Source organism: Leguminivora glycinivorella, chromosome Z, assembly GCF_023078275.1.
Source record: "Leguminivora glycinivorella isolate SPB_JAAS2020 chromosome Z, LegGlyc_1.1, whole genome shotgun sequence".
Lineage (NCBI taxonomy): Eukaryota > Metazoa > Arthropoda > Insecta > Lepidoptera > Tortricidae > Leguminivora > Leguminivora glycinivorella.
This window is the reverse complement of record NC_062998.1, coordinates 13,155,139-13,410,105: the sequence shown is the minus strand read 5'-3', so window position 1 is coordinate 13,410,105 and position 254,967 is coordinate 13,155,139. Positions and strand designations below refer to the sequence as shown.

The 254,967-nt window shown below is 38.6% G+C and overlaps 9 protein-coding genes and 1 pseudogene across 10 annotated transcripts; 4 read left to right on the top strand and 6 right to left on the bottom strand.

The window, feature by feature from the left end:
- Positions 1 to 5,667: 5,667 nt before the first annotated feature.
- Positions 5,668 to 15,321, top strand: LOC125241015 (mitochondrial-processing peptidase subunit alpha). Its single transcript, XM_048149283.1, has 12 exons — positions 5,668 to 5,862; positions 6,922 to 7,154; positions 7,294 to 7,373; positions 7,449 to 7,589; positions 7,811 to 7,948; positions 8,284 to 8,421; positions 9,078 to 9,215; positions 9,552 to 9,624; positions 10,064 to 10,196; positions 12,547 to 12,712; positions 14,105 to 14,237; positions 14,777 to 15,321. Exons 1-12 carry the CDS (start codon positions 5,804 to 5,806, stop codon positions 14,950 to 14,952), a joined length of 1,608 nt encoding a protein of 535 aa, XP_048005240.1. The 5' UTR covers positions 5,668 to 5,803; the 3' UTR covers positions 14,953 to 15,321.
- Positions 15,322 to 17,154: 1,833 nt separating this feature from the next.
- LOC125241016 (succinate--CoA ligase [GDP-forming] subunit beta, mitochondrial) lies at positions 17,155 to 20,884 on the bottom strand. Its single transcript, XM_048149284.1, has 4 exons — positions 19,989 to 20,884; positions 18,893 to 19,048; positions 18,102 to 18,336; positions 17,155 to 17,832 (listed from the first exon to the last, which is right to left on the bottom strand). Exons 1-4 carry the CDS (start codon positions 20,661 to 20,663, stop codon positions 17,627 to 17,629), a joined length of 1,272 nt encoding a protein of 423 aa, XP_048005241.1. The 5' UTR covers positions 20,664 to 20,884; the 3' UTR covers positions 17,155 to 17,626.
- A 454-nt stretch (positions 20,885 to 21,338) lies between these two features.
- On the top strand, positions 21,339 to 22,233 carry LOC125241022 (40S ribosomal protein S5). Its single transcript, XM_048149290.1, has 2 exons — positions 21,339 to 21,429; positions 21,517 to 22,233. The coding sequence occupies exon 2, from the start codon at positions 21,529 to 21,531 to the stop codon at positions 22,186 to 22,188; it is 660 nt and encodes a 219-aa protein (XP_048005247.1). The 5' UTR covers positions 21,339 to 21,429; positions 21,517 to 21,528; the 3' UTR covers positions 22,189 to 22,233.
- Positions 22,234 to 24,975: 2,742 nt separating this feature from the next.
- LOC125241132 (antitrypsin-like) lies at positions 24,976 to 29,075 on the bottom strand. Its single transcript, XM_048149463.1, is given in 9 exon segments — positions 24,976 to 25,275; positions 25,921 to 26,065; positions 26,383 to 26,592; positions 26,922 to 27,062; positions 27,280 to 27,378; positions 27,532 to 27,684; positions 27,687 to 27,737; positions 27,940 to 28,074; positions 28,266 to 29,075. Coding segments are annotated over 9 exon segments (1,131 nt in total). The 5' UTR covers positions 28,323 to 29,075; the 3' UTR covers positions 24,976 to 25,135.
- A 446-nt stretch (positions 29,076 to 29,521) lies between these two features.
- LOC125241229 (AP-3 complex subunit mu-1) lies at positions 29,522 to 36,325 on the top strand. Its single transcript, XM_048149597.1, has 10 exons — positions 29,522 to 29,661; positions 29,774 to 29,861; positions 30,871 to 31,014; positions 31,698 to 31,757; positions 31,856 to 31,977; positions 32,295 to 32,454; positions 32,898 to 33,011; positions 33,538 to 33,727; positions 34,121 to 34,272; positions 35,290 to 36,325. The coding sequence occupies exons 1-10, from the start codon at positions 29,627 to 29,629 to the stop codon at positions 35,473 to 35,475; spliced, it is 1,251 nt and encodes a 416-aa protein (XP_048005554.1). The 5' UTR covers positions 29,522 to 29,626; the 3' UTR covers positions 35,476 to 36,325.
- Positions 36,326 to 46,767: 10,442 nt separating this feature from the next.
- LOC125241677 (short transient receptor potential channel 4-like) lies at positions 46,768 to 71,640 on the bottom strand. Its single transcript, XM_048150255.1, has 14 exons — positions 71,584 to 71,640; positions 71,271 to 71,432; positions 70,522 to 70,654; positions 69,911 to 70,128; positions 68,921 to 69,131; positions 65,049 to 65,191; positions 58,539 to 58,658; positions 56,951 to 57,101; positions 55,703 to 55,900; positions 55,055 to 55,182; positions 54,313 to 54,462; positions 52,746 to 52,917; positions 47,935 to 48,050; positions 46,768 to 46,935 (listed from the first exon to the last, which is right to left on the bottom strand). The coding sequence occupies exons 1-14, from the start codon at positions 71,638 to 71,640 to the stop codon at positions 46,768 to 46,770; spliced, it is 2,127 nt and encodes a 708-aa protein (XP_048006212.1).
- Positions 71,641 to 74,800: 3,160 nt separating this feature from the next.
- Positions 74,801 to 93,939, bottom strand: LOC125240645 (annotated as a pseudogene).
- Positions 93,940 to 110,224: 16,285 nt separating this feature from the next.
- On the top strand, positions 110,225 to 196,202 carry LOC125240643. The gene is made up of 17 exons (XM_048148639.1): positions 110,225 to 110,438; positions 132,212 to 132,246; positions 160,186 to 160,268; positions 160,659 to 160,791; positions 173,536 to 173,626; positions 174,830 to 174,997; positions 175,898 to 176,026; positions 176,396 to 176,524; positions 177,456 to 177,681; positions 191,184 to 191,306; positions 191,640 to 191,815; positions 193,083 to 193,216; positions 193,896 to 194,035; positions 194,127 to 194,208; positions 194,304 to 194,448; positions 194,538 to 194,751; positions 195,063 to 196,202. Exons 3-17 carry the CDS (start codon positions 160,202 to 160,204, stop codon positions 195,212 to 195,214), a joined length of 2,109 nt encoding a protein of 702 aa, XP_048004596.1. The 5' UTR covers positions 110,225 to 110,438; positions 132,212 to 132,246; positions 160,186 to 160,201; the 3' UTR covers positions 195,215 to 196,202.
- Positions 143,727 to 149,561, bottom strand: LOC125241676. The gene is made up of 2 exons (XM_048150254.1): positions 148,941 to 149,561; positions 143,727 to 146,612 (listed from the first exon to the last, which is right to left on the bottom strand). The coding sequence occupies exons 1-2, from the start codon at positions 149,559 to 149,561 to the stop codon at positions 143,727 to 143,729; spliced, it is 3,507 nt and encodes a 1,168-aa protein (XP_048006211.1).
- A 353-nt stretch (positions 196,203 to 196,555) lies between the features above and the next one.
- Positions 196,556 to 199,405, bottom strand: LOC125240646 (putative lipoyltransferase 2, mitochondrial). Of its 2 annotated transcripts, XM_048148640.1 has the most exons (4): positions 199,316 to 199,405; positions 199,073 to 199,233; positions 198,748 to 198,960; positions 196,556 to 197,169 (listed from the first exon to the last, which is right to left on the bottom strand). In XM_048148640.1, exons 1-4 carry the CDS (start codon positions 199,324 to 199,326, stop codon positions 196,826 to 196,828), a joined length of 729 nt encoding a protein of 242 aa, XP_048004597.1. In that variant the 5' UTR covers positions 199,327 to 199,405; the 3' UTR covers positions 196,556 to 196,825. The 2 variants fall into 2 exon arrangements, with proteins under 2 accessions (XP_048004597.1, XP_048004598.1); XM_048148641.1 differs by lacking the exon at positions 199,316 to 199,405 and having other exon boundaries at positions 199,073 to 199,305.
- Between the last annotated feature and the right edge of the window lie 55,562 nt (positions 199,406 to 254,967).

Below are 254,967 nucleotides of genomic sequence, written 5' to 3'. Positions count from 1 at the left end.
TTATATTTATTAATAACATGTCAATCTTTATTGACGTTTTAGATAATTAATGTGTTTATCATACAAATGTGTTTATCATACAGGATGCGTCGTCTATGCTAACGGTTTTACCGAGAGAATGAAACTGGTTTTTCATTATTTGCTTTCAGGAAAGAAAAAAAGTGTATGAACTACATTACAAAAATATTATGGTGATCCAACAACTTGTCAATAATTCTCTTTTATTTGTAATTCAAATAAATGGTATTCATTATTTAAAAAGTTATTAGGATACTCTTTGTATAATGTATGTTTTGAAAATGCTGGTGTATGTAATTGGGTCACTATATACGTTTTATAATGTTGTATGATTGAAACCATTTCAGTTTAAACAAATGAAAATATATACCTAGATTTATATAAATTTTAATATAAATAATATTTATGAAACAATGATTTATTTTATGAATTTAGTCTATCTGATTTATTTCTTTTTAGTGTGCATAAAATATAATAATTAAGAGTGTAGCTTGCTGAATAAATAGTATGCTTCAGGAGTAAGGTAGCTTATATTAGATGATAGTTAGGGGATGACTGTGGCGGCAGTCGGACGCAAACAACTTGGAAGAGTCGAAAGCATCTCGCACGGGAGTGTGTGCCAAATTTAGTCCACATCATTCATTACACCAAATCACTCACAATGACACTCGAATAATCGAAATCTGATGAAAGATACATAAGCATAGTGTGAGAAAGGCTTTTTAAAATGTGACTTGAGAGAATTGTTAATTACCAGTGAAAGTTAAGTATTAAATATGATTTTGTATTTTTGTATCAGGCAAATAGAAATAATTATATTGGCCTGCGTTGCTGTAATTGGATTATGAAGTTGAATGTTTTTTTGTTTTCTATTTTATTTTATTTCTAATATTAATGATAATGATCAATTAGTTACGTGATGAATTTATAATATGCAATGTCTTAATGATGTAATGTTATGACATGAATATAATAAAGAATTTTGCAGCACTACGCACTAAAACTAATTATGTATATTGTTGCAAAACCAGTAAAGCTAATAATAAGTGCGTAGAAAGCTGTAGTAGTAGAGGAGTGGAATGAGAATTTGTATGGGGGGGGTCATAATAATTCTCACAGAACCGAAGTTTGGTTTTTTTAGTTCTTTGTGTGTGTCTTTTTGACATACTAAAAATATAGTAAAATATATTTATGCAAAATGCGTTTTTTCGACCGCCAAAAGTTGTATGAAAAATTACTATGGAAAAAAAATCCTAAAATTTAAAAATCGTCTCTGGTATCAACTTATGGGGAATTAGGCGGCAAATTTTTTTATAGCGTTGATGTTTAGCAAAAATATAAATATTTTTCACTATTTTGATAAAATAAAAAATGATAAAAATCATAAATTTGATGAAAGGAAGTAATTAAAACATAAATTTCAGCAATGTAATTTTTTTCATATGTCCCACACCATAGTAAATACGGGTACGATCCGCCTGGTGATTAACAGTTACGGTAGCCTATGACGCCTGCCAATCTAGAGCCTCCACATGCGCGTTGCTGGCCCTTTAGGGTACCTTTCCACTAGAGATGCGCAACGTGATCGTGATAGTGTTTGATATCCACCAATCATGTTCACTGTTCACAAAGCGTAGCGCTAGTAGGAACGGGTTCGACTAAGCTGATTGTGGATATCAGAAGCATCCATAACACTTCTCTGGTGGAAAGGCACCCTTAACAGTCCTCAGCTAGCTCGCAGGATAACGCGCGTCCGCGGGAGAAAAATCCTCCTAAGCCTACATCGAAAACAGATGCCTTAATCTCGCTGTCCAAGGCTCTAAGTCACGCGGCCCCGGTAGCCCAAAGAAGCGCTGGCTGGACGTCGTGGGAGCGGACATACAAGAGAACAATCTCACGTCTAAGTATGCTGAAGACCGGGCAAAGTGGAGAAGACTGAGTAGGAAAGCGGACCCTGGCGCTAGGCCGGGAAAACGCTAGGTTGAAGAAGAAGAAGCCGCAGTGTGCGACCATATACGGGTCCAGGGTGTGTGGATGCGCAGATTTATGACTAGAAAAACGGATGATTATTAGGTTTTGGTTTTCTCTCGTGTTCGATATAATGCTTTATCGACAGTTTTTTTATGGGATGCGACAATTTATATACTTATATTGAACCCCACCAAAATACAAGTTCATGGTAAATACGGTTACCCAATAGGAGGATTTTTCTCCCGCGGACGCGCGTTATCCTGCGAGCTAGCTGAGGACTGTTAAGGGTGCCTTTCCACCAGAGATGTGTTATGGATGCTTCTGATATCCACAATCAGCTTAGTCGAACCCGTTCCTACTAGCGCTACGCTTTGTGTACAGTGAACATGATTGGTGGATGGTGGATATCAAACACTATCACGTTGCGCATTTCTAGTGGAAAGGTACCCTAAAGGGCCAGCAACGCGCATGTGGAGGCTCTAGATTGGCAGGCGTCATAGGCTACCGTAACTGCTAATCACCAGGCGGATCGTACCCGTATTTACCATGGTGTGGGACATATGAAAAAAATTACATTGCTGAAATTTATGTTTTAATTACTTCCTTTCATCAAATTTATGATTTTTATCATTTTTTATTTTACCAAAATAGTGAAAAATATTTATATTTTTGCTAAACATCAACCCTATAAAAAAATTTGCCGCCTAATTCCCCATAAGTTGATACCAGAGACGATTTTTAAATTTTAGGTTTTTTTTTCCATAGTAATTTTTCATACAACTTTTGGCGGTCGAAAAAACGCATTTTGCATAAATATATTTTACTATATTTTTAGTATGTCAAAAAGACACACACAAAGAACTAAAAAAACCAAACTTCGGTTCTGTGGTAATTATTATGACCCCCAAGGCTATATCTCCTCTACTATAGGATTTGCATTCTTTATACCTGTCTTCAAAGTAAAAAGTCATTCCTAAGCGTTTAGACATAACATTATTTTGCATTAGTGAGATCTATCGCACATTGCGACTTTTTGTAGCGGTACAGCTATCACCCTTTTTGCGGTGTAGAGGGTATCACCACATTCACTTTTGTGAATCCTAAACTGACACCAATGTTAAGAAAAGCAATGGCTAACACATGAATGGCACCACAGTATCTCGCCACGGCGTTAATCAAACGAGGTACAGTAGGCCTAGCACATGATGGCCGCGAGAGTATGTCGCCGCGAGATAGATGACACGTCTTCTTCTAACTGTATTAATGACATAAGGACGGGTAGTCTATCTCGCGGCGACATACTCTCGCAGCCATCATGTGCTAGGCCTACTGATGTAGTGCGAAAAGATTTGCCTTCACATTGTTACGGAAACGTATGAACATGTCATGCTATTTCAGTTAGGGCCAGTTGCATCAACCACATTTGATAGACACATCATCGTCACGCAGCAGAAGTCTATGGAACTTCCCATACAATAAAGTTTAACGAATGCTTTAACGGTGACAGACGGTTTGATGCAACCGGCCCTTAGTCTCAGTACAAGATGTACTGACATTAACTGAACTAGCATGACAAATACGGACGTTTCCGGCAAAATACGATGGAAAGCCTTTTCGCACTACATCTGTAGTATATCGCGGCGATATAATTTTGCGCCGATCATGTGTTAGCCCGGCAGTAGGCCTAGCACATGATGGCCGCGGGAGTATGTCGCCGCGAGATAGATGCCACGTCTTCTTCTAACCGTATTAATGACATAAGGACGGGTAGTCTATCTCGCGGCGACATACTCCCGCGGCCATCATGTGCTAGGCCTACAGGGGTGTTCAAGCGCACTAAACGCTACAAAAAATGCGGTGATCTAAAGGAAAACAGTTGAAGCAACATACATTTATACACGGTTACAATTTGGGAACATGTGCGTGGTTGCCTTGCCTTTTCTCCGTTATTTTTCATCAACTGTACCACTTTGTCAGACAACATAGGCAGGTACTGTTAACCAATGCAACTTAGGTTTTGTATTAGGTATGTTATGCATGCGCTAAAATACCCAAGTTGAAACTGTTAAGATACACTGCTATTACATACTTATGCAAAAAATTAAATCATATTTCTAAATCTTTTTTTTTTCCTCATTAATTCTACCTACAGAGACGGATCAAGGTTTTTTGGTGGCAGCGTGCACAGGTCTCGTAAGCTAAGACCACGCTAAGGATACAGGCAAGCCTTAATGCGCATATCTGATGCCATCGGTTTTCCCTTCACTAGACGAGATGGGGTGGTGCTATTCGTTTCTGATGCCGGCACCACACGGCACGAAGGGAAGATCAATATTGATCCTATGATGGAGTATATTACAAACACCATTATGTTATCAATTGACTACGTTATAAGTATGATTGAGATAACGTTTTTATACATTTCTAATTAAGAAAAATCCGACTAAGCGGAAGTCGAACTCGCCCACCAAGCGAGTCACAGTATCACGCATAAAATAGGCTCCATTATGCGTCACAGCGTTTTTTATAGAGGAATCAGCAACTCTTACAATACAATGAATTCTCAAAACTACCCCGAAAATAAACGTTTTGATCATTTGTTACGGCAATATATGTAGAAACGACAAGACGACCTTGGAGATCATGTTTTTTAATATATACTACACAGATGTCATATATACCATAGATCAAGCAAACTTATCTACTTAGCGTGTCAAATGAACTCAGTGAAATCCACTGAGTTGTCCGTCTTTACTCGCAGCTTGCAGCTTTCGGGCGTCAATTTTTGTAAGTTGAAGCAAGTTGAAGTCAACCAAAACATAAAAAATGCCTCGTTACGTGATATTCAATTGCAACAACACAAAAATTATGAACAATCAAGAGCCTGAGACATATTTAAAATTACAGGCAAGAATCAACTTCAGTACAAAATTTGACACGCTCGGCCCCTATACAAATATATGAATTTGTTTCTTCTATCTAAATTAAGTTCTGTGATATACTACGTCGGTAGCAAACAAGCATACGGTCCGCCTGATGGAAAGCGGGCACCGTAACCTATGAACGCCTGCAACTCAAGGAGTGTCACATGCGCGTTGCCAACCCATTAGAAGCTTGTACACTCCCTTTTGTTGTGTTAAGTACACAGCAAAAAAGAGTGTACAAGTTCCAAGGAGGGTTCGGGTTGCCGACGACTCAAAGGACAATAGACGGAACAAATTAGTTCCGTAGATCCTTCCGTCACCAGCACACCGCACCCTCGTTGAGCTCTGCAGCCTTACTACTCACCGGCAGGAACACAACTTTATCGATCGGACAGATATCGTGAACGATCGGTCGCATCGAAAGCGCCGCCACACAGGGTGATATAGCGATAGATAAAAACTAAAGTTGGTATCCCTATGGAACATTTCAAACATGTATTCCTTCCTTACTTAGATAATGTATTAAAAAGGGACGGCCTTATTGCTTTATTTTTTCAAAACTAGTGTTGCTAGCCCGCGATTTTTCTGGCCTTTTTCTAGTGAAATGGTGTGGCATAGATTTGTAAGGCATTTCAAACATGTATACTCGGCCTTATTGCTTTATTTTTTCTGCATACAAAAACTATACAAAAATTTTCTATATTGTCAATGGTAGCGTCAACTTTTTTTTTATTATAGTACTGTCAAAAAATGATAAGGCTATGTTGAAAGCTCCAAACGTTTTGAAACTATTGAATTATATGTATTTCTGTTATAGCTGGACTATATTTATATGTAATTGAGTTTTTTGTGAACACACGGGCAAATAGATCCAATAAGGTTCTTGAAACATGTCACATGTAGCCGAAGTTAAAGTTCTTGTTTCTAGGTTATTTTCTATGAAAAATGGGTAAGTAAAATGTTTTCTCTATGTAACCACAAGAAGAAATTATTCCTTTGGTTGTTTCATGTAGTAAAATTTCAAAATGTATTATGTTCATACGAGTATTGACTACTCTTTCCATTGCATTGCATCATATTTGTTCTCTATAATTTGTGTACCTACTTGACTTCTTTAGCAGCTGAGAAATGCATAATAGTCTACTTTTATTCTATCTTTACGTACTAGCTAAAAGTACAAAAAGAATAGTCACAAAATATGTCTTGTAATTTACTTATTTGCCTATGTAAATGCTCAATATATATGACAATCAGCAGACCAATACCATGGTAAATTGTAAAACAAATATTTGAAAACCGATCTTCTAATAAATACCATGGTAAATTGTAAAACAAATATTTGAAAACCGATCTTCTAATAGGTATTAATTTCCAACATGACTTGGTAATATTTGTTTTTTCTTCATTGGACACATTTTCAGTGATTTGATGGAATTATTTAGCTGCCATAATACTTCATTTCATGAAATGCAATGCAAATTTGTCAACATAATGAAATATAGTTAGAATTGATTCTTAACTAACCTGTCTTATTACAATAAAAACATAACAACCCTCTAAGCATAGAAAGCCACATTTATATTTGAGATTGCATTGATTTAAAGCAATTTACTACATTTTAATAATTATTGTGTATATGTATAATAATTATGTTCTTTGACTATATGCAACATTTTGTTACAACCCTTGCATGCGAGTTTTAGAATATCATTATGCTTTGCGAAAATGGTTTCTTGTTATTTAGTTCCCATGTCTTCTATTGAATTGCATCATATAGTAATAAAAAGCATCATTGTTTTATATTATAAGATTTCATTATTGGGTTTAGGTTTCATTCATATTTTCAATGTTATCAATTTTTTCCTAGTGTCATTTATTAACTCTGCTATGCTGATGTTTCTCATATACCATCAAATATCTATATTGATTGCCCTGTTTGTTTGATTTAATTAGTATGCATAATTATGTTTGATTCAATAGTTATATTGTCCATTTTATTCCATTTCAGGCTTTTCAAATCTGGCGTAAGAAATTTCAGTCAAGATGTGGACAAATCAGCTCAAGCCCTTGCTAAGAACAGTGTCACACCACTGCCACCACTCTCGGATCCAATGCCAAACCTCCCACCTGTGATATACTCCACCGGAAAAGCTGAAGATTGTGTAACTGAGGTCACCACCCTCAGCAATGGCCTGAGAGTTGCATCAGAGAAAAAGTTTGGCCAGTTTTGTACTGCGGGTGGTAAGTTGAATCTATGAGAAAACATATATTATTGCTTTTGTCTGAATAAGTAACATTTATCACTATAAATGTTCACTATCAGGGTATTCAGGGTCACTACTAAGTATTGTTTATATTTATGTTGTATTTTATTTTCCAGTGGTCATTGATTCCGGCCCACGATATGAAGTAGCTTACCCAAATGGCATTTGCCACTTTCTGGAAAAATTAAGTTTTGGTGTAAGTAAACTCATTTTTTGAAACTTTTGTTTGATTTGCACTATACACAAATGTTTTATGAATGTATTCTTCTAGGCAACACATAAATTCGCAACCCGTGATGTGATGCTGCGAGAGTTAGAGAGGCATGGCGGCATTTGTGACTGTCAGGGCTCCCGGGACACTACAGTGTATGCAACTAGCGCCGATTCTAGAGGTCTCGAGGCTGTAACACAGGTAACACATTTTCTATCTCTTAAGTCTTTGTGTACCTGTACAAGTACAAATTATATTTGAGTTCTCAACTCTTGAAGAAACAAAAGTGACTTCCAAATTCAAAATCTGGTCTTATGAGGTTATCATCATACAAACTATATTATTTTTGAGAAAGTATTCCTACTGACATCCATTTATTTTCGTTGAAAACTAGTTTTTCTCTATTGTGTTTTTAATTCAAGGTGTTAGCAGAGGTGACATTAAGACCACGGCTGTCTACGGAAGAAATCGAGGCTGCCAGACAAGCAGTAGCATTTGAATTGGAAACTCTCGCTATGAGACCAGAGCAGGAAACTATACTTATGGACATGATACATTCGGTTAGTTATTAACATTCTTGGCTTTATTCATAATTGCTATACCTACAAGCTTATTTTATTAATTGAGTCTGAAAGAGGACTAGACTGAAGTGAAGAAATGTAGGTTGAACAATAATTATGTATCTGTAAGAATTGTAAGGAAAGGGTAACACATCATCATTTTTAGAACTTAATGGGGACTTCATCGCGTAACTCTTACGTTTGTATTTACGTTATTAAGTCCCGTTTTAGTTCTAAAATGATGTGTGTAGTGGAAATTGTGTTGTTTAAATCAATATAAGGGTAAACTTGTAGTAAAATGAAACGCCATTTATTAAAAAATTGTTTCTTTGCAGGCCGCTTATAAGGGCAACACACTTGGCCTTCCAAAGATTTGCCCCAAGGAGAATGTAAACAAAATAGATCGTGGCATTATACTGAATTATTTGAAGAACCACTACACGCCAAATCGGATGGTAGTTGCGGCTGTTGGCGTGAGTAACTCCTATTAATATTTATGATAATTTGATAAACTCCTCAATCATTATTTAATATAAAAAATTATTCCAGATTCTCGGTTTTTGAGCATGACATGATTGTCAAAAAAATATTACGATATACGACATGTATAATTTATAACATTATGGTCGTAAAAAGCTTTATGCTTACATTTATGTACGGTTTTACCACACATTTGTTAAATAAAGCACAGTCGCTCTTCAAGTCTCATACATTTTGAATTAAGCAGCAGGACACAGAAGGCATGGTACCTTTAACAGTATTTTTTGATTTTTTCCAAAACATGAACCTCTTTGCTGCTGCCCTTAATTATACATGCTTCTCTCTCACTGGATCTTTCATAAGGGCCCATTTAGATGATACGAGAACTCGCATACGAGTTTAATTACACTGCAGTATTTGATGCCTGTGCAAAATTGTAACCTCAACAGCCTGAAATGTAACTAAAATCGCATGCGTGTTAATGTCTTATTTCGTCACTACTTTAAAAAAACTTGTATCTTCGTCTGTCAATGAATAGAAAATTGTAGTAAGTATGTATGGAATGCACATAGACTTACTGCGTTTTAACTTTGAGGAACAGCGTGAGATACGAGATTTTTTAAAAGTAGTGACGATTTGTAACTCGTAGGTGGACCACGAGCCGTTCGTAGAATTCGTACAGAAGTATTTCGTGGACATGAAGCCCACGTGGCATGGCGAGGATAGTGAAACGTTCACACCACTGGTCGACAAGTCCGTGGCTCAGTATACTGGCGGTATCGAACAGGTATGTAGGACGATTTCACTAGTAATATTCGAAGGTTGACCATTTGCCATTAGCAAAGACATGTAACTCCGTATAGATGGATAAAGTCTAAGAAAAAAACGTACCTCAAAGCCCTAGAGAAAAAGGTACGGTGGTCTAGATGACGTTACACCTTTGGGGAACGCTCGGCTAGATGGCGCTAATATTAAAATTTGTCATTTTAACACGTATCAAGCTAACAATATGGGCCAAATTGTCTAAACATAGGTTCAAAAGTTTTAAGCCTGTGTCGAGATATGGCAGTCTATGCACTGCGATTACACGTTTTAATAACACATTATGTTGTTTTATTTACAGGAAGAATGTGAAATACCACTCTACCCTGGATCTGACTTACCAGAGCTGACTCATGTTGTTATTGGATTAGAAAGTAAGTGTTATGCATATGCCTTTGTTACTAGAAAAACCAAATGTTTAGAAAATTATATTTCCCATAACTTGTTTGCAATATTACTAACATGCCACTATGATTACTATGGAGCTATCAGGTATATGGTACTTTCTGTTCCTCATAAACTGCCAGTAAAAAGATAAATAATGTATTGAAGTCCACAGAATATCAATTTACTTATTATAAAATAGAACTAAACATGCGATGCAGGGAAAAATGTAATGATTTTCTTATAGTTGACGTGACATGAGATCAGTTATTGTTAATGATTAAATTGTATAACATGCGATAAGTTGCTTACCTTTGCCCTATATTATTTGAATAGAAAAATCTGCAGTTAATGCTTGTTTTATTGAAGAATGTTCAAAAAACATTTTTTTTTTCTTTTATTTAGAATTTTCTCTTATATTTTTTAAAGGTTGCTCGCACGGAGACCCAGACTTCGTGACGACGTGCGTGCTGAATATGATGATGGGTGGCGGCGGGTCGTTCTCGGCAGGTGGCCCCGGCAAGGGCATGTACACGCGCCTCTACACCAACGTGCTCAACAGGTGAGACCGTGCTCTTTACGACATACGCTGTCTTATAGCTAACCCACACTAGACGAAGACTTCGTGACGACGTGCGTGCTGAATATGATGATGGGCGAGGGCGGGTCGTTCTCGGCAGGTGGCCCCGGCAAGGGCATGTACACGCGTCTCTACACCAACGTGCTCAACAGGTGAGGCCGTGCTCTCTTCGATATATGAGGCCTTACAAGAATTTGCGTATTATGGCCGCTGTACACATGGGGCCAACGGTTGGATCAACCCTTGGTGGAACCCCTTGGCCAAAATAAGAGTCGCTGTTTACACATTGGTGAACCAATCACTTGACATTGGCCCTTCATACAAGATGGACGTAGAATGGAAAAGGCTAGATAATTCTAGGTCATTCACGTTGTCAGCAAAATTTAACCCATTCATGGCCAAGGACTGTCGAGCGTACACATCACGCCGAGCCACCATACAAACCGTTTTTAGCTAAAACGCGTGACTCAGCTCATGGGTCTCTGGCCTGGCGCGAACGCAAAATAAATTGCCGCTTATGAATCCGGCCAGTTGAACAATTTTATGCAACATTTTTACGAACCAACTGTTTTCTGTTCATATTATAAAATAAATGTATTTACTAATTTGTTGCTATTTGTAAGAATGAACATTTTATAGTCTGACCAGAAATATATGATTGTCAAGAGGATGCTGTTATTCTCATATAAGTAATTAATTATACGGTTCAGAAAAGTATTAAAAAAATATTTATAATGAATTTCCGCAATTTAGCGCGTGATTATGTATATTTCTAGTCATCCATAGCCAAGGTTACAAAAATAACAAAATACGAAATCACTGAAGAGCACTGGGACGAGTATAAAGTCGCCAACGAATAAATCGTGAAAATACATCCTAATAGAGGATGGGAAAAATAATTTCTTGAGTTTTTGTCAAAAATACCACGTGAAAGATGAGACGACCGCTTAATCCGCCGCCGCTCAGGTGCATTCATTGTTTATTGGCCAAGTAAAAATTACATGTGGCCTGTCATGATCTTTGTTTTGGTAAACGTCATTATAATAGAAACAACAGAGCACTTAAAAACTGTTATAAACACCACGCAAATCTTTAGAAAAAAAACTTGTCTTGTAAATATTTGTCACACACTTTTATGATAATACAATAATTACTATTTAGTTTGTGACTGTTTAAGCTGCCCTGTTTTTGTAATGAAACAAAAAAATATAGCATGGTAATATGTTTGGTTCTTAGAAATGTTGCTTGCTGCCATCCAAACAGTAATCCATTGTAAAATGGTACAATTTGCAACGAATTTCGTCATGAAATAAGCTTTAAAAGAATGCAATAAAGTTTGTTATTGCGTGCTATGAAAATATGTGTAGATTTTACAAGTAGCGCCAGGCCACGGTGACCCATACCTTGAGTCGGGTCTATAACTTCAGGCATATATGTATTATTTATATTTTTGAAATGTGGATTCATCCATTTGCTTGGAACACGTATGTATCTCGAATTTCAGAATATTTACTATATTACACTTATAGTAAACCAAACTTGAATATTCTCGACCCCATTTCACTAAAAAAAAGCATGTTTAGAATTTTTTTTCATTATTACCTTATGAAAATGGTTGTTAGCTCAAACTATACTTACATTATTACGTTATATTACGTTTTGTTTATGTTTAAATCAGAATTTATTCAGGACTCACATGCGAGTCATCGGCCCTGTTCCACCATGACTCATACGCTGAGTTGCTGGCCCTGAATGGGTTTTAATAAATAATAACCTCGTGATAAAATCAAATTATCTGAAATATTAACAATTTTTTGAATATTCTGATAAGCACATTTATCTTTTTTAGGCAATATAAGCATATTTATCTTTTTTAGGTATTTCCTAAAATCAACACTATTATTGTTATAGACAAACTTATTATTTTCGGAAATCTTTCACTACTGTCCTCTGACGGCTGACGACAAACTGAATGAGGCGCCAACGTGTGAACGCAGTTGGCCGTTGGCGCCAAGATCCTTTGATGTGTGGACAAAAAACCGACACCCCAGTGGGTTGGCCGGCCAGCGCTAGCGCCAACTGCCAACATACGGCCAAGTAGACCTCTACACGCTTGGCCAAGGGGTTCCAACCAAGGGTTGGTCCAACTGTTGGCCCCATGTGTACAGCGGCCATTAGACAAATGACAAAAGCTATCCTGATGAGTTCCAAGCTTGACCAATTATAATAATCGATCATCATTCACCTGGCATTTGTCATTTGGGGTCGGCGCAGTATGTCTTTCTCTTCCATACCTCTGTCGCCCGTCAGCTATATTCTGTACTAATTTCAGATATCACTGGATGTTCAACGCGACGGCTTACAACCACGCGTACGGTGACACCGGCGTGTTCTGCGTGCACTCGGCGTCGCCGCCTAGCCGCATATACGACACCGCTGTTGTCATCGCGCGGGAGCTGGCCAACATGGCCGGGAAAGTCGGCGAGACTGAACTGAGGGTGAGTGTCAGTACTGGTACTTTAGATATCAGGGTATCACTGCCTCACGGGATAAACTGTACTGGCTATGATGATATTCTTGTTATGCGTCCACTCGGCGTCGCCACCTAGCCGCATATACGAGACCGCTGTTGTCATCGCGCGGGAGCTGAGGGGGTGGCCGGGACATGGCCGGGAAAGTCGGCGAGACTGAACTGAGGGCGAGTGAGGTTTAGATGGGACTGCCTCATAGGATATACAACACTGGCTATGATGATATTCTTGTTATGCGTCCACTCGGCGTCGCCGCCTAGCCGCATATACGACACCACTGTTGTCATAGCGCGGGAACTGGCCAACATGGCCGGGAAAGTCGGCGAGACTGAACTGAGGGTGAGTATCAGTACTGGTACTTTAGATATCAGGGTATCACTGCCTCACGGGATAAACTGTACTGGCTATGAGACGCCGGCGTAGTCTGCGTGCTGTCGGCGCTCGGCGCCCCAACCAATCGCATCTACGATACCGCCGCCATTATAGCACGGGAGCTGGCCAATATGGCCGAGAAAGTCGGCGAAACTGAACTGAGGGTGAGTATCAGTACTGGTACTTTAGATATCAGGGTATCACTGCCTCACGGGATAAACTGTACTGGCTATGAGACGCCGGCGTAGTCTGCGTGCTGTCGGCGCTCGGCGCCCCAACCAATCGCATCTACGATACCGCCGCTATTATAGCACGGGAGCTGGCCAACATGGCCGGGAAAGTGGCAAGACAGAACTGAGAGTAAGTGATGTTCAGATATCACAGGGTATAAGAATTAGGGTGGGTCATTTTTACTTTTTTTATTTTCTTAGGGGGCACAGTTACAAAAAGGTGCCATTTTGTAATTAATTAGTGCACATTTTTTTTATATTTTTATGTTTCATTTTTTGCCTCCGGATTTTAGTTGAAGTTTTTGTATTTTGTATGGTTTTTTGTACATTTATTTTCTTTGAACCTTTAGCATGCTATTTGGATGCCAATAATGGTATATTTTTATATCAAAATTTTAAATTAGAAGCCAATAGATAGATATACTCCTCACACACAAAATGTGTGTAATGGATCCGGAGGTGGAAGATGAATTCCAATTGCAAAATAATTTGAAATACTGTTTAATTGCATCAGTTTCTAAAATTGTGCCCAATCAAAATATAATACTTTTTTTTTCTGTGTGTTCGACATGCACTTGACGATGACAATAAATTTTATTACGATTGATGAATTTGTCAATTTGATATATGGTAACTTGAAGCATTCATTCATTTAAAACTCGAAAGAACGAATTTCCGACTCAATAAAAAATATTTTGAAATAAAGCAAACTTTTGTCACTTTACCACTAAACCAATTTTCTTGTTCGTTTTGACAGCGAGCTAAGACCCAGTTGCAGTCGATGCTGCTCATGAATTTGGAGGCCAGACCGGTGGTGTTCGAGGACGTCGGGCGGCAGGTGCTGGCCACCGGCAAGAGGAAGCCGCCATCCTTCTTCATCAACGAAATTGGTATGTATTGCTCGATTATGTTGTGTGCGTTGACTGCTGTCCCAGCTAGGCCACGTCTTTACCTTTGGCTAGTCTATGGCCAAGAGTAAGCCAACCTATAATTTAAAAAAAAAAAACTTTAAACTATGGTAGGTATACCTAATATTTATTACATAGGGGGCAAAGTTGTTAAACTGCTCGTGCTAATACCTAATGTTGATGCACGAGCAAGCAAAATGCCGAAAAGTGTAATCTTAACCATTCCAAGGTAAGAAGGTTAAACAAATTTTGTCACCTAGTGATACCTAAATATTTCACCACACCAAGAGCTATACTTACAGTAAAATATCGAACATTAATTTTTATGAGTCAAAATCATAATATATAAGTAAATTTTACCAGGCCAGTGGCCTATTTCATAACAATTTATAACTTGTATTACAAGTGGAACTCTCTTTCTTATAAAAGAAATTGGATGGGGACTACCACTTGTAAAATGTATTGTAAATTGTTATCAATAGGCCCTAGGGTGAAAAATTCAATAAACAATCATGTTACAGAAAAAGTGACAGCAGACGACATCGTCCGCGTAGCGCGGCGCATGCTGAGCGGGCGGCCGTCTGTAGCGGCGCGCGGGCGCCTCGCGCACCTGCCCTCCTTCGACGAGATCTGCGCCAACATGCAGCTCAGCAGCGACTCGCCGCAGGGCCGCCGCCATAACCTCTTCCGCGCGTGATTCCCAACCACCGCCGGCAAGGCTCATGGCTAAATTAGAACGTTTCAGTGCGACGCGGTTTCGGCATCTTTCTAGGACCATATCTTACCGGCCGCTAACAGTATACAGCTCTCACGTGTGAGGCACTGGTCCCACCGGAAGCGAGCAAGAATAAAAACAAACAAAAGATAGTCGCTGCCGTGTAAATAAAGAGACGCGATGACAGCGCGAGCGAGTTCGTCGCCGAGCTATGCACTACAAATCGCTCGCTCTCTCTTTTATTTACACGGGAGCGACTATCTTTTGTTCGTTTCTATCACCGTTAGCTCATAGTTTAATCGCTTTTGGTGGAACCAGTGCCTTACCCAGCGGGCTTTCAAATGCGAGTCCATATATATGTCGCAGTAAGATAGATAAAGCCGTTATATAGTTATAACCCTAGGGATATAATTATATGTGGTAACATAGTTAAACGAAAGCGATTAATTGCTATCTTACTAGGAATATAACTATAATACGTTACTAGTTTAGTGATATAATTATATGACTGGATTCAGTTTAGTGAAATTATTGTAGCCATGGATTACGGCGGTGCGGCGGTGGTATAGTTATAACCCTAGTTATATAATTATATCACTGGATTAAACTTAGTCTAGGGATATAATTATAATACGTCTCTAGTTAAGTAATATAGTTATATTACTGGATTAAGTTCAGTAGTATAATTGTAGCAGTGTAGTGCGGGGGTGCAGTGGAGACGGGGGCGGGAGCTTACCCGCTACCACAAGGAAGTCGTTCGGCATCAGTTGTCGTTCCCGTCACGGTTGAGTTTTCGTGCATAATTATTTATTGAATTTTAGCCACTTTTTCTGTGATATCGTTATGTTACGGCATATAATTATATCCCTAGGGTTATAACTATACCTCCGCCGCACGGCCGCACTCCTGCCTACAATCATTTCACTAAACTGAATCCAGTCATATAATTATATCACTAAACTAGTAACGTATTATAGTTATATTCCTAGTAAGATAGCAATTAATCGCTTTCGTTTAACTATGTTACGACATATAATTATATCCCTAGGGTTATAACTATATAACGGATTTATCTATCTTACTGCGACATATATAAATCGAGACTTAAAGTTTGGACTCGCGTGCGAGAGCACAAGCCATCTTTGCTACGAAACTATGTATTGATATGACCCTGAAAATGTACCTTATTTTTATTTCTACTCAGAATTATCTATATCGTCCACATCGATTCTAATAGAAGATTAAAAAATATTAATTTAATAGAAGAAAAAAATTTTCAACTTTTTTGTTTCATTTTCCCTTGTAAAACATGTAAATTTTGAGTAGAAAAAAAAACAGTAGGTAATGAAAACGTTACATGAAAATGGAAATCTTCGTATGTTTTACCAACATTCAGATGCCTACCGCATTACATTGATCCCTATTACATAAATTTTAATTATGTCGTTATAGGACAGTCAAATTTAAAATGTTGCATTTTTATTTGCACCATAGGTAAAGTTGGGACTATTCAATATAGTAAGCTCTCCAAAATCAAGTCTAGACTCATCTCATATTCCTAACGAATAATTTGTTTATAATTTTCCAAATGCAAATTATATCAGTGTTATGATATTAATAATGTAGTTGAAAGGTCAGTGCACTACAAATTGTGTTTGTACAACGTATCTCTTAGTTGGTCGAAGGGTCAGTAATACAATTACTTAGCAGAACAGTCGGCAACACATGACATCACTTAGGATGGTTGTTCAAGTATCTATGTGTTTTGTCCAAGTTATGTTTAGTCTATTAAATTTGTTTCGGATCGGATCAGAAAACATGCTTCTGCTTTTCGTTACACATTTAGTGTCATTTAATAGAAATTTCACAATATTTAGAATTTGTTGTAAAATTTTAATTATAATCGTATTTGTTTAATAAAATGTATGTTACATCTAAATTTGTCTTCATTTTTTATATTATTCCCATCAAAGGCGAGAATATAATGATTTTTGGACTTGATTACTCTGGCTGTAAAAGTATCTCTTTGTTTGATACTTAGTTCTTCCCTTTAACACTTGCTCTGTGGCCGCGTACTAAGTCACCCTGTTGAATCTTTATATCGGAATAATAAAAAAACACTAAATTTCCAATAACAGCTCTAATTTTCTAACATCGGATGATATATATTAAAACAAAGGCAAGTAGATGGAAGACAATTTCATTGATTTTCAATAAAAACAAAAACATATGTACAATTTTAGTGTTGTGTTAGCAAATCAGTCTTCAAAATGATTTAATGGTTAAATGGTGTAATACATCTCATAACATAAACTATGATTAACATAACAGTTCCTGTATTATAAACCTGTACAAGAAAACTCATACACATCAAAATAAAGATGTCTCACTACATTGGAGGACAAATGCTTGATACATCAGGGTTCCTTAAACTGGGGTCCATGGACCCTAAAGGCTTACGTATGTTTCACCTGGGATCACGGATCCGCAGATCAGTACTGTAAAACTAAAACTTATTAGAAAATCTTATACTTAACAGCTAAAGTTTAATAAGCGTCTGCGGGACTGAAAGTGGTTGATTATGGTAAGTTTTAAGAAACCCTGCTTTACATTGTGCATAAACGTGTCAATAGGTGGCTCTGGCTTGTTAACATTTTTACTTATCCTTAGCTAATCTCACGGCGGTTTTGGCGGCTTCATCAGCGTCGTTGATCATGTGCAGGGGCAAGCCGGACTCCTGCAGGATTTTCTGAGCGGCAGCTGAGTTTGTGCCTTGCAGCCTGATGACTATGGGATGCTTTGAAGGGTTTGCTTTGCAAGCGGCTACGATTCCATTGGCAACTGTAGCACAGTTCACAATGCCTGGAATGGAAAAGATGGTTAGTATTAAGTCACTCATAGGTACTAATTTCTCAACCATGGACATGGATACTTAACCTTAAGTATCATTAATTTCTGTACTTCTTAGTTCTGTCTTCAGTACTTCTTAACAATTTGTAAAGAACTAGAGCTGCTCCTTCTATTTGGGCAGGTTCATCCATCCCTACTGATTAATATTATGAATGTGAAACTAAATTTACAGAAGTTCCATAGATAGAAAAGGTTGAATTTTTATTTTATCCATTACTTACCAGCAAGAACATTGACAAACACAACTTTCACTTTCGGATCTGATTCCAAAATCCTCAGGGCAGCCGAGACCTGTGCTTGGCCCACGCCCCCTCCAAGGTCCAAGAAGTTAGCAGGTTGGCCACCACTCAGTGCAATCAGGTCCATAGTGGCCATAGCTAAACCAGCGCCATTCACCATGCACCCAATGCTTCCATCCATGTCTATGTAGGTCAGGTTGAGAGCAGCTGCTTCTTTCTGTAAAAACATTTGTGAAATTAATTGACATTGAGCATTTTGTAAACAATTTATAACAATAAGTATTAGGTAAAGCACTAAGCAAAAATAAATATTTGAGTGGGGTGTTTTGTTGACTAAAATTAATAAACATATTGTTTACATACTTGTTGTTAAGCAAATGCTTTGTTTTATTGACTTTAAAACGGCTAAACAACACAGTTTAATAGTAATAACTATTTTTAATGAGTGTACTAGGCTGGAAGGATCTTGAATTAGTCACCTAGGATCGTGAAAAGTGGAAGATTGAGGCCCTATGTACAGTCACAGGCATAAATAAGTGATTATTTTTGTACCATGTCGCTTTTTATCACTTGACAACTTTGCATGACATTTCAATCAAGATGTTAATGTGACAAGGTACGGAAATCATCACTTAATGCAGATGACTGTACTTAATGAGAGATAACAGGATCACATCATCATTGTCAATGAGATATAACCTGTGTGTGCATTGGTTTGAGATGGTTACATGAGTGTGATGATAGTATATAATTATGGACCCAGCTTGTATTACCTCTCTAGGATCAGATTCAGAATCATCATCCAAGGCAAATATCTCTTGCTGCCTGAACTGGGCATTGTCATCGAAGTTGATCTTGGCATCCACGGCGACCACTCGCCCATCATCTGTCTCCACTAGAGGATTTATTTCTAGCTGGGTTGCATCCACCTGTAGATAATAGTGAAATAGGTATGTGATTTATTATGTACTAGTTTTTGCCCGCGGCTTCGCTCGCGTTAATTCGAAAATTGCGGAATGCGCCATACAAACTTCCCCCCCCCATTTTGGGAAAGTGATGGGTTAGAAAGAGACAAAAAGTAGCCTATGTCACTCTCCATCCCTTCAACTATCTCCACTTAAAAAATCACTTCAATTCGTTGCTCCGTTTTAGTGTGAAAGACAGACAAACAAACAGACACACACACTTTCCCATTTATATTTATATTCTCAGTATTTTATTATTATTATTACAATGAAATAAATATTAAAAATATCTATTTTGCAGGCTGCATCTTGCGGGTTTATCTAAAAATTTAAAAATATATATGTACATTTTGAAGAAAAGTCAAATTTAAAAAAAGAGCAGTCTATTATGAATCTTAAATTGAAACATTAAAGTTGAAATCTATTTGGTGCATATATAGTCACTATAAGATTACACAAATAATTATTATGTTGATAGATTAGATAGCAGTTAGTTTACTTTTATGTTATTTATCATCAACAATAACTCATTGTATGCTAATACTGACATGAATAAATAGCAACCAAAAATTACTCAAAGATGAGACTATCTAGATCATAACTCAATGGAAAAGTCTTCACACACTCAAATAACATTAAACATTGAGCTGAATGAAAAGATACATACATACTATCACGCCTGTATCCCATGAAGGGGTAAGCAGAGCACATGAAACTTCTCAAGTTTCAGTGCCACTCTTGGCAAATAAGCGGCTGAAAGAAAACGAAACTGTGACATTGCAGTGACAGGTTGCCAGCCTTCTCGCCTACGCCACAATTTGCCCCATATCCCAATGAAAATAAGTAAATAATCATAGCAGTTAAGATAATAAACAATCCATTAATATCATTGGAAATAATATACCTTTGTAAATAATTGCCACATTTTTTTTATCTCCTCAGCACATTTCTTCTTTAGATCACCTTTGAACTCTAAGAAAGCTGCAATCTCATTTGCCACAGTATCAGTAATGCCCTCATATATGTCTATAGGCACAGTCTTCACTAAATGGGGCGTTTTCTCGGCCACAGCCTCTATATCCATGCCGCCTGCCGGAGATGCCACCAAAGCTGCACCATTGAAACTCCTGTCCATTATTATGCTCAAGTATGTCTCACGTTTGATGTTTACACTCTCAGCCACCATTACTTTCTCGACTTTTATTCCTTCCTTTGGCGTTTGTTTCGTAATTAATTTATGACCCAACATATTTTTTGCTAATCCCATAATTTCTTTAGGATTTTTGGTCAGATGAACTCCCCCTTTAAATCCATTATCGAAATGACCTTTGCCTCGCCCACCGGCTAGGATCTGAGCCTTCACCACGTACTCATCAGCTTTGAAGTCGCCGAGCGGTTTCGGATCTAGTTTGGTGTCAATAATACGGAAGTCCTGAACGGATACCTGATGCTTTCTTAATAAATCTTTGCTATGGTACTCTTGCAGATTCAAAAATCTTCTTGCGTTCATTTGGGGATTACATTTCGAAGCCAAAAAGGTGAAAAGTTTAATATTCTTGGTATTTTTCAACGCAGCCATAGCGACCGAACTTTGTACACCTGTTTCTAACCTTGATGTTAAATTATATATTGATTATGAGATCACTGCAAAAAAGCAAATTGTTACCTCACTTCGATGTTATCACAACAGATAGGGTCTCTGTGCGGCGCAAAAGATAGATAAGAGAAAACAGAGCGAAACTTATCTACTCTGATGAGCCGGGGCCCGAACCGAATTACATCGCAGATCTCACGCACAGTGAAATGTCAAAGTTTGACATTACGTTTCGTTTCACTCGGGGCATACGGCGTTTTGCATACAAAGAGAATATAATCATACGTTTTTGCACATCTATAAAAAACATGCCGTGTCAATCAAAGTACAATAATTGCAGATTGAACTAAGTTATAGCGCTAATACATTAATGGGCCGGTAAGGTTTGAACACTATTTATAGCTAAATTATAGATTTATAAGATAGAACATGAATTTTAATAATAAATACTTTAATAACAAGAACCAATTATTAAACTGATATCACTGTGACCTGATTAGTAAACTGAAAAAAGAAAATAAGCAGTCTGAATACACATATTTCCATGAAGAAAATGTATCAAACCATTAAAATGTCTTTTGGTTTGTCTATGTATACACGCCTTAATTTGTTAAATTTAATAATTTCATAAATATTTACTTTTATATGGCAACACTAAAAGTGTGATGCCAACTTCACGTTTCCAATCCACTTCCTTTTTACCGTGTTCCACTGACAACACGAGGTTAGGTCGCTACTTCTTAGCCTAAAAGTAAGTATTTTATATTTAAATAGTGTTAAATTTGTACCAAATGTGTGTGATTTATCATGTTTTAACACAGTAATCGTTTTTTCATAGGCTAAAATAATCATGGCTGATGAAAACTGGGTTGATGACGGCATGGACGCAGGCAGCGTGGCCGTCGACAATGCGCCCCTGCCCCAAGCGGCCGATATTCCCGAAATTAAGCTTTTTGGAAGATGGAGCTGCTACGATGTCCAGGTTTCGGACATGTCCCTGCAAGATTACATCTCCGTGAAGGAGAAATACGCCAAGTATTTACCACACTCAGCTGGTAGGTACGCACACAAGCGTTTCCGCAAAGCTCAGTGCCCTATTGTGGAGCGTCTGACGAACTCCTTGATGATGCACGGCCGCAACAACGGCAAGAAGCTGATGGCCGTAAGAATCGTGAAGCACGCATTCGAGATCATCCACTTGCTAACCGGTGAGAACCCTCTGCAAGTCCTTGTGACGGCCATCATCAACTCCGGACCCCGCGAGGACTCCACCAGAATCGGTCGCGCCGGTACCGTCCGTCGTCAGGCCGTGGACGTGTCTCCGCTGCGCCGTGTCAACCAGGCTATCTGGCTGCTGTGCACGGGAGCCCGCGAGGCCGCCTTCAGAAACATCAAGACGATCGCAGAGTGCGTGGCTGATGAGCTCATCAACGCCGCCAAGGGTTCCTCCAACTCTTACGCCATCAAGAAGAAGGATGAGCTGGAGCGCGTCGCTAAATCCAACCGTTAATTGTTAAGTGTAAGGGCTGGACTCAATAAAAAAGTAAGAAATCCACTAATTGTTTAATTAACTTCTCTCTAAGTAACCTTATCACAAATTGCCAAGGTAGTTTAGATTTGCCAGTAAATATCAACATGCCATAAACTTTATTTTCGAAAACATCAATTATTTTAAATGCTAAACTATTAAGCAGAAGATATTTTCTTGAAGTATTTTTTTTTGTTATAACCTATTTTCAAGTTGCCCATTTTATTTCTTACATTTTGTAACATGTGATGTTTTCAACTACGAAGTAGGTTGTTGATCAGCAATTCCCGTCAACTTTGTACAATGCCACGTCAGCAAATTTTAATTGATCCTATTTTGTTACCAACATTTAGTAATATAATTCGACTTTCGTAAGATATATACAGGATAATTGTTATAATTAAGAAAATATAGATACTAGAGAACCTTAATAACGAAATAAAACTTAATAAAATCTCAATTAATCAACAAAATCTTGGTAACAAAATAGGAATTAATAAAAACAAATTTAACTTTTCCCTTAATTTTTGTACAAAGTTGACGGGAATTGCTGTGATATATATCATATACTTATCTTTTTGAAGACATCATCATTTAAAGGCCATACTATTAAATACATCTTATTCTCTGAAAAGTTGCAATTTGTTGTTTTAACCTAATTTCAATTTGCCGGTTTCTTTCATTTATATTAACATGGTGATGTTTTCAACTATAAGGTACCACATTGTTGGTTGTTAATAAGGTTGGTTAAAATGTGAGCTTTATAGAAATAATGCCTTATTGACAACTAATAATGAATACCGCTTTCGATTAGAAAAATGTTTCATGGGTGTGTGCTAAATTTGTCATACACTATTAAATATGAAAGGCCACTCACTAAGTAAGACACTCATTTTTTAGCTTAGTCTACTGAGTACTCAAACTTGAATTCTTGATCTTAAGGTAAATATAGGCAGTACTGATCACATACTCCGATATGTACTGATCACATACTGGTGGACAACTGATGGTGCCCTTATTTTGTTGGCTTTTCTATGTTAAGTCTGAACTCGTCTTGGCCGCCAGCATTAATGTTTGACATTCCATAAGATTTGTGGTGATCAGCCTCACACCTTCTTAAGAACAAGAAGGTTTTTAATTCTTGTCCCATTAGTTAACTAGTTTTATGAATGTAGGAAGGAATTTTAATTCGGATTAGGAATGCGAAATGCCTTTAGCGAATGGTAAATGTACTGCTTTTCAAATTGCGAATGATGTTTTGATCTGTGACATTTATGAGTAAAATTAAAGTTTACCTTTTAGTGGGTAGAGTCTGTTTGGAAAGAGAATTGTAATGTATGGGACCCCATACATTTCACGCCTCTTCTCTTACTAAACAGACTAACAGCATTTTAGTTGATATAATAGGTGTCAGACATAATAAATATTATTTATTTCCCTATTAGAATTTATGCTTATAATAAATTCTAATTTCTCATTAGTCATTGTAGAATATTATTCATACGTCTATAAAAACAAAAGAAGAGCTGATAAAGAGGTATTTTATCTCGTGTATAACCTAACCACAAAATTAAAATTTTGAAAAAACCCCCGACCGCGACATAGTGGACCGATTTTCATGAAACATGTCTAAGAACACTCCCGACTAACTCAGCTTTCAAACAAAAAAAAACAAAATCGAAATTGGTTCATCCGTTCGGGAGCTACGATGCCACAGACAGACACGTCAAACTTATAACACACCGTCGTTTTTGCGTCGGGGGTTAAAAAATGAAATCTTTGAAAATCTGAATAGGATTGTTAATATCTTCTTGTAACTTTAATTGCAGAAGAAAGGTATTTCTTTAAACATTATTTTAAGTTAGATATTTAACTTAAAATAATGTTTAAAGAAATACCTTGATTGTTTATGACACCCTAATAAATACATTTTATAAGATTGAAAAAGAAAAATAATATACATTTACAATTTAAATTTCCAAAGAAATAAAACAAAATTATTTTATAAAAAGTAATTGAACTTAAATATAATTTGTAACAGAATAACAATATTTCTTCTAAATTGACAGAGGTACCTGCCTAATGATACATGTTCAAAATGTACAAAAAACGTTCTCACCACAGCAACTGGTAATATTTGGCACTCTTGCTTGATACTACAAAATCGAATGAAAAATTACTTTGCACTCTTGTGGATAAAATGCAACTTTTACACGCTGTTACGTCGTCACCCAAATCTAATGTTTAATTTGTATTATTTATCGTTTGTGTCTTGTTTTGTATTTTGTTGTATCACAGTGCCTTAGTGTAAACTGTAATGCTGTGTTACTTTTTTGATTAAATAAATAAATCAGTTCTCGAAGAATCAGGAGAGCCTTTACCAGTTGGTTTGGTGAAAATAACTACTATCATATATTGATTTAGACTAACACGATTTGCACTCATAATTTTAGAACAAAACGGGACTTAATCGCGTAAACACTTACATTTATATTAGGCCCGACGTTTCGAACATCACATTATGTTCGTGGTCACGGGTAGACTGGCGAGGAATTGCATCAACATCTTCTAGCCGCGCGAGTTTCTCGAACTACCCGCACTTGTTCTTGATTATTCACTTTTGCGCTAGGGTTGTCACTTTGCCTACACACAACACTCACGACATCAGCCGGTGTGTCCCTCGGTGTTTTTTCACGCTTACATTTGCTAATCACTGGATTCCACGAAGAAGAAATTCCCTGTCCCTCATTTTGGTTGAAATTTCGATGCTTCCTAATTTCAATCGCTTCACGTACTTTTCTGCTGTAGAACAGACGGTGTGATGTTCGAAACGTCGGGCCTAATATAAATGTAAGTGTTTACGCGATTAAGTCCCGTTTTGTTCTAAAACTACTATCATCTCTCGTAATTGTAGTACGTATATATTATCTTATTCCTTCCCGCGATGTACGGCAAGGAAGTAAAGTGTCCCGTGAGCTTGGACGGCTGTGAGGAATGGTCGGTTTGCATTGAAAACTGGCACAGGAGGCGCGAAGTTCACACTCGTACAATACGATGTAACCATCATCGCTGTAAAGAAAACAAAGAAAGATATCAAAGTAGGTACAACTTTAATGAAGGTAGGTATTTTAAATAATGAGTTTATACTCTGAACAGGGGACGGGTTTTTGAATGTCGACCATTCGATATCGTAAAATTCATTCATCATATCTTAACCACTAGCCATTTAAATTCTACTAATATTATAATTGAAAAGGAGTGAGCACTAGATTTCAAAATTCTAGCGCTCGTATTACAAAAATTGTTTTCCGCTGACTTTCGAATGGCGAAATCGTGCAATCGAGATTCAAAAATGAACCCCCTGCTCCGGAATAATGCGGAACTAGGGATAGGGTAGGGCATACTGTCCCGATCGGGCAATTCCCTCTTGCATTGCTACGTATCAATTATTGGGGTTAGTACAATTTGGGCGCACTACATAAATAAGATAATTTCTGTGTGGTGACGGTTTAAGAATCCACCCCCATTCTTCCCGTGGGTATCGTGGAACTGGCCTGGGGTAAAGGCTGGTAACCTTTCAACCCCTTATTTGCCAAGAGTAGCACTGAAACTTGAGTTGTTTCATGTGCTCTGCCTACCCCTTTATGGGATACAGGTGTGATTGTATGTATGTATTTATTCTGTGTGCATATGGTGTGCAATGGACTAACTGACCGGTAGCCGCGGCTGCCTCCGCGCCCTCCTCATTCACTTCGATGAAGGCCTTCTGTATCCCCTTGGACACGTACAGGGCCTCGTCGCTGTCCAGAATCTTGGTTAGGCCGGAGTTCTCTTTGTCGAAGATGGCTTTGATGCCTAGCTGCAACCACGTTGTACATGGGATATGATATGAAATAGTACTCAAGACAATATTGCTTAAAAGGAGAACTAGTAAATAATAGATTGTGTTGCAAGGGAGCAAAATTATTTACGGCGAGAGTGTATATTGAATACTGAACGTAGCAAAGGATTCTGTATTGCATTTTGTGGAAATAACTATTGCTACGACGCTTGTTGAAAGTGACGTCGAATGAAGTAGAGCGGCGTAGCGTTGCCGGACTTTGCTCAACATAAAACATGGCTATAAAAATTCGCTCTGACTACCAAAAGTTTACTTCATGAAAGCATAGTCCATACCTTAGGCAGTAGTTCAGTAAGATCAATCTCGGTCTCGATCTTGAACTTGGGAATGTAGACCTCCACCTTAGTGGAGATCATGCTCTGCATCTCCTGGACGAGGTCGACTCCCGTGGCTAGTTGCTCGAGGACCGCGTCGAGACCCTCGACGTTTCTGGGCAACACGATCACCATGCTTGCCTCGTCGCCTTCGTAAGACATCTCTAGAAGCTGTCATTAAAAAATACATTCTTGATTAAGAAGGTAGGTGTATTACATATTTGTATGTCTTTCCCATCACGGAAACCATATAGGGTATTCCAGACCTTTGTTTACTTTAATGAAATGGAAGGTAAAGAGGTAGGTAAAGCAAAATTGCAGTTTAATTAGTCATATATTTAGAATAACAAGCATTTAATTACCTCTCATGCCAAGCATGATAAATAAATAGTTACTACATAATAAATATAATAATATACATACTTTTACTTAGCAACTAACGGGTCTCCAAGTTATACATTCTTACGCAACGAATTGGAAGAAGTTTTTTTCATACAAACCTGTGCATTTAATTTGTCACTTTCTCCATATCTGAATTTCTCTTCAATATACATCATAGGAACATCTACCGTAGTTCCTATCTTCACGTAGAATGGTTTGTTCCTCGTGTTAAGTGCCTTAAACTGATGCTTCCATTTACCCTAAAAATATGATCATAATTTAAGAAATTTATTCCAAAACACTCTCTTTCCAGCTTAAAATGGCATAAGCCACCTAAACTATAGGTATTTTTAATTTGTGACATTTTCAACCGACTTCACCCAGAAGGTGTGTTTCAACCGACTTCACCCAAGTTCTATATTTGTGCCTTTTCACGGCTAGAAAACTGAACCGATTTTAGTGAAATATGATACATACCTTGAAATAGATAGCATTAACGAGTACAAGTCGGGTAAATTCATCGAGATCGTCCTCTGATATAAGATCCTTTATTTTCTTGTTAGTCTTGCTCTCCACCTGTGAAGTAATAGAATTAATAATTGTTTCATAAAACCAAAAAATAATTCCATTTATCCACATATGTAACTACTAACTAGGTAGGTATATCAAATAATTGGTAAGAAAGCTTCCTTTGGTAGGTGAATCAAATTTATAAAGACATTTAATTACCCAGTCATTGATAACTTTCGCTGAAACAGCACCATTGCAGAAATCTATGGGTTTTAGTGCCACATCGAACACTTGAACTGCATCTTGTTTAAGCTCGGCTCTCAGCTCATAGTCCTTTTTTATATAAACCCGGTTGGCTAAATACATCCAAAGTGACCCTTTATAGATTTTAGTCTTGATGAAACAAGTGAAAATGATGAGCGGATCTGAAACGTGGAAAAAACGACAAACATTAGGGACGTTTTACATTATAGGATCCTTAAGCATCATAACCTGTGGACATCCGTCTCGAACCAAACAAGCGTAAAAAGAGAAAACTAATGATGTATTTATTAAATAGCCTGCCATAGGAACTTGTTAAGTCCTAATTTTAAAAAGTAATAATTATTGAACCAATTTAACACTCACTGCTTCAGTATCTTGAATGCCAATTGCTGTCAGAAGCTCTGGAAGGGCTGGTTCAGAGGATCCAAGTGATAAGAGCGCCAAGAGAATTTCAGCCGATAGGGGAGAAGAAACTACGTTCTTGCTTTTATCCAGTTCCTGAGAAGTAAATAATATTGCGTTTAATGATATCAAACTATTAATAGGATTCAATAGGAAACCGCTTAGGTACAGTGTACAGTTTCATGATAAATCAAGAGTTTAACTGTTTACTTTCAATTTGAAGTAAGTATTTGATTGTGATTACATGAAACATAAAATATAATTGATAATACAAATATGTGACTTACATTGCAGAACTGCAACGAGAATTTGGCGATAGCCGAAGATAAGGCCGGAGAATCCATATTTGTGAAATTGATTTTGTTTGTTGGAAATATTAAGAGAAAGTCTGAAAAAAATCACTGATATCTACCCGCACAACCGTTCGGTAAGCAAAATTACTGGCGAGTTGTTAGATAAAATATACCTTGGGCAGTGGCCGGCCGGAAAATTATGAGTCACGGAAGTGCGATCCAAGGTTATGTTTATCTACTCGTATGTACTAGCTAATAGGTATTGTGGATAGTTATTATTGTTGTGTTCAAAACACGTCAGGTAGATTAGTGTGAATTTTAGGAATATAAGAATTCTGAAATCAATGGAAATTGGCGCTGTGTGCGAGATGTAGCACCGCTCTTCATTTTCTATTTCATGTATGAGGGAGTGGTCTGAGGAATTGTTCGGATTTAATTAATTCCTGCTCGGCACTCGGAACATTTCCATCTTCAGGTTGGCAGTCCTCAACTGTTTCTCGAGATATCCTCGCAGAGCAATTGATGTCAAATGAAATGGCTGTGGCCGTGTTTCCCGACGGATACGATCTTCAAGAAAAGAGCCCAATGCCATCTTAAAGGCCGGCAACGCACTTTAAGTTCCTCTGATGTGGCAGGTGTTCATAAGCGTCGGTAATCGCTTACCTTGGCTGAGGTATAAAATTGCTTTTCTCGGCGAGTGATCCAATGTGATACAGCCTGGCAAAAAGAGTAGAAAAGTCTTGTTTGCCATAGCCATAAGTCGGATCAGGAGCCAAGAGTACAATCGTTCACGCTCCGTAGCATATTTCAATTTCAGTTTCAATATCGTTTATTTCACATATAAGCTTACAGACAGTGTAATACAACCAAAACACTTATATGGTAACACACATGTATCAAAGTTAGTGCGCTTTCACATTATCCGATCCGATATCGGATGTAGGTCCGATATCCCATACATTTAAGCCGCCATCTTTGATTTTAACCTTTGAAATCCTTCGACATCCGATATCCTATTAGATATAGGGAATAACTATGTAATGTAAATGACCTGTAATTTTATTATTAATAAATAGATTATGATTATCCGGTCGGATAATGTGAAAACGTACTTAGGATGAAGTTAAGTATCTCTCTTTTTGCTGCAATCTGATTCTCTTGATATGCGACGTTAATAAAAATGGCTCAAACGACTCAATCGCTCCGGCTATGTCTACTGTCAAATTTTGACAGATACAAATAGGCTCGTGCCAGCTTGGTAGAAATTTTGTTCGGCGCCGTGATACTTTATTCATTTCTAACTCACTAATGTTACGACCAAAGTTTTAGTTCATATCTATTAGTTAAGGATCACGATGATTCATAGTTTATTCATTATTAACCCCTCTGGGTATGTTACTTTCTCTTTTTACTCTTATTACAGTTTTGTTGTTCATTTAACACAGATATATTTTGTTTTTAACATGCAATTTGAAGCTAGTCATGTACTTTTTTATTCCCAGGGATGTTTTCCTTGAGAAACATTGGCGTAGCGTAATTCCAAGATCTGTGTGCGACTACTATTTGGAAGCTCAACGAGCCTCCCCTAATGTAAGTAATATGGATATTCTTTAACAACACATCAGTAACTTTAGGGAAATAAGGAAACTAGTGAACTGTCACTAATTTTCCTTCTTGTCAGAATCTTGTATTTGTAGGGTAAATATATCTTATTAACCCTGTACTCTTCTAATCAGTTCAACATACTCTTCACAAGAAACAGTTTCAGACACTCCTGAGGGTGATCACAGAAAGGGTTGAAAGCCCTCTTACTACTCATTGGATGTCTATGCATGGTCCAATGAGCATAATGTTTTCTACTAATACTAGCATAGGTTTATTATTGTTGTTTATTTTAATAACTTTAGTGTATATTAAATATGTCATGTCTTTAAATATGAATACCTGGAGGGTAAGCATGGTTGCTTGATGATAAAGCATATTGTGTCTGTCCATCCATTTTGCAGTATTTTTAAGTGTGACACATCGTGTGACAGGGATGCACCAATGTGTTAGGGTTTATCACACTAATGTGCTACTCCTGTTGGTGTCTGAAATAAATGTAATTTAATTAATACACAGGTAGTCTGGAAGAGATCGCTCTTTAGCGATAAGACCGCCTGTTGTCTATCATAGTTAATTAAAGTTATGTGCTTATTTTTTTTAATGTCATCTTGTTATATTGGTGAGCAATAAACAATATTTGTATTGTATGTGTATAGTATTGTCACAGTATAATAAAGAGTACTATCGAACAGTATGGTCACTCACGCTCCCCGCTGAAGGTGCCGCCCACCCCCTCTCGGTTACCTCACAGTTACCGCCTGTCAAAAAACGCGAACAGTCGACCTGTCATATTTCACTCATACAAGAATAGTACGCTTTCACCTACACGAGCTTAGACTGCTAATAGGAATGCGCCTCTTTCATATATTTGATCGCCAGTGTCCGAGGTATGGTATTGTAGTCAATAAGTAAGTACTAATGCGTATTTTAGATTGTCTATTACTACAGCATTTTAATATGTATTCATATTAATATTTAGTTGATATGTTTTAAGGATGTGCCCCCAGTCCTGGCAGCGCCTCACCACTACCTGATCTCCATTCAGAGGGGAGGCGTGGTTCTAGTGGCCGTTTGCCAGCAGGAGGTGGCTCCACTCTTTGTCATCGAGTTCCTACACAGGGTTGTAGATACATTCCAGGTATGTTACTGATATGACTGATATAATGATGATTCAGATAGCACACAACAAAACTGTTTTTATACTTTTTAAATATCCATACTAATTTTATTAATGGGAAAGTGTGTGTGTCTGTTTGTTTGTCCTTCTTTCACGGCAAAACAGAGTGACAAATTAATGGGAGTTTTTAAGTGGAGATAGTTGAAGAGGTGAAGAGTGACATAGGCAACTTTTTGTCTCTTTATAAACCCCCAGTTTCCGTAAAATGGGGGGTAGAAGTTTGTATGAAGCATTCCGCAATTTTCGGATTTAATGCTAGCAAAGCCATGGACAAAAGCTAGTTATGTATATGTTTAAAACAAAACAAAATGTACCTCCAACATCAAATTATCGTTAATTGGTATGTGTTTTTAGTGTTGTCAAACATACATAACTTTATATCCAGTTTTATAGTTACTTATCCTTCAGTTGTTAGAAGCGCTTGGCATCCGTTAGCTCGTTGGGTGGACGACATCCGCAAAATTGCGGGTCACAACTGGATGAGACTAGCTCAGGACCGGGATACATGGCGTACTAGAGGAGAGGCCTATGCTCAGCAGTGGGAGATAAAGGGCTGACGATGATGATGATGATGATGATGATCCTTCATTTAACTTATTAAACCACTTCTTGATCTATGATAACATTATGTTGCTCTCTTCCAGGATTACTTCTCTGATTGCACAGAGACTATAATCAAAGAAAATTATGTAGTTGTATATGAGGTGAGAATTAATAATCTATTCAAATGATTTCAATTCAATCAAATTACTATAATCCTTTAATTAAAATCAGATTATTATAAATACAAATTATATTACAGCTCCTCGATGAAATGTTGGATAATGGGTTCCCTCTGGCAACTGAGAGCAACATTCTAAAAGAACTGATTAAGCCACCAAATATTTTAAGGACTATAGCTAATACTGTTACAGGAAAATCCAAGTAAGTCTATGTTAATATTGTCTTTGGAAACGGATTATATCGCTTATTTTACTATTCATCCTGATGTTTCGAACAACGGGTGACCCGTTGACCATGAATGCTGTAAAGTGTCCGAAACGTTGGGATGAATTGTAAATTCATTATACGCGATATAATCCGTTTCCACGGTTTTATTTCATAAGTCTAAGTTGTTTTATGTTATTTGCTTACATTTGTCTTCATTATAATTAAGGTTAAAAGATTTAAACAGAGACTGGAAGCACAGTGTTCTTAATCTTATTTTTAGGGTTTCTAAACTTATGTACTTTTGTACACAGTGTCTCATCGATCCTGCCATCCGGCCAGTTGTCCAACGTGCCGTGGCGTCGGTCTGGCGTGAAGTACGCCAACAACGAGGCGTACTTCGACGTCGTGGAGGAGGTTGACGCCATCATTGACAAGAGTGGCGCTACCGTGTCCGCTGAGATACAGGGCTACGTAAGTCACACTTGATATCTTCATGCAGAGTCTCTTTGATCCTGCCATCCGGACAGCTGTCCAACGTGCCGTGGCGTCGGTCTGGCGTGAAGTACGCCAACAACGAGGCGTACTTCGACGTCGTGGAGGAGGTTGACGCCATCATTGACAAGAGTGGCGCTACCGTGTCCGGGGCTACGTAAGTGACACTTTATGACTTAATGTAGACCTTTGATCCTGCCATCCGGCTGGTTGTTTAATGTGCCGTGACGTCGGTTGTGTGTGAAGTACGCCAATAACGAGGCGTACTTTATACCCTGATCCGGAATTTTCTGAGAGTGGCGCTGAAACTTAGCAGTTTCATGTGCTCTGCTCAAACCCCTTTGGGAACACATGTGATGTATGTTTTAAACATAGGAATTAAATAATTACTACAGTTAATTTACATTTAAACCTGTTTTCAGATTGACTGCTGCATCAAATTAAGTGGCATGCCAGATTTGACGCTCACTTTCGTCAACCCGCGCCTGTTCGATGATGTCTCCTTTCATCCTTGCGTCAGATTTAAAAGATGGGAGGTAATTACGAATTTCAAATGTTTTAGCAAAAATTACCCGAATCAGTTTCTCTTCCAAATAATGACTATATTTTCATCTTAATGTAAACTTTATTACACAAAGTCACAAACACCGTGTTATTCACGATGCCGCTCAGTTTTGTCAAAACTATTTTTTTTTTTTTTATTATGGACTGATCGGCGATTGACCCTAGTCACACCTGATGGGAAGTGAAGACCGAGTCTAAGATGGAGCTCACCGATTCAGTAATAGCCTATTCACTCTACGTTTAAAGAGACCGAGGTCGTATTTTTCTGGGAGCGCATTCCATTCCTTTGCGGTCCGCATTACAAAGGATGAGGCAAATCGTTTTGTGCGGATAAATGGAACACTAACATACGGGTGCATTCGTTCCCCTCTAACCCTTAGTAGTACATCATACAAATTAGAGCACGCTTGAATCACACGATCTATGGTAAACATTTTACAAATATATCTCTCCTCATGAGTATTTATAGTTTTTTCTCACGATTTATATTTCTTACAGTCCGAAAGAATCTTATCATTCATCCCGCCCGACGGCAACTTCCGCCTGATGTCGTACCACATCGGGTCGCAGAGTGTGGTGGCTATACCGATATACGTGCGACACAACTTGATGCTGCGCTCGAACGGGGACCACGGCCGGCTGGACTTAACCGTTGGGCCGAAGCAGACTATGGGACGGACGTTGGAGAGTAAGTTGCTTTTGATTTATTTTATTGAGCTAACTTTGATATTTGTTCCTGTAAGCCTATCTCGTACCACATCGGGTCGCAGAGTGTGGTGGTCATACCGATATACGTGCGACACAACTTGTTGCTGCGATCGAATGGGAACCACGGCCGGCTGGACCTGACTGTTGGACCTAAGCAGACTATGGGTCGGACTTTGGAGAGTCAGTTTCTTCTTTTGACTTATTTTATTGAGCTAACTTTGATATTTGTTCCTGTAAGCCTATCTTGTAAAGCTACTAGAGCTTATTTTACTAGGAAATGTTTTATCGAAATTACCGGGTTCATACTCCTTGTTTTCTGATATCTAGATCTAAATATTCTGAATATTGCTTATTCCTTGTTTATCCATTTCAGACGTGGCATTAGAGATCTGCATGCCGAAGTGTGTGCTGAACTGCTCGCTGACCGCGAACCAGGGCAAGTACTCGTACGACCCGGTCAGCAAGGTGCTGCTGTGGGATATCGGCCGTATAGAGTTGCCCAAGCTGCCAAATATCAGAGGAACTGTGAGTAACCATTTATTTATCTTAATACTATTTATTACATCAGGGGCCCGTTTCTCGAAAGGTACAAGCCTTGTATTACAAGTGTGTTTCCATGACAACCCATACGATTTGACAGTTTGCGCACTTCTAATACAAGGCTTGTACCTTTCGAGAAACGAGCCCCAGATAGTTACATTGTTAGTTTATTGTTTACCTATAATGGTCGTAGAATACTTCCAAAAATAATAAATACCTAAGGTGAAGAGCACAACTGCATAAAGTTTAACATGAGGCATGGGTCATAAAGTAAGCTCAAACAATTGCAAGACTGAAGGCACAAGACATTAATCGCAATGTGTGCTGGCACTAACACTGGACTCTGTATTTTAATCTTAACCAGGAACGTATACAAGGGGGTTTGACCCTCCCTACATCAGGACTCGACCGAGTCACTAAACTAAACCTTATGCGATGCTAACAGAAAAATCTGTCCAATCCCTTCTCGGTATGAATCTTCAGAATGTCAGGCAAGCATGGTCGCGCGATAAATGATAAAACAAGGCCGTCCTTATCGCACTTACAAATAGTGCGAAAAGGACGGCTTGACGTCTAGCGGCCTGGCCTGGATATTAGGTTTTATGTCAAATTGCGTTATTAATACGGAACTAAATCACATTGGCTGCGCTCGCTTTTTAGGGTTTTCTATTTAATTTTACACTCCTCATCCCCTCTTAGACTTTCTATATATTTACATACATACATATAATCACGCCTGTATCCCGTAAAGGGGTAGGCAGAGCACATGAACTACTAAGTTTCAGTGCCACTTTTGGCAAAAATGGGTTGAAAGAAATCCAAATTGTGACATTGCAGTGACAGGTTGCCAGCCTCTCGCCTACGCCACAATTAAACCCATATCCCACAGTCGACTTCTACGACACCCACGGGAAGAAAGGGGGTGGTGAAATTCTTAACCCGTCACCAGACGGGGTATATATTTAACTTGATATTAACTTCCCTAATCTTTTGTCCCGCCAGGTATCAGTAGCGTCAGGCGCCGACACAACGGGCGCGACGCCCAGCGTGAACGTCCACTTCACGATCCCGCAGCTCGCCGTCTCAGGGCTGCGCGTCTCGCGCCTCGACATGTACGGCGCCAAGTACAAGCCGTTCAAGGGCGTCAAGTACGTCACTAAAGCGGGCAAGTTCCACGTGCGCATGTGATGCGAACCCAACCCGGACCTGGCGTGGCTGTTCCTCCACCTGCTGTGACCCGAGTAGAGACAGCCTTTATACATGTCGGCGGCCGATCGGTATCTCCCAGGCGGCTTAGCACAACTTGCAATCTCGCGCGCGAGTGTATACTTGAAGGTGCGCCAGGTCAAGCCGTGCTAGAGCGCCAGAATGTGAAATTCCTAAGTATATCGTGAATCGTGAAAATCGTGGTCTGGTTGCCTGCATGATTGGCGCGACACTGTCTCGCCCCGAGACTACCAGTCCTTATGTCATTAATACAATTAAAAAAAGTCGTTAGATCTATATCGCGGCGTGAGACGGGTTGCTACTGTGTGTTGCTTGCTGATCGCTGTCTCAACTTCTATATAGGTAGTTTGCCTTTGTATCTGAAACTACCTAACGTCATATTGTTAATGTAAATACTGTCAAAACTTGATAGAGGAATTTTACGATCATGCGAATTTTCCGATCGGCCGTCAACATACATTTATACAATTTGAGCACGTTAACACTTTCACAGTCTAGTGCCTTATGTTATATTTGGATCATGATCATGACAATTTTGCTTCACAAGCTTACGGGTCTCTTTATAATAAACCTACCGATTCGTATATTGATTGAAGTAATTTAATGGACTTACTAGGTCATCTGAATATTGTGTAGGGGACTGTTAAAGTGTTAAACCATTCATAAGCGTGTGTCGCTTAGGTTGGTAAGTTGCAAACCTGAACTGCGACCTGGCACTGCTCTTAAATATAATTTCTTAGCGTGATATGTTAGAACTGGACACATCACTTCTATTAGCTTTTTGGTGTTGATTTCCTAATAATATTTATAATAACCACAGATGTCATATATACCATAGATCAAGCAAACGTATCTACTTAGCGTGTCAAATGAACTCGGTGAAATCCACTGAGTTGTCCGTCTTTAATCGCAGCTTGCAGCTTTCGTGCGTCAGATTTTGTAAGTTGAAGTCAACAAAAACATTAAGGGTCGGTTGCACCAAACCGTCTGTCACCGTTAAAGCATTCGTTAAATTTTATTGTATGGGAAGTTCCATAGACGCCTGCTGCGTGACGATGATGAGTCTGTCAAATGTGGTTGATGCAACTGGCCCTAAAAATGCCTCGTTACGTGATATTTAATTACAACAACACAAAAATTATGAACACTTTGAGGCCTGAGACATATTTAAAATCACAGGCAAGTAACAACTTCAGTACAAAATCTGACACGCTCGGCCCCTATACAGATAGATGAACTTGTTTCTTCTATCTAAATCTAGTTCTGTGATAATAACCTCAATATTAAAATTTTGAAAAAACCCCCGACCGCGACATAGTAGACCCGATTTTCATGAAACATGGCTAAGAACACTCCCGACAGCGTTCAGACAAAAAAAACTAAATCCAAATCGGTTCATCCGTTCGGGAGCTACGATGCCACAGACAGACATACACACAGACACGACAGACAAACAGACAGACAGACAGACACACACACAGACACGTCAAACTTATAACACCCCGTCGTTTTTGCGTCGGGGGTTAAAAACACCTCCAATGAAAATGAAATCTTAATAAAATAAACCTTTTTGTTTGTTTCGTTAGATACTAAAAGAAAATAAATTCAACTCTATTTGATTCGAATTCGGTTGGTTCTTTGTATGGTCGACTGCTAGTAGTTTAAACAGTAGAGCAAGGCAGTTTTTTGCATAAATTGTCATTGCAGTGCTTTCACACTATGATGAACTTTAGCCAAATATGTTCCTCTTAGCGATTACAATTATAATGAATGTTACACAAGCCTTCGATTACCATGTAAAATAGTTAGCCTGTACCTCATACTATATAATTATTTGATCTGTATCATATTTGTAAGATTAGCATATAGTTAGTCTCAGATATTATTATTATGAAAGCAAGTCGCAAAACAGGTAAATAAAGCAAAACAAAAATACATTGCACCTTTTCGATATAATATGAGATATATGTAGTTACAAACGTCGAGAATATGTTACAACAATATTAGTTATGCGGACGATATGGTAATATCTGACTTTTTATGAGCGCGCTAAGACAGTTTAATACACATTATTATTACACATACACATGCCGTTACTACGGGTTCGAATGTAGACTACAAGGCATAAGGCCTTTTAATCTGTATGTCAACGCGCTCATCTTTGAGGAATGTAGATTGATGGCTCGACCATGTCTCCCTTTGATTCCTTGACTATATCAAGTATTTCGATCAATGGATGGAGTGACAAACGCATAAAAATTGGTGGGGTAAATTTTATTGACGTTTCTAAATTGTTTAACTTGTATGCCATCATGCTCATCGTAAAGGTACACTTCTGTAGGCAGTGAACAATTTCCCCCCCTCCCCCAATTTCCTGACGGAGATCAAAAGCTATTAGGGGACTACATTGACTAATGGGGAGGGGGTGGGCTCATCAGAAAGATTGACTATTATAATCCCCTGATGAGTACTACATATAAATCGTAGGAGAATATCTGGTCTCTCCTAGCGTTGAAAAAACCGGAAAAAAACAAATGTTTTTTTCAGGAGTTTATGAAATTTTCGTTTTTTTCGGTTTTTCTCGGGTTTTTTAGGAAAAAAACGAGCACATTATTAAAATAAGTATTTATTTAGTCACTCAAATCACTGTCACTCTCATCATATACTTGAGTTATTTCTTCTTCCATGTAGTCGGTGTAGTCCGTTTGTAGGTGCAAATTCGCCCGAATAAAGATTAATTTATCCCATCAAAAACGTAAATGTGAAATGAGAGCCAAGTTCAATAATATGATAAATGCCTTGGTTGTTCACTTCGACGACTTTTTTCGTCGAAGTGAACAACCACTAGAGAACGCTTATTAATTAATAAAAATAATAATTAATTTATACGGACTAGTAAAGATCTAGATGATACACACTCGATCATGTACTGCGGAGCCATCGCGGCGTGCCGTGTTGCTCGAGTCAAGTTTCCGGACGCTGACCGTGCAACTAGGACCGTCGGAGGTGTCCCTGCATGGCAAGTACGGATCGAGCGTCGTATCAACTCGTTTAGGACTCTCATTGCAAAGCTGATCTGCTTCAGAGGGGGTAATAATCGCCCCCGAGTAATGCGCTTTGTGAACCAGGCGTTCGCGGGGACGGACATCAGGCGGCCCCGCGACTATTTGGCCAATGTCACAGAGCGCATCGACTTCCTGAAGCAGAAAGTCTATGCATGGGCAAGCCGTATTCGCCGCTACAGAAAGCGTGTGGACCGATTCCAGCAGAATCGTCTTTTTCAAAGCGACCAAAGGAAAGTATACCGAAGGTGGGAGGAAACCGACCCTCGTGTGTCTGACGTGCGGCTGCCGGATGCTACTGCCATGTCTAATTTCTGGCGTAGCATCTGGTCGGTGCCCGTCGAACACACGGAGGGTGAGTGGATGACCGTTGTCGAACGCGAGTGCGAGAACATCGAACCTATGGGGGCTATCACCATCAGCCCCGACGACGTAAGTTGTGCTACCCGTACGGCCCAGAACTGGAAAAGTCCTGGACCGGACGGATTGCACAACTTCTGGCTAAAATGGTTTCGATGCTCGCACTCGCGTTTGGCAACGCAATTTCAACAAACCCTCGATCTTGGTTCTCTCCCACCTTCCCTAACAACTGGTGTTACTTTCCTGCTCTATAAGTCCGGTAGTACCACGGAAGCAAAAAACTACAGACCCATTACGTGCTTGCCTACACTTTACAAGCTCCTTACATCCATTTTGAGAGCAAAAATTAACGCGCATATTGTCGCTAACAACATTCTGGCTCCCGCTCAAAATGGATGTAGGGTTGGGTCCCGTGGTACTAAAGAGCTCCTCCTCATAGACATGACCATCTGCCAACAAGTTCGGCGGAACAGGGGGCCATCTCGGCCGCTTGGATTGACTATAAGAAGGCCTATGATTCGGTGCCTCATTCATGGCTGAGAAGGGTATTGGAGCTGTATAAACTTGATGCAGCTTTAATATCCTTCCTGGCTGCATGTATGAGGCAGTGGACCACAGTCCTTCGTCAACCAGGAGGCAGGGATGACACCCCTGGCCCGCAGGACTTCATAAGGATTGAGCGAGGAATATTCCAGGGTGACAGTTTGAGTCCATTATGGTTCTGCCTAGCTCTGAATCCCCTCAGCACGCTGCTGAAGGATTCTGGGCTAGGTTGCCGGCTTCGGAGAGAGGGTGAAGTCATCTCTCACCTTCTGTACATGGACGATCTCAAACTATTTGCACCGAACACCCAAGACCTGATGGTGCTATTGAAAACCACAGAAGTTTTCAGTACCGCCATCAGGGGCCTGTTGCATAACAATTTACAACTTGTATTACAAGCGGAACTCTCTTTCTTATAAAATGAATTGGAGGGGGACTACCGCTTGTAATATGAGTTGTAAATTGTTATGCAACAGGCCCCAGAATGGAGTTTGGTGTCGATAAGTGTGCGGTCATGCATGTACAGCGGGGGGAGGTTGTAAATTCAGAAAATTTACAACTTTCTGAGACGATGTCGTTCAGATCTATCTCTGAATCAGAAACCTATAAGTACCTTGGTATGTCACAGTCGTTGGGTATTGAGGATGTTGGCATTAGACGGTCGGTGAAGGAGCGCTTTTTCAGTCGGCTCACAAAAGTCCTTAACAGTCTTTTGTCAGGAGGCAACAAAGTGCGCGCCTTTAACGCCTGGGTAATGCCTCTACTCACATACTCCTTTGGCATACTAAGGTGGACCCAGACTGAACTGGACGCCCTGGATCGGAGGGTCCGCTCACTGCTTACCACACACCGTATGTTACACCCGCGCTCGTCTGTTATGAGATTGTACATCCCACGGAAGTGCGGAGGTCGAGGCTTCCTAAACGCCAAAGATCTTCACAACCGTGAGGTGTACAATCTCAGGAATTACTTCCTTAACAACGATTGTGGGATGCATCGTGATGTGGTGGCAGTGGACGGAAACCTCACGCCGCTCTCCTTGGCGAAACAGAACTGGCGCAAACCTGTGGTACTAAGTACTGCGGACCGCAAGGCGGTATGGGAGAGCAAGCAGCTACACGGGCGGTTCTACAAGGCCCTCACGGGACCCGATGTAGATCTGCTCGCATCGGTGAACTGGTTACGATTCGGGGACCTCTTCGGAGAAACCGAGGGTTTTGCCTGTGCAATTGCGGACGAAGTTATGATGACGAACAACTACCGGAAATATATCCTGAAGGACGGTACGGTCGACATTTGTCGGGCATGCCGCCGTCCCGGAGAGTCACTCAGGCATATCATTTCCGGTTGTTCTCATCTAGCTAACGGCGAGTACTTGCACAGACATAATCTCGTAGCCAGGATCATTCACCAGCAACTTGCTCTTCAATACGGCCTTGTGGACCGCGAAGTACCGTACTACAAGTACTTACCTGCGCCAGTTCTCGAAAATGGTCGTGCCACGCTCTATTGGGATCGATCTATTATCACTGACAGGACTATTGTAGCCAATAAGCCTGACATTGTGATAATAGATCGACTGCAACGCCGGGCAGTGCTCGTTGACATCACCATCCCCCATGATGAGAATCTCGTGAAAGCCGAGAAGGACAAGTCCAGTAAGTACCTAGACTTGGCTCACGAGATAACCGCCATGTGGGATGTTGAATCAACGATCATTGTTCCGATAGTCGTTTCAGCGAACGGTCTCATAGCGAAGAGTCTCGACCAACATCTTAAGAGACTCTCGCTAGGTGGCTGGATCAAGGGCCAGATGCAGAAGGCGGTGATCCTGGACACAGCGCGGATAGTTCGACGGTTCCTCTCTCTGCAGCCCTAACCACCGGCAGCTTGGGCCCTGCCCCGCTGCTGGCGGCACCCTAGGTTAGGTTTTTTATAATATGTTTATATGTTTTTATATTGTTTTGTAAGTGTTTTTTTTTATTTTATTTTTATACTCATATTGTAAAAAACCTAGCATAAGAAAAAAGATAAATAAAGGAAATAATAATAAAATGTCTATCTCGCATGTCTCAATATATGAGCCAAATTATTTTACGTTTATGTAAAATAGTTTTTGAGTTATGAGGGGGTCAAAAGTGGCTCCAAATGGTTCGTGTAATATAACACACGGTGCTGCTCGCCAGTTCTGTTACTTGAACTTGGCTTGACACGCTACCGCTTGTCTAGATTAAGACGCTTTGGCAATAGCCGATTTCTGTCTCTGGTGTCCGTCCAAACAATGACCAATTTCTCTCAGCTGCGGCGGACGATGGAGGAATACTGAGCAATCTAACCGCAATATTTGACAGTAGTTTGGTAGAACATAACCCTTTCCACCAACTCAGTGGGGTTATGTTCATGACAGGCCGCCAAATAACTTCATTTGCCCAAAAGCCTTCTTTTGCTCTCTGCATACTCGGCGAATTCAGCCATCAAATACCCGTCAGTAGTAAAAAGCAATGTGTAAAGGTTTCAAAACCTTTAAAAAGTCAAGTAAATACTTTTTAACTGAAATGTTTAAATTGAAAACTGCATTCGGTTTTTTTCAATTCGTTTTTTTCGGTTTAAATCGTTTTTTTCCGAAAAATACGAGCCGAAAGTTTCGCGGTTTCTTTCTATAAATTTCTGAAAAAAACAAGTGAAATGGAAAAAAACCGGGAATTTTCCGGCTTTTTTCATCGCTAGACTCTCTCCAAAACTGTTTAATTTGTATGTTAACGTGCTCATCGTAAAGAATCATGCTATTAGGCGGTGGATAATTGCCCCCTCCCCCACTCATCTGGCGGATACCTAAAGTTAGACTACATTGACCATGGAGGAGAGGGTGTCAGCTCATCAGAAGGACTAATTCTTGAAATACGCGGAAGAGTACGGTGAATCGTACCTCTTTAATTTGTATGTCAACGTGCTCATCGCGAGGGATCATTCATATTTACAGAATAATTGCCCCCTCTCCCCACTTGTCTGAATCCGCTGAAGAGTCGAAAAAGATCCAAAATACTAGTTTACGTGGATAGAGAAGGGTCGATACGATCCATGACTTTTTCCTTCCGCAAATGGGCTTAAAGGGGAGGGGGTTTCGGCTCATAGTTAACTACTATAATATTCCGCATTTCATCTAAGCTTTTCAACTTGTATGTCATCGCGATCATCGTAAAGGAAGACTCCAATTAAACAGGGAATAACCCCCTCACCCATTTGTTACATTGGCTGATGCGGGAGAGAGTCTCGGCTCTTTACAAGGATTAAACATTGACCAATGTGGTCTCGTTAGAAGAAATTGATACTATGTACACCGTGTTTTTGTTTTCCGTTAAATTCGTCACGCATTTGGGTTCATCATCAGAAACCATCCTGTATATTTTTTTTGTTCGTTTCCATACATTATAAATGTGATTTAATCCGATATAAATTGTAATTATACAGAGTGGGGCCTGTAACAAAGGCGAAGAATTGAACTGCTATTCTCCTTATACTGATCAACATTTGTTCAGTGACTTTTAAAAATTATGAAGTCTTTAAATTTTTAATTTTTCATACAAAATAAATATTAGCTTCAATGTACGCCATTATTGTTATTGACGTTGTCTGTCACACTTTAGACTTAACAGAATTCGCAATACATTACCTCTTAGAAAAAACTTTCAAGGGTGATAAAAATCAAAATACAAGTTATTTTTAAAAGTCGCCGAACAAATGTTGATCAGTATAAGGAGAATAGCCTAGAGTTCAATTCTTCGCCTTTGTTACAGGCCCCACTCTGTATTACATACATACATATGTACATACATGATTGCAATAAATAAGTTTTCAAAATAGCTAATTAAGTAATGAAATCGGATTAAAACACCGATTTTAAAATAGTTCCATGTACGGTTTACACTGTGCTGCTTTACAGATTACTTAGCGACGTTGATAATCAGTAGTACTGTTTGAAAATAAATGTAACGTAAGACAACTGGACAATTTCGACTGGCGGATAATTTCAGCTAAGCGGTTTTTTCCATGTTTTAAAATGTATAGATTAGTAAATATAACTAGTGACATATGGCACGCGGGTTCAGTGGACATATTTTGCTCTTTAGTTAACAAAGTGTAACGTGGTAAAGATTACGATTAGTTGAAATTATTCGGGCAATTTCGAGCCCCCTGTACCTTACCCATGTTAAACAAAACATACATTCTTATAATATAGATTATAATTTTGAATGAATATACATTAATTTTCGTTACTCTTATTAAATAAAGTAAAGGTTTATTCTCTAGTTTTTGTCTCTTAATAAGAAAGCGTCGTGCCAGAATATTTTAAAGGACAAGTTCAAGTTGTACAACGTGTTTTGTGAAATTGTCTCATTATTAATAGTCGCATTGCTCATGGTGTATTTAATGTAAAACGGAACAACATCCAGTTCAGATGCTACAAATTTGCAATGCATGCATGCAAATTATCATTTTTGTGTGTTTGACATTATCATGCTCTGGTTTCCTACGATAGCGGTGCCGTCATATAACGGCTGTCTCCATTTTTCGTACACTAGTATGAAACTGAGATGTAGTAAGAGAAACAGTGTATAAGGGAGCGAGTGGATCTTTTATGAATGACACTAGGTATGTATTTACATAATTTACGGAACGTATAAATATGGAGTGTTCATGTACTTGTTGAATGTTATAGTTATACTTAATTTAGATCAACGTAATATAATATTTAATTATAAGCTAAATGTTATACAAAATATCAGAATGTTGTATTGTACAAGATGTCAACTTTTTATTAAAGCCTATCTGCATATATGGATTTTGTAGGCACGAATGATTTATATACTATCGTGTCTAATATTTATGCGAATTGATAATTATATCGGTTTTGTAACATAACTCTCGTTTTACTTCTCTCATTAGGAATATATATACTACCTATGTTTGAATGTATATACTGATTAACAAGAGCTGGCGCGAATGGAAAGAATGAGTGAATGAAAATGTCTAATACGGTATCACGTTACCAAATAAATGGTGGTTCTGACTGTATACCGATTACCGATACAGTTTCATTTGTGTCAGCTGCGTTACTACTACACCGACATTTAAGAATGCATGTAGGTACCCACAAACACACATGTTACGCTAGTTTTCGTCCACACACGGTAAAACAAGTAATTTAATAAATTCTAATATGCTACTTTCAAATTTAATTTCTATGTACTATACCTAAGGATTGCAATAAATGCGGCAAAGAAGATTTATATTCAAGATTTCGACAAAAGAACGCACCGGACGAAAACTAACTCGCTAACCCTTTACGATACATAAGATAAGAATGTTTGATTTTGAAGATCGGTACAAATTTTTGAATTTCGTATTAGAGAACCTACTAATGATTGGCGTAAATAAGGGTTTATTCAAGAATTAATATAATACATATGTACTTGGTTAGCCTATGTAATATTATTAATTACTTTTTGTCGCCGTTCCTCGGTTCTCGAGTAACGCTCTGATAGAGGACAACTCGCGTCGCACTGAGTCTAGATCTCGCGCGGTCGCCGGGCTATCGCCTTGCTGCATCGACTGCCTCTCTCTGAAGTATCGTTGAACCAGAATTGTCATCAGTGCCGCGTATTCGGTGTTCACGGGTGTGGCTTCACACTCCTGCGGATCAAATCACACTGCGTTATCCACAGAACTAGATTTAGATAGAAGAAAAAAATAAGTTCATCGATTTGTATGGCGGCCGAGCGTGTCAGATTTTATACTGAAGTTGTTATGTGCCTGTGATTTAGGCCCTGAGATGAGTGTTCATAATTTTTATGTTGTTGCAATGAAATATCACGTAACGAGGCATTTTTAATGTTTTTGTTGACTTACACTTACAAAAATTGACGCCCGAAAGCTGTAAGCTGCGATTATACCCAGCAGTGTACCTACACTAAATTATATCATCGAAAATATTACCTATACCTAGCTAATAGGTACATAGTAGGCCGTTTTTTTCGAAAAATCGTCTAGAAATCGAATTTTTGCTCATGCCGTCTCAGATATGGGTTTTGATAACCATGTATTCAGTAAGTATGATCTAAATAAAATTGTACGAATTGACAAACATAATAATTAGGAGTCATTTGGATTACAAGATACCTCTTCAGAAGGCGCATTTAACCCATCAGGCGCAATTATTTCGGTTGGCATTAGCTATGTAAGTGCCATGTCCGTGGTATTCTCCGGAGTATATATAAAGGTTAAAAGCACGGTTTAGTCATCATCATCTCTTCCACAACCTACTGCTTAACAAAGGGCTTAATAAACACCGCAAGATACACTTATAGCAATATGACAGGTCAGTGATGTCCCGGTTGGAACTCAAAAAACAACGTTTGCAGTACCTATAATAAAATCTAGTGCCTATAAATTATTGAAGTAAGAAATTATACTCTTCACATCGGCCGACAGCTCGTATGGGTGGACACACTCATACAGATTAACTAGCCGTAGACTCTAATTCAAATGTATAATGAATGTGCACTATGGAGGTACTTAAATGCGGCATAAATTGCGATGTACGATGTACCCTTTTTGCCCAACTGCCGTGCGAACATAAAATTCTAATAAGATACACATGCCCGTAATCGCACCGTGATACGGCCTGCCGGGCGGAATAAATTGTAGGTGCGTAAATATTTGCGTTTACTAACTTTTGTATTTAACTATTTCGTGGCACCTACTTCAGTGCAATTGCAAAGACTAATGTCCTAAATTGTCACCCTCTAAACAATGAATGCAATTAACTGGAGGGCAGTAACATAATTATACTGTACTAATCACGTACCTATATCTTATTTCACCTATTATTATTGAATTACGTATTTACTGCAAAGTGACAATTAAATTGTTGAACATATAGAGATAATGAATTATGAATCTTTTTGAGATAAGTACTTATTAGTGTAGTTAAATTTGATGCGAAATGTGTTCTGCTACTTTAGTTTTGATGCGCTTTAATTTTTGAATTAGTGGACCCACGGAAAAACACCCATATACACTCAAACATCTCCATCCATAAACAAATTAAAGAAAATATTGTACAGCTTGGCAAATAAGGATAGAAATAGAAGTTTCTAAGTTTTATTAGAAAAGTAAGTTTTAGCTTAAACTTACTTTTCTAATACAAAGGTGACTCCATAATTGCCACATGCAAAACGGTTTAGATAGACGGTGGCGCCCCTATTACTTTCTACTCTTTTCTGCCAGGCTACAATTGAATATTCACAATATTAGCGTAGCTTGTACAGCACTTGGCAGGCAGCTTATGGCGGCACAATCGGAACAGCCACTCGGCGGCTGCTTTTACGCCAATAGGAGTCGGGACGAGGTTGTATGGCGACGGCAGCGTGGTCTCGTACATGTAGTTCAGATACATCTGCAATAGATCTCATTTTTTTTTAATTAGCCTCTTTTGTGTCCCACTGCTGGGCAAAGGCCTCCCCTCGCTTTCTCCACTCGACCCTGTTGTCGGCATTCTCCCACCATTTTGGGTAGAATGCGTCCAGGTCGTCCCGCCATCTCCTTTTTGGTCTGCCTGCACCCCGGCCTTAATTTTAATATACTGGTATTTTTAATAGTATTACCACTAATCAATAATCATATTATGTACAGATGGGAACTAGACATTTAATGGTTTTGAGTGGTCTTTGTTTAGTTAAATGCTGTTTAAGGTAGGTACATGGCGCGAAACCATTAAAAAGGCAGCACGACCGATGACCACGACTACTCTGACAAGAGTATACGACTAAGAGGAAGAAGGTACAGGGACACAATATTATACTGAAGTAATCTAGTGGACACGTATGATGTACTCTAATAATGTCAAACATGGAGAATTGCTTACTTCCATTAGTTGAAAGTATCCCTAATTCAAAATTGTCCCCTGTACTTACCAACTCAATATAGTGTAAAGTATTTTTCTCAAACATGCAATGAAATATTGTCTTTACGTTCCTTAAAATGGGCTGGGAAGTATCGCTTTTTGGGCGCAACAACTCGAGAGGACTGTAAAGGGATTTCGTATTATTTTTTAGGCCTAGGCCTGCAAAGTAACTTTTTTTTATAAAATATAATTGTCCTTTAGAACATTTTTTTTATTTCATTGTATGTTTGAGAAAAGCACTATACATGCCTCGGCGTATTCCCGTATATACCCACTTGGCCGGAAATCCTCATTTTCCTGGCCTCTGATGTAATGTACTATTTTTGAAGTTATACTTAAAATGTCAAAGTTTGATGCCATCAGTTGATCGTTATGATACCAAAAACATGAATGTAAGCAAAATTATACATCTGAGGTGACCTCTTGTTCTTTGTAAACGCTTCATAATACAGTGTTTATGTATAAAGGCTATGTAAAATCTTAGGTACATACTTCAGTCTTCCCAAAGGTCCATTCGGTAGCAACGTTGTTTATGACCCGCTGGTATGTGTTAGACATAGTCGCTATCAGCATATTTAACACTACTATCACGGAGATTACTTCGAAACCTGCAAAAATTTCATGTTAACTATCGAAGTCCAGGTTTTTATACCTAAGCCGATCAAAGTAGAAATACCGGGCCTACTTATATGCCTTTGTGGGTTCGTAAATAAAAGTAATGTATTTTGGGATAAGTGCGGATGCGGATAGTAATCAGTTGGGATAAAAGGAAGCGTTATTGTTGATTAAAAACTGGTCCAAATTGGGGCGAATGTAACTGGTCCATTTTTTCCATGTTTTACAATGTTTGCATAATTAAAATAGAGTGTCCACCGGTTATATATGGTAGGCGTGTTCAGTGTCTACACGTAGAACTCAACATCATAGTGTAATAATGGAAAAAATGGATCAGTTACAACTGCCCCCCAGTCGAGATTTGTCCCACTGTACCTTAAAATACATATAAGCTTTTCAATATAAGCTAGGTACGGATTGTTTGTAAACGTTCAAGAACAACATACAGAGAGAGTCGAGCGCGAAAGGTCAATACCTTTAGATAATCGCCCAGATTGCGCCCAAGCTCAACCCAATATAAGGCTCAACCCAATATAAGATGGTTGAGCTTAATGTTAGTTTACACCTAGGTAGGTTTAAGGTTGCCTTTTTTAGTTTTATCGAATTTTGTCTTTTGGTAAAAGAACTCCATGCTTAAGATTTATTTGTATGTAAGTAAGTATTATAGCTAATATGTTTTTCTAACTTTCATCACACAATGTAATACTGGTCTCCCGCGGTACAGGCCTAAGCCTAGTGCGGGGACCCCTGGAAACTTGTGTTATTTAATAATTAGGACATGCACAAATGGATGTAATCTTATCCTTCAACAATTGTTTTTGTGTTTATGTTATACAAGGGGGCAAAGTTGTTTTTTAACACACGAGAAGTAAAAAACATTTGCACCCGAGTGTAACACAAAACTTTACCCCTCACTATAGCGAGGAAACTACAACGCAAGAAATGCGTTTATCACTGCTTCCAGTAGTTCCACAGGTGGTAAATCATTTTTATTACTAGATTCACCTCCGTTTATCAATTTTAAAGCAGTTAATTTGACTTTATTCAAGGTCAAATTACTTTACCCACTAGTGGATAAAATGCGTTTTTACCCGCTGATATTAAAGGACAAAACAATTTTTTATCTTTATCTTTATCTTTGTCTACATATTTAGTTTACTAGGTTGCTTACCAGAAAAAGTAAGAAAGTACTTACACTAATTTTGATGATCATCAGTGATTGAGTCAGTGACCAAATGGGGGTCATTTAAATATCAATTTTTGAGATCTCTACTACTAATAGCCATTTAAACTCTACTAATAAGTAGGTACTACAAACAGAATTGAAAGGTTATTGCCACTAGATTCCAAAGTACGCGCTCAATTTTTTCAAAAAAGCTTTTCATCGTTTTCCACTGACTTCCGAATGGCGAAAGATACTTGCGAATGTTGGGTTATATAAAAATGTGTTTTTAGGGTTCCGTACCTCAAAAGGAAAAAACGGAACCCTTATAGGATCACTTTGTTGTCCGTCTGTCCGTCCGTCCGTCTGTCAAGACCCTTTTTCTCAGAAACGCGTGGAGGTATGAAGCTGAAATTTATATCAATTACTCAGGTCTACTGTCCCTTGAAGCTGTGAAAAAATCAAACTTCTAAGCCAACGCAATCAAAAGATACAGCCGTTTATGCCGCAAATTTTCGACACTTGCAAGGGAATCAAAACCTACAGGGTGCTTCCCGTGAACTCAGAATCTTGAAATTTGGTACGAAGCAACGTCTTATAGCATAGATAAAGGAAAAATTACGAAAACCATAAATTTTTAATTTTGTACGGAACCCTCGGTGCGCGGGTCCGACTCGCACTTGGCCGGTTTTTTTAATATACCTAGTGTTAGGTAAAGAATTTTTTTTTATCGGGTATAATCCAAACCCAAGTACCTAATGATGAAGCACTTCGAGAAAATGTGAGTAGAAACTCTTGGCTCGTTTATTTATAAGTGACTAGCTTTTACCCGCGGCTTCGCCCGCGTAATAAAAGTATTCATTAAGATTTTCATTTGGATCCGTAGGGACCGTAGGTTTCTCTGTAGGTATATTTATCTGCGATTATTTCGATTGCACATAATACTTTTGCTTGCAATGATTGTAGAAATATTACACATCGACCACAGCGTAGGTAATTCTATATACGCTGGGGAAACCTTTATAAACATCCCACATAGCCCGTATTTCGACACTATGATCGGTGGGTAAAAAGTACTTTTTTCTATTATCCCTTACAATTTTTTACATTTTGCTTATACTTATCGCAAACGTAATCTTCAAGCAAGCAAACAACGATCGTCTTAGAGCACATTGATTGTAAGAGACCGCCGACCGATTATCCGTATCCCGCTAACGATACCCATATTATCCGTATCCGTATCCGTATCGCTATCGCTATCGCTATCCCTATCGCTATCCCTATCGCTATCCCTATCGCTATCCCTATCGCTTTCCCTATCGCTATCCCTATCGCTATCCCTATCCCTATCCCTTATCAAGATGTTTAATGATATAACACTTTAAGTTCTCGCGCTTTGTACACATATTTAAAGTCACATACAGGTCGAACGCGATTAATTAACATTATTTTTACCTTTTTTCCCAACGTTTCGGCCAGGTTGCACTGGCCGTGGTCGCGGAAGACTGACGTCCCAGCAAAATGTCACCGGAGATGTAAACAACACAAAACTACCCGATATTAATTTATATAAATGTTCGGGGTAGACAAATAAATATAATCTACCCGCTTTTAGTTAATGTTTATTTCCCACCATGTTTATTTTAAAGGTAAAAATAATGTTAATTAATCGCGTTCGACCTGTATGTGACTTTAAATATATGTTTAATGATTTCTTATCAAGTGCTAAAATATAAAGTTTCATGGTTTTATCATTTAAAATTAAGAAATCCCATACAAACTTTCAACCTCTTTTTCAACCCCTTCATCCCTTTTTTTCGAAATAAAAAGTAGCCTATGTTCTGTCTCAGGGTCTAAAGATTGTCTGTTCCAAATTTCATCAAAATCGGTTGCGTGGTTTAAGCGGGAAAGCGTAACAGACAGACAGACAGACAGACAGACAGACAGACAGACAGAGTTACTTTCGCATTTATAATATTAGTATGGAGTATGGATGATGCGTGCCGTGTCAATTTTAGATTTTATGAGTGCCTTTATGTTCACTAGGGTATTAATTTAAGTAAAAAGTTGTTTAAAGTAAATAGGTATATATAGAAAAGTTACAAATACCCCTTCATAGTATAATCATTTGCCTTTTAAAGGGTTTAAGGCCCTATTTTCATGCTTATCGACACACTTAATTTTCCATATACGGATTAAGTTATATGTGGTATAAGGAATAAACTATATTTATTTAAACGGTAATAATCTTGAATTCTTGACTGTAGCCCTGGTTATGCATGTAATTCCCGTCTACCGAGCTGAGCATAGACATTTTATTAGACACCGAAGTTGTATTTATTAGTATTGTGTTTGGCGAGTTCTGAGCCAGTAAGCGAAAATGCTAAAATGGAAAGGAGCCCCCCTTTCAACTTGGGAATTTTAGTTAAATATACAAGTGTTATTAACTAGATTTATCGAAAAAAAATTGTCCATTAAGAACAACTCAGTCAAAAGATATTTCAAAAAAATCTTTAAAATCGAGGTTCCGCTCTCGACTCTTTCCTCCTTCAAAACTTAATCAATCGGAACGAAATTTGAGAATCTGAATATTCTGAATAACAATGAAATAATCTATGTCGGACCGTTTAGCTTTTTTGGTTAATTGTTACCAATCTTGACTATCACACCTTTTTTTGCGCCACAATGAAAAATGCCGTTTTTGGAAATTTTTGATTGGCTCTAGAATCTTTAAAAAGCAGAATATCAAAAAATCTAAACGGTCCGACACAGATAATAATAATAATAATAATATGTGTTGAAAAAATCATCTCAAACATCTCAAACGCTCTATCTTCAAAAACCCGGGAGGAAATAGTCGAGAGCGTTTGTATGGAGAATTGACCCCTACCGTATCGTCTTGCAGAATTAATAGAGGGGCGTCAGAATTAATAACGCTCAGAATGGCGTTTTTGGGGTGTCTAGTTGAGAGTAGGCAATAGGCATCATACTTTGACATATTTACAACGTACGTACGATATACGACCTACATTTTTTTTTGCATAAACTTAATGTTAGTAAAATCTGTCATCTTTGTGACTAGTTACGTATTATGTAATATACAATCCATTACTTATTAATCTGACGATAACTGCATATAAAAGTGAAGCAAAAATACCGTGAGAGCTTAGCTTACCGGCGTATACATAAGAATTGTCCGCAGCTATCCCAGCAATACCTTATGTTTAAGGAATGTATGACTACTTATGTCGCTTCAATGAGTTTTTTTATACTCATAATATAACCTGACCACAAAATTAAAATTTTGAAAAACCCCTCATCTAGTGGACCAATTTTCATGAAAGATGGCTAAGAACACTGCCGACTAAGTTGGCTTTCAAACAAAAAAATTAAATCTAAATCGGTTAATCAGTTCGGGAGCTACGATGCCACAGATAGAGACACACACAGACAGACAAACAGAACTTATAACACCCCGTCGTTTTTGCGTCGGGGGTTAAAAACAGTTAAGGTATAATAAACTCACATCCGAAACAGAAGTATCCGATGCGTTCAGTGTATGTGTGTTGAGCCAAGGGCAACCCGTCCGAAGAGTTGCGGTTGTCCAGTACAACGTCGGCACTTTCCAACGGCGACAGGCAGAACAACGCCCAGAACAAGGTTTTTAGGGTGTCCGGCAAGCTTATGAATGACGACGCCTGTGCATTATATTATAATAAATATAAGGTGCGAGTTAACACGGTTGGTTTTAACACTTTTAACTGGGTCACTGGGTAGCAAATAGCGAACACATCTCGACACCCCTGAGCTGGGGGCCGATTTTTTAATCTCGGCCATTCGATTTCGTGAAATTCGTTCAATAATATCTCTACTACTAGCGATTGAAATTCTACTAACAGAATCGAAAACGAGTGGTCATTAACACTGGTTTTAAAATTACTAGCCGTCCTTTTTAGGGTTCCGTAGTCAACTAACAACCCTTATAGTTTCGCCATGTCTGTCTGTCCGTCCGTCCGTCCGTCCGTCCGTCCGTCCGTCCGTCCGTCCGCGGATAATCTCAGTAACCGTTGGTACTAGAAAGCTGAAATTTGGTACCAATATGTATATCAATCACGCCAACAAAGTGCAAAAATAAAAAATGGAAAAAAATGTTTTATTAGGGTACCCCCCCTACATGTAAAGTGGGGGCTGATATTTTTTTCCTTCCAACCCCAACGTGTGATATATTGTTGGATAGGTATTTAAAAATGAATAAGGGTTTACTGAGATCGTTTTTTGATAATATTAATATTTTCGGAAATAATCGCTCCTAAAGGAAAAAAAAGTGCGTCCCCCCCCTCTAACTTTTGAACCATATGTTTCAAAAATATGAAAAAAATCACAAAAGTAGAACTTTATAAAGAATTTCTAGGAAAATTGTTTTGAACTTGATAGGTTTAGTAGTTTTTGAGAAAAATACGGAAAACTACGGAATCCTACACAGCGTGGCCCGACACGCTCTTGGCCGGTTTTTCAAAAATAGCATTAGGTATGTCGTTTTCCACAGACTTACAAACGGCGAATTAGTGCGTTCGAAATTCAAAAATCGATCCCCTGATATGTCCCATCCCATAGATGTCGATGTCGCGTGGGAGATGGCTAGCTTTTCGTCGGAAATAAAATTAGATACCGTTTTCTGCTCGGCATGACCTTTACATTTTATAATTAAGTGTTAAAAGGGTCGCCTCTGTTGTCTCTGAAACACCATTGTACAGTCAACCAATAGAATCCTAGGCCACTCTAGAACTCTGTCATATTGACAACGTGCTTTATTTGCTATAGAAGTCAGTGTGACTTTTACTGTGAAAGGGTTCTACAGTGGCCTAGGATTGAGATTGGTTGACTGTACAAGTGTATAGTAACTCAAGTATTTCAATTTTGCCGAGCTTAGTAGACGTGTATGTATGTAGCAGGTATTTCCTGGTTTGTCCTGTTATCGTCTTTCCGGTCGATCAAAACCTGTTTCAGCCGTCCACGATATAACGAGAAAACACTTTCACAGGACATACGAAGGAATCCTACTTTAAGTGGCACTATTAAATTAAATAAGGTACCTGTACAGTTTTCATGCCAGCTTCGTCCTCATAGACCATGCCATCGTAATATTGATAGAAGTGAGCCAAGCCAACAGCAAATGCGCTTATTATTATTGCGTACACTTTTAGATACTGGTAGATATCAACAGTCATCTTTCCTAGAGACACCTGTGAACGGTTTATGTACGTTACTATAAATAAATATATGTCTGAAGTGATTAGAGGAATCGAAACGCTGCGAAAGGTAGTCTGGCTCTATCGCGCCAATACGCAAGAGCGATAGAGATAGATATCTACGAGCGTTTCGTTTCGTGAGCGTTTGTGCCATTCAGCTACGTACCCTGGAGTAGGTAGTCTATTGCATATATTATGGTATTCTCTTATTACCTCCCGGATCATACTTAATGGTACAATCGGTACGCGTAGGAGGTATTTCCCAACTTTAGATTTATAAAACACTTAGCGGCAACCCACACTCAGGCGACGCATGTCTTAAGATGCGGAACAGACGTCAGCGCCAGGCCGCCCGAGTGTAATTAAAAAAACGTCTCCTCAGTACATTTTGTATACGAAGGACGTAAGGTAAGACGCGCCGCAGGCGACGCGTCGCTTGGGGCGCGTCTTACGTCCTTCTTCCGCTGACGCCCGTTCCGCGTCTTAAGACATGCGTTGTCTGTGTGTGGATAGTCCTTTACATTTACTACGGCACTACTACTTACTAATCAGTCTTACCTATGCTGTTGAGTCGAGCTTCACTTACTTGAAGAGGTCCAAGATGGTAGTTGAGCTGGCAAAATGACAAGAGTCGGAAGAATGCAAAAATCGTAGCAAGGCAGAAGGTACCCTCAGCTAGTAAAGTTGGATCATGTTGGTTCCAATATTTTCGTTCTGTCAACAAGTCAATAAGGCTTCGTTTGCCTGGTTAAAGTTTTGCATCTTTAACATTTCACTTAAATAGGATTCACGGGAGAGGATTATAGGACTTCCTGGCCCAGTAGCCGAATGGCATTTCTGTGACGCGAAACGCCTCCGAAACGCCACAGAAAGGTTGTCTGACTCTTTCACGTCAATAAGCAAGAGCGATAGAGATAAATAGCTACGAAAGAGATACCTATTATCGTGAGAGTTTCGTGAGCGTTCGTGCATTCGGTTACGCACAATGAAACAATTCTCATGGTACCTACTTATTTAGTAGCTTTTTCTATATTATTTAGCAATTTAAAATGAAATAAAGGACATTAATATTTATAAAAACAAGCATTCTTTGTGTATATATTCTAATAGGTTTTGAACTTGGTTTAAATTTGACTACGCAAACGTCAAGCAGCTGTCTAGACCTCGACTCCCGAGAGTGCATAAATATGCTGTAGGTACCTACTGTTTTATACGAAACCCATTGTTTACTTACCCAGTTCCTCATGTTCATTAAGTGTTTCATACTTGGCAGCAAGCCAAAAGGCAAAAGTAAGTCCAAAGAGCAAGAGCATGGTGAGATCGAAGATATTCCAAGCATAAGAGAAGTACCGTCGCGGGCCCTGCACCACGCACTTGCGCAGAGCGGACCACGCGTGCCCTAGCACGAAGAGCATCAGTGGCGTCTCCGCTCCTGGGGTCATCGGTAAGAAGGACATATTATTTATAGCCATGGATTATTTATATAGGATTTACAATCTTCATACTAAGAATCGTACCTCGATTTTTTAGCGCCGCCTATTAAATACTATCATAACTACACACTGATGATACCTACAAATAATTTATTTATTTCAAAATGTATATTGACGTGATATCATGATATTAATTAAAGAAGCATGTCATTTGTTTTTATAAAAATTAAAAACATGCAAAAATATTTGGAGAAAATTTGTTTTTGGCCATCTAGTTTTAAGCCTAAAAGGCCCATACATTTCAGGGGTACGTTTTTTTGTATGGGCTTTGTTTGTCCGGGTATTATATGGTCCTTGGTAAGGACCATATATGTAATACCGGGTAAATATTATTTTAGCTAATAAAATACTGAGGGATCGTGTCAAATAACATTTCCTTGACAGCTTTTGGTTGAACATTTAATACAATTAATTTTTAGTACTATTTTCTACTAATATTTGACACAACGACACGACAGGTAGCTCTAGGGCCTCTACGCGTATACTAAGTAGGCTATGATATGCCTAAAAATGCACAACGCTATTTAGTAAGGCATATTAGATACCTACCAGGTTTGATTGTACTATATAGTACTTTACCAATACATAATAGTTTTAGACTATTAATGTCAATAAATCATTCGACAACGGATTCAACTCCATTAAAAACCTCCTCAATTTTAATAAGTAGTTGGTAAATAATTATGATTATGTTAGAGGAATGCGCAGTTCATTAGTCGGTAAGCAAGATACCATATTTAACGGTATGTACCTATTAAACCAATGAGAGAAAAGAGGTACAGTACACTCGTATTGCAGATCGAATTACAATACCAAATAAGAATAAAATAAATAAGATATGAGAAGTTAAATCGATTTTGACGAGTAACGCTAACAGTACCAAATCAAACGCTAATCGCTGACCTACAATGTTCCTAACAATTAATTGTGATAATCTTGACAAAGAATCTCATCATCGTAATCTTAGCGAGAGTGAATAAAGCTCGTACCCGTATTCGGCGGTCCTCGTTTCTGTTTCGCTTTATCTTGATTAGAGATATAGAAGACTAGGGCCAGGAATACGAAGTAGGCGGTGGCGTGGGTAATCAGCTTGTTCAACGGTATCTGGTAGTGGCTAACGAGCCGGTGGCACGGGGCTGCCTGCAACGTGCGCCGTTTGTGCCGAAATATGTGCTGATTGTATCGCGCGCTTGTGCCTGGGCGCTAGGGCACAGACCACTTGCCTACTATGCATGTCGTAATTACGAGTAGCTAAACTAGCTATAGAGTAGACCGTCGAGCAAGTTTTGTCACTAAAAAGGCGGCAATATGGGGAGTGAAGGTCTACCGACCCATTGAAAAATTGAATTTCACGCCTTTTTTTAGTGACAGCATTTGCTTAACAGTCTATAATTATATTAATAATATATCTACATAGCTAACCAGAATCAGACCATTAACTATTTTGTTAGCCCCACTTCCTCAAGGGTAATAGGTAAACGTCATCATCAACGGGTTGATGTTTAAAAGAACAATGGCACCGAGCCCTATCAATCATCATCACATCATCCTCCTTGCGTTATCCCGGCATTTCCAAATTCAGTGGTTCCATTCAGTGATAAAAAAGAGTTAACCTAAGTAATTAAGTTTGCATATTTAGATTAAAACGGGACATATGAATGAAGATCGTGCTAGTTTAAATCAATATTTTGCATATTTAGGTTAATCATTTTATCATAAAATTATTAGACTATTACATTACAAACTCTAGCGGTGGGTAACGGTTAGCTAGGTAGCTATCAGTAGATAAAGTGCCAAATGCAAATGTTATAGAACATTAAAACCGACTGCAGCCCGCAAACTCTAGGTAACTATCTTTGTTAATTGCTATCAAGGAGCTTATGGTGGCGAGTTTTGATTAGAATGTTTTATGACATAATAATAATATGGTCATATATTATGACAGTAGACTTCTTTACATTATAAGGAAAATCAATCAATCTTTAAGCGTTATGGCTCCATTGTTGTCGATGATTCCGCCAACGTCAAAGTTTAAGAAGGCATGCTACGCGCTTTATGAAGATAAGAAGAATCAATCGAACCTCAAAACGATAAAAAAATCACATGATGTCCAGCGCCGTATATGCTTCCATTTTTATCACTTATCTACATGGATAAGCCATCTGTCACTCTCACACTGACATACTACTTGCCAAGGCGTGACGCATACTCTATCCGGTATCCATAGATAAGTGATAAAATTGGAAGCAAACTTAATAAGCCGACAGGTGGCTAGTAGCTTTTTATCGTCAATGCTTACTTTTGTCTGGAAATTGTTTTTCGTGAGTTAATCACTAAGTTCGGTTGAACCATGTTCCTGCCAATACCCGGTAGTACATAACATTTTAATCTAACAGTAACCTAATGATCAAGTGAATTTTACTCTCGGCTAGCGAATTTACGACCAATTTGTCCAATTAGTATTGCTATGTCCGTATGAAGCTCCTAATATCTGTATTTACTAACTGATTACTGGCTAAAGGCGTATTCAGACGTCAGGCTATCAAACATGTTAATATCCGGCGGAAATGTACTCACCACGCACATAAATAGAATGAGAGGCGCAATGAAAATCCTGCTTGTTATTATAAGTCCCTTGCGTACCGTTGACTTGGTCTCCCAACTCGACCAGTTTTCCAGCCAATAGGATTGCAGAACCTGGAAACGGAGTGGCGGATGTTCAACTGTTGAAGTCTGTTGGGGTTATTAAGTTAAGGGATAAATTTGTTATTTTGAAAATCTCCTAAATTAACACCTCAGGGTGGCTAGCCGAATGGCACAAACGCTCACGAAACGCTCACGAAACGAAGCGCTAGTAGATATCTATCTCTATCGCGCTTGCGTATTGGCGCGACAGAGCCAGCGGCGTATCGCTTTCGTTTGGCGTCTCCGACGCGGCGTGAGCGATTGTGCCATTCGGCTTGCGCCACAGAGCCAGCGGCGTATCTTTCGTTTGGCGTCGGAAAATTTAAAATATGTCAAAATAAAACAAATGAATTCGTTTATAGGAAAAGTAAGCTTCTTTCTAGTAAGTAGTTGATGGAATGACGGCATTGAATAATCAAATGATTTTTTGGCGAATTTAATCTTTGTGTCGGGGTCAGTCATAGTCGCTGTCGGTGGCAACACGTGTCATAGAACATTTTGTGACCAAGGGAAATTCCTGACTTCACAAAAAAGGTTATTTTAGCCCGTGAAGTATGAGTACCATTTTCTCTGATGGGAAACACATTTGGTCGCCTAATCTAAATTGTGACTTTCGACCCAACTCATAAGCATCTCTTGTAATCTATAGTCCTATTGAAATAACCCCAAGGCACCTTAATAATAGCACGCGATTGGATGCGTGGACTGGCGCCAATTAAAATAGCGCTACAATCTCCCGCAGTTGTAAATAAAATGTCTTGCGAACCCTTTACCTGTTCATTACTCATTTTATTTCTTGAGGCTACGAGTTAGTCTTAACTCTTAATATAGAAATATAGGGGCATTTACATAAAGTTTGTACTTTTTGATACCTACCTAGGGCACTAAGGGAAACTTGATTTTGGGCAGTTACGCCAAATTTCTATTTCTTGTTTATCACGATTATTAATTTTGGAAAAATGTACAGTCAGCCAGAAAGCTCTATGTTTGTACTCTATTAGACTGACACTCGAGGTGATATACTCGACCCTCTTTGGCATGCGACCGATATCACGCTATCATAGAAATATTATGGTCGTCCTTTTGTTCACGTTGAATACAGACCTATGGTCAAAGATATACACCGTGTTTTTATTGAATCCCGTTTACTTTAAGGGAAGATTCTTTAGTTAAAATACAATCAATTTCTCTAAGAAACTACTTAGCGTCGTAACTCTTACGATTATCGAATTATTAAAAAAATAAAATTAGTTACTTACCACTTCCTAATGTTAAATTTGTTTTGACATGTGCCGTTAAACACTTGACAATGACTTAAATGTTATGATTAAGGTTCTCTCGCTTTAATTAATCCATTTATTAGGTATGTATGGAAACAAAAAAAAAATCTAAATTAACGAAAAGCGATAGGTATATTGTATTGTATTGTATTGTTTTTATTCACCATAAAGTAATATGTCCATTACATGGTATGTCGTTACAAATAATTAAAGTATATATGTACATTTAAATATAACATTGAAAACATGACAAGCGAAATATATATATATATATATATATATATATATATATATATATATATATATATAAGAACATGCGAATTTGTTCATGTCAATATCACAGTTTAAATATTCAGTGACAGAGTAGAAGGCATGCTTCCTGAAAAATATAGATATTTTGGTCTTAAAACTATTTGTTTGGAGGTTAGTTATTTCTTGTGGCAATTTATTGAACAGTTTGATCTTTAAGTGAACGCCCTGTTTTTGACATTTTTTAAGCCGCATCTTAGGTAGAAGCAATTTGTGTCTAGATCGCGTGTTATAATTGTGTATATCAGATATTTTTTGGAGAGAGTCCGTTTGTTTGTGAATTTCTAGCAAAGAATTATATATGAATAATGAGATTACTGTCATAATGCCTAGCCTTTCAAAAAGTGGTTTGGCCGAATCCCGTTTGTTGACACCGCACATTATCCTCACAGAACGCTTCTGTAAAACTAGTACTTTCTGAATATCCGATGCATTTCCCCATATAGCTATTGCATAATTTATTAGGGATTGAATATATGCGTAGTAGACCATCTTTAAAGTACTTGGGTTTATTAGAGGCTTGAGCTTCAGTAACACAAAATTAGCCGAAGAAAGTTTGCTACAAAGTTTCTGTATGTGATCTTCATGTGTTAATTTATCATCTATTATGTACCCTAAGAACTTCGTGGAGTCTTGATACTGTAGGCTAGTTGGGTTTTTGTCTATGCGAGAATTGGTTTTGTACTTAACATTTACTGTCTTGTCGGTATTCACTACTATGCCGTTTGCTTGGAACCAATTCTTGAGGCTTTGTTGAGCTTGTATTAGCTGTTCTTCCATTAAGCTGAATTTCACGTGCCTCACTCCCACATGTGTGTCGTCGGCAAATAGAGTCACTTGTGCACCTTCTGGAATATTTGATGGTAAGTCGTTAACGTATATTAAGAATAACACAGGGCTCAGAATTGAACCCTGTGGTACTCCGATACAGTTATTTCTTATTTCCGACTTACTTGTTCCAACCTGTACAATTTGACTACGATTTTGCATATATGATGACATCATATCCAGAGCTTTCCCATTAAATCCATAGTATTTGAGCTTCGCGAGTAGAATGTCGTGCCTAAGACAATCGAATGCCTTAGATAAGTCACAAAATATACTGGCACATTGTTGTGACGTATCCAAGGAGTCGAGTATAAAGTCTATTACTCGTCTAATCGCGACCTCCGTACTTTTGCCGGCTCGGAATCCATACTGGCAGTGCGTGAATAGATCGTTTTCTTCAAAAAATGTTACTATTCTCGACTTCAGTGCTAACTCCAGTACTTTTGAAAAGACAGGCAAAATGCAAATCGGCCTAAAATTGCTCGGGTCTGATGTATTTCCTTTCTTATAAATTGGTACTACTCTGCCGACCTTCAATATATCTGGAAATATCCCTTCCCTAATGCAACAGTTTATACTATCTAAAAGAAGTTCCATAATTTTATCATTAAAACCAATAAGCTTAACAAGTCTTGTATCCATTTGAAGAACATCTTTTGATTTCTTTATTTTAAGATTACAAATTATTCTCATTAGCTCTTCTCGCGTAACCGGATGTAATACAATTTGTTTATATGGTATTTTTTTATTGTTAAGGTATTCTGTGCATGTTTCTGATGAGATGTCTAAATGTCCGCTTATCTTGTGGCCTACTGTCGTAAAAAATGTGTTGAATATATTTGCCATCTCTTCGTGGTTACTAGTGTACGTGGCATTTTCTTGATTAAGAAGTTTGTTAGGTATGCCCGTTGTCTTCTCTGTTCCACATACGGCTTCCTCTTTAATGATCTTCCAGGATTCTTTTATCTTATCAGCAGATTTTTGTATTCTATTAGAGTGGTTCAGTTTTTTGGCAGCTATCATAACTTTCCTAAGATGTTTCTTGTATACCTTAATTTTTTCTTTTCTCTCGTCAGTAGGTAGGAAGTCTTGAAGCTGTTCCATTTTATTTAGATTGTCTCTCGAAACTTTTATACCAGGCGTCACCCAGGATGTAGAATTGGGCTTTATTTGAATTTTTTTCTCAGGAAATGCAATATTGTAATAGTGGTTGATTCCATTAATTAAAGTGGTTACTTTATCGTTAGCTCCATTCGCTTCTAAGATTGCGTTGCTCAGTCTAATGTCTTTATTGAAAAGGTAGTTAAAGTAATTACAGTTATTATTATTAAATACTCGAGTATATATCTTATTGTCTTTTGCTTCTTTAAACAAGGGACATTCCACTTTAAGTTCAATTGCGTTGTGGTCTGCTATCTTATGTTCCATGACTCTGCCTTCCACTACCTTATGGCTAAAGTTAATAAAAAAGTTGTCAATGCATGTTGCGCTTTGGTTAGAGATCCTTGTTGGTTTATTTATTATGGCCTTAAAACCAAAGTTTTTTAGTATATTCTTAAAACTGCGCACAGATTGACAAGTTTTCAAGAAGTCGAGATTAAAATCACCTGTTATAACAACTTGCTTATTTTCATAATGAGCTTTTGCTAAGACTTTAGATATTGTATCTTCGAAAATGTTTATATCATAATTTGCACGATAAACTACTATAATAATTATCTTTGGTGATTTTAATTCGACTGCCGTTAGCTCACAATGTTTTTCTACAGATAACTTATTAAAATCATTTCGAACTTTATACTTTATAGATTTTTTTACTAAAATGGCAACACCGCCATGTTTATATTTGTTTCTACAAAAAAGGGTAGCTAGGTCGTAGTTGTTAATATTTACAATCCGGGCTTGCAATTCGGTTAGCCAAGTTTCCGTGATACAGAGTACGTCACAAGATGTATTTACGGCTAAGAGCTCCAGGTCTTCTAACTTATTTCTAATACATTGAACATTTGAATGAACAATAACTATACCACTCCGTCTCGACAGTTGTTTATCAGAAAAACCGGTTGCTTCATATCCATGTCTTCCGGCTTTATGAAGGTCAGCGATGAAGTTGGTCTAAAGTCCTGTGTGATGAGACTCAGTGCGTCCACTATGAGTTTTGTCTTTTGATAGTGAGACAATGCAATTTGCTCGGTTTGACTCCTTTTTCTGTTAAGTTCAAAGTATTTCGTGTTTTCACTTGTGTTTGCAATATGATGCAATTTTTGATTTAATATAAAGATTTCGTTATCATGTTCCCCATCAAATGCTACACTTGAGATTATTAAGTTGAAGTTAATGTCCTGCTGTCTTGCCATTATTTTACGTAGTCTCAAAATATAGTCGGGAATCGATTCCTTAATAGTGCTGTAGTGACCTATTAATATGACTAACTGGTCATTTTTACACAGATTAGGGAGTTGTTTTTCTAGTTGTTTGATAATATGTGTACATGGTGCATGTGGGTAGCAGTAGTTTTTAAAAACCAGATTTTGTTTGATTTCCATATGATTGTGTATGTTGCGGCCGACAATGTCTGAATAGATGATAAAATTTGGCAAATTCCGATCTGATTTAGACAACTCGCTTACAGGTGGCGGTATTGGTCCTTCTAATTTACTTGCAAGTGTTTCGTTATCTTCTATTTGATATAGTAAGCTATCTTTTTGGCATTCTGATTCTACTTCTGTTTTACCATGTGTGTTTTCAAGTGTGGCTAATACATGCTCCAGATGAGATACTTTTTGGTTTGTATTTTCATTATTTTTTAACACCCTTTGCTTTTCCCTCAATAGTCGTTTGATAGTTTTCCTGTTCTGCTTGATTTTCTTAGCCATGGATCGTTTTGTGCGTATTCTACAGTCTTTCCCTTGTGGTAGTAGTTCTTGTTGGATGCTTTCGTCCTCTTTCACATATTTGTGGTTATATTTTAGGCTGAGTTCCATGAATTGACGGTTCAATTCATCATATTCTTGCTGCAAAACATTAAGTTGCATTTTTAGCGGTAAAATAATCGCATTATTTACAATTTCAACTTCGTTTTGTTCGTTTGCTAAAGTTATGTTTTCTTGTTGTGTGTTGAAAATGTCGTTTTGAAGGTCTATATTTATTTCTTCAAGCTCTGCTATTTTTCTCTTCAACTGTTGATTTTCTTTGCACATTTTTTCAAAATCGACACTATCCTGTTCCTGTTCGTCTGACATGCGTTGTATAAGCCTCTCCTTGTCGTTTAGTTTAGTTTGTAAGCTGCTAATTATTTTCTCGTATGTCTTTAATTCACTGTCCTTTTCTTGTATTATTTTTTCCTGCTCCAAAATTTTGTGCCTACATTCGACAAGCTTGCTATTTGTGGTTTCCCGGATGTATATCTTCGTTTTCCCGTTCTGCTTCTGCATGTTTTCAAGGTGTAGGCGCGATGTAGGTCTTTATTTTGGTTCACCCTCAAATTTATCGTTCAATTAAAAAGTTATTTCACACTGATTTCTTTATATCACTGTATTAATTAATCGGAATAGTTAATTAATGTATCACTGTTAAAAATGTCTGCAATATTCACTGTTTGTCGTATTTGTTTTTGTTTAGAAATGTTTTTGTTGCCCATTTGCTTACTAGATGATATGACTGTCACCAATATAAAAACACTGTTTATTTTAAGCTTGCACTAGAATTAGCGAGAGATAACACTGTTGCTTGTTGAACACATTTTAAAAATAACAATAGTTCTGAAGTTATGATGTTTCACTATTTACATTATTTTATATGAGTAAAAATATACGGAGGTGTTGTTTTCGGTGACAGCGCCACCTACCCATCATATACAGGTATACAGGCTGGTTCCTGATGATGAGCCTAACTGCGTGTCGAATTTAACGCAAAACAAAAAGAAACACGGTCTATGATAATGTAATACGGGTATATAAATCGTGAAAGTTTAAATCAGTGTTACCAGTTGCGTGTTAGGATGTGCGACAAACTCCTTCTGTTTGTAGTCGACGGCCATCAGGAGTCGCGGCAGCTTGAACAGCGAGCGGCTCAGGCAGCACGTTTGCTTCAACACGGCTTCCACCTCTGCAGACGTCCAGCAGCATCCTGCGTATTCATACTAATATTACCTATAACTTTTCTAAAATAGGGATTGGAAGTTTGCATGGAATCTGACGCGAGCGAAGCTGCGGGCAAAAGCTAGTAAATCCATACTAATATTATAAATGGGAAAGTGTGTGTGTCTGTTTATTTGTCCGTCTTTCACGGTAAAACGGAGCGACTAATTGACGTGATTTTTTTAAGTGGAGATACATGAAGGGATGGAGAGTGACATAGGCTACTTTTTGTCTCTTTCTAACGCGAGCGAAGCTGCGGGCAAAAGCTAGTACAAACATAAACTCACGCCTGCGTTCCTAAAAGTGAGAGAACATGAAATGAAACTGCAGTTTCCGTTCCAAATTTAGCTAAACTTAAGGGTTCCAAATTTAGCTAAAATTTAGCTAAACTTCCTTAAGGGGTTGGAAGAAAACGAAGTCGTGGTATTCAAAGTTTCAAAAGAAGAGTCTATCTTTGAAATTGATTTAATTGATATTTTGTAGGTGCCAATTGTATTTTTTTACACAGTCAGACCTACCTAAGGTGATAGCAATATTGGGCAAAGCAAACTTGCCACTTGTTAAGTTAACGTCAGCCATCATAATATTTTAGAAGTAAAAGAGCGTAATACATTCGTCTTAAAGGCCGGCAACGCACCTCCAACACTTTTGGTGTTTCGGGTGTTCATGTGGGGGCAGTGATCGCTTACCAGCAGGTGACTTGTCTGCTCGTTTGCCTGCTATATCCCATAAAAAAAAGTTTGCCATTTTAAAAAACCTATGCGCAATGATGAGATAAAAGCGCGCGTATTTAACTCGGGAAGTATATGTATACCAGCAGCGGCTGGTCCATACAAGCCGATTCCCACCGGCTTGCCTAAAATGGATTACTAGTAAAGTACCTTAATGTTAAGGTATGTTTTTTTTTGCTCACCAGCCGCCACTGATGTATACATACTATTACATACCTATACATACACATATGAGGTATTTTTAAAGTCCGATTGCCGATGTTAAGGGCTAATCAAAAAGACAAGACTGAGAAAGAGGCAGGCAATGAAATTCCGAAACAGTAAAACAAGTACCAATTTAATGAAAAATTAGGAACAACACAGATAGGCCCTGACAGGGATCGTAAAAGAGGTGCAGTATTAATCCTTTTAGATGAGGAGGATGCCAAAAGAAATGAGATACTCAAAATTTACATACTTTATTCTTTATTACAGCTATCTATTTTTTTGAAGTATCCACCGTGAACACGTATACACGTATTCATCCGTCTAAACCACTTAGAAAATACCGATGACCACTCTTCTTTAGACACCTCAGAAATTTCGTAATTATACGCAGCCAATGCATCTTCTTTGTTCTCAAATCGCCTTCCTTTTAATTTTTCTTTAATTTTAGGAAAAAGATAAAAATCACAGGGGGCTAGGTCAGGGGAATATGGGGGGTGGGGCAGAATAGTCACGTTTTTTGAGCTGAAATAGTCAAGTGTTCTAGCGGAAGTGTGCGGGGCAGCGTTGTCGTGGTGCCAGAGCAGGTGCCGGGTTCCTGACTTCGGCCGCTTGTCACACCAAGCTGATAGTACTCTTGGGGCACAAACTGTCACATACCATTCTGAATTAACTGTCTTTTGATCTTCTAGCACTATTGTAGCAATATGTCCCGTCTTGCAGAAAAATGAGGCAACCATTTGTTTTTGTGTGCTTCGGGTTCGGCGACATTTTGTTGGCGTCGGCTCATCTGCAAAACACCATACTGTGGACTGTCGCTTTGTTTCGGGATCGTAGTTATATAGCCATGTTTCGTCACCTGTAAGTATATCATATACGTTTTTGTTCTCGCCTGCGTCGAATTTATCTATCATAAATTTGCACCAATCCACGCGACGGTCTTTCTGTAAATCGGTGAGCTTGTGCGGCACCCATCTTGAACAACGCTTATGAAGAGACAGTTTACTATGAATTATAGTTTGCAATGCTGCTGATCCAATGCCAAGTTCACGCTCGAGCTCTACATATGTAATTCGTCGGTTCGCACGAATATTTTTTTCCACAGTCTTTACATTTTCTTCAGTGACTGCGGTTGGCGGCCGTCCGGTCTTCGCCTCATCTTCAAAGCTCTCCCGTCCTCTTTTAAATTCAGCAAACCAATTGAAAACAGTTGCACGTGAACACGCAGACTCTCCAAAAGTCGAGACTAAAAGTTCAAAACACTCTTGAGGTGTTAAACCTTTTTTAAAGTCATAATATATCATAACATAACACGAAAATCACGTCGAGTAAGCTCCATTGTTGCGGAAAATTCCCGCCAAAATTATTTAGAAAAAAAAATTAAAAAAGGAATCCTAAGAATTTCCAAGTGTTCCATTTTTAAATTTATAAGCAGATAACCTACCTTTACATTGGTGTATAACTGGCCAGTATCAATCAAATGACCATGGAGTATCTAACTTCTTTTGGCATGACCCTCGTAGGCCGTTAATGTTAATTCTTGCGAGACCCTTTGTACAGATTACCGCTACTGTACTTAAACTATAGAAGTTAAAAGGTTAAACAGACGTATATCTATTTAAAGATTGTCATTATAATTATTACCTTTAAACGGCAAAATGAAGGATAAACTTTGTAATTTTGTAATTACTTACAGGTATGGCATTTCTTTCTCAAGTAATTGTTATTGCTTAAATTAGTAAGGTATGTTAAAGTTAACAATTTTAAATTAAAATAAAGAATGGCTGTTGCATATCAGTGTCAGTAACCAATAACATTATTTTGAGACCGTCCATATCGGAAACGGAAATATTTGATGTACATATGCAATGACTAATGTAGGTATTTTAAAATTCGAATTGGGCCCTGCTGTAACTACTGCAGAGACTATAGTTTTATTATTGCTCGGTTTCCCAATAAAGTAGTGGCTAACAAAAGGGCAAACCGCATCCCATGGCGGGCTAACGGTTTGTACCAAAGGCCAACGATTTGATATTTAGCATTTAGCATAGCGGGGAATAAACTTGTGGCTAAATTGATGTCATTTAGAGCCTTAATGCTGTTTCAAGCTATATGATGTGACACGTGTAATGTAGGTACTGTCGTTTTATTGAGACTGCAACGGCTAACGGAACGCTTGAGGCAGTAAAAGCTCGGCTAATTATGGATTAAACCCGCTAATGAACTGAACTTACGGTAAGAACTGATCATATGCCGTCTACAACTTAATTTACAAGTGTTTAAGATAGGGTTTAGTTTCCTTTGACTTGACGGCGAATAATTAATACAATCGTTAATATTTAAATTGCTTCTTGTGAAATTATATAACTACAGATAGACTATTTTTTAGACGACAAGGATTGCTATATATACGTATTTGTGCAGCAAGGTTTATATTTCAACTGCGTCTAGTGAACCGAAAATAACATAATGACCATACATACACGTGTGCATATTTAATACGTTTTCCTACAAAAGTAAAGTTAGTTCAAAACCGCCTACTCTTTCTGAGAAAGTGATGTGTGGTGGGTAATAAGCTAGCCTAGCCACCTAAATAGGTATAGTTCGTCCGGCGGTGTAAGAGCCAAAAGCCACAGTGCCTAATATCGTTTCTAATATATACCTAATCGTGTTTTACATTTTCTTTCAACCTTTTGATTGCTAAGAGTGGCACTGACACTTGAGAACGTTCATATGCTCTGCCTTCCCCTTTTGGGTATACAGGAGTATAATGTATGTTTAACCTATAAGATTGACAGCGAATTCGCTGACTTGCTTCCTCAGTTGCATGTAGGCTGCAGCCTGGTGGCGGCAGGTGTCAGCGTGAGCCTTCAGCATCCTCGCTAGGCGAAACGCTGCCAGTATGGGGTCCGCGGTCACGTGGATCAGGTACTCGGGTGCGCACATGGCTTGGTACGAAGCTAGCCGCGCGTTGCTCGCCCGCAGAACATCTATCTCACGCGCCTCCCTTACAAATAAAGAAAATGATGTACTCGTCGTGTGGATTAAGTAGGTACTCGCGCACATGGCTCGGTACGAAGCCAGCCGGACATTGCTTGGAGGCAGAGCGTCCGTCTCACAGGACTCCTTTTCAAATAAAAGAGGAGAATTCACAAAAGGTACTCGTCACATGGATTTGGTACTTGGAAGCGTACACAGCTCGGTACGAACTTACGAAGCCAGACGGGAGTTACTAGGCCGCACAGCGTCCGTCCGTGTCACAGCCCGCAGGACTCCCTTTCAAATAAGTAAATAAAGAATGATGATTAACAAAAGGGTGGTACCTCATTACTTCTTAACTATTCCCCACGATTATGTTTTGTTATATATGTATGCATATGTAAAAAAATCTATATGCACCAGCAGGTACTCAACTAATCTTGTTGCTACATCATCGGACTAAGCTAGTGTAAATAGGTAATCGTCACAAGCGGGCTACACTATAGTGTAGATAAGCGTTAACATTTTAAATGTCATTATTACATAAATAGCAATACTTGTACGTGCTACAAAAACGCTGCAGAGTTAGCTGAGCCCAACTCAATAAACTGAGTTAGTGGGTAACTGGGTATATATTTATGTACATAAGTAAAGTATTAGTTCGGAAACATTATAGCTTCGTTCAATAGCAAAGAATAAAAGTGTTGTGCTAAACCCGGCCGTTCAGAGAAGTAGTAAACTGTATTGGGGTCTGCAATTTAAATGCGGTCGACTGGTGAGATCCCAGCCATTACCGTAGAATTTACTGACTTGCATTCTCCGCAAAGGCAATTCGGTGAGTGTGGTTGAGGTATAGTGTGGCCTCGATTAACCAACAGCGCTACTATTTCGTAGTTCCTGGAGTGTGCGGCCAGCATCAAAGGCGTGACATATTCGGGGAAATCTGGCGAGTGAGTGCTGCCAACAAACTCTAACGCAGGACTTGTGTTTTTTCGGGTGTCGAGCAGCTTTTCTACAAAAAATAATTATATAAATTAAATTAAGTCTATGTAAAGACATGTTATTTCTTTTACAACAGGGTATTAAAGTTCTTGTTTAAACGCACGTGTCAATATTGATACTCGAGCAAGTGAAAGATTCCATGTGAAACACAACATTTTTCACCACACCAATACCAAGAAAATATACTGTAAAACATCAAACTAAATGAAACGCATCATTCTATTGAATATCTATAATTAAAGGTAAATTCTACCAGCTTTGTTAAAATTTGTATGATATTACTTGGCACTCTTGCTCATAAAATTTAGTTTTCTTATCCTTTTGCGAAGAATCAAGAGAGCCCACTGGTGTGGGAAAAAATCTTAAATTTTATTTGAAAAGAAGTCATGTGCAACGTCATTACCAAGTATTTTTATGGCATTCTCTCGAACGGCGTGCATTATCGTGTCACCGATTTCTATATTTGGCTGTGTTAAGAGAAATTCAACCATTGCTTCCGATCGGTTTTTTACAGCTATGTGAAGTGCTGAGGTGCCCTATATTAAACACATTAAAATGGTGGTTAATAAAGTGTGTTAATTCAATAATTAACAGGACACGATTACTGTACTTACATTAATGAGTATTAAAAAAGCCAGTTTATATGTATGCCGTGCCGTTGCTCCTTTCTCGAAGCTACAAGTTACAATTTACAAGTGGTTGTCAATGTCTAATATGACAAGTTGGAAAGAGACTTCCGTTTGTAACTTCTAACTTTCAGTTTTGAGAAATGGGCCCCTGGCATTACACGAGACATATTTTACTGTAATAATACATTAAGCAAATTAGCTTATGTAATCAACAGAGTTTTGTCATAAATCCGAACTGCTAAAGTGGCCGCATAAGCAGGAGGCGATTGGAATCTTTGCATTCTTTACGTTCCGTAGCATATAGTAGTTAACTAGACTCTATCACTCGTCCATATCAGTGCGACTAAGAGAGACTACACGCTACGGAGCGTCAAGGTTGGCCTCTTGATGTCTACGCAGCCCGATAGGTACGAGACAACATGCAATGGTATCGCAAGATCTTCGTATGTTGTATTAGTATCTGAAATTCTGAACGAACATTAGACAAATTAATCGCAATAGATGTCTGCAATATATGTCTTACCTGAAAGTCGACGCAGTTGATGTCAAGAGATGGGTGGGACAGGCAGTAGGCCCGCACAGCCGTCACGTCGTCCTCTGCTACCACTTGGAGGAATTCCAGCTCATTTGGCAGTAACTTAGGCAGTAACACGCTATCTTTCTTAGCGAGGTAACTAACTACTTCCTTAACAAAATAAATCAATCAAATAAATAAGATTATCCCTTAATGTAATATTAAATCAGAAGATAGCGGATAAATATAAGGAGTCAGGTACACAAGTCCGTTAAGAATAACTAATATAAAATACTAATTATAAATTAATCTATAAAAGTACTTGCCGAGCCAGGTCTTTCATATTGACGATGCCAGTTGTTTCTAGAGTTAGAGCCATTACGTTTTTTGCTCGTTCCACTGTCTTCACTTGAGGTTGCTTCGTTAGTGGAGATGCTTATTAGTGAAACATTAGGGTATGGTGTGAGATATAGCAGCCGTTTGGAATTCTTTTCTGAAAGTAAACTGTCTATAAAACTGACAGGTTTATGCCCCATAGTGAGGATACAATTACGGCTTCAACTGGAAAAATAATGTATCTACCTAACAATACTTTTGAGCAAACGCGGATGGACCGCGCGATCTCGCCGACTGTTACATAATTAAACCCTAGAAGTTTACAGTAGTGGCATTTTTTGTATATGTATTATATTTCGTAATGTATTGTAAGTTAAATTTCCAGTAAATAAATAAATTTAAATGTTGTAATTTACAAAATAGATGTGGTCTAGGCTAATATTATGGTTTTATGCCTTACCTATCGCTGGCACACTTGGTAGGCTTTGTTGTTCAATAGAATCTGTTTTGTTCATTGCTTTAAACTAAGAACCTTAATGATTACGAACTAACTTAAGATCTTGAAAAATATTGAATACTGTATCTATCTGGTGGTACTGTATTTACGAATTAAGTATATACACAAAACACTACCACGTTCCAGACCAAACTGAAAGTAACTGACAGAAGAACTTGTCAGAAATCAGGGAGAATAGAGTAGAATAGAGGTATCTATAAATCTCCATATCAGAAAATATTGTAAGTATCCAGAGATAAAAGAATTTATGATATGTCTATGGAAATATAGACATGCCCCATCTAGCACAACTTGCCATGTCGCGCTCGAGTCCATACTCGCGCTCGACAAGTAACGCGGACTTTGTAAATATGAATTACTAGCTTTTACCCGGGGCTTCGCCGGTGTAATAAAAGTATTCATTAAGATTTTCATTTGGATCCTTAGGTTTCTCTGTAGGTATATTTATCTGCGATTATTTCGATTGCACATAATACTTTTGCTTGCAATGATTGTAGAAATATTACACATCGACCACAGCGTAGGTAATTCTATATACGCTGGGGAAACCTTTATAAACATCCCACATAGCCCGTATTTTGACACTATGATCGGTGGGTAAAAAGTACTTTTTTCTATTATCCCTTAAATTTTTTTACATTTTGCTTATACTTATCGCAAACGTAATCTTCAAGTAAGCAAACAACGATCGTCTTAGAGCACATTGATTGTAAGAGACCGCCGACCGATTATCCGTATCCCTCTAACGATACCCATATTATCCGTATCCGTATCCGTATCGCTATCGCTATCGCTATCGCTATCGCTATCGCTATCGCTATCGCTATCGCTATCGCTATCGCTATCGCTATCGCTATCGCTATCGCTATCGCTATCGCTATCGCTATCGCTATCGCTATCGCTATCTCTATCGCTATCGCTATCGCTATCGCTATCGCTATCCCTATCGCTATCGCTATCCCTATCCCTATCGCTATCCTATCGCTATCGCTATCCCTATCCCTATCCCTATCCCTATCCCTATCCCTATCCCTATCCCTATCCCTATCCCTATCCCTATCCCTATCCCTATCCCTATCCCTATCCCTATCCCTATCCCTATCCCTATCCCTATCCCTATCCCTATCCGTTATCAAGATGTTCAATGATTTCTTATCAAGTGCTAAAATATAAAGTTTCATGGTTTTATCTTTTAAAATTAAGAAATCCCATACAAACTTTCAACCTCTTTTTCAACCCCTTCATCCCTTTTTTTCGAAATAAAAAGTAGCCTATGTTCTGTCTCAGGGTCTAAAGATTGTCTGTTCCAAATTTCATCAAAATCGGTTGCGTGGTTTAAGCGGGAAAGCGTAACAGACAGACAGACAGACAGAGAGTTACTTTCGCATTTATAATATTAACTTGGATTAGTATGGATTGTTTTTTTCTGATCGCACCATAGATAAAATCATAGATAAAATCATAAATCTTCTATCCAAAGATAATAGAATTTCATGTCTTAGTCTATGCTTCTATCATCATGACATGATCAAAATTTGGTCAAAATGGCAGTTACTTTGATGTCAACAATAACAGAATTTCGGATCTTTGATTTTTTTTAAAGTAAACAAGTAGGTAAGTATAATCCAGTACGATTAATAGCATTTTTCGTCAGCTTTTCATAAATGTTTGATAAGCTCTTCATTTTAGGTGGAACCGACATAGCGTCCCATAAGGGCGCATCAGGACTAGAAAGCCGTAGTTTAATTGTAGGTATATTCGTAACGCTGGGGAAGATTTTCAAGGAGATATAATGCATAATTTGAGCAGGACAGAACAGGGAACCTATTCACCAAAGGTGCCATAGCTTAAACTCTTCCTAACAGACGTACAGAGGGATCGAGCAAAGTAAGTAAAAGATCAATGAATCCATAAACCTACACTGAGAGAAAATACAACCAGTTTTCATGTTCGTTCAACAAGTTTTTTGGTTAAAATAGCCTACGTGCTCTTTGGTTCAAACAACAAGCTACTTGTCATTTGAATCGGCAATATATTTGAATCAACAAGTCGATTTTATAAAAACAACCTGACACATGTTGTTTTAAACATACGTTTGGCTGATTCAAACGGATAAACCGCAACAAGTCGAACTTGTTAAATTCACAATTTCTCTCAGTGTATATATGTACAGTCACCGGCAAAAATATGTGATAATTTTTATACTTTGTCATATTAACATCTTGTTTAAGGCACTGGTCCCACCGCGAGCTAGTAAGCTATGAGCTATCAGCTATAAAAGCGAACAAAAGATAAGCACTCCCGTGCAAATAAAAGAGACACGGCGATATTGATTGCTCACCGCTGGGCGAGTAACTATAAACATCGCCGTGTCTCTTTTATTTGCACGGGAGTGATTATCTTTTGTTCGTTTTTATAGCTGATAGCTCATAGCTTACTAGCTCGCGGTGGGACCAGTGCCTAAAATGTCATACGAAATTGTCAAACGATTAAAAGCGACCGGTATACAGGTAGGTACAAAAATAAAGATGTCAATGTACATGAAATGAAACAACTTATTTGAAGCTTTACTATTTAATTGGGGGTTACTATTTAGCCACCGTAGTAGCTGCATCATATAAATGTAAATGTATAAATATTCCGTTTTATGTCTTGTATTGTAATTTGATATTGTTTACATTTAGATTTAGTTTATATGTAGGTATTACGTAGGTCTACGTGTTTTAACAATAGGTATGTATTACTTAATTTTATATTCTTGTATTTAGCTGTTATTGTACATGGTGTACAGTAGCGCGAAGTAGGAGTAGGACCTGGTCAGGATCTGAAACATAAAATAATTTAAGCCGCACAATAATTTTAAGGAGCATCAGTTTCGAGCCTACCAACTTTTGCAATTTGCCGCCAACTAAAACCTGTAGCGCAGTGGCCTAACCAATACTTACTACAATTCTTTGGATCTGTTCTAAAGGTGTTCCCACCTTTCGGTAGTGGGAAATAAATAATGTTATTTGTAGCGCTCAGATTTCCGATTATTTTCAAGGCCCTCTCAAAATTCACTCGCAAACTCGCGACACAAAGTTTGGGAAATGCTGTTATCTGTATGTGTTTGCTTTTTCATGTATGTAAGTACGAAGGAGGACATCTTTGTATAATTTAAATTGAGATATATAGGGTAGGTACAACACAACTTACCGATGAATATGTAACGAGCGACAGGTTTGTGAATTTCATGGCAGTGAATGCTACTGGCTTCTGGGCCCTGCAATGTGAATGTACTAGATATTAACATACTACCGTCAACTCAATTATTATATAACGCATGATAAGCAAAATATGTGACGAAAAAAGGTATTGATGAAATAAGCACAATCTTACCATTTACAGACGTGATACGGCCTGATCATAAGACTTTTTAGGCAGGTAATTTAGTTTGATTTTTAGGGTTCCGTAGTCAACTAGGAACCCTTATAGTTTCGCCATGTCTGTCTGTCCGTCCGTCCGTCCGTCCGTCCGTTCGTCCGTCCGTCCGTCCGTCCGTCCGTCCGTCCGTCCGTCCGTCCGTCCGCGGATAATCTCAGTAACCGTTAGCATTAGAAAGCTGAAATTTGGTACCAATATGTATATCAATCACGCCAACAAAGTGCAAAAATAAAAAATGGAAAAACATGTTTTATTAGGGTACCCCCCCTACATGTAAAGTGGGGGCTGATATTTTTTTTCATTCCAACCCCAGCATGTGATATATTGTTGGATAGGTATTTAAAAATGAATAAGGGTTTACAAAGATCGTTTTTTGATGATATTGATATTTTCGGAAATAATCGCTCAGGAAAAAAAGTGCGTCCCCCCCCCTCTAACTTTTGAACCATATGTTTAAAAAATATGAAAAAAATCACAAAAGTAGAACTTTATAAGGACTTTCTAGGAAAATTGTTTTGAACTTGATAGGTTCAGTAGTTTTTGAAAAAAGTACGGAAAACTACGGAACCCTACACTGAGCGTGGCCCGACACGCTCTTGGCCGGTTTTATTTGGTCATATAGGTCTCGATTTAAGTTTCTCTTACACGACTTTTGTGACTGAGCAGTAGTAAACTTTATTCTAATTAATTACCTATACGAGCATAATAAATGTAGGGTTAATAATTGAAAGCATGTGAATAAACGACGACTGAAAGATAATCCGACCGACCGGGGGATGATGTGATTGTGATGAATACCTATATGTCAAGTGGACAGATAACTACAACATTACCGATGTGAAAATATGACCAATAGACATGATAGAAAATGATCGAAACTGTGGACAGGCCGCGAAGCGATCTCTTCAGCCGGTGAGTGGAAAGTGGCAATTGTAGTGCGTTTACATTTTTTGCGGTTATTACAGTGTCAGACCGACCTCCGAATAAGGAGAATGAGGGCGCGGCGACACCGAGGGTCCGTACGGTACCACCCACTGTTATACACCGCTATCGCCACGTCCGCGTTCTGCAAACAATGTACTATTATTACAAGCCTTTTTCATCCCGCCAGTGGGAATGTTCCCAGGGAAATACTATTTTGGAGTGTTGAATCTAGGAGCGTGACTGACTGGTGACAATATATAAGTACCTATGTATTTTAGGAAGGTGTGTTACATTTTCATTTTAAGGAGAGTATTATTCTTTAATATTTTCCTTCATTTTTATCTCTATAATATATATCTGTATTATCTGTAGGTAACTGCACGGGAAGGCAGCAGGCCGTCCCTATCGCACTATTTGTAAGTGCGACAGGGACGGCCTGATATTTTATCGTCTATCGCGCGACCATGCTTCCCGTGCTGGTTCCCCGCGCAGTAGCCTAGTGCGGAGACCTCTGGCAAATTCTGTTGTACATTTTATAGATAATAAACATATTCTTATAATAATTTCTCTACTTATGTTTGTGTAAATTTTTGGAACCCTGCGATTTTGCTTAATACTTACAGCATGGAAAATATCATCGGCGTACCAACAAAGCATTCCTATTTGAATAAGTGCAGATCCCAAAAATAGCTTACTGCTCACAGCCAATAAGGGTTCTAGGAGCTGAAAAACAAAAAAAACCGTTGAGGAAAACTATTCACAGACTTTATTAAAAAATCTTAAAAACCGGCCAAGAGCGTATCGGGCCACGCTCAGTGTAGGGTTCCGTAGTTTTCCGTATTTTTCTCAAAAACTACTGAACCTATTAAGTTCAAAACAGATTTTCCTAGAAAGTCTTTATAAAGTTCTACTTCTGTGATTTTTTTTCATATTTTTTAAACATATGGTTCAAAAGTTAGAGGGGGGGGGGGGGGCACACTTTTTTTCCAGAGGCGGCTCGCGGCTGTAATTTGTGGGTGTTCACCCAAATAATCATCGTAAGGACCAAGGTCCTACATGTATGTAGCCTACATTAACTGTGTATTTGTAATTCCTATTACAACGGCATAAAGTCTAGTGTTCCTGTTTGTACTTACTCAATGTGATTAAATTTAAATCATATTAAATTGGCTCAGAGATGCATTTTTTTTCTTTCCTTCAATTTTCCAACAAATGCCTGAACTATAAGTTTAAATTTCAGTGAAAAATATTCTTTATTTAGTTTATATAGCTGCCCAGCTTCAGGGTTAATAACAGTAAAACATAAAAATGAATAGACGAAAACTGCAGTTCATTCAGTAAATTAATGCGGGATTGTGAATGTTTTTTTTTTATTTTCATCGAAAGATGTGATAAGTCACTTGACGCCGGTATAGGTCCATGCAGACTCACCACCTCCGCCGTCCGCGCCCGCTCCAAATAAAAAACATGGAAAGCAAAACAGTTTGTCACTTTTTTCACATCCACATAACCACGGTGTTTTTTCATACTGTTCCGTTTTAAAAACACGTGTAAAATTTTGGTTTTTGAAAAATATATTTGCGTAAGTTTAAGGTCGGGCCGCGGTGGTCCTTTAGCTTTTAATTCTAATCGCGTTGCAAAAGTTTTTTCACACTATTTTATAAATGTCACATTGTATCCATCCATTCTCACACACTTGCAATAAAAACAATTTAAACGGTTTCAAAATAAGGCAAAATTGTATTCCCGCGCGTGCCTTAAAATAAAACTTGTTTATCTATTGTTTACTACGTTTACTAACAATTAACAAAATAGCGCGCGAAATACGCGGCTCGCGGATGACCGCGACGCATTTCGCGCCTGCGCGATGCAACCGAGACGGTAATCAAGGACAAACCCACAGACCTATATCGAGATAGAAGGAAAAAGCTTGGCGGTTGACAGGGAGACCGATCGTGTAACATTTCGCATTTATTGGTGTTCTTATTATGATTGGATTATCCTATTTAATTATTAATGTAGTTTAGAATATTTATAATATAAGTTAGTTTAAGATTTTTGCATGAATGTATTTGTAATTTAATTTGTGTTGCATACTTTTTAATCTGTTGAATAAATAGATAAATACTTGATACCACAATTGTGAATTGACTCGACAGTTTGAATTCATGGCTTATTTTTACATCGCTCGTACTCTAAGAACAAATCAATTTATTTTCATTACAATCATTACATACACATTATTGTAGCATTTATTTCATATTTATAGCTCGTTTGTTTTGAACGCACGCCAAATCGAGCTCGTCAAATTAAAACCGCAATGGAAAACTAATTTTGACATCCAATCGTCGAGCAGACTGCCGTTCGCGGTACTAAATATGATACTTTTTCTTTCTATCTTGATATAGCTCTGTGGTCAAACGTCCCTAGGAGCGGCGCTCCAGATTTACCTAATATTTCATACATAATCTTCTGTCTCACGCGCGGAGCTATGACTAAACTTCTCTTTCGCTCTTACTGAATTTCGTATTAGAGAATGTACTGAATATTTCTCCATAGGAGCGCAATTCAAAGCGCTCCGTTGAGCGCGGTGCGTATGAAATTGTATAGGAAGGGAATTGGCGGATTAATATAGACTGTATAATGAACTTTTAAGAAATATAAGTAATTGTTTGATTGGACTTTTTTGCGATAGTTTTTATATAGTATAATACATTAATTTGAGGTACCATAATTGATGTATTACTATAGTTTAATTATGATTATTTTTGGGAGTGCACCGCACGAGCGCACTTTAGGAGGAATGAGGTTAAAATGCAAATGCGGCAATGTATGTAACTTGTTCGTAGATTGCTGCCGCTACTGATATTTTATCATGATTTTTTGACAATTTTTTGAAAACTAGCCTTCCTGTCGCTATTTTACCGGCGACGGACGCCTGCGATTTCAGTGCCGCGCCGGAGCTCGAGCAGGTAAGACGTATGTCGCTTTGGTCTCCGAGTTTTCATCGCAAACGTCGAGAATATTTATTGTTGTGTGGGTCGGACGCCTTGTTTCTACACGGGCTATCCTCGCATTGTGTGTGTGTAAACAGCGACCAACGAATTTGATCCTAGATCCGTAAATATTTGCTTTTGTAATACTTTGTTATGTTTGAATGTTAAAGTATTACAACGTTGTGATGATAAAAATGTGAAAATAACAATACGGTCAAGATGATAAGACACATCAAGATGGTACTCGGGATCTGATGATGGAGCCAGAAGGTGGTCACCAGTACCAGTGAACCATGTAAGTAAACGACTTCGTGTTTAGGCTCGTTGGGTTCGTCTCAACAAGACCTTTGACAAGAGGTGGTACTCAGGGTCTGATGATGGAGCCAGATGGTGGTCACCAGTACCAATGAACCATATAACTAAACCCAGAGATGGGGAAATCGTAATCGATTCCGGATTACACGATTACTTGATTTTACTTTGTAATCTGACACTACTGGGTGTCAGATTACTTGTAATGTAATCAAGTGAAACGGTAAATTACCATTACATTTAAAGGAATCACTAATCATCTATACAATCATTACTATTACCAATAATTCGGAATCATAGTCGATTCAAAATAACTGAAATTATTGACTTGATTACTTTCAGATTACGAATATGTAGTACCTCAGATTGCCGACTGTCACTTTGACACAAAAGTCATCATGGGTGTCGTAAAATAGGTTTTAGGGGTGCTGATTCCAAAATTAATGACCAATGTGGAATCTGACATTGCTGACTGTCACTTTGACACAAAAGTCGTCATGGGTGTCGTAAAATAGGTTTTAGGGGGTGCTGATTCCAAAATTAATGACCAATGTTCAATCTGACATTGCTGACTGTCACCCTGACACAAAAGTCGTCATGGGTGTCGTAAAATAGGTTTTAGGGGGTGCTGATTACAAAATGAATGACCAATTTGGAATCTGACATTGCTGACTGTTACTTTGACACAAAAGTCGTCATGGGTGTCGTAAAATTGGTTTTAGGGGGTGCTGATTCCAAAATTAATGACCAATGTGGTATCTGACATTGCTGACTGTCACTTTGACACAAAAGTCGTCATGGGTGTCGTAAAATAGGTTTTAGGAGGTGCTGATTCCAAAATTAATGACCAATGTGGAATCTGACATTGCTGACTGTCACTTTGACACAAAAGTCGTCATGGGTGTCGTAAAATAGGTTTTAGGGGGTGCTGATTCCAAAATTAATGACCAATGTTCAATCTGACATTGCTGACTGTCACTTTGACACAAAAGTCGTCATGGGTGTCGTAAAATAGGTTTTAGGGGGTGCTGATTCCAAAATTAATGACCAATGTTCAATCTGACATTGCTGACTGTCACCCTGACACAAAAGTCGTCATGGGTGTCGTAAAATAGGTTTTAGGGGGTGCTGATTCCAAAATTAATGACCAATGTGGAATCTGACATTGCTGACTGTCACTTTGACACAAAAGTCGTCATGGGTGTCGTAAAATAGGTTTTAGGGGGTGCTGATTCCAAAATTAATGACCAATGTTCAATCTGACATTGCTGACTGTCACTTTGACACAAAAGTCGTCATGGGTGTCGTAAAATAGGTTTTAGGGGGTGCTGATTCCAAAATTAGTGACCAATTTGGAATCTGACATTGCTGACTGTCACTTTGACACAAAAGTCGTCATGGGTGTCGTCAAATAGGTATCCGGAGGTGTTTGAAAACTAATAACCAATTTGGAATCAGACACTGTTGACTGTCACTTTGACACAAAAGTGATCATGGGTGTCATCAATTAGGTTTTCATGGGTACTAATCTCAATATTAATGATCAATTTGGAATCTGACATTGCTGACTGTCACTTTGACATAAAAGTCGTTATGGGTGTCGTCAAATAGGTTTCCAGGGGTACTGTGCAATGTCAGGTTCCAAATCGGTCATTACTTTTTAAATCATTTCATTAATTTTGGAATCAGTACCCCCTAAAAACTATTTGACTACACCCATGATTCCTTTTGTGTCAAAATGACAATTAGCACTGTGAGATTCCAAAATAGTCGTTAATTTTGGAATCAGCACCCCCGAAACCTTTTTGACGACACCCATGACGACTTTTGTGTCAAAGTGACAGTCAGCAATGTCAAGATTCCAAATCGGTCATTAATTTTCAAATCAGCACCTCCGGAAACCTATTTGACGACACCCATGATGACTTTTGTGTCAAAGTGACAGTCAGCAATGTTAGATTCCACATTAGTCATTATTTTTGGAATCAGCACCCCCTAAAACCTATTTTACGACACCCATGATGACTTTTGTGTCAAAGTGGCAGTCAGCAATGTTAGATTCCACATTGGTCATTAATTTTGGAATCAGCACCCCCTAAAACCAATTCTACGACACCCATGACGACTTTTGTGTCAAAGTGACAGTCAGCAATGTCAGATTCCACATTGTTCATTAATTTTGGAATCAGCACCCCCGCAAACCTATTTGACGACACCCATGACGACTTTTGTGTCAAAGTGACAGTCAGCAATGTCAGATTCCACATTGGTCATTAATTTTGGAATCAGCACCCCTAAAACCAATTTTACGACACCCATGACGACTTTTGTGTCAAAGTGACAGTCAGCAATGTCAGATTCCACATTGTTCATTAATTTTGGAATCAGCACCCCCGCAAACCTATTTGACGACACCCATGACGACTTTTGTGTCAAAGTGACAGTCAGCAATGTCAGATTCCACATTGGTCATTAATTTTGGAATCAGCACCCCTAAAACCAATTTTACGACACCCATGACGACTTTTGTGTCAAAGTGACAGTCAGCAATGTCAGATTCCACATTGTTCATTAATTTTGGAATCAGCACCCCCGCAAACCTATTTGACGACACCCATGACGACTTTTGTGTCAAAGTGACAGTCAGCAATGTCAGATTCCACATTGGTCATTAATTTTGGAATCAGCACCCCCTAAAACCTATTTTACGACACCCATGACGACTTTTGTGTCAAAGTGACAGTCAGCAATGTCCGATTCCACATTGTTCATTAATTTTGGAATCAGCACCCCCGCAAACCTATTTGACGACACCCATGACGACTTTTGTGTCAAAGTGACAGTCAGCAATGTCAGATTCCACATTGGTCATTAATTTTGGAATCAGCACCCCCTAAAACCAATTTTACGACACCCATGACGACTTTTGTGTCAAAGTGACAGTCAGCAATGTCAGACTCCACATTGTTCATTAATTTTGGAATCAGCACCCCCGCAAACCTATTTGACGACACCCATGACGACTTTTGTGTCAAAGTGACAGTCAGCAATGTCAGATTCCACATTGGTCATTAATTTTGGAATCAGCACCCCCTAAAACCTATTTTACGACACCCATGACGACTTTTGTGTCAAAGTGATAGTCAGCAATGTCAGATTCCACATTGTTCATTAATTTTGGAATCAGCACCCCCGCAAACCTATTTGACGACACCCATGACGACTTTTGTGTCAAAGTGACAGTCAGCAATGTCAGATTCCACATTGGTCATTAATTTTGGAATCAGCACCCCCTAAAACCAATTTTACGACACCCATGACGACTTTTGTGTCAAAGTGACAGTCAGCAATGTCAGATTCCACATTGTTCAGTAATTTTGGAATCAGCACCCCCGCAAACCTATTTGACGACAGCCATGACGACTTTTGTGTCAAAGTGACAGTCAGCAATGTCAGATTCCACATTGGTCATTAATTTTTTAATCAGCCCCCCTAAAACCTATTTTACGACACCCATGACGACTTTTGTGTCAAAGTGACAGTCAGCAATGTCAGATTCCAAATCGGTCATTAATTTTTAAATCAGCACACCCGAAAACCTATACTCGTGGTATATGCACTTGAAATGTGAAAGTGAAAATGCTAGAATGACATGTAAACCACGAAGTTGTATAGTCATATTGTTCATTGGTATTGGTGACCACCATCTGGCTCCATCATCAGACCCTGAGCACCACCTTGAAGTAATTAGAATTGTATTTGTCTTATTTTATCATCATATTAATATATACTTTACTCTAATACTTATCATATAACAAAAGCAAATATTTGGGATGGGATCTACTTTTATAATTATTACTTTAATTTTTTAAATAAATTTTAACATAATTGATATTATTTCGCGCTATATTAGCACACTCAATGAAGCCTATCTCGCGGGAAATAATTCGTGTATAGGCGAATTTTGGCATAGTTGTAGGGAATGGTGTTCTAATCCACATACTCAAAGTACTGATGGGTAGGGGAGGAGCTAACGGGTGGAGGGGGGTGTAAAGGTTCCTTTTTTTAGTTTTTCGCGAATAACTCTTAAACTGTGGCACATAGCAAAAAATGTTCTGAAACACAAGTAATCTTCATAAAATTCTCTACAAAAAAGTCTTGTACACTTTTTATCTGGGACCAATAGTTCATGAGATATGGAAGGGAAAAGATGGACAATAAAGGAATAAACTCATTTGTTTATGAACAATACGTTTATTCTTATAGAGACGCGGTAGCGTGTCAAGCCAGGTTCAAGTAACAAAAGTAGCAAGCAGCACCGTGTGTAATATTACACGAACCGTTTGGAGCCACATTTGACCCCCTTCTAACTCCTATTTCACATAAACGTGTTATAATGCAACGTAAAAAGAAACCAACGCGCGTAGTAAAAGTATGAGCTATAAGCGCTCCTCAATAAGCCTGGTACTAGCAGCCCGCCTTAGTGCGTTTTCACATTATCCGATCCGATATCGGATGTCGGAAGGATTTCAAAGACAAAAATCCAAGACGGCGCCTTAAATGTACGGGATATCGGTCCTACTTCCGATATCGGATCGGATAATGTAAAAACGCACTTACCCCGCGCGCGCGCAGCCCTTTACAAGCCACCGCACGGCCGGCGCTCGCTCATCCCAGTCGTTCTCAAAACGTCGACGTGAGACCGCCCCACAAGGATGGGGTGCGACCAGATACAGCCCTCACAGCGCCCAGCGCGGAAGGGGCTACTCACACACCAGCAGGGGTGTTGAACGACATTACAGCAGCGCTCGCTCAGTTTGTCTCGCGCAGCGATCCGATCACATTGTAGCTGACTTGACGAGCAAAGCATCACGACCGCCCGGTATTGCTTTGATGGGATAAATTCATAAATAAAATTTCTAACTATCTTCCGTCTCTACTTCGATGGGAGCTCCGTTAGTGCATGCTCCCGAGCATACACCACAGACACTGGAGCAGGCAATTCCTGCTTTTCGGCAGCCGCATCGCACCCCACACCCAGTCTTGCATCGGCAAAATATAGTTTTGAGAATGGAGTCAGGTGCCACTGGGTCGTTGGTTGTCACTGGCTTTTATATGCCATCGCCTCTTCTAGTTCATCCCCATTCAGTAGGTGGTAAATAAATTGTACGTTAAATACAAAATATTTGTACGCCTGCTTGAATATTGAATGCACCTGCTAAACTTACCTCTATTTTAGGAAAATTTTACTTATTGAATCCGAAAAAAAGGCGTACAAATATTTTTGTATTTAACGTACAATTTATTTACCACCTACTGAATGGGGATGAACTAGAAGAGGCGATGGCATATGAAAGCCAGTGACAACGAACGACCCAGTGGCACCTGACTCCATTCTCAAAACTACATTTTTCCGATGCAAGACTGGGTGTGGGGTGCGATGCGGCTGCCGAAAAGCAGGAATTGCCTGCTTCAGTGTCTGTGGTGTATGCTCGGGAGCATGCACTAACGGAGCTCCCATCGAAGTAGAGACGGAAGATAGTTAGGAATTTTATTTATGAATTTATCCCACCAAAGCAATACTGGGCGGTCGTGATGCTTTGCTCGTCAAGTCAGCTACAATGTGATCGGATCGCTGCGCGAGACAAACTGAGCGAGCGCTGCTGTAATGTCGTTCAACACCCCTGCTGGGGTGTGTGTAGTCCCTTCCGCGCTGGGCGCTGTGAGGGCTGTATCTGGTCGCGCCCCATCCTTGTGGGGCGGGGTCTTACGTCGACGTTTTGAGGACGACTGGGATGAGCGAGCGCCGACCGCGCTGTGGCTTATAAAGGGCTGCGTGCGCGCGCGGGGTAAGTGCGTTTTCACATTATCCGATCCGATATCGGAAGTAGGACCGATATCCCGTACATTTAAGGCGCCGTCTTGGATTTTTGCCTTTAAATTCCTTCCGACATCCGATATCGGATCGGATAATGTGAAAACGCAGTAAGGCGGGCTGCTAGTACCGGGCTTATTGAGGAGCGCTTATAGCTCATACTTTTACTACGCGCGTTGGTTTCTTTTTACGTTGAATTATAACACGTTTATGTGAAATAGTTTTTGAGTTAGAAGGGGGTCAAATGTGGCTCCAAACGGTTCGTGTAATATTACACACGATGCTGCTTGCTACTTTTGTTACTTGAACCTGGCTTGACACGCTACCGCGTCTCTATAAGAATAAACGTATTGTTCATAAACAAATGAGTTTATTCCTTTATTGTCCATCTTTTCCCTTCCATATCTCATGAACGATTGGTCCTAGATAAAAAGTGTATAAGACTTTTTTGTAGAGAATTTTATGAAGATTACTTGTGTTTCAGAACATTTTTTGCTATGTGCCACAGTTTAAGAGTTATTCGCGAAAAACTAAAAAAAGGGACCTTTACACCCCCCTCCACCCGTTAGCTCCTCCCCTACCCATCAGTACTTTGAGTATGTGGATTAGAACACCATTCCCTACAACTATGCCAAAATTCGCCTATACACGAATTATTTCCGCCGACGGACAGTTAAATGTCTTCGTTATGCGTGCTATATTCTCGTATTTTCGTACAAAATAATGTTTATTAGAAACCAAAAGTTTATATCGAGATAGTAGATTGTGGTTGTTATCAAAATTCCATAGAAAGGATCAAGATTGTTTTGTCCATTATTGTAGTGCGAGCGAGTGATAAGACGTGCTAGAAAGGGTCGGCATATTGGGCTCGCGCGGCGGGTAAAATACCTAAATTCGCCCGACGCCGAAATGTTATAACGCTCTTAAGGAAGCAGATCCGAGTATTAAGATTACAAGTTCGCGGATAATCACGTACGAGAAGGTATGTGTGACTGGGCGTGAGTGAGATACATATACTTTAGTACTAACAGCAACACTTCTTAGCTAACCATCGGTACACTTTATGCCCTAAGGATTACAAATGTACAGCTAACAGTGTTGCCGATTGTACCAACAACGTAGGTACCTAAGATAATAGAATTTCGTAATATGTCTTGGAAAATTTAGGAACTAGAGGGGCAATTCCACGTAACTGTAATGTAAGTGACCACTTCATTGCATGTTTTTAGGGTTCCGTAGTCAACTAGGAACCCTTATAGTTTCGCCATGTCTGTCTGTCCGTCCGTCCGTCCGTCCGTCCGTCCGTCCGTCCGTCCGTCCGTCCGTCCGTCCGTCCGCGGATAATCTCAGTAACCGTTAGCACTAGAAAGCTGAAATTTGGTACCAATATATATTTCAATTACGCCGACAAAGTGCAAAAATAAAAAATGGAAAAAAATGTTTTATTAGGGTACCCCCCCTACATGTAAAGTGGGGGCTGATATTTTTTTTCATTCCAACCCCAACGTGTGATACATTGTTGGATAGGTATTTAAAAATTAATAAGGGTTTACTAAGATGGTTTTTTAATAATATTAGTATTTTCGGAAATAATCGCTCCTAAAGGAAAAAAAAGTGCGTCCCCCCCCTCTAACTTTTGAACCGTATGTTTAAAAAATATGAAAAAAATCACAAAAGTAGAACTTTATAAAGACTTTCTAGGAAAATTGTTTTGAACTTGATAGGTTCAGTAGTTTTTGAGAAAAATACGGAAAACTACGGAACCCTACACTGAGCGTGGCCCGACACGCTCTTGGCCGGTTTTTTATTTATGATGCAAATTGAAGTCTTAATTTATCTCTAGATAAGCCTACTTTTAATCCTTAGATATATTGATATTTAAATTAGCACCATGAATAAAAAAAACATGCAAATAATTGGTCACTTATATTACTCTGTTACATGGAATTACCCAGAGAAATCTAATATTGTATCTCTCGTTGTAATGAATGTCATTGTAATTTTAAATACAAATGTTTAATTTATTTTGGGATAAGGAGTTAAATATACATTACTAACCACAATAACAAATACGACGCAACATATGTTGATTGAACTGAAAACGACGTTAACGAGATTCACTATCGTGAAGGCCTCTTCCAAGTCATTGCAGTATCTGCAAATTACAAGTCATAATTAAGTTTAAGCTTTAATTATTAAGCTCCGTGAACACTTCAACCACACCTCGGGCACTGGCGATCAAAATATAACTATATTAGCTTTTGCCCGCGGCTTCGCTCGCGTTAGAAAGAGACAAAGTAGCCTACGTCACTCTCCATCCCTTCAACTATCTCCACCTTTTTTCTTGTAACGTTTTCACTTTCTCAACTGTTTGACCACGTTCGTGTATGTGATTTGTATTTCTTCTGTCTGTTACCCTCCGTGAATCATTCTCACTTGATGGTCTCATCGGAAGATCAGCGTTGGAAGTCACCAGCAACACGCTGAGATGAGGCCATTTCGTGGCACTTCATTCCTTTCTGTCTTGTTGTTATTATGTGTATTTTGTCTAGCCTGTGTTCACGAATAAAAGTTTATTCTATTCTACCATGCTTGTATGAGTGAGATATGGATATGACAGGTCGACTGTTCGCGTTTTTGATAGGCGGTAACGAGAGCGGGTGGATGGCACTTTCAGCAGGGAGCGGGAGTAGCCATACTGTACGATAGTACTCTTTATTAAACTGTGCTTCAACAGTGAAGTGACAGAAATACTCAAATACCTAATGAAAATTATTGGATATTATTTGCGGCAATATAGGTAGATAAAGAAACATACATATCGTTTTATAGATCCGAGTTTTGCCCTTTGACCTAGAACCTGAAAATATGAAATAGAGCAGGAGCCAGTCTGTCCTGGCCCCGTAGCAGAATGGCATTTCTGCGCCGCGAAACACCACCGAAACGCCGCTGAAATGTAGTCTGGCTCTGTCGCGCCAATACGCAAGAGCGATAGAGATAGATACCTACGAAAGAGATATTATCGTGAGCGTTTCGTGAGCGTTTGTGCATTCGGCTACGCACACAGCCCCTCTAAATGAGCGTCGCCGTCGCTGAAATGTATGAAAATGGGCCCATATAATATACAACGTGTTTTTATTGAATTAACTTTAAGGGAAGGCTCTTTGGGTCAAATAGAATTAATTTCTCTAAGAAACTAGCGTATTAACTCTTACGGTTATCGAGTTATTAGAAAATAAATTTAATTACTGAACACATGACAAGAGAACGAAAATGGGTGAATCAACTTTTTCTTGCTTTTTGCAAGAATTACCCTTACTTATTATTAGGTCTACTTTTGTGATTTTTAACCTTGCCATCGTGAATAAAGATCCTTATTTCACGTATACCAATTAGGGAAAAATTTAAAAACGATTCATTTTTAATTAAAACAATATGTGACCCAGTGGAAGAGACACTTTTTTCATACAAAAGTGAGGGACAGCTATGTCCACTGGGTCACTGCTCGAAACAAAGTTAATAAAATAGGAAATCCTATAATTACATGTTGTATTGCGTAGCTAGTATATTTGTCTTTAATATAATAAGTATACATTAATTAGACTAAATCCCAATTAAATTTTCTGACCACATGTAGTCGAAGTATGCGAAATTTTGCTGGCAAAGAAAAGTTGATTCACCCAAATATCTATAGGTACTTAATATTATGTGTGTGTGTGTGTGTGTGTGTGTGTGTGTATGTGTGCGCGTGCGCGTGCGCGTGCGCGTGCGTGTGCGTGTGTGTGTGTGTGTGTGTCTGTTTGTTTGTCCGTCTTTTAGGGCAAAACGGAGCGACGAATTGACGTGATTTTTCAAATGGAGATAGTGGAAGGGATGGAGAGTGACATAGGCTACTTTTTGTCTCTTTCTAACCTCACACTGCCCTAAAATGGGGGGTGGAAGTTTGTATGGAGCGTTCCGCAATTTTCGAATTTAACCCGAGCGACAAAAGCTAGTTTTATATATGTTTTGTTAATGAACCTAATTGCCTGTCGAATTTAACGTAAAACAAAAAAAAAAAATCTCGGTTTAATAATGTAAAGAATGAGTTACACAAGCCTTATAAGCCGCTGATGAAGTTTAATATTATATACAATCTCTTGATAATATTCCTCCTGTGTCTTTTCAGTTTTGGACAATGTCTCCAGCCGCTTGTGCAGCAGCCGCAGCAGTAAGGCGATGTGGCTCGCAAGTCCCGAGAACAGCAGGTCCGTGCCGATCATTATCCACACACAAGTCTGACCTGGAATACAGGAATGTTGGTTCAGGGGGGTTACCATGACGTGCTAAAGCCGTTCAGTTTAGGTTGAGAGAGAGGGACGGAGCTATGTAACTGCTATAGCTGTGTCCCTTTCTCTCAACCTAAACTGAACGTCTTTAGTACGTCATGGTAACCCCCCAGATCGGCCACTTGGGACACTGGACACTGCAGGTATCAGTTAAGACGCTACAGGAGCGAAAATGCTAAAATGGAAAGGAGCCCCCCTTTCAATTTGGGAATTTTAGTTAAATATACCTAGTGTTAATAACATGGCCGTCAATAGAAATTGTCAACAATGTAAACAAACCATTCTATAAAATACCAATATTCTGGCACAATTTTATAATTTTAAAGGTTGAGGATCATTATGTGATATAAATGACACATGGATTTAGCCAGTATCTGATGAGTTACAATGGAAATTAAAGACATTTTGACTACAAGGCCTGTATACCTACATTGTTCACAAATTTTATTGACGCCGACATTAGCTAGATTTATCGAAAAAAAAATCTATTCGGAACAACTCACTTAAAAGATATTGCGAAAAAATATTTAAAATCAAGGTTCCGCTCTCGACTGTTTCCTCCTTCAAAACTTAATTAATCGTAACGAAATTTGAGAATCTGAATAACAATGAAATAATTTGTGTCGGACCATTTAGTTTGTTGGGGCTAATTTTGAATAGGTACACCACCTTTTTTTGCACAATAATCGATACGGCCGTTTTTGGAAATTTTTGATGGGCTCTAGCGTCTTTAGGAATACTTAAGAATATCAAAAAAATCAAAACGGTCCTACACAGATAAAAATAATTATAATCTGGGCTGAAAAAAACATTGCTTCTCTTCAAAAACCAGGAAGGAAATAGTCGAGAGCGTTTGTATGGAGAATAGACCCCTCCTGTATCGTCTTAACAGTTGTATTAGAAACGAGTATCACCATATGCCAGTTGTTATTCTTAGAGGAATCCAGAGGAGCTCATCGTGTGTTAATTAGTATTCTTGCGCCCGCACCACCAAATTGGCGTTTGCATCCGCATGGTCCAATTTGATCAGACAATTTAATCAGATTTGCGAAAAATTTACCTGTCTGGTCTGGACTTAAGAATTAACACTAAGAATGCATAATTCAATGTAGGATCAATTGACATCTTATTTACAAATTGTGAAACCCACCCTTAAGACTATCATAAACCTAGACGTATTTGTTAATTGTCCAGTTTACTGTTTTCATAGGTACATAACTAACATAACATAAGGTAAAACAGTCGAATAATAAACAGCTATGAACTCTGTAAGGGCACTGGAAATTACAATTCTTACGTAGCTTATTAACTAATAATAGTACTTAACCTGTATGAGATTACTTAACGTAATGGACTTACACGTAGGTACATGTATAGAATGTAGCAATTAATGAAGGTGTATCTATTTATACTAAGACACCCGAAGACACCTCTGTTCTCACAATACTATATTTAAGGGAACATACCCAAACTACCTGACCATATTTGTGCCGTTTTTTGTCCCCCTCCCCCCCTGGGTGACCAAGCGTAGTATATGCCGACCCCCCCCTCCACCTGTAGTTTTCATGTAGTCATTGATGTATCATTTATAAATGAAGTATTAAATCAATTTTTGCAGAAAGTTGTTAATATATTTGTTTTTAATGACGCGTGTTTGTCATCTTTTTTTCCGGCTTTTAAACAATGATTTTCATCCCATAACCTTCATCATCATCACCAGACTATATTATGCGTCCCACTGCTGGCCACGGCTAGGCCAATATTTCACAGGTTACGTGACAAGAAATTAGAAAACAAAAATGATCTAAATTCATGACATATGTGCACATAGTAAATAGTTAACGATTGTCTGACAGTAACATTGCGTGAGGACTACACCAATTTTAAACTGCCGAAAGTGTATTAAGCAAAGAAAGTGAAATGATGTTTGTTTTGAGCACATCTCGCTACAGCAAATTGCGCTGCATCGTTTTTTAGATAGTTAATAGTGTGTATAGGCAGGCAATCAAAACGTTGGGATTAATTGTTACTTGCTTCCCAACAATAGCGTGTTCTGCTTGTTCTCAATGTGATAATTGTTAAATCGATATTTGTATGTCATTATGTACCGTGGCTTTCACTTATTAATTCTCGATTAAGAAGTCATTAAATAGTTTCGACCTATGAATTTAGATAAGACATCTCAAATCAATCATTCATTGGTAGGTAAACCATATTATACATATGATACATCTCATACAAACGTATAATCAGAATTGCTCACCAACTCACACATGTATTATACATATATGTAGTTTACCATGAAATGGTCTCAGCATGATGCTAACTATAAAGTCAGCGCTGATCTTCTAGCGACATAATTTCTTCAGATGAAGACAAATTTTATTAGACGAAGAAAATATATTTAATTAAACTCACCAGCAAATACTTCAAATATGTAAACAAATACGTGGTTGATCGGTTTGTATTTGTCGAACGGGTACCAGGACATCCAGACGAAGCCGACGGCCGCGTCCTGTCCTTGCCACAGTTGGTAAAAGTAGACGGATATGGGCGTCACGTCGTAGAACAACACGCCCACGACGTTCGCATAGAAGTACCCTGTGTAAACATATCCAGGTGATGATACAGTAGGCGAGACGACTAAAAAAACTATGAAGTCCATCAGTTAGATTACCAAAAAATTTTGCACGCAAATTTTTTCTTTTTTCTCGTAAACGAAAAATGACGACAGTACAGTGTGTTGAAGTTAAGCGTGACGTCACGAATAGGTACAATTTTTACTTTAAAGTGACGTCACAAGCCCGCACTCCGGAACTATGATCTTTGTATTTTCTCATTAATTAGATAAAGCGTGAAATACTGAATTTTGGACGATCTAAATAACTGATGGACTATACAGAATGCCATTTTTTTATGTAGTCGTCATTCCTACTGTCATGGTACACAAGAATGCAACCGTCCAGGAATGTCGGATGCTGTAAAATTAACGCTCTCCTTGTTCTCGTTTCTTGTCGTTTTTTCTTTCGTGTACGATATCTATTTCAGTTTATTTTATCATATTAATAATTTCATTAGCTATACTCGAGACTTTTGATTGATTAAGTATATGATATTTATCGTTCATTTTTGCGACGTCAGAAAGCAATTTAGGTAAGTATATATTTATATTTTTGAGAAATTATTGGTAGGTAGCATAACTAACATGTGTAAGTAGAACATTTAAATTACATTTATGAACTACGCGTAAAGCAGAGACGCTCCTCTTTTTTATATTCCTTGCGTCTTCATCGAGCGGCTCCATGGGCCACATGCCCGACAGTTCGCGCAAATGTTCCGCGAACACATCCTTTTTATCCTTTTTACCCACAGAGCAAAGAAAGGATTCACCACGAGCGAAGCGAGTCGCCTGAATACCTAAAATACACAATAACACAAAACTTTTCCCCTCACTATAGCGAGGAAACTGCAACGCAAAAAATGCGTTTATCACTGCTTCTAGTAACGGGATATTTATTTTAAATTTCTTTATTCATCAAATTACTTTACCCACTAGTGGATAAAATGCGTTTTTACCCGCTGGTATTAAAGGACAAAACACGTGTTTCCGAGCTAGTGAGGGGAAAATATTTATATTTCATTCATTGGCATACATTGAAACGTACTTCTCTTAACGTCTCGCTAAACTCGTACTCGACTTACTTAAAGCGCCGTAGCCAAAAGTATGAAAAAGCGGAACAACGTCTTGGACTTGTGGCGAATTAGATAACGTGAGGCCAATGTAAACGATTTCACTGAAGACGTGATAGACAATGGTGCACACCGACGCTACGAACATCAGCTTCTGGCGGAGAAGCCGGGCCGTGCTGTCGGGCCGCTCGAACGAAAGTCCTATGCAGTGCATGCAAAACGTGCACAGGGTCAAGGTGTCCCCTATTTCGCGTCTTGCTTCCACTTTGTTACTCATGATTACTCTCGGGCTGTGCTTGTACCTAATAAACACTTTTAGATTCTCGACCACACTTATATAGGTACATATTTAAACTACTCAAATATTTATTACCTAATTTCAAAGTGTCGAAGTTAACTGTAAGTACGTGTTTTAAAGTTCCTTATAATAGGGTTGATTGCCACGCCTCTTTTTGTGAAGTTATCAACTTATCACATGAATTATTAATAATTCGTACGAATTTCAATTCAATGCTTTAAATGTACAGTTGGAAATAAACACTTAAAATATAGTTATTACTCTTATTAGGTGTTTACCTGTAAATATTGGTTTCGTCAGGTAGGTACCTAAGTTGGTATATCCAAGGTACAGTCAACCAATTTTTGGCCAACTTAAGCGTTGTGTGTGATTAAATGGAGAAATATCTGAAAAGTTGCAATAGTAATTTTATACATATGTCCGTTAGTATTGAACAGATCTTCCATACGCCATACCTACCATCACCCTCATTCTTAAAATATCTGTCGAACACTAACATATATAGTGGTGAAATTAAATATAAAAAACAATGTTCAGTGCGACAAATGTATCGAGTAATACGGTTCTCATTGTGCATAGCTAATTGAGCATGAGAGTATTAGGTACCTTTAGGTCCGTGGGTGCCAGCTCGCGTGATCAGATCATGTCTATCAAAGAGTACCGTAATGGGATAAGTCTCATAGTTTTCACGGCGCCGTGATTGAATCGCTGCCATGTTCGCCATTGTTGCGGTATAGCCGCGCCACGCCGTTGTTTACACGCAACAGCTAATTAATATGTGATAGTTCGCTATGCGACCGGATTTTCTTCATTACCTAATGTTATTATATTGCATTAACTCGCTGTAACGGAGGTAATATTCATAAGGCGGTTAATTACGTCTGCTGGAATCCGGATTGAAATGCACGATAGGAGTGACTCGGGAATCAGACGGTAGGTACCTACAGTCACCTGAAATTATAATGTTTATGCTATGCAACGACGTCCGCCGAAATATTAAACTTATGACCCATAAGAGCTCAGCTACGAAATGTAGAAGTTAACTAACTTGCTGAGTACATTTTTTGTATCTATATAACATTCATAGAATTAGGGCCACTTGCACCTACGAAAATGGAGGGTTAACCCGAGGTTTACCCCACCATTTTATATGGAATTTGACAGAGGACAGCCCACTAACCCCGAGTTAAGTGGTTGGTGCAAGTGGGCCTTAGGGATGTACCGATTTGTGGGAGTATGTTCCGGTGTATTTAGTTACTGCATTTATCCATTCATGAGGCGATGTTACTGTTGTTTTCATTAAAATTCATAGATGATGAAATTGATGGCACTGTAGTGAATAACTTCATCTGTTTTTGTCAATTTAGTAAAGTGATTCAAAAATGAGTATGATCCTATTGATCCTATGATCCTAGTAGTGCTGTGCTGTAGATAATCACTACCTAAATATCTATATGTAGTTCTGTATACGGTATACGGTAGAGGTCATATATTATACAATTCATACATATATGACAAAACTAAAACTAAAAATAAAGCATAGAACTGTGCGTCCAATTTTAGTATAGCTGTGACAAACTGACGCACAATCGTAGCGGTTACAAAATCGTAATTATCTTTTTCTTAAACAGTAGATAGTTGGTCACAAATTAGGGTGATTCAAGTTTTTCTCGCTACAAAGCGCTGTTTCGGCAAATTTAGCACGAGGCCCGCGGGCCGTGGCGTGCTTTACAGTTGGCTCCGTTACGCGGCGATTACCGCGCACGCGCGCCGCGCCGCCGCGCCGACGCACTTGTCATCAACATAACTGCGTTACATCAATGTTTCTTCCTTGCGTCGCGCACTTTAATTCTTAAGCATACCGTTTAATATTTCCACTCGAAACATTTAATGTGTTTTGCTCATGAGGCTTAATAGCACCAGGAAATTATTTCTAGCTGCAGCGAATAGCGGTATGGAATCTCTGACAAAGTCACCTCTGCTACCTACGTTCATTTGTGTAGTGTAGGTACCATGTGCTTTTAGTAATTCAGGGTATTTTAACCCTTTACCGCATGTGACGTATACAATATTTGTTGAAATTTGAACTATAACAATTGTCAGTAGAGTAGAATTTATAACGGCCAAATATGGAACAATATGCGGTAAAGGGTTAAAGGAATACTCCTCGTATAAATTATGGCCATGTATCAAAACGGCTACGTAAAACATCTGTTCTGTCAATAAGTTTTTTTTATTTTATTGTTTTATCAAAAATTACAATTTGGGTACCTTGCATTAATGTTTCGCCAAACTGCGGAGCAGTTTGTTGGCGTTGCGCTCAATCTATTTCTATAAAGTAAAGGTATGTAGGTAGGTACACTATTTGTCCAGTAACAGGTTACCTTATGTTAAGTAATGACAAATTACATTTAAAATACTTACTTATGCTTTCATATCTTAATCTTATCATGCGAGACAGCGTAGCTGTAAACTTAGGTAGATACAATAATAAACAAAAACAGAAAAATAAAATAAAATAAAATAAAATAATCTTATGCGACGAGTCATTGGAAGACTCAGTTAGGTATACTTATTTTTACAAGTATAGGTAGGCACTAGCTAACATCCGAAAATAAGTAAGGTGCTTAATAGTTAACTTTCATATTTTTGCAGTAAAATTTCTTTCAATTTTGATTTTAAACTACCTATACTGATTTTAGGCGTTCTCAATAGAAAAGAATATTCATTATAAATCTTGGGTATCATATATTCTTTTGCTCTTTTCCCATAATAATTTTTTGCTGATGGTTGTATTAGACTCGGCTTCATAGCAGACCTAGTATTCCTTTTACTTATTTTCGGCAATTTATAATCATTAGTGTAATAACTATTTAATACATTTAGGTATATAGCTTTACAGTGTACGGGAAGAATCTTGCATGTTGAGAATTGTTATGCCATAATAAACATAATTATGCCTGTGTTTTTTCCTAGTTTTATAACTGACTAAATATTTCAACAATCTTATCTGAAGCAGCTTTATTTGATCCAAATATGTTTTAAAAGTAAGTCCGTAGCAGCTGAGTCCATAGCTTATTAATGCGTCAGCGAGTGCGTGGTAGACAATGCGCAAATGCGCAAAGTATCAGTGGCGGCTGGTGAAAATTCTGCTAGGCAACACTGAGCAAAAAGAAACCTACCTAAACATTAGGTACTTTACTAGTAATCAATTTTAGGCAAGCCGATAGGAATTGGCTTGTATGGACCAGCCGCTGCTGATAAGTATCCAAATATCCTCTAATTACTAGATAATAATAATTATTACTGTACACACCGTTCTACATATTTTATTTTATTTTAAGCATCCAAATACAGTAGATAATTGTATACAGTGCGGAAAAGAAATTCCAGAAAATTTTGGTGTCATCCCAAAGGTCCTCTTTATATTTGACAATTTGCGGGGATTTACATATTTTGGACATTGAATCAACTGAAATTTCTGACGCGACTTAATACACTTGGTTTTGTCATATTATATGACTGTAAAGAAAGAGATACCTAACACTTTTTAACTCAGTAATTAATTTTGTTAATATCGTTAAAATATATTTATGTTCGCACATTATTGAAGCATTTTCGCAATTATCCAAGTCCAAAGCTCAAATTAAATCTAATACAATACAAGTCTATATTACAACATTTACAACTGCTTAATATAATTATGTCCATAAAAAAAATCTTCATCGTAATATAATGAAATATGCAAAAATTTAATATGCAAAATGACGGTTCCATGCTATTTCCTATGAGCAGTAGTACTCCACAGTAAGAAAACAAGCTATATCGTCAACTAAGAAAAAGTGAAATGTTTTTTAAATGTTCGGACGAGTGACCTAGATCGGTTGGTTAACTGACACCTAGAGTGCCAGCGCAAAAACATCTATCGCACAAACACCAAATAAAAGGTGCGAAAGCGAAGTGAATCCGATGTAAGTTCGGTGGAACGCGCCGGGGCAGAGAAAATAGAGAGGAGTACGCGCGTGCGGCCCGCCGGCGGGGCGGCCGCGTCCTTACCCTACCAACCCTGGGGCCCACAGGGCTGTGACCTCTTTCACCACAGTGACATTGACAATTTGTGCCTATTTCTGGGTCCAAAAAATGTTGCCCAATTATCAAAAATACCTACCCGAAGACCCAAGAAAAGCTAATTGCTATCGGGTTTATGACAATAATCTAAGCATGACACATAAAGTTTTGAAGTTTCAAATGAACACCTAAACTCAGCGCTTGTTGAATGTTTATTATAAGCATTGCGATTGTCACTATTGTTATCGTGGTGAAGCAGGGCACTGGAGGTCAAATGTGGACCTTACAGTTTGACATGATAATAAAATAGTATCGTAAATAACGTAATTTTCTTCTAATTCGTCTGCACGTTCGTGCTTCGTCCATACAATTACGAACATGTTCAAGCAATATGAAGGTGCTAGTGATATTTTGATGTCAAATATTACGTAGCTTCGGTATGTGTATACTACTTATACATGTAAAATGTAGCTTGATGCTTTTCTTATCAACTTGCATTCTATGTGAAGGTATTATTGACTTCCTAAGTGACTAGAGAGGGCAAAGCGTGAGTGACTCAGATCGTCTGGTAATGGATTAAGTGCCCCAAACATTAACACAATGACCTACATCATGTACATTAAAGATACTCGGGAAATTACTTTCGCGTAAAAAAACGTGTAGACCACGGTTCAGAATATGTTCACAGTGTTGGCCTCGAGTCATAGTTCACAACCAGAATAAGGCTGCATGCTTTGTGTTCCGGTCTTTTATTGTTATGAATGAAATATACTTACGTGAAGTGTATACTCAATTACTCATGTACGATACTTTTACTTGCTCTACTCGCTCCATTGGTCGAAACAACTCTTTAATAATAAAAATGCTTAACCCGTCTAACGAATTAACGTTTAGCATATTAACCTTTGTTTAAATAATACGAAGCGTCATTGGAATATTCTCAAATTAAGTCGGAATAGGCTTTGTCCGCAGTACATTTGCTAAACCACATTGAAAGCACCATAAACTCCCTAAAATAAAAATATATCAGACCTTGTTATATCAATGCTTACCAATACCATACTCTCGGAACATAATAATGCAAAATTATGCACATGTCAACATTTCTACCAGGCTTTAGTTGTTCTTAGTTCGTTTTCATATTATCCGATCCGATATCGGATGTTGGACCGATATCATACATTACAGGCGCCATCTTGGATTTTTTCCGACATCCTATGTCGGATCGGATAATGTGAAAACGGACTTATACTTGATACAGTCATACAATACAGTCATATAATAATAGTCATAGATACTTCCTAGCTTCCTACTAACATTATTAAAACTAAATTGTATTGTAACATAATAAACCGAATATACTTCAAGTGCTCAGTGAAATGTGAGTCAATTTAGTTCCGCACGTTTATCCCTTGATACGTCTTTCTCGTTTTTGACACTTTCGATGGATTTTGAGGTTACGGATGCCACGACACCTTTTATATAAATTGTAAACAACATTGGCGTCTCATGATGAGATACTTACCTATATAAAATAACGTGTATATAATCGCAATGTTACTAAAAGCAGCCAGGATCACATGGATCTAGCCAAGTCTGATATCAGAGTACTAACGGCGGGAAATAAGAATTACGTGGACTCTGCTTATTAAACAAGCAAAGGTATCTAAAAGTAGGTTTGAGAAACGGCTGAAAAGGTAGGCTTGAATGCTCTACAGGAGATGTGTTCCTAATTAATAAATATGAATTAAATAAATCGTAAATATTATAAGATAAACCAGAAATTTATGAAATATCTTTTGGTAAGCTCAAAAAAACTTACGTTGCTGGTAGGTATTAATATTTTCTCAAACATGCAATAAAATATTGTCTTTACGTTCCTTAAAATGGGCTGGGAAGTATCGCTTTTTGGGCGCAACAACTCGAGAGGACTGTAAAGGGATTTCATATTATTTTTTAGGCCTAGGCCTGCAAGGTAACTTTTTTTTTAAATAAAATATTGTCCTTTAGAGCATTTTAATTTTAATTTTTTTTTTTTTTTTTTATTTCATTGTATGTTTGAGAAAAGCACTATACATGCCTCGGCGTGAAAACGGATTCCCGGCCTCGTATCCCTATCCGTATATACCCACTTGGCCGGAAATCCTCATTTTCCCGGCCTCTGATGTAATGTACTATTTTTTCCAAATGTCAAATTATTAATAGACAGAACATGTCTATGATGAGTTGATAACATGGAAGAATTTTATTAGAAATCGAGATATGGTCGTTAATTTTACTAACTAGAAAACTATAGGTAACAGTATCATCGACTAACTGTCGACGATACTTTATAGGTACCTACAGTCCCACATAGTGCAGAAACCTACCATCAATACCAACATTCAGAATTGCTCATTTCAAATAGTCAATCACTCACGAAGCTTCTTCCGCTGCAGCTTTTAAAAATCTGCCCGAGGTTATCAACCATGTTTATTTAGCGTCAATTTGAAGTGACAGATTATTTTCACTAGCATGTGACGCGTCCTTTCATTAGAGACATTAGAGTCGATGTCTTTTTGTTTCCTCATCGGCCTTCAGCGCTGTATCTAGATCTTTGAAATTGAATCTCTTACACAAAAACAAAGAGGCGTGCCGCGGCGCAATATAAGATTTTCATCGAGCAGATAAGCAGATAATGAGTGGCAGTGCGAATCATCACATTAACTTTCACTGATGGATCAACTGCTGGCCTTAAAGACCCCTTTGGGAAACCACAGGAAGCACATTATCAGTTGGTGAATATTCCATTCGCGTTTTATTACTGCGCTACTGAAACACCAATCTCACGAATGGGATCTTGTCGTGTAGGTCGTGTATTCGTGAGTTTTGCTACTTCAAATACTGGCGGTTTTAAACTAAAATGTTGGATAGGACAAAGAATGACAATATGATAAATTCCTTTGGAGAAGTATTTAGTATTTACAAAGACATGTAACTCCGTATAGACAGATAAAAAGAAAAAAACGTACCTTAAAGCCATACAGAAAAAGGTACGGTGACCTAGATGGCGATACACCTTTGGGGGACGGACGCTCGGTTAGATGGCGCTAATATTAATATTTGTCATTTTTAACCCCCGACGCAAAAACGACGGGGTGTTATAAGTTTGACGTGTCTGTCTGTCTGTCTGTCTGTCTGTCTGTCTGTCTGTCTGTTTGTCTGTGTGTGTGTCTGTCTGTGGCACCGTAGCTCCCGAACGAGTGAACCGATTTCGATTTAGTTTTTTTTGTTTGAAAGCTGAGTTAGTCGGGAGTGTTCTTAGCCATGTTTCATGAAAATCGGTCCACTATGTCGCGGTCGGGGGTTTTTTCAAAATTTTAATTTTGTGGTTATAACACGTATTAATACAACGTGTTACACCATGCACTGAAAACCAGAAAACAGTTTGTTCAGAATCAAGAGTAGAATCGATTACGCTATATTTTAATGCAGGTTATTTTTAACCCCCGACGCAAAAACGACGGGGTGTTATAAGTTTGACGTGTCTGTCTGTCTGTCTGTCTGTCTGTCTGTCTGTCTGTCTGTCTGTCTGTTTGTCTGTGTGTGTGTCTGTCTGTGGCATCGTAGCTCTCGAACGGATGAACCGATTTTGATTTAGTTTTTTTTGTTTGAAAGCTGAATTAGTCGGGAGTGTTCTTAGCCATGTTTGATGGTAATCGGTCCACTATGTCGGAGGTTATTCAAAATTTTAATTAGTTTTTTTTTTTTAATAAAAAAAATTACAATGGTATGTGGCTGATTCTTAGCGGCCCGAAATGTATTACAAAAACACCTAAATACTATTTTTTTCAGCCTTCTAGCTCAAAAAATAAAGATTTTACACCCGGGTTAGATTTTTTTGAAAAAAAAAATTATCCAAATCGGTCCAAAAAAATGTCTATATATACGAAAATATAAAATTCGTGTGGCACTACTGTGCCACCGAAAGCCCAAATCTGAAGTCCATTTTGGTCTATCTCTTATCGTTTCCGAGATATAACGTCTTGAAAGTACGAAATGTACTAAACTTCTACTATTTGTTTGTGAAATCGTTGCTATCACATTCCATCAGGCGCTCATGACTAAATTGTATGGAAGAGTCGAAATCCGACTCGCACTTGACCAATTATCGTAGAAAGTTCTGTTTCGACGTAAAACGATGAGGTGTTATAAGTTTGACGTGTCTATCTGTCTCTGTGTGTGTGTGTGTGTGTGTGTGTGTGTGTGTGTGTGTGTGTGTGTGTGTGTGTGTGTGTGTGTGTCTGTCTGTGGTATCGCATCGTGTCGTAGCTCCTGAACGGATCTACCGATTTTGATTTATTTTTTTTGTTTATAAAAGGTGAATTAGTCGAGTGTTTTTTATTTATATTAGCTGTAGGTGAGGGCCTTTCTTCCCGTGGGAGAAGGCGACTGTGGGATGTGGGTTAAATTGTGGCGTAGGCGAGAGGCTGGCAACCTGTCACTGCAATGTCACAGTTTCGTTTTCTTTCAACCCCTTATTTGCCAACAGTGGCACTGAAACCTGAGTAGTTTCATGTGCTCTGCCTACCCCTTCATGGGACACAGGCGTGATTGTATGTATATGTAGCTGTAGGTGATGGCCGCTGGTCCAAGATGGTCGCCGCCACAAAAAAAAATATTTTTTTATTATGGATTACAGAGGCAAGCCTCATCGCGCGATAAATGATAAAACCAGCAGGGTTAGCACATGATTGCCGCGAGAGTATGTCACCGCGAGATAGACTACCGGTTCTTATGTCATTAATACAATTACGACAAAGACGTGTCATCTCATCTATCTCGCGGCGACATACTCTCGCGGCAATCATGTGCTAGGCCTAAAGGGGCGGCTCATTCTGCGATTCTATCGCCGCGCTACATGTATATGGCGGCGGCCGCAAGTTTCGCGGCCCGTTCACTGGTGACGACCTTCACGCGGCGCAATAGAATTCTATGTCGGCTGCTCGCGTGCGGTCTGTTTGTTAATGTAGGTAAGAATTTAGAATGGCGGCATTTTATGAACATCAAAGGAGTGAGCCTTCAGTATTTGTACTATTATATTCTGTGATATTCGTACTATTAGTAAGTGCGAAAAGGATGGCCTGGCGCGACCATGCTATCGGTGCTGATTTTTAACCGCCGCCTCAAATCTCAAAGGAATGGGTTCTCAATTCGTCTGTATTTTATTTTTTATGTTTGTTCCTCGATATCTCCGTCGCTACTGGACCGATTTTGAATTTTTTTTTGATAGTATATGAATACAGATTGGTCCCATTTTTCTCAGAACCCAGTTTTGATGATGGGATCCTGGAGAAATCGAGAGAACTCCTCAAATCTGAAAGGCATACATATGGTGATTTTTGTGTTTTTAAAGGAATGGCATGCATTTACTTACGGAACAGTGACATTTGGTGCAGTGGAACTGTTGATGATGGTCAGAACGGAACTCCTCAAATCTGAACGGCACGCTTATAGTGACTTTGGTATTTTTATAAGAACAGCATGCACTTACGTCCAGAACAGTGACATTTGGTGCAGTGGAACTCCTGATGTTGGTCAGAACGGAACTCCTCAGATCTGAACGGCACGCTTATAGTGACTTTAGTATTTTTATAAAAACAGCATGCACTTACCTCTAGAACATCTTGAACGTAAAAAATGTAGGTAAGTAGGTACTTAACATACAATTCGGTACTTGAATTCCAAAACACAAGAAATATGACAAAAGAAAGAGCCCCCTACAAAAAGAAAGAAATAAAAACCTTAAATTATAAATTTAAAAAAACCCCCGACACAAAAAAAAAGGTGAATTAAATTAAAAATGAAATAAAAAAAGGGTGAAAAAAACTAAAAGTGCGAGCTTTCAAAAAGTAATAAAATAACTAAATAAGTAGCTCTAGGAATACCTACCTTCCTTCTTACGAAATACCTACCTTCTTCTTCTTCTTAGGAATATCTACCTACCTTCTACCTTCTTACGAAATACGTAAGATGAAAACCTAACTACGAAATTCTTGAACGTAAAAATTTTGGTACTTAAACATAAAATTACTTGAATTCTTAAACACAAGAAATATGACAAAATAAATTATTAATTATTATTCTCTTTATTGATTTCCATTATTAATTAATGGTAAAGTGTTGTCGCGTCGGGGGACCGCTCTTTGCCTGTCTAACTTGAAACTTAAAAACTAAATATTTACACAGCTAAACTAACTTAATAAATGTTTAACAAAAAATTCACTAGGTACATACATTAAAGTAACTACCTGAACATGAACAATGTAACTATACAACCAAAATGTCAAAGGAAGTATTAGAATTACAAGTAACGTATATGTTTACAACCAAACAGTGTGTGTAAGTGCTGAGCAAAAATTTCAACACCCAATCTTAAAATAAGACTCTAAAGACTGCATCGGAAACACAACCGTCAACGACGTCTGCCCTTACGCTAATATTGAGAGCGGTCCCCCGACGCGACAACACTTTACCATTAATTAATAATGGAAATCAATAAAGAGAATAATAATTAATAATTTATTTTGTCATATTTCTTGTGTTTAAGAATTCAAGTAATTTTATGTTTAAGTACCAAAATTTTTACGTTCAAGAATTTCGTAGTTAGGTTTTCATCTTACGTATTTCGTAAGAAGGTAGAAGGTAGGTAGATATTCCTAAGAAGAAGAAGAAGGTAGGTATTTCGTAAGAAGGAAGGTAGGTATTCCTAGAGCTACTTATTTAGTTATTTTATTACTTTTTGAAAGCTCGCACTTTTAGTTTTTTTCACCCTTTTTTTATTTAATTTTTAATTTAATTCACCTTTTTTTTGTGTCGGGGGTTTTTTGTATTTAGTTTTCATTTTTGCGTGCCAGGTCTAAAAGTTACAAAAGCAAAAGTTACTACTGTATCTCTGATAGAGGATTGCATACTTGGTAATGTTTTAATACTGGCTGTCCTTTTTATTAAAGAATGAATTTTCAAAATTTCGCTCTTCTGGCTCAGTGATAAGGTTCAATTTATCATGGCGAAAATACGACAGGTCAGTCCCTGTTACTACAAAGCGAATGTCAGTTGCCAATGTCACTACCGTATTTCAGGCAATAAGGGCTGTTTTTCTTACAATTTGTAACAAACTATCGCCTTATCGACTTTTGTTCTAAACCCAGTTTGTATGACTGACAATTGATAAGATACCTAAAGCCTTATGCCTTTGCAATAAGGATTACGAATTGCCAGTAATCTGTTTGGACCACGATGATACACTAACACGGTACGCATACGTAATCAACGAACGTAGAGTTACTAATCAACTAGACTTAATCAACTAGAATAAAAGAAACAGCAATATCTTTGGAAATAATAGGCCGATTTAAGAATAAATTCTCTAGACTAACTCTAAATAATAAAAATCTGTTGGGGTGTCTGAGGTTTTCAGTGATTGGTGTAACACGTTGTATATGGGCCAAATTGTCAAAGCTGAGGTTCAAAAGTTTTAAGCCTGTGTCGAGAGATGGCAGTCTATGCACTGTGATAACACATTTTACTTTGACGGTAACTCTCTATAATACTCGATCCTCTTTGGTATTTATTCGACTTACATAGACCGTGATTATTACCTTTTTGATTTTTTTCGAACTCCCGATATTTGACGCGATTACATGCATCATGATCACGGAGTTTTCTGTATCCCCATTTCCGTATCCGTTGAATATATTCTGATTTCTGATGAAAATAAGTCTAATGAGACTAACCGTGAATAATTCTAAACAAGATCTGGCGTAGGTGACAGTTCCGTGTCATAGTGTACAGATTTGTTCCATAACTCAGTACCTACCTAGTTATGTTTTTTTTTTCATATTAGACCTCATAGATAGTTAGACACAAAAAGTATATCTACACGTATCTGCATAGATAAGATGAATAGCCGCCTTACGTTTCTATTGAAAAACGCGCTAGGCACTTCATTAGATACGAGCGAGACACTGGTAGAAGCTAGACCGCACCTGCAGGGCCTCGAACACCTCAGAGTACGTAGTCGAATGGCACAAACGCTCACGAAACTAAACGTTCGTATCTACTAGATATCTATCTATCTCTATCGCTCTTGCGTATTGGCGCGACAGAGCCAGACTACCTTTCGCGGCGTTTCGTTTTCGTTTCGCGTCGCAGAAACGCTATTCGGCTACGGCACCAGATAGGTAGCTTTTTAAGTTGTTTATCGGTATTCTACAGCAGGCGTAGCACACAAGTTAGATGAACTTTATCGCATCGGTGCGTCCCTATCGCACTTACAAGTGGTGCAAAAAGACGCCCTGACGTTATATCGTTTGTTATGCGTCCGTGCTTGCTTGCCTGGTTACATTTGGGGGAGTGTGCGAAGTGATACACAATTTAATTCCCATCTTCATTGTGCCAGCGTGGGACTAGACGCGGACTTGCGACTCACCCCTTCGCTGTTAGAGCGTTTTCACATTTTTAATCCGATATCGGATGTAGGAAAGATGTCAAAGGCAAATGTCAAATATGGCGACTTTAATATAAATAGGATAACAGTCCCACGTCCGATAACAGATCAGATAATGTGAAAACGCACTTACCTTGTCACTGATTCTCCCTAACGCTATGCATTCAGCGTTATCACGCAAACGGCTAAGGTCTGTAACTCACTTCCTGCTAAACTACGAGTTAGCTACCTAGGATATTTATAAATCAACTGTGAATATGCTCTGTATCGGTTACTATTGGCATTTTCCTATACAGTCAGGAGGGGAGACTGTGGTCAAATGTTCTTTTTAAAGTTTTTCAGTCGAGTACCGAGTACCTACCATGTTTACTCAACAAGCTTCGTGGATCGAGAGTGAAAAGCTTGACTATATCACTATTGTATAATTTTTTACAATACTTTTTCTATGAGTCATCATCATCATCAATGGACGAACAATATCATCATTCACGTTAAAGTTAATGTTAATAGCGTCGTTCACCCTTCACCTAACAACATCGAATCGAATTTCCGAAAAGTGTTATTACAAAATTTTAACTGTCTCTCATTGGCAGATAACGCGACAGATACGCTTCCAGCAGGCGGACCGTATGCTTGTTTGCCACCGACGTAGTATAAAAAAAATTATCTTTAAAATGTGTTTCAGATGCAGAAACATTTGCCATCAAATTAGTATAGAACTTATATGAAGTTCTATTTTTGAATTTTATATAGTTGCCTACAGTGATTTATAATCTTATACTATTAAACGAGCAATTCTTGTATATTTATTTATTTATTTATTTATTTATTTATTTATTTATTTATATATACCGACGATCTCGGAAACCGCTCTAACGATTTCGCTGAAATTTGTTTTGTGGGGGTTTTCGGGGGTGAAAAATCGATCTAGCGTAGCCTTAGATCCCGGAAAACGCGAATTTTCGAGTTTTCATGAGTTTTTCTTTCGCATTTGTAAACGTAAAATATGGTCCTTAATTTCGCCGCGCGCGCATCGATTCCGCTTAGCTCAGTCGCACGAGGTCGGTCTAATGTACGCAGATAGATCGTAGGTGTCAGGGTTTCGAATCCCGGTCAGAAATTAAATTTTTGTTTTTTGTCTTTTTTTTTGTTTTTGTATTTATAAGAGTTTTTTTTTATCTAAAGACGTGATATATTAAAATAGAACCGAGCGAAGCTCGGTCGCCCAGATATTGAAATATTATACTTAAAAGCTACCACTTATAGCTTAAGTTCAAGTCGACGAGTAGAAAAATAGTATAAGTACACACCTTGGCCAGTGTATAAAAAAGTCTCAGATCGCGTCAATACATATAAATACTTTCCAAATATTGCTTTACTGCAACAACTGTAATACTGCCTGGATTTTCGAAATTGATTTGTGGCATCGACACTATCGGCACACCGCGGACACTGGCGATCAAATATATGAAAGAGGCGCGTTCCTAGCACACAGTCTAAGCTCGTGTAGGTGAACGCGTACTATGCTTGTATGAGTGAAATATGACAGGTCGACTGTTCGCGTTTTTGACAGGCGGTTACTGTGAGGTAACCGAGAGGGGTGGGCGGCACTTTCAGCGGGGAGTGGGAGTGGCCACACTGTACGATAGTACTCTTTATTATACTGTGCTATCGGCAGTCGGCAGTAGATAAAAACAGCAATTATTCTAGTGCACTTTAAACCTGAATGCTACGAGTACCTTAAGGATGAAGTTGTGATTGCTTTATAGGCTGACATGGTTTCACGTCTATAGTTAGGTATGTCATGAATCCTCTAGTGGCTCACCGGACACCGCTCGGGAAATATTGATCAGTCTGTCAGTTCAACGGAAACTATAAGTCGAGGCATTCCGTCGGAGATCTAATACGCGAGTAAAAGTGCAACGATAGAAAAGAGGTTAATAGTTATTTGTTTTACAAGGGGCAAAGTTGTTGTTTAACCGCACGTGCCAATATTGATACACGAGCAAGCGAAAGATTCCAATATTGAACCGCGAGAGTAGCGAGTGGTTCAAAAAGTGGAATCTTGAGCGTTGCGAGGGTTTCAAGGCACGAAGGTTAAACAAACTTTGGGACCGAGTGAAACACAAATTTTTTCACCACACCAACACGAAAAAAATGCTGACTATAAAACATCAACCTAAATCAAGTCTATCAATTTATTCAATATTTATGATTCAAAATCCTCATTTATAGGTTTAGAATAGTATCCCTTAGCTTGGTATGAATCTAAGTATTTTAAGTCCCACTTTACCACACGTAAATAGTTATTTGTTTTACAAGGGGGCAAAAGTGGAATCTTGAGCGTTGCGAGGGTTTCAAGGCACGAAGGTTAAACAAACTTTGCCACCGAGTGAAACACAATTTTTTTCACAACACCAAACGAACAAAATATTGACTATAAAACATTAAACTTTTTAAATTGATGCCATACGACTAAATAAATTAAACTAAATGAAATCCATCACCATATTCAATATTTATGAATCAAAATCATCATTTATTTTATAGGTAAATTCTACCAGCCAGCTTAAGACATCAAGTTAAAATTTGTATGAAATTACTTTGCTCTCTTGTGGATTAAATGCAATTTTGCTATCTGTTTTCGAATAGCAAAGAGAGCCTTTATTATCAGCTGGTGTGGTGAAAAAATATTTACTTTTTGTTGACATTTTTATACATACTATCAGGACAAGGCCCAAGGAATAATTCAACGAACAAGCGAAGCGAAGCTCTTATATGCTACTAACTTTGGTGCATTTATTGTGGAAAAATTAACGAGATAAATTCATCATACTTTTAACATAGTATTGTATATTTCAAACAAAAGTGTTAACACTTTAGTGTTGAGTGTTTTCAGACAACGCTGCAAGCGATATCCTGTAAATTAAAAAAAAATGTAGTAAATAATAATGTTTAAAAATAATTGTAACTGGCCCCGTAGCCAAATGACATTCCTGAGACGCGAAACTCCACCGAAACGCCGCAGAAATGTAGTCTGGCTCTGTTGCGCCAATACGCAACAGCGATAGATAGCTACGAAAGAGATATTATCGTGAGCATTTCGTGAGCGTTTTGCATTCGGCTACGCACATTGTAATGCCATAGAAAGAACGCGCTCACATAGGGTAAAATATCCCAATGGTAATTGCAAATGATCATGGTACATTAGCTAGAAATCATATACCTATTCCTCTAATTGAGTAGCTACAGGCACGTGAGGCATGCAATGGTGATGCTGAAAAATCTGTTATATGTAAGTAGTTCAGATGTATTGAGGAAACCCTCAAGAGTCATGCTTAGCATTACCATTTAGCATACCTAGTCCGATTGTATAAAATGGGGATCTTCTGATGTAGGGTAGGGGGAGTTAAGCACTTTATAACTTTTAATGAGGCATTGACCAATAGCCGTGCCTTAAGGTTCACGAGCATTAAATACATAGTGTTAGCGAATTGCAGTATTCAGCTTCGGGCGCTTTATTGAAAATCTATCTGTTCCGGTGAGAAGGGGTTTGATTAGGAACGCATTGAGTGTCTTAGCCGGTGTTGTTAGAGTTTGAAATGGTTTGTCGTGTGCGGCAGCGTGAGCCCGTTATCCGGCGTCAGGTTACGGTCACGTCTATATAAGACCGCGTCGTCTTCTTCAGTATTTCATTCCGTTTGAGACGCTAGGCCGGCCGTGCGCCCTGTCCGCCGCGTCTGTTGTCCGCTCCGCGCCGTGTTCCGACCACCTTTTGTTCACTCCCCATTACTTCCATTAGTCGGTTCACTTGCTCCTCCACGGTCCAGTGCTCGCGCGTTTCTGTACTCTGATCAGTTCGTGTGAACTTGAACATTTGTCGTGATATAATTGAAGAAAGTGCGGTTGCTGTCAGCTTCAGGTAAATAAGATCACTGACTATACGTCTTATCATAAATATACAAGCTTTAAAGCGCTTATTTTGAAATATTTATATAAGGATCATCTGCATAAAAACTCAGCGAACTCTGGTCAAGGAGCTTACATAATTAACTAATAAACTTTTAGTGAACCGAGATCATGAAAGCTTGATTGAATGCATGTACTGTGCGGCTTTCCTTCATCATTCATTTTACATATTGATTATTGAAATGAACTTTCCAGTAATGATCATAAAATATAATTAATAATTAAAAGACTATAGTTAACGAGGTACTCAAACTTTAATGGTTAAGCACTAACAGGAACAGGTGAGGTGCTTCAAGTTTAGCCGGAAGCAAGCTTCCCTGCTCGTATCATACATAATATATGATGTAATAAAGGTTCAATGTAATTTATTAAAATATTAATTTAAATTGTAAATTATGTTTCTGCCTGCCAAGCGAAATTAGTATTTATTTAGCAATTGATGTTATTCTGTGTTAATTATTTAAATTGATTTCAACTCAATAAGTTGTAACTAAAGTGCAGTCGGTAAATTCTGAAAATCATCCTTAATTAAATCCAGTTGGAGACGCTTTCTGGAATTACCCGACACCTGAAGTATTTAGGTTGATTAATCCGAACACACTTGTTTCTAATTTTCTAAACTATACTTCACATGCGTATCGTACCTACAACATACAATAACATAAACACACACCTGTATTCCCAAGAGGGGTAGGCAGACACATGAAACTGTTCAAGTGAGACTTGCCATAGCAATTAAAGGGTTGAAATGAAATTAGGATTTTGCTGTGACTGGTTTACCACTATTGAACCATATCCTATAGTCCTATAGTCGACTTCTACGACACCCGCGGGACGAATGGGAAATATGAAATTCTTAGCCCCGTCACCACATATGTCACATGATATCGTCACTACTTTGAAAAAATCTCGTATCTCACGCTGCTCCTCAAAGTTAAAACGCAGTAAGTCTATATGCATTCCATACATACTTGCTACAATTTTTTTTTCATTGACAGACGAAGATACAAGTTTTTTTTAAAGTAGTGACGATATACTTATCTAGGTTTAATTTTACTGGTTGACAATTATCGCGGTAAGCGGTGCCCGCATCAGTAAAGAATAGCACCACCCCATCTCATCCCGTGGGTGTTGCAGGTATATGTCAGTGCGTTTTCACATTATCCGATCCGATATCGGATGTCGGATCGATTCCCATACATTACAGGCGCCATCTGGGATCTTTTTCATTGAATTCCTTCCGACATCTGATATGGGATCGGATAATGTGAAAATAGACTAAGGCGACTAAGGGAAAACTGATGGCGGTAGATAGGCTCATGGGCAATTGAGATTGTGCACGTCGCACCAATAAAATAAACTGGTGTAAGTACTGGGGGGACAATACCGAATGGCGGTTAATTTCAACAATTAAATAGAGTGTCCACTGGTCACATATGACTCACGTATTCAGGAGACACAGTTGATAGTGTAAAAACATGGGAAAATATTTGGAATAGTTCAAACTACCCGCCAGACGAAATTGGCCCCCTGTACCTTGATTACCACTTAATTAGGTAGCAGTTAGTAGGTTTGGATTATAGGTATACGACTATGTATTACAAGTTCTGTATCCAATGTCTGATGTTTTACATATTTTAGTTGTTGCTACGGTTCGAGAGCCTAGCCAAGCTAACTATGCAGCGTCCAAAGCCAGTTTAAAAATACGAATGATAGAAATTGGGAATCTAGTAATATTGACCACTTAAATTAAAAATGAATACCAACTAGTGGTGATACTCGTACTATTAAACGAATTAAATACATGAAAGAGAGCGTTCGTAATTCAAACATCGTTCCCCTAATTTTTCGCACTCGCAGAGGTAAAAACAAAATGATGCCAATATCCATACTAATATTATAAATGGGAAATTCTGCGTGTCTGTTTGTTTGTCCGTCTTTCACGCCAAAACGGAGCGACGATTTGACGTGTATTTTTAAGTGGAGATAGTTGAAGGGAGGGAGAGTGACATAGGCTACATTTTGTTTCTTTCTAACCCCCCACTTCCCTAAAATAGGGGTGGAAGTTAGTATGGAGCATTCTGCAATTTTAAAATTTTAAAGCGAGCGAAGCCGCGCGTAAAAGCTAGTATAGGTATATTTCAGTACCATTTTCCGGAAGCTTTTGTGTTGAAGCTCACGGCACATATCTTTTTTTTTTTTTTTTTTTTTGAGACACCTTACACAAATGAACTTAACCCCAAACTAAGAAAAGCTTGTACTTTGGATGCTAAGCGACGATATACGTACTTAAATAGATAAATACATACTTATATACATATTAGAAAACATCCGTGACTCAGGAAGAAATATCTGTGCTCATCACACAAATAAATGCCCTTACCGGGATTCGAATCCAGGACCGCGGCTTAGCAGGCAGGGTCACTACCGACTGAGCCAGACCGGTCGTCAAATGAGTGTATAATTGTGTATTACGTTAGTAATTAAAAGCTACAGTAATTTTTTATGTCTACCATATTTAATTTATTATGACACTTAACATAGTTATGAACAGCCGTAGCTCGTAGCAACATTAAAGTCCGACAAGAGTTTTTAGGTGAATTATTATTTAATTTATAGTTTTGTTTCATTATGTTCATCTCTGAAAAAAAGTAATATCCATACTAATATTATAAATCGGAAAGTGTGTGTGTCTGTTTGTTTGTCCGTCTTTCACGGAAAAACGGAGCAACGAATTGCTGTGATTTTGTAAGTGGAGATAGTTGAAGGGATGGAGAGTGACATAGACTACTTTTTGTCTCTTTCTAGCGCGAGCGAAGCCGCGGGCAAAAGCTAGTATGTTATAAAATTTATTCTTGTAGTACATAAAAAAAGGAATTATACTAATAGGCAAAATTGTATTGTTGTGTCCCTTATTTTTTTTAATTATATTTAGGTAAGTAATTACAAAATATGTACAATCTAAAATTCGTTCACAACAGTATCGTTAAACCGATAAGATTTGTCTATACCTATTCCATTCCACGGTGGATATTATACAATTTATACAACGACTAGCTTCGGCCCATGGCTTCGCTCGCGTTTTTCTAAAATTGCGGAATGCTCCATGCAAACTCCCAACCCTCATTTTAAGGAAGTGAGCGGGTTAGAAAGGGACAATAAATAGCCAATGTCACTCTCCATCCCTTCAACTATCTAGACTTAAAAAAATCACGTCAATTGGTCGCTCCGTTTTGCCGTGAAAGATGGACAAACAAACAGACACACACACACTTTCGCATTTATAATATTAGTATGGATTAGTATGGATTATACACCGTGTTTCCGGTATCACTCAAAACCTCAGACACCCCAACTGATTTTTATTTTTTTAAACGTATCTAGATTGTTCATTTTTTAATCTGATGATTATTATTTGTTTAAATTGAATTTTAAATTTTCTGTGCAGCTCTACTCAGCTTTTAACTCTACATTCAATAAAATAATTGCTAGCTACCATCATAAGCCTTCAAACTGTTTGATTGTGTACGTTACTGCAACGACACAAGGTTTACCAATAGACAGCTATGGCAATGTAAAGCACTTTAACCTGTCTCACAGTAAACTTCAAATTGGACAGGTGACTCAGTAAGCAAATTTAAACCTAAAATTCAAAATGACAAGGTTGTAATTAGGTACGAGTTCAGTTTGTTATGACTTATGATAAACTTTAAATTTAAACTGACGCACAACGTCTATTTCGTAGCAGAAAAAAAAACGTCCAAGTAACCAGTCAGTATTAATACCCTTAAATACTGAAAAAGGTACAACCTCTAACAATATGATATGCACAATGTTGTATTACGAATTTGTAGAATGGGCACGTAAACAATAACTAATAATACAAATTAAAACAAAAAATATTACCCCCATCAAGATATACCTCAATCGATTCTACTCTCGATTCTGAACAAACAGTTTTCAGGTTTTTAGTGTTAAGTGAAACACGGTGTATTGTTACCTACTCATTGATTAGAAAGAGGGACGTCACAAGTCACAACATTATTGCCACTTTTTCTCTCAATTTCTTATCGGATTGAACAGCAAATGCATTATGCCAAAGACATACTTAATGTAACACCGTATAGACGGATAAAGTCTAAGGTAATTCCGAAAGGAGAATCTTGATACTATGGAAATAGTGGTGATTTTTATGCGACTTTCGTAATTAAATAGACGACTACCGGAATTACCCTAATGCACCATACCTCAAAGCCATAGAGAAAAAGGCACGGTGGCCTAGATGGCGTTACACCTTTGGGGAACTCTCGGCTAGATGGCTCTAATATTGATAGTTGACATTTTAACACATATCAAGCTAACAATATGGGCCAAATTGTCAAAACTGAGGGTCAAAAGTTTTAAGCTTGTGTCGAGAGATGGCAGTCTGCACTGTGATTACACGTTTTACTTTGACATAACACTCTGTAATACTCGATCCTCTTTGATTATGCCATTTGTTTTAATCACTTTTCTTTTATATTATTAATTTTGTTTTGTTCTAATTATGCACATTGTATTTATTCTCATAACATATTATATTGATGCCGGTTATTAATACTTAAGATAATAACCTTGAGAGTTGAGACAACTGCTGTTCAAGGTACCTACACACAATGCGCACTAACTTCTAAAGTTGAACACATTTATTGTTGACAAAATGTAGCGATTATTTGGTTTATTGTGAAAATCGAGTTTTACGAATTATAACGCACTAGGATGTTATGCATATAAGTATAATAACAGGGATGAGTAAACTTAAATCGTTAATAATATTAACTAACTGCATCATTATTTCAAATTTCTAAACAGCAATTCCCGTTAAGTTTGTACATTTGGATCACGTCTCCGATTTTGATAAAAATTGGTAGGCTGATAGAGTCCATGATGCTGAGCAAGATCCACTAGGTTTCCCAAAATGTCCTAGGTTGTTTGTATGAAACCTTCCGTTTTTGTTACCAGATTTCTATACATTTTCGGTAACAAAAAAGGAAAGTTTCATACAAACAACCTACTCGTAGGACATTTTGGGAAACCTAGTAAATGTTGCTCAGAATCATAGAGTCCATGATTAGCCTACCAATTTTTATCAAAATCGGAGACGTGATCCAAATGTACAAACTTAACGGGAATTGCTGTAAAAATCACACTTTTCCTGTGGTGACGTAGATATGTTATGGACCAAGTGATAAATCGGGCATTATACATAATGCCCGGGCATTATGAATAATGCCCATTGTGAGTGGGCAGTTTGATAATAACTATTCAAATAATTAAATTGCCCGGGCATTATACATAATGCCCATCCTCTGTTGGGCAAAGTAATAATAATACATCGGACAGCTGAATTTTGCCCGGGCATTGTACATAATGCCCATCCTATGTTGGGCAAAGTGATAATAACATATTGTATAGCTGAATTTTGCCCGGGCATTATACATAATGCCCATCGTCTTTTGCGCAAAGTAATAATAACACACCAAATAACTGAATTTTGCCCAAGAATAGACATTTTATAGATTTTTTTTTATTTTATTTACACAAAGAAAATTACACAGTATGAGCATCCATACTAGATAAGATAAGATAAAGATAAAATATCGTTTATTCAAGTAGGATTTTACAACCTCTTTCGAATCGTCAAAATTACATTAAAATAAATTAAAAAATAAATAACTTTACAGAAATAATATAACTTAACAACAAATCTATGAAATTTGCTTCTAACATATTATAAATATTATCATTCATTATTCATTCATTAAGTTTTACTAATATTATAAATGGGAAAGTGTCATAACGCCGGCGGCCTGCTGAACGGATCACCGGAATCTGGCTACCGCAGTCTCACCTCTCGACAACCTTTCAGCCACTCTTCAAGTGTTGCTCTGTTGTCGCACCGTGTGTGCGCCCGTTTTGCAGGGCCCACTCAATGCCTTGCCAACTGCAAGTCACCTCCTGTCTTTTACAATTGTGAGACTTATTGTCACGGCAGGTATCCGATAGTCTCCTCCCATAGCCCTTTATCCAGTTCATCCAACTTACAATACAATAACCCATGACTTTAGCTCCCATCGTAGCACAAAAGACAGTGTTGCACTGCAATAGTCTTTGCACCTGGTGGGGACCATATCATCATATAATAAAACATGTAGAAAAGCTAATAGATGGATTGGCGCAGCTTCAGCAGACTTTCGTGCCGATCTGTTCAAGAGACTGTACGCAGTTTCATATCAAACTACAAGGGACACAGCCGCGAGCCGCCTGCAGTGCCTTAGGAGTTCTCGATGTCAAGGATGGCTAAGATAGTACTTATAATCGATGATTTAGAGTTAAACGACAAGTCCGACATAGGCCGCAGAGCAGAGCTCGCCTCCAGCCTTAGTGAGACATAGATGATGTCGGGGGAGGGCGAGAACCATAAGGCAGAGCTACCGGTAAGCGCTATCATAAAAGTGTACTTTCACGAATGGCAAAGATGGTGAAACGCCTAGTTTGTTTCGTAGGTATGACCAAGTGTCCCTTTCTTGCTAGGAGAGGGATAAGATAGCACTTTAGTGTCAAAAACCAATTGTTAATAAACTTACATGATGAACTAGCTCTGCAGAATGCCCCCACAAACATTGTGCCGCGGCAGGCGGGGCCGGGTTATAAAATTATACCATTTGCAAATGGTGGTCAGTCGGCTTAGTTGGGTTCTGGTACTCTCGAAGCAGAAAAAGGGGAGTTGACTTATTACGGGCAGCTGCAGTATCATAATGCCCGGGCAATGTGATAAAAAATTGCGTTCAGGCAAACTTGTTAAACTTATTATCAAATTGCCCAACAATCATGTAGCAGTATCATAATGTCCCGGGCAATGTGATAAAAAATGGCGTTCAGGCAAACTTGTTAAACTTATTATCAAATTGCCCAAAAATCACGTAGCAGTATCATAATGCCCGGGCAATGTGATAAAAAATGGCGTTCCGGCAAACTTGTTAAACTTATTATCACATTGCCCAACAATCACGTAGCAGTATCATAATGCCCGGGCAATGTGATAAAAAATGGCGTTCCGGCAAACTTGTTAAACTTATTATCACATTGCCCAACAATCACGTAGCATTATCATAATGACCGGGCAATGTGATAAAAAATGGCGTCTAGACAATGATTAATCACTTTGCCCAATATGGCTAGGCATTATTCATAATGCCCGGGCATTATACATAATGCCCTTATTAATCACTTGGTCCATAACAGATACATATAGAAATTTCGTCAAAACATTTTCAATAACGTTAATGTCCATAGGTAGGACTATGTTTGTATGAAAAGAATTTCACGTAGGTCCTCCACTTTTCTCTTCACAGATACAAATAAGTATAAAATAGAAGCTATAAGTAATGTTTTACATCCATACTACTATATTATAAATAGGAAAGTGCCTGTGTCTCTTTGTTTGTCCGTTTTTCACGGAAAAACGGAGCGACGAATTGACGTGATTTTGTAAGTGGAGATAGTTGAGTTGAAGAGATGGAGAGTGACATAGGCTACTTTTGTCTCTTTGTAACGCGAGCGATGCCGCGGGCAAAAGCTAGTATGTAATACGCGAAAGATTCAGTACCTGTGCGCCATTCTTGTACATACTAAATAGCTTATATTGCGTGCAGATTACCGGGGCTATACATACTGGGCAGTGACTGAGTGATCTATAATATTTATAATTAAAAAAAGCGTAAAATAATACAACGCAAATTTCTGGTGCTTTTAAATTAACTGATTAAAACAGGTTTCAGGTGAAAAATCTTAATTAATATTACTTTATAAATTAAATAATGCCCGAGTTTTTTTACTAACCAGCATTTTGGAGGCGAGTAGATAGTAAATTTCCGATCGAGATACTAACGATTCAAGTGATTAATCGTATACCATGTGTGGAGCCCCTAAATTTTGTATGTCATGCTAATTCGAACATATTCGTCGACGATAACGACATTCGAGTGATTCATTATCATTAGTACGAGTATCTAGACATTACATACATTACTCATATCACTTGTATTGACACAGCAAGACAGTACAACTAAATAATGTTATTCGGATATTACTCTTGTTGCGTAGACTAGATAGGTGCAAATGCAAACTGTTCGTTTTGTCTGGATGGGAGATATAGATAAAGACTCTACTAGTCTACTGTATCGAGTAGATTTGTACATACAATAGTGAGAGAAACACACAAAAATTTGGTTAGCCACGGAGCGTAAGCCAATCGCATCTCCTTAGTTTCTAACATGTATGCCATACGAATAAATAAATAAATCTCCTAGTTGGCCCGGTTCTTAGTTTTTCCACTTTCAAAATTGCATACTTTTGAAAGTGTGTATGAGCCTGAACTATGTGAATTCAGAAAGTTAAAGAAGTTGATAGACACATTTCGGGGGTAGGTATCCTAGGTAAAAAAAACCGGCCAAGAGCGTGTCGGGCCACGCTTAGTGTAGGGTTCCGTAGTTTTCCGTATTTTTCTCAAAAACTACTAAACGTATCAAGTTCAAAATAATTTCCTAGAAAGTTTTTATTAAGTTCTACTTTTGTGATTTTTTTCATATTTTATAAACATATGGTTCAAAAGTTAGAGGGGGGGGGGGCACTTTTTTTTTCTTTAGTAGCGATTATTTCCGAAAATATTAATATTATCAAAAAACGATTTTAATAAACCCGTATTCATTTTTAAATACCTATCCAACAATATATCACACGTTGGGGTTGGAATGAAAAAAAAATCAGTCCCCACTTTACATGTAGGGGGGGTACCCTAACAAAACATTTTTTTCCACTTTTCATTTTTCCACTTTGTCGGCGTAATTGATATACATATTGGTACCAAATTTCAGCTTTCTAGTGCCAACAGTCACTGAGATTATCCGCGGACGGACGGACGGACAGACAGACATGGCGAAACTATAAAGGTAGTTGACTACGGAACCCTAAAAAGGTGGTTCACATCGGTTGCTATTGAAATAATAAGATTGGAACCAATCACAGATGTCATATATACCATAGATCAAGCAAACGTATCTACTTAGCGTGTCAAATGAACTCAGTGAAATCCACTGAGTTGTCCGTCTTTACTCGCAGCTTGCAGATTTCGGGCGTCAATTTTTGTAAGTTGAAGTCAACCAAAACATAAAAAATGCCTCGTTACGTGATATTCAATTGCAACAACACAAAAATTATGAACAATCAAGAGCCTGAGACATATTTAAAATTACAGGCAAGAATCAACTTCAGTACAAAATTTGACACGCTCGGCCCCTATACATATATATGAATTTGTTTCTTCTATCTAAATTAAGTTCTGTGGAACCAATTGACAGTGACATATCATCCAAACAAATTACTAGGAAAAACCGTGACAAAAACAGCATATTTTATAGAACCAAATAAACCTGTCTGTGATAATAGTTGCTTAAAAAACTATTACCTCTTCACCATTTAGGGGGATTATAAAAACGTCTTAAGTTGGTTGAATTAAAATATTAGCTTGGAGCGTTTATTAAACTACCAATACACCTGTATCGTTATGTCGTAAGACGCAAAAAAGCGACGATACGAAAACCACGCGTGGTAACCAGTTGGACGTTTTTTGCGGGCAAGTGCACGCGGCCTTGACCGGGTGTTCGCCGCCCAAACGCGGCTAATAAAGGCTGAACACACTATTGAATGAAACGCGACGCGACACACGGCCAATGTATAAGTAATAGTTATTTGTTATACAAGGGGGCAAAGTTGTATTTTAACGCCGAGTGTGGAATTGAAAAACGAGCAAGCGAAAGGATTCTATAGTTGAACCACGAGCGAAGCGAGTGTTTCGAGAATATAATACTGAACTTTGCGAGTTTTTCAATACACTAAAAGTAAAATACATTTGCACCCGTGTCGTGTGTAACACAAAACTTTTCCCCTCACTATATCGAGGAAACTACAACGCAAAAAATGCGTTTATCACTGCTTCCAGTAGTTCCACAGGTGGTAAATCATCTTCATTACTAGATTCACCTACTTTTATCAATTTTAAATCAGTTAATTTGACTATATTCAAGGTCAAATTACTTTACCCACTAGTGGATAAAATGCGTTTTTACCCGCTGGTATTAAAGGATAAAACACGTTTTTCCGAGCTAGTGAGGGGAAAAATATTTTTCACCATACCAAGTGGTAAAGATCAATTTTGCTACTCGAAAACGGATAGCAAAATTGCATTTTATCCACAAGAGTGCAAAGTAATTTCATACAAATTTTAACTTGATGTCTTAAGCTGGCTGGTAGAATTTACCTATAGGTAAATGATATTCGTGTTAATCGTGTTGGTGTGGTGAAAAACTTTGTATTTCACTAGGTGGCAAAGTTTGTTTAACTTACGTGCCTTGAAACCCTCGCAACGCCCAAGATTCCACTTTTTGAACCAGTCGCTACGCTCGCGACGACGCTAACAAAATAATTCGCAAAATAAGACGCTATCTCGCAAGCTCAAGATTTTATTCCCGAACCACTCGCTTCGGTCGTGGTTCAACTATAGAATCCTTTCGCTTGCTCGTTTTTCAATTCCACACTCGGCGTTAAAATACAACTTTGCACTCTTGTATAACAAATAACTATTGTACCCAAACCTGCATACCGACACAAACAATTGAATTATTCTGTTAGCGTCTCAACAATGTCATTGGCATTCTTTAACCAGTAGCGGTGGTAGCTTTTTCACCTCGTCCTAATAGGGCTGAAAGATGAATTGATATGTCATTTGGAGGATATCGATCAGCGTTGCAGTGATGGATCGGTTTGTTCAATGTTCTTGAGGTCCCGCACAACTTCATTACTTTCTGTCGAAGACTCAGTGCATTATTTATCGTTGTTTGGTACTTTATTAGGGTTCCGGAGTCCATTGAACAGAATTTCACTATAAATATATAAAAAATTGAGCCAATGATATTAAGAAAATTAAATAAAAAAAAATGAAGCTTACATGTAAAATTTTTGCGCTCAGTACATGAACTCTGGAAAAGTAAAGATGCCGTAAACAGGAATGAATATTGACCGGGAGAATACAAAGCCAGGAATGATATATGTTTACTATTTCTTAAAACCTCCATAAACTGCCCCGGTTCGCTAAAATACTTACTTTCCTATTCGTCTTTGGAATCCATGAGAATGTGTACCATCAGCAGTAAAAGCTGATACTATACATATTCAATTTACGTTTTCGATTTCTTTAAACGCTTTATTCCGCTCCGATGCGCTCTATTAGATGTGAGTCTTTAATATCCCAAGGGTAATAAAATCGGACAATACAAACGCCAGCGGCAAGGAATCAACCAGGCATACCATTGTTGTGACCTCAAACCGCGCGGAATATCCTAGCCGCTGCGCTTGTAGAAAGGCAGCGCGAGTGGTACGCGGCTATGCGTTGCATGCACCGCGCGAGCCCCACTACTTTCCCCCGACCCAGTGCCCTCTCTGCACCGACTGTGTTCCGACCCGTCGTCCTACAATTCCATAATGTCTTACATTTTATTTAAGAATCACTGTAGCTCGTTAAACGTCCCCGGTACAGTTATAATACCCTCTTGACGTAGGCAGGCGGCGGGCGTGCGTAGTGACATCAGCGCCGAACTGCCGACCGGTGGGATAATTTGTACATTTAGGGCCGGTTTCAACCGTCCATATTTATATGTCTGCCCAGTAATAGCTGAGTGGGAGGTGTACTTTTATTTTTAGTGTTAGTTTTATACATCGTACGTGTTTTGTACTTAGCGTCAGATTTAAAAGTTTTACCTCTCAGAATGGCACACTTATAATGATGGGATTTATGGGTCTTATATAATTAATTGCTTAGGTCGACGACTTTAGGTTCAAAGCCCTCGTAATTGACGAACTGATAAACTTTAACTATTTTAGTACATGTTTAATACATAATTAAAACCAGTAAGCCCAACAAAAAGCTTTGTAGATAGCGTAAATCTAATCGGGAGGGCAAACGTGTTCGTAATAATAGGAACGGGGTTAATACTTGCGCATAATTCGCAGCAGCACACTTGATTGCGGGTCGCGGGATCATTGCATGGCCCGCCAGGCCAGCGCCACACCAGCCCGCCGGCCCGCCGGTCACGTGCGGCGGCGCTGTTCCCGCACAATAGACCGTGTAATTCGCTCGACAGTATTTCAATATGCATGTCAAATAAAAGAACAAAACATATGCTTTATAAGTTTTATAACACAATAAGTCGACTCAAAGAAACGACTAATCGAAAACCGACGTGACTGAGCCGGAGAACATTGATCATTGATTTTTATGACCATAACAATTGAGGCGGATTTTTATGCTGCAAAACGGTTGCTAGACGGGAATAAAACTGAAATCGGCTAATACTTATTAGTATGTTGTGAGCGGTTGTCTTCAAGCACGAGATGTGCTAATGCTACCAATTAAAACAATTTTCTAATCAGAATCTTCCCACATTACGAGTCTTTGACGCTCGCACACACGTTAGAAAAAAGTCGCACATGAGAAAAATCATTTACTTATGGCTCTTAACCACGCTAGAACCGGAAATACGAGATCAAAGTTGATAGCGACGACCGACGAGTAAATCCAACTATTTATCAAGCCGGTACTGCATTTTAGTTTCGTAGACTGGCTCGATATCATCTGGCGACGAAGTGCTAAGCTGTGAGTTGTATCGGCGTACCTATCTCTGAGTCGCGACCGAGCTTAAAAGAACAGTTACACAAATTTTCGACATTCCGCTGTAGTCGTTGACAGATGCGATTGCGTCCATAACGCACGCCAGCCGTGGGCGCGTCTTTGGATAGTGACGGGTCCCCGGATACCTTTAATGTGGCTGACCCTTGTGTCAATCTGTTATCAGCTTGTTGATTTTAGTTTGGCGTGTGCTTTCGACACTGATATAGCCAATAGTGTTGATTGGATGACACGTTTAATTCGAATCAAAGAAAGTTCAATAATTATATGAGTCCTTTGCTCAACTTAATTTGAACCTTTAATTCATATGAACCTTTAAAAAGGATCAGTGATAATTTATTCGGAGTATTTTAAAAAAATTATGGTAGACACCAAAATTATAACACTCAGAACCGTTGCGGTAGTTACACTCGTAGGTAGGTACACTCCTAATAGCTCTTTACGAAGAATATTATATTGGAAGCAACATCATGTAGATTAGGCGCATGACATGTCACGTTAGGTTTAGTTAAGTTACAAGGACGAATTTATAACTGACTATGAGTTTTGGGTAGGTATACTTTGATTATCAAAATTACTAAGATGATACCTATGCTACAGCTTATTAATATAAATTAATCAATACGTATTTGTTTTATAAGTGGACTTGAAGCTTTGACTTTTAATAAAGTCCCACATATCTTAGTTAAGATGACAGCGATTTTTGATAATCCAAGACATCGTTTCATAGAAGTTTGACGTTTAATATAATCCCTTGCACTTGCACTGGCTGAGCTGTCCAAATCGCTGTCAACTTAACTTGTTATAACGCGATAATTTACATATCTAGTAGGTATATCAATGCCAATGTCAATGTGAAGTATCCACGGTGCATCCGGGTATGCCGTGGAGACGGCCGGGGGGGGGAGTTAGTGGCGCGTGGCGTCGTCAGCGCGCCACCCTCGGTCTTGCGACCCAGTTCCTCCCGCGCCCATCACTGCCGCCGCTGGAGCGTGGCGGCCACTGACCTGCCGATACGATGAGCCAAGGCGAGTTCGCATGACATTGTTTGACGGACAATTTCGCACAGACCGTGTGACATGACCGAGATTTGAATGGTGGTCGCCTGTTTCTAACGAAACGTTTCCTTTTATTTGTAATGAGAGGTATTCTATGCGGCATTCAATAATTTATGAATGACCAAACTTTTTAACAGATAAACCTGTATTTAAGATAAATAATGCCTACTATAATGCACACTTAAACTAAATGCCTACTATGTACAATATTTTTTATATCAAAGTTAAATAGTATGTACAGTGTACACTGAATCTTCATTAGAAATAAAGCAGCAATGAATAATTTTACACTCAACATACAATGATATCTCGGTCCTTGTACTGACAAAAGACTCTAATCTAACGAAGCACAAAGAATAGTGACAGATAGATATACAAGATGACGTATAGCGTTCAATAAAAATAAAGTCGACAAACGATAGATAATGTGACCGACAAAGCCTATCGCGGTGCCCAATCGCACCAGTAGTCATCGCATAGCAAATGGCCCGTCAAACATATCAAACACGGCCGTGAATGAAATGAGCAGATTAATTTCAATGTTGCTGTTACGTAACGTGAGCTAGTATTGTGACGTAAGAACCATAACCGTTTTTATTTTGAGATGCAAATGAGGCAGAACGGGAGGTGGGCGTCGCAGGCGCAGGCCCGTTAGACTTTTGTTTCGGGTAATCATCTGTGACGTACATTCACAAGATTTATGAACAATTTTGGCGCAGCCGAGATTTTACAGAAAAGTAGCGTGTTTAGAGGTCACGTAAAATCGTTCTTAGATATATTTACCGAAGTCTGTGTGATGCTGGATAGTATTTTAGTTTTTTATAACTTAGAGTTTAAATTGCTACACGTTAGTGTGTTAGGCGATAATGGTAGTCATGCAGACTGTTTAAATATGAGTTTCTAATAATATGTTAACAATTGTACTAGTAGCAATTCTATTCACTTTATTTTTATCCATAACTGTTCGTTTTTCGACTTTGGGCTCAGAAAAAAACTACCGGCTCCAATTTTGATTGATGATTGAGATGCCTTGGTTTACAGCTTAATTTTTACCATGATGCCACGTATAAACCAAGCCGGCTATCAATGTTCGCCTGATATCGTGGCAGAGCGTTACATTGTGCTGCAGAAAGCGTTGTAAATGTGGATTGGGAGATTAGTTCTTACCGCGTACGGCACAGAGTAGCGTGTAGATAGCTTGTAAGAGGAAGGCACTAGTTGTATAGTCGTCCGTCACGACGGCCCTTGCAATCTGCGGCGCCGGCCGAGTCTGAAGCCGCATCTATTATTTTTTTTTATTATATAATAATCGTGGGGACGTCGTGCGCTGCGGTCGGCGACCCCCCGTCCCGCGCCCGCTCGCCTGATAAAGACACTGTAGGAAACTCATCCAAATATTTGACCGTTTTAATTAGACAGGTTTGTTACTAAAGAATGTTGAAATCACCAGAAGGAACCATAATCTAGTTCTATAGCAGGAAACTGTATACAATGTTACTAGTTAACTCAGTAGTAAATACTTACCAGTATGGTATCAAGCGAATGTCTTTATAAGGTGTGTTTGTATTTTGTTTATGTGTGCTTTACACTTAATCAAATAGCGAAAAACACAGGCCGCTCGTAATTTAATATTCGTGTTAAGACTATTAATAACAGATTAAAATAGTGTATTTATAAAATCCAATACCTTCATCCTCTTGCAGTCACCGATATCCATACTAATATTATAAATGGGAAAGTGTGTGTATCTGTTTGTTTGTCCGTCTTTCACGGCAAAACGGAGCGACGAATCGACGTGATTTTTTTAGGTGGAGATAGTTGAAGGGATGGAGAGTGACACAGGATACTTTTTGTCTCCTTCTAACGCGAGCGAGGCCGCGGGCAAATGCTAGTACGATATATCGCTGATAGGGAGAAATCACCACCAACAGGAGTTAAACGAAACTGCTGGCGGCATCAATTATCATCAAAATAAGTCACTTTGGTATCACGTCATTGCTTTAACAGCACTTTCTATAGTTATTCTATTAAAAAGTAATCACCGATAGAAAGCGGCATTGTCTCAGCGTTGAAATTGGGAGTCTCGGAATGCTCACGTGCCGATTTGGCCGTTTAACTGCGTGACGAAATCCCGCTAAGAAATCTTGGTGCGTGAACTCACTGAACACACGAGAATACCTATCTTAACGGCGAGGGTTACAGTCTCCTGGGTATCTAGCCAACGTGTTAATCGTTTACGCTTCGTAAGCGTTTCGTAGCTAGTTCTCTTCAGTAGCGGCGCGACAGAGCTAGACTGCGTTACGATCAAAACTTCGGCTACGCCGTGGCTGATCTTAGTTTTTCATTTATCTTCATCATCGTCGTCATTTCGCGGTTGTTTTGTGAAGTAATATAACATATCTAACGTTACATAAGTGTGTAATTATTGTCTGTCTGCGCATTTAAAACGAATCTAGACAAACATTATTTTATGCAACGCAGCTCGAAGGAAGTTTGCGTAAACGCGTTGATGTCTAAAGTATGATGTGCAAGTTCTACAAAATCAGTAGGGATCCGATTGACGGCGTATTTGCTATCGGGTTTCGATTACGAAAAGTGGTACTGAACAAAACTGTATTAGTATTTTGTTCAGTTATTACTGAACAAAACATTTTTTTGCTAATATTGGACCTGCTCGTTTATACATATTTTTACCCGACAACAATTCATTTTATAATTCCTTATTATAACACGATACATACATACATATTATAATCACGCCTGTATCCCATAAAGGAGCACATGAACTACTAAGTTTCAGTACCACTCTTGGCAAAAAGGGGTTGGAAGAAATCCAAATTGTGACATTGCAGTGACAGGTTGCCAGCCTCTCGCCTACGGCACAATTTAACCCATATCCCACAGTCGACTTCTACGACACCCACGGGAAGAAAGGGGGTGGTGAAATTCTTAACCCGTCACCACACGGTAACACGATAACACGATAGATACTTAATTATGAATATATTCTTAAACGAATGACTTACGTGTAATTTTGTGTACCAACAGTAGTTTGGCGGTCAGTTATCTTTGCAGCTTAATGTAATAAATCAAACAATTGTAATTATGTATGTAGCAAATATCAAACCACATTTTAATTTTCGTTGTTGACTTAAACACGTAGTAGTTTTACGTAGCTACAAAAAGCAGCAACCAGGTTCGTAGCCAGTCGATTTAAGGTAGGGCATCAGCTGTAATTACAGGAAGAATGTAGTACCGTGCAATAATGTAATGTTAAATTACTAAAGGCGATGGTGGTTCTTAAGGATTAGCAATGTGGTTTAAAAACTAGGGCATTGCTCCTCAAGCTACGGCCCTGGCTACAATTCTAAAATAAAAACATTCAAAATTAGAAGAAACAGTAAAGTACGTTTGTTATTCGCGAGACATTAACGGGCCATCTCCATGTTTGAGCGCGAACACACGCCGGCGATGGTATCGCGCCGACAACATTTCGAGAATTAGGATAGTCATCTACCAAAAAAGAGTAATTGGTCTCTGACAACTGGTCTTTCTAACTTCGTGTAGTTGATGGTTTACTTTTCGTTGTAATGACTGGGATTCGTTTTTATGCGTTTTATGGAAAAAAGCTAAAATATTTATGATATTATTCAGTTTTTAATAGCCAAAATGTGTATTTAGTTAACTTTTAAATACAATAAGGGTAACACAAAGAAATTCGCAACAATATTAAGTAGTCAATATTTCATAGAGTCCATTTTTAAAACCACTCGCACCTTTAGAACGAAACTGTATATGTAATATAATATCTTTGAGTATTTGCAATGATTATACACATACCAATAATTTATACTAGTTTAAAGTCAGCTAACAAGTTTGGAAAGAAAGAGGACTAGGTTATATTATACGCGAGCTATAACATAAAACTTATAATATAATGCATGGAATACCTTATTACTTTTTTCCCCATAAACGCGCTTCATACAAGAAAGCACTATTGACAGTAAGCTACACTATGAAAAGAAAACTAGCAATGTCACAGCGAAGCACAAAAAGTTAATTCTATACCCACCTAATAAGAAATCGGTATGCCTGTTTAATATTGTACCGGTCACGACTCGCGGTGTCAGTGATCTTCCCGCTTGTATATAAATAAAGTGATAGGCTTCATGCTATAATCTTCGCGTTTCTATTCACGATACTTTACAATTTGGTTTATTTTGTAGTTAATGCCATAAATTGAAATGGCTTGTATTATGTTTCTATTGAGTTTGTGGAATACTAGTTATAATGGTGTTTGGTTTTAATGTCGATTATGTGTGTAGATGATTCATGTTAGTTTGTCAGGGTCCGGGTTTGCGCTTTGTTTTTAATGGGAAACATCGCTATACCTATCATTGAAAATTGCACCGCACCAGATTTGATCTAACTTGTAGTCGTCCCTTTAAGTACTGGCCCCTAGACATATTATAATTAAAAGTCATAAAATGAAGTAACAATCATGCAAATGTGCTGTACCTATTTCTGTAACTAAGCGATTAACTTGAACACTTTGGAATTGCTACGATAGTAGGAATACTCTTATTATGCGTTATGTCAGTTGTTAAGTTAGCTCGAAGCGCTTCGCATTGCTTCGAGCGCGCATCGTTCCGCTTGCACGAGGTTTAGTGAAATTCCCAATTCAAGCGGTTTCCGATAATTTGGTCAAATTTCCGTTACCCATTCGATGCCGTTAGTCTCCAAATAGGTGTGCAATTGTTTGCCGACTCCACTTAGCACCTAACCATCTAAAGTAACATTCGACAATTGTCACAAAAATAACAAAGTAAGAAATGAAATGAAATTTAAAAACCAAGGCAAACAAACCACATCTCTAAACAAGTAGACCCAGTTATGTCGTTTGAAGGAAGGAAACACTAAGAAAATTGCTTAATAGTAAACTTAGTCTTTGTTTACCGAGTGTGTTTGCAGCATGTTTCCAAAGGTTATTGGCCTAGTTTCATCTGATTTTCGTTAGTGGGCGTATGCTAACATTGAACTCTAAAAGTCGACGTATGTTCAAACTGAGTTGCGTAATGGCATTGAAAAGCGAAATTTAATGTTTATTATTAGACACGACGAAAAGACTTTGTTCCATCATGCGGTGAGTTACCCGCCCTAGAAATATCGCGTGGTTAGATACCGCGACACAGGGGACGCGGAGCCTTCAAAAGAGCGGGCGGAATGTGCGCGCAAGGTCGTTGCGCCCTCAGCGGTCATGCACACCCCCGCCCCGCGGCGCGGCACTCGCGCCCGCGCCCAGTGCCCACCATCGCATTGTCTAGCGCGATCAGCTGCGGATAAAGGGGAAGCGACCAAACCGAGAGGCGATAGGAACCATTTCAATACGAACTCCTTTTATTTTCCCAATGGTCTGCAATGCGCGAGCGCCGCGAGCGATATTGTTCCTCGCTCTAACGCCATTTTCTAAGCACTGCACGAGAAAAGGACCATTTGAAACCCGTCGTGGTTTATTTACGTTGCCCACGCTGACTAGTACTTACCTACCCGAGATGCTTGCGCTAAGATACTGGGCCCAGTCCCCAGCAAGGCATGTGGGTATTTTTTTTATGTTCCCATCTGCTGTACTCTATATAATAGGTGCAATTATAAAATATACACATGATTTGATGCGGAATGTTAGATGTAGCATTCACACTTAACAAACAATAGAAATTAAGTAAACAGATGACGTGGGCCAGTCCGGTCACATGTCGGCGGTGAGGTTTTGTCGCTGGATCGCGGTGCGGCCCCGAAGCCATTTGCGGCGCCGCACACCGCATCGGTTGTAAAAATACTAAAAATTACCGCATCGAGGAAACCCACGGCATTGTGGTGCCGCAAAGTCCAGCAGTGGGGTTTTACCTAATTAGCAGTAAATGTTCATAAAAAATAATTATCAATTATCTCACCAGGACTTACCAGAAAAGACTCCCAGTAACATTAAGACGCATAGGTTTTACCTACTACTCCATCGACAACCAGTTTTCATCAAAGCGCAGCTCATGGCGACCTATTGGAGAGCAAAAGCTAGACGTATATAGACCTGACAGCTTTTTTATAGTTCGGTCGTTAATTCATTATGCCACCCATTAACTTACTAGCGATTAGAGCTACGACTAGAAACCAGAAATGAGTTCTCGCGCAGCGAGAAGCGAGTGCATATGCATAGTACCGATTAGTTTTGTCACTCATCTATGTTCGAATGTGATGGGAGATTATTACCAACACTAGTTGTTCTCTTAGTGTTAGTTCTGACCGCCAAGCAAGAATGACTTGGCAAGTATTGCTGTATTGAAGAGATACCTCTCTGACAGTGTGATCATATAAGTCAACTTTCAGTGTATCTCACTTTGACTAGTATACAGAATCCTTATCTTCCTGTTCGTTTCTTTACCGACAATATAGTCAAGAGATAGTCGTTCTTCGCCCTTGGTAGGACTAGAGTCTAGATAGCTACTTACTTTCATGAGCAAAACATATAAACATATAACTATTATACACTGTATATATAACAGATACATTGTTGCATCTGTTCAGAATCTCATCCAATACAATAATTCCATGTATACCTGAATTAAGTACCTGATTCGTTTTATGTCTTTAAGATGTTCTGATGAGAGGAGATACGTTAAGTAGTTGGAACTGACGTAAAAGTTGAATCAATGTTTCGTTACTTTATAGTTTATGGGTGCCCATTAAAAGTTTTATTACTATCGAGAGTGTGTTTAGTTTAATTAGTCCCACTGAATGTACTCAGCAAGTTTGTTATTTGTTTTTTAGCATTTAAAATACAATATTTAGACGTTTATACGTTTCATACGTAGGTAGTTAGCCGTTGCTACTACTAAGTACGTTGCAGATGAAAGTATATGTATTCTGAACTTAAATATAAATTATTGTCAGTATCAGCCTATCCAGCGGGGCAATGCGGCCAGCCCTCTGCCGGCGGATCATGCTTCCAATTTTATCACTTATCCACGTCACTCTCACACTGACATACTTGCCAAAGCGTGACGGATGCTTTATCCACGTGGATAAGTGATAAAATTGGAATCATAATACGCCGGCAGGGCACCTTACCCATTAGTGACCTGACGACTTAGGTCAAATTGTTTACTTGTAAGTTTTTTAGTATAAGTTTTTAATTAGTACAAGTATTTATTTGTAAATTTTGTTAAAAATTAAAAAAAATTTTTAGTATTCTGTTTCACAATTATAATGCGTAATTAAGGTGTATTCCAAATTTCAAATCGATAACTACAAGGTAATTTTTAAGATATTTAGTACTGACAGACAGACAGAGTCGCACCATAAGGGTTAATTTTGTATGTACATATTTGGCACGGAACCCTAAAATTAATAACGGGCACTAGATAAATATAAAACAATGCAAACGATGACTAAAATCTCACCTTCTATCTGTATAGAGCACGTCCTAAATATTAGCACATTGAACCCCGACGAACCAGAAGCGAGGCTGTGGTCGTTGGCCCAACAATGGTTAGCACTCCGCGTCACGGACATTTTGCGGTAACTACTCTATCTGGAACACTAGAAAGCAGTGTCATGTGGAATTTCTCACCAATCACTAGTACAGTCACCATCAAATCAAATATACATGGGCTACCGGGGCGCGCAAAAATATCTGAACAGCCTTCGCAATAGAGGCGTGTTCAGATATTTGTGTTCACCTTAATCCCTCTGATATATCTCATGGCGACTGTACAAGCTCACTGTAAACTTTGTAGAGAATGAATATTAAGTCTTGTAACCTAACTCCTCTTGATCCCCTTTACCTGGTGTTTTCTTTTACGTGTACTAATGTATTGTTCTTGATTGTTTCAGGAATAAGAGCAGGGGCAGGATTATCTTCTACATAGGTGATTATTAACCATTTTCTTAATAATACTTTTTTTCTCATTTTCTTAGGTCTTTAAATTATAAACATTGACCTAGGACTGTTATGTATTGTTCTGAAGGTTGAGCCTTGTTTGTTACTTAAGTAAGGTACAATGGGGCAAATCTCGACTGGGAGACAATTGTAACTAATCCATTTTTTCCATTATTACACTATGATGTTGAGTTCTACATGTATCCACTGAACACGCCTGCCATATATACCGGTGGACACTCTATTTAATAATGAAAACATTGTAAAACATGGAAAAAATGGACCAGTTACATTGGCCCCCCAGTCGAAATTTGCCCCGCTGTACCTTACCTGTACTATGGCACAGCGACTTACTAACTTCCTACTGATAAGGGACGAACTGTAGAAGTAAAGAGTTAATTTCAGATACAAACTTTTACTTGAACTTAATTTCGCTTCCTTTTTATACTGAAAAGTTAGGTGTGTTTTATACCAACTCGTAATTGGAGTCAACCCGATCACTGGGTGCCGCGATGTTAAACAAGTTTTTGAGCCAAAAATCAAGTTACAGATAGTGAAAAAATACACTAATGTGTCTCATGACTTTTATGGTCAGGAGGTGCTACGGTTGCACATATCAGTGCTAGAGAGCTGACGCTGACACGGTGGTACACATGGCAACAATAGCCCGTGGGACACCACTGAACTCGGTCCGGTGCCGCTTTTTATCCCGCGTTCGACTTACAAACGTGATTGCATGTCTTACAAACGACAAAGCGTCAATGCACTGCTTTACCTTTTACGTTTATGTTACTTAAAGTACTTAGGATTAAAGCAATGCTTATAGGCAGTCCATTTTCAAAATTTTCTGAACATAGGTAATCAGGTATTATTTTTATTCGTCGAAACAAGGTAATCGTTTCGGTGTTTAATTTAAACTTTTATGAGGTAATTCGTAGATACTTACTTAATTTAACGTTATTATGTTCTAGAAATGACTACAGAAAACTAAATCTGAAAATCATAATTACCTTTATATTTCCTTACGTAAGATAATATACATGTTGAAACTAATAATAACCCTTAGTTTCAACATACAAATTAATAGCTAATTTAAATCTAAAATAGTCCTTGGAGGCGTTGTACCAAGGATGTAGTAATTTTTTTACATTAATTGGATCGAAATATGTAGTTAAGGAAAAGAGATGCCTCCTGAAGTTCTGACACAAGTTATTTAGTAAATCACATGGAGACACCAGCAATTATAACTTAATTTATAAGATACTATACTATTTAATAAGCATCTATAAATAATTTAAATTTGGATTTAGATAGACAATAACGAAGTCGACAAGACAATAGTCGTATAACGAACAATATTAGAGTCATATAACGAACAAGATGCGAGTCACTGGCCTCACGGGCCGCTGGTTGTCCGCCGCGGGTGCGAGCTATTCAGCTAATGCAACTAACTATCGATTCCGATGAAGTGTTTACTGTCAATAGGCCGTCTAATGCACTATAATGGTAATGGCAAAGAAAATGGAGTATTATACAGGCTCATTGTCAAAGTACATTTTGTAGTCACAGTGCATTTACTGTCATCTGTCGATGCAGGGTTAAAACTATTAAAACCTCTGTGTGCGTAGCCGAAGAAATAAAATTGTCAAGTGGAGTCAGATACGAGTTTTGAAAGCCAGATAATATTCAATTTGAGAGTTATAATTGACAGAGTATTAAGATTTGACAGAAGTGTAACCAAAGGAGCTATTCTTTAATCCAAGAGTTTATAGAAAACAGAAAAACATGATCTTACATTTCCCTTCTCTGCAAATCTCGACGGGGACAATTGTAACTGATCCATTTTTTCCATTATTACACTGTGATGTTGAGTTCTACATGTACCGCAAAGTTTCGTATCTTCGCCTGCGACACCTAACATCGCCGAGTTAGACATAAGTTGCCATAAATTAAATATTTACAGTCCTAGCCTTACAGAAAACTGCTAAATACAGAGTATTTTTTGTGGGTGGCAAGATTCTCCGAACAAACTGCTGCTAACTTCATAAAGTTCATGATCAGTTAGGTTTTTGTCCGACACCAACCACACGTTTTTTTAAGTCAGTGTTTTAACTTTGATTTTATAAAGTGATACAGAGCAGGCAATTTTAAATTTGTCACATTACTATGTGCTATAACTATTTCTCTTTCATATGGAACTGTTATTTAATGGCTAGCTTACGTGTAGAATTTACAATAGAATAAAACGTTAGTGAAGGTAGTTTTCGTCCATCTTGTTGCCGAATTTCGACTGCCCTTAGGGTTGTTAAATTCGTTGTGACACATTTATTTGTTGAATAATATTATCTATTTTTGACATCAAAACCAAAGGTAGATTTGATTTCAATTATGAAAATAAATCGGTCTAACTTATCCTTAGGTCCCGGAAAACGCGAATTTTCGAGTTTTCATGCGTTTTTCTTCGCGCGCCATCTCGTGTGCAGTAGTTGTACTGTTAAGACAGAATTCTTTCGGTCGATGTAAGTACTATTTATTGCAAACACTAGATGGCGACACAGGTCAAGGCTAAAACGAATAGAAAATACACTATTTGAGTTTTTGTGGCGAAATGCGCGCCATCTCGTGTGGAGTAGTTGTGTTGTTAAGGCTGAGAATTCTTTCGCTCGATGTTCATTTTTGAACTAGATGGCGACACATGTCAAGGATACGAAACAGAACCGAGCGAAGCTCGGTTGCCCAGATATTGTTAATAATAAGCGGAAAGAGATAAGTTTTTGAAATAATCAACATATTTTACTTAAAAACCATTACTCTCCTTTACTTGACCAGTTGGTTAATTTTTGGCAACCCTAGCATATTCACAGAAAATGTATGAAATAACGTCAGATCGACGCCGAACTTCGCCTACTACCCATTTTTCAAAAATGAACTTAGTTTCGTAAAGTTCATATTATTTTATCCCACTCTAAGGATATACGACTTAATGTGTTTGAGTCACAGAAAAGTTTATTCTAAGCGGTAAAGCATGCCATAGGCGAAGTTAGGGAATTGCACCCAATCTTCACCTATCACCTTTAAGCCCGTTTATTACCAAGTTAACCAATGTAATTCGAACCTTTTGAGGACTATACTGAAGGTTCAGAGTACTAAATTAAGTTTTTTTGTCAGAATGGACTAAAATGTCTCCAAACTTGGGTGATTTTTTAGAAAAGGTGTCAAAACCCAGGCGAAGATACGAAACTCTACGGTATCTGTCGCAGGGAAATGGCCAAAACAGAGATTTGATCAAATCTCTAAAATGATCAAAAAATCATGTCAAAGGATGTCAAAATGGCGAATCCATTTCATCATTTCTCTAGAAAATTTCAGTCATTTGACTAAATCCCTGACTCTGTTTAGTGAAATTACAAAATCGGCCAATAGACATGGCACGTTTTGTCATTTCACTAGATTTGTTTAGCGATTTGATAAAATCCCTGAACCAAACAGTAAGTTGACGAAACGAGCTTATAAAGTCAACTTGTTTTATCATTTCGCGACGAAACCTATCCAGAGATTTGGTCAAATCACCATATTTATAATATGTATACCATATTTCAGTTAAGACTTTATCATTTCCCTAAATTCGTTTAGCGAAATGTTAAAAGAAATTGACTTTTTGAGTTCGTTTCGTCAACTTACTGCCGTGGTTCAGGGATTTTATCAAATCCCTAAACAAATCTAGTGAAATGACTAAACGTGGCGTGTCTATTGGCCGATTTTGTGATTTCACTAAACAGAGTCAGGGATTTAGTCAAATGACTGAAATTTTCTAGATAAATGATGAAATGGATTCGCCATTTTGGCATCTTGCGTGATTTGATCATATCCCTTAGAGATTTAATCAAATCTCTGTTTTGGCGATTTCCCTGCGACATATCCACTAACACGCCTACCATGTTTAACCGGTGGACACTCTATTTAATAATGCAAACATTGTAAAACATGGAATAAATGGATCAGTTACATTTGCCCCCCCGTCGGGATTTGCCCTGCTGTACCTTACTTTATTTATCTCACTATATTAGCGTGATAATGATACAAAACAGCTGCTTGTTTCCTGAAGCAGCCTGTATATATTGATACATGTCGATATTGACATTGAACTGCCCGTGGATTGCACTCAGAATAATGAGAGCGAACTCGTAAACTACTCATTCGGGCCATTACAAGTAATCGGCGGTTTCACTATTAAAGCTTTTAGCACTTATCGAGTTTATGTTGTCAGCCTTTGGTGCAGGTTTTAGAACACTTTCAGGAGCACTTTAAACTAGATTGTGGAGACTGATAGTTACAGTGAAAGAATATAAGTTAAAAAATTACAAGGAACATTCTTTTTTTTGTTGATAGTGATACTAAAATAAAAATTACTTATTGTGATTACTAGTTGTTGACTATAAAACTACGCGAAGTAAATTATTGATTAATAAAAATCAGTAGTAGTGTAGATTATCTAATACGCGAGGAAAATTGCGGATTGATAAGGTCCAACAGTTTTTATATATGTACTACAGAGAAATCTAAACCTTATTGAAGCATTAGAATATTATATTGTATTCATTCCAATATGGCTAATATTTAGGTACGCATAACACAGATTACCTGTTCCGTGGCATACTAATTTCGAAGGGAATACAATTACTTTACCTACACATCTTTATACGTCTAATCTGTCCTAGTTGCCAGTATTTATTGTCAGTCTGAATGCAGTTTAATAATAACTATAATTGTTTTGCCCGCAGGGCTAACGCTCTGCGTTTATTATCGAGTATCGACACATAAAGGCATCATTTTGTTCTAAGCTTGAAAAGGGCATAGGTATAATTACGAGTGAATACGGGTTTGGTATGTATTGCCGATTAACAATGAAAATTAATTCAAAAAAACGTGCTAAAACCATATATAATATAAATAACTTATTATTTACAAAAGGTTATGCTATCAATCGTATTTTTTGTTCGTTTGCATCGCCAGAAGTCTCACACCTCGATAATTTATGAACTGGTCAGGATTTCTTCGTCATCATTCGTCATCGCATCGTTTCGGATCATATGATGGAATCCATTAGGGAATGAGAGAACTCCTAAAACCTCAAGAAAATGAGCCGAGTGATGAAGCAAATTGAGAAAGCTCTGTATTGAGTACCTACCTAGTGTCCGGTAGTCCGGTGCGGTTTCTTCATAAACTTGTCATTGGTACTCGAAAGTACCTATTGCTTTAATACAAAATACTTAAATAACGTACCTAATGGGTTAAATTAAATTCAGGTCAAAAATAATTATAACTAAACCTGCTAAACTTGGTTGAGTAAACCTAGGAAATGCGCGATTAAAGGCAATCAAAACAACCTAAATGAGTCTAGATATCCGGCTTTTACGTGTTGGCATTTAATTATAGGTACTATTTCATTAGTAATGAAAGTATTAGACTCGGTGAGGCTATGCCACAGAACACCCCACTAGAAGCCAAATGCAAGCGATATTGTTCGAGACGCAAATCACCAATCCTTGCGGGGTGAGGCGGGCGCGCACGCTGCTGCCATTGGTCGTTTCAAATAATGGCGCGCCTTTATGATTAGCAGTAGGGATGGGAATGGGACATGTCTATTATAGACAATGGTACCGGTACCAGTACTGTGGTGAATTTGTTTTGCAACAAATTATAATATTATAATTAAATTATAATAAGGCCTAGTAACCCTTCGGGTTGGAAGGTCAGATGGCAGTCGCTTTTATAAAACTAGTGCCTACGCCAAATCTTGGTAGTAGTTTCCAAAGCGGACCCCAGGCTCCCATGAGCCGTGGCGAATGCCGATGCCGGGATAACGCAAGGAGGATGATAATTGTGATAGCATCTCAATAAAAATCATTCTAGTAACTAAACTGTGCATTTTTACTTACGTTTACTAAGTTAAATAACCAACTAAATATTCTAAACTAATCAATGAACTAAATACCACTACAGACTCTACAGATTCTAGATAATTATTCAATATTACAAATCTGCTTTCTTTTATATTTCATAAAATGGTAGCACATGGTACGAACGGCAGTACGAAGTTCCCGCAACAGACATAAACTAACATGGCCCCATGCCTAGTCGTTTACGTGAAAGGGATAGCATATCACATTGTTAACTCGGTAAAGAGGGATGGACGCGCCTCGGCGCCGCTCAGCACAACCATATTGACCAGTATAAATGAACTCCGCGGACAATAAACAATATTCAACAAAATAATTAATTTGACTTAACTGTGGAATGTTGTTCCATCTTTTTTACATGTAGAAGTGTTAGAAGACTTGCCACACCACTTTATGCTGTAAGAGACCATTGTTTGCAACCAAAATTGATTATTTAAGATTTTTCCCGAGCGGACACGGACACTGTTAGCGGGTCGTATACTTGGGCGCTACTGATCGGTGTCGCACGCGTTCAAACTTTTATAAACCTGATTTGTCGTATGCTTGGTGACCGCGAGTCGCCCTGTAAGGGCCATCTTGTTGTATTGATCTGTGGGCTATGCAAAACTGGCCGGTTTGCTTGCGTAGGCAGAGATGTTATTCAATTTCTTTTACAGTGCCTAGGCGAGTCGATTAGGCGTCTGAAGTAACATGATTTTTCTCCGTTCTATTCTAAGGTGCGTCACCAAAAACATGATTCTTTTGCCCACTATTAAGTAAATTTCTATCACAAGTGCGTTTTGCACATTTTATTATAGGTATGTTCAATTCACATAAGTAGGTACAAGAAGTATTTAATAATCACTGGACTGATCAGGGATACGTAGGAGTCTATGTTTACATCTAAATTAAGATTTAAGCTTCAAAAAAATATTCAGATCCGATGTCTACGGTTCCATATAAATTCCGATTTAATTGTGGATGGTCAATGAAGTAAAGATTTCATTTGTCAGTTAATCAGTTTTCCGTGATCTGAGTATAGGCAGGTATGTATACTTACTTAACCTTTCGAATGCAACTGTAAAAAAATTTAATATTTTACTGGTAGTCATAATAAATACAATATGGAGCGGATCTGCTCCTAAGCATCCGAGAGGTTAAGTATTGTTAATACACAAAAAAGCTTTGGATTTATTCAATTTTCTACGGGGGCCCTGTATGTTATCAGTTAGTTTGCCGGGGCGATCGACTCCGCTGCTAACCAACCGGAATCCATGGCTAGTCTCACAAAGGCTAGGTTTCCTCCGGCCCTTGTACCGATGTATCTGTGCGGTTCACGACTGCCCCGCAAGTCCACGGTTAACGAAGTCGTGGTGCATTCATCACTGCTTGGAACAAGCTAAAGACAAATGGCGTTGATGATAACGTATTTGACGAAGCCATGTCGTTATTGTCAATAAAGAAAAAATATACTTAATTAAAGAGATGACACTACATTGTTGCCACTTTTTAAATTCTATTCTTTTTGGTCAGCAAACTGTAGACAGTTCATTTTTATTATCATGGATTTACGCAAAGTAACGCTTAATTCCATCAATTAGATAGATAGTTGCTAATGCGCACATGTAACGTTTAATCTGACCAAAAGAAATCAATCATTTCATAACCAGCAAGTGATGACAATATTAATAATTCGGGGATAACTATTTACATGTACTAGTTAGTATTCATAATAATAGGCCTTTGCATCTATAACAGATGATTCAAGCAGCATCCATATCCTTAATGTAAAAATATTATTCCAAAGCTATATTTAACCGCATGTGCTAATAGGTACTTATAACTAAATAAGCGCAAGATTCTTAAATTAAATCTTGAGCAAGTATTGAATCCGAGTGAAACGCAAGTTTTTTCACCACACCAACGCGAGAAAGTACTAATCTGTAAAAGACCAAACATAATTAAAAAAAACATATCCTATTATGTGAACGTTACTACACTAAATATACACCATTCTTAACCATTACAAAAAAATCATTTCTTCCAGCCCACATAAGGAAGGACGCTACAATTTTGCATCGAATTACTTTTTCACATGTGTGTATAAGAGCAAAACTTTCAGCAGTGTACGCACTTTATATAGAGCCTTTCTCAGCTGTTGTGATGAAACGAATAAAAAGTAGACAGGTTCACTGTAAAAATAAATCTCATTAGAATTTACACTTGCGCCACGAGCGGTCTGCGGGCTGCATTCTGTCCGGGGTTTCTAGATAACCACACCATCCCGTAGAAACGAATAAATGCATTTAATTACACAGTTCACGAGAAGAATGCAGGGGCACTGCCGTAATGTGGCGCTCTGATAGCCCGAGCTCGGTTTTAAAATGACACTTGTAGTTAGGCTTAGTGAATATTTTTATACAATAAACTTGAAAAGGAAACGAAGTAGTTGTCTCTTTTTTGCAGTAAACGGAGGACGCTGGTTCGATTCCAGCTCGGGGTACTTGGAGGCCTTGGTCACTTTTTCTTTGTACATGACTTTTATTTCAAGTTTATAAAAGTACCTAGTTTAGTGTAACTACTTAAAAATACAAATTAAAATATTTTCTATGCAAATAATTTAAATCTTTCTTAGAATATTTATACAATTAAAGTAGGTAAATAAATTCAGTATAATACTTTATTAAGAATAAAACTAAGAAAATGATTGCCTGGACTGTTGTAGGTACACCTTTTTAGATGGCTGTTTTTTGACCTCACCTATTCTTCAGGGCCCCCTCTCACTAAGTAGATGTTTCGCGAGCGTCGGCGTCGGGCCAACTGTATGGCAAAGCCTGACGCTGCGTTGGCCCGAAGCTGACGCTTGCGAGACGCCTAGTGAGAGGGGGCCCTTAAGGTCGAGAAAGAGACGAATCTCTGAATAGGGCCCCATACTTTTACACTGTCTTTATTTGTTACATTAATGGCTTTTTGTCATTACAGATTTGCTCGCTTACTTACATATATATACATACTTGACAGACTTTGTGTTATCGTAATACCACACTGACTAGGAGCTTGACGAGCTACCTAAAAGCGTTTATTTTAAGCCTGTACTAATTAAATTACACTTAGTGAAGTACAGAGGCGGCTTGTGGCTGTAATATGTGGGTGTTCACTCAAACTCTCATTGTGAGCACCAAGATCTTACATGTATGTAGATACCTAGTATGACGGTACTCCTGTGTGGATTTTCGATATGCTGAATCTAAGGCCTTGCATATTTCCTTACGACCGATCATTCAAACGGGTTTCAGTCCATGCACACTCACCACCTCCGTCGTCCGCGCCACTTCCAAATAAAAGAAATGGAAAAACAGTTTGTCACTTTTGTCACACTCACAATAACCACTGGGCTTTTAATTCTAATCGTGTTGCTAAATTTTTTCACACACTTTTATAAATGTCACATTGCATCCATCCATACTCACACACTGAAATTATTTTACACTTGCAATTAAAACAATTTAATTATGCGGTTTCAAATTAAGTCTAAATCGTATTCCCGCGGGTGCCTAAAACTTGTTTACTTAAGTAACAAAATAGCGCGCGAAATAAGTACGAGGATGACAGCGGCGCGCATCGCGCCTGCGCTGTGCAACGTGGCGGCAATCAAGGACAAACGCACAGACCTATATCGAGATAGAAGGAAAAAGCTCGGCGGTTGACAAGACCAACCGTGTAACATTTTGCATGAACACTTGACGTCACGAATATGAGTTAACTCGACAGTTTGAATAGCTAATTTTTACGTCGCTCGTAATCTAAGAACAAATGAAATTATTTTCATTACACGCATTGTTATGACACTTATTTCTTTTTTATATACATATCGCTCGCTTTGAACGCACGCCAAGTCGAGGTTGTCAAATTAAAGCTGCAATGAACAAAAGACTGTCGTTTGCGGCGAGGAAAGAGGTCGTTGAGTCTTCTTTTTGCCACGCGAATGATACTTTTGCCTTCTATTTTGATATAGTTCTGTGGTCGGTGCGGCGCTCCCGATTTACCTAATATTTCATAGATAATCGTCTGTCTCACGCGTGGAGCTGTGTCTAAGCTTCTCTTTCGCTCTTACTGAATTTTCTATTGATGAATGCTGTTGCAGACCGCGTCCGCAAAGCTTCCTATCGACGGCTCGAAGTGGAGAGAATGTGCTGGAGCTCGTGCGACTCACTCTTTCGTCCCGGGCCTGTACCTTAAGCTTCGATGTCGTCCTCAGCAATCAACCGTACCGATTATGATTTTGGAATAAACTAACTAAAAAACGAATCAAATCAAATGGTTTATATTTACAATAATCAACGACTCTAATTTTAACGCGGTTATAAAAATACTCCTAGCTAATATTCTAACGAAACGCTCGGTACGGACGATACGTCGCGATGCTGTCGTTTTCTGCTGCTGCCGCTACCCGTCGTGGAGGGTGGCTGGCTGCTGGCTGTAGGCTGCTAGCTGCTGGCTGTAGGCTGCTGGCTGCTGGCTGTAGGCTGCTTGTAGTAGGCTGCTGGCTGCTGGTTTTCCTTGGAGGCTGCTGGTTCTTCTTGTTCCGGTCGAATTCGAATGTCCCATACCGAGCGATCGTTCCTTTTATACCCCTTTTCAGAATGCGCCCACGCTTCACGGAAAGAAACATTTCAATTTATTCGCCCAATCACGACTCGGCTGAGCGCGAGGCTCCGTGCGATAGAGAGGTAAATAATTGCGCCCGATAGGCGACGGATGGCGCGTCGTGATTGGTCGATCGCGTTACGGCGCTCGATTACGTGAATTTAACGCTATCATTTTTCGTTCAAATCCTAATTACTTATAAACTAATTAGGCTATCGCTTCGAAATTACGTAACAATGCACCTGACACTAGGGTCATTCACCTCGAGTGGAATGCACCTGCGTTTGTTTACGTTTTTACACAATAGAAGAGGTGATTAGCCGTCCGGGCCATACAATAGACTGGTTTCGCGGCTCGCCTTGAGCTCCATTGTTATCGATAACGGAATATTACTATGGAAATGTAGGTTATCGTGTTACGTAAGTTCCCAGCTACGTTTTAAAACTATTTACATCTTTATATGTCTTATAGTTATCGAGTTATTGGCTTGGATTCGAGTAATCCTAAGGCAATTTTCGGGTGAAAGGAAAATGATTTCGGAACTTTAAGGAAATATTTTTAGCCAATCAGAGGAGAGTTCGGTTTTCTCGCTCTAAGCCTCTCACGTTAGTGCTTATTGGCTATTAATCGTAGTCCAATGGACAGTCTGAGTTTAGATTGAACTTTGGACTCGGTTTCCGCGACTTGGGAAGGAAGGAATATGGGAATTGCCTGCTATCGAATACATCACATATGAGTCTTATTATCATACTTAATAATCGGAATTGACAAAATTTACTTAACTAACGCAGTTCTACCCGTTTCCTACCTACGAAATAATCTTTATTGCGAATACAGTCTTAATCGAATTCTTATGCTATTTTACATATATTTCGACGCGTCGCTAACATTTTGTCCCCGCAGTCGAAGACTCCTGGTGCATGGGTTGCGACGCGATGACCGCCAGCCTGCAGCTGGGCCTGCGTAGCGTCCCGTGTCTCGTTCTGATGTCAGCGGAGCGGACCCGTCCATCGGGTCCCGGGTAGGTAGTCTCGACGACGCCTCGGGGCCACACGCTGCGTGGACCATTGGGTTCAGCGACGATGACCACATCGCCTGGTTGAAGTTGCCGCCCTCCGTCGTGGGACGACTTCCTCGGTGCCAGTAGAGGAAAGTACTCTTTGGTCCAGCGCCGCCAAAAGTGGTCGGCAAGCGCTTGGGCCATCTTCCATTGCTTCTTTTCGTTCTCGTCGTAAACGCCAATCATCGGTAGGTTAGCGTTATGAAGAAGTAGAAAGTGTGCTGGAGTCAAACTTTCTTCGGAGTCTGGATCGACGTTGACATGTGTAAGTGGTCGTCGGTTGACGATATTCTCTATCTCGGCGAGTAGAGTTTCGAAAACTTCGGGTTTCGGTGCTCGTTCGTTGAAGGTGTAGGACATCGCTATCTTAACTGTCCTTATCATTCGCTCCCACGCGCCCCCGGCCGAAGGATTGCCAGGTGGGATGAATTTCCACTCCATTCGGTTCTGAGTGGCGTAAGTTTGCAGTACAGGCAGCCATTGCCGGTACGCCTCACGTAGTTCCGTCGCCGCCGCCCTGAAGCACGTCGCGTTATCGCTGTACATCGTCCTGGGCCATCCTCTTCTCGCGGCGAATCTTCGTAGTGATAGTAGCGCGCTGTCGGTTGAAAGACTGTGCACGCTTTCAAGGTGAATAGCGCGCGTCACTAGGCACGTGTATAGACACACCCAGCGTTTTTCTCTGCGCCGTCCGATCGTGACGAACATCGGTCCCATGTAGTCTTGTGCGGTGTGAGTGAAGGGACGTTGATACGCCTGTAGTCGCTCGGGCGGGAGATCGCCTAAGGGCTGCGCTCTCGGTGTTGCTCGTCGTAGTGTGCATAGCGCGCAGTTTCGAGCTACAGACTTCACGGTCGGCCGCAGATGTAGTATCCAATATTCTTGTCGCAGTTCGTTGATTACTGCTTCGTTGTGAATGTGCGCTGATCGTCGGTGAGCTCGCAGGATGAGTAGACGGGTGAACGGCTCGCGGCCATCCAGTATTATCGGTTGTAGCGCGGTGTACAATACTGGAGCGCTGCCCAGCCTCGTCTTCATGCGTAACACGCCGTCATCGCCTAGCTCGGGTGCCAGGTCGTATAATCGCGATTTGCGATCGATGAGCCTATTCTGGCTTAAGGCTCGAAGCTCTTCGGGAAAGCTTCGTCGTTGACTGTATTGCAACCACATGTGTTCTGCCTTTCTCAAATGTCTGACTTGTAGCTGCAAGGCTTTATTCTTCGTTCTCATTTTCTCGATGAATAGCAAGACGTTCGCTGTCGCGTTCAACAGTCTGTCGTAACTGCTAAACCGTCTCACGTCTGGCAGTACGCTCGAAGGGTCTGGCTTCGCTGAGATGATCGCCAGTGACGTCTCGGTTGACGGCCTCGCCTTCCTCTCAGGCAGGTCGTCTGTTCGATTCGATGTGTGACTAGGCCATGATGTCTCGGGTCCATAGAGAAAGCGCGGTCCTTCGTACCACTCGTCCTCGATGCGCACGCTCTGCGCTGGTTGACATCTCGTCGCTCGATCTGCGGGGTTCTGAGCGGTTGGTACATACCTCCACGCGTCTCTATCTGTTTTCTCGGCGATCTCCGCAAGTCGGTGTGACACGTACGGACGATAGTTTCGCGCGTCATCGCGAACCCATCCGAGAACAACCATGGAATCTGTCCAATACGTCACCTTTGTCACAGGATAACGCTGCTCGCGTAAAATTGTCTCCGCCAGCCGCACGCCGACGACTGCTGCGGTTAATTCGAGCCTGGGAACTGTCATTACCTTTAGCGGGCAAACTCGGCTTTTCGCTATAGCTAAGCTCACTTGCGTTTCCTCCTCGTCGTTCGATACTCGCCAATAGGCCGCCGCGCTGTAGGCCTCGGTCGATGCATCACTGAAAATATGCAGTTCTCTTCTAACTGCACCGGTGGGCGTGGCGTATCGTCGAGGTATTCGCAGCGCGGACACGTCGCTCAGTGCTCTCAGCCACCGGAAAAAGTCCTCCGCTTCCTCCGCCGGCAGCCGCTCGTCCCAGTCCGTGCCCTTTGTCCACACACGTTGGAATATGATCTTAGCGCTTATCATATACTGCGCTATGAGGCCTAATGGGTCGTAAACTGACATTACGGCACTCAAAAGTTCCCTTTTAGTGGGCGATCGCTCGTACCTTTTCACGTCGTCTGGCACTCGTAGCATTTTCGTGTTGTACCCCAGCGTATCCGTCTCTGGGTCCCACGTCATTCCGAGGACGGTCTGTTGCTTTTCTCCGAGATGAGAAGGTCCCGTCGCTCGCTCCTCCGGATCGATGTTTCGCATTAACAACTCGCTGTTGCTAGCGTAGCTGCGCAGCCGAAAGCTAGCCTCCGCGTGTGCTAGTCTCACCTGTGTCGCTGTTGATATGAGTTCCCGTTCTGTCTCATATGATGCCACATAATCGTCCATGTAGTGATTATTATGGATATCGTAGACCGCGTCCGGATAGCGATCCTTGTTGTCCGTCGCATTCCTATTCCGCACCGAGTGTGCGAGAAAAGGAGAAGAGATGTTACCGAAACATACCCGGTTTAGCTGGTACGTCCACGGTGTCACGTCACGCCGCGATCCCCTCCAGATGAAGAGCTGACTATGCCGATCCTCTCTTCGCAGCTGTATTTGAAGGAACATTTCCTGTATGTCCGCGGTGACGGCGAATTCCCACTCACGGAATCGAAGTAGTATCCCCAGCAGGCTCTGTAGTAAATCCGGTCCCGCGAGGATGAAATCGTTCAATGCACATCCCTGACTTTTCGCGGCGCAATCGAATACAGCGCGATACTTTCCTTTATTTAAATTGTAGACGCTGAAATGGGGCAGAAACCACATCCGATCTGACTGCGGTGGTTCCATGATGCGCTCTGCGTACCCCTTTTCCAGAAGCTTGTGTATCTGTGCTTGATACTCGTTGGCGAAGTCAGGATCTCTCGACATGCGGGCTTCTAGATTGCGTAATCTCGCCTTCGCCATGTTGAAACTCGGTGGCAGCTTTATGTCGTCGGCAGCCCATAGTTGGCCGACTTCGTATCTCTGTCCTACCTTTTTTACTGTTCGTTCGAATGTATCGATCGCTCGCTGGTCGTCGGGTCGAATGTTGTCCTTTGCCGTTATGCCAAGCGCCTCGACTGCCCAGTGTTTCTTGACCTGCTCCACGAGATCACTGTCGTCACTGTGGCAGTGCATCACGACCTGCTCGTTATTTGGTACATACCTCGGCATTCGCCCGAAGAAAACCCATCCTAACGAGGTTTTAACTGCGCACGGCTCGTCCTCGCCGCCCTGCCTCACCTCCGTCGGGTTTATAAGATGACTGAAGTCTCCGCCTATTAACATCTGCGGCACGCCCATGCCCGTGTAGCACTCGTCGCCCAAGTCCGCCAGATGTTCGTATTCCAATAGACGCTTCTTATTTAATGACTGCGAGCGTATCCCTAGTCCGTCTACCGTTTTTAGGGATATATCGTATGTCAAGCCGCCACGAGCGGGGCTTACTTTAGCCTTGACCGTCTGTGTCACTGAGCTAAGTTTCAACCGCTGAATACCTCTTATGCATAGCGGCTCGTCTTGACCGACCGCGCCGATCTCGTCCGCGACGTCCTGGTCGATCATTGACAAGGTGGATCCATCGTCAAGGAAAGCGAAGATATGCGCCGTTCCCTTTGGACCTGATACGGTTACGGGTAGTACCTTTAGCAGCACGCTGTAGTCCGGTGTTGACGACACGTACACGCGGGCGTCGTTCTCGTCGTCCGCAGCTCGCGGCTCCGTCGTGTCCGCTGGCTCGGCCGATGACGTCACTGCTGACGATGTAGGTACTGACCTGATTTCTTGTGTTAGCACCATAGCCGTATCCTCACGCACTTCCTGCGGCGAGTCCGCATGAAGCAGTCGATGGTGTACGTGAGGACAGCCTGCAACGCCGCACGCTTTGGCCTTGCATTGTGTTTTCATATGCTTCGCGTCGATACAGCGATAGCATATACGATTTAATTTCGCCCACTCCCATCTAGCGCCCACGGATTGGGCGGCTAACTTGCGGCAGTCCGGCGTCAGGTGACCGCCACCGCAGAACAGGCACGTCGTCGAACGGGATGTTGTGGCTTGACGTGTCGCGTACGTCACTTTCTGCACCTCGTGTTGACGTCCTGTGGGAGCTCTCGGCGGGTTGTGCGTTGCGGATATTTTCACGCGAGCGCCGGCTGCGCGCGCGTGCGGCACTGATAACGGCGCCTGCGCTCGCCTCGGGGCGGCGCGGGCGTGACAGAAGGACATCTCCTGTTCGCTCTCCTCCATGAGGAAATCCGCCAACTGCAGAATCTCCGGGTCCTTGCTGTCTCGATGTTTCTTCGCGTAGTCGCACCATCTGCTTCGAAGATGCGGCGACAACCTGTCCGTAACCTCTCTGATGAGCATGGGGTTATCGGCATAGTGCCTTCGATCGATATCCATAACTGTAGATACCACGTTCATTATTTTTATCGCGAAAGTGTTGAGGTCGTTCGCGGTAGGCCCCAACTGCGGCAACTTTCGCAGGTCGTCAATCGCCTTGTCTAACAATACCTCGCTGCGTCCAAACTGCTTTTTCAGTATTCTCACGATCATATCGGGTCTGGTGGCTGTCGATAACACGTGAGACACACACGTCTTTGCGTCCCCGCGTAAAGCCATCCTGAGCCGCGCCACGTTCTCGTAGTCAGTAAACTTATACCGCTTCGATGTCTCTGCGTAGGTATTGTAGAAACTTCTCCACTCGCTGACGTCTCCGTAGAAATGCGGCAGCTCGAATATATCCTTCGGGGCTGGACGGGCCGCCATCTGCATCCTCTCGAACAGGTGCAGCATGGACTCTGCTACAGTACCTTCGGTGGCGCGCGTGTGCGCCGTGTGCGGAGTACGCGCGTCCAGCTGTGGCGACGTCGATCGCTCGCGACGCGCCGGCGGCGTCGTCGATCGCCTGCGTCGCTCCGGTGGCGATATCGATCGCCTACGCGACTCCGACGGTGGCGATATCGATCGCCGATATACCTGGCGGTCCGGTGAGAGGCCTCGAATATGCCGCTCCGCCTGCGCAGGTCGTCTCGGAGTCTCGTACTTGGGTAGAGGTTCGTCGGTTAACCTCTTACAAATGGGTTTTGACGTCGCGTCTCGCGAGTTCTCTAGCCATTCGTCTAATCGATCTTGATTCGAATTCCGCACGCTACCAGCAGATTCGTGCTCGTCTGCGCTATCCGCATTAGCGCGGATCTGCAGTTTTCTGGCGTCTAGCCGTTTACGTACCATGTCCGCTTCTAGCTGCAACTCCCTCCGGGATATCTCCGCTAGCCGTTCGCTGGCCTCGAGCTCCGCCTGAGACAGCTGCGCTTCTATCACAGTGCGACTGCTCGCATGTGATCTGACGGACTGAGCTTTAATAATTGGTTTATTTACCTCCTTGGTAGTTTCCTGCAGCGACTTTCGTTTCTCGGTAGTTCTGTCTATGACGGCAGCCTTGGGATGTCTAGCTGGGATCGGCGTGGGTCTGGAACGACGCCGTAACCGCTTGGCTAAATCCCTTCGCCATAGCAATGTCGTGTCGTAGGACGGTGACCTCGGTGTCTCTACGGTTAATCCATACCTGAGCGTGCTGTTAGCTGTCGCCGCGCCCATCGGTTGCGCGCCGGCGACGCTAAGCCCTTCCGTTACGCCAGCGGGTCCGGAGGAGGTGAGGGAGGGCGCGCCGCGTCGGCGCCCATCGCCCTCTCAGCGCTTGCGCGTGCGGCCTCTCGTTCGCGGGCCGCCGACGCGCCTTCGTCGAGTAGTTGCTGCCTCTCCTCTTCGCTCGTCACTGACGCAGCTCGGTTGGACCTGGACCTCGTCCTTACCATCCTGTCGTCGCTCATGACAGGTACGTCGCTGTAGACCCGTAGTCCGCACGAAGATCCGGCTCGAAGGACCAGAAACTGTTGCAGACCGCGTCCGCAAAGCTTCCTATCGACGGCTCGAAGTGGAGAGAATGTGCTGGAGCTCGTGCGACTCACTCTTTCGTCCCGGGCCTGTACCTTAAGCTTCGATGTCGTCCTCAGCAATCAACCGTACCGATTATGATTTTGGAATAAACTAACTAAAAAACGAATCAAATCAAATGGTTTATATTTACAATAATCAACGACTCTAATTTTAACGCGGTTATAAAAATACTCCTAGCTAATATTCTAACGAAACGCTCGGTACGGACGATACGTCGCGATGCTGTCGTTTTCTGCTGCTGCCGCTACCCGTCGTGGAGGGTGGCTGGCTGCTGGCTGTAGGCTGCTAGCTGCTGGCTGTAGGCTGCTGGCTGCTGGCTGTAGGCTGCTTGTAGTAGGCTGCTGGCTGCTGGTTTTCCTTGGAGGCTGCTGGTTCTTCTTGTTCCGGTCGAATTCGAATGTCCCATACCGAGCGATCGTTCCTTTTATACCCCTTTTCAGAATGCGCCCACGCTTCACGGAAAGAAACATTTCAATTTATTCGCCCAATCACGACTCGGCTGAGCGCGAGGCTCCGTGCGATAGAGAGGTAAATAATTGCGCCCGATAGGCGACGGATGGCGCGTCGTGATTGGTCGATCGCGTTACGGCGCTCGATTACGTGAATTTAACGCTATCATTTTTCGTTCAAATCCTAATTACTTATAAACTAATTAGGCTATCGCTTCGAAATTACGTAACAATGCACCTGACACTAGGGTCATTCACCTCGAGTGGAATGCACCTGCGTTTGTTTACGTTTTTACACAATAGAAGAGGTGATTAGCCGTCCGGGCCATACAATAGACTGGTTTCGCGGCTCGCCTTGAGCTCCATTGTTATCGATAACGGAATATTACTATGGAAATGTAGGTTATCGTGTTACGTAAGTTCCCAGCTACGTTTTAAAACTATTTACATCTTTATATGTCTTATAGTTATCGAGTTATTGGCTTGGATTCGAGTAATCCTAAGGCAATTTTCGGGTGAAAGGAAAATGATTTCGGAACTTTAAGGAAATATTTTTAGCCAATCAGAGGAGAGTTCGGTTTTCTCGCTCTAAGCCTCTCACGTTAGTGCTTATTGGCTATTAATCGTAGTCCAATGGACAGTCTGAGTTTAGATTGAACTTTGGACTCGGTTTCCGCGACTTGGGAAGGAAGGAATATGGGAATTGCCTGCTATCGAATACATCACATATGAGTCTTATTATCATACTTAATAATCGGAATTGACAAAATTTACTTAACTAACGCAGTTCTACCCGTTTCCTACCTACGAAATAATCTTTATTGCGAATACAGTCTTAATCGAATTCTTATGCTATTTTACATATATTTCGACGCGTCGCTAACAAATGCATTGAATCTTATTCCATAGGAGCGCAATTGAAAGCGCTCCGTTGAGCGCGGTGCGTATGAAATTGTAGGAAGGGAGTTGGCGGAGTAATAGTCAGTTTAATGAACTTTTAAGAAATATAAGTAATTGTTTAATTGGGCTTAACTTTTTTGCGATACTTTTTTAAAATAGTAGTACATTAATTAGAGGTATCATAACTGATGTATTACTATAATTTACTTGTGATTATTTCTGGGAGTGCACCGCACAAGCGCACTTTAGGGCGAGCCGCTACTGGTGAAGTATGTAAATGCATGTTGATTTTTTATATGTATGAACCAATTTCATGCTAGTAATGCTATCATTTTTATCAATTACACATTCTCTCTAACATTCTCTAACAGGTTCTTGTTTTTGTAAACTTCAATTATAAATTCAATATGTAGCTACGTTTATTCAGAACAAAACAAAGACATACCTTAATAGGAGGCCCTAGGTACTTATTTCTATGGTCACAAACTAAAATACAATTCTCCATTCATACACATCCTCTGTAATGTGAAAGTATATGGTAGTACGACGCAAAATTTCACACGCGTTCGAAAACATATGGCCCAGTTGTGAAGATAATTGGGTCAGCCGAGTAACCTGCCGTTGGTACGCTCGAGCATTGTTTTGCGCCACAGATCACTCGCCTACCACATTGAATATACGGGCATTTTCAGAATTTGGGACACCCCAATTAGCGTACAAGTTGTTAACAAAAATTAACTCGCTGTCAGTTTTGTGACGACAAGTTAGCATAAAATCCGTCTAAAAATGTACTTTTTTCACATTCTGAATTTAGATTATCGCTTAAAGTTTATGTAATTAACACAATAACAATATTTTTATAGAAATTTATTGCTTAATTATCGTCATAAAACTGACAGTGAGTTAATTTTTGTTAACAACTTACGCTAATTGGTGGGTCCCAAATTCTGAAAATGCTCTTATAATATCCATACTAAATTATAAATGGGAAAGTGTGTGTGTCTGTTTGTTTGTCCGCCTTTCACGGCAAAATGGAGCGACGAATTGACGTGATTTTTTAAGTGGAGATAGTTGAAGGGATGGAGAGTGACATAGGCTACATTTTTTGTTGTCTCTTTCTAATGCGAGCGAAGCCGTGGGCAAAAGCTAGTACATTATACATGTAGCATAAGACTTACAGTCGGCTACGAGTGCTACAACACAATGTCGGACATGATGCAGTGCGAGAGAGGTCCACTGTCCAACTGAGTTGCCCGGGTTGACGATCTTGTTCGAGATAATATAGAATAACTACATTATTAAAGTTTTCGTTTTGCTTATATTGTTGGCCATTTTACACAAATTGCCCTCCTGGTAACCTTAAGCACACCTCGGACATTGGCGATCAAATATATGAAAGAGGCGCGTTCCTAGCACACAGTCTAAGCTCGTGTAGGTGAACGCGTACTATGCTTGTATGAGTGAAATATGACAGGTCGACTGTTCGTGTTTTTGACAGGCGGTAACTGTGAGGTAACCGAGAGGGGATGGGCGGCACTTTCAGCGGGGAGCGGGAGTGGCCATACTGTACGATAGTACTCTTTATTATACTGTGCCTTAAGCAAGCTTGTGCTTGTAAGTATTACAATGATAAGTATAATATAATGTAGGTATGAGTAAGAACACGATTAAAGTTTTCATTTTAATTACAACTATTGTAGGATTTTTACACAAATTGCCCTCACGGTAAGCTTAAAAAAGCTTCTCTAAATACAAAGTTCAGATCGCACTTTTGTGCACTGATACGCACTTTTCCAGACCAATCATCAAATTATTCAGTAACTTGTAAATGTGTGGAAACCGTCGTGCGGAGTCTATGGGAGGCAGCGTATGTTATGCGGCGCGCGTTGTACCGTTACCGCGGTCAAGTTCGGCTCATTGCTACTGCTGTGGAGCCGTGATGCCCTCATGCCCGTGACATACGGCCTCGGCTGAACGAGTGTGTTTTCCCATTAGCGTCGCAATTTGTTGTGCCATTACCTAACATTAACAGATCATTCTAGTGTGAGTAACTTTAAGATACAATAGTGCGACACGGTAATATGTAAATGTAGCACCGTGATGCCCAAGACATACACAGTATAATAAAGAGTACTATCATAGTCTTGGCCTAACGATATGATCGCAATTTGTCTCAATATTAAACATAAATAGGCCATGTTATAATTTTTTAGGGTTTCGTTGTCATATACCAACACCATGTTTTTAGTTTTCCGTTAAATTTGACACGTTCGTTACGCTCATTAACTCTTTAACAGCAACCGGGTATATTTTCACATTATTCGATCCGATATAGGATGCAGGACCGATATCTCATACATTTAAGCCGCCATCTTTGATTTTTGCCTTTGAAATCCTTCCGACATCCGATATCGGATCGGATAATATGAAAACACACTAAAGCAAAGAGCAAAAATAAATAGTTTTCTTATGGAATTAATTATTAACTACGTGTAGTAGTCTTCTAGTTACACCCATTTTTTTATGTGATTTGATTTGTTTCTAATAAAGTATCGCCCCTAATTAACAAGAGCGTGCATTCCACATAAAACCGATATTGAATCACGCTCGTATTGGAAAAAATTACGTCTTCCTTGGCCCTTTAGGGATTGTATATTTCCAATATTTTCGACTACATTTAAGATACCAAAAATTTATTTCTTCTTTAGATAATCTTTGGAATAATGACTAGTGGACCGATTTTCATGAAACATGGCTAAGAACACTCCCGACTAATTCAGCTTTCTAACAAAAAAATCGGTTCATCCGTTCGGGAGCTATGACGCCTCAGACAGACATACACACAGACATACAGGCAGACAGTCAGACCGGCGGACAGACAGACAAACAGACAGACACGTCAAACTTATAACACCCCGTCGTTTTTGCGTCGGGGGTTAAAAAAAAATGTTAATACCATCTTTATGACGGCGATTATACCTGCATGCCTAAACACATGTAGTTTGTATGAGAACAGGTTGAATGGAACCCAGTTGCCCCCGTCGGCGTCGTCAAAGGCACTCCGCGGTAACTCGTAGACATGTTTTTGTACATTAAACTTGTGTTTAATGTACAAAAACATGTCTACGAGCATAATAATATCTAAATAAGCAAGCATAATAATATCTAAATATTCTACTGACTTGTTACTATTAAATCTAAAAGAAAGGTGGTGTAAAGGTAAATAAATGAACTCTCATGGAAAAACGCGAACACGTCGAGTTATCTCAGGTTTTTCTGATGATTCTTAGGTAAAGGTATTAAATATAATATGCGAAGAGAATGCCAAAATATGTATTTTTTTTTTGTTTATATTATAGGACATTCTTACACAGATTGACTGAGTCCCACGGTAAGCTCAAGAAGGCTTGTGTTATGGGTACTCAGGCAACAATATATATAATATACAATTACTTATATTCATAGAAAACATCCATGACTCAGGAACAAATATCTGTGCTCATTACACAAATTAATGCCCTTACCGGGATTCGAACCCGGGACCGCGGCGTAGCAGGCAGGGTCACTACCGACTAGGCCAAACCCGTCGTCCTCTTCTCGTCTCGATGAATATTGCTTAAATTTTAAGGTTGTGGATGGATACATAATGTTGACACTTTGTCCGCGTGTTTATTTAATCAATGTAAAAATGCACGAAAGTAAGTCGTGAAGTTACTGTCATTAGTATACCTAGATATTTCTCTGGCACGAACGTCGTTGCTAGTGTTTGGCAAAATAAAAACATCGACAATCCTTTTATCGATAAATAGCCTTACATATGGTTATTAATTACCCCTAATAATAATCTCTAAAATCATGAATACGAGTAATCCTAATCATATAAGAAATTATGTAAACCAATTAAATGTGGTTCGTTTTATTATTATTGTCCATTATGTCTTTCCCATCACGGAACAATGGTATTCCGGACCTTTGGGAGGCGTGCGCGGGGCCGAAGCCAACGCGTAGAGGCCCTTTCGACACTTTAATGAAATGTAAAGGATACACCGAGCGGATGTTGCCCTTGCCCGTATCATGGGACACACGCAGAGGCAACACCCGTCCATTTATTATTATGTCCAAACGTGATATTTGTATAAAACATTAATGTTATATACACATAAGTTCAAGCCTATATTCCCTAAAAGAGGTAGAAAGAGCACATGAAACTACTCAAGATTCAGTGCCACGACAATAATTAATGACATATTATTATGTAAGTTATCGATGAACTAAATATCGGAAGGAAGTCACTAGTGTCACTTCGTTGGTGCCAGAAAAATATCTAGGTATAGTCATTAGTATACTTGCATTTACTGCTCCATTTATTCATATCACATAGGTACTGTTAATATTTTCTCAATAAATGGTTCGTATTCGTTTTAGTTTATTTGTGAGTTCTTACATTTGCTTATGTATGACACCATGTAAAATAAATGAAAACACAAAATAAGGAGGTTAAGATACAGAATCGAAACACGATAAATTAAGTTTTAATACTTTTAATAGGTGCTATTAACTAAATGAATGACTAGTCGTGGCATACCGGAACGCTGTTACGGCTTACTACTCGTACCTTTATGGCCGCGATCGACAGTCACGGTCACTAATTACACTGATGATTGGTCAGTTCATACTTTTAGGTCAGGTTTTGCTTTCTATTTTATTTTACATACAGCTATATCACTCCCAGCGACACGTCCATGCCGACAAATAAGGCGGAATAATGGATGCCATGCTTCGTTGCAATTGCGAAGTAATTTTATTTCTTGTTTAGCAGTTCCATTGTGTGGCCCGCAATACGACTTTATAACCCTTTCTTTTCACATAGCATTAAGACGTAACCCCACTGTGTGTAAGAGTAGGCAGAGACAGCTAACAGGAAATATGAACTGTAATTTCATTGTACGAAGCAGCGTGGTAAATAATTACACAGGTCAGATAGTAGCGCATCCATATTGAAATTACCAACTACTAATCCATTCGGAGGCGGCATGGGAACGAAAAGCTATTGTATGTTTAATGAAAATCGCCTTCATGCATAATATAAGGGCACGTTGATTACTTGATTATTAGATATGATGATTGGATTTGATTCATTCAAATATTCTGCATTGTTCGATTCGATGTTCTCTTTCTATTCCACCTGTACATATGCAGCTATTGTTTAAATTTTAAAATTGATTAACATAATTCCGAACACTGCTGAACATTGTTATGCGGTTATGACAAAGACAGCCGTGTGAAGAAAAAATATATTACGGTGGCATGTCATTATGATATTCATGTGGCATTACGTTGTTAACGTGACGCTCTAGTTCCTTGTTATAACGTTTGCCGCTTTTAGTTTTCGAGTTGGCAAACTGTGGTTATGATCTACTGCCGTCGTCGGAAGCAAGTAGGTTTAACCGTTAAATTGGGCTATTTGTGTACGCATCTTGTGCGCGGCGGTGGTTGCACAGCGCGCCTCCGCGATACGCTCTTGCGCATCGTGATATAACTGTTACAATCATTATGTGACATACGAATCACGTCACCGTGTTTTTCTCGTACGTTAATTGCGATATGCATACGGCATAGGCATTTACTGTTCTGGTGCCGTTCGGAATTTAACCGCTTCCTCCGCCCCGTTTGTGATTATAATATTTATCTCGTTAATTCACACAGCGCCGGTTTGTACCGCGATTAATAACGAATAGTCAAATTGATTTCAAAATCGCCTCGTTAATGGGAAGTTTGTTTTATTGATAGGTAGGTGTGTCGTAATTTAACGCTTTAACAGAATTGGATGTCTAGTTTGGGAAATGGTGTGTTCTTCACTCATTTTGGTCGATACCGGTCCAATAACCGTCATATGTATGTAGGTACTAGTTTTACATACTTATACCCACATGATATTAAATATATATTATAGCGTTTATTTTGGATAGGGTTAACTTTCTTTGTTTTTAGTTCACCAACCAAGAGGCCCAAGAGCGTATCCGTTCCTTAATTCCTTACTCGTAGTTACCTAGTTACCAATAATAATAATACTCGTAGTGGACCATCTCCGGATGTATCATATTGTGCGCTCGGGGATGGTATCCGCCACGTGTATCCCTTGCCTTTAGATTAAAGTGTCTAAAAGGGCCTCTGTGATGTTGGCTTCGGCCCCACACATGCCTCCCAAAAGTCCGGGACCCCATGGTCTCGAGATATGGTAAGACATACAAATAATAATAATAATATATACTTTATTGTACACCACTTATTGACAATGAGATTCAGTACAAAAACAAAACGTATTAAGAAGCAGGTAACAACAGGCGGTCTTATCGCTAAAAAGCGATCTCTACCAGACAACCTTAGGGTAGCAGGAAACAGATTGCAAAGAACAATGAACGGGTAGTGCCAACATAAAAATTACGTAGGTATTCGAACTATTTCAACACATCAAAAAGTAAGAGAAAAAAAAAATATGCAAAAGACTATTTTGACCAAAATAATATTATAAACGCATACACACATATACAATACATACATATATACAATATATATATAAAGATAAGAAGAATTGAATTCAATCCAATCTTGAATTTCAATGGTTATGACATTTAATCTTCTGTCTCTCGATTTTAACACGTCTAACTAAACTTCACCATACGATAAATAAAACAAATAAGTGTGAAACCCCACAATCCCACAATAAGTAAGTGGATCGTCAGTGTGCCTTCAAGCAAAAATGAGTACTCATGTCAATTGACCCGGAATATGTGTGCCATTCCGGAAAGAATAGCCTCTCGCAATGACGTGGCCGTGTTCGTGCGAATGTGTATCAATACGGTGTGTAAGGTTACGCTGGGAGAATATCTCGGCTAAGCCACGGGGCTGGTGTGGAGCCGAGGTAACTGTTCCCGCGGCTTCCGGCACGACGCACTAGCCGTACAAGGCAGCTAAATATCAAGTTTGCGTTAGAAACGCTATCATAAACTGTATCTCTGAGTATACGAGTATTCTATAAACAAATCTCTTCTGCATACTTGCTTGATAAGCTTTTTATGTAAAACTGACGCATAAAACAAATCCACGAAGACCAAAAAATGTTACTTTTACTTGTGATTGATTCGAGTAGCGGTAACGTTTTCGAGTACCTTCACATAATTTATTTCTTGTTTTTCGACTGAGCAAAGAAATGCAGATTGCATGAAGAGATTGAATGCCTAAAATACATTATTGAGTTGTTTTCAATGAGTGCCTACTCAATTTAACCTTACTATTGAACATATCTGATCGTGCATAACGTTATAGAATAGTGGAAAGCTGTCCAAATCATTAACTATGTAAGAATATTTCATTTCGTTTCTAAATAGATAGTACATACAACAATCGCCTTACTTTCACGTTTACAAATGATCATTCATTCGGCTTAATAAAAAGACTAGTGAAAGCGATATTGCGATGCAAAAAAGTAAATGAAAATTCGTGTCACTGACTTTCCTATTAGCTTTCGTGCTTGCAACCGCGGTGATCTTGACCCGCATTCGAGTTGCAAATCACCGGAAGTGAGTTTCAGCCGGTGATGGGCGGCCTGCGCCTAATGTGCCGACGCCGCCGCGCCGGTCCGCTCCGCGCGTGATGCTTTACCTACTCCCCCCGGCCGAGGCCGGCAAATAAACGAGCTTTTTTTCTTTCATCGCTTTACACTTCAACATTATTATTAAGTACGACTGACGACTAATTGTTCTCGCAATTTTACACCGGTTACCTACATAGTATATCGGACAAAGAAGAATATTTACTATAAATAAATATCACATGACAATTACTTTTGCTCATAGTTCCCAATTTAATGCAAAAGAGAAATTTTAATAACTAACATAATACTTACAACAGACGTGGCCTTTCGTTTTTATTCATTGTGCAAGATAACAATACCGTCGCATTGTACACACAAGTTAAGGAATCGGGACGGTGAGCTTCAGATCACAACTATGTCGGTGTCGGTACGTAGTATGAACTTTTTGCCAGACTTTCTACGAAGTATTCTTGTTTTTATTAATTCCTATCTTCTTATTCTTTTGAACGCGGCCGAGTTTACTTTCTAGTGTACTAGCGTCTTCATTGCAATGTTTATAATGGACCTTTTCAATCGATCGATTCTTTTCATTAACACCTACTTACATCCACTGCCCTTGAGACTTGTATCTACACAATAAAATTGTTCCTCTTAATCTTTATGATCTTAAGTTTTACGATCTCATTGTGTAAAATAATCTCAAAAATCTATAGGTATTATTTACGGCTTGTATGGGTAGTTTACGCAAATTGTCATTTTCCTTAGTCACCCGTTGACCACGAACTCTATAAAGGGTTCGAAACTGGGGATGAATTGTAAATTCATTATGCGTGTTATAAATAATCCATTTTCTAAGCAAAAAAGGAGACGTGCCTATTGCTCCTCATAATTTTTGTTTCGTTATTACGGACATTACGGTTTACGTATGTGAGTGTATCATCACTACATAGTATAAAACAAAGTCGCTTTCTCTGTCCCTATGTCCCTATGTATGCTTAAATCTTTAAAACTACGCAACGGATTTTGATGCGGTTTTTTTTAATAGATAGAGTGATTGTAGAGGAAGGTTTACATGTAGGTATAGTACCCGTGCGAAGCCGAGGCGGGTCGCTAGTACTTCTTAACCACTCTATAACAATATTAACCGGGGCGTATACTTAATTTATTTACCTACTAATTCTTTATCACTAATTAATAACGGTTTATATCTTATCCGCTACCTGTAAGACTGGTGCTGCCTTTACTGGCAATCCGCGCAATCATACCACGCATCTTTGCCAATACCGCGTATCCTTTCTAATGTCGTATATATTGTCCACAGGCGCTGAGTCGGCAGCATGAAGGGCGAAGCGCTGCGGCTGCCGCAGCTGGTGCTATTGGCCCTGCAGGTTTCCTTCGTGCTTAGTGAGTACACATTATATTCACTAACCCCCTTATTCATAAACGTACTCTAAAGTTATCAAGCCAATAAAGTTCATTTGTCCTTTTCTATTAGAAAAGTGCGTTTATGAATAAGGAGGTAAGTATTCAACACTTTTAGCACATATTCCGTAGACACAAGTTCAGCTCTTACCTATTATTAAAATGTGAAAAAGTAAAAAATTTAATTCTGGCTAAGTTCACATATTAGCGATTTGTTTCTCTCTTATCTCGTCTTACTCGTTGAATTTTCCTGTATTCCTTTAGTAACTTCAAGTGGTATTTTCGCAATTTACTACTACTAGGTACTCCGACGCTACTGGACTATGTTCAAGTAATCTTTATTCCTTAAGCTGATTGATAATTTTTGTTCAGGCCGAATCGCGTTCGAAAAACTGACGGACGTGGACTTCACTGGCACGGCGTACTACACGGTGCGCAACCTGTCCTTATACGAGTGCCAGGGCTGGTGTCGCGAGGAGCCTGACTGCCTCGCCGCCTCCTTCAGGTTAGTACCTACCATCATGCGTCAATGCCTTCAGGACCGTACACTACCTATCGCATGTCAACGCTGCCCTAAATGTGTCGCTTAACTTCAAACTCGGGTTTTTCAGATTATATATTTTTTATACATAATCAACCTTAAAGCAGAATGGATTTACCCGAGTTTGAAGTTAAGTGACATAAATCTACTTGGCGTCAATCTGTGGTGCAAGATCTTATTTATTAGGGTATTAGGGATGGAGTGGGAGGAGATTAGCCAACCTTCTCGTGACAGGCCGAATCGCGTTCTTGACGAAGACTCGCGCGCCTTGACTCGTAGTATCATTTCCTTCGAAATCAGATTTGACAAATCTGTGCATCATCGTGGATGACGCAAACTGTATCAAATATATTATACTATCAATGCTCCCTAAACCTACTTGTTGTCGTTCTGTGGAGCAAATATTAGCGGAATTAGGGATGGGATGAGGGAAGTTATTTGTATTCGTCGCCTATTTAGGCTATTTACTAGTTTAAAAAAACCAGAGCACCTACACAAATACATGTATATGTATAAATGTGGTCGACTTCCTAAAAGTGATCTCAAAACCTTGAATACCTACTCGCCCTTTAAACCTGAGTTTTATTCCTCATGTCAATTTACTGCCAGGGTGGCTAGCCGAATGGCACAATCGCTCACGAAACGCTCACGAAACGAAGCGCTAGTAGATATCTATCTCTATCGCGCTTGCGTATTGGCGCGACAGAGCCAGCGGCGTATCGCTTTCGTTTGGCGTCGGAGAAATGCCATTCGGCTACGGGGCCAGGTAACGTAGGAACGCATTACTACGCGAGTAGCATACAGTCTCCAATTCACTCTTTGTAACCGTGTCAGATGTAAATTGCATCATTTAGGTTTCATTCAGCGCTGAATGTAAATTTACCATCATTTGTGGAATTTAATCGAGTGCTACAGTTAAATGCGCTCATTCCAAACTTGCACGATTGCTACAAAATACTAATATATTGACCGCGATCTTAAATAAACAAGTAGGTATGTAAGTAAATCAAAATATCCGTGTGACTTTCTAGTAAAGACATATTTGTTTTTTTTTTATCTCGGGTGAATTAATTTAAAAACCTTGGCCAGTAAAAAATAATCTTAATACTGCCTTCGGCTTAGAGAGTAGGCAAGCAATTTTAAACGGTTCTTAATTTATCGACCGTCATTATTATGATGTTTATAATTGTTACTTTCAATTTGTATTAGGGATTGGACGTTATGATATTCAATTAAATAATTGAACCATCAGCATCAGAACGCCGAACTCTTGATCTGACCCAGTGAGACCGGGTCTAATCTCTAATCGAACAAAACGCATCACATCTGATCAAAGCCATGACTCGTCATTCCTTAACTGCCGATCACGAAAACGTATAAACTGACGTGTCAGTGATTTGGACACGACCCTAACCCAAATGTCTCAGATAACAGATCGGACGAACATGAATGTTCACTAATTCACTGAGCTTTAGTAACAGTAAACTGAGAGCTTTGGATCTGAAAATACCAAGTGATCCTAGAGAAAAAAGTTGCGTGAGTTGATAAAGTATAATAAATATCCTCCGTTCTTTTATGGTTACTTATTGATAACACATTATCTTTCTGATAGGTAAATAAAAACAAGATTTAGAATAACTTAGAGATACACAATATTACGAATGGTTTGCCATTTCCGAGTCAACTCCGACTTAGTTGTCCCAAATGTGTTGACATTGATCACTTGAATGATGTTGAGAGCTCACACCCAGAGATGTTCACACCCAGTATTGATAAAAACGTATGAACATGTGAGTGGATTAGTTGCGGTCATTGGTTGGTCACAGCTAAGGTCGGAGCTCCGAATGTGTGTCACTCTGCCGCACGTCCTCCGCGGTTCAGGCATTCCAATGACACGCTCTTGGCTAATAACAATGTGCCTCGAGAACCGTTGGCAACAAACCGTGTAAAAGCGGAAACCAACCTCGCCGCGCTCCAAATTGGATAACAGTAAAAGTGATCGCATACGTTTTCAATAGATTATTGCAGCTCTCTTCAGTTTCCATTACAATAAAAAGTATTATTGTCCAATGTAATGATAACCGCATAAGGCACTGCTTATTAGTTTGAATTTGTAATGTGTAATTACGGACGGAGAGAGTTGTTGCGCTTGCTTTATAGGACACCGATTTAGACTTTTTTGGTGGTACGTACAACGAACTTATTTATATTTATCATTATTTTCCTAAAATACTAGAGGGTTATGGTATACCTTAGAGTAGGTTACGTACACGTTAAACAATAAGGGTAGCATACAGCATCTTGCGATGAATATGAGTCTCCTTTTTGTAAAGTTGGAAATAAATTGCATTAGTTTGATCTGAAGCGAAGCGTGTAAACAGTATACAGTGTACAGCGCTCGTTAGATTCCTCGAAATCCATTTAAACCGGATCGATTGAAAATCAATTCGGTATCCTATTAGCAGTGTGAAATTTCTCGCGCTAATATATTTATCATTGTTACTGGCTGTCTACCCAAAGAAATGCCCTAAAGAAGCTCTATGTGAATAGAATTGAGTCAACCGTTGTAAAAAAAAAAAAGACTTGAAAGGCTTACATTTTACATTAGTCGTCTAATACCTTTAGTTATGAGCTACTCTTAGATTGAGGCCTATTCATTTTATTTGATTTTTAACCGACTTCAAAAAAGGAGGAGGTTCTCAATTCGACTGAATGTTTTTTATTTTTTTTTTTTTTTTTTTTTGTATGTATGTTACTTGATATCTCCGAGAATCGTGGACCGATTTTCAAAATTTTTTTTTGATCGAACCGGTATAACCCCGAGATGGTCCCATTGGCACCAAGTCAGGGTCTGATGATGGGATCCTGGAGAAATCGAGGGAACTCTTCAAATGTTATAGGCACATGTAATGTTTTTAGTCTATTTTTCAAAGGTACACCAGTATTTACGTCTAATGGTAATAATTTTATGTGGCTGAGCTGATGATGGAAGGTCAACTCCTCAATGGTTAGGAGTTAAAGGATAATTCTTTCACTACTGTACATGTATTCGGACGGATACATATAATATCACTAGGAACCACTAAAAATCAATAAATAAATAAACTTTTTAACAAAAAATAAAACCGCCTTCAAAAATAAGCGCGTTACAAAACACGGAGAAACTAAAAAGCCAAAAATAATAAACCTTTCAATTCAGATTTCTTATCGTATTGCAATAAGCTAAACATCCAAATTATAAACAAATCAATTATTTTTGGAGTCGGTACCAGCCTGTGTATGGTTGGGTGGGGCAAACAGGCAATAGCAAGGCGACGAACAGGTCTGGTACCGACTACAAAAATAATTGATTTGTTTATAATTTGGATGTTTAGCTTATTGCAATACGATAAGAAATCTGAATTGAAAGGTTTATTATTTTTGGCTTTTTAGTTTCTCCGTGTTTTGTAACGCGCTTATTTTTGAAGGCGGTTTTATTTTTTTTTATTTTATAAATTATTCTTGGCACATAGCAAATAATAGGCTTGGAAGTCTCGAAAATTACAGGTAGGTAGGTAGGTATAACCTTTTCAGATCGGGGTGGGCCTGTAGCGATAATGTATTGTTCCTGCTGCGTTTGTATGCCTGAGACAACATTTTTATTGGGATCATGACCTCGTATCTCTTCTGATAATCTGATGCTGTCAGGAAACAGATTATATCTTTTGCTTTACGACCGCTGCTTGTAACTGTTGCAAATGTTTTCTAGTCTATAAAGATGGCATTTGTCTTCACTATGAAATCTTACTGATTGATTCTTTTTTTTATAAATATGGAATTGCTATTATTAAAACAGATAAAAATTACTTTCGACCAAGCTGGTTGAGGGAGATAAGTGTTTATGGGTCAACTTAGTAAAGCTGTACAGTATACGACTCCGTTGCGAATAGCTTGATAATTTCACAATCATAAAATATAAAATAAGATAAGATAATATTTCTTGGTAACATACAGGTATACCTACGTCAATATAGTAGGTACATCGTTTATAGGTATAGATAATTTGTTTATATTTTTTATGTCTCCTAATCATGTTATAAAAATCTAAATAATTATCCTAAATCGGTGATGTCAACAGTATATCGTTATTCGTTAGTGATATTTAAACTTCATGATGTTGCTTATATCAATTTTGGCACAGCCAGTTTGTCCGTAGATAAATTCAAATCGTTCCTTCATTTATAATTATAACGGTCCTTATTCCTGAGAAACTGAATGCGCCAGCAAATGAATAACATATATTTATTAGGTTGTTGCATAGGTAATTATTTTCCCACTTCAAAAATTCTTGCTATTTCCAGTATTGTCTGGAATATTCTATAATAAATCTGGTATATAGCAGAATGTTCTCGAATCTTTCACGTCGGGTATATAAAGCGGGAGCTTGTCACAGGGATTTAGTTAATTAAAATATAAAAAATGGTCCAACAACATCTTCGAGCGATTTACTTATACGAACACAAATTGGGAACCAGTTCAAGGGAAACAGCAAATAAGATTAAGTGCTTTTTGGCCCAAACACTACTACCGATCGCACAGTACGAAATTGGTTCCAGCGCTTTGATGAAGGAGACACAAGACATTCCTCATACTGGTCGCCTCGTCACTTTTGACGAAGTGGCATTGCGGCGCGAGCTTGAGTTGCATCCGGATTCCACCACCAGAGATTTAGAGAAGACTCTAACACACACATCACAGTACCATACATACAGATCACACAGTACAGTACCATAGATCGCCATCTACAATCCATGGGTTACCGCAGAGTTTTGTTAAGATGGACGCCTCATGATTTGACCGATGCTCAACGTGAAGTACGTGTTAGCATTTGTGAAAGTCTGCTGCTGCGTCCCCAAAAAAAGAACTTCTTGGAGTCGATCATCACTGGAGACGAATCCTGGATCTTGTACAAGAACGTCACACGAAAAGCCTTTCGGATACCTGCCGATAAACGGCCACCAACACAGCCGAAAAGCAGTACGCATGGTCGGAAATTTCTCCTGTCAGTCTTCTGGGATTCGCAAGGAATGTTGTTTTGAGAGTTATTGGAGAATAACCAGACTATTGACGCCGAAGTCTACGTGAATCAACTAAAGATGTTGGCGAACGCTGTTAAAGAAAAACGGTCAAAACGTCTGGAAGTGTCATTACTTCATGATAATGCAAGACCACATGTTGCGAAAAGGACCCGTAAATTTCTAGAGGAGCTCGGTTGGACAACGATACCTCACCCACCTTATAGCCCTTATTTGGCACCTTCCGACTATCACCTTTTCCGGGCTTTAAAACAGCATCTTCATAAAAAGAAATTCGAAAATTCCGGTCAGCTAAAAAATCACCTTGCTAATTTTTTTGCCTCTCAGCCACTTTCTTTCTGGGTATAAGGGTATTGAAACTTTGCCTAGCAAATGGCTACATGTTCTAGATAATAATGGTGATTATATTGTCGATTAATTGTTTCAATAAATAGATATTTTAAATATTAAATTTAAATAAATATTATAGGACATTCTTACACAGATTGACTGAGGCCCACGGTAAGCTCAAGAAGGCTTGTGTTGTGGGTACTCACTACTCAGCAACGATATATATAATATATAAATACTTATATACATAGAAAACATTCATGACTCAGGAACAAATATCTGTGCTCATCACACAAATAAATGCCCTTACCGGGATTCGAACCCGGGACCGCGGCGTAGCAGGCAGGGTCACTACCGACTGCGCCAGACCGGTCGTCAAAAGATATACAAAATAATTTAGTCGCATTTCAAAGTGGGAAAATAATTATGCAACAACCTAATAATTATTTATTTAATTAAAATTTACATGATCATATATGTGTACAGTCATAAGAGCGTGTCAATGTCAACACTCGTATTTAGCGGCCTTTTCATCTGATGTGATTTACTGAAATTGATAGAGGCAAAACATGGATAGGTACTCGATCATTTCGACAGCTACAAGTAGACCCTTCGCGATTGTGCTCATAATTATGATGAAAGTGTTACACGAACATTTCGGAAAACACCTTAGCACCCATAGTACAAGCTTGGCTTAGTTTGACTAGGTTGATATGTGTAAAGTGTCCCCAATATTTATTGGTTTGGGTAAATCAACTTTTTCTTGTCTGTTATTGCTATGGTTACGGTCTCCTGATTCATACTGGTTTTATGCAAAAATATGCTACTTAAACTTTGCAAACATGCATTTTTCTGATGGTGTTAACAAGCCCTTTCCTTAATTTGACACCTACAAACATGGACTACATGCATGCTTGGCTTGCATAATTTCAGTACCTAGTATAATTTTGCATAAAACCAGCGTGACAGGGGACCGTAACCATGGCAATAATAGACAAGAAAAAGTTGATTCAACAATGCGGGTGATTTCATGATTTGGCAGGCAATTATGTATGACAAATGTTTACAAAGCTGGAGGCTGTTAACAAGAAGTCGGGTGCAGTGTAATAGACGAATCGGCAGCTAGAGCGGGGCCGCCCGCGGCGCTATCGGCCGCGGATCAATATTCCACTCGTCCACTTCACTTTACGAGTATTATAATTCCATCCATTTACTATAGCGGTAATCTAGAGCTGCTAAACGAGATGCACAGGAGGCTTAAAGTCCGCTCATAGTACCAAGCAACTCAATACTTTAGGAGGTCATTTCAGAGCAAACAACATTTTTATATCTTGTCTGTATGTTTAGGACCGTGACTGCATTATTAGTCATCTCTTAATTTTTTTAGAATACGATTAATCTCCGCTCTACTACGTCAGCACAGTTCAAATCAGGCGTTCGTTTAATTACTTACACATAATGTATCGCAATCCGAGTTTAACGAAAATTGGCATTTAAATATCACCTTTTATCTGTGTTAAAATAAAATAAAATATATCAGGAACCCAAGTAACGAATATATCGAATCATAATAGAATTACATTTATAACTGAAACAACATTAAATACCAATACAATTGAACTTATCTTTATCAGAGTTGAGATAAAGCCACCACGAGCAAAGCAATCGGAATTGAAGTCATCCATCATTAATTAACCATACATCAAACGTGAGTGCCAAGTTGCCAACCATTCTTACCAGCGTGATATTAATGTGAGACAGTTGCTTTAGCGCCTTCCCTGTCATTATTGTCTTACTCGCAGCAATATGTGGCATGTAAGATTTATTACTCGTTGTGAAATCAAACAAACTCTACGTTTTTGATATTTCTATGTAATTAGCGATGCATAATGTATCTACGTAGAGCGCGAACTTAAAAAGTTGTGATCAAATTGGTTATCATAGCGCCCGTTGTTTTGTTGGAAGTTGAGGTTGTCTATTTAAGCTCTACTGGAACTATGTATTTTATTTTAAAACGTAGGTAATAAGGTAAAATACCCCATAATGGACGGTGATGCCATTATGGACAAAAAAACACAAATCCTTAAAAATAAGTATCTAAAATAAGTTTCTAAAAACTGACGGCTATGTACCATAAACTAGAGTTGTAGAGCTGTTTCATTTTGAAGTTTCAAATAATTCGGTTATTTCTGAAGGATTTGGCGACAAGATAAAATTCACCAGTTTACTGAAAAAAATATCGAGACGAATTCTTAGTAATGTTGCTAAGAGAGTTGAGTTCATGTATAAAATAATAAAAAAATAACGCACGGTGTAATCTTGAATGCGTTTTACTTACTGCATTAAGCATGAGATAAGGTATAAAACATACTAGTTTGTTGCTCCAAAGATATAAAGAAATGACGTTATTTTGCGAGTGTCCATTACTGGACCCGAAAAACTGCGTACCTCCTATGATGGACAAGGAACAATTTACAAAACCAAAATTTACAAGAAACAATCCTATGTTAAAATAACCCAAACTAATTGTATTTATGGTGTATAAAATTGACTCATTGCGTATCAGTTGGCTTTAAAAGTAAAATTTTAAATTTATTTCACTGTCCATAATGGGGGATCCATTACTGGAAAACTGCCGTCCATAATTGGAGAAAAAACACCTAGTTTTAATTTGATAACTATGAAGAAACCAATAGGAGTATCTATTCTGCAATACGCTTGAAATGTAATAGAAGTATAGGACATTCAAGATTTAACACGCTTAGCCGTAGAATTGTTACATTTATCAGTGAAATATCAAAAACAGGCGATTTTTTTTCTTAAACTGTCCATGATTGGGTCTGTCACCTTAGGTATATTTTCGCTTTCTTTACAATGGCGAGGTACGCCTTATTACCTAGTTTCGAGATGCTTGTGACTCAATGACAAAAAAAAACTAGGTACCTACTCAGACACATATATGTATGCGTATTATGTATTAGGTACCTACTTTAAGGGGTCTTGAACTTCGGAAGAGGCACTCATTAGTAGAAAGTGTTATCCATACTAATATTATAAATGGGAAAGTGTGTGTGTCTGTTTATTTGCCCATCTTTCATGGCAAAATGGAGCGACGAACTGTCCTGATTTTTTAAGTGGAGATATTTGAAGGGATGGAGAGTGACATAGGCTACTTTTTCTATTTGTCTTAATAATCAATGAATATAATTTGGTTTACTTTTCTCGTATATTCAGAGCAAAGAGGATCGAGTATTATAGAGAGTTAATGTCAAAGTAAAATGTGTAATCACAGTGCATAGACTGCCACCTCTCGACACAAGCTTAAAACTTTTAAACCTCAGTTCTATCTGACAATTTGGCCCATAGCTTGATATGTATTAAAATGTCAAATATTAATATTAGCGCCATCTAGCCGAGTGTTCCCCCAAGGTGTAACGCCATCTAGGCCACCGTATCCTTTTCTCTAGGGCTTTGAGGTACGTTTTTTTCTTAGACTTTATCCATCTATACGGAGTTACATATGTCTTTGATTCAGAGTCAAAATGTATTCTGTGTATTTATTCTATTAACTTATTAATTTAAATTTACCTCTTTACTTATAGACAGATAAAGTCTAAGAAAAAAACGTACCTCAGTACCATACAGAAAAAGGTACGGTGGCCTAGATGGCATTACACCTTTGGGGTACGCTCAGCTAGATGGCACTAATATTAATATTTGACATTTTAAAACATATCAATATCAAGCTAAGAATATGGGCCAAATTGTCAAAACAGAGGTTCAAAAGTTTTGAACCTGTGTCAAGAGATGGCAGTCTATGCACTGTGATTACACATTTTACTTCGACAGTAACTCTCTATGAAAATGAAATGAAAATGATATATTTATTTTTCAAGTAGGCATATTACAATGCGCATATGAACGTCAAATAAAGCTACGCCGGCTTTAACCCTACGCCTCAGCCTCGAGAAGATTTCAGTCCCCCCTCAGTTGGGAGGGGGGTATCCACTATGGGACCGGCAAGAAACTCGGCGGGCCACTTCTTTTCAAAACATTACATCTTATAATTAACATGCATTAAATAACAAGATACTTTTAACTGCAAAAGTATTCATCAAAAAAATGTTAAGAGACTAGGTAGGTACTCTATGGAAATTAATTTCAATAAATTATATTATGGCTTAATAATACGTCGTTCTTCTTAAGAGAAAACATATCAAATTGTCACAGAAGAAAAAGATAATATAAATCTCAATGTCATTAAATATGTACTTTACACAACATAAAATATTTGATGTGCTTTCTTATCTGAACTGTGTCCTCTACACATAATACAATTATTTTAGTAGCTTTATAATACTCGATCCTCTTTGATAATACCTACTCTAATGTTTCCCCGCTCGGATCAGGTCCTGCAGCTAAATTAAATACAAATTGTTGAGACAAACGGTACCCCGCTCCGTTATCCGACAGCAACTGTGTAACGCGCTGCGTACCATTTTAATGTCGTTTAATTCCTAAGAAACATGCAGTCGGTACGCCGCCGTCGTCGGCCGCGTCGCGTCGGTTGTCGAAGGCAATGCTAGTTATATTTTATCCTTGATCGTAAGACTTGGTCTAAAGAGATCACAGCGAAGCCTGTTTTAGCTTGAGACTTTGAAAGCAAAGTGCTAAACTACAGACTAGTTTAGTGTTAGAGTCTACATAGCACATTTATTTGCTGAGGTACAGGTTGCTTTAGGTAGATATCTAAAAACTACGTTAAATGCTAGTACCTATAACTGCGTCCAGGGGCCCGTTTCTCGAAAGGTACAAGCCTTGTATTACAAGTGCGCGAACTGTCAAATCGTATGGGTTGTCATGGAAACACACTTGTAATACAAGGCTTGTACCTTTCGAGAAACGGGTCCAGGGGCCCATTTCTCGAAGCTACAAGTTACAATATACAAGTGGTTGTCAATGTCTAATATGACAAGTTGGAAAGAGACTTCCGCTTGTAACTTGTAACTTTCAGTTATAAGAAATGGGCCTCTGGTAAACAGAGATGATCATTCATACTTCACTTTAAAAACCCAATAACCCGACACCATTTAGTTTAACAATACTTAACGAAATACTATATGAATCATATGATTAGAATAACGAAATGATTAACGGTAAGTTTCATATGGATCGTGGTTATGGGGAGTTCAAAAACAACAAAAGGGTAAACAGGATCACGGTCTATTTCCCGATCAACATTAAGCGTAACGTTACGTACCCCTGAAATGTATGGGCCTTTTTGGCTAAAACTAGATGGCGCTTTTTCGCAGCCCAGCTAGAAGTGGCGAAAATCATATTTCCTCAAATATTTTTGCGTATTTTTATTTTTTATAAGAACAAATGACATGCTTCTTTATTTTAATATCATGATATCGTTTTGAAAAAAAAATAATGCAGGCATCATCAGTGTATTTAGTTATGATATGATAGTATTTAATAGGTGGCGCTAAAAAAATGATGTAAGATTCTTAGTATAGAGACTTTAAATCCTATATAAATTATCCTTGGTTCACACCAACAAAAGAGACTATCGCCCTCATATACTTAGGTAGAACTTGCAGAAAAGATAAGTGTTCGTATGCAAAGCTATTGATTAGTGAAGCTGCGGTTACGATCGCGTTCCTAAGCTCCTGCCTTCCTGACTCCGAGTGCAGTAGCAACTTCCCGGGGCAACGCTCGGCGGTCTATTCCAGGCATTCGTCATCCGGACCCACGTGTCCTAGGCGCCATTCGTTTATTACGTGAGATAGTTTTTTCGCCAGATATTAGTCCCATTCCCACCCCTTTTGAGGAAAAAAGATTCCCTCTTTCCAGTTCAATTTAATTACGATGGTATCTATATACATATAAAAAGTAAATATTTTAGGATTTATAGGACATTCTTAAACAGATTGATTAAGTCTCACGATAAGCTCAAAAAGGCTTGTGTTGCGGGTACATAGACAACGATATACATAGTATACAAATACATATATATTTATAGAAAACATCCATGACTCAGGAACAAATATCTGTGCTCATCACACAAATAAATGGCCATACCGGGATTCAAACGCGGGACCGCGGCATAGCAGGATTAGCAGGCAGAGTCACTACCCGCTAGGCCGCCGGACCGGTGGTCACTCCGTATTATAATAACACAGTAGGTTTATTGGAACTGTAACTTAAAAAAAAAAGTTTTTTTCGTATCTGTAGAGGTACATTAAATTACATTATTATATTGTGTTTTATAATAATGTAATTTGGTTTTATTTAAAAAGCTTTCTTATCGTTAGTGGCTCAAACATCTCCCAGTATTTAAAATTTTACGCATTTTTGTTCTCTTACATAATAACTATCAAGCCCCACTACCAATCCCACCGTGTAAGAAATAAAATAAAACTGCCCTACCGCCTAGGTCGCCTTACGTAATAAATGAATGATGCCTTAGAAAAATCCGCAGCACATGATCTTATGTTAACTCATTCTTTGTAAGTAACAGTATCCTCATAATGAAAAGCAATTATTATTTATCTCTGTTAGAGAGGGGTTTTTTTTTAGTTAATTTGCAGAATATGGATTTTCTGAAAGCTATGGTCCCTGAACATTTTACCTCTATGTTTTTTTTATTAGAGATACGTTTTTGGTAGAAGTAACTATTTGGAAATTCGGATCTAAAATACGCTACGTCTTGTCAAAACCGCCATTTCTGAACCTATGGCACCTTAAATACGTTTGAAACTTTCTTATTAAAATATGTATGTAAAATAAGAGGCTATTAAGTATATGTATGCAAATCCTAAAAGGCAAGAAAAAGTAGAACGAGGTAATATCTTTAATATGCTACATTCCAAATTGTCTCTATTACACTTTATAAATTCTAGGACATGTGACGAAGATTCTCTTCCTTGGAACTTTTACCGGTTCGCAAATACATATACCTACTTAATAAAGCAATTCATATGCCGAAACCGAATTGATGATTCATGTTTTTACGATTATTCACGCTAAAATGTAGAACTGTATAATCTTAACAGAAAATAAAATGAAATAAACAAACAAAGGAATTCTCAGATGTTGTATTCGGATTATATCCGTTATTTTTTAGTTAATTAAAATATTATCTTACCTTATATCTGCCCGCCTTCACGGATACACTTCAACCCATGGGGATCTTTTGTGCAATTAAATTAAAATATTACGCGTGCATTTTTTTTTAATATTGTCCTAATACTTAATCTATAAAATGTTATAGGTACTAATTTCATTATATTTGTTTCAGCTTCGTTCTAAATCCTCTGACGCCCGTGCAAGAGACTCGTTGTTTGCTGCAGAATGACACTCAAGCAAATAATCCCATGGCCACACCGCAGGTTTGTTACCAATTCCGTTACCTGAATGTTTTATTTTTATTTTAAAATCGTTGAGTTAGTTGATTTAAGTATGCGGGTTAATTTGTCAACATTTCTAGGAGGTAGGTAAGATATATCGCATCATTATGAAAAAATACAAAATAGCAAAACCGTAAATCAATTCTAATATTTATACTAAAAACACATGTTCTGAATATGTAATTGGCTAAGCTTAATAATATTTATGGATCGCTCACCACCAAGACGTTATAGTCACCGTTGTGAGGAGGACACCATTAAGCGAATGCTCCGTTACAAATACTGTAGTATTATACCGGTGACTATATTAGACTAAAGCAAACTAACCCAACAAACTCGTCGTTTCGTATAAGGCATTGAGGAAGAATTTACAAATGAGATGCTTTCTGAGGCCACCGGTATGGTAAACAACGAGCGAGTTAAAATATTACCGGTATACTTATCGGTACCTCGGCCCGTTCCTATTACGCGGAAAGGTATACCGTGTATTTATAGACTAGCTCTACTCTAGTTAGTTGTCATCGCATTTACATATGCTAGACTAAAGCCTACATTAAACTTTGCACAAAATAGGTCCGTAGTAGTTTGAATCTCATTCACTTTTATTATTCGTCCAGTAGTACTGTATTATACACAGTGATATTAAAGGTCTCCGTAAGAGGGTAGATAATAGATATGCAGCATGATACAGAAGCAGGTAATAGTCAAATAAATCTTTAGTTACTTAGATAGCGACCGGAATTCCAGGCACTGCCAATTAGCCCGGCAATGCTGCGATCGGATTAACAATTCAGATTAAATCGGTCAGCCAGCCTTAGGAAAATCTAGGCTCGCTAATACTGTAACTGTACAGGCAATACCCGAGACAGTTTAATCGTTTTCAGGACTAATAAAGACCCGAGCTAAGTATTCGATAATAAGTAATAAAATGCGAAAACCGATGATGCGGCGCGCTGCGCATCCCTTCCTCTGATATCGAGATTGTATTGAGCGCAGTTAGTAAGATAAAGATTATGTAGTTTACCATTAGTCTGAAGGTATGACTAACTTATGCAAACTTGCAATGTGCAGTAGCATCCTGAGTTATCGTTAAACTAAATAGTTATAGCATAGGTACTTCAATGAAATATGTAAGTATTGCAAATTACAATGTACATGGTGAAGTAGCTAAGACATTTTTGACAGCGTTCGGTGAACACGTACTACATGGTGAAGCTGCAAGTCCGGACAGAGAGCGTGTGCCTGCGCCCCTGGGCCTTCGAGCGAGTGCCGGGCAAGTCGCTGCGGGGTCTCGACAACACTATCATCTACACCTCCACCAAGGAGGCCTGCCTCGCGGCCTGTCTCAACGAGGTACTATATCATTTACTCTAAAGCTCATTTTGCTTCCTTTGCTGGCGCCAGCAGCATCTTTGTAACTCCGCAATGCAATTTTAGCGCTTATCTATTCAATTTATATTTTATGGTTTCGCCCTACTTGCGGTTCAAGATATAGACAAAGTACACACAATATGTATTGTATCCAGGCGAGTTATGGGGGTGTACATGCGATTGCTTCCAGCTATTTCGCGGAGTTATCATTGTGCCCCGTTTGTGTGCAATTCTACCCGTGTGAGTAAGCCTATTAAGTGTACCCAACAAAATTATTATTTTTTAAACTTGATTGTATCCTGTTCTTTATGACTATGGTTACGTGAAAAGTATAGTCACTATATAACACTACGCCTGTCGTCATCGTAAAGGATAATATCTTTATGACGGGGACCTAACTATCTAAGTAAGGATCGGAGTAATTTTCTTCCCACGTTGTATCCCTTAACCGTAAAATTTTAGAGTAGGAGTTGATGTGGGCAGGGGATTAATTCTGTGAGCCATTAGCGGATGATATGGTATTGTATTATGTATTAAGGTTATACCTATGTACAAAGACATATATAACTCCGTATAGACAGATAAAGTCTAAGAAAAAAACGTACCTCAGTACCATACAGAAAAAGGTACGGTAGCCTAGATGGCATTACCCCTTTGGGGTACGCTCAGCTAGATGGCGCTAATATTAGTATTTGACATTTTAAAACATATCAAGCTAAGAATATGGGCCAAATTGTCAAAACTGAGGTTCAAAAGTTTTAAGCCTGTGTCAAGAGATGGCAGTCTATGCAAGTATGCACTGTGATTACACATCTTACTTCGACAGTAACTCTATAATACTCGATCCTCTCTGCTATGTATTAACTGGTTAAATTATATCAGAAACGCTTCCCGTGCCGATCGGCGGAGTACGAGTATGGAAGCATGCGGTGTGCTCTGAGTGACTCGGACCGTCGCACAGCACAGCACTTCGTCCAGTTAGTAGACACTCCTGGAACTGATTATTTTGAGGTAACTAATTAATTACAATAATTACTACTATAAGTATATGCCAAAAATCAAAAATGTATTTTATTCTGTCCTGCCTTCCGGTTAACCTATTTTTTAGTCCACCGTGCAAGTTTTAATACCTACAGTAGCGAACAAGCAATAAAAAAATGTCTTCACGACTTATCTTATTGATCTTACGTAAAATCAAATCGGCTTCATAATAATTTAAGTACAATACCTGAACTTTAATAGAGGATCTAAAACCGAGCAGCAAAAGTATTAGTATGTAACGCATCGCTGTGTAAATAAGCTCGGTGGGTTTCTCGGAGTGGTCTTATTGTACGCAATTTGTATGATTGCACGTTGTGTATGTGTGGCTTGTTCGTGCAGAACCTGTGCCTGAAGGCGTCGCAGGCGTGCAAGGGACAGCGGGTGTTCACCGCGCCGCGAGTGGGCGTGGCGGAGGACAAGGTGGCGCAGTATGCCGGCCTGCACTATTACACTGACAAGGAATTGCAGGTAACAATACCACGATACCATTCTAACTATACAATTCGCATTTTCAATCACGACCTGGCCGCGAGCCGGGTTTTTGCATGACCGAGAAACAGTTTAAACTTTTAAGCGAAATTGCTATGTGCGATTCTTTCACTTGCACTAGAGTTTAATGCTTGAGATGCGCTCGGCGATCCGGTCACGATCGTGTTTGTGATAGTTGATTACGCTGATAGTTAGCTCTTAGCTATAAAAATTGTGATAAAATACCTAGTTAACTTTATTTATTCCTTGTTTCATTACCATAAGCCATAACCATAGGCTACTTGCCTCCTAGTCAAAGCAGCTTCTTTTTAAGAACTGTCAAAACGAATTTTAACGTCTAGCTCATCGTCACCACGAGTGTACGGAAGCCTCTATAAAATAAAAGATTAAAAAAAAAAAAAAAAGTCTAGCTAATATGGAATTAATATGAAATCGAATTGAGTGACGTCACGGTCAACTCAGTTACTTTATATGTATATACTTTATATACCTGACTTATCAATAGAAATTTGATTTAAAAATAACTTCTATCCATGTTTTTCTTATATTTATTTGATGCTTTATTTCGTGCATGGTATAAAATATTTTATTTGAAGTACAGTCAAGTTCCCTATTTTATTAAAAGAAATTTTTAAAACTAGTCTGCAATTTTTAGTCGTATTTTTCTTACCTATTTATATCCATAATATTAAGTGTTATTGCGCTAGTAAAACATATATGTAAACACAGACCTGATAATTACATTTTTCTGATCAAGAACACGAAGTACTTTGGGATAAGGTAGCAAAAATCAACGCGCCGCGCCGTGCACGGCTTTTCGAACTAATATGGAAGAGCAAGTATATTTCCTCTTGTATTCGCGCCCTTTAGTATCCGTGAGTTTGCGTTTTATGACTCAGTATGTGTTCAGGTGACATCGGAAGCCGCGTGCCGGCTAGCCTGTGACATCGAGTCGGAGTTCCTCTGTCGCTCGTTCCTGTACCTGGGTGCGCCGCACTCGGCCGCCTACAACTGCCGCCTGTACCATCTGGACCACCACACGCTGCCTGATGGACCGTCGGCCTATCTGAACGCTGAGCGACCACTCATTGACGATGGAGAGCCCATTGGGAAGTACTTTGAGAACTTCTGTGAAAGTAAGTACTTTTTTTGATTAATAAAAGGTTCCAGTCAAGTTATTTTCCATTTTAATAAAATTTTATGCATTCATGTGGCAACAGCTTTACGAAGTTCGGCGGTTTTTATTAGGTAAAGTAAGAAAGTTAGTAGGTAGTTTAATAGCGTTGAAATAATAAAGTTATAAAAACAAAATATTACCAAAGTAAGTAATAGAGTGCGTACAAGGCCTGAGAAGTGTCGATCCTGCTAATGATGTGTCTCGTTACCAGACCACAATTTACTCATACGACCAGTTCTTAAATCACACGTTATAGACCGTAGTCCAAGCACGTTCACCTCACACCGCTAACTGCAAACTCAAAATGCAAAATAACGATGGGATTCTCGTCATTACAATTTAAAATTCTAATGGACGCATGGAAGAGGTATTGTGCTGTCCGCATAATCGTCATAAACATATCAAACACTTCCTTGAAAGACTAAATTATATAAAAGACGCCTACTAAATTGCTAATGCGGATACCATTAGTATTTTTTACACGCTGGCCCCGGATGACACAGCGAGGCGCGAAAGTAATTTGTATGTCACGATATCGCTCTTGCTTGCAGTACGGCTCGTGATTGAACTACTCCTATTAGGCAGTAACTCTATATGGTTGGATAGCTACCGCTTCATATGAAATGCAGCTTAAAAGATCGTGAGAAACAGATATAGCTCTAGACGAGTCGGAGAGAGCATCACGTACGTTTACGTCATTTCGACGATGCCACTTACTTAGGTACTTTTCTGTAATAGGGCCCGGAATGTGTAGTTTTAAGAACTGGCCGTCTAGAGACTTTGAAGTCAGTGAAAGAAGGAATACCAGCTTTAACTTAATAGGAAATAAAACTGTGTCGAGTGGCCGTGAAGGTATTAGTTAGTTGCGGAATGCTGGTCTCGTGTGGCAGTGCACAGAAGCCGCATAACGCGCAGCGTCGTGCAGTTTTTGTCGCCGATGCAATCAGTGCTAAGCGTGATACAGTTATGAGATGGAGAAGCGTTAGCGGTGACCTCCGCTTTACGAGTAGGTAAACGATATAAGTAAATCTGTAACTTTATAATAAATAAGACTAATATTCGCAATTTTCCGCTAATAGGACCGACCTTACATGGGTATGTAATATATCGAGCTCTAAAATATCTATGTTTTAAAAATAATCGAATCAACTGATTATAATGGAATGTTGTACACTGTTCTGCCTGCCTGCCTGCCTTTTCTAATTCTGCAGACAATTAGTTCGAGGGCATAATTTTTTTTGACTTATCATGTCTAGTTAATACAATGTGATATACGTGCACCATGCAATTTTTCTAGCATTCCAAAAAGACTTGCTTGATTTTATTTTATGCTCAACTAAGCATGATTCCTAAGGTAGGTACGAGTAAAATGCCACATAGATATTGAATAACAAAGTCATGCAGATGTTTACATAAAGGGCAATTCAATTACAATCGTTTTGTATTTAAAATTGTACTTGATTCTCCGCGTTGAATATTTAAAAAAAAACTCTAGGATTACTTACTGCTACCTGTCTAAACGTGGATTTAATTACTTAAGTGTGCCCCTGCCCTTTTTACACGGTACGAGAACTCTAATGCGAGCTTCTTTAAGTACATTATTTTACGGTATTTGATTGTTATGTTGAAGTGTCTGACATGAAACTAAAAAACTAAACTAAAATCACGTCCCGTCTGAGCCTTAAACGAATTGCACTGAAAACTACCTACTTATAATCTCTCTGTAAGGCTAAATATTAGAAGATATGACTATATTCATTTCATTTTGTTTACAATGCACTTTAAATTACCCAAACAATAATAACATGTAAGAGTTCTACCAACCTGTGTAGTGACGGGCCCGTTCTTAATAAAGGCATGATGATTGATGAAGGTTGCTCTTGCTCATCAACTTGTTGATGGAACAGGCATGAAAAAATTTATTTTTGATTTCTGCAGGTTAATAATACCTCAGTGAATGCAGTGTTGTACCTATTAGTTGCTTAAGTGCTGTCTATGTATATTTTGTAGTCACATCTAATTTATTGCGATTTAAGAACCCAGCGAGTAGTACACTAATAGTATAGGGATTATGCGACGTTCTTGCCAATGTCACTTTTTCCTATTCGCAATTCTGGACAATCTGAATTCTACGCAATTAGTATTTCACCTCATTCGCTATTGTGGACAGTAATTACTTGTGAACAGTGGCGATTCTTCCTGTTCGCAATTCTGCACATTCTAAATTGCACACAATAGGTATTTCGCCTCATTTGCTTCTGTGCACAACCATTATTTGTGTATGTTGTCATGGCGACCCATACGATTTGACAGTTTGTGGACTACGGACTGGATATTTATTAGTCTAATATCGTTCGAGAAATGGGCCCCGTAGTCGTACGTATCTAAAGTGCGAAAAGGTCGGACTTACGTGATAGGCTTTATCAAGCTACCGTGCTTGCCCGCCAACATTAAAACTTTATTGATAATTTGACCCATAATTATACCTAACCAAGTATCAACCAAAGGTGTTTATCATCAAAATATCTCGATTGTTGAAGTACTTTTTATTAGACTTTATTTACCTATTGTATATGGATTTATTGTTTCAGTACTTAGGTACTATTTTGCATAATTTGCATTACACAGTGCTAGTGCTAAACAAACGAATCAAAATGAATTAGTCATAATCACAATGCATAATATTCACCATGGTTAAGTTAAAAGGCAATTACTTGCTAGTTAAAACAATATGCGATATTAATCTTGATAATTATTATGCCATTAGCGCACGGTATTCTCAACGGAAGTTAATTGTTGTAGGTTCTTCTGGTGCGAACATGAATAAAGTCTCGTGCTGTCGAGCCGTGAGAAATGCTTACAATACATGGCAGTTTTTACGCTCTTATAATCATCAGATTAAATATTGAAACGGAATTGTGTGAGCCAGACTGCCGCTCTGATTTAGACCGTGCAGTTATGAAGCAGGTAAAAAAACTGATATTGAAAGTGTCATCCAACTGTACATATTTATATATGTATACCCATAAACTTATTATTTGAAGGTTTAATCGAGCAATTGTTGTAGGTACGTGTATGTGTTGTTATTATTATTGTATAATATATTTACTATAAAACGTCTAATTTGCTAAATAACAGTTATGAGTGTTTTCGGGGGCGTCAAATCGATCTAGTCTTATCTCTGGGAAAAACCGCATCTTATACTTTTTAATTTTTGACGAAATCGGTTAAGTACTATTGAAGAACGTGATATTTACCTAGTAAAAATATTAAAAAGCAGCAAATCAACTTACAACCGTATGTTTCATAAAAAATTTAGACTGTCCAACTATACTGAAAAGAGGTACCAACGTTCGCCTATAATCGAAGTTACCCAACAAACTTTATCTATTGTCGTATTTTTTTTATTGCAAGATTAGTCAGGCCGCACTGCCAGTATTGTCGAGCAGTTTTTGTCAAAGTGGACACTGTATTCTCACGGTGCCAGGCCCTGGGTCAATGGCAGTGATGGCAGATACCGCGGCATTCGCGAGCGGTTAACTCTCGCCTGAATATCTAACAACGCGATCGATTTATACAGGTTTAAGGCTATAAGTACCACTTGAAAACGCTCAAATTGAGCTGGGATTAGGTTGCCATATAAGCACTACTGTGAGGTAAAATAACGATGAAAATAAAATGAGATAATTTATTAACAGTAAATTGATTGAATGTGATGTTTTCCATAGATACATCTATGGAAAACATCACATCACGAGTTAAACTTTTCTTTAGCAATGCGATTTTAAAGCCATATCAGTGCAATGCGAATGTCCTAAACTAATAAAATGTAGTGATTTACTTACTCCACCGCACTGGTCAGACATTATAATTATAATATTTATGAATTTTATATTTGTGTAATATTTACTTTATGCTCACAATACACATTGATGAGACATACAAGAAACACGTCAGGTGGTGTTTTTGAAAGTTCGAGAACGAATCCTATTTAGACAATACACTCTTTTCTTTGGGTAATCGTATAAAAATAACCTAATGTTTATACTTCGTTTTAACAGATTATATATTTATTTGAGAAATGTTAAAAGACTGCAGGTGCAATCACACAGATTCTCTTTTCTTTTCTGATGTTTCCTTCGTTTACCCGCTCTATATTCGTTAGAGATGCAAATGCAAGCTAATTAACGACGTCCGTGAGTGGGACTTCTGCCCGTAATAGGATAATAAACATGCGAACTAAGGCTGGCTATGCACGTTACGGTTCACATATTTAAGGGGGCCCACTGTCAGAGCCTTTGCCACGAGTTTTGACGTCTTCGTATATGATACTCGAAAATAAGCAGCGCCTCCAAATGGTGACTTTATGTATTAGAACAAAAAGTACCTACATACATTTGCCGTGACGTTTTTGTTAACAAATAACTTATCTATTCTATAACATAAACGCATAGCATAGCTTTAGTTTGCCGGACGATAACGGTAGTTATTTTGGCGCTGTAATTTTTCTTTTTAACCGATAATGTCTGGCGAACTGATAAAGTCTACAGACACGCGCCAGTCGGTGGTACCCTTACGTTTGGTTAACGCAGGTAGGCCAGATTGTGTTCTTAACATTACAAATATTGAAATTTTTTTAAGGAGTGGAGTGCGTGAGGAGCACGACTGACAAAAAATAAAAGTTAACTAACACTTCTAACACGCCACTTCATCGTCTCCATCACGACTATCACGCTACAAGCACACTTAAAGAAACTAACGGTTGGCCAGTAAACTTAACGTGTATGGGTGGCTTTATGGTTCTCAGTAAGCAGACGTATGCGTTGACATAATGTCCCTTATCCTATAGTGTACGACATAACAATTATGTACGTCCATTTGATAGCTTTTTGTAAATATATTTTCATAGTCATAATAATTTACATAATTATGTAGTTATGAATATTCGAGATCTGTATTAATGGTTAGTGGAAAGGAAAACAAAAATACTGACACATTATAACAATGAATTGTTTTTGCGTAGGAAGAGGCTTATTCGTTTGAGATACCTATTAGCTGTCTGACTAATGACAAAAACTAACCAAATCACATATGTATGGCAGGTACCACAATATATTATATGCGTCTCTTGATTTACATTTGTGTGCAAGTTTTCTGCTTCTTCGGACAGTCCAAGAATAAGATATTTAAAAGCCTGTATTTAAATAAAAGTTACACAATTTCTCTATTTTCTCTATTTTGCAATGATGGGTTCAGGATCAGTAACCAACATCTACGGTTAATGCTTCAAAATGGTACGGTAGGTGAGCGGTAAGCTCACAACGATCGAGCTACCTACTGCCTACCCCATTACGAGAACCGCAGTTATGGCATTAAGATTGGCATCCATCCTCCAGCTTCATTATAACGCACAGCACACAATAATGAACTATTCAGAAGTTCTCCCACTACGATACCATCCGTTATTTGCATGTAAGCAGGAACAAATTCAATTTCTTATTTCATTTCCTCATTTAGAATGGAAAAGGTATATTAACTCTTCTCGTATCAAATTCAATCAATACTAAGTATCTTAGAAACGGTATGAACATGATTTTCATTCTTTAACATGCATAGGAGCTGATACTAGAAAATTCTAACTGCACTGCAGGTGCAGATTATTACCTAAGCCTCCTAAACATGCGTACCTACCAACTTGTTGCAACCATTTACATAAACGTTAAAATCAAATTGTAACGGTAAGGTATGCCGTATGCAATTACACTCAATAGCAAATATACCCGTAGGCTTTTATAATTGGAACCTATTCTTTAACTTGCAATGTCATTAAGATAAATGATATGAAAACGAGTGTCTGACCAAAGATACATAAAGGCGTATGCATGTGGAGCATGGCCGTGGTCCATTTAAATTCAATCAGTAGGCGCAGTGATATTGGCTCTGTCTTGTCTGTATAATTCCATCAGCTTGGTTTAGGTCGGAATGTGCCGTATCACGCCCTCGCCGCTGCATTCGGATATTCGATGCAAAAAGCGACAAACAAGTACGGATGTGGCTTAGCGCCAGCGGTGGCGCCCGTTTCGGTAGCCCATAACGGTGGTCATACTCGACTTTACTTAATAGGATTTTTTGCATCGCCCGTGAGGTCGATTTCGTCTTGGTTTAATAGCCCAAAAAAACTCATAGAAATAGCCCTAAATTGATTATAATTGAATCACAACACGCGTAAATAGAACGGTGTCATAATCGAAGTTCTACATATATCCTTATAAAGAAAAATGACCGAATTTAGGTACCTAATTCACAGAGTAAGTACCTATTTAAATACTTTGAAAAGTGACCAGGCGTTAAGAATCAAAACACTGATTTGACAGCACTAATACTTTCTGATAGATAATCCATGCAAACGCGTAAATATACTTGTAAATAAAGTATTGGTCGACATATGCGGCACTAATCGCGATAATATAACGGCCTTGGCCGGCCTTGCTGCCATCACTTAGTTATAGGTCATTGGCCGCGGCCGCGCGGCCATTGCAAATGCAGCCTGGCTTCGGACGTGAATAGTTATAATAGACTTCTGACATTTCCCCGTAGTTTGTTGTTGCCAGTATCTTCCGTAATTTTAACGTAGGATATAACATTTGAAATTTAGAAATGAAATATGTAGAAATTGTAGAATGGGCAAGACTCGGAAAACCTCTTGTCAAACATATAATTTTGTAATCGTAATTTAGGACATAGTACTTCTGACTTTTCTGAGATTTTCTAAAATGTTCATTTATGATCGGGCAATCATTTAAGCCTATTTAATCGTTTAATTATTATAATCTGTTAAAAGAAACATTTATGTTTTTAAAATAATGGGCGTTTTCCGACCATATGTACGTAATGAAATATAAGCTGTTCACAGCTATGCAATATTTTAATCACAGCTACAGGAACCATTAAAATTGCAGACTTATCAATAAATACATTATACCAGTCAACCAATGCTTATCCAATAGCAGCGATAGTATTCATCAAAGGGGAATGCAAGTGTAACGGTGTCCCGGCAATAGGGAACGTTGGCTACAGAAACCCTATCAGAAACCGTTAGCGTCTCACAGACACTTCCGACAGCTTTTTGCCCAGGTATGTCCAGTACATTAAGAGGACACAAAAGTAGACCTCATTTTCCCCCTGGATTTTGATATTGTGACAGATATTTTTACACAATTTGATGTATTTTAGTAATTGCTGTACCCTTACATTTGATTATCGATTTAAATGCTCCCAGAGTCACATCGAACTAACAATAATATGTTGGCGGCGATTTTAAATGGCCTCGCCTGTACATGGGTTAAGTAAGCGTTATCATTTAATACAATATTCAAGTATAAAATAACATTTGCACCGGCGGCAAGTCAGTTAAGATCGCTGCTAACTTAGCTTGGCTCATACCGAGCATCGTCATCATCATTGGTCATGTCACCTGTAGAATCGTTTATTTTGAAGAAATCAGTTAGCTCTTAATTTTCGGAATAACCAAAAAATAGATGTAAATGTATTTCCAATAATATCAATATCCAGAGAGGAAAAGAGGACTATCCGTATAAAAAACTGGTTTCGGAATCTTCGTCCACTTTCCTCTTAAATGGAATACTTAGCATTCGGAATGCTCCAGTCGCAATCGGCATTCATTGAAACAGCTCCTAGGTGGATAATTATATAATTATCCTTACAGAAGAGATTCTTACATAACATATGTTATTTATGGACCCCACTTAGCAAAATATGGTGATTGCAGGATTCGCAATCGTATGGGAGGATTGATATCGGTTGCAGCCTCTTGATATAAGTAGTACAAAACAATTCCTTGAATCAGACTTTGGAATATGCATATCTGTAGGTATTTAAAATATAGGTAGGCCACTAGGCCTTATGTACTTTTAAAGGCCCCCAAAAACTATATTGTAAATGGGAAAGTGTGTGTGTGTCTGTTTGTTTTTCCGTCTTTCACGGCAAAACGGAGCGACAAATTGATGCGATTTTTTAAGTAGAGATAGTTGAAGGGATGGAAAGTGACATAGGTTATTTTTTGTCTCTTTCTAACGCCAAGTTGACCCCTAATAAAAGCTCCGCTGTAATTGATAACGCAAAATAATGACAAACTCATTCTCCATCAGATATATCGCAGCGCCCGAGGTTGTCAAACATATCAGAATAAGCATTCTACAGTGACCGCTTACCATCAGGCGACCTGTCTGCTCTTTTGCCTCCTATCGCATAAAATATATATGTATAAAGGCGATCAGATATTTGTGTTCCCCTGGCCGCTGTATCATGAGATTCATGAGAGATGCTATTTGGTAAACAATAGATCCGCTCCTGAACGTAATATATACGAGTGTGTATATTATTTCTTGGGCTTAGTATAAAATTAACTAAGTTACCGTGAGAAATTGTTGATCGTTTCTTGTAAGTCATTGAGGCGTTGCGAATGGGCAGTCCGCTGCTGCCGCGTGTCACCGACTCTGATGAACTCCAATGGACACTGGCGCGAACTTTAAAGTCCATCGTTATATCCATCTCTGTCACATCAATTGTAAAAAGAGTGACGGATAATACAGGATTTGCAAAATTCGATTTTCACGGCAGCCCTCGGACCGTGACACTGGCATGGCTATGAAGAATTTTATGACACGTAGGTTACGTACACTGAACTTTGCTATCGTGAGGCACGAGATAGGCTACGAATAATTCGTATTAGGAAATCGTCACTACTTTGGAAAAATCTCGTATCTCACGCTACTCCTCAAAGTTAAAACGCAGTAAGTCTATATGCAATTATGCATTCCATACATACTTACTACAATTTTCTTTTCATTGACAGACGAAGATACAAGTTTTTTAAAAGTAGTGACGTAATGGTAAAACGCGCTGCGATGTAATCACTTCTGAAGTTATTTGTATTTTTACGACAGTAGGAAAGCATTTTTTTCTATAGTGTAAAAAATAATTGATGCTGTAAATAAGATTTTTCTTTACAGCTAAACTTATCAATAAAAAAGCAAATTAAAATTGCTACGTTAATTAAAGCATAACTAATGCGACTGGTGCGCTCCACTGCATCCGTCAAAGGAACGCACCATTTTATTGTATAAGATTAAACCAAGATTAAACGCAATATACCTACTATACCTAGTTCAAAAAAAATCCTAATAGTGAGGTCACAGTATAATAAAGAGTACTATCGTACAGTATGGCCACTCCCGCTCCCCGCTGAAAGTGCCGCCCACCCCCTCTCGGTTACCTCACAGTTACCGCCTGTCAAAAACACGAACAGTCGACCTGTCATATTTCACTCATACAAGCATAGTACGCGTTCACCTACACGAGCTAAGACTGTGAGCTAGGAATGCGCCTCTTTCAATATATTTGATCGCCAGTGTCCGAGGTGTGTTAGGTGTAGCCTTATCTAATAAGAGTAAAAAGGAATCCCCGCTTATCTTTATTTGCTCTTGCGAATAATTAGACCAAAGACATATATGTAACTCCATATAGACAGCTACAGTCTAAGAAAAAACGTACCTTAGAACCTTGCTCAGAACCATATAGAAATAGTTACGGTGGCCTAGATGTCGTTACACCTTTGGGGGCATGTGCATTACCAAAGACCTATACTGAACTCCGTATAGACAGATAAAGTCTAAGAAAAAACGTACCTCAGTACCATACAGAAAAAGGGTACGGTGGCCTAGATGGCATTACACCTTTAGGGTACGCTCAGCTAGATGGCGCTAATATTAATATTTAATATTTTAAAACACATCAAGTTAAGAATATCGGCCAAATTGTCAAAACTGAGATTCAAAAGATGGCAGTCTAATGCACTGTGATTACACATTTTACTTTGACAGTAACTCTCTATAATACTCGATCCTCTTTGGACTAAGGTAGGGAACAAGGCGCCTACTTAGTTAGTTGTGAGAAGTAATTAATTTTATTGAAACAATATTACCTACTCTTTGCATCATACCGTCACTACTTTGAAAAAATCTCGTATATCACGCTGCTCCTCAAAGTTAAAACGCAGTAAGTCTATATGCATTCCATACATACTACAATTTTCTTTTCATTGACAGACGAAGATACAAGTTTTTTTAAAAGTAGTGACGATATGCCCTTTATCGCCTACTGCTGAGCACATGTATTCCTTTCCAGTATGCCTCTTTATTACCTACTCGTGAATCGGTAATTTGCGGTAGGCGTAGTTTACTACCATAATTTCCTAATGCTAAAACCAGGATGCTGATCTCCTGTTATCTAATGATGCAATGATCATATACGTTACTGTAAAACATGAAGTACGGTAAAACCTAGGTATTACACATGCCGATCGGTAAAAGCCCGAAATGCCTGTAGGTAAACTAGGAAGTTAGGTAGGCACTTAATAAGGGATTAGAGTACCAAAGTAGTTGAGGATCAAGTTTTATAGGGAGTTACTGTCAAAGTAAAATATGTAATCACTGCCATCTCTGGTCACAAGTAAACTTAAAAACTTTTAAACCTCAGTTTTGACAATTTGGCCCATATTCTTAGCAAGTGATATGTGTTAAAATGTCAAATATTAATATTAACGCTATCTAGCCGAGCGTCCCCCAAAGGTGTAACGCCATCTAGGCCACCGTACCTTTTTTCTATATGGTTCTGATGAACGTTTTTTTCTTAGACTGTAGCTATCTATACGGAGTTACATATGTCTTTGGTTCTTAGTAATTTCCAAGATAATTAATTAACCCTTTTAGGGAAAGGTACCTTTAGTTTATAAAATAAATTGTTAAACATACTTATAATAGATACCGTACCTACGAACTGTAAACTGCACTTATTTCCAAAAGTGGATTATCAACTTTGTGGAAAAGGCATCATAGTAAGGTTACTGAGTTCACTGCACTGGCCACTTCTCCATTGCATTTTATTGGTCTTTTTGATGAGGTGTCAACAACAGTATATTTATTACTGTTTCTTGTTTGGTTGTAAATAACGGTATCAGTGTATTTTAAACGACACAATCATTTCAAAAATATAGCTGGGTCTGCTAAAAATGCTAAAATCTATTTTAAGGTACAGCGGGGCAAATCTCAACTGGGGGCTAATGTAACTGGTCCATTTTTCCATGTTTGCATTATTAAATATAGTGTCCACCGATTATATTTTGTAGGCGTGTTCAGTGGATACATGTAGAATCCAACATTATAGTGTAATAATGGAAAAAATGGATTAGTTACAATTGACCCCCAGTCGAGATTTGCCCCGCTGTTCTTTATTGTATTCCGCTTGTGTCAATACGAAACACTTTATTTAAATACTAGTTGATAGTAATCAATCACTCCTAAACCACACCTCGGACACTGGCGATCAAATATACCTATATGAAAGAGACTCGTTCCTAGCACACAGTCTAAGCTCGTGTAGGTGAACGCGTACTATGCTTGTATGAGTGACATATGACAGGCCGACTGTTAGCGTTTTTGACAGGCGGTAACTGTCAGGTAACCGAGAGGGGGTGGGCGGCGATTTCAGCGGGGAGCAGGAGTGGCCATACTGTACGATAGTACTCTTTATTATACTGTGCCTAAACTATGGTGGTTTATCACCAACCGACTTTCCATATGAAAAAGATCTTCATTAAAATACAGTACCTACATAAGTATCATTATTGCACCTTCTTCTACAGGTTGACTTGTTTTAAGACAACTACTGTCTCACCAACTACTTGTGAAAAAATGTGGCTATTGTTTGTCATGTGCAGTGTTTGCTCAGAGCCTCATAATTATAATGTCAAGACATGCACCGTCGTAATATACTCATCTGCCTGCTGATTGCGTTGTCAAAACAGTAGATTATGGCGCGGTGTTACCTCGCATAACGACACGTTATGTTGTAACTCATAGATTAGAGGACATCTAGATGATGGGTAATGTGACGTCATCAAGGCACCACTTTTCCATTATGACAATAGTTTACTGATGACCAGCTGGCTAACTTCATATAATTTTGATAAAAATAATGAGTTTTTAGACAGAAACAGCTGGTGCCGTAGCCGAATGGAATTTCTGCGACGCGAAACGAAAACGAAACGCCGCGAAAGGTAGCCTGGCTCTGTCGTGACAATACGCAAGAGCGATAGAGATAGATATCTACGAGCGTTTCGTTTCGTGAGCGTTTGTGCCATTCGGCTACGTGCCCAGTAGTGTACTAATTGAAGATCGAGTAGAGTAGCTATATCTGTTTCTATCAGTATACAGTTATACTTCATTAGAATACAGGATGACCTAAGGTTATTGATCCTACTTAGAACCTTCCGTCTATATTTTATTCCTGTATCTATGTTGTAACTCATGAGATTTTAACAACGACCATTCGCTCTGGGGATTAGCAAGCGAGTGTCGATGGGACCAAGTAGTTTCCAATTGCGTGTGAAAATCTAGAATAGCCCTTGGTTGTCAGGTTCGCGGTGCACGGTAATTGCAGTCGGCGTGTTACCGAGGCAGCGGAGTTGCGGTCACAGTACACTTATCATTAGCAGTGCGGCTTCTATGAGTACTTTTGATGGGTTTACGTGTTGATCGCGTTAACGTGGCGTGGAATTGCAACATTAACCTTTTCAATGTCGTGTCAAACACACACCGAAGTGTCAAAACTGAGTTTTAACTTAATTTTATACGTATTTATAAACTTAAGTCTATGTTGTTTTATGGTCTGCTACGGATTGTCGTTAGCATGGAAAAGGTTAATCATATGTACTGAAGCATAGATTAAATACCTATATAAGAAGATCATACCATCCCATATATACATTAAAATGCGACCGCCTAAGAACGCGCATACACTACACCACACATAGATGGCGCGACAAATAAAATGTCTTGTAGCTTTCGATTATCCTTGTAGATGGCGTTAAGTGTCACTTTTGACATAGATTTATGGCTAGAAAGTGACGCCAATCTACAAATAATCGATGGCAACAAGGCATTTTTGTGGTGCCATCTATGTGTGGTGTAGTGTATGCGCGTTCTTAGGCGGTCGAATTTTAATGTATGGGATGTCATGATCTTCTTATATTTAATCTATGACTGAAGTTAATACTCGGTTTTATGGAGCATGGCCATAAATGGAAATTTAACCTTTTGATTGATAAAATAAATAAATAAATGTAAAATTAAAAATAAAAGGAAAATTGCAGTTAGGTTGCTGATTAGGAGTCTTGCACTGTGGCGGTGCTGCAATCTTGTTCGATTATGATGATACGCGAGGCGCGCACTTACAGCAAGCCTAATCAAAGGTTCGGACGGTCGGGTACGTGCGCTTTATACATTTGTTCGGCATTATTAGAGAGTCATTTTGATTACAGTAGAGCCCTCATTAGTTGGAATACGAGCCAGACCCTACAACCTTTTTTTCTATTTGTTTTAGAGCCACCCAGCAACACTAATGGAGAGCTGCCAGTAACAATCGAGCACCAGCAGGACAATAACCCTTCTAGCAACTTGACAAGAAACGACGCGAACTGCGACAAGACTGGCACCTGTTACGATGGTAAATATGCAATTAACTTGTAATGTGTCTAATACCGCGAAAGAAATAACCTTTTGCATTCGATCATAACAGTAAACTATAGTGCTATCCGATTAAGGCAGATAGAAGGGAATACGAATTTAAATTAAATAGTAATATATAATTCTGCGTTAATACCTATTAGGCCCACTTGCACCAACAACTTAACTCAGGGTTAGTGGGGTAGTCAGGGTACTGTCAAATTCCATACAAAATGGTAGGTTAACCCTCCATTTTCGTTGGTGCAAGTGGCCCTTAGAGTACAGGAACGAGGTGTTTATTGTTATATTAAACATAAGCTTTCCGTTTCCTCAGTGTCAGTATTATGCAAGGACACGCGCATCGCGGTGCAGGTCCGCACGAACAAGCCGTTCAACGGTCGCATCTACGCGCTGGGTCGTTCCGAGACGTGCAACATCGACGTAGTCAACAGCGACTTGTTTCGTCTCGACCTCACCATGGCTGGCCAGGACTGCAACACACAGAGCGTTGTAAGTATCCTTGGGTTGGGTGTCACCAGCCGACAGACTCAGCTGTTCAATGAGCGCATCTACGCGCTGGGCCGTTCCCAGACGTGCAACATCGACGTAGTCAACAGTGACTTGTTCCTCCTCGACCTCACCATGGCTGGCCAGGACTGCAACACACAGAGCGTTGTAAGTATCCTTGGGTTGGGTGTCACCAGCCGACAGGCTCAGCCGTTCAATGAGCGCATCTACGCGCTGGGCCGCTCCAAGACGTGCAACATCGACGTAGTCAACAGCGACTTGTTTCGTCTCGACCTCACCATGGCTGGCCAGGACTGCAACACACAGAGCGTTGTAAGTATCCTTGGGTTGGGTGTCACCAGCCGACAGGCTCAGCCGTTCAATGAGCGCATCTATGCGCTGGGCCGTTCCGAGACGTGCAATATCGACGTAGTCAACAGCGACTTGTTCCTCCTCGACCTCACCATGGCTGGCCAGGACTGCAACACACAGAGCGTTGTAAGTATCCTTGGGTTGGGTGTCACCAGCCGACAGGCTCAGCCGTTCAATGAGCGCATCTACGCGCTGGGCCGTTCCGAGACGTGCAATATCGACGTAGTCAACAGCGACTTGTTCCTCCTCGACCTCACCATGGCTGGCCAGGACTGCAACACACAGAGCGTTGTAAGTATCCTTGGGTTGGGTGTCACCAGCCGACAGGCTCAGCCGTTCAATGAGCGCATCTACGCGCTGGGCCGTTCCGAGACGTGCAATATCGACGTAGTCAACAGCGACTTGTTCCTCCTCGACCTCACCATGGCTGGCCAGGACTGCAACACACAGAGCGTTGTAAGTATCCTTGGGTTGGGTTGGGTGTCACCAGCCGACACTCAGCCGTTCAACAAGCGCATCTACGCGTTGGGTCGTTCCGAGACGTGCAACATCGACATAGTCGCATCAACAGCGACCTGTTCCGCCTCGAACTCAACATGGCTGGCCAAGACTGCAACATACTATTTCATGTTGTTGGGTTGGGACTCAATTCCTCCACATACCGGCTGTGCGGATTCAGGTTATCGCAAAAATTTTGACGTGGTTTTGATAGCCTCAGCCATTCAACGGGCGGACAGGCAATTCTTAGGTTTGGTAAAATTGGTTTGATATTTTATTCTAACCTTTGGCGACGCGACACGTCAAATGCCGAATTTATTTAATGTATTTTTTTAATTAACTTACTGTTCCTTCATGCTTGAAAGTTGACATCTGATTTAACAATTCGTTCTAATTTTAGACCGGAGTGTACTCCAACACCGTCGTTCTTCAACATCACAGCGTAGTAATGACCAAAGCGGATAAGATCTACAAAGTCAAGTGCACGTACGACATGAGCTCCAAGAATATTACCTTTGGAATGGTGCCCATCAGGTTAGTAACATGATCCTTTCACCGCCCGAACTCTATACGTATAATTACGAGACTTAACATTAAGGGCTTTCTCAGAAATTGTAGCATTTACTTTTGTAGAAAACAAACAACTGCTAGTTAGTATCGACTTCTATAATAACGAGTCACGAGGACCAGCTAGGTTGCAACAATAAAGTGTCCTCAGTTTTTGATACAATTGTACCGAATAATGTAATACCTAGATAAACACGTGGTAAACACTAAGTAATATTAATCGTATGATACCCTTTCATCTAATCATCACTTTTGTACACACGAACTAATTCCCATGCGAATAGAATTTTAAAATTCAACCGAGCTTCTGTATTATAAACGTATAACAATTAGGTTTATGTGACCGAGAAATGGTGTGAGGACGTGTGCGGCAACGTTAAACGCAATTTCACCAGACTTTGTATTTTAATGAGGTTACCCGAAGCACGATAAAGATCGTGATTACTGTCAATGAGGTACCTTAACTGCAGCCGAGCCGGCCCACATTGTCGCTACTTAGTATAATGGTCTGGCTACTTTGTAATGTAAACATGTTCCCGTGATTTAAGTTAAATTATGCGTTTTAATCCTTGGAATTTTTATTGGTATAATTTGAGACGCGAAGGCGAGATTAATGGTATGTTTTACATATGATGTGTGTTTGTAGGGATCCGGAGATGATCTCTATTACCGCGGCGCCCGAGGCCCCGCCCCCGCGCATCCGCATCCTGGACGCTCGCCAGCGCGAGGTGGAGACCGTCCGCATTGGAGACCGGCTCACATTCCGCATCGAGATCCCCGAAGACAGTGAGACATGCATATTCAATCTTCATCTTTTCTGAATGATGTAAAAAGAAATTACGATGGTACTAATATTCATATTTTTTTTTATTTTCAGCTCCGTATGGCATCTTCGCCCGCAGCTGTGTGGCGATGGCAAAGGACTCAAAGAGCACTTTCCAGATTATTGATGACGAAGGGTGAGTGATCGTTGTTGTGTCTTATTGCAATTCCTTTGATTCATTTCTATTTAATATCATGGCTTGTCAATAATGTAAAAAATATTTCTCTTTAGGTGCCCCGTTGACCCCGGCATCTTCCCGGCTTTCACTCCCGATGGCAACGCTCTTCAGTCAGTGTACGAAGCTTTCCGATTCACCGAGTCTTACGGAGTCATCTTCCAGTGCAATGTTAAATACTGTCTTGGACCTTGTGAACCAGTGAGTATACTTTTATGACCCACTAAAATCAAACCATAACAAAAATTCTGTAATCCCATACATAACACGAACCAATTATATCTTTTCAGGCGGTGTGCGAATGGGGCAGAGAATCTTTGGAGTCATGGGGCAGGAAGAAACGTTCGTTGCCTCACAACGAAACTGGAGAGGCGCGCAGCCAAGAGGAAGATATGAACATTTCCCAGGAAATCCTTGTACTTGACTTCGGAGATGAAAGGCAGAGCACAGACTTCCTGCGCTCCGACAAGCCCGGCGGCACTGCGTCGGAGACTAGTTTTGGTGGTACGTTTACACATCGTTCACACAAAGTAGATAACTAGAGTAGAAATCTTCTACTACTGTATAAGAGCTTTCTTGCTGACACTATGCACACACACTGACGTATAGTAGCTATCTTCCTTATCATCATCATCACCATAGAGTTTTTAGTGGCCCACTGCAGAGCACATTAGGCCTCTCTTCTAGTACGCCACTTGTCCTGCTTCTCTAGCTCATCTAGTTGTGACTCCAACCCAACGAGACAACAAATGCCAGGCTCATCTATGTTGCTTTACGCGCTCATAAGTTTGTTTACAAGTGTTGTTTATTTGCAGAAAAAACGGTGACGATAGTGGAGCCGTGCCCGAGCAAGGGCTCTGTGCTGCTGCTGGGCGTGGCGTGCGCGCTGCTCGTGCTGCTGTACATCGCCACCGTCTTCTGCTACTACATGCGCAAGTGGCTCGCGCCGCCCAAGCACCTCTCGTAGGCGCCCAGCCCCTCGCGACCCGGTCCCATTGCCTCTCGAGGCACATGTGATACAAATGACTGACAAAATCTTATAAAGACTTAACTGTATCAGGTCGTAACTCCGTCCACCTCGATGCGCACCGTCGTACGCAGTATTTTTGTACTTAACCACCGCGCCTTTTGCATTTACCTTAGCGGTAAATTATTGCATTTATAAGCATTTATTAAATAAGTAAGTAGTTTAACGACTAGTTATACAATGAAGTACCTATTATGGGTGGTTACACCGACAAATTATAGAGGCAGCGATTTCATGCTACGTTTAGATTAAGATCTATGCCTATACATATAATTAGTGATTTTAGCAATGCATTTATTAATTTAAGTATTTGATACTTTTTTTAACATTTGACCAGTGTTTGTACAATTTTGAATATTAAGGCGGAAACAAAGTTTTAAATTATAGATCTTTGGAATAATCCCCGAGAACAATAGGAATTAATAAGTCTAGTATTTAGTTTATTTTTCTCAGATTCGAGGGGACTATTCTGAATTCGAGTAACTCTTAGTAGATTGTTGTAACCTTTACATAGCATAATTCTTGACTAGAATTTATCGATTAGGTTTATTTATATAAAGGTAGTCTAAAGTACGATAAAAAATAGCAAATTGCCTGGAGGTGTCCGGTGTTGGCGATGAGCGTCGCCGAGGGCCGAGACTCAGGGGTACAAGGAGCGGCCGCCCGGGCGCCGCACCGTGTCGTGTCTACGCGTTGTATGTAAATACGCCGTTGCCGCGGAGGCAGCGGGTTACTATCCGAGAACTTTCAGTTGGGTTTCGACGAAACGAGCCGCGACGCTACAGTTGTATGAGTACACGCCTTCCGCAAGTCGTCCACTTGTCGTTTCTCCTAACCCAACTTGAGACTTCATCTTTTATTTATTTAGGTTAAATCAATTGACTTATTTATTTTTTCATTATTTAACAAATGAAATAAACTTGTAGAAACTTATTTCTTTTTTTATTTAACTCAACAATTTCAGTATAAATAAATACCTCCGAGCTTTAGAAGGTTATTCACTATTATCGTTCGTAAAAATACGTTTTCGTACCTCGAAGTAAAATACGATGAAGTTTGAGATCCAACAAATTTTAGACGACAACAAAAATTGCCCAAATGGGCAATGTAACTGGCTATCTTACAGTAACTGGCCACCTTATACTAAAAACGATTGTATATATAATATTTAGCTATATATGTAAAATTTTAGAATGTATGGAATTTGGTTTCATTAAATTGTGTAAACGAATAGAACTCAATTGTTTACATCAGAATTTGTAAGTTGGCCATTACTGTACCCAACCCACTAAAATGACAGTCCGATTCCATCAAACAAAATAGGTATGTATTAGGGAATTAAATTTAAACTATGTGGAATGTCGATAGGACTTCACTTTACGTTTACGTACAAAGGACATAGGTACAAGATAGTTAATCGGCTATGAAATGTCATTTGAGTGTTTAGGACTAAGGTATAATAATTATGGCACCACCAAGGCAAAAGTATATAAAATGTGCGTAAAAAACACAAAAAATGTAAACATGCTAAAAACAAAAAACATTCGCGTCTCATTGCGGTACCAGCAGCTTATTGTAAATACTGTTTAAAATTTCTATCTGCGCGTCTACCTCAAGGTTCTCAGTGGTGCAGTTGAACACTTTATCGAAACTCTTGATGAACATGGGTGTGATTTTGTCTATGGTGCAAGGCAGGCGGGTCTCGTTGGATAGTGAGGTGACGCCGTTATCGTCCAGGCCGCAAGGGTCGATGTGGTCGAACCAGGAGAGATCGTTGTCGCAGTTGAGCGAGATGCCGTGCGAGGTTACGTAGCGGGAGGCGTGCACGCCGATGGCGGCCACCTTGCTGTCCTCTATCCACACGCCGGTGTGGGGTGACCGTTTGCCTTTCAGCCCTGAAAACACGCGCTTGGTCACCTAGAGCAGCAGTTGTTCTGCAATTCTGGCCTAATGTGGTGTAATCTTTAAATGATTATAAATAAGTAATATGTAGGTATAGTAAGTATAAACACAAAATATGAATAAAGTTAAAGAAATTGCTAAAAAAAAGTATTGAAGATCCAAACTTCATTAAACCTTTGGTGGGTGAAATACTGTCGCGACGCTTCGATGCCACGCTAAATATAATCAAGTTTATTAGGTACTTATATGAATGTTCATTCGCAAAAGCAAGCTCCGCTGAATGGGTCAAGATTATTATAGTCTGGCAAGCCATTTTACCTACATACAATCGCTTAGTAGCAGTTAAGGAACAGTTAAGGACGGATATCAAATATTTGTTCGAGTTTAAATGCATAAATATAATAATCACTTAAACATACAAGAAATATGTAAGATGTAGGGTACCGTAGTTACCCTTTCCTAACCACAGCCTGTCTTGAACAAGAGCTCTTAATTAGTATAATGAATTCAATAAATAATAGGCAAAGGCATATCGCATTGTAAGTTATTTAACAATAAAAGGCAGATTATTGGAAACAACTAAAAATGGACAAACTGATGAATTGGACATTTTAATAATATTTTTTAATGTAAATACAATTTTTTACATTTTCATTCAGGCAGACAGACAAATGTAGTTAAAATCTGTTTGTGTATAAAAGTATGTAATTGACTAAGGAAAAGCATATTTCCAATGAGCTTTTGCACATTAGGCACAGCACAGTTGATCAGCTGCAAGACTATATTAAAGTTTCATAGATAATTTGACATAAGTTATCTTGGTACAAATTCACTTGACAATTTTTTGGTATGTACTAGCTTTTTGCAGCATGATGGCATAATAAGAAATATTAATAAATATAAAATGAATATTGGGGACACCTTACACAGATTAACTTAGCCCCAAACTAAGCAAGGAGCAGCTGAGGGAATATGGACTGAGCTGGAATGAGGTCAAAGCGGTGACTCATAGAAAGGCGTGGAAGGATCTTGTGGAGGCCCTATGCACCTATGGGGTGCCTTAGGACAATCAACAACAACAACAACAAACTAAACAAAGCTTGTACTATGGGTGCTAAGCGACAATATACACACTTACATAGATAAATAAATACATACTTATATACATAGAAAACATCCATGACTGAGGAACACCTGATCTGTGCTCATTACACAAATAAATGCCCTTACCGGGATTCAAACCCAGCAGGCAGGGTCACTACCGACTGAGCCATTTTTTATGATTATTATTAAAGATTTATCATACATCAAACTATAGTAGTAGGCCGGGTGTATGTAATATAAAATGTTATTAATGTAATTATGGTTATTACAAAGGTTATTTAAACAGACATCCCTTCGCATGGCAGCACAAAATTAAATAACTGAATACATTCACTATGGCTCAAGCTTAATAGGGAAAAAGTGTGCTTTGTTCAGCCGATTAAAGTTGACCATATCCTAGTCATCTTTTTTTTACTTTATAACAAGGAAATAGTAGGTAAAGAAAATATAAAGAGAACCAAAGTTACCTAATTCTGAACAAACATTTATGACTGTCTCCTCCAAGTTGTTGACATACCACTTTACACTCGGTTTGAAGTGTTTTAGATTAATAATTGGGTAGGCAACTAGTTGGCCGGGGCCATGGAACGTAATCTGACCGCCTCTGTCTGTTTTTCTAAATGCTGCTCCTAAGGAACTCAGTCTTTCTATTTCTTCTTTACGTGTGTCATCTCGGATTCCTAAAAAATAAGGTTTAGCTTATAAATATTCCATAGCATGGGTTTTACGTATAGCTCTATACTGCTGGTGCAGTTCCTTATCGTTGAAAGTTGAAGAAATTTGTTTACTAACCCACAGTGTACACAGGTCTGTGCTCCAGTAATAGAAGAGTATCCCAGTCCTTGCCTGTGCCGTCCACCATGGATTCCAGCTGTTTACGAACTATAGCCCTTTGAATCTTTAGGGCCGTGTCGTAGCTCATAAGACCGAGCTTCCAAACTTTCACCATTGTGCTGTAAAAAAATAATGAATAAATTCCAACCACCTACAATCAGTTCAACTTCTTCGTTTAGTATTTTTTTATATTTTTATTACTTTTTTATCATAATTTTGTTACGATTTTTTTTACTTCGTCATATTTAGATATTTTTAAAACAAAAGCTAAGCAATAACAATAACTTATAAACTTGACAGTTCGATCACAATGTTGCCATGATTACCAAAAAAAAAAAGCGAATAATGAACGTTTTTACATCCATTAATTCTAAAAAACTGTTGTTTAATGATGTTTTAATCATAATTTGTTATTTTTCGTCTCAAATTTTAACATTAAATAAAACAGGAATAATTTGATCCCATAAGGTCAATTTCCACAGTTATCAAGAAAAATGCATAGATGTCGCTAATAAAACACTAGTTCAGCTACTCCACGTTAAGTGGCGCTGTTATCAATTTACTCTCTTCGACGTCTGCAGCAATAGAGTGCGGAACTTTCATCTTTTCAGTCAATTCAGTTTCTCGTGTTCTCTGGCCGTAGGGCGGTGTTTCGTACGTTACGTAAACCAGCTGTCAATATAAACATTGCTATTTTTAAGTTATTCAGTACACAAACTTTGGTTTTTGGTTTTGATATAGATACACTATTGTTAAGTTTGTCTGAAATTAATACTGACAAGGATTATATTGCTCATTGTATCGTGTAATTTAATTAATGTCAACGGTCATCCAACTTAAGTTTTGATGAAAAATAACTCTTATGGCATAGTTGTTTATGTATATCTTGTATGGAGCAAGTGACCTCAGTGAAGATAAAGATGTGGAGTTCCCTCAAACGATGACAGCAGGGGTAAGGTTTAATCACTATTTTTCAATAAATTTCTACACTAGGCAAATAGGCCGGTTAATAATTACTGGTACGCACACTCCGCACACTTTACATTGTTTATGAAATAAAGTACTATGACTATGAAATATATCTTAGCCATAATTAGCGTAATGTTAGGTCCCTACTTGAATGAAAACCAATAAATGTAGGTAGGTAAGTAGGTTACATTATCCGATCCGATATCGAATGTAGGACGGATATCCTATATATTTCTGAAGCCATCTTTGAAATTCGCCTTAGAAATCCTTCCTACATCCGATATCGGATCAGATAATGTGAAAACGCACTTCAGTTGTCGACAGAAAAGGCCAAGTGTAGGTACATACGTAATTACGTATCGTATGAAAGTTCAATTTAAGACTTTTACTTAGGTACTGACTTTTATATGCATTTCCCAAGTTTTTTTCTCATCTTTTACTACAAAACCAGTTTCCGGCTTCTAGTTGATCCGCCATTTGTACTTTTTTTTTATTGTGCAATAAAGTTTAAATAAATAAACTTTATTTAATACGGGAATAAAGCAAGTCACTGTCCATTTTAACAATAACGTCCGATTTGTCCTGAAAATCAGGCCGCGTTGAAATCTCACAGATTGCACCATGCAACTGCACCGCCATAAAATTTAAACCGAATGTTATCTAGCACTAGCGGTATAAGGCAGTCCTTAGTGATGCGAAACTTCGTTATCAATTTCTTTACACTTGCATAATCGAGCGATAGAGATGATGATTGAAGAACGCGCCGCGAAACCATCATTATCTAGTGATGGTTTCGCGGCACATTCTCATTCTCATTACCTGTTGCGATAGTTGAATTACTTGAGTTGGACATGTACGTACGTACGGTGAACTTAGTCTAGATAAACAGAGGCACAGGACGATGTGCTTCCGGGCCGGCGAGCTATTTATATCCCCGCCGTGTCGGGGTGGCGACGAAAAAACACGCCACGGACGATTGTACTATCGCACGGCTATGGGATAGTCGATCAAACACGATGTAACGATTACTATTTACACTCAAAACCCTTTCGGATTTAGTTTGGTATGCCAACTATTAAAAAAATCTAAGCACCTACGTTACGTAAAAATATAAAAGGCTGCTATATTTTATTCTGTTCAATGAAGGGCCATGGGGTCCAAGCGCCCGTGAGGTTTTTAAAGAGCTGAGCGCAAAGCTCAAAGAAACTACCGGTGACCAGAGAGCTGGCAGCTTTCTCTCGCAACGCATTAGCATTGCTATTCAGCGAGGGAATGCTGCCAGCATCTTTGGCACCATGCCGCGGGGGCCATATTTAGACGTATTTTAGTTAATTTTTAGTTTAGTTTAGTTTTTAATTTAATTTTAAGTTGTTTTTTATTGTTATTTTTAGAGTTAGATATGTATTATTTATTTGTTACTTAAGTTTTATGTCTAATAAAAAATTGGTACTTAAGTGAAATAATTTCTGACTGGCTATTCCGTTGCTCAACGCATTTTGTACGTACCTATTCAATGAACGGAAACGTATAGATTCAACTTAGAATATATAATTTAATCACATAATAAACACTTTGTGATACCCAGTGTGATACCAGATACGATAGTACTCTTTATTATACTGTGATAGTACATACCTAATTATAAAGTAACAACCTCTTTACTGGACTGGTATTTCTCTTCTTCCAATCTCTTTTGTTCTACAGGTTCTACGTCAATCAATAAAATAAATGTCATTGTCATGGTTGAGTTTATGTTGAGTTGTTGCTTTTGATGAGGTCTATCAAATTAATTACGACAATAAAAGTATTTACATCACATAAAAAATGGTCACAAGTGAACGGAAGCTGTGTGATACATCAACCTAATAAACCTACGTAAAAATACAACCACTAAAATATCACAACAACGCTATTCTACTTGTGATAATGTTATACCTAAACATTAAGGACGACAGATAAAATGGCAGTAAGGTAAGGATTTAAAAAAAATAGTACGAGATGTTACAAATACTCCAGTATTACTTTTTCATAGACTGAAGAAACTGTGGAACGATCTGTCGCTGCGTGAATACCGGACATGATCTTTTAATAATGTAATGATAAAGTAGTTATAGGTACAAAGATCTGCGGGCCGATTTCTGAGTCTCCCGCGTTCGAATTCAGAAAATTGTCACTAAAAATAATAAGCAAGTCACCGTTTTCAACCGGTATTTTAGTGACAAAATCACGTATGCGAGATTCAATACGCAAAACAATCCTAGCACTCGAACCAAAAAGACCTACTTAGTTTATCAAAGCGAAAGAAAATTAAACCAGTGAATAGTTCAGTCAAAAAGTTTGAGCGAATCAGCTGCATAGTTGAGTCGACAGTGTCGACACGGCTGTCTGCATGCCGCAGTGAGATACGCTGACTCGCGTCCCGCACTATTGCAACGTCGGTAAACCACCTTAATCAAATACCTTGCCAGATTGAAAAATGCAGGTAAAGCCAAAATTTTTTACGAAATTGTTTAAATTACATTTTTTAAGTTTTAATTTACGAGCAAAGTAATAGTAAATAGCTATGCAGTTAGACATAGGTAGGTATTCAATTTGTTTAGGTACCTTACCTACCTTAAAATCTTCTTCTGGTTTTTCTTCGCCTGATTTTATATTGAAAGTTTAAATTACCGCCAGGTCTTTAGTGCAGGTTCCGAAAAAAAGTACTAACTGGAACTATTTTAATTAAGTTTTTTTGCGAAAGCGGACCTACCTATTAAAATTAAGCGCTAATTTTGTATAAAAAAACGAATTATTTAATATTTATTTGCACATACAAGTTAGTGGAATTATAATATTATGCGAATTTAAATTGATAAAATAAAATGTGACAAGCAAGATGACACTTATCCGTGAAAATAAAGCCTATTATAGTCTGTCTTCTTGTCTATGCGCCGTTCCGTAGACGCAGTAGCAATCTGCATATCGCAGCGATAAGCTCACCGAGGGCTCCGCCACGTGCTATAAAACTTCTGTATTCTAGTTATTTTAACTTTTAAGGCCCTTATTTTGTTAAGATCAGTTTACTTTATGTTAAGTTGGCAACTCGTACAACCGACTGAAGTACATATTACATACTGTATGTATATGTATGTATGTACATCTGTATATTCGTTTTTGGTTGACTATAACAACGAACTAAGTAACATGCATAGTGATGCATCATCTATTTTTGACTCTATTGACAGTATGTCAAAATTCAAATTTGAGTAAATCTTTGCTAAGGTCATGCATAAGCTTTTACCTACCAATTATGTATATGTCACGGTAAAATCCTGAAGTACGGTAAAGTCGAAGTTGTAATACCGACGCCGGCAAAACGGCAAAACGTTCATTCCAGGCTTTTGCATTGATTATAGGTAGGTAAATACCTATATGTTAATTTACATTGATTATAAGTTTTAGATTGTCAGCTTATGGTACCTATTCCAAATTCACCTCTAAAAAAGTTGCAAAAAGCAACAATTTTTGGCGGTAGGTTGATATCCGACGGCGGCGCGCCGGTAACCATGGCGACGGCGCACTAGGCCTCCGCTCCGTGATACGAATGCCAAGTTCGCGATCGATTCGCTCGCCGCTTTTTTGCACCGAGGCTTTGATCCGTTGTGATACGGCCTTATCCCGAGCGTCCAATTTGTGTTATGGGACGTAACCTACTATGCGACATTTTTAATTTAATTAATATACTTTATTTCATTGATAGGAGTGGCACTAAAATTCGAGTAGTTTCAATGAGCTCTGCCTTCCATTCAGGTGTGTATGTGTGTTATGAAAGGTGTTCTAAGATCAAAAGCCGGAAAAAAATATTCACTGGCGATTACGCCAATACCATGTTTTTTAGTTTTATTTTAAATATATAATTCTAGCTTTTGCCCGCGGCTTCGGTCACGTTAGAAAGAGACAAAAAGTAGCCTATGTCACACTTTCCCATTTATAATATTAGTACTTATGGATAAAAGCCTCGTATTCCGCAGTCTACAAAAATGTAGGGAGAAATGTAAGTAGATATTGATAGCAATGGAAGTATCTCCCAAGCCCAAGTCCCATTATCCACTTTTTAATAATATTTTACCTACGAGTCCTACGACCTTAAGTTAGGTTGGGTTGGATGCGTACCACAAAATACCATATTAAATTTAGACAAAGTTCAGTCTTAGAATATGGAGGTCTTATTTAATAATTTAAAGGAATTAATATTTCTCCGTTTCAAAAGAACAGATACTTACAATTTCACAAGCCATAAAGCCCTTGTTAACCTAATTCCTTGTTGAACAATAAAGTAAAGTATGCATGCTTCCTCACGCTCACCGCGGAACTGTGCCCTGAGATGAGGCTAATTAAGTCATAAAAAAGTGGCGTTTCCTCAAAAACAGGATGAGCAGAGGTTTAAGTAAAGGGCTGATAGCGATTTCTAATCATACTTTTGACGTGTACCGTCGGTTCAATGCCTGAATGTTATGATATGAATATGATGCAGGGAGCATTAAAGTTGAAGCCAGACACTAACACAATATGCAGCCAGACAATAACAGATTAGGTTACTAGGTAGGTACGGTCAGCTAAGAAAGTGGTTTACCACTTTTCGACTCTATATTAAACAGATAAGGTCGAAAAGTGGTAAACCACTTTTTCGGCTGACTGTACACTAGGAAATTAGGTTTAAAGATGTTTTATGAGAGGAGGAACTAGCAGGCAGGCAAGCATGGTTTGGTTGGCATGGCTTTTCGCAGTATTTGTAAGTGTGATAAGGACGCACTGATGCGATAAAGTTTATCCAACTAGTGTGCTACGCCTGCAGTTCACAAGGTGTTATCCGGATGCCATTTCTTATTTGTCGATGCAATCAACAAACCATCAAGAAAAGAGCGTACCTACTCCCATCGGATCTATGATCCGGGAATATACCACAGGCGACAGTTTGAGAACTTGTGGACTGCCAACTATTATTTAAACAGAAAAAATGTAAAATAAAACTATGGAAACGGATTAAATCGCGTATAATGAATGTATAGTTTTATTACATGAGTAACTATCGCGGTAACCGAAGACAATATTAGAAAAAAATTAGGATATTGAGTTTCATTTTGAACCCTTTTGCCACAGAAATCAAAATTTTGCTGAAAATCGCTTACTCCTTCGACTTGTCCGATCAACAGCACGCGGACGGCAGCGGCCAAGTGAGTTATCACCGCTATCCCTGCTTATAATTATTCATGAGCAACCCGGACAAGTTTCAGCAACTCTCCACCGACATCTGGCGGGCTTCTGTTAAATAATTTGGATCAGCTTCTTTAGGATTCGCGGAATTAAAGGATTTTCGCGAGGGGAATAAGATCAAACCAGCGAAAAAATATGTTTCGGAATGTTTTGCCTTTTAGCTCCATAGTGTAAAGTGTGAATGAATTTAGTCGTTAACCATACATTCAGACTTATAGAACTATCTCTGTACTAATGAATAATTTAATGCAGTCCAAATAAATGATTAATTTTATATCGAGGAATAGTTCAAACTTCAAACTAACACGCAAAATAAATAAACATTTTAGGTAGCTTTGGTATTACAACAGCCAAAAAGTTCCCTGAAATTATACCGAAGGTAGGTCCCCTGGTTATAATGTCGTGGTTTTTCCAGATGTGGGCGCCGACGCGCACGCGCAGGTGACATGAGTGCCGCGCCCGCGACCCGCAACTATTCCTACGATGAGACTATACAGGTAATTTTTTTTATAACACTCAGGTGGGGTAAGACTGAGATTAGTTAATTTTACTCGAGGCAAGACTAATACCTAATATGAGGAATTGAGGATTCCCTATAGGTAATTAGGTAGGTACATAAATGTTTTGCGCTCCCCGGCGTATGTCTTACGTCTTACCCCAATGTAACTTACATACCGATCTTCAGAAGATCCATTCCATACCAGCCACAGCCTTATGTGATGGTCATAAACCTCGTTACAAGGAGAGTATTGGCTATACTTTCTTCCTATCCCAATACAGGTTTTAGAAGTGCAGATGCATGCACAATTTAGCATGTTTATGCTAATAAATATTTACCTATAGGTACATATTAAATTACAGCACTATGTTTTCTTTGCGTAAACGTAATTAATCAAGAATAATGAAGATATCGATTTTAGGTGACTGTTAAGACAATAAGCACTTAAATTATAATCCCTTTTAGTTAAAAGGGTTAAGTTAATTTTATCACTGTAAAATGGAGATCAGCGTTGTTGTATAATATTATCCAAACATATTCAAATTATTTAACTCAAAGTTCTTCGTGCGCAGTTACTGTTTCGCCTTTTTAGCACTTTCACCAGAGCCAAGCACTTTCAGTCCCAGACTCACCGTACAATTACCTACAATATGTATACGTGTGTTGTACACACCGATCGAAATTTCAACTTAACCAGCACAATGTAAACTCTAAGGCGTGTATAATAAGGGCTTATTAAGTGTGTTTCACGCGCTGAAACTGCAGGCATCTCACAGTGGCCCGTAAACGCGATTTGGATGGCACAGCGCGAGTTATTTCAGACTATGGAACAGTTGAGATAGGGACGATTTTGATATGGGGAAGTATGTTTCAGGGGAATAGAAGAAGTTTTTCAGGACGGGCCATAACGACACATTAGCCGTCACGGGCGCACTTACCTTTATTAATGTGGTACAGGGCTCAGCGCTTAGCCTCCGCGGCGAACGCTGCTCCCGCGTGGCCAGGTCAAGGGCTAAAGTGCGCACATTGTGTTAACCCCACATTAGCAGTTTAGAGATGATACAAAACTTACTACTTTAGTCACTTTGGATGTTAATTATATAAGTACGCCATGCAATGTCAGTTTTTATGGATCCTCATGAGTCTCATGAAATGAAAGTCACGACACGCGTACCAACCTACAAATTGGATTGATGTCGACATTTCTCTTTATAGGTAATTTGTATAATGCTACTTAGATATATAGGTAGGTATCTAATCTCTGTTGAGTCGCAAGTGTTCTATAGCTGAGATGGCATAAATCGTAAGGCAGGGGCGGCAGGCGCCTCTGGGTGGCCTTATCTCGCGGTGTGAAGCTATTTTGTCCTTCTACTTTCTCAATCGCGAAAACTACAACCGAGCGACTTCAAATGAAACCGTAGTATACAGTGCTAAAGTTCAGTATTGAATCTTGTACTCGGGAATGGTGAACAGTGGGAAGCTATTTCATAGATACAATATTCCCCCGGGTTCGCGACCATTTATCAGTCCGCGACCCACATTGCCCCGACATCTGCCGGCAAACTTGGCGGGCCCTTTGCAATTATGCGGGGATATTGAGAGTGGGCCGACGCGTAATGGATAACGAATTAAATGTTAGCTGGGAAGGCAAAAAACTTCGTACTGTGTAATTAATTCAAGTCGATGTCTAAATTTCACCACCAAAGATCACCATTTTTAATAGTCATTGGGATACTACGAATATACCTTTTTATTCACTGGGATTTGGACATCCATTTTCGAGGCTTGTTTTCCGGTATTAGAAAATCTACAGTCAACCAATTGGAACCCGAAGTAGGCCACTCTACAACCATGTCAAAATGACAAGCAGTAAGAGATTTCTTACTCTGGCACTTCAACAGTGGCCCAGGGTTCCAATTGGTTGACTGTATAGTTGGTTCTGCGGGTACGTTGCTGTATTCCATCAGTTCCATCACATAAGTTTCTTCTTCTTCCTTGACCTTTTCCCATTTAAGTGGGGTCGGCCTTTCTTGTCCTTTTCCTCCATAATACACGATTTTTGGCTATTTCAGCGTCTGCGTTAACATCTTTCATGTCTTTTTCATGTCTATCTGTTCCATCACATAAGTTTGACTATACATATTCACTAAAGATAAATTAGCCTCACTTCCATACAAACATAGATAGATAAATAGAATACTCTATTGGCACACCTCAGTAGAATATACAGCAAAGACAAACAATTATAAATAGAGGCAGACAACAGTCTACTAAAAAGCGATTTTTCCCAGACAACGTTTACAACATACATATATCAGATGTTTCTGTTGTTATCAGATAAAATCATCGTTGAAAAGTATCAACCCTTTTTTCCTAAAAACGTAGAAGAAATAATGCATAGCGGTCACCCAATCTGCTTTTTTAATCAGACTAGGCGGCTATATTTTTCGATATGGATATCTACATCGGCCGGAAATTGGCTTAGTGAATTAGATTAGCGGCCAGTATCGGCAAGGGTTGGGCCAGCAAATATATAGGAAATAGCGAATAATATACGCACCTATACGACTGTGCTATAAAATGGACAATACCAAAAATTTAGATAAAATATCCATAATAAAACCTTGTTTAGTTAAACTTTCAGTAACGGACTGTTTCTTGAAAATGGAAACCGACTTATTTATGTCGTATCAGAAATTATTATAAAAATGGAAGTAGGTGTACAAATCTCTAAAATTATTTCAATCTTTGCTCATTATTTTCTACTGAAGCATTAGATGTACACCCAACTCCTATTAAAAAAAAAAAAAAAAAAACTTCCTTAGATACGAACGTTCCTCGATGATTGTTCTAAGTTTCTAACGTTTCATTACACAAACTTTGTTGTTGGATTTTAAACACTTCTTGGCCTGCTGGAGGCACTATGACTGACTAGTGACTAGACTAGAGTACTAGACTAGTTGAACAAGTATAGGTATTTACCATGTTCGGCAGCGGTTATTAGTAAAGTAAACTTTAAGTTTTAGCAATATGGCCATCAGGCGATCACCGTAAGTACCGAGCCAACTAAACGTATTTTAAGAAAGAAAAAACTATATGTATAGGTACCTATTTCTATTACAGCCTAGTTTCCTAGTAGTCAAATCAGCTTCTTTTTATGAACTTTACTGTCAAAACGATTGGATAATATGAAATGACTATGAAAAACTGAGGAGTGACGTCACGGTCAATTCATTTACTTTATAATATCTTTCTCTTTAACTTATTAAATATTAAATATAAATTATGTTTCAATTAGGTGGTGCTTTATTTCGTGCACTGCATAAAATATTTTATTTTAAGTATAGGAAACTAGCCTATTATAATAATGTTGCACGCTATACACAGTGTAAAAAAGTAAAAGCGCAATGTTTCAAATACAAATGTCCTACATTACATCGTAAGGCCGGTGTAGAAGGTCCTTTAGCCATCAGAGGGCCAGAAAATCGAATTTACCGCTTCATACTTCCGCGTACCCGCGTAAACCTTTGTACCTTTGCGGGGTTTTCAGAGCGTAACGTATACAAAAACTTTGTAACACAATCCTCTAATACGGAGTAATTTCAGGGGACCTTCCCCGAAACATGTTGGGTAGTAACGTGTACCCGTCTCGGTGTTTTAATATTTTTGTTTGTTTACTGAAAAGGTTGATTTGCTTTGTAATATTATACCTAAATAGATTCTTAGATACGTTCCTTCATATTCCATTCATTACCTATTTATCCGTATTGGTTTTTATGGATTTTAAAAATCTATCCGTACTCGTACTTATGTTAATTTATTAATTAAAGCTAAATCTTTTAAATAAATTAATAGATTTTATTGGATAAATTATGAGATTTCCTTCTAATTTCACATATAAATTTCGGCAAAAGGGTGTCACGAAAATTAGGTAGGTGACACTTTTTTTGGGTTTTGGTTTAAATAAATAATCGATGTGCTGGAATTTATAGGCAAGTCAAACTGTCAAGCTTATAAAAGCACAATTTCCCAATAGGTTTTTATTTCTTATCGACGTTTTTTAAGGGGTTTCCATTTTCTCATTTCCGTTATTTATAGTGTTTATAAAGTTGAAACAAATTGAGGTTACTGCATAGATAACCGTCTAATAAAAAGAAGTTAGAAGTAAACTATTAATAACAGAATGATATCATTGCCGTTAGGTAAAGTGGCCGGTAGGCTGCTTCTATTAACGCGATAACGTTGCTACGGTATCGGGGCAAGCAAATAATGGGCACGACAGTATCTCGACCTCGATTTAGGCTATCCCTCTTTATCCAATTGTCTTAATTAGAGAAGGACGGGTAGACTATCTAGACGAGGTACTGTCACGCCACTGCTTGTCCTGAATAGAATGGCCGTTCAATCCAAATTCAAATTTTCCGAAAGATAAAGCGGCTGTAACCACGCCGGGTTACGGACCCGTAGCGCTTTAGCTACGGAATAAGGTTTTGTCCTGTAAATATGTAAGTACTACGCCTGTAATGTGGCTATTTTTGGTAATCTATATTTTTCATGAGATTTTGTCGTTGATTAAGCTTACATTGTTACATAAGGTGTACCCGGGTAATTACGAACGTCAAAAACCATCGGTAAATTCCGAAAAGGGACCGTTATTACTATGGAATCGCGGGTGATTATCATTTGAATTTCGGAATTATCCGACTAACGGCATTACCCGAATACACCTTATGTTATTCCAAATAAGAATAGACGAATTGAATGATTCGCTATGAATTGACTTTCGGTACTTTTATTTTAGGTCAGTAGGTATTGAAATTTTTATTTTATTTTGATCATAATATTATTATATATCAGTGACTTTGGCGTTTAGTTGCCATCGTGATTAATTGATAATTAATGATCACTGTCAATCACTGGTGATAAATTAAAAAAACTACGTATATACCGTTGGTTTATACATAGTTGTTAAAATAAACCAATCTGCCATCTAGTAGCCAGTAGCGAAACTGCCAATAAAAAAAGCTCATTTCCTATTAATGGTCTATTCCCGAACTAGAGGGCGTTCGGAGCCGAACTAAACCCTCCCTTTATAACGCGGTCAAGTTGTGATCTATGGAATCTCTATGATCAGGACTTTTGGCTTATGATTGTAACAAGCCACAAGGCAGCACGAGAAAAAATAAGATTCATAACATTGATAGGGTCAAAGGTAGAATCCAATACATTTTTCCGTTGTAAACATTTGTTTTTAATTTCGTTGGAAAATAAAATGAACTCTCGTCGATTCAATTCATAACGACCCTATTTATTTTCATAACCATCCAGCGCTGTACGAAAGTCTGATAAACGATTTGCGTCAGTCCGTCAATTCGCGGTTGTGCCGCGTATGTCATTTGTTTAATTGTTCAGAACCTGTGTATATTCAGAAGCCATTTGTTGTTTGCTCGTTGAACAGGTCGTATGTACATATTAGTTTGGACGTCACATACGACCAATGGGACAGTCAGGCGTTTGGTACCATTTGTCGTTATTAACTGTTGTTGTACACCGATCAACGAAGAAATGCATTCACAGTAAGTAATACTTATTATAATGTAAATGTTTGTTCTGTCTTAGTTTTTGGTTAAGTTTGTAAAATTGCTTGTCAATTGGAAAAAGGGATGTCTTAGAAACAACGTGCCCGCCGCTCTCCCGAGCACGGGCCGGTCCATGTGAGTTATCCTTTAGTTGGCTAAGTGCGTTTTCACAATGTCCGATCCGATATCGGATGTAGGAAGGATTTCAAAGCCAAAAATCAAAGATGTCGGCTTAGATATATTGGATATCGGCCTACATCCGATATCGGATCGGATAATGTGAAAACGCACTAACCCTGAAAGGCACGAGTGGTTTTAGGAATATTGCCATATACCACCTCAACTACTAGACGGAGTATAGAATATAGAACACAACTTCCATGTTGCCACATTTGCCACACATAATTTCCCAAAATAATTTAGTATAAGAAAGTAATCGCTTGATTTAGTTGTCTCAACCTTCATAAGTTTTACAATCAGCACTCGTGTAATTTAGGAATATTTTTTGAAATAACTAGCCTTTGCCCGCGGCTTCGCTCGCGTTAGAAAGAAACAAAAAGTAGCCTCCATCCCTTCAACTATCTCCACTTAAAAAATCACGCAATTTGTCGCTCTGTTTTGCCGTCAAAGACGGACAAACAAACAGACACACACACTTTCCCATTTATAATATTAGTATGGATGAGTTTAGGGGATAAATCCTGCCCAGAAATATATGACTACCTACGCGCCATGTTGTGAAATTTCATTACAATTATTTTCTTCATACTATACTGAACTGTCACCCCATACATCAGAATAACAGCGCCCTCCTGACAATAGTCATATACAGTGAAACCTGGATAAGTGAGACTTCAAGGGACGACAAAATTTATCTCACTTAAAGAGGTATTCCACTTATTCAGGGTCTCAGTTAGACAGGCATAATAAAATGTTTGTCTCATTTACAGAGGGTATCACTAATAGAGGTCAGAATAGAGGGTATGTCAGTTATAGAGGTGATAAAAAAGGTGTTTTGCATATAGTTATTATTAGTTGCATACTACTTAAAAGAAAAGGTAAATAAGCCTTGTCTTTAAATAAAATATAAGACTCTAACGTCATTGTGTCTTAAAACTTTTATAGGTGTATTATGAAAGTATTTTTTTTTATATTTTTATGTAATTTATCGAGGTTTTAGTTTTAATTACTTCAAATAATCAAGAAAACCTTTACACTCATCAAAAAGGATCAATCGCGTAATTTAAAGATAGGCTAAGAATTATTAAAAATATGGAAGTAGATTTTCAATGAAGTCCAAGTTACAGAGGTCATAGATTGACTGTATCTCAGATACAGAGGTAAATTCCTATAAAATTCTTAACACACAATTAAGTTCATATACATTTCAAATATAGTCTTAGTAACAGAGGTAAAATACACACTCTGTCTCACTAATAGAGGGAAATGTGACTATAAAATCGAAAAGGCTGATCTCACTTATAGAGGTCTGTTTTGTCTCACTAATAGAGGTAAATCGGTGCGAAAGTGTCGGGACCACACCTTGGGTCCCAACTAAAGAGGTTTCTCACTTATCCAGGTCCCACTTAACCAGGTTTCACTGTATGTATTTTTAGTCAGGCTTTACTATGTAATGGTATAAGGTACTACACAATCGCGCTGCTCAAATCGTGGTATTTTTACCAGTAACATTTGCCTTATATCGTGACCACGCGCTTCATAATGCCGTGTCCGGGTGGTCTGCGAATATTGCTCAATATTTAGGCCTTAAATTCTTCGTTGAGCAGTGTAAAGGTTAATCTGGGCGTCGCGCCGTACTAAATCAGGCGGCTCTGCCTCGTTGTAACGAGCTGCGCGTGCTACTGAAATTCGTAGCATACTGTATGCGATCATATGTTGTTGAATTTGATAGTAATCGTTTTTATACTTATATAGTTAACCATTTACCTGTTGTTATTTATTATTTGTACTCTCACTCTCGTTCTTTGTATTTTTATACGTAAAATGGTGCAATAAAGAATAATTTACTTACATCTAAGGTTGTAGTGTAGCTAAAATAAGAATAACTACACTAGCCTTTCACAAAAATGATTCAAAGTTTAAAGTGTTTCTACTAGTACCTGGTACAGCTAAATGGGTGTTTTTCCTGCTTGTGTAGTGTGTGGTGTTAACAAAATAAACTTTATTACTTGACTATGAGAGTAGTTTTAAGGGCCATTTTATTTATTTATGTATATGTACACAATAACGTTGTAATAGAAGCTTTGGCTCAAAATAAAATGTTTAATATGAACCGTAGTAGTTTCGTAACAAAATACTATTTTTGAAAGGGTCTTCAATATTACACGAATGAATCTCGCTTAATTCTTATCCCAAAGTCCCACGTGTCAATGAGTTAATAAGTGTAGTTATCCTTAAGAACTCGCGCGGTGACGTCACAAGGCCCAAGGGCCGCCCTCCCCAATTCTTTCATCAAATCCGAACGTAGCTCAGTGCGATTATTCACACGGCGGCTGTCAAACTTTTACTGTCGAGTTTTTATTAGTACGTAAGCTATCAGTAGGTAGGTAGTTTTGAATAAACTATTAAAATGGAATGGCTGAAAGTTTCGGTTTAAATTAAGTGCATATGATTTGACTTGCATAAAAGAGAAACGTAGCTTGCGTGTCTGTTTATAATATACTGCCAGTTAAAATCTTTTTATTTTGATGAAAGTTACTCGTAAGGTATATTGTATTGTATATGTCTCACTCTTTTTTGTTATACGTATTATTATTTATTAAGTCTTGCTCCAAAAAATATTAAATCGAATTTTCACTTCTGAAAACCCCTACCAATAGGAGTAGCCCAAACCTATAGAAAATACATTTATATATTGTATATATATAAATGTAAAGACAAGAATTTGCCTTTTAAATTTATAAGTTAGAAAAGAAAACTACTACAGCCCTCCGTATTAATGGATCGCAAAGTTTTGAAACCACTGAATCGTAAGGAAATGAACGATCCCCTTCTTACAATAGTAATCCCAAAAGTAGATGGCAATGTGTGGTAACATACAGGCTGCTTAAATAAGAAAGTAGCTATTTTTTAGTATTATCCATACTAATATTATAAATGGGACAGTGTGTTTGTCTGTTTGTTTGTCCGTCTTTCAGGGCAAAATGGAGCGGCGAAATGACGTGATTTTTGATGAGCTGAGAAGCGATGGAGAGTGGCTAAAGCTAGTATAATAATTACATATAAAACTTGCAAAAGTGATAGGTACGTAACAGTTATTTAAACATCTAAATATTTACTTTGAATATTAAGAAACTACAAAAAACGATGCGATAAAGGAGGATATAAAAAAATCTAATCGTCTAATTATCCACTCCACTTTTAGATATGACTTGAATGAACACAGATCAACATCGTAATGAAGATGTACCTAGTGGTTGCGCCAACATCTCGTCTCGAGCAAGTGCCATAGCTTACTTAGCTTAGGTACTTAGTCACGGCGTTAGGCTCGACGCCGACACTATTGCCGCTGGCTTGCGTGGGCGACGGCGATGCGACGCATACGAAATCAAACCTTATCGATATGGAAGTAGACGATGCGATGAGACGCGACGGCGACGGTCGCGCGACCGTCGCCCACGCAAGACACGGCTCTCGGTATCTCAGGATACCTAGCCAACGTGACAATTGCTTACGCATCTATCGTAGCTAGCTCTGCCCATCGCTCTTGTAGCGGCGCTACAGAGCCATACTGCGTTGCGATCGCCACGTAGGCCGACTTCGGTTAGACCAACAGACTCGAGAGCACCCTATCCTACAACCAATATCGATCGGATAATGTGAATAAGCACTTAGGGTACCTTCTGAGCCGGCGTCTAGTCAGCTATGGGAAAGGTTGCACCAACACAAGCAGCTCTTTAACTCTTATAAAGTTGGCTAAACATCTGACGCTCGGCAGACGCTGGTGTGGGGAGGATTTTTGCTCAGAGTCGGAGCACCCTATATGGTACCTTTTGAGCCGGCGTCTACTCAGCTATGGGAAAGGTTGCACCAGCACTAGCAAGTCTTTAACTCTTATAAAGTTGGCTAAACATCTGACGCTCGGCAGACGCTGGTGTGGGGAAGATTTTTGCTCAGAGTCGGAGCACCCTATATGCACCGCTGCACCGCAGTGCAGCGGGGCGCTGGGCGAACCTTAATCAAGCCCGGCCAATTTATGACCGCCACACGCCAGCGCCCTCTGTCTTTTTACCGACATTGCACCTTTAATGTGTGTAGCTAGTTAATTAAACTAGACTGCGCTAAAACAAAGAGGTACTGCGAAAATATAGTGCGAAAATATTTTCCTTTGTATTTTTACGAAAACGTACGAACATGTCATGCTATTTCAGTCAGTCTCAGTACAAGACGTACTGATACTGTCTGAACTAAGTAGCATGACAAAATACGAAAAAAACCCTTTCGCTTTACATATTAGGTGTTATTTAGAAGTTGTTCAGAGAATTTAGTACCTTTGGTAGAGAAGAAAAAGCGTACAGGTTTTCGTAACCACCGTTTCGTAATTATTTGTAGTACGTCACCTAGCAACTTCTTTAAACGTATATGTATTACAACATTACACTTTTAATTTAGTTTGAATCCGAGTTATACGATATTAAAGTTATCAAACTTTTATTATCGATAGCAGTTCTTTGAAACCTACGAGTATTATAATATTACGAGTAATTGTTAGTGCTTAAGCCGAGTGCAAGGAGCTACTTAACTCCACTCGTTAGTCTAGAACTGGGGGCGAACCTACTAACTGCGAGGTTCACTAACACATGATTACACCATCTTTTGCCCGCAGCTTCGCTCGCGTTAAAGTCGAAAATTGCGGAATTCTCCATACAAACTTCCACCACCCATCTCAGGGAAGTGGGGGGTTAGAAAGAGACAAAAAGTAGCCTGTCTCACTCTCCATCCCTTCAACTATCTCCATTTAAAAAATCACGTCAATTCGTCGCTCCGTTTTGCCGTGAAAGAAGGACAAACAAACAGACACACACACACTTTCCCATTTATAATATTATAAGTATAGATTGATTACGCCTTCAAGGCAAGTTTACTAGAGCTATGAATATTTTAATAATATGATTGGACTTTCCTACGAACAGAATCGAACGACTAATAATATGGTTTACACTTATCACTTGTGTCAATTCTTAAAGTTTACTTCTGAGTATATTTCGCTAAGGTAGACTTATCTCTTATTTGAATCCCGATGGCCATATCACGATGGATCTATTTTGTATTAAAATTCTTTACTTTTATAACAAAAGAACAATTTAAAATTAATGAGACACAACTAGAGCAAATGCTTGAGAGGAATGATTTTAGTCCACGTTAAAAGGTGAAAACATAAATAAAATAAGGGTTCCGTTTTTCCTTTTTGAAGTACGGAACCCTAAAAACAAGTACACGTTTGAGTTATCCTATCCCCCTCTTAAGGCGTGCAATAAAAGATCTGCACACGCAAAGAACAAGCCCATTAAAATAAAATGTGCACTCCCAAAGTGCAACTGCAAGTCATCTGGGGCACCCCTGTACTGGAACGTTTAGGGCGGTTACACATGTTGTTTTATTATAAACCCTCTTGTTACAGAGCTAAGGTGTAACAAAATCTTGTGGAGTTATGAATGCTTTCAGGTTGTAATTTAGGTAAGCGACGATGCGTTAAAATTGACGCCCATCTTTCTTTATAACATTACTAATTGGCTTAGCTATAAATATTATCTTCTAGTTTTTTTTTTTTAAATATGTTTAACGTAAAACATAATTTTATTACAATTTTTCTTGGTGTAAATCTTGTTAATTTGGATATACCTAGCATTAATAATATTTAAAGCTTCGAAATCAATAAGCTCTGAACAACATGCTCCAATGGTCGATTTCTGAACTTCGACCGCTCGAAGTATTAAGTTTTTCGATCAGTAATATCTCCACTAACAATTAAACTATACTATTAAATTGTAAATGACGAGCAGTCAATATCAGTCGATTAGTAATTTATAGCGCTTCAGAAATAATACTTTGCCCATTTTCAAAAATCGGTACCCTAATCGGGAAAGATATCTTTTCTAAATCAAAATTACTAAAAATTTCTTGATGACTAAGAACGTGAATATTATTGAATGCAGAAGGAAGGCAAAGCTGGGGTATACAAGTTTATCTATTGATTTCAAAACTTGAGCAGTAAGATCAAAAAACCATTTCCCTCCGCTTTAAGTTGTCAGGCCGAGTTACGGCGGGCTACGTGACCGGACCGCCGGTTTGCTTCGGATACACTTTATTTTGTTTTATGTTCGTCTCGCCGCCATATTGTTTTATATTTTATAGAAAATTTTACAGGACCATATAAAATCTACGTAATATATTGTCTCGGAAGCTTTTAAATTGTAACTAGCTCGCGGCACAGGATATGTAGAAGCACGTTCTGCTAAGAAGCTGCTATTTTAATATTTCCAGAAATATTATTAATTAATTAGTCTATTATTATTAAACCAAAGCTTGGGGACAAGCTGTAAAATTGTTGAGTTAGTTTAGCTAAACTAGAGGCACTAAACCGGGAGTCATGGAGGTCAAGGGGAGAGGCCTTTGCCCAGCAGTGGGACACTATTATAGGCTAGCAAAAAAAAAAATTAGCTGCCAAGCTGTTCATCTGTGAAGTTTTTGGGTTTTGTAATATGTAATTTGATAACCCAGTATAAATATTTATTAGGTAAGTATATTAAATACATAACACTTTGCACTAAAGTGATTAATTTCTCACACCGCTAAATTTCTAACTAATCTAGTAGGTACGAGTATATTCCACCAAAATTCACACAGCTACACTTCGTGCACTTCTTGAAAAATCAAGAAGTGCGGCCAATTTAAAAAGTGTATGTACTTTGGCAGTGTTCTGTCCTTCAGTGTACAAAACAACAATAGAGCTATCAAAAGATAGAGTGATGTGCAAGTGACCGAGTTTTTTCCACCACTTCTGCCGACGTTTGTTCGTCAACAATCGAACACTCGGCCTATATTTCAGCCAAAGAGCTTAATGCATCGGGATACAAGCATCGCGATATTTGCACATATCGCTCCGGGGTGCACGTATTGTGTGTGGGTGATGTCATGATGTGGCACACTGTTTTTCATAAGGGAAAGTTTTTAAAATGTACTTTTAATAAAATATCAAGCTAGATATTATAATGATACCGCAATTATTATTTAGTAGTAATGTAATGCTCGTATCTTGTTATGAGAATACTTGAAGTAACTACAGGACGTATACTTGAAGTAACTGTAGGACGTATGCATAGGTACAGTCTTCGGCATAAAGAAGTGATGATTTCTGTACCTTGTCGCTTTTAATCGTTTGACAATTTCGTAAGTATGACATTTCATCAAGACTAATATGACAAGGTACAAAAATTATTTGGAAAATAAATATAGTTTAATATGGACCTAATTGCCGCTTGACACCGTCCCTAAAACGTTGGAGGTCAGTTTAATATGTAGTCATACGCGTTTAAGTCCCTTTTTAAAAATAATTATGTGTAATAATCGTAAAAGTTTAAATCAGTAGTTTAATATGCATGGGACAACTGCATGAAGCAAATAAAACTAGTACCAATAAGAATTCCGTTCGAGTGTATCTGAATATTTTAGTTAAGTAACAAAAGTATTTTATACATGAGAGCCACATCTTGTTACGTACAATGTTATCGCAGACTAACTTCATCTACCGTACTGTAGGGAAGTTTGCCCTAAATTTATCCAAAGTTAGCGCAAGTTACGACGTCGCGCCGTATTCTCGTAGCAGGAAAATGCGTGTGAAATGCAATTGCGCATCTGTGGCGCGCGGAGGGCGGGCGGAGGCTGTGCAGGCTAACCCGCGGCAGCGGCAGCGGCAGTGCGCCGCGCGCGCCCGAACCTGCTCCACCCGGCCGCGCTCGCGCCCGCACCGCGACCACGCTCGCTCACAACTCACCTTCGCCTTAACCGATTACCCGCGCACGTGTGTGAGTCAAGTGACACTGAAACTGTACGTGAACTTGCAGTGTACTTTTAATAGTTTTCCCAACTTTATATTCAGAGAAATTTGATATTTTCACCTTCGTGCTGGAGGCTTTGGAACATCGCGTGGATATTTATGTGCAACATATTTTCTTTGGAGTTTTCCTCGTTTTCTTTTTAAGGCTTTAATAGGCTAAAGGGATTTCTTTTGCGGTTTCGTTTTTGGGGTTATGCAGATAAATGGTAAAGGTTTCAGGAGAAAGTTCGTGTTGTTTTGATTGTTTCTACTGTTTGTAGTTAGACGGTAAAAGTATAAAAAGTTTAATTACTATCTTCATAATTATATACTGTTATTAGACTACTATACGAAATCATAAACTTTACGTTCTAATAATGGTACCTGGTGATGGATGATGGTGGCGTAAACTGTCAGTGACTCATTCATTGTTAATATGACTCAAAACTCTTTTACAAACCTGGGCACTTTTAAATTCTAAGAACTCAATTACCTAAGTCTTTTTTTATTATAAAGCGAAAAGAAATCGACTTTTTTGTTGTTAATGAAAATAACTAAGCAGGTACTGACTGCCACAGACCAGTGGCCCGTTTCTCGAAAGGTACAAGCCTTGTATTACAAGTGTGTTTCCATGACAACCCATACGATTTGACAGTTCGCGCACTTGTAATACAAGGCTTGTACCTTTCGAGAAATGGGCCCCAGGGCTATGCAATCATTTCAGCCGAACTACCGATAACCGACAATATGTCACAAATCTTATAATGAAAAAAACCTTATTGTAAAAAACTATCTACACTTTACTTTAAGTATTTCCTTTAATCAACGTCTTCTGTTGATCTCTAGTGTTTACAAATACTTTCTTACGTATTTAAACATGTTCATAATGGGTGCCCTCTATTTCGCCTATCATTAATTCGCATAATTTGAATTCGCATAACAGATTTGGCATAACATAATTGTTCATAACATTGAATAAGCATAATATTAAAAATGCATAATTCTTATTTCGCATAACAATGAATCTGCATAATTGAAATTTGCATACTATTATTACGTATAACTTTAATTATTCTAAAATGAATTGATATACAAAACAATGAACGGCTTTTATAGTAGGTTTAGGTTAGATTAGAACTGTGACCACACACAAAAACGACCAGCTTACAGAATAGGTTTAGGTTAGGTTAGAACTGCGACCTACACAACAACGAATGGCTTTTAAATTAGGTTTAATTAGGTTAGGTTCGACTTGTAATTTACACAGAATCAAGCAATTGCAGAGTAGTTTAGGTTAGAAACTGCGACCCTACACGTCAACGAACGGTCTATACATATGCAGGTTTAGGTTAGGTTAGAACTGTGATCACACAGAAACAAATGGCTTACCAAACAAACAGTTTACAAATTGTACAATTTTAGAAAAAAATCATAATTGAAGTAATATTATGCGTAATGAATTGTATTTAATGTAAAACAAAATGAAATGAAAAAACACGAAACGAAATTCCATGATATAAAGTATACTCGGAATAAGTAACCTACGAAATAAAAGTCTACGGTTTTATTTTACTTGTATCGATTGTTCTACGATATGAACATTATGAACTGTCGATGAAATGAAATTATTTGAAACGTTGTCTTTGAAATAATATTCGAACAAGTGTCTGTTGGCGATTCAAGGGTAAACCGGCAGTGATCGCTTCCAGATAACGCTTCTTGGTAACGCTTAGTCTTTTTGTTGTAAAATATTATTGCGCAAGTTTGCTATCTGTTTTCGAACTGCAAAGTAAGCCTTTACCCGTTAGTGTGGTGAAAATATATATATTTTTTGTATGCCATTTAATAATTCTACGAAACAAAGTTATGCTTATTATAGTTATACCAATTCATCGTTGTAACAATTTACATTATGCGCATTAACATTATACGTAATCTGTTATGCGAAATAATGATATGCGTATTAAACGTTATGCGTAATAAACGGTATGCCAATTCATATTAGGAGTATTCAGTTATGCGAATTAATATATTGCGCATAAGTATTTTGTTTATTTCAACGGCGCGGCGACTTATTGAAGGACAAATCGTTTTTTTTTTGTTTGTTGTGTTTAAATATAACAATTTTTTTATCCTTAAAACAAAACATAGCCCCCTATTAGTCATATCTATGTATCAAAATACATCGTTTCTTATGAAACTTCTTTGAACACAAAAACAAATACTAAGTAGGTCATCAATGTTACCTATCATCTACCTATTCTCAAGTGAAAATTGTAGCAAGTATGAGATGAGCCAGTGTAGAATTATTAGAAGGAGACGTGACCGAGTCGAAGTGAGCAGAATAACAATACAACGACAATATTTGTGCTCCGAAAAGCGTGGGGCGTGTTTTGCACATGTATGGGATATTGGTAATATTCGAGGGATAAAGAGAAAATGTAATCGAATTTGTCACAAGAATACGTGAATGTTTGTAATGATGTGTTTAAGTAATTAACTTTATAAGCTATAATATGACAATACAAATGGGTACAACTTATCGAGATAACTTTCAAAACTTAAATCTTTTTAATCCATTAAAACGGCATCAAAACAAAAGTTATTGAAGAAAGGTAGTGCTCCTTGTTCAATACAAATAGGTATTCTGCATTAATTATTATTTTTAATTAAACGGACAGGAGAGTTCAGAATCTCTTAAATTCTATAATCGTTGTGAAAATGATAATGTGTTAATTTTTATCGATTTCTGAGTATGTCTCCTCGACTTTCAATTTGGCATTTGTTACTGGTGATACTAACTAGGTACTAACAGCTGAGAACCGAGACAAGTGGCGTCCTGGAACCGCATATGCTCAGCAGTGGGCGATTAAGAGCTGATATAATGATGATCATGATTTGTTACGACAGAAAAGTGTTTGTTTTAAGTTCCAAGTGTCTAGTAGATACGTATTACGCAAACAGGCAGATACACTGAGCTCAGATGAAACTGTATCATCTCGCAAAACAGCGAAGTGTACTCACCGCCTATAAAATGCACTTTACTGATACAACATGTCAGTAACTGATCCAGGACGGAGCTTGCTCGACTCCAAAGTGCTAAGGGAATTCTAGACTTGTGAGTTTGACACTGAGCGTGGCATCGATTTAAGAAAGTAGATTTTTCTTTGAACTTTATTTATAATTTTAGGAGAGTCATGTCAACTGTAGGTACTATATGTAGCGTAAAATATTTTCCAGTTTTACATGGTAGATTGTAGGAAATTATAGATAATAAAAAAGGGCGCTAAGCTAAAGCGGGACTGGGCTGGACATGTCTGCCGCATGCACCCGGAAAGGTGGGCCAAAATGATTACAGACTGGGACTCGCGAAACACCATAGACGGGGAAGGCCGGGATTCGGGCAGACCAAAACGGAGATGGCGGGACGACCTGAACGCATTCTAACCAAAATAGTGGGAAAACGCCGAAAACAAAGTCGAGTGGATAAAACGAGGGGAGGCCTTTATTGCCCAGCAGTGGGACATTAAAGAGGCTAATTAAAAAAAAGTTGTAATACCTACATAACATTTCGTTTCATAACGTTTTATTCGCGAGAAAACGAAAGTACTAATTTATGTAGTTATCTGTTAGATATTAATTAAAATTTGAATTAAAATAATACTTATATAATTTACGACATTAATACAATCGATATTGTTGTACTAAGTGCATTGTCACATTATCCGATCCGCGATAGCCTAATATTTACGGCGCCATCTTTGACATACATACATCGTGAAAACGCTCTTAGCTATATTAATAAATGTATATAATGTTCTACAATGATCGGTTCAGAAATTAATGTCTAATTAAAATTTAGTAATATACACTATAGTCGCAATATGGTCACTGGTCACTATAGATTATTAAAACTTTCATTCATAAAATTCATATGTGTGTACATGCAATTTTAATGCTCTCTGTGTAAGTTTAAAAAGCTTTGCTCAAAGCTAACAGATCCGCCCCACTAATTTGAACGCAATTCTCCAACACCATCGAGTTTATCCGTATGATCTTGTAGAAGATTTTTTTTGTGATTTGCTCCTGTACAAATCTCATTCACTCGACGCAACGTCAAAACAAAAAGTGTCGTGTAACAAGAGCCAGGGGCGAGCGGTGGGGAGGGGGAGGCCTACATTTTGTTTTTGATTAAACAAATTGTCCGCGCACTTTATTGCTCCCTCGCGCCGGCTCAGCTGTGACTGTTGCTCTTTTTATAAATGACGTATAATAGCTATCTCTGTTTTTGTTTTAAGTGACTTTCATTAAATGGAAGGTTCGCGCGAACCGGGAAACAAGTCTGCGATTACGGTGAATTATGGAGATGAAAACCACGTGCTTCTCCCAGTAGCTATAGGTTAGGTACTGACTGTATACAGTTGTGGTTAATTAATAAATATGTAATGTAATATTTATAGTTTTGCATGTTAGAGAAATTTGGGCACCACCGATTCTACTACAATATCTGCAATATTTTTAAACAGACATTCAAGTATCCCATTAATCCCATATAACATTTCCTTATTCGTATCGGAGAAGGAAGACAGGGTAATAAAAACGAAGCACCGTAGGTAACCGGTGGCAGACCGTCTGTCTGGCCGGTCCGGGTAAAATTGCTCACTTGCTCAGCCACCCGAGTGGCATACAAAATATACATCGTGTCATTCAAGAACACGCGCTCTTTCACTCGTAATTTCATAGTATTAAAGGATATTTTTGACAAATCTGCGCGTCACAAACACGAATTATAGAGGTAGTTGCTTTAGTTTCGATCCGACTGTCTATTATTCTCTCGTCACGCGAGCTCGTATCATCAATGCGAAAATTAACTTGATCATGGGTCATGTTCATTGTTCTAAAATCTGACCAGTTCTTTCTACTGGTTCAGTTTATCATAAATTAAATATAACAAGATCATACCATCCCATACATTAAAATGCGACCGCGTACGAACGCGCTTACACTCCACCACACATAGATGGCGCACGATGGCCCACGCAAGCCACGGCGTTAGTCGGACTACGCTCAACATACCGTAGTGCGGACCCCTGGTGGTGCATAGCTCTACAAAATATTTTTAAAAAGTAGGGAGGCCAAATGAACGTACCTTTGTATCTAATAGTAGATGTGGAAGTCTTAGAAATATGTGTAATTATCACCACGCCAGAGGTAATAGTTAAAATGGTGAATCATCAACATCACCATTACTTGAGAAAATACATTTTCTATGAATAATGTTTCTGACAAATATCCACAAAAACTTTAACGACTTACATTAAGTAATACTGAATACAGCGCGAATGAGTCATACTGTACAGACAATCACTCATGTAACTACATAATAAGAGTTAACATTGTTTCTGTCTACATTAGTATATTTACTATATATATATTCGAGTACAATAATCCCTAAAAAATTGCCAGAGAAAAATGTTTTACTTACTTATGGGCATTTTCAGAATTTGGGACTCCCGAATTAGTGTAAGTTGTTAAAAATAATTAACTTGATGAATTGAGTTTTGTGATAATGATTAATTATGAAATTTCAATAAAAATATTGTTTTAGTGTATTCAAAATGTGAAAAAAGTAATTTTTTAGACAGAGTCACAAAACTAAAAGCGAGTTAATTTTTGTTAACATGTATGTTACGCTAATCGGGGGGAGCCAAATTCTGAAAATGCCTCTTATCGCTAGGTTACGGTAAGTAATTTTAAATCTAGTGATGACCACTCGTTTTCGATTCTGTTAGTATTCACAAAATTGAGTGGTCAACATTCAAAAATCGGCCGCGGCGGTAGCTGTAATATAACTGAGTTTAGAAAAGATACCAAGCATTTGCGTGTGTAAAAATGTCAAAGACTTTTTAGGCTTAAAATCAGATGGCGCTATTTTGCAGCCAGGAAGTTTTTTATTTTTATTTTTTGTAAAATGTGTATTATGGCAATACACATTTTGAAAAAAATAAATTTGTAGGTATCGTCAATGTAGTTATGATAGTATTTAATAGTATTTAGTGGCGCTAAAAACTCGAGGTACGATTCTTAGTATGAAGTTTGAAAATCCTATATAAATTAGCCTTGGCCACAACTAAATTAACGGTAACCACTATCCACTTCCATGTAGTGCGACAGAATATTATCATATCGTTCGCTACAGCGCAACCGCTTGGTATTTTAGCTAGGCACACAGGGGGCGTAGCCGAATGGCGTTTCTGCGACGCGAAACCTCACCGAAACGCCGCAGAAATGTAGTCTGGCTCTATCGCGCCAATACGCAAGAGCGATAGAGATACGAAAGAGCGTTTTTGCATTCGGCTACGCACATAGGTATTCGTATAACGTGCGCGAGACACATTATGTCACGCGTAAAACCCTTTGAAGTTATTTATCGGGAAACTCGCAGCCGGCGATATGCCTAGACGTATACAGTCCCGGCCTATAATATATGACATTTATGTAGTCTCCGTAGGTAGAACTTTTTTAATATTTGTAAGTGGTTTCCATCTTATATTATACCATAAATTAAATATAACAAGATCATACCATCCCATACATTAAAATGCGACCGCCTAAGACCGCGCTTACACTCCACCACACATAGATGGCGCCACAAAAAAAATGTCTTGTAGCTTTCATTTATACTTGTAGATGGCGTTAAGTGTCACTTTTGACATAGATTTACGGCTCGGAATTGACACTTAATGCCAATCTACAAATAATCGGTGGCAACAAGGCATTTTTTGTGGCGCCATCTATGTGTGGTGGAGTGTAAGCGCGTTCGTAGGCGGTCGCATTTTAATGTATGGGATGGTATGATCTTGTTATATTTAATTTATGATTATACTTTGAGTGAAATGAGCAAGTGACCTCTTGTAATTGTTGTTTTTTCATATACATTTATTGTTTAAGGCATATAAAATTCGACCCTTGCCTTCATGACCCGATGGCCGAGCGGTTTAGGTATCCATCCGGTTAACGGAGGACGCTGGTTCGATTCCAGCTCGGGGCAATTGAAGGCCTTGGTCACTTTTTCTTTGTACCTATATGACATTTATTTCATGTTTATGAAGTATAAATAATAGTAGTGTGACTACTTAAAATACAAATGAAAATATTTTCTATGAAAATAATATATTCTTAGAGCATAATTTTTGTATAGGAAAGTCATATTTCGTGTGAGGGTGGTTTTCACGATGCAATACATCTACAGAAATTATTACGAACACAATTAATTATATACATATAAATGGTCGATAAATACATAAAAGCATAACAGTCCGTGAGTAACATAATGATTACGAGGTATATTGAACATAAATTGGCTCGTTTATATTTTTTTCGCTTTCTTTCGAACTCTACATATCATTACCATTCACTTTCATTAATTGTTCATTATTTGTTACTTAACAATATTATATTAGTTAAGTAGATACACAATATTATTCAAAAACTTGGCTTTGAATGTAGCTTACCATTGAGTTATTAATAATTCAGTCAGGATAGGTTTATGCTGCGTTTTGATGTTAGATGATAACTATTAGAATAGTTATACCGGTTATACGTAATCGCTGTGAATTAGGGAGCTGGGGCAGTGTCGTTAAAAATTAACGGTAAGCTTTTCCTGATGGCAAATCGATACGTTCTGTCGCTGCTGGGAAGTGTTTATAAATCTTTGTCTGGCGGCCTGGTTCGAACTGTGAGATAATTTTAAGATATGTCAATCGATAGCTCTAGATATGGAACAAGATAAGATTTGTAATTATTGACATACCCTCACTAATGTTGGTTTGACTGACTTTCTATCACGTACACTTTTCTATTCCTGTACAGTCTTCGGCAATAAAATATTAAAAAAAAAAAAAAAGTTTATTTGCCAAAAAGTGTTACAAAAGATTTTACCTTTGACCACCACACTAGGCTACTTAGGCCTGTCTCGTGGAGTCAGTCCAAACATTACCATTTACATATTACATTTACTTTTCCTACGCTGAAGAAACAATCCTAAAAACCAAAATATATTTAAGACTAAAGCTAACCAGACTTATAACAAGGGTAACACGGTTAATCACAGTATATAATGTTACTCTTCGAAGGTCGCAAAAATATGTGATACGTTCTTATGGCTCTTCACATAAGACGGTGTCAGATATTATTGCTGTAAAAACTGTACCAAGGACATCATACTAGTAGAAAATACAAAAGTAACTTCGCGGTAAGGATACTAATGTACAACAACGTAATACCTATCGGAACAACTAAAAGATTGTAACATTGAATACGAAGTGATATCCAATGATGATATAGATATAATGTTTCCTAAATTAAATTGACTATTCTTAACAAAGAGGATCGAGTATTGTTGAGAGTTACAGTTAAAGTAAAATGTGTAATCACAGTGCATAGACTGCCATCTCTCGACAAAGGCTTAAAACTTTTGAACCTCAGTTTTGACTATTTGGTCCATATTCTTATGATATGTGTTAAAATGTCAAATATTAATATTAGCGCCATCTAGCCGAGCGTCCCCTAAAGGCGTATCGCACATCTAGGTCACCGTACCTGTTTCTGTATGGTTATGAGGTACTTTTTTTTTTTAGAATTTAGCTGTCTAAGCGGAGTTACACATGTCTTTGATTCTTAATAAGGCATATAAATGATCAAAACTCGGTCAGACACAACCCCATAGTAAAGTTTACGGCAAAACGGGGTTAAAATCAAGGACGAACGTAAATCAACGCACCCCCGGCGCCAGGCTGTCTTAACTATCGTAAATATATCCGGTTTTAATTATACCGGACCTTTAATTGGGCCCTAACACGAAGCCTGCCCGGTAAGGAATCCCTGAGGATTAACTCACCTCCTAGTTACATATACCTATCTACGTACTAACGCATGCCTTGAGACAAGCTTCACTTTTTGGGTTTGACAGGGATATGTGTAATGTTTAAGAAAGAGACAAACAAAAATATGATCTAAGACGACAATGACTTCTTCTGAAAAATATGAATAAAAGACCAGGGTGGCTAGCCGAATGGCACAATCGCTCACGAAACGCTCACGAAACGAAGCGCTAGTAGATATCTATCTCTATCGCGCTTGCGTATTGGCGCGACAGAGCCAGCGGCGTATCGCTTTCGTTTGGCGTCGGAGAAATGCCATTCGGCTACGGGGCCAGGTGCCGTAGCCGAATGTCATTTCTGCGGCGCGAAACGAAAACGAATCGCTGCGAAAGGTAGTCTGGTTCTGTCGCGTCAATACGCAAGAGCGATAGAGATAGATATATACGAACGTTTCGTTTCGTGAGCGTTTGTGCCATTCGGCTACGTACCCTGGGGACCGATTTTTTAATTTCGAACGCACGAATTCGCCGTTCGAAGGTCTCCGGAAAACGACTAGTTTTCAAAAAGGTCGGCTAGTAGGTTTAAATCTGTGGTAATGACCACTCGTTTTATATTCTGTTAGTAGAATTTAAATCGCTAGTAGTGGATTGAACGAAATTCACGACATCGAATGGTCGACATTTAAAAATCGGCTCCCTGGACGGAAGGATGGAAGCAGAATAAGACGAAATTAAGACTTTGGCAAAAACGAATGGAGCACAATCCAAGACAGAGCAAATCAGAATAGAGATATTTGACATTTCAGCATTCCCCGTCCTTTAATAAGGTTACACTTGGTTGACTTGGTTGTCAAAACATTCAACTGGCGTTCCTTCATCAAGCGACGGGAACAACACTCGAACGGGACAGGTCAGCTAAGCCGTCGGTAACTCAACAGGTATTACCGTGATCCCGGATGACCGCTGACCGCCGGTCATAAATTAACGAGGCGTTTGACCTTCTTGATTTACGATGCTGTTCAATAATTACATAATAAAAGAGTGGACTAAAAATAAATAAAATGCGTTGCCATGGTAACGAAATTATAATTTATTCCATCGTCCTGTAGCATTACAGCATTACAATCCGTGGCGAACAATATGCACAGGCTCTATCGCACCAATACCACAGAATATATAATAGTACAAGTACAGAAGGCCCACTGCTTTGATGTTCACGAAATGCCGCCTTTTTAAATGCCTACAAAATTCTAACAAAGAAACGAGCCGCACGTGCGCAGCGTCGGAGGATAGGGTTGCACCTATGGTTTAAGACGCATTAATTCTCAGATAAATAGTTATACTATATATTCAAGTCTTGGGTACTTTCTAGGTATATATACAGTATTTATATATTTTTGTTACAGCCTTCAGCATCACAAGCCTTATTGAACTTTTCCGTGGGACTTAATCAATAAGATCAGTGTAAGATTGTCCCATTTTATTCATGATGTCTATTTAACTAAGCATTATTAGCCAAAACCTTGAAAAAAACTCGCTACGTGTTAATGTAACAATAGAAAGTGCGAACGTGCGTCCCGTGAGAACGCGCGCCACCCCTGATCAGGCCGCGAACTCGCGGCCGCCGGCATGTACTTGTAGCGCGGCGATAGAATCGCGGAGTGAGCCGCCCCTGCCAATACGGAAGAGAGATAATTGGGCGTTTTCCAAAATAAATCTCGAAAATAGAATTTCACCACATTTGGACGCGTTTGGGCTCATTCTTCTCAGAATCACGAGCTGATTCAATCCTGATGATAAAAAAATGTGTCCTCATTTTTTTCCCTTTACGTCTCGATTTTAGTATGAACTTACTACGAGCGTGACGTATTGGAGACTCGAATTTTGTATGGAAAATTTGGGACACATTTTTTATCATCGGGATCGAATCAGCTTGTGATTTTGAGAAGAATGAGCCCAAATACGTCCAAATCTGGTGAAATTCGATTTTAGAAATTTATTTTGGAAAACACCCAATTACGATACGAAACGGAACGTCAACGATTGAAAGTAAGAAATGTCTCACTTGTCTCAGTGTGCGAAGCCGATTGCACAAAAGCTCACGAAACGCTCACGATAATATCTCTTTCGTAGCTATCTATCTCTATCGCTCTTGCGTATAGGCGCGACAGAGCCAGACTACATTTCTGCGGCCTTTCAGTGGCGTTTCGTGTCGCAGAAATGCCATTCGGCTACGGAGCCAGGTTACTGTAATCGTCGGCTAAGGCGAAGGCAGAGTTGTTATTTACTGGCCAAGATGTGTATACTATATATTATGTTCGATGAAGCCATGATACGGTAACATCGTTTAGCGCAGCGGCCTGAAATTCGTCGATTTACACCGAAGTAAAATAAATACTATTAAAGTACTTTATATAAATTATGCGCAATGTTCACGCTATGTACAGTCAGCAACACAGCTGTATACAGAACTTTATTGCCTGTACATTAAGGTGTGTATAGGTACATATTTTTGGCACTTTGTCTGGTTCCACAGCTGTGTTGTTGACTGTACAATGTACATAGTGTTCAAGTAAATGAGTTGATTTCATTTACAACTGCTCCATCCATCAACATTAATCAAGATCAAGGTTTATGGACTGAACTACTAGCTTCTAGTAGTAATTATACTGAAAAGCACTCCATGCAAGTGATTCACTCAGGGCTGCCAAGCTCTTGATTGATCAACTTCCTATTTAGTACCTACCCGAGATATCCTTTGGTGGTATAGAAAATAATAAACTGTACTTGTCTAGTTTAGACTACGCTTCACAACACTTCTAAATAGTTAGTTCTGTACTTTTTGTTCCGTTCTTCTTGGCTATTTTATTATATTTAGGCCTACTTGCACCAGCAACTTAACTCAGGGTTAGTTGGGCTGTCAACTGTCAAATTCCACACTAAATGGTGAGTTAACCCTCGGGTTCACCCTCCATTGTCGTTGGTACAAGTGGGCCTTAAAGGAATAGGCATATCTGTTTACAGTTATCCAGGTTATTCTTTATGTATTCACGTCTAGATTAGAATACGCTTCATAACGGCATAGGATAGGAAAATAAGGTGTACTCGGTTAATTCCGAACGTCAAAAACCGTCGGTAAAAGGTCGAAAAAGGACCCTTATTACTATGGAATCACGGGTGATTATCATTTGAATTTCGGAATTATCCGATTAACGGCATTACCCGAATACACCTTACGCTGTAACATTTTTTTTTATAATCAGAATCACACCCCCAAAGATCCCAATACTTTGTGCTATCATATACGGAGAAAAACACTGCAATCTGGCAACCCTAACGCCTGAGGCGCTGCAAGGATCATCCGTCAGCAGTGACGGCCAGACGAGAGGCACGTCGTCGGTCAAATACCTATCGCTTCGATTGATAGTTTGCTTCTCAGACATTTCCCAATATAATTACTTCCTATTCTTCCTATGAAGCATATATCTTTACAATATTAGATTACTCTGACACCTAGCAACCCTATCGCCTGAGGATAGGATCATAAGTTAGCAAGCGACGGCCAGAGCCCACGTCGTCGATCAAATACCTATCACTGCGATTGATAGCCTGGCTCAGACAATCCAATTACTTCCTATACGGCACGTACTTATGTAGATTAACACCAGGACCATTTCAGATTACTCGAACACCTGGCAACCCTATCCTGAAACTCCGGTAGGATCATCAGTAAACAGTCATGGCTAGACGTTCCCATCATCGGTCAAATGATAGTCTGTTTCTCGGACATTCCAATTATAATACCTACTCGTACATTAAATATCAAGTGCCGTTGGCATACATAATAATAGAAAGCCTACAAAGACGAAATTACTCGTATCTATACGCTGCATGGCAATATTGCCGCGTCATTCAAAACCTTAACATTTTATACAAACAAAGAAAGGTTGTTTTACAGTGTTACCCTATTAAATAATTGGCGAAACCCACATGAAAGTCCGCTTAGTATTTTATTTAGTTTATCGCGAACACATAGGGTAAACTCGCCTCATTCGGTGACATGCCTAATTCGGTGAAACAACCAAAAATCATCTTTCGGAATAGTGCTTCAAAGCTTGTATCACCGAATTAGGCGTGTCGCCGAATAAGGCGAGTTTACCCCAGATGATCCGACCGACCTATAAGGGCTATTGACATTTTTTCAAACAAAAATCGAATCGGTGTGGTATCTCTGTTCTGTGACAGCTTGTAAGCATTCCTTTGAGTTGTACCTTTATTATGATATTACATAAGGTACAGCGGGGCAAATCTATTTTTTGTAATCAATTTTTACAACACTATGATGTTGAGTTCTACATGTATCCATATCCACTGAAAACACCTGCCATATAATTATAACCGGTAGACACTCTATTTAATAATGCAAACATTGTAAAACAAAGAAAAAATGGACCGGTTACATTTGCCCCCAGTCGAGATATACCCCGCTGTACCTTACTATATATCGTCACTACTTTGAAAAAATCTCGTATATCACACTGCTCCTCAAAGTTAAAACGCTGTAACTTTATATGAATCCCATATATACTTACTACATTTTTCTTTTCATTGACAGAAGATACAAGTTTAGATATCTTATTTTTATGATGTGAATAGTTGAGTATCTACACATTTGCTTTACTCTTTTAGCGAAGAGCTACGAAGCGCTACGCCAAAGTACGTAGACTGTAGAGGCTTGATAGTGCATAGAGAAATCTGTTTTTTCATGATATCATAAATCAATAAGTTCTAGATACTTAGAAATCAATAAACAACTGAAAGTGATCGCTAGACATATGACTGAAATTATTACAAGTACTTATAAAAGCAAAACAATATTAATTATACAGGTAAGTAGTAAAGTTATAAAACGCCAGGTAAGATTTGCAGGCATGTTCTGATTTTAATACTTTACAGAAGAATTAGATCTGTCTTCAATTTTCTCGCCATTCCTTCAATAATCAATAAGAGATGTCATTAGTGTTACTAATAATATGGAAAGATAAGACCCACATTCATTCTGAATATTATTGTAAATCTGTTTGTAAAATCAGATACGCCGGTCGTAATCAGTTAATATTGTTACAGGGCAGAGGAACTCCCCGCTCGCCATACTTTCATTACTTTCGCTCAAACGCGTCTCCCCTCATAATATAGCTTAATTTAATCAAAATTTGCTTACGTTGCAGGCAATTTTAACCGCAATTTTCTACAGAATTAATAATTACTCCGTTTAGATATTGGAAACGTAAGTTATTACCGTTTACGTGTTAATGGCATTTCCTGCTATTTATTTTGTTACTTTACTTTTAATACTGCGCCATTCCACTTTAAGACCTGTCGTTAAGAATACTATAAAACTTAGTCTCACTTATATTGAACACGTTGACGTAATGTTAATGTATGAATGAGTTGCATTCGTGTTTCATTTGGATTGGTGCATTACACGACAATGTCTCTATGAAACTTTGGCGAAAATCCGTAAAGCTAGTGAACTGCCAATTTCTTAGTCGAGTCATGATCATGAAGTAGGTAATATATTTTCATACAAAATCGTAGCGTTTTCAGAAGTATTAGAAGAATCGTATTTCGTTAGGGGTATTTTAGTGGCATGCCCCATTATAGTCACCCAAAGAAACTTGGCGTTTTGTGAACATAAGAATAGTAATCATGACTAATTACAGCATAAAAAATATTCCAATTGTGATTATTAAAACCTACCTCCTCTGCATTAAGAGTAAGGTTCTAACGCGTATCATACCCACGTCTGTAAGTATTTAATAAAATTTGCACAAATGTACCTAAATGAGAACTAACCTTCACAATTGATTGTATTGCAAATTGAGGAAGTTACTAACAAGATTAATCTCACTAATCGTGTGAACCATATTTCAATAATTTAAAAACAACATGCTGCCCTCGTATAAATTAATTCCGCACCGCTGATTATAACCTCAGCATATCTAGCCAACGTCACAATTACTTATGATTCGTATCGTAAGTGTATCGTAGCTAGCTTTCCTATCGCTCTTTTGAAGTGCCGGGGCAGAGTAAGACTGCGTCCCGATCGCTGCGTAGCGTTAACGATTCACTTCGGCTAGGCCGGCTGAGTTGTGTCACGGTAAAAATGCACCCTATTCGAGTACTTTATCCGTTTATCCGGGCGTCATTAAGGGTATGATCCGGTAGCTGAGCGGATAACTTATGGTCGGTCATGGAATCTGCATATAAATAGGAAAGAGGTTCGAACCGAAGGGATTATTGTAGCGGCGCGAGCGTGGGCCTACGAAGCCTTGTCGCAAAGTTATTTATTTATAAGGCCTGAGTATTTCTAGGTAAACTTTCTGTAACAGTACTCTTTCTGTTCAACTTACCTAAGTTTGAAATAGTTACTAAGAGGCCAATTCGAACGTGTACTTTAAATGAGAATTACATTTATATCTTACATCGTACTTTCCTGTAACCCGCATCTTTGTAAAACTCAGGTGCCTTTATTTTAAACGAACATTCCTTCGGATAGTTCGTCCGACTACGGTAAGCCCTATCGGAGTCCACGAATGTTGCACGGTACACGTACAATGCTGATCCCTCTGTAATGGGACGTAACGTGTGCACCCCAGACCGGGAAAAAATAATTATAGGGCTGCGCAGCGTAAATTGGGTTTTGTCGCATAGCCCACGTCACTATATATCACGGGTTGTAAGTTCAAATATCACAGCTTTGTGAGAAAGAAACAAAGTTGATAAGTATTTTTTGTTGGTGATTAGATAGAAATGATATTGCAATTTAACTTTTTACTCTTTACTGACTTACGAATGTTGGTAAGTGACTAAGTGTGATGACTGATGACATTAGAACTAAATCGACTGATAGATATTCGAGATATAGAAACTCAAATCAAACAAAGAACGTAGATCGCATCGCGGAAACGAACTCGCTAATATTTGCATACGAATGTCTGCCTCGGAGCAGCATCCGAGTCAATGATTTTAAATAACGCTGCAAACAGAAGGGTGTGATATCAGAAACTCTGTTTTCTTATTACATTAACATATCAAAGGATCACAAGACGGTGACCGCCACTCTCGTCTGAGTAAAAGGCGTCGGCCCCTGCACAATTAAACCATGATAAATGGATCACGAAAAATCTAATCTAAATATTTAATCGAAAATTCCCCTACACGAGAGCGTTGAATGCACTTGTGTTTGAATGTGTGTGTGGGATAGGCGCTTAATAGAACATTGCGAATATTCGAAACAATCATTTGTAAAGTGGACCTATTTTGTAAAATTGGTAAAAGGTTTAAAGTTGCTGACAAATTTGTTTAATTGTCCGCTGCTAAGAATTTTCAGCTAATTGATAAATTGTGCCTTATTTGCCTCTGCTGCCTCTAAGAAACCTAGGAAATCCAGCAATGTGCTCAAGCTGTTGGTGTGCTTAATCCAAGTATAATAAGACTTTTTTGTGTTTTAAGTGCAGATGTTTACTGCTACTGATATTTGGTTGTAAATTTATTTCAACATATAAACCGGGTCACTTCACGTCACGTGTAAAAAGTCGAACAACTTTTTACACGTGACGTGAAATTTCTTAAAAATTGGTGTTAATTTCAAACAGATACATAAGTCATTTTACGCATGATTTTCAGTATCATGGTGTGTAATTGTATCCGTCTGTCTGTTTGTCCGTTTATTAAGTAGGTATAAGTAGGTAGTTTTCTACTTTCTTATTTTTAAAGATAGTTACATAGGGCTTACACTGTTAACCATTAATCAGCTTAATCGTGTTGCAAGTGGAAAAGTTAGTTAGTAAGTATCGTTAAGTCTATCGCCAGTAATTTCATTAACATGCCGTTAGAGATTTTCTAGTTTTCTTTTTATTTACATTTTATTAATCGTCATAGTGATATAGTATGTCAATACTTATGTGTACCTACAATCTACATATACTTATAATCAATGTACTCGCTACTTGTTTGTTTAAACCAATCACATTTTTTAACCGCTTAATAAAACTCAATAGTGTTTAGTGGTTGTTCTCTGTGTTTAGCAAATATAATTACTTACACAGCGGCATGAAAAGTGCACGGTGTGAATGTGTGCGTGTGTGTACGTGTTGTCGGGGACTGCAAGTGCAGGAATGCATTCCCTAGTCGCCAGGGGAGGCGCCCTTCCGTTTCAATGCATATTGTCCATTTGCCTTAGCAAACTCTTATATCAGCATTAAAAAGTACATCTGCAATAGAAACAGAGCGTAGGCCAAAATAAAGTTGATATTTGCAAATCCAGCTTTTGCAGATATGAGCTTGAGAATCTGAGCAGCCGGAATAATATTTCTTTTCGACAAATATTCTAGTGTTAATACCACGATAAAATGTGTAGACGCCCCGCGCCCCCATTGTGTTTGCTGCATCGTGTTTTATTAGTCCCCGTTATTGGCCGCGAAAAGGGCATCGGTTTGTTTAGCTGATATTAGTTCGGTCGGAGTTTAGCCGCTGGATTAAGACATAAATCATGAAGTGGTGACAATGTCCACTCGCTTTGTTTGCTGTGTCCGTCATGTCCGCAGGGATCTCATTTATGTGTCTGCACAAACTCTTTATTAAACAGAGTATTAATCTCTGGGATACAGGAAAATCTGATGTGAAATGTTTGCAATAATGTTCCTACGTAAATCCTAAATTGGTTAGCTTTGTAGAAAGGTTTAAAATATAGTGCACTTTATGGAGTCAATATCGTTTAAAAGATCCAGGGGCGGATTCGAGGGACTCCCGTATAATTTCCTAATTCCGGTTCTATAGCGCGAATTTTATTGCGTTTCGGTTTCCCTAATGCTAAATTGCGACGTAAACTTCGCCTTCCTGACCCATTTAGTCGGATATTGTCGGGGAGCTACCTTCGCGTCTTATATTCTCCTTCCCTACAAACCCATTATGTCGTCCTTCTTCTAAATATTGGGTTAGATAGAGTCAGAATGTTTCCCTTGTTTTGGAAATCTACTAGAGCCATTGCCTTTGCCGAAAGCTATATGCTGTTGCGACGGTAAATCACTTGAGACAGACGAACTGGGGTGCATAGCCAGGAGTCTAAAGTTTACGTTTACTGAAAGAATAAATGTAAAATATGATATTTCAACATGCTACAGTTATAAGTAAACGCTTTATCGTGAATTTGGAAAGTCGTGCATGGCGTTTATTTATTATACAACTGAGTATTCGTTAGAATGAAAGTAATAAAATTAATTTATTTGCGTCCATGTCGAACTCTCGGTTAAATTAAAATACAAACTTATTCAAGATATTTAGCGCAAGAAGTAGATTTGTGCCTTTGTCCAATAAAATGCTTAAAATATGATTAAAACCAAACGTACATAAAGGCAAAGACATATGTAACTCCGTATAGACCAAGCCTCCCTAATAACAAAGTTTGTGAAATGCATATACTCATCCTTGACTTCTTTATGAATTAGATAATGTATTGAAAAGGGATGGATATATGCTAGTTATTTCTATTTTTGGTAGGTGGTCAGTAGGTTCTTGTTTTGCTAGGGATGCTACTTTGTCGATTCGATTATCGATAAAATACACACTTACTTATATTCTCACCTTAAAATTAATATAAACTTGATACATATAAAAGTAACGAAAACATACAATATCTATTATAAATATTTCATTAGGATTATTATGGCTTTTTGACCATGAAAGCCGCATATTCATACTGTTGTCTTGGCTAACCATCTAACCATACCTACGGATTGCAAATAAATGCTTTGTTCATGTACTTAATACATACATAACCGCTCATTATTCTTCTCTTACTAAGGCCCATATCACATTATCATATATATTTCATCATAGATGTGTATGTCTCCCTTCTTCTTTGACGCGAAGAAAAAGGACGGCATGTTGTCTGTGATCATGTGATTTTTATGATAGTGCAATATCGGCCTAAATAGTATGTGTAAAAAATACGAGTATATGAGAAATCAAAACATTCTTCTCTTCTCTTTACGCAAAGACCTAAGTAAAATACTTTTATTTAGCATCTATCTTATGTGAAGTCCACCACTCAGAATCTACATACCTCAATAATATCTTCTCTATCAAATGGAAAATAAAACAAACGGCAGTGTATGTGACATAATTTATTATTTCAATAGTTTCAACTATTTTTAGTTTCTTTTAATCATCTATGAGAATATCTGGAAAAACTAAAAAATATTAATGGTTGAGTTCGCTAGACCTATTACATTACCAGGTCCGTGATGCCTACCAATAAACATTCATGTCCTTTTTATTGAATGAATGTCGATAGGGTTATTATCCCTGACGTCGATAAAAATTACACAATTTGCACATCACTATGATATAAACATAACCTAAAAGTAGTTTGAAGAAATATCGAAAAAACATGAATAAAACTATGCAGAATTTAATACGGCATTAGTTATATATAAACTATAAATGTCGTTTTTTATGTTCCGTTTAGATCCTACAAATAATATTATCGTTAATTGAACGAAATTCACTAATGAAAGGTTACATGTTCTTGGCAGTTTTCTTTTCACCATGTACGTGAATTACAGTCCTTAATCACACAGGCCACAGTCACATAAGGAACTTGAACACATCACAAATAGTAACATAGCAGGTTAATCAACTATCTATTAGGAATAAACACAATATAATTAAAAATCGGCCAGATGACCGCCGAGATATTTGACTTAATATAATACGACTATGTACAGTTGTCAAAGGTGGACTCCGACTGTGAAAGCTAAACACATATTTAATTTAGCCGTATTGTAACTACTAAAAGGCAACCAAAAGGCAACCACTTGGCAATCGTTTAGTGACCACCTTCGGGAAAACGAAAGAAGTTCCGGATTTTTGTTGCATTCGCTCATAAACAAAACGTAATAATGTGTTGTGAGTAAGATTCATGTCACCATGCTCTTATTTTAGCATGGCTTCCATGCTTTAGTTATACTTCCGTGGTATAGACGGATAAAGTCTAAGAAAAAAATGTACCTCAAAGCCGTAGAGACAGAGGTATGGGGTGGGGAACGCTCGGCTAGATGGTGCTAATATTAATATTGACATTTTAACACATGAACATTAATTGTCAAAACTGAGGTTAAAAAGTTTTAAGCCTGTGTTGAAAGATGGCAGTCTATGCACTGTGATTACACATTTTACTTTGACAGTAATTCTTATAGATATAAGTATACTCAGTACTAATGTACGCCGTGTACGGCGCAAGGCGAACTTGGAAGTTGAACGACTGACTGGGGACCAAACGCCACCTAAACCAGATTTAAGCTCTTTAGTACTAATTAAGCTCTGTACTGAGAACGTTTTGCCAATGGAATGCTGAGCCACGCAAAATGAAGGGATTCCTTACCTTCTGTAACATAGCTTACCTAATACTTTTTGTCAAGTATATACCTGCCTATGAGATAGTATGTAGATAATAGTGTCACAAGGCAGAAAAATACATATTTACGGCGAGGGCGTACATTGAATTCTCAATGACGGATTCTAAAGTAGGATCTTGAGCCTAGGCAGTATATATCAATCGTTTTGTACAAGGTATGAATAATTATGCCACCGAGCTGCTTTTTATGTTACCTATCGAGAAAGAAAATCCGAAACGGTGGTTTGAAAAAATCCTTAATTCAGTTTTTTTATTTACCTATTCTAAAATCTAAACTAAGTAAATAAAAAAAACCGAAACCTGGCAGACAAACATGGTCGCGCGATAAATGATAAAACATCAGGGCGTCCCATATTTATAAGTTCGCACTACATATTTATAAGTTCGATAGTGACGACATGATGTTCTAGCTACTATAAATTGTAAATTTGTTGGTGTAAGCATTTGCCTCCCCCATCGGTTGGCAATATTTACGGCCTTTGCTTATTGGGTAATTAGGTTACGGCGATGGCACTTGGGAATAATTCCCCGGAATCTCCCGGTGCGTGGTGACTCGTTCTATAGTGATCGAAAATAGACAGGCATAATTACATATACATTATACAATTTTCTCAACATTTAATTTTATGACATTACTACCTTTTGCCAGCGGCTTCGCCCGCGTACTAAAGTCTAACTTTAGCCCCCATTTCACCCCGCTTGGAAGTGAATTAAAAAAATCCTTTTTTAGTGCTCCTCTACACCTTACTAGGAACCTACATCTCAAATTTGGAATCTCTAGGACCAGTGGTTTCTTATGACACTTATGACTGTGTTGATATGTCAGTTTCTTCTTTTATACATATGTGTAGTAGGTATTTAGATTTACATTGTAAATCAATTACAAACTGTGCAGGAAATGTCGTTGGCACGAGCCGAGGTTTAAACTCTGGATTATCTCCTTCTATCCCAACACATAGGTACAAAGTAGGTACTATTAATGAGTGACGAAAATTATCAATTACGGTAGTAATATTAACTTGTCAACTGAACACACACATTGTTCTGTAAGACATTGAATATTGTCGTGTGTTGGTCGACAGTGTCGACACTCGACACTCGACACCCGACAACACGACGCGGCGGCACGTCGGTGGACGTAAAAACTACCTTCCGCCCCGGTCTGCCTCCGAGTGAAATACGTGAACGTGAACGTCGGAGCAAAGACACGTTACGTGCGCCCGTGTTGAATTTCACATGAAAGTATTCGCCGGCAACAGTTTTATGCGATTGAAAATGCGGAATTTATTATCGATGGCAAATATTGGAGCTGCGTGGCAGAGTTGATTGATACCACAGTTGGATTTTGTTTTGCAAATATTTGTGAAAAGAGTCTTTTATTGGAATCTATTAAAAGTAGGTAGATTTGATACATATTAAAAATACGTTTCGAAAAAGGTTCTCATTAATATTGTGTGTTCATATTTTTGTGTCTGACTCTGAAATAATAGGCATATATGAAGAAAGCTTTCGGTATTAAATATTTATGATAGGTCGATTAGAATCGTTTGTGATTTATTTCCAATACGTTCACATGTGTTATGTTATGGGTTATAAAAACTACACAACGGTAACTAAAAATGTGAAAATGTGCCATTAAAGTAGTTAACGTTCGTTTATCGCGCGCCATCATCCAGTGCTAGTAAATAACGGTTCCATTAGTGGAAGTAAGTAAATGTATCGTCGGTCCCAGCGGCGGCGGCCGAGTGGCGAGTTTGTAATTAGATAACAATCGAGCTTCGCAATACATGCTCGTGTTTGATTGCAACGGTAGCTATCGTTGACTCTGCAACGTTCATAAATACGTATACCTACACGAATGATACTGCAAATATTGATATGATATCTGCAATGTCTGTCTATGATACAAGTATGACGTTCCACAGCTTTCAACATAATAGAAGTAATAAAGTGTAATAATGATAATACATAGTTAACTACATATCATTTGACTATGATTTGTGTAAATAGTGTGAATCCATTATAATGTGATTTGACAATAATGACTAGCCCTAGGCGACCTAAAAAGAGTGGCGCCCAGTGTTTGTTTCCGAGCTTAGATTGGGATTCGTCTTCAGCCGACACAGGCACCGTCAAGAGGAGGTCGTCGTGCCCGGAGAGCTCGCGGCGGGGCTCCGTGCGCGCGCGAGACCCCATCCTCGAGGTGGAGACCCCCTCGGATTCTGGCAGCGGCTCGGCGCGCAGCATCGCCGGCAGCGACGCCTCCGATCAGCTCCTACACGTCGAAGAAAGAATATCATGCATCATCAATGAAAATAGATCTTCCAAGAGCAATTCAGAATCCTCTGACATAGACATAGTTATCGACAATATTCTCTCCAATCCAAATGAAAATGACTTATTTACAATTACTCAAAATGAACCGTTCATGTGTGATCGAAGCAAAACTTTTATTAAGGTACCGGAATCCTTACCAACTAAAGAAGCAGGCGCGGCGGCTACTATTGATTCAAATCATGCCGATAAGAAAAATAGAGAGAAAAAGCTTAAGACTCCAGCGCCAATTAGAAAACTTAAGTCATTAGATGTCAAAAATACCTCAAAATCGCCCAAGGAGGCTTTCAAAAATGATCAAAAATGTAGTGTTTTACCTATTTATAAAAGTACGATACAAAGTCCTGAAGTAGATTTAAGTGCAAAAAAGAAAGTTGTTTCTAAATTAAAACTTCCTTTTTCACCGACGAGAGCGATGGAGAAGCCAAAAATAAACTTCTTTCAAAGTAAAGGAAATTTACAAGATAAATCGTCTCCCCTGCTATCATCCCCTGTACGAAGAACCATATCTAATGAATATGTACGTTTAAAGTTTACAAACGACACAGTGGTGAGGCGAACTATAGACGGAAAATCAGTTCCAAAAATCACTCCTAAAATACAATCTATAATACCCGAAAGCCCAGTCGATAGCGAAGATCCTTTTCTCAATCTGAGTCCAAATAAGAAATACACTGTGACTGTAAACAATAGAGTGAGATGCGATAAAGATAACTACGTGATATTCGATCCAACCACTGGATTCAAACCAGAGGAGCATTCCAAGTCCCGCATTCCTGTAAAGTCTCCTACCGGTGAAAAGTCCCGAATACCGCTCAGGTCACCATCGGGTGAAGGGCGGGTAGTAGCTCGTAAATCGGTGAACATTAGTGATAGTGACAGTGGCATCCTGTCTCCCAATTCACCAGTGGAGACCAGCGAGGAAACGCCGGCGCACTACGCGAACGCTGCGGCTTTCAGCGAGACAGCCAAGCGATGCGCAGCAGACCTCGACATCAAGATCTTGGACCCTGGACTCGCCAAGAAAGCTGTCGAACAAATTAAGGTAAGTTAAGTAAATAGTTTAGTTCAGTTGCGAAATAAATTACAACTGCCAACTTTAAAGGCGAGTAGAGAAATAACGTTGCTTCTCTTTTCTCTTTTCACCGATAATTTAGCTCCCGCTCGCGGGCGTCATTTTTCATGTCACTATGCTATGGCGCCCGCTCTGTTACCCGTTGAATATAATTTATATAAAACGTATAGTATAAGTAACTATAATATTCATTTTGCGTGCTTTCAAAACTATGATATTATTTTCGTTCGTCTAAGTACGATCAAAGAGGATCGAGTGTTATAGAGAGTTACTGTCAAAGAAAAATGTGTTATCACAGCGCATACTGTCATCTCTCGACACAAGCTTAAAACTTTTAAATCTCAGTTTTGACAATTTGGCCCATATTCTTAGCTTGATATGTGTTAAAATGTCAAATATTAATATTAGCGCCATCTAGTCGAGCATCCCCCAAAGGTGTAACGCCATCTAGGCCACCGTACCTTTTTCTATATTATGGTTCTGATCTGACTGTTCTGAGGTACGTTTTTTTCTTACTGTAGCTGTATATACGGAATTAAATTACATATGTCTTTGGTACGTCTAAGTACGATGTAGGACCGATATCCCATACATTTAAGCCTCCTACTTTGATTTTTGCCTTTGAAATCCTTCCGACATCCGATATCGGAAAACGCACTAAGGGTGCTACTTTATCGCATTTAGTGCGAGAAGTTGTTTATTACATATATTATGTGCCTATGTATATCGAAACATAGAGGTCCATACATATTGTACCTACAAACCGTCGTACGACATACGTGCGAAGAGGAAATTCGGAACTAGGGAGGTTTTATAGAATGTATTTTCATAAAATAATAATTTACTATCGTTCAAATTTATCTATGTACACTTCTAAGTTTCACGCGTTTTAATAATAATATACTCAATATTTTCATAATAATTATTTATTTGGTAAACAGATAACGAAAATATTTGGATCAAACAATGCCATCTGTTGTCGAACGGACAAACCAAAAACCAGAGTTACGCGCGAAATCAGTACACGTTGGAGTTACTCAGAAGTTCAGCTATTCATCGGCAGATGGCGTGCTCACACGCGACGTGGTTTGCAATGAAAGTTTGGTATTCACTTTAACGAGTCACAATTTAATTCATTGTACCTACTTACTCTATCTTATTATTATAAATGAAACTTTTCCTTTTTATTTAAAATCGACGTTTTCGCTAATGAAATAGCCCCAGGAAGGAATATATAGGAACCTACCTATGGAGCTAATTTTGCTATCATGCTAGCCATAATAGTATATACTTACCTCACTATGTACAATTATACATTCAATGTGACCTAATAAATATGTATTATGGTGTGAGCCCGCGTCAGGATGCATTCGTGGTCTTATTTGTAATTTAATGTGCAATCGCCAGTCGATTCAAGTCGGTCCTGATTACAAGTGCGACGTGGTCGGAATGTCATTGTAGGACGTCCTAACAAGAGTTGGCGGTTTTGACATGGTTTTGACAAGCTATTTTATTATTTTTCTCAAACATGGTATGAAATATTGATGTTATGTGCCTTATAATTGGCAGCGAAGTATGACGTTGCAGGTGCGGCTAGGACGATTGATAGATAATGGAATTTCATACAAACCTTGCAGGCCAAGGCCGGCAAAGTCTTCTTTTTTAATTTCCAAACACAGATAATTGTGACATAACATCCAGGTATTTAGCCAATTAAAAAAAAAACTATAAGGGGCTTTATAGACGTGCCGACTGCAACTGGTACGGGCCCTAGACAATATTTGATTTTGGGTGCGTTTTCATACAAAAAAAATTTTTTTCGTTTTTTTTTGAATTTTTTTTTAACTTTTTGTTTTTTTATAAGCGTATACGGGGTACGAAAGGGGAACGAAAATTCGATTATTTTTGCGCTACGACGCACCGTTTAGGAGATACAGCCATCCAAAGTTACTATTTTCAGTAGACTTTATTTATTTCATACCATGTTTGAGAAAAGCACTATACATACCTCGGCGGGAAATGGGGTTGCCCCTTTGTCCCGGCCTCTGTAGTAATGTACTATTTCAGTGAAGACCGACTTTGTGTCTCTATCAGGAATATCAGATATTCGTACTTACTTTGTATAAATGAAAGGCTAAACTAAACCTAACATAGCCTACGGAGACGTTGGGGACTACCGTGCCTTCGAACATAAGACTGACCGCGTTTCCGCGGGGGCCGATTTTTGAGTTTCACGGCGTTTTATACCGTTCAACACCACTAAATATTACAAGGATTTTAAGAACTAATTAAACAGCTAGACGTTACTCACTAGACTAGCCTAATTTTCTTAGATACATGATTTTATAAAATAATGCAATGACGTAAACTGTGCGGCGTAAGTAGCTCACGCGTGTTACCTACATTTTAACGCTGGCACTGCATATAACAGCCCCCCCCCTAAGACGAAGCTTTATCTCAAATAGATGAAGCTGAGTACAAAGTTTAAACTTATCAGATAATCTAAGTAGTTATTCTAAGTTGCGCTCGGCATTTAAAAGTTATGCACATTTCGGGAGGAATTAAATTTCACTTCATTAGTTCGAGGTTTATCTCGGAAATTAGGTAAAGATCTTACAGATTTATTTTCGTCTTCGGAACTTTCTGTCATTTCGATGGAGTTAACATTATTATGAGTTTTACTTTTGCTTTCATTATTACGCTGGTTAAATATTTGAATACAACATTTAGATGCTGAACGCTTATGATTACCATTAAAATAATAACACTTGAAACACTTAAATATAAAGTATAGCATCAAAAAACCAACTAAAGATAAAGTAACACTAGAATAGTATGTACCATATTTCACAAGGTGAGATTGCTGCTGTAAGTTATCTATATCATTTTCTAAACTGTCTAGTTTATGAGATGCGGATTTTAAAGAGTCAAGATTTATATTACTGAGGGAGATGGGTGTTAGTAAAGGTAATGTATAGGTATTATTGAACTTTCCTTTCTTACAGCAGTCATCTTCTATGATATTGAAATCTGATCGCATTTTATTCGGGATAAATACATTTTTAGATGTACTTGGGAGCAACCTGACAGTTTTAGAGTATCCAGTACAATCGTTTGTTAATTTTAAAATACCAGTGCCAAATATAGGGTGTTCTTCAATATTATCATTACATTTTACAGTGAGGTGACATGGTTTTGATTGTACAAATATCCATTTGTTGTTATTTAGGACATGCCAAATGTCTACATTGCCAAAAATCAATTTAGAGTCACATTCTTTGGGTAAAGATTTCGATACTTCGGTAAAAAGTCGTGTTTCACAACATGGGTTGTTTATGCTAGAGTAGATAGTTATTAACGGGCAAATGGAATATTCGCTACTGACTTGTGGTACATGTATCTAGATTTTCAAATAGTGCGTAATGTAACTTATCATCGGTTATCGCCATGAAAGAGCTAGATGACTGTATCATATACTCACATGACCTCGAGAGTCATATCCAAAACCTTCATCTCGTCTTCGACAGATTCCGAGAATATAATCTAAAATTGCAACCCGATAAGTGTGAATTTCTCCGACGCGAAGTGACGTACTTAGGTCATATAATCACCGACAAAGGCGTGCAACCTAACCCCGATAAAGTTAGGGCCGTCACTCAATTCTCTTCCGCGAAACGCTAAAGAAGTAAAATCCTTTTCCCCTCACTAGCTCGGAAACACGTGTTTTGTCCTTTAATACCAGCGGGTAAAAACGCATTTTATCCACTTGTGGGTAAAGTAATTTGACCTTGAATAAAGTCAAATGAACTGCTTTAAAATTGATAAAAGTAGGTGAATCTAGTAATAAAGATGATTTACGACCTGTGGAACTACTGGAAGCAGTGATAAACGCATTTTTTGCGTTGTAGTTTCCTCGCTATAGTGAGGGGAAAAGTTTTGTGTTACACTCGGGTGCAAATGTATTTTACTTCTCGTGTGTTAAAAAACTCGCAAGTTCAGGATTCTATTCTCGAACCACTCGCTTCGCTCGTGGTTCAACTATAGAATCCTTTCACTTGCTCGTTTTTAAATTCCACACTCGGCGTTAAAATACAACTTTGCCCCCTTGTATAACAAATAACTATTCTTGGATTAGTTGGATACTACCGCAGATTTATAGACAACTTTTCTCAAATAACTAAACCACTTACCTCCCTTCTAAAGAAAGATGTTACATTTAATTGGACTTCAGAACAAGACTGACGTAATGACTTCAGAATTACATGACGTAAACTGTGCGGCGTAAGTAGCTCACGCGTGTTACCTACATTTTAACGCTGGCACTGCATATAACAGTTCGAATTCAAAAAATTGTCACTGAAAATAATAGGCAATTCACCGTTTTCAACCGGTATTTTAGTGACAGTGAGACTCAAAAATCAGCCCCATGGCAATATTGGCAATGGCAACGCTAAAGCGATGGGAGAAACCGGCCAAGAGCGTGTCGGGCCACGCTCAGTGTAGGGTTCCGTAGTTTTCCGTATTTTTCTCAAAAACTACTGAACCTATCAAGTTCCAAACAATTTTCCTAGAAAGTCTTTATAATGTTCTACTTTTGTGATTTTTTCATATTTTTTAAACATATGGTTCAAAAGTTAGAGGGGGGGGGGAACGCACTTTTTTTCCTTTAGGAGCGATTATTTCCAAAAATATTAATATTATCAAAAAATGATCTTAGTAAACCCTTATTCATTTTTAAATACCTATCTAACAATATATCACACGTTGGGTTTGGAATGAAAAAAAATATCAGCCTCCACTTTACATGTAGGGGGGGTACCCTAATAAAACCTTTTTTCCTATTTTTTATTTTTGCACTTTGTTGGCGTGATTGATATACATATTGGTACCAAATTTTAGCTTTCTAGTGCTTACGGTTACTGAGATTATCCGCGGACGGACGGACGGACGGACGGACAGACATGGCGAAACTATAAGGGTTCCTAGTTGACTACGGAACCCTAAAAAGACACCGTTATGGGAACTTGGCAATTATATTCGTAACTATTGTAAGAGAAAATATATCTATCTATATATATCCATTCCCATAAGGGGTAGGCAAAGAACATGAAACCGTGGAAGTTTCAGTGCCACTCCTAGCAATTAAGACGCTACAGGAGCGAAAATGCTAAAATGGAAAGGAGCCCTCCTTTCAATTTGGGAATTTTAGTTAAATAATAGGTACTAATGTTATTAACTAACTAGGTTCATCGAAAGAAAATTGTTTATTCACAACAACGCAGCTAAAAAAAATTGAAAAAATATTTAAAAACGAGGTTCCGCTCTCGACTGCTTCCTCCTTTAAAACTTAATCAATCGTAACGAAATTTGAGAATCTGAATAACAATGAAATAATCTGTGTCGGACCGTTTAGTTTTTTTGGCTAATTGTTACCAATTTTGAATACCACACCTTTTTTTGTCTTTAAAAATAGTAATATCAATAAAATCAAAGTGGTCCGACACAGATAAAATTAATAATAATCTGTGTTGAAAAAATCAGTGCTCTATCTTCAAAAAACAGGGGATTGATTTTTGAATTTCGAACGCACGAATTCGCCGTTCGAAAGTCTGTGGAAAACGACGTAATGCTGTTTTTGAAAAAGGACTGCTAGTAATTTTAAAACTAGTGGTAATGACCACTCGTTTTCGATTCTGTTAGTGGAATTTAAATCGCTAGTAGTGGATATATTATTGAACGAATTTCACGAAATCGAATCGACGAGATTCAAAAATCGGCCCCCAGGGAGGAAATAGTCGAGAGCATTTGTATGGAGAATTGACCCCTGTATCGTCTTAAGGTTGAAAGAAAACAAAACGAAATTTTCATATTGCAGTGGCAGGTTGCCAGCCTCTCAGTCGATACTAGTGCGTTATTCGTTTTTTTTTTTAGTATGAATAGGTAGATGTATGACTTGACCACGATCACACCTGATGGTAAGTGATGATGCGGTCTACGGTGGATCATGCTTACCTATGAGATACCTATTTACTCTTGCTTTAAAGAGACCTGCACGGGAAGCATGGTCGCGCGACAGACGATAAAATATCAGGCCGTCCCTATCGCACTTACAAATAGTGCGATAGGGACGGCCTGCTATTTTTATCATTTATCGCGCGACCATAATTGCCTGCCTGGACCTAGTTATTAGTAAACTTATCTAAAAGCAATTACCAGTGCAGCGTTGTCAGGTGCGACTAAGGTCAATCACTGGCCAGTTTATATAAAAAAAATCCTGTAAATAGCAGGCATTCGTTCATGCCTCCCTAGACTCGGAAATGTAGCAATTTATTCAAATTTGGCGGAATTGTTCCGGGCTTGTTTTGGAGTAGGTATCTGTTTGTGTATGTCCTAACGAGCGCTCTGGGGCGCCGCAGGCACTAACTGCTGTTATAGTTACCACGGATGTAGAAAGAATGGATGCGACATTTTGTACAGTGAGCTGCAAAATTGCATGGGGAATGTATCAATTAATTAATTCATAATTTCTCCCTGTTATTTCGCAGCATACTGTATACCTACTTGGAAGTCTTGGGCAGTCCCCTTAAATATTAGGTACCTACGTTACTCATCAGAGGCCGCAAAAATATATGACTAGTGCTTATGGCTCTTCAAACATACGATATATAATTTGTAATACTTATGCTAGTAGCTTTTCTACTATTCCCAATAAGGCGTAGTCTTCCCTCAGAGTGCAGAAAGTTGGTTTCATTGAAATTGCGATCAGTTGTCTAGAAACCCAAGGATTCATGCACTGTAGCAAAAATCAATGGGTCAACTAAATCGATACTCAATCGGTTCAGTAAGCCCATTTATAATAAGAATAAAAAAAGATGTTTTCACTAAATAAATATCACAAAATTGAACTAAAAGACCATCATGCATCTTCATTGTTGTAGTAGGTACGTAAATAACTAGGAAAAATTGAAAAGTAAAAATGCTAAAAAGACAAAAGTAAACCTGCTTAAAAATACCTCTTTTCTCACATAATTGCGTTTTCCAAACAACAAACTTAAACATCGATTGAATCTATTTTTCTGGCTTTAAAACAAATCTTTCCTCCCGAAAGTTGCGTTATCTAGTTATATATCTATAGGCTGCAAATACTTCAGTCGTGGAGGGCCCTCTGAGTAAGCGGCTGAGCCACGCATCCTCCGTTTACCCCTTCAAATGTTTTAGCACTTCATTTGCAGACGAACGCGGTGCGAGTTTCATGATCGTTATCATTTCTATCAATGTTTCGCATAAAACATGCCCTAATTTTTTTAACCTAGCGGATATCGTCCTAATGATAATTTGTCATAACAATTACATTTGTATGTATATTTTTGTAGTAAATGGTAGTTATAGGTAAGTATTTCGTTGCCCACTTACCCTTATAAATATACTCAATATAAATATTTCATTACCCTTAAAAAAATTAAATCATTAAGCAAACATCTTTCAAGCTTTAATCTTTGTTTCTTGCCAAATCAAAAATCCAATTAAAGGAAAAAACTTAAAAATAGAACTTAGGTACATAACTTTTGTTAATATTAATTTTCATATAATTTACGTTCAATAATTTTCATATAAGGTTCGTTTATTTTTAATTTATTGTATTTCTAATTGCATACATTCAGCACGCGCAAAGGCTTTCTCACAAACGTCATTTCGGTCACTTAAAAAAAATAATTTTATACGACATAAAAGAGCCACCTTTTCGTGATTATTGTAACGTATTCTATCAAAAACATATATTATTCGCCTATCTTCAAAAAACTTTACCTACCCAATTATTTGACACGTGCTTATGGCTCTACAAATAACACCGTTTAACTTTTAACTTCACGTATTTTTGTTATTTTTTTGTACCCTCTTCATCTATGACAACCGGTCTGGCTCAGTCGGTAGTGACCCTGCCTGCTGAGCCGCGGTCCTGGGTTCGAATCCCGGATAAGGGCATTTATTTGTGTGATGAGCACAGATTCCTGATTCATGGATGTTTTCTATGTATATAAGTATGTATTTATCTATTTAAGTATGTATATCGTCGCTTAGCACCCATAGTACAAGCTTTGCTTAGTTTGGGGCTAAGTTGATCTGTGTAAGGTGTCCCCAATATTTATTTATTATTTATTTATTTATTTATTCTATAAAATAATTTTCACAAAATATTAAATACAATTCGTTGCACGTCTATGTATAGAGATAGAGGTGTCAGCTAACTGATGCAGCACGCCGGACCATTTGCGAGTGGCTTTGAAGTGAAATCAAAGAGAGCCCGCGGGCGGTGCGAGGGGACCGTAACCTAATTACCGCCCGCAGACCTGCGCACGAGACGCGATACTGAATACTTGAACCCCTCTGTGTTCACGTCAAGACAGAAACTTTACCAATTGACAAATTTTCCATTTTTTATAATATATATTATTGTAAACGCTTGAAATAATTCAAAGGCTTAATAAACATGATCTATATATCTTACTGAGGAACTTTTACTATGGAACCAATTCCGAAATCTATACAAAAAAAACTTTCATTATTTATGAATAAATAAATATTATACCTGACATTTTTGACACAGAGTGACCGAGTCCCACGGTAACCTCAAGAATTCTTGTGTTGTGAGTACTCAGATAACGATATGTACATAATATATAATTATACATAGAAAACATCCATGACTCAGATAAATGCTCTTACCTACTGGGATTCCAATCTAGGACCGCGGCTTAGCAGGCGTCGTCAAAAATAATAAATATCAAAATCATAGAAAATGTCAAAGTTGGCCAAAACGTATTTTACAAAATTATAAATCTTATTATTTTTTTATAATAAGCGAAACTATAACTAATTTGGCTTGATCCAAACTGAATCTTTGCCTCTGAAGAAAGAACCACCTATTCCGATTGTATTAACACAGATTATTTACTTAGGCACATGTAATAATAAACGGGGTGAATGTATGATTTATATTGAGCAATTTTTGCTATGGAACCAACCACGAAATCGCAAAAATATCTGGGTCACACGCCCATAATATACGAATTTACACATCAAGCTGCTCCCCACATTAAAATACAAGGCAATACTATACCGTTTTGTTGTCTATGGGATTAAGAGAAGAGTCTGCTTCCGGCTGAATCCTGTCTAAAGTTCTAAAGGACCTATTTCGCCAAGCACGCATTCGCATTCACATCTCCGCCTACATATCTCAATATTGGGGTACTTCAGCGGCCAGGTAGGCCATTACTCAGAAAAACTGGCAGCGGTACAAATTATGCAGTAGCGATTGAAATATGAGCGATGTGGTTCCTTTAGTAAAAAAACTGTCTCTATTTGCCGTAAGCAAACGGTAAGAACGGAAGTGCGGGTTCATATATCAGTCGTGAGGCCCGTAAATATCCCTGAGCTCGTGCCGGATCACTCGCGAAGAATATATCGAATGATTATTTCGCCTAACTCATGCGACTGCCCCCCGATGTTTTGAAACCGACTCTTACTAATGTACACAAGAAGGTGTCTTTTACAATGTGTGTGGGTGAAGTACGAGCTTGAGAAATCGACTAGTCGATATCTCTTCTTAGTTTAATAAAGCATGAGTCGGCGCAACCTCCGCCCCTCGACTCTCCGCAAATACGCAAAGTAAACTGATGCATTATTAAATACCACCCTTCAGGTGCCCTTTTGTGCGTTAGGTCTTAGCTTCTGGTTCACTAAAATACCATATTCTTATACTTTAATTATAGATGTATTATATTATATCCTTACATACCTCTTTTAATACAAAAGACTGTTGGACAGTTTTGTTATTAATATAAATTTTGTTAGAAATAACTACACGAATCAGTCGGTTTTGAATGTAACTGAAAATATACTATGATAACATGTTTATTGCCCTTGCCAGGGTTCATTTTTTCTTCCTTTTCTCCCCTTTTGGGCGTCTTCTCGTATGAGCCCGTTTATCGGTACTCAAGTACATCCAACCATCGCTTTTTTATAAAACACTAGCTTTTGCCCGCGGCTTCGCTCGCGTTAGAAAGAGACAAAAAGTAGCCTATGTCACTCTCCATCCCTTCAACTATCTTCACTCAAAAAATCACGTCAATTCGTCGCTCCGTTTTGCCGTGAAAGACGGACAAACAAACAGACACACACTCTCCCATTTATAACTATACTGGTACTGGTATATGGATTTATTGATATACTCGTACGAATTGTATACCTACGTATTGTCATATTAGGTTAGTGAATAGTGAAATCACGTCGGTAATTAATCTCACTAAATTAGATTAGTTTACTTAAAAAACTTAACAGCTTACATAACATAAAGGACAATAAAATATCCGTATCCTGCCGGGGATGTATCCCGGTTGTTAGGATTACGAGCCGTAAATTATCTTCTTTCGGGCTGAGTTATTGCTGGCCCGGCCGACAGACCGTTGTTTTACGCCTTTAATGGGGTGACATTATAATTATAAGTATGCTTTTCTAAATTTTACTATGCCTATTTAAAGCTCCAAAAAATATAATTTGAAACGAAAACTTTTCTCCAGATAATTTTAAATGTTGACTATCAAAATTATGGGTGGTTTTTTGGGCGCATGTTACTTACTTCAATGCCGACTTTACTTAACTCGTTTATTCTCAATTCTTGAATATCACTGACGTAAAATATTAATACAGATAATTCATTATCACCCCATTATTCGATATCATAATTTTCTGAACAAATACAGTAGTATTTGCCCAATCGAAAGAAGATTACAAATCTGTTCCGGGGGTTCTCTAAACAGACTTTAAGCATATTATATTTCCATTAAGTATACATTCATACAGAATTCTCTTCTGCATTAATTAAGTTATTTTGTTATTGATTTTTACGTAACAACCATATTATTATATGTCAAAGAAAAAACTGAACAGCCTTTACGCCTTTGTTTCAATTAGGCAATTTACAGACTTTAGGTAACCAAATTGCTGATTGTCTTGCACTTAAGCGTTATTTCAGAGTAAATCTATGACAACTGAGCCGAAAGCTGACAACGAAAAAGTAAAACACATTAAAGTCATTCATTACTCGTAGCGCAGGCACCGAGGGTGCTTCAGAAACCCCCAAAAGGATTGTTTCAGTTTTGAGTTCACAAGATTGCTGCGTGATCTCACTGTAATTTTCCTTTTTCTTCCTTTATTTTCGCGATCTTGGCATAAGTACGTACTCAGTGTAAACGCTGTTGTGCGTTGCAGTTTTTAAAAATGTAAGGTTTTGTGTCTTTATTTGTTGGTTGGCTTATTGGCGATGCAGCGCATAGTCTAAATATCCTTATTGATAGATGCAGTCAACATAAAACAAGTTAGGTTTGCTTATTTATTGAAAATGTTATTGATTGTTTTCTGTGAATTTGTTTTACAAATCAAATTTATTTTTAAAGTTATTTACAACGCAAAAAATGCGTTTATCACTGCTTCCCAGTAGTTCCACAGTTGGTAAATCATCTTTATTACTAGATTCACCTACTTTTATCAATTTTAAAGCAGTTAATTTGACTTTATTCAAGGTCAAATTACTTTACCCACTAGTGGATAAAATGCGTTTTTACCCGCTGGTATTAAAGGACAAAACACGTGTTTCCGAGCTAGTGAGGGGAAAAAGCTTTTTCCCCTCACTAGCTCGGAAACACGTGTTTTGTCATTTAATACCAGC

Coding starts and splice junctions, on each gene's coding strand:
- LOC125240643 (XM_048148639.1), top strand. CDS start 160,202: ATGAAGGGCGAAGCGCTGCGGCTGCCGCAGCTGGTGCTATTGGCCCTG. Junction 173,627..174,829: donor ATCCCATGGCCACACCGCAG/GTTTGTTACCAA, acceptor CATTTTTGACAG/CGTTCGGTGAACACGTACTA. Junction 191,816..193,082: donor ACTGCAACACACAGAGCGTT/GTAAGTATCCTT, acceptor TTCTAATTTTAG/ACCGGAGTGTACTCCAACAC.
- LOC125241016 (XM_048149284.1), bottom strand. CDS start 20,663: ATGGCTGCGTTGAAAAATACCAAGAATATTAAACTTTTCACCTTTTTG. Junction 19,049..19,988: donor TGTGGCAATTATTTACAAAG/GTATATTATTTC, acceptor TATTATCTACAG/GTGGATGCAACCCAGCTAGA. Junction 18,337..18,892: donor CTGAATCTGATCCTAGAGAG/GTAATACAAGCT, acceptor ATGTTTTTACAG/AAAGAAGCAGCTGCTCTCAA.
- LOC125241676 (XM_048150254.1), bottom strand. CDS start 149,561: ATGGGCGCGGCGACAGCTAACAGCACGCTCAGGTATGGATTAACCGTA. Junction 146,613..148,940: donor GCCTCTCACCGGACCGCCAG/GTATATCGGCGA, acceptor GATTTACTACAG/AGCCTGCTGGGGATACTACT.
- LOC125240646 (XM_048148640.1), bottom strand. Junction 198,961..199,072: donor CAGACCTGTGTACACTGTGG/GTTAGTAAACAA, acceptor CTTATTTTTTAG/GAATCCGAGATGACACACGT. Junction 197,170..198,747: donor AAATGTTTGTTCAGAATTAG/GTAACTTTGGTT, acceptor GCGTGTTTTCAG/GGCTGAAAGGCAAACGGTCA.
- LOC125241015 (XM_048149283.1), top strand. CDS start 5,804: ATGTCACATGTAGCCGAAGTTAAAGTTCTTGTTTCTAGGTTATTTTCT. Junction 7,374..7,448: donor TGGAAAAATTAAGTTTTGGT/GTAAGTAAACTC, acceptor GTATTCTTCTAG/GCAACACATAAATTCGCAAC. Junction 8,422..9,077: donor TGGTAGTTGCGGCTGTTGGC/GTGAGTAACTCC, acceptor TGTAACTCGTAG/GTGGACCACGAGCCGTTCGT.
- LOC125241677 (XM_048150255.1), bottom strand. CDS start 71,640: ATGGCTCTAACTCTAGAAACAACTGGCATCGTCAATATGAAAGACCTG. Junction 65,192..68,920: donor ATTCGCTGTCAATCTTATAG/GTTAAACATACA, acceptor ATGAATACGCAG/GATGCTGCTGGACGTCTGCA. Junction 54,463..55,054: donor ACCATCTTGGACCTCTTCAA/GTAAGTGAAGCT, acceptor AACCGTTCACAG/GTGTCTCTAGGAAAGATGAC.
- LOC125241022 (XM_048149290.1), top strand. CDS start 21,529: ATGGCTGATGAAAACTGGGTTGATGACGGCATGGACGCAGGCAGCGTG.
- LOC125241229 (XM_048149597.1), top strand. CDS start 29,627: ATGATTCATAGTTTATTCATTATTAACCCCTCTGG. Junction 29,662..29,773: donor TTCATTATTAACCCCTCTGG/GTATGTTACTTT, acceptor TTTTATTCCCAG/GGATGTTTTCCTTGAGAAAC. Junction 32,455..32,897: donor CCGCTGAGATACAGGGCTAC/GTAAGTCACACT, acceptor ACCTGTTTTCAG/ATTGACTGCTGCATCAAATT.